At 36.4% G+C, this 281,857-nt stretch overlaps 28 protein-coding genes and 1 long non-coding RNA gene across 46 annotated transcripts in view; 12 read left to right on the top strand and 17 right to left on the bottom strand.

The window, feature by feature from the left end:
* The window catches only part of LOC116178570 (eukaryotic translation initiation factor 3 subunit B), a 4,192-nt gene extending 1,451 nt beyond the window's left edge, over window positions 1–2,741 (bottom strand). Inside the window, exons 1-4 of the mRNA XM_031498115.1 lie at window positions 2,527–2,741; window positions 1,860–2,356; window positions 1,579–1,811; window positions 1–112 (exon numbers count right to left, since the gene is read on the bottom strand). The exon at window positions 1–112 is cut by the window's left edge and continues 1,027 nt beyond it. Coding sequence (XP_031353975.1) covers window positions 1–112; window positions 1,579–1,811; window positions 1,860–2,356; window positions 2,527–2,668 — 984 coding nt within the window. The 5' untranslated portion in view covers window positions 2,669–2,741. The remainder of the gene's footprint in view (window positions 113–1,578; window positions 1,812–1,859; window positions 2,357–2,526) is intronic.
* Window positions 2,742–3,867: 1,126 nt separating this feature from the next.
* Window positions 3,868–5,775, bottom strand: LOC116179120 (DNA-directed RNA polymerase III subunit RPC5). The gene is made up of 4 exons (XM_031498834.1): window positions 5,592–5,775; window positions 4,708–5,533; window positions 4,454–4,662; window positions 3,868–4,403 (listed from the first exon to the last, which is right to left on the bottom strand). The coding sequence occupies exons 1-4, from the start codon at window positions 5,655–5,657 to the stop codon at window positions 3,981–3,983; spliced, it is 1,524 nt and encodes a 507-aa protein (XP_031354694.1). The 5' UTR covers window positions 5,658–5,775; the 3' UTR covers window positions 3,868–3,980.
* Window positions 5,776–12,306: 6,531 nt separating this feature from the next.
* On the bottom strand, window positions 12,307–17,012 carry LOC116179227 (facilitated trehalose transporter Tret1-like). Its single transcript, XM_031498958.1, has 6 exons — window positions 15,170–17,012; window positions 14,986–15,089; window positions 14,720–14,938; window positions 14,270–14,672; window positions 14,092–14,226; window positions 12,307–14,040 (listed from the first exon to the last, which is right to left on the bottom strand). Exons 1-6 carry the CDS (start codon window positions 15,228–15,230, stop codon window positions 13,529–13,531), a joined length of 1,434 nt encoding a protein of 477 aa, XP_031354818.1. The 5' UTR covers window positions 15,231–17,012; the 3' UTR covers window positions 12,307–13,528.
* Window positions 17,013–24,826: 7,814 nt separating this feature from the next.
* Window positions 24,827–31,726, bottom strand: LOC116179099 (facilitated trehalose transporter Tret1-like). Of its 2 annotated transcripts, XM_031498810.1 has the most exons (7): window positions 31,653–31,726; window positions 31,517–31,606; window positions 26,598–26,701; window positions 26,332–26,550; window positions 25,884–26,286; window positions 25,700–25,834; window positions 24,827–25,653 (listed from the first exon to the last, which is right to left on the bottom strand). In XM_031498810.1, exons 2-7 carry the CDS (start codon window positions 31,566–31,568, stop codon window positions 25,136–25,138), a joined length of 1,431 nt encoding a protein of 476 aa, XP_031354670.1. In that variant the 5' UTR covers window positions 31,569–31,606; window positions 31,653–31,726; the 3' UTR covers window positions 24,827–25,135. The 2 variants fall into 2 exon arrangements, with proteins under 2 accessions (XP_031354670.1, XP_031354669.1); XM_031498809.1 differs by having other exon boundaries at window positions 31,517–31,683.
* A 3,971-nt stretch (window positions 31,727–35,697) lies between these two features.
* Window positions 35,698–37,573, bottom strand: LOC116178708 (facilitated trehalose transporter Tret1-like). The gene is made up of 7 exons (XM_031498286.1): window positions 37,524–37,573; window positions 37,345–37,477; window positions 37,197–37,300; window positions 36,927–37,145; window positions 36,479–36,881; window positions 36,296–36,430; window positions 35,698–36,249 (listed from the first exon to the last, which is right to left on the bottom strand). Exons 2-7 carry the CDS (start codon window positions 37,406–37,408, stop codon window positions 35,774–35,776), a joined length of 1,401 nt encoding a protein of 466 aa, XP_031354146.1. The 5' UTR covers window positions 37,409–37,477; window positions 37,524–37,573; the 3' UTR covers window positions 35,698–35,773.
* Window positions 37,574–43,048: 5,475 nt separating this feature from the next.
* On the top strand, window positions 43,049–56,356 carry LOC116179162 (chorion peroxidase-like). The gene is made up of 9 exons (XM_031498876.1): window positions 43,049–43,223; window positions 51,803–52,062; window positions 52,109–52,235; window positions 52,482–52,705; window positions 52,748–52,986; window positions 53,034–53,253; window positions 53,299–53,790; window positions 53,838–55,596; window positions 55,648–56,356. The coding sequence occupies exons 2-9, from the start codon at window positions 52,017–52,019 to the stop codon at window positions 55,799–55,801; spliced, it is 3,261 nt and encodes a 1,086-aa protein (XP_031354736.1). The 5' UTR covers window positions 43,049–43,223; window positions 51,803–52,016; the 3' UTR covers window positions 55,802–56,356.
* A 6,132-nt stretch (window positions 56,357–62,488) lies between these two features.
* Window positions 62,489–64,752, top strand: LOC116179056 (clusterin-associated protein 1). Of its 2 annotated transcripts, XM_031498764.1 has the most exons (8): window positions 62,489–62,574; window positions 62,622–62,818; window positions 62,865–63,047; window positions 63,096–63,191; window positions 63,242–63,459; window positions 63,507–64,496; window positions 64,548–64,619; window positions 64,673–64,750. In XM_031498764.1, the coding sequence occupies exons 1-6, from the start codon at window positions 62,553–62,555 to the stop codon at window positions 64,030–64,032; spliced, it is 1,242 nt and encodes a 413-aa protein (XP_031354624.1). In that variant the 5' UTR covers window positions 62,489–62,552; the 3' UTR covers window positions 64,033–64,496; window positions 64,548–64,619; window positions 64,673–64,750. The 2 variants fall into 2 exon arrangements, with proteins under 2 accessions (XP_031354624.1, XP_031354623.1); XM_031498763.1 differs by having other exon boundaries at window positions 63,507–64,619; window positions 64,673–64,752.
* A 2,797-nt stretch (window positions 64,753–67,549) lies between these two features.
* Window positions 67,550–68,253, bottom strand: LOC116178981. Of its 2 annotated transcripts, none has more exons than XM_031498652.1 (2): window positions 68,074–68,253; window positions 67,550–68,023 (listed from the first exon to the last, which is right to left on the bottom strand). In XM_031498652.1, exons 1-2 carry the CDS (start codon window positions 68,149–68,151, stop codon window positions 67,637–67,639), a joined length of 465 nt encoding a protein of 154 aa, XP_031354512.1. In that variant the 5' UTR covers window positions 68,152–68,253; the 3' UTR covers window positions 67,550–67,636. The 2 variants fall into 2 exon arrangements, with proteins under 2 accessions (XP_031354512.1, XP_031354511.1); XM_031498651.1 differs by having other exon boundaries at window positions 67,550–68,026; window positions 68,074–68,235.
* Window positions 68,254–73,517: 5,264 nt separating this feature from the next.
* On the top strand, window positions 73,518–75,472 carry LOC116179238 (facilitated trehalose transporter Tret1-like). 4 transcript variants are annotated; one of them, XR_004146977.1, is made up of 7 exons: window positions 73,518–73,665; window positions 73,715–73,818; window positions 73,994–74,212; window positions 74,253–74,386; window positions 74,437–74,673; window positions 74,787–74,921; window positions 74,968–75,472. XR_004146977.1 is itself a non-coding variant. In XM_031498978.1 (6 exons), the coding sequence occupies exons 1-6, from the start codon at window positions 73,605–73,607 to the stop codon at window positions 75,441–75,443; spliced, it is 1,413 nt and encodes a 470-aa protein (XP_031354838.1). In that variant the 5' UTR covers window positions 73,518–73,604; the 3' UTR covers window positions 75,444–75,472. The 4 variants fall into 4 exon arrangements, 3 of the variants coding, with proteins under 3 accessions (XP_031354838.1, XP_031354839.1, XP_031354837.1); XM_031498978.1 differs by having other exon boundaries at window positions 73,997–74,212; window positions 74,253–74,673; XM_031498979.1 differs by having other exon boundaries at window positions 74,265–74,673.
* A 3,465-nt stretch (window positions 75,473–78,937) lies between these two features.
* LOC116178871 (facilitated trehalose transporter Tret1-like) lies at window positions 78,938–80,955 on the bottom strand. Of its 2 annotated transcripts, none has more exons than XM_031498501.1 (7): window positions 80,832–80,955; window positions 80,604–80,771; window positions 80,453–80,556; window positions 80,183–80,401; window positions 79,735–80,137; window positions 79,555–79,689; window positions 78,938–79,505 (listed from the first exon to the last, which is right to left on the bottom strand). In XM_031498501.1, the coding sequence occupies exons 2-7, from the start codon at window positions 80,656–80,658 to the stop codon at window positions 79,030–79,032; spliced, it is 1,392 nt and encodes a 463-aa protein (XP_031354361.1). In that variant the 5' UTR covers window positions 80,659–80,771; window positions 80,832–80,955; the 3' UTR covers window positions 78,938–79,029. The 2 variants fall into 2 exon arrangements, with proteins under 2 accessions (XP_031354361.1, XP_031354362.1); XM_031498502.1 differs by having other exon boundaries at window positions 80,453–80,544.
* Window positions 80,956–85,845: 4,890 nt separating this feature from the next.
* On the bottom strand, window positions 85,846–87,763 carry LOC116179785 (facilitated trehalose transporter Tret1-like). 2 transcript variants are annotated; one of them, XM_031499627.1, is made up of 6 exons: window positions 87,643–87,763; window positions 87,491–87,594; window positions 87,225–87,443; window positions 86,771–87,179; window positions 86,588–86,721; window positions 85,846–86,541 (listed from the first exon to the last, which is right to left on the bottom strand). In XM_031499627.1, exons 1-5 carry the CDS (start codon window positions 87,704–87,706, stop codon window positions 86,615–86,617), a joined length of 903 nt encoding a protein of 300 aa, XP_031355487.1. In that variant the 5' UTR covers window positions 87,707–87,763; the 3' UTR covers window positions 85,846–86,541; window positions 86,588–86,614. The 2 variants fall into 2 exon arrangements, with proteins under 2 accessions (XP_031355487.1, XP_031355486.1); XM_031499626.1 differs by having other exon boundaries at window positions 85,846–86,721.
* Window positions 87,764–100,539: 12,776 nt separating this feature from the next.
* LOC116177929 lies at window positions 100,540–120,488 on the bottom strand. Of its 3 annotated transcripts, none has more exons than XM_031497110.1 (14): window positions 119,847–120,488; window positions 119,361–119,554; window positions 119,110–119,313; window positions 107,709–112,143; window positions 107,415–107,656; window positions 102,965–103,364; window positions 102,668–102,915; window positions 102,395–102,619; window positions 102,279–102,348; window positions 102,037–102,229; window positions 101,930–101,986; window positions 101,771–101,876; window positions 100,854–100,931; window positions 100,540–100,806 (listed from the first exon to the last, which is right to left on the bottom strand). In XM_031497110.1, the coding sequence occupies exons 1-14, from the start codon at window positions 120,466–120,468 to the stop codon at window positions 100,771–100,773; spliced, it is 7,110 nt and encodes a 2,369-aa protein (XP_031352970.1). In that variant the 5' UTR covers window positions 120,469–120,488; the 3' UTR covers window positions 100,540–100,770. The 3 variants fall into 3 exon arrangements, with proteins under 3 accessions (XP_031352970.1, XP_031352971.1, XP_031352973.1); XM_031497111.1 differs by having other exon boundaries at window positions 107,709–112,140; XM_031497113.1 differs by having other exon boundaries at window positions 119,110–119,289.
* Window positions 120,460–167,478, bottom strand: LOC116177928 (mucin-2-like). Of its 2 annotated transcripts, none has more exons than XM_031497108.1 (3): window positions 167,187–167,478; window positions 134,577–134,624; window positions 120,460–127,669 (listed from the first exon to the last, which is right to left on the bottom strand). In XM_031497108.1, the coding sequence occupies exons 1-3, from the start codon at window positions 167,242–167,244 to the stop codon at window positions 120,495–120,497; spliced, it is 7,281 nt and encodes a 2,426-aa protein (XP_031352968.1). In that variant the 5' UTR covers window positions 167,245–167,478; the 3' UTR covers window positions 120,460–120,494. The 2 variants fall into 2 exon arrangements, with proteins under 2 accessions (XP_031352968.1, XP_031352969.1); XM_031497109.1 differs by lacking the exon at window positions 167,187–167,478 and adding an exon at window positions 166,078–166,117.
* On the top strand, window positions 150,621–151,811 carry LOC116177930. Its single transcript, XR_004146780.1, has 4 exons — window positions 150,621–150,737; window positions 150,794–151,028; window positions 151,081–151,460; window positions 151,523–151,811. It is a non-coding gene; the product is annotated as an uncharacterized LOC116177930 (long non-coding RNA).
* A 17,628-nt stretch (window positions 167,479–185,106) lies between the features above and the next one.
* On the bottom strand, window positions 185,107–207,222 carry LOC116177962. Of its 3 annotated transcripts, none has more exons than XM_031497162.1 (7): window positions 206,837–207,222; window positions 205,556–205,708; window positions 191,357–192,283; window positions 191,222–191,305; window positions 190,850–191,081; window positions 186,583–186,851; window positions 185,107–186,536 (listed from the first exon to the last, which is right to left on the bottom strand). In XM_031497162.1, the coding sequence occupies exons 1-7, from the start codon at window positions 206,987–206,989 to the stop codon at window positions 186,393–186,395; spliced, it is 1,962 nt and encodes a 653-aa protein (XP_031353022.1). In that variant the 5' UTR covers window positions 206,990–207,222; the 3' UTR covers window positions 185,107–186,392. The 3 variants fall into 3 exon arrangements, with proteins under 3 accessions (XP_031353022.1, XP_031353021.1, XP_031353023.1); XM_031497161.1 differs by having other exon boundaries at window positions 191,129–191,305; window positions 206,837–207,221; XM_031497163.1 differs by lacking the exon at window positions 206,837–207,222 and adding an exon at window positions 206,680–206,816 and having other exon boundaries at window positions 191,129–191,305.
* On the top strand, window positions 194,386–200,697 carry LOC116177964 (chondroadherin-like). The gene is made up of 5 exons (XM_031497164.1): window positions 194,386–194,500; window positions 199,068–199,428; window positions 199,473–199,895; window positions 199,942–200,336; window positions 200,383–200,697. Exons 1-5 carry the CDS (start codon window positions 194,492–194,494, stop codon window positions 200,578–200,580), a joined length of 1,386 nt encoding a protein of 461 aa, XP_031353024.1. The 5' UTR covers window positions 194,386–194,491; the 3' UTR covers window positions 200,581–200,697.
* A 1,324-nt stretch (window positions 207,223–208,546) lies between the features above and the next one.
* LOC116179400 (transcription factor AP-1-like) lies at window positions 208,547–209,796 on the top strand. The gene is made up of 3 exons (XM_031499191.1): window positions 208,547–208,701; window positions 208,862–209,301; window positions 209,356–209,796. Exons 2-3 carry the CDS (start codon window positions 208,986–208,988, stop codon window positions 209,730–209,732), a joined length of 693 nt encoding a protein of 230 aa, XP_031355051.1. The 5' UTR covers window positions 208,547–208,701; window positions 208,862–208,985; the 3' UTR covers window positions 209,733–209,796.
* A 4,294-nt stretch (window positions 209,797–214,090) lies between these two features.
* On the bottom strand, window positions 214,091–222,845 carry LOC116179821 (H(+)/Cl(-) exchange transporter 7). The gene is made up of 13 exons (XM_031499671.1): window positions 222,552–222,845; window positions 222,358–222,501; window positions 222,112–222,310; window positions 221,952–222,061; window positions 221,760–221,903; window positions 219,551–219,728; window positions 219,211–219,502; window positions 219,027–219,165; window positions 218,712–218,978; window positions 218,271–218,660; window positions 215,046–215,204; window positions 214,385–214,468; window positions 214,091–214,335 (listed from the first exon to the last, which is right to left on the bottom strand). Exons 1-13 carry the CDS (start codon window positions 222,606–222,608, stop codon window positions 214,153–214,155), a joined length of 2,346 nt encoding a protein of 781 aa, XP_031355531.1. The 5' UTR covers window positions 222,609–222,845; the 3' UTR covers window positions 214,091–214,152.
* A 61-nt stretch (window positions 222,846–222,906) lies between these two features.
* Window positions 222,907–224,348, top strand: LOC116179823 (citramalyl-CoA lyase, mitochondrial-like). Its single transcript, XM_031499673.1, has 6 exons — window positions 222,907–223,053; window positions 223,098–223,436; window positions 223,479–223,665; window positions 223,719–223,832; window positions 223,879–224,057; window positions 224,108–224,348. The coding sequence occupies exons 1-6, from the start codon at window positions 223,003–223,005 to the stop codon at window positions 224,204–224,206; spliced, it is 969 nt and encodes a 322-aa protein (XP_031355533.1). The 5' UTR covers window positions 222,907–223,002; the 3' UTR covers window positions 224,207–224,348.
* A 2,262-nt stretch (window positions 224,349–226,610) lies between these two features.
* LOC116179827 (ragulator complex protein LAMTOR5) lies at window positions 226,611–227,097 on the top strand. The gene is made up of 3 exons (XM_031499676.1): window positions 226,611–226,731; window positions 226,777–226,838; window positions 226,888–227,097. Exons 1-3 carry the CDS (start codon window positions 226,697–226,699, stop codon window positions 227,058–227,060), a joined length of 270 nt encoding a protein of 89 aa, XP_031355536.1. The 5' UTR covers window positions 226,611–226,696; the 3' UTR covers window positions 227,061–227,097.
* LOC116179822 (protein RFT1 homolog) lies at window positions 227,041–229,204 on the bottom strand. Its single transcript, XM_031499672.1, has 8 exons — window positions 229,044–229,204; window positions 228,798–229,000; window positions 228,563–228,752; window positions 228,256–228,522; window positions 227,943–228,206; window positions 227,452–227,834; window positions 227,286–227,406; window positions 227,041–227,241 (listed from the first exon to the last, which is right to left on the bottom strand). Exons 1-8 carry the CDS (start codon window positions 229,101–229,103, stop codon window positions 227,089–227,091), a joined length of 1,641 nt encoding a protein of 546 aa, XP_031355532.1. The 5' UTR covers window positions 229,104–229,204; the 3' UTR covers window positions 227,041–227,088.
* Window positions 229,205–229,930: 726 nt separating this feature from the next.
* On the top strand, window positions 229,931–230,939 carry LOC116179826 (vesicle transport protein SFT2B). Its single transcript, XM_031499675.1, has 4 exons — window positions 229,931–230,091; window positions 230,147–230,228; window positions 230,367–230,654; window positions 230,707–230,939. Exons 2-4 carry the CDS (start codon window positions 230,160–230,162, stop codon window positions 230,836–230,838), a joined length of 489 nt encoding a protein of 162 aa, XP_031355535.1. The 5' UTR covers window positions 229,931–230,091; window positions 230,147–230,159; the 3' UTR covers window positions 230,839–230,939.
* A 31-nt stretch (window positions 230,940–230,970) lies between these two features.
* LOC116179825 (S-adenosylmethionine mitochondrial carrier protein homolog) lies at window positions 230,971–232,292 on the bottom strand. The gene is made up of 6 exons (XM_031499674.1): window positions 232,028–232,292; window positions 231,825–231,981; window positions 231,672–231,781; window positions 231,512–231,631; window positions 231,170–231,465; window positions 230,971–231,123 (listed from the first exon to the last, which is right to left on the bottom strand). The coding sequence occupies exons 1-6, from the start codon at window positions 232,061–232,063 to the stop codon at window positions 231,000–231,002; spliced, it is 843 nt and encodes a 280-aa protein (XP_031355534.1). The 5' UTR covers window positions 232,064–232,292; the 3' UTR covers window positions 230,971–230,999.
* Window positions 232,293–233,007: 715 nt separating this feature from the next.
* Window positions 233,008–234,773, top strand: LOC116179273 (phosphatidylinositol N-acetylglucosaminyltransferase subunit Q). 2 transcript variants are annotated; one of them, XM_031499027.1, is made up of 5 exons: window positions 233,008–233,762; window positions 233,808–234,088; window positions 234,137–234,329; window positions 234,377–234,491; window positions 234,538–234,773. In XM_031499027.1, the coding sequence occupies exons 1-5, from the start codon at window positions 233,076–233,078 to the stop codon at window positions 234,717–234,719; spliced, it is 1,458 nt and encodes a 485-aa protein (XP_031354887.1). In that variant the 5' UTR covers window positions 233,008–233,075; the 3' UTR covers window positions 234,720–234,773. The 2 variants fall into 2 exon arrangements, with proteins under 2 accessions (XP_031354887.1, XP_031354888.1); XM_031499028.1 differs by having other exon boundaries at window positions 234,382–234,491; window positions 234,538–234,701.
* Window positions 234,774–242,031: 7,258 nt separating this feature from the next.
* On the bottom strand, window positions 242,032–248,054 carry LOC116178826 (nuclear distribution protein nudE homolog 1). 3 transcript variants are annotated; one of them, XM_031498450.1, is made up of 7 exons: window positions 247,676–248,054; window positions 247,202–247,629; window positions 243,400–243,537; window positions 243,054–243,169; window positions 242,825–242,922; window positions 242,675–242,742; window positions 242,032–242,621 (listed from the first exon to the last, which is right to left on the bottom strand). In XM_031498450.1, the coding sequence occupies exons 1-6, from the start codon at window positions 247,759–247,761 to the stop codon at window positions 242,724–242,726; spliced, it is 885 nt and encodes a 294-aa protein (XP_031354310.1). In that variant the 5' UTR covers window positions 247,762–248,054; the 3' UTR covers window positions 242,032–242,621; window positions 242,675–242,723. The 3 variants fall into 3 exon arrangements, with proteins under 3 accessions (XP_031354310.1, XP_031354309.1, XP_031354308.1); XM_031498449.1 differs by lacking the exon at window positions 242,825–242,922 and having other exon boundaries at window positions 247,676–247,786; window positions 247,929–248,054; XM_031498448.1 differs by lacking the exon at window positions 242,825–242,922.
* A 764-nt stretch (window positions 248,055–248,818) lies between these two features.
* LOC116178825 (putative ATP synthase subunit f, mitochondrial) lies at window positions 248,819–249,551 on the bottom strand. The gene is made up of 4 exons (XM_031498447.1): window positions 249,389–249,551; window positions 249,188–249,286; window positions 249,024–249,140; window positions 248,819–248,972 (listed from the first exon to the last, which is right to left on the bottom strand). The coding sequence occupies exons 1-4, from the start codon at window positions 249,465–249,467 to the stop codon at window positions 248,944–248,946; spliced, it is 324 nt and encodes a 107-aa protein (XP_031354307.1). The 5' UTR covers window positions 249,468–249,551; the 3' UTR covers window positions 248,819–248,943.
* Window positions 249,552–251,667: 2,116 nt separating this feature from the next.
* LOC116178824 (DCN1-like protein 3) lies at window positions 251,668–253,686 on the top strand. The gene is made up of 3 exons (XM_031498446.1): window positions 251,668–251,937; window positions 251,987–252,157; window positions 252,210–253,686. The coding sequence occupies exons 2-3, from the start codon at window positions 252,082–252,084 to the stop codon at window positions 253,055–253,057; spliced, it is 924 nt and encodes a 307-aa protein (XP_031354306.1). The 5' UTR covers window positions 251,668–251,937; window positions 251,987–252,081; the 3' UTR covers window positions 253,058–253,686.
* A 4,410-nt stretch (window positions 253,687–258,096) lies between these two features.
* LOC116178823 (ring canal kelch homolog) lies at window positions 258,097–268,731 on the bottom strand. Its single transcript, XM_031498445.1, has 10 exons — window positions 268,526–268,731; window positions 268,082–268,228; window positions 267,807–268,032; window positions 264,289–264,464; window positions 264,142–264,238; window positions 263,710–264,092; window positions 263,344–263,662; window positions 263,175–263,289; window positions 258,764–259,118; window positions 258,097–258,717 (listed from the first exon to the last, which is right to left on the bottom strand). Exons 1-9 carry the CDS (start codon window positions 268,573–268,575, stop codon window positions 258,805–258,807), a joined length of 1,827 nt encoding a protein of 608 aa, XP_031354305.1. The 5' UTR covers window positions 268,576–268,731; the 3' UTR covers window positions 258,097–258,717; window positions 258,764–258,804.
* Window positions 268,732–268,900: 169 nt separating this feature from the next.
* LOC116178822 (rab GTPase-binding effector protein 1-like) lies at window positions 268,901–276,958 on the top strand. 2 transcript variants are annotated; one of them, XM_031498444.1, is made up of 12 exons: window positions 268,901–269,162; window positions 269,209–269,313; window positions 269,360–269,539; window positions 269,587–269,726; window positions 269,772–269,888; window positions 275,252–275,383; window positions 275,436–275,845; window positions 275,915–276,008; window positions 276,055–276,188; window positions 276,236–276,359; window positions 276,413–276,529; window positions 276,579–276,958. In XM_031498444.1, the coding sequence occupies exons 1-12, from the start codon at window positions 269,126–269,128 to the stop codon at window positions 276,858–276,860; spliced, it is 1,872 nt and encodes a 623-aa protein (XP_031354304.1). In that variant the 5' UTR covers window positions 268,901–269,125; the 3' UTR covers window positions 276,861–276,958. The 2 variants fall into 2 exon arrangements, with proteins under 2 accessions (XP_031354304.1, XP_031354303.1); XM_031498443.1 differs by having other exon boundaries at window positions 269,772–269,906.
* The last annotated feature ends 4,899 nt before the right edge of the window (window positions 276,959–281,857 follow it).

Raw genomic sequence — 281,857 nt, 5'->3', positions numbered from 1 at the left:
CGAAAGTACGTCCGTGCCCATTCTTGCGAAGTACTTGTCGTCGTGCGACCATCGGAAAATCGGCCATGCGGAAGGACCATCCGGGTTAAAACTGCGCTTCTCTTGACCCGTTCTGCAAGCAAAAGTCTTAGATTATACTTTTCCTTTTATTGTGAAGTGTCGATTTTAACATATTCAAAATCTCCAAAATCCAAGATGGCGGCTGAATTTTGTATTTTTCATTTAAAAACTTTTAAGTTTATTACTTTAATGAAATTTAGCAACAATATTTAAAATACATATACAATAAAAGAGAAAAAGTATAAAAAAAATAACCACTGGCTACTTCACTTTTTCAAAATGGCGACCATTTAAATACTTTGAAGCTAAATAGCAAGATATCCGCCATTTTAAAACAAAGTCGTCGGTTATTTTTTTGTTATTATATTTATATCTTTGCGTTTTAAACAATGTTAACAATTTCACTGAAATCAAAGTTTTAAATTTTTCAACGAAAAATACAAAATTCAGCCGGCATCTTGGATTTTAACTGTGTAACATCTACTTGGCATTTAATTTAGCGAACGCTATTAATATCCTTTAACAACCTATCAATAAAGTAAACGTTTCCGGGGAAAATTTACAGAAGTTTGAATAAAAAATAGCGTATTTTATATGGAGAAGTAACTTTTCATTGCTTGCCAATTGCCATGAAAAGTAATCATTATCCTACACATAAAATAATCGAGTTTAACTTGATATTTTAATAGTTTTCAATGAGTGGGTACAGTTAAAAGTAGATAAAGTGATCACAGGGGTAAATAAAGTGAAAGAAATGATGGATTCTATGCTTATTAAAAATGGAGACGCGGAACACGAAATAAAATGTAGTTCAGAACAGAAATTCCAAGAAAACAACCGTATAACTGAAGCTTGCTACTTTTGACAGCTAAATATCTATAAAATAAAGTTTTGTATTATACACGACGATAAAGGGGAAATATCTTATCCACTAACATTTTGTTATTTTAAAGTTGCATATAAAATCAAAAGTAATGAAGCAAATGAAAGAAAGCACATTCGCAAGTAGAGTAAGAATTATAAATTATTGTAAGTCAACTATAGGTGTCGTAAAACTTTTTCAAATTGATGAATTCAGATAGCCAAATCCCAAATCTTTAAAACTACTAGTTTTTCGGATATTAACATATAATAAAAAAGACGTCGAATTACACGTGGAATTCAAAAATGCATTCAAATACAGGGGGTTCTATTTAAAAAAATGTACCATTTTGGCGCCCTTACTTTGTGGGCGCACTCTGTATAATTCCAAATATTTTTAAAATGTGGAGAATATTCAACCATATCATAATACAAAAGCACTCTATCGAAAAATCTTATCGTCAAGGCATTAAGTTACTCCACGCAATCGTTGACTCACCCTGTACATAAAAGATATATGGTGATGAATTCGAACTTTTTGTTAAATATTTAAAAACAAAACACAGCCAGTTAATCCTAGACAAAATCTTACAAAGAAATATGAGTAAGGATTAATTAACGAGTTAATTAAATCTCAAGCCTCAAAGTGGCATTTACCTAATATCCCAGATGATGATGCGTTTCTGATCAGGATTGTGAACATCAACCTGCGACGAGTAGGTGGTAACATACTTTTCGCACGGAGAATAATCGATGAATTGCACGGCCGCGTGGCTGAACTTCTTATATTGCGAGAATTGGGGACCTCCCCATAACGCGACTCCCTGCTTGTGAAAGGTCGTAAAGAACGTTCCGAGCGGCGACCATTTAACGTAACTCTGCGTCCAGTTCTGGAAATACAAAAATTTAACATCAACATTGGTAGTTTAGTACGGTACCGGTCTATCATGAAGTACGATCGGGTCCGGTTGTGTGTTCTGCCAGACTTGCGCTCCCCCAGTTAGCGCAAGGGAAAATTGGTCGTACGCGTCGGGTTCCAGCAAGTACGAGTACAAATCCGATTGTCCTTCGTACTTTTGCGATTCGGGCGGCTTCCAATTGTCGGGTATTTGTTCGTACTTTGAGAAATCCGTAAATAAGTTAACTAAGAATGTGTGCTGCTTGTCTAACTTGTAATTATTCGTAGCTTTAACCGCCTCTTGAGCATGTACCGGTAGGGAGTATTCCAAAAATATAAAACCCTTAGTGTGACCTTTTTCGTTCGTCGGAAAGTGAGTGTTCACAATATTTCCGAACTTTGAGAAGATTTTGTTTATGACGGATTGAAGCTTTTCAATACGGTCCGGGCCAACTTGCGGTACACCATCTACTACAATAACACTTTCCACGCCATCGGTTTCCTTGGGTTTCTGCTTTAGAATATCTCCCAACAGTTCTAAAAGAAAAAATAACCTCACTTATTCACAGATTGGCGAACCTATTAAATTAAATATTAATGTTGCCGGTATTTGGCTACCAAAAAGGTATCCAAACCTCGGCAAATTATCAATAATCAAAAAAAAATGTAAGATAACAGCATGGTGCTAAAAATAAAGGAAAGTTAACCTTCATTTGGGATATCATCAACGTAGTCATCAGGATCACTGAAATTAGGTTCCTCTTCGTTTGAGGATATGTCACCATCGTTTCTTGCACTATCAGCACTGTAATTGCTTTTATCATCCCCTTTCTTTTTTGCAATTGCCATTATGGCTGAAGAAGCGGGCGCGCTACAGCCAGGGCGAGTTTAGACTTTGTAGGTCAAATCGACCGTTGCGGAAGTACATTTGAACTACTACTACGTGGGCCATCCATAGGCGCGAATTTTTAAAAAACGAAATAGTCCTTTTCTTCCAACAAGAATATGCGCTGTATACACAGCAATGGTACGTTATACAGTGGGTACATTTTAAACTGAATGTGCAAATCTCCTGCATATAATAGTATTAGTAGGAGAGCTATTGACACATTTTCTTATGTTATTTGCTAATAGCATAACCGAGCGTCTGGCAGCAATTTCGGGGATGGCGGTGGTGGGTGGTCAAAAATTAAAAAAATTTAAACAGTTTTATTACCCCTTTCAACCCATATTTAAACCCCGAAAGTTACACTAAAACAAATTATCTAGAAGAAATAACTCAATCAATGGGTTAACCAATAAAGGAGATCGCCTATAAGATTGGTTACCTTTAAGGAAAAATTTAAAATCAGAATTTTATTATCGTTTTTAGCTGATGAAATCATTGGAGAAAATATTTCAAATGTAAGCTAGTAGCGCAGTGGCGTAGAAGTTGGACTGAGGTACTAATTAGGGTGCCTTACTACCTATACCTGGTTTGAGCATAGATACTTGTAAATGTATAGTGTGGCTTGGGTTGGTAGCCTTGCATAAAACACCGCCTAGGTTGAGGTGGTAATAATAATAATAATAAATAATAATCAATGTTCTTTTCATGTGTTTTTTTATATTCAGAACTCGATAACCCGGAAACGATTGAATTTTGGTTCCTACATTATGCTTTTAACAAATTTGCTTAAAATGGAGAGAACAATTGAAAAATCGAATGAGGTACAGGGTGTTCCATTAAAAAAATGCAATTTTGATGTGGCACGCCTTCATAATCCTAGTAGACATTGAAGAACCTCTTTTTTCATATCTTATCGTATATTTTCCCCAATAATCCACCATGTGTATCCCTATTATCATGTTGTCAGCATTTTATAAAACGCCAGTTGTTTAGGTCTTTAGTCTGAGTGTAACAAAAGTTTTATTAATGACCATAGCATCTGACAATATGCTACTCTGTAAGCTACCTATGTCAAAAGTGAATAAAATAGCTATATCTGCAGAAGAGCCTAGGCTGGTTCCAGACTGACTACATTTGCTTGTTTTCCAATTAACAATAATATTAAATTATAATATATTTACATACACATAATAAATTAACATTACGCATTCCATCGATATTCACAATTATTAGTTTTGAACATATTTTAAAAAAACCTAAAAATAGAGTTCATCATGAGACTTCATCTTTATGATTGACGTCATTTAATTTTATAGTTTTTATACGTTTCACTTTGTCCGTTTCCGCACTATCACTTAAATGATTATCCCTAACATGGGTTTGACCATCTTTCTTCGCGATTTTAGCCGAATCTTCACTGACACTTTTGCTTTTACGCCTCCTTTTCTCCTTGTTGGTGTGGAAAAAGTTGTTTAGCTGTACCTCGCGCATTTCCCATAATGAGCTCTGCTTGTTCACAACTTCGGGGTACTTCTTAATAAATTCGGAATCGATAGGTAGATTAAGTTCCCAACCCTTGCTGTACCTCAGTTTTGACACGCCCGTAAATATCTCTTTGGTTTCTTCAGACGGAACTTTGATGATTGCGGAAACCTTCCGCCGCTCTATGTATTGCTGTTTTGTAAATAATATCAGCTAAAAGTGAACGTTAAGCCGCATGTCCGCTATTGTAGAAAGATACCTACGACGTAGTCCCGAGCGCGACACATAATATCTGCAGGTACACCGCTGACAGACGAAAAACTACCATTAGGAAATAGAATCTCAGACTTTACAACCCAATTTCCTCTAACTAATACCGCCACTTGCGGTAAAACTTTCAGCAAAGAGTCGGCGGTTAAACCTTCGCAACCAGTTAAGAGCATGGTCAACTGCTGAAAGGTCATAATTTTGGCTAAAAATGGAAAATTTACATTTGCACAAACAAGTTTCAACATACCATCCTTTAGAAGTAATTTGCATTGCTCCAAGAGCGGTAACACCCTTAGAGAATTAAAAGAAACAACATTTGAAGGGAGTGACGGCAAAGATATTGCGTGTTCTTTATCTTCAGGTACCAATCGTTTTAGATAATCCACAATATTGTCAGTTTCCTCTGTAGATGACACAGTTTCGCGACTTTCTTCCGCGAACAGTTTCATCTTCTCCAACTTACTCAGCTCGCTTTTCTGGGGTTTCCAGTCGCACTCTATCCATTTCTCCTCGGCCTGACGTTGCATTATCGCTTTGTAACTATTTTCGTTCAATTTCTTCCATTTCTCGGCATCTCCGCCCTGCGAGAACTTTACAGTCACCTGCTTAGCGGTGCTAGTGCTAGGAGCGGGCTCCTCTTTCTGTTTTGCGTCGACTTTCTTTTTAGCTTCACGGTCCAAATGCGGATAATAAGGTTTTAAACGGAGTAAACCCTTAAGAGGTGTTATGTGATATTCTTGTCCATCAAAAATACCTATACCGTAACGTTCCACATTATCACCTACTTTTGAAGATACATACTCTATTTTATCGAGAAGGTTATTTTTGAAAAACACCTCCTTGTCCCTTTTCCGATGCTCGGCGGGTCCATCCACACGAAGGGCGACATCTTCCGCCTTTCCAATGTCAAAATTAGGCGAAACAACGTCGAGCTGCACTTCAAGTTTAACAGTTTCATTATTAGGTTTTATAAAGCACTTTTTAACGTCGGGTAATTTATTGGTCGTTGGACGTAGAGGGTATTGGAACAAGTACAGCTGATCCTCCAAACGTTTCGATAAGAAGACTGGTATCTATTTAACACATGGTTTTTTAACCTGTCTTATGAAATATGTTGCAATATTTTCTTACCTCTTTAATTACAGGATCGTCACTATTTGGAGTGTTAGCCGTATGAGCATCTTCCACCTCGTCCATTGCAATTGAAAGCCTTTTTTTCAGAAAATTCAAAATTTAACTGTACATTATTTTTTTGTTGTGTTTCCGTTTCACTCCTTCACAGGGAGTGAACTTTTCTGCATTCTTTTTTAATTAGTGTCTCATGCTCCGCTCGAATACGTCCTACTAGACGAACGTGTCTATCCTACCTCAAAGCCTAATTTATGTAATTATACAGAGGGAGTAAACAGTTCAGGAACGGTCAATTATCCTCGATTTGTGAAAATCAGTCTTTTTTAAATGTGGTATTTGCATATAGTACAGTAAACAGAATTTATTAATAATAATATCTGTTTCTTTAGAAATTGTGGTCACAATTATAGAAACGTCAAATGGGTCTATCTGACTAGAAGTCCCAAAAGGATTCAATTGACCAAGTTTAAGGTTTAAATTTATTAATTTTCCCTACTTTTGGAAACAGAAGTTTGTGGTTTTATGACTTTTTCTTATTTGGGCACTAGATTTATTAAACGAAAGGTTTCATTGTAACTATTGTTGGGTTTTGTACTGTATTGGATAACATTTGCTCTAACCTACTTTTGTTTCGTTGCTGACGCATCGGTTTTCGTGTTGACTTTCCTTAAATATTGTTTTAAATTCTTTTATAGCTACGACTTTTCATAGACAATGTGTTCGAGATAATAATCTCTTTTATTTGGCGAGATCCGAAAAAAGGATCAAATATAATTTTGTATGCGACAACACCATCTACGATCTACGTGATCGCATATTCCGGTCTAACTTCCGGTTAAACCGGAAATCGATGCAAATTCAAATACAATGCCTATGTGTTTTTGAGATCTATGAAAAGAGCAATCAATTTGCAGTACAACATCATATACTCATTCCGTTTTGAAGATTTCCTTTTCAGCGTTACGCTCCTCGTGTAACACAACAGGCATCGCACATCCTGACAACATATGGCATGCTAGATTTCATCATTTTTCTAAAAATGGAATCGCGAATTTCTTCATTTGTTTGGATATCAGAACCATATGCATATTTTATGTTGTCGTACAGAAAATTGATTGCTCTTTTCCAATATCTTAAATTTGAAAAACAAAAGTTGTTCCCAATTCCGGCCGAACCGGAAGTGCGGAAGTGGTACCGGAAGTTTCAATATGCGACCGGAGAGATCATATACATGGCACGTTTATCGTACCTCGCCAATTAAAAGAGATATTGAGGTGACCCTCTTATCTCGAACGCACTGTCCACGGGAAATTACAAAAAATTTTAAGAGATAAGGAACATAAGTAGTAACGATAATTAACGAATTTCAATATAATGTACACCATCTAAAAACACGAACATTCAGTTGAAATACATGTAGGGTCAATTGACTCCTCGTGGGACCCATAGGGATAGTGTAAGTTTGAATTAATTACAATTGAATTAATTAAGGTTCTGACTATTCCGTATGAATTCATTAATATTCTGTAAAAGGCCCGTTCTTGTAGGGAGCATATGAACATTTTTTTGAAACTTTATGGTGTACCACTTGCGATGATATTGATAGGCAGTGGATTAAATATTTTAGTCCTCATTGAGAGATTTTTCAAAAAACGGGAGATACTGTTTGTAACATCAGCTTTCTAAAAAGCATTATGCGGGTTACTCTGTAATTGGGCGAAAGCCTGTTGAGGGCCCAGAACAAGAGAGGGATAGGATAATAAATAAATAAATAAATAAAGTTAAAAGGTAAAATTCGCTAGGGGGGCGCATGGGTATCAGTTTCAAAGCAGAGAGTATACAAGCTGGTCGAAGTATAGTATTGATAATTTTAACATTTCCGTTAGTTATATTTTTGTTCTGCTTCTGCGTAATTGAATTCTGTAACGGGTTGAACTTTTTAGCATTGGAAATGCTTATGTTTTGTATATGGTTTCAGCTTTACCTTAATTTATTTCTACTTGCTCAAAAAACACAACATTAGGGTGAGATTGCTTACGTTGTAAGAATGCAATTTTTCAGAAAACTCAGGGGTTTTAAAATAACAGATTAACTCGGGCGCAGGGGGAAGGGAGGGGGTACAACGAATCCAATCAGTTTTACAAAATGGTTTACTTATTAAACTAGGGGCCATTTTAATAGAGTTAATTAAGTTAATTATAATCAGTAAAAATAGGTAGGGATTAATCCGGGGACTAGATTCGTTCATTCGACTACAGAAAGTTCAACATGAGGAAGACGAAATAGATCTCTATTTGTTGGTCATAGTAATATTAATGTTCAAAGAAAATTTCGGAGTTAATATCACGCGAGTATCGATCCAATTTGCACATCATTTGACATCTGACAGTTAAAAAATATCCTCACAGCAAAACTTTCACACAAAAATACGTTCGTTAGTACTACCATAGATATTTGCATCAAAACTAAAGCAAAATATATTTTAACTCGAAAAGAAAATCTGTTAAGGATATCGTACCTATTTCTTTAAAAAATGATTAATATTAACCGAATATTTTTTACGTAAATTTTGTTAAAAAGGATGTAACGGTAGCCCCACTTTGCAGAATAAATTTTCTTTTTGTAATTTTACTTTTGTATGAAAAAACATGCACTCTGTTTTATAGTAAGTTATTAACCAGAAACGTACGTATCTAACTCGCGTGGGTTGAGCAGGGAATCTCGAAAATGCAACGTTTCCCTTTTGCCGAGACGAAAAATGCATTAGAAACAAAAGATGTTGCTTTGCTATTGGTTTGAGATAGACGTCGCACTCAGCAGTTTCGTTGGTTCCGTTTTTAGTTTGATAGAAATAGCTGAGCACGCGGCTAGCTAAGAGAGACGCTTATTGATGTTGCAAGTGTAGGTACACTTCGTACGCGTAAATTTAATTAACAAGTAGCGCCTTAACGTGGGCATAAGGAACGATCATATAATTGCGGTGTGATGGCGCTGGCGCTGGCTCCGGACAGGTTCCTGATCTAGCGAAGAACATGTTACTGTCCTCGCGACCCCTTGCTTGTAGCTTCTTTACGTAGGTGGGATGGAAGCCCCGTTCTAGTAGCTCTTGCACAACCTTTTCGGGGCGAAGACAGGAGCCGAGTCCTTTGATCGCTACTTTAATGTCGCGTTCGGGGGACAGAGTAAACGCATGCAACTCGATCGCGTTCCGACGAAGAATTTGTTGGCATTTTCGGCGTTGGTCCTGGTCCCTTACCGCGGTAGCCCGGATGTTGACGAGTTTTCGGGCTATTGCTTCCATGCCTCTCACATGTGAGGCACGATGTCCAAGTTAGGTATTAATATTGGGGGTATTCTTGGCTGCTGGTTGGTGGTGGTAGCTATGTTGGTGTAGTTGAAGCGTGTGCGAAAGTGTGCATGTAAGTTTCCAATGTGGAGTATACGAAATATATATACCGATCATCATGCTCCGATTTGTGCTTTCAGAATTTTTAGAAAAAAATTGTGATTCATTTTTTAATCATAAATCCTTTATTTATTATGATAGAAAGTGCATTAAAAAACCATTTTGTAGGTTTTTACAAGAGCTACAACGCTATTTACATCAAATCCCTTTAAAACCCTTAGTTTTAAAATTGAGTGAGCTTAGGGCTAAAACAGGGTAATTTTCTCATATAAATACACATTTTAAACGCCTAATAAACTTAATTTTTGTCGTACAGAAAATTACCGGTGAGGAAAATGTTTGGGATTAAAAAAGCTACAATTAGATGCTATGAAAAATGTAAAATTATGCAATGCTTATGCAAAACAGGTCCAACAGATAAACCTGAGAACTATAGACCCATCTCACTCTTACCCGTATTCTCCAAAGTATTAGAGAAAGTATTTCATAACCAAATATCTAAGCATTTTGAAGACCAATGTATTTTATTTGAAAATCAATATGGTTTTCGCAAGAATAGGAATACTTCCGATGCTGCTACAAAATTCATACAATTCTATCTTGATTGTTTTGAAAACGGGCAGCATTACCATGACCACTTATCTCGACCTCTCCAGCGCATTCGACAGCGTATCTCATGAAATTCTAATCAAGAAGTTAGAGAGGCAATATATAATTTCGGCGAGACAAGTTTACTATTAATTGCATCATTTTTGGAAAATAGGGAACAATCTGTATGTGTAAATGGAACTATCTCGAAATTTCTACAGTTAAAGAAGGGCGTCTCTCAAGGATCTATCCTGGGGCCATTTCTATTTATTATATACGCAAATGACTTAGCGTATCATCTAGAAGACGTTGGAACATGTATACAATATGCCGACGACACAACTATACTGATCAGCAATGAAAGTCTTCATAATGTTGTCCTTGGTTGTAAGGCTGCTACAAGTCGGGCAAAAGAATGGTGTGACGCAAATGAATTACGCTTAAATGAAACGAAGGACATGTTGATATCACTTAGACAGCATGACATTCCTAATCCTCCTCATGTGAAGTTCCTGGGGAGTACAGATAGACCCGAAACTTACATTTAGTGTGCATACTCGTATAAACGAAATTGGGAAAATTATCAATCGAAACACATATCTATTACGGCGTCTATCTCAGAGTGTTTCAACCGACATTCTAAGGATAGTATATCAATCCAAAACAAATCGTACTTTTTCGATCAGACTTCTCAATCAAAAGTTATAGACTAGAAACCAATTTCGAAAGAAAATTGAAAGGGCTGTAGCCACGTCCGACTCAATTTTCCTTAAAGGGCAGTTGAAAATGTGCAATTTCATGTAGGATTTGTAGAGCAATTGTACTTCAATGATCCAGTATCTGTAATTGTATTTTGTGTATGCAATTGGTATATTTGCGCCATCTCTTTGGTAATCCCTATACTTTTCCTTATTATTTTCTTGTAATAGTTGAACAAGTTCCAATGAGATGTCGCCACGTACGAAATTACCTTCCAAAGAACATTTTAATTTATGCACTTATTTCATTTCATTTCATTTCATTTTTATTTTTGTAAAAAACAATGCACAATTGTATTACAACGTCAGACTAACAAACATTTAATGGACAATAACATTTTCACATACAGAGAGGTACTCGCCCTCATTGTAAATAACATTGGCCGCTAGGAAACGTCGTATTTTAGTTTTGAACTGCTTCAGTGATCGGCTACTTTTTATTGTTTGGGGTAATAAGTTATAGTATAATATACTGCGGTGTGTCGGTGATTTTTTAAAAAAAGAGTGTCGGTTTGGGCAAATAAATTTTATTTTTGTTCGGCGTATCACGACCAACTCAATTTTTCTTAAAGGGCAGTTGAAAATGTGCAATTTCATGTAGGATTTGTAGAGCAATTGTACTTCAATGATCCAGTATCTGTAATTGTCTTTTGTGAATGCAATTGGTACATTTGCGCCATCTCTTTGGTAATTCCTATACTTTTCCTTATTATTAATTATTAATAGTTGAACAAGTTCCAATGAGATGTCGCCACGTACGAAATTATCTTCCAACGAACATTTTAATTTATGCACTTAATAGCCACCTCCGACTCAATTTTCCTTAAAGGGCAGTTGAAAATGTGCAATTTCATGTAGGATTTGTAGAGCAATTGTACTTCAATGATCCAGTATCTGTAATTGTCTTTTGTGTATGCAATTTGTACATTTGCGCCATCTCTTTGGTAATCCCTATACTTTTCCTTATTATTTTCTTGTAATATTTGAACCTGTTCCAATGAGATGTCGCCACGTACGAAATTACCTTCCAAAGAAAATTTAATTTATGCACTTAATAGCCACGTCCGACTCAATTTTCCTTAAAGGGTAGTTGAGAATGAATGTGCAATTTCATGTAGGAATTGTAAAGCAATTGTACTTCAATGCAGAGCTGGGCAGTATTCGACTTTGTAAATACTTTTTAGTATTCAAATCCTTTAAAGTATTCAAATACTTTGTAATTAAATACTTTTATGGAAGCAGTATTTGTTTTTGTAACTCAAATACTTTCACAAATATTTAGTATTCGAATACTTCGCATAGTATTTGAATACTTAACCTTCCTTTTTTTACCAAAAATCGACTACTCCAAAATTTCTCGGGAAAACACTTTTCTTATTAATTTGGGTGCGTAGAATCCAAAACAATTCGTACTTTTTTGATTAGACTTTTCAATCAAAAGTTTTAGACTAGAAACCAATTTCGAAAGAAAATTCAAAGGGCTGTAACTTTTGAACTAGTAGCCCAATCTTGGAACTGTTTGAAATTATGGATTCTACAGGCCACATTCTATTTCCGGGTCGATCTGAGACAATTTTTTTGCGGGCCTCAAAAAAAGGCAGTGATTAACCTTCCTTTTTTACCAAAAATCGACTACACCGAAATTTCTCGGGAAAACACTTTTTCTTATTAATTTTGGTGCATAGAATCCAACAGGGACGGACCTAGACAAGAAAATTGGAGAGGTAGCCTGTCCCCCCCCTCCCCCCATAGGTCCGTCGCTGAGTATATGCCTCCCTAATACAAGCAAATCTCTTATTGTAACATCCTTTGGGGAAACACGTCTTCGGCAAATCGAATATTTTCTCTACAACGTAGGGCTATAAGAGTATTGGGAATGGTCGGTTATCGAGAGAACTGCAAACATATATATTTTTATTTTGACGTCTGTAAATGCCTCTTTATAGCATATTAACAGAAATAAACTTATTATTATTATTATTATAGCATTTTTTACGTATCTCTTTTTCACAAAATTGCATAAATTCGTTATTCACTTTTAGCTTCAATTATTTCAAAATTAAGTCTTCTAAACTGGTCACACTTCTAGAATGTATTAATAATACGTAATTAAAGAAAACTGGGAAAGGGGAAGGACTAATTTTAATTAGGGTGGTAATTAGATTTTTTCGGTGAAAAAAATACGGATCTACCTTATTTTCACCTTTTATGCTAAAGCCTGTTTTTAAAAAAAGAAGAAAGGTTTTTTAAATACTAAAAAAAATATTCTACAAGTTTTTCTCGAAAAATGCATAGTTTTGACTGTTAAACTCTCTAATTTACCTAGCGTTTGAAGAAGAGCTAACCTCGGTTCGTATTATGGTCATACAGCAATTATTAAAACAACATTTTCTTTATTTTTTTAAAAGTTACGATTTTGTTCTTCACAGTTTTTTTTTGTAAAATGTATACTTTTCCGAGTTTTTCGCGAATAACCAATTAAAAACATTGTCATTTTCTATCAAAAGCTCGTACCTTCGGTCGCGAATAACTGGAGAAGTATTAACTTTCCAAAAGAATGTAGGTATAGAACACTTTTTGCTTAGAATCAATTTTTCTATGTATTCCTGTGTTAAAATTACAATAAAAACCACCCCCAGGTCGAAAGCGCCCTTCCGCATGATATGATCCTTAGGCTGTTCCTTACCTATTGTCAGTATTTCAAGTTCCATTTTGAAAAAATTGCCAGGGCAAAAGCTTCGTTTTCTATATAGTACTAATTTAGTTGATGACATAAAAATGGAGAAATTTTTGGTTCAATATTTAGAAAATTTATGAAATCTAGCAATTGTTACAGGGTGTATGCATTTCGCAAACCAAAATTTCACTATTTTTGACACTATCCCAAATACAATACCTATTAATTTGACAATTATGAATTTGTTTATTTGCACGGTCTTTCTGGATTCTATTCTCTAATAGAATGTATCTACGACGTAAAGGCATTCTTGTTCACATACTGTTTTCGGATCATTTCAACAAGCCGTGTTATGCACTGTTATCAGCCCAATTAAAATAAATGGGTAATTTACTTGTAAGTGTTTAATTTGTGGGAGCAACCACAATCATAAAAAATAATTGTATCTCGTGATTAATTAATTATCCATTTGTTGTTGGATAAATGCCAGTCTAATAGCGTAAAATATTTACATATGGGTAATTGCATATCGCTCAATGTTGTTTTCTGTATCCTTTCCCCTGTTGAGTTTAACTTGGATTTCTTGAAAAGTTTTTCCTTTCGTTTCCGGTTGAACAAAGTAAGCGAATAAAGCTCCCAGCACACACGCGCCGGCGAATAGTCCGAAAACCGTATGCAGACCTAAGGCGGTCGCAGTTGGTTCGAAAAATTTGGTTACCAAGAAACCCAAAGTTACACCAAATAGTGTAGACGCGGATAGTGCAACTGATTTTATGTTCGTGGCAAATAATTCCCCAAGTAGCACGTACGGCAATGTAAAGATCCCAATGGGGTTCATTATTAGGTACAACATTAGTCCAGTTGTTGGTAACCATGCTATGCTGTCGACATTATCTTTGGCAACGTCTTGCAGGTAAAAGTAAACCATTTCTCCTACTAGTGCAATTCCGCAGCCGGAGCATGAAATTATCATTAGAGGCTTTCGTCCCAATTTATCTACTACCACTGCAGCGAATAGTGCTAAAATTGTACTGTTGAAGGAGGTCGGCCTAAAGCCCTCTGATAGTATACCTGCTGGTAACTGCACAACACCACAAATTATACTAGAAATTTCAGGACTGATACTGCTGCCACTACTCTGTATTATAGTTTGCATGTAAGCCTCAATACCCGAATACCCAGTCAGTTGCTGAATCATCTTGATACCTTAAACAAAGAGTGAAACGGTGTATGTTCCGAGTATACCTACCCGTGATCACAATCACTGATCTTCTGTACTCCTCCTTGGACAGCAACTCCCACAATGTGGATTTGTTTTGCATGGCGTAACTGACGGTCATTTCAATATCTTTCAATTGTTCGTCAATATCACTTTTAGTTCTGTTATTGCAAGAGAGTCGAGTAAGATTCCGCAGAGCTTCTTCTCGGCGCCCTACTTTAATACAATAATGTGGCGATTCTGGCATAAAATAAAATACTAACACAAATATCACAGAAAGAACACTAGAGCTTATCGCTAATACGGTGTATGATACAAATGGTCCGATGCTTAAAACAAATAAACTTCCAGAAAGCTTCATTATATTGAATGTCGTGCACAACTTCCCTCTAATGTCTTTTTCCGATATTTCGCCCACATAAATCGCGCCACTCTGAAAAAGACCGTCAGCGTCTAAATTAAGTTCGTTCGAGAACTTACCGTTGTGATTATAGAAAAACTTGTTCCCGCTACGAATCGAGCGATACAGAGGGTGATGCTAGATTTTGCGAAGGTAACTGCAATCCACGGTATAAATAACGGAAAGAAGCTGAAGAGGAGCGACCTGCGTGGTCCAAATCTTTCGACGGCCCATCCGGCAAAAACGCAGCCCGGAATGGAACCTAGCCAAAAACTGGATGCCACCCATGACCCTTCGTCCTAAAATCAAGTTTGAGATCTTTTACTGGCGATCGTTTTTCACTTACTTTCGTTATCGTCACACCAATCGGAGAGTTTTCCGATGTAATTTTCGGAAGAGATGGTGATGACCAAGCCAAATGAGATGACGAACTTGCCATGGAAAGGGTTGCTGGAGTTAGGTGGTTTAAATTAAATAAGAATCGGTACCACATTTTTGATTAAAGAATTTAAGGGTTGCCAAATATTTACCTGCAACTGTAGCACAATATTGCATATACCGGATGTTATCCAACACAGGAAAAATTTTCATTTTTTCTAGTTTCACTGCACAATAAAAACGATAAGTGGGAAATACTAATTGCAGGAATGCATAATTATTTTCGCTTATTATTTTGGCATGTATTTTGCGCAAACACGTAGCATGCGAGTGTGGAGAACGCCGCGTGTTGTTATTATGGGTCAGTACATAGTATTCATACGAGGCGGTTTGCGTTCTGCCATTAAATAAAACGTTTAAATGTTGACTTACAGGTTTTGTATAAATTGGTAACCTTGTGTGTTTATCCAAATATCAAAACCGATTGTTTATTACAAAGCAGCAACAATTAACGTTCACGTAACAATTGTTATGGGAAATGTGTACCTCCATTACTTAATAAGGTTTAATACAAAAATTAGTTTCAATAATCTTCGTTCGTGATATCAATGTTTAAATGATAATTTAAACAATTTTCATTTCACAATTTTATTTAAACAAATATTAGAGCAAGTTGACACACTTTATGCTTCTGCTAATTTGTGCTAAATTTAGAAACCAAATCTTCTGGGTAAACTGAGAATTTTGGTTCAGAAAGTGAAACTTTTTCTTGAAAAAGGGAAGGTTGGGCTACAGACCTTTAATTACAAGAAAAGCGTTTTTTGTGCTAATTAAAATTGCAGAAAGGGTATATATTTTCTTCTATACGAGCTCATAGAGATTTATCCCTATTTACCATTCATATCATGTATTTGGTAGAATCATGAGGTACCATTAAATATTGCAGAGTTTATAGTCAATGGATTGGATGGATTTTAAGTACCCTCTTTGTATGTGTGATTTATTTTATTAGCTTACTTGTAGAATAATTTCTCTAATTAATTTCATAATTAGAGAAGAGGGGTTGGGATTAGGTTATACTATAAGTACGTGTAAGTTGTCTATATACTTTTAATGTATGGCTTATCACCTTTCACTTAAAGAAAATTCAATTAGGTATTTCAACTGATAATTAATAACGATAGTAAAAGAAAGTGACACATATAGTTCACGCTCTAATTCGCATGTGAACTGGGCTTAATTAATAATAATTATAAATTAGCAAAAAAAATTAACCTAGGTACCTATATATTTTACAATCCAAAGTTTATGCATAATTACTTACGTTTTACACCATATCGCACCAGTTGAAAATAATAACAATGATAAAAGTAATAGATTCAATTTTCTAAACACAAAAATGTAGGTAATTTAGTTTATCCACATTCTCTATGTAGGTACCCAATTAAAAGTTCCCTTACGTGACAGATAATGTGCCACTAATTGAAGGCTTGTCTAATTAACCAAACTAAATAACATTGGATGGCATGACCAAAGGTGTAGGTAATAGCTAAAGGTGGCCGGCATTTTCTCTTCATAAGTTAACATTTGTTTTCGAATGTTTTTTTTCCAAAGCTATATGTAGATCATTATTTTAGAAACGCTGCAAGTTTAGATATCGTTCCAGTTTTTACAGAAATCGTTGTTTTTAAATACATTGCGTTCCCAGCATTTAAGGCATATAGAATTCAAGTTTCCGTGATGTATCTCACCCTATTTGTCATCCGTCGTATCTTTCTCCTTGCTCCTATCCGAAGTACGGAGTGGCAGTGGGAGTCTAAGTGCTAATGGAATCGTCTGCGGGTGTGGGTGCACGTTTATTTCTAGAGCAAACTATTGAAAATTCTTACGTTAAATTTAGGCTAGTCAAAATAGGTGGTTAAGGTAGAAAAAATTAGTAACAAAGTGATCTCTGCGGAAATGAGTACTCAACAGGGTCCTTATTAACCCCTCAAAAATCGCACTTTGCCGCATTGGTGGAACTTGGAAAAAAATGGCCGCCATCTTGATTTTTTTCGAATTTATTAAATATTTCGTAAAGTATACATTATATCAAAAAAATCAAAAGTCACCTGTAATAAAAATTTTAAACCTATTGATCAAAAAACAAAAAAGTTATTGAAATTTATATGATTTGGCAATATGGATTTTTTTAAACTTTGGTAAATATCTGAATTAGTTAAAACTGTTTTGTATGCCCAATTTTGAAAATAAGGATTTTAAAGTAAAATACTCAATAATTGGGTAATTATTCACATCTGTGTCGAGACTTAGATGTATTTCAAAAACATAATGCAGATATAGCAGTTTTAATTAAATCAGGACTTAAAATTATTTTAAATCTGTACCGGTGTCCAAAGAAGATTCATGATTTAATGTAGCAGGTAAGTAGAGGGAGGCAAATAAATGAATGTTTTTATTTTCTTTAGGTTATCGGCTCACTAGAGTCGTTTATATATTTTAGCAAGGTCTGATGATGAAGTGAGCTTCGAAATCTATAACCTAAAGAAAATAAAAACATTCAATTATTTGCTTCCCTCTACTTACCTGCTACATTAAATATATCCAAAATAATTCACATGGAGCAATACATCAATATATAAAAAAAAAAGATTCATGATATTAATGTGCTGTTTGGCAGCTTCTTCGGTTGGTGGTAGTGAGGCTAAACACAATTCTGAATTTAAGCTTTCCCTTGAAGTCATTTGCATATACAGGGTGGTGACTTGCGTAACGCATCATAGGGATTTAAATGTAAAATTCATAACATGCGATTATTGGCTCTCCAAATTATTTTAGAGCAAAAATGTATTAAGCTTTTTTGTAGAAAACATTTCTTTACGCTAATCATCCGTATTAGTTCTCAATTTTTTTCATATCGCAAACGTTTTCGACGAATTTATTGTCGTGGATACTATAAACATGCCTTAGCGAACAAAACCAATAATAAGAGTCGTTTTTGATGTACAAGGGAATTTTACCGTACGTGAATAGGTGTGGGTGATTGCACGATCAGGTTAGCGTGCTCTCAAAAATTGCTACCATGAAATCGTTGGGGTTCAAGGTGCAAAACATGTAATTGCGCTATATTTGGAGTGGCTAGTTACGTTAGAAAACAAGTTTATAAAACAACACTCTATTGAGTATACGGGTAGTAGTAGATCTAGTTTCCCCTGGTAGCTGTGGCGGGTGGATTTTTGAAAGAAGATCGCGGGAACTGTTGGATTTATTTGTACTGTATTAAAATTGAATGAGTCGTGACAATTCTGTTTAACTAGGATAATTGTAATATTCATACCTAAACCGGGCGCTAGCGTGGAATAAATGCAAATTATCTTGACCAAAAACCACAAGGCCTTTAGTCAGTAGAATTTGTTCTCAATTGTGCGCATTTTTCCTTTCCTGTAACGCAACCTCCAGCGCCTGCTTTTACTACGGCAAACCAAGTTTGCAATTTCGAGCAGTATCTTTAAACTTGAATTGAAATTAATGAAATTAAAGCTTCTGCTACAATATTAAACAGCAACTGGTAAAAGAGTTTAAATACAATTGATTTGTGTTTTTGTTCGCTGTCAAAATGCTAAATTGGGTAATTTAGGACATTTTCCTACTGCGGAAGATTGGTAACGGTTTGTTCTAGAGTCAAATTCGTCATCCAGCTTTCGAGAGTCACTTTCAAACTTAGCCATACAAAAAATCCAATCGTATTTTACAAGGCGTTCTACCATCCAATGTTCTAAATTGCTGTTACCCTCCCAAAGGAAAAAATCAACTGTCGATTGGAGAAAATTTTTACTCATCGATAAACGTAAGTTATTTTGAATTGTTTGCACTGTGTAACCATAGGAGACAATTTTGTTCAAGAGATTTATGTGTAGTCATTCTAACATTCCCGAAGAGGTCGATCTACGAGAATTTATCCAGGGAACAACTTTGTGTATTTTTTATGAATGATAAGTGAACCCAAATCGAAGACATTGGTATATGTTTCTCTCATTAATTGTGAAGTTGTATTTTAGGTTCAATGTTGAGTGGGTTAAATTTTATTTAGCATCCAAAGGCGGTTAAATTTGTTTTTGAATAGAATTTTGTACCAAGTGTTTGCTAATTGCGAATAATAAAAATCTAGGTAATTATATTTGGCGGTCATGATGTCATCATATCAAATTTATTGATTACTGAGCTAGCCGTGGTATTAATTATTTTGTTACAACAAAATTTATTGTTATAGTAAAATTTTTACCAGACCCGTAGAACAAAATACTTCACAGGAACCATGAAACTCGCCAGCAAAGCTCTACTGTAAGTCATATAGTTTCCTGGTATAGGGGGTGTCAAAAGTCGAAAATACAAAAATGGGCGTTAAAAAACGTTTTTGTGCCTTACGTAATTGTTTCGGTCAATATAATCAGCCTATCGAAACAACAGTTGGTAGAATTGTGCAGAAATTCGTTACGCCAGGGTTTGTGGCAGATATAACATCCAAAACACATGCTGGTCCGGTCTGGATCTGCACGAGAAGTTCCGTGGACGAATTATCTCCCGAAAAGTTGATGTCAACTGACCCCCAAGATCGTGCGATTTGACCCCATTGGACTTATTTCTTTGGAGTTATTTGAAGCGTAAAGGGTATGCGGGAAAGTCAAACGCTCGGAAACGATTACATTATGTTTCTTACAATGCTCAAAATTGAGAGAAAAAATGAAATATCGAATAACATACAGGGTGTTCCATTAAAAAAAATGCAAATTAGTTTGTGAGGCCAACTTTCATTTCATCGAAATTTGATTACAAAATGACGGGGAAACAGAAATCAGATGTACTACTATTTTGATCTTGAGGAAACCCAATGACACTTCCCTACAGCAACTCGTAATGCTCTTGCTCTTTAAAGTGGAATTGCTATCGTTTTAATCCGGCGTTTCGTCTTTGCGGAACCATAATCAAATTCAGTTTTTCTTAAAAAAGGGCCTGGTATTCCGGTATAATATTCTTAATCACTCTGAATTCAATTATGTGTAGGTAGGTACTTTATGGTTTAAACCGAGGCCTGCGATACACTTACAGGCCGGAGCGCTCGAAAAAGTCACGTGACGTTAGGAGTCATATGAAATACATTACGCCTTATGGAAAATCCGTGCGCGGCTCCACTATTTATTTTTTTATCGTAACATGACATTTATTGCGTACTTAATTTATTAGTGAACTTGCGTGAAAAGTGCCCCAAAATAATAAATTCTCATAATAGCATAGTTACCCTTCATAATATCATACCTAGTTACCACAATACAAGAGTTCTAATATTAACGTAACCTGTATGGAAGAAAGCGGCTGAGCTATTGGGTCCAGGTACTTATCAACTTGTATATTGAGACTACATAGAGCCACGAAATTTCAATGAGAGCTTGTCAATAGTACACACAATCAAATTATGGTGTTCGTTAATTTTTAATAACACTAAAAATAATTAATTTTTAGGTTTAAAGTATTGAAGATAAAACGATGTTAGTAAATCCGCGTTTTTCTATCTTTACATCATCATATATTTCTTTTTCTAGGAACTGGAACTTATAATCCTTTCGGTGTCTTAAACTAGAATGATATTCGCCCCCAATTATGCGTATATGATGCCTAATCTGATATTAGTATAGTTTTAAAAGACCCTACAAAATCGCGCATTTATTATTCGCGCAGAGAAAAATTCAACATGCGAGAAACTTTTTTGTTATTGCTATAATTGTATCACATATATCGAATGAATTGTGACCAAAGGACACAAAAATGTTGTTCAGACGGAATTTTTAAGAAATGGTCTCTTGTTTCCTTTTTTTCAGCAGCTGAAGTAAATAGCGCGATTTCAAGAATAAGTGAACGCGCAAAGGAATTATTATGTTTCAAATAATTGTTAGTAATCCATTTTCAAATTGTGTTTGTGAGATTCAAATTTACATTAAACTATAAAATTAAAGATATTATCAGTCAAAAGTATGGAGTATCTCTTATATCTTCGTTAATATGAATTTTGCAGTACATAAAGTATTTTAGTTATACCTTCTCGTGTTAAAGTGAAATGGGATCTGCCTTGTCCGCCTAAGAGGCCTGGTAAGCATCGTAGGCTTTCATCTTCATTCTATGAATAAATAAAAATAACCTTTTGAATAAGGAAGTTTTAAAAAATAGCATTTTCTATCCAACTTACAGCAGTTTTAGTAAAAAGTACAGATTGTAAGGAATAGGCAGTGCCGTTTTTTTTTCGTTTTCAGAAGTAACTGTTGTGTCGTTTTCTAAATCTTAGAATATTTCAATACTTATATTTAACATCGCCTCATCTTCTGCTAAATTACACGACGAAACAAAATCTTTGATGCAAAATACTCCTCTTGAATCTCACAAACACAATTTGAAAATCGATTACTAACAATTATTTGAAACATAATAATTCCTTTGCGCGTTCACTTATTCTGAAATCGCGCTTCAGCTGCTGAAAAAAAGGAAACAAGAGACCATTTCTTAAAAATTCCTTCTGAAAAACATTTTTGTGTTCTTTGGTCACAATTCATTCGATATATGTGATACAATTATAGCAATAACAAAAAAGTTTCTCGCATGTTGAATTTTTCTCTGCGCGGATAATAAATGGCGATTTTGTAGGGCCTGTTAAAACTATACTATCAGATAAGGCATCACATACGCATAATCATTCTAGTTTAAGACACCAAAAGGATTATAATGATATAGTTCCCAGAAAAAGAAATATGATGGTGTAAAGATAGAAAGACGCGGATTTACTAACATCGTTTTATCTTCAATACTTTAAACCTAAAAATTAATTATTTTTAGTGTTATTAAAAATTAACGAACACCATAATTTAATTGTGTGTACTATTGACAAGCTCTCAATGAAATTTCGTGGCTATATGTTGAACGGATCCGGAGTAAAAAAATAAATAGTGGAGCCGCGCACGGATTTTCCATAAGCCGTAATGTATTTCATATGACTCCTAACGTCACGTGACTTTTTTGAGCGCTCCGGCCTGTAAGTATCGTAGGCCTCGTTTAAACGCGGTTTAGCTTTTTTTCGGGTCTTATTACAGAAGGGTTTCAGTTGAATGAAATGAAAGGTCCTACCATGTGAAGCTTTCTTCATTAGAAAACATAATTGATTGATATAATGTTTAATTACCTATACAGTTAATTATAATAGTCCAAAGGTAGAACACCGCATATATCAACAAGAAAAAAGTGTGTTATTTTGAGGTTTAATGTATTGTATAATAATTACCTAATAATTAGTACTCAAAGATAATTAGAATTTCTTCTATTCATTATGTTTTCTAACGAAGAAAATAAGTTTGACATAATGGCATGTTTCATTTCAGACAATCGAAATTATTCTGTTTCGGAGCGTACCATACGATCAAAAATTAGTTGCTGTCGAGTCACCTTTGGAATTTTTGTTTACATGGGAAATCGTATTTAACTTCCAAAGGCGACTCAGCAGCAATTAATTTTTAATCGCCCGTTATGTATTTGCAGAAGTATCCTGATAGGAGACAATCAAATAAGAGAACTTTTAGCAAATTACTGGCAAACCTCAAAGCATATGGCAGTTTCTCGAAGTAAGATTGGATGCAAAAATGGTACAAAATGTTTTCTTGCTCATCACTGAGGATGTACGGAAGCGTCACATCTTTTTTATTTTTTTTATATTATGATTTCCGACTTCAATGTCGTAATTTCGACTTCTATTTCGTAATTTCGGTGCCTCAGATCGCGTGGGATTGCCTGGATAACTTTCTTATTATTAAAGATATAGAGAATTGGTTAAATGGACAATTTGCAGTTTTAGATGCTTATTTAAAATGCCCTTGTGGAAATTCAAAATGTCGAATAGGTCGACGTACATTCAAAAAAACAAAAATTGTCATTTCCTTGAATGTCTTATATCATCAGAAAGTATGAGATATAAAAAAAGAGTTTTATATAAAAGTTGCTGTCTTTGATACGGTTAATTTAGAATTGACGTAAAAAATTCAAAATGGCTACTTTTCAGGAACATTTACCAACTTCTTAATGTTAAATAGAAGCCATATTGGATTTTTTTAGAATTGATGTCAAAAAAATTCAAGATGGCTACTTTTGAGGAACATTTTCCAATTTCCTAAAGTTAAATACGCTCCAAATTGGATTTTTAGATTACTTGATAGATTTTTTAATTCTCGTTTCAACGGGCTGTCATAGCATAAGATCGAAAATAACTTACCAGTTATATCCACGGTTTTTATATTTTAATCAAGTAGTCTGTGATGAATTAAAAAAAAACAAACCAAAATCTATTCGAGGCAACGAAACAATAATGGTAAAACGCAACTGAAGGTCACGGCCGGTTTTGAGGTAACTGAAGTTTCTCAACGGAATCAGGTAGTCTGTGAAAAGTTGAGGTGACATTCATACGACCAAAATTTGATTATTACACTCCTTCACCCTTAAATTTGCAAAGAAACCCTTTTCATCAGTGAAGCTTTTTTTAGCAATTTTGAGTCAAACAGGGCGCGGGCGCCTCTGTGCGGGGTCTTAAACTTTCTAAAATTTCCATCCGCATGTGTTGGAAGCCTTTTGTCGCCACGAAAACGCGTATTTTCCTTAATTTCCTTAAAATGAGAATTTTCCGCCATTTCAAAAAAACTAAACGTCAAACTAATGGACGAGTCTATTTCAAGATTAACAAAGGTTGGAACTTTATTTTGATGACAATTAATACAAATATGAAAAATTTAACGCGAGTAATTATCGAAATTGTCTTTCTAGACCGTTAACTTGATCTTTGCGGTTTGTACAAATCATCAACGATGCTTTTTAACGCCATAAATATAGCAACATACGACCTAAGTATATTGTCGAGGGTTAACGCCAATTATTTCGTTAATAGGTAGAGTTGCCCTTCAAATATGCAAAAAGTGTACCTAAAACACACACTACACTTTTTTGCACACCAATGCCGAGCGAGCCGAATGCATCAACGTCGTTTTGGTTTTAATATGTGAGCTGGTATTTTCGGTATTATACAAGTTGTAGGACTATTCATTTACCATGATACTTTAACATTACATTTACTGCAAGACGAGTTAGAGGATACTTTTATTGATGAAGATTTGTATTACTTTCCTATTATCCATATTATAGATCTCTTGATAATATGCTCACAGCGACAGTTTGCAACTGTTGGGTACAGCAGGATGGTGCACCTGCACATAATTCTAAGGCCCGGTCGTTTGGAAATATCTTTCAATGAAATTTTAAACATACGATGCGATTGTTCTAAGGTGAACTTATCTTCAGCAAGTTCTTTTCTCTAAATCATAGTAACCACTAGGTATGTGAGCCCAATAATCAACATAGTGCCATAAACATGCCAAGTTGATATATTTAAATAAGATGTTTGGAATTTAAACACCATTCTGGTGGTGTTACGAGCGCCTCTCCAAATCAAAATTGCGTGTTTTTTAAAGGATTCATTTCATTGCTTCCATATGTAAAGAAACAAAATGTATACTTTAATATAATTGAGCTGTACCTAACACTTTTGAAGCGTGAACCACAAAATTGGCAATTTGACCTTTTTTAAATATTTGAAGGAAAAACCTGTGCCTACAAGGATAACTCTAATAGGAGTATTATTTGTGTAACATATAATCGTCTTGCTAAAATGTTGAAGACTATAGCGCGAAGTTGGCATAACGAGGAGGTAATGGTTTAAATATATACCTACGTCAGTTAAATAATAATTTGTAATGCAATTAGTAAACAATTTCTATAATTGTTAAATTATGACAATTGATTGAATTTTTCTGGGTTCCTCATCAAGTACCGGAAAATGACTGCTTCGGTCCAAAATTATCTATCATCAAACGTAGCCCGAGCAAGCCTCAGATTACATTGTTTATTTAATTTTTAAATAACGAACTCGACAGCGTTTCTCGTGACTAACAACGCGTTACAAGACAACTCAACAGGTAGACATTACGGTTACGGTAAAAGACATTTTATACGCATGTCCTCCTAAAGATATAGACGATTTCCTAAAACTTAGTCTCCAGTACGGATCCAGTTTCCACTGGAGATCCGGTTTCTTTCCTTCGATTTAACTTTTGTTGAATTTCGGCCAGAGTTTTCCCTTTAGTTTCGGGTTGAAAAAAGTAGCAAAAAACCGCACCAAAAAAGCATATTGCGGCAAATATCCAAAAGGTAACGTTCATTCCCCAACCGTCCGAAATTGGTTGAAAGAGTTTGGTGGCGAGGAACGCCAGTAAACTTCCATAACACGTCGCCATTGACACGGCGTATCCTTTTATGTTCGTAGCAAACAGTTCTCCTAGTAAAATCCATGGTAGGGTAAAAATTCCGATGGGATTCATCACCAGGTATAAAAGTAGAGCCGTGGTGGGTAGCCAGGATATGCTACTCACATCGGCCTTTGCAATATTTTGCAGGTAAAAGTAGATACCTTCGCTCGTTAAGGCGATACCGCAACCGAGACATGAAACTATCATCAAAGGTTTACGTCCAACTCTGTCCGCGAGGTAGCCGGCGAGAAGTGCTAAAAACGACCTATGGTCAAATTGAAATGTTATAATAATAATAACCTGCGGGAAACTGTATCAGTCCTGCGATTATACTGGAAACTGCTGGAGATATGCTACTACCACTCTCTTGAATAATGCTCTGGGTATATGCTTCGATTGCGGCCACACCACTCAGCTGCTGAACCGTCTTTATCCCTAAAACCGAAAAACTATAACATTGAAAGTATGCACAACGCCCCAATACCAGCAATAACAATAATCGATTTTCGATACAGTTTGTTTGTGAACAACTCCCGAATGCTTGCGCGATTCCTCATATCGTAATCGACGGTTGCCTCAATTTCTTTCATTCGCCTGTCAATAAAATCCACGTTGGCCGATGTACTTGACAACCTAATCAGATTTCTTTTCGCCAACTCTTGCTGATTGGTTTTCATGAGGTAGTAGGGCGATTCGGGCATAAATGCGAAAGCGACGATAAATAAAACGGGAAATATGGCGCAGGTAATCGCCAGGGCCAGATACGATATAAACGGTCCGGCGCTAAAGACGTACAAAGAACCTGCCAATCGCAGAATGTTGAAGGCCGAACCCAATTTCCCTCTGATGTCCTTTTCGGCAATTTCCCCAACGTACATTGGAGCGGCCTGGAAACCATGGCTTCATGTGATCGATCGAATGATAATACGTACCGTTGTAATAAAGGCAAGGCCGATTCCCCCGAAAAATCTTACAATGCACAGAACAATCAGAGAGTCACTAAATATCGTAGTTATCCACGGTAAAAGTAGTGGAATACCTGCGAACAGTAGACTTGGTTTACGCCCGAATCTTTCTATAACAGATCCTGCAAAGAGACACCCGGGTATTGAGCCCAGTAGAAAACTGGAAGCCAACCATGATCCTTCTTCCTAAAACCAAACCGTTCGCATGTAAACAATTGCGGTGATACATTTACCGGAGTTATTCTTCGTCCTATTGGAGATTTGTCTGACATTAGAAGAGGTAGCGTAGGCGACGGCCAAGACATGTGCATTGCGGCACATGCCATTGATACGGTAACTGAAAAGAGCGCCTGTAATTAAATAAACCCTGATATATTCTGAATGAGGTAGATAATCAAAAGCCTCTTGGATTTATTAGTTCATAACTCAACTCCAATTTGCTAATCCACTGTGATAGGGAAGACCATAGTTCCTTAATGGCACCCACTACACGTTTCTTTTAATTTTAATTAATTATATGCGTTGTGTCTATTTTAAATTATCACACACAGGGTGGAAATTTTATCTGGGACACTAAATATATATATCTTCAAAACAAGAATAAGATACTGATTTCAAACCTTTTGGAAAGTAAGTTGCCGTTGCTGCTGGAATTCACCTACAACCCACCAAAAGACCAAGTACATAGTACAATCGAATATTGGAGATTTGGCACCTACTATACGTTTGTGTTACATTAATAAGTGGAAAGCAAGAGGTACGTGTGCGTTTTGTTTTCTAATGGGCAAAACCTTGTGAGAAACCAAAAGTACGTGCGTGTTTTACTTTCGGTGATATTTGTGGAGAAATGAACGGCTCACCTAATTTTCAAGAATATATTATGGTATCCACAATTATAAAGTTTGCTACCAATCTGCGTGCTTTAAATTTGTGGTCAGTGGCGTCAAGGGGGGGGCATATATTTTTAATGGCAAATACGAATTTCCATGACGTATATGATTACAGAATATACTTTTTTGATATATCAGTATAAAAAACGTATTATATTACATATTCAAATGTAAGAGATTTTTTGAAAAACTTATTTTTTTGTTGATGTCGCACTCTGCTATTTTGCGTACCGATCTATATACGTACGTCAAGTCATTTTCGTCGTATCGTGCCGATGTATTTATATTTTTACATTCTGTACGGTCAGAGCTGGGCAGTATTCGAATTTGTACTTTTTAGTATTCAAATCCTTTAAAGTAATCAAATACTTTGTAATTAAATACTTTTATGGAAGCAGTATTTGTATTTGTAACTCAAATACTTTCACAAATATTTAGTATTCGAATACTTCGCAAAGTATTTGGATCCTTCGTAAAGTATTCGAATACTTCGCATAGTATTTGAATACTTAACCTTCCTTTTTTACCAAAAATCGACTGCACCAAAATTTCTCGGGAGAACACATTTTCTTATTAATTTTGGTGCGTAGAACCCAAAACAATTCGTACTTTTTCAATCAGACTTCTCAATCAAAAGTTATAGACTAGAAACCAATTTCGAAAGACAATTCAAAAGGCTGTAACTTTTGAACTAGTAGCCCAATTTTGGAACTTTTTGAAATTATGGATTCTACAGGCTACATTCTAAACGAAAAATTTTTTTCCGGGTCGATCGGAGACAATTTTTTCTTCGAGCCTCAAAAAAAGGCAGTGTATAACCTTCCTTTTTTACCAAAAATCGACTGCACCAAAATTTCTCGGGAAAACACTTTTTATTATTAATTTTGGTGCGTAAAATCCAAAACAATTCGTACTTTTTCGATCAGACTTCTCAATCAAAAGTTATAGACTAGAAACCAATTTCGAAAGAAAATTCAAAGGGCTGTAACTCTTGAACTAGTAGCCCAATCTTGGAACTGTTTGAAATTATGGATTCTACAGGCCATGTTTTATAAGAATTTTTTTTTCCGGGTCGATCTGAGACAATTTTTTTTTCGAGCCTCAAAAAAAGGCAGTGAACCTTCCTTTTTAACCAAAAATCGGCTACACCAAAATTTCTCGGGAAAACACTTTTTCTTATTAATTTTGGTGCTATTTTAAATGTTTAATGTATTTGAGTGACAAGTATTTGAATACTTTTCAATGTATCTGTATCTAGTATTCGCTTGTGCTGGATGTAAAAGTATTTAGTATTCAAATACCTTTGATTTGTGTAAAGTATTTACTATTTAGTATTCAAATACTTTTTGAAAGTATTCTGCCCACCTCTGTGTACGCTGGGTTTCTGTTATCATATATCCGTCAATATCCAGCATATGAAGTCGTGGGCACCCTTCTATTGTAGTTCTTCTCCTTTCTCCATACCTAACTGGTCGCTTTAGGCTTAGAATTGTTAAATGTGCCAGTATAGGAAATTTTATACGTCATAGAGCAATTATGTCTTGAGGTCATTCATGCCGATCTCTGTGGTTCTATGGAGATGCTCTCAATTGGTGGTTTTAGATCCTTCTAGACTAGACTTGCGAGGATGACTACAGCAGAATGAGTTTGATCTATTTTTTTAAATTCGAGGACTACAATTTTTTAAGGAATTTAAAGAATAGGTTTAGAACTACACAGGAAAGAAAAGTGTTGAGATCTGATAGAGGTGGTGACTGGTGAGTTTTGTAGTAATAGACCTGGGGCCGAGATGGCTTTTCCATGTACCATAAGCCCCACGTCGAGGCTTTGGAGGCTGATAGACAACAAGTGGGGGACACTTTGAATACCCGGTATGGCACCCAGCTAAAATTGTAGATTTTAGGGAGCGTGGAGGGGGGGGGGGCAAATTTTCAAACGCGTAATTAATATCCATGCCCCTGGATCATAGTCTTCACTGTAATAATTGTTTTTTGTCGTCAAGGAGCCCTCCAAAGTCCGCAAACTCAATATGGCATACCAATATGGCGACTCTGTGCCACTTTTTTGTTCTCAGATACAGGGTGAAAACGAAAAGTTTGCCTTTTTGGCATGATATCACATCTTACTGCCCATGTAAGATAGAAAAAAAGGTACAAACAGTTTCATTTAGATATTTTTACGTAGAATCGAGCGGCATAGTAAAAATACATTTTTGGGCCACAGTTTTTGAGATGTGACCCAATGTTGGTATTTTTTAAATGCATCGTCCTATATAAATATATCTTAACGTCAATTATTTTCATTTGTTTTCCTGATTACATTGATGTACCACACACAATCTATGTTTCTTAGACGGGGAGTCAATTTTAAAACTTGCAGTCGGCCATATTTTCCATACTAAAGAAGATATTGAAAATCGCGCAAAACTGTTTCGGGGATATCGGGGGGGGGGGGGGGGCAACATAACATTATAAATGACAACCCCCCCCCCAGCCCCCCTCTTCAAAAATCCTAAATGGCAACCCCATACTTGTGACACATCGTTGGAAAGCTAATTGATAAAAGGCAATTTATCAAAAATTTAATAATTGTGTAACTATTTTTATGTTGTGAAATTAAAAAGAAGTTCGTCTTTAATAATAGCTACCTAACGAATAATAGTGCTTTCTATTAAAAGTGGCCCTAGTTCTGTAGACGCACGCCACTGTACGTAATTTTTAAGCTTGTAGATTTGATTAACACAATAATTTGCTTTGACATAAAATTACCAAAAAAGTAACGTTTTTGTAAAGCCCACTAGTGAAATAAAAGTAATTATAAGAAAACTATTTTCCTTAATTTGAGTTTTGCTATTAAATATTGTTATGTACAGAATATGCAATTAAAAAAATGTGGTTGCTATTAAAAAATTGTGGTTGCTATTAAAAAAATATATGTCCCTTGACTCTTTGCAGATCTACGTCACCGATCACAATTTTAAACTATGTAGCTTCTTAAAAAAATGTTGTTTTGAAGATATTCGTATATTCAGTGTTACAGACAAAATTACCACCCTGTATATAAGTCGCTTTGAAAATAGGTATGTCGTTTGTCGGCAAATATCACCGAAAACAAAACACACGTACTTTTTGCTTTCCAACGTAGTAGATAAAGCTCCAGTCTTCGATTTATACGAGGATTTATACCTTGCACTTCGTCTTTTAGTGGGTTAAATAGGTGATCAAGGAAATCGAGTCAACGGCCAATAGCTGCCAAACGGGTTGAATTTTGTTCATTTTGCGATATCTTCCTCTTAAAATTTGTGCCCAGATGAGGGCACAAAGGAAATGTCTTTCCTATAGGAAATTACTGAAAAGCTTTTTAGAAGCAGTCACTTTATCTTTTAGTCGAATTTCAAATTTGCAAATTTAACATTGTACGTTTAGCGGACTTAAATGCGAGCTTAAATGTCTACCACGATCCCCTAGCTTACCTACAGCCTCTGGATTACTTTTGTAGAGTTATTTTAAATGTTTACAAATCGCAGTAATCAATATTGTAAAGTTTGGTAAAATAAATGCTGTGTGTTAAGATTTTCTTTGTTGAGAAAGTAACATTTCAAAAATGTACTAATTATTTACCAATTTTTGCTAGCGACACTGAGAAAAGGTTGTGTTCTCATTACATTTTGTAAAAAAGTTGTCAAAATAGAACAAGATTCTTAAATTGGTTTTATTCCCACTGTTTAAAAAGCATGTGTCAAAATTTTAAATGTTAAATTGTGCATAAACCACCTTTAAGTATTTTAGTTTTTCAAATTAGTGCTAAAAATCTTGTTGAGTTGTTACAGTAGTCGATGGTGGTTGTAAAGACTTCTTATGGATAACTATGGACAAAATTAATTAAAGAGACATTTCCAATATGGACACCCAGTAGGTATAATGTAAAGTGACACTTAAAGTCACAAGGATTTTTCGAATAAAAATGGCTTAGGGTAACACAAGCGCTTAAAAATAGTTTCATTTGCCTAATAGAATTATAATAGAAGGCCTGAAACCTAATTAAAAAGAAAAAAATCCTATAGGTCTCGTGCTACATTGTTCATTATTATAATGAATACGTAAAAACTGTAAAATTTTAATTGTATAATAAATTTGAAAAACATCAATAAATTACCTAATGGTAAAATATTATATGATCTAAGGTTAGGGTTACGTTGTCCAATAAAAAGTTTGGTCAGTACTACCGCTAAAAGGAAAATAATTCTTTCTAAACAAACTTACTAGTGATTGATGCAACATACTGCATATACCTGCAGTCTTTCAGCTTATACATTTTGGACAACGGGGCGTTATGGAAGGAGATCCAAAAAACTGAAAAGTAACTGAGAACTGGATGGCAACAAAAATTGATGCGAACCTCAATTGCTAAAAATGGCAATGTTACTGATCACTATTAAAAATTTGCAATGCGATAACTTAACGTTTCGTTATTAATGGCTTTATTATCGTTTAAATTACTACTAGTCTTATTTGTGACGAATTATCTTTATTGCATGCATAATTAAAGTGAGCCGCACTTGTATTAGGTGTATATTTACGCTGGACAGAATGCAAGTGCACACTTTCACCTATCACTTGCAAAGAACCAGGTAAATTTCATTCATTTTGATTAAAATTCTTTAGTCGTAATGGTTCTGGTTGCATTTTGAACAAATAGATGGCGGGGACGATTATGCCCCCAAACGACAAAATTTGGGCGAGTAGGTTTTCTATGGCCAAGGATAGTGTACGCTATGGTAAATTTCCAATCCAATTTTCGCATCTCTTCGCAAAATGGTGTCCTCAATACGAAAAACATGGAGTTTTTAAGCGGGCCCTTCTGAACTTTCCCGAACCATTGTTTGTCACCGTTTAAATTTTATAAAAGTGCCCTTCACCATTATACCTATTCCCATGGTATGTTTGGAATTTGAGAAATAGATGGCATGACATTTACCTTTTGAATATTTAAATATTTGAAGATCACCTTGTTTTCTTCGAACAGGGGCATGATATCAATTTTATGATTAGGAAGGTGTTCGCAAGACCTTTTTCTCTTTTGAGATCGTGTGTTTGTGACAGCATATTTAAAAGCTTTTGTCTCAGTTGTTTGGATTGATCACCCCATAAATAGAGGATTATCGATGAGCAGCTTGAAAAAATGTTACGTCTAGGTGTTATTGGACCATCATTTAGTCCATAATCTAGCCCAATACGTCTAGTCCCAAAGAAGGACAACACTGTTTCTGTCTATACTATACAGGGTGGTGACTTGCGTAACGCATCATAGGGATTCCAATGTAAAATTCATAACATGCGATTATTGGCTCCCCAAATTATTTTAGAGCAAAAATGTATGAAAGTTTTATGTAGAAACAATTTTTTTACGGAATTTAGTTTTCAATTTTTGGCATAATAAAGACGGAAAATTGGAAAAATAAATCCCCCATCTTTTTCAATAATCTGTGATGCCGTGGAATTTTATAATACAAAAACTACGCCAATATCCGTCTTGCCATGGAATGTCTGCTATAAAACAAATCAAATTCTATCAAAAACTATTATATTTAGAACAGCGAATTCAACATAAAGAAAGACCAAATTACTAAAAACGGTTTCCTAATATAACAATTTACAATAAACGTTCGAATAAGTCACCATTAACTGCAAGACAGTAACCAAGTCGATCATAAAATCCATTTCGAACTGCTGCTAATTGACAACTGGATATCTTTTTGTTTTAGAAAATTCCATGGCATCGCAGATTATTGAAAAAGATGGGGGTTTATTTTTCCAATTTTCTGTCTTTAGTATGCAAAAAATTGAAAACTAATACGGTTGATTGGCGTAAAAAATTATTAAATTAATTGTTAAATCGTCTTCATGAATATTGACTTTATTGATACCACTGGAAAGCATTTTTCAGTGGCTTTCCAAAGATGTATCACAAGTATGGGGTTGCCATTTAAGGTTTTTGAAGAGGGGGGTGCTGGGTGGTTAAGGGGGGTGGGGGGTTGTCACTCATAACGCCATTCTGGTTCCCCCTCGATACCCCCGAAACAGTTTTGCGCGATTTTCAATATCTTCATTAGTTTGGAAAATGAGGCCGACTGCAAGTTTTAAAACTGACACCCTGTATAACCATAAGATTCATATGAGAAAATACCTCGATTATAAAGTTATGGTGCTATTAATTTCCGTACCATGCCCCACTATCAAAGGGGATGATAGCACTTCAACCCCTTGGTCGTAGTAGGTATTTGAATAACTGTGTGATTATGGCGCTTTAGAATACAATTATCAAATAAGAAAAGGGGTCTTATTTCATTTTAACCCCTTTCATCCAGTGATATTTGTTAAGAAGTAGACATAGGGATTTATGTGTGTTGTTTTTCCCTATGTCTACTTTTAAAAGACAAAATCTATTCTGAAGGGCGCCTGTAATTTTATGCATCCAAAATAAGTTTTTTAAACAAATAAAGATTTGGCTTTCATATTAATTATATAATATGAATATTATTTAGCTTAACAGAAAATAAATCTCTTACTTTCCTTAAACAGTATCAACTTTTTCTTCAGTTGAATGTAGTAAGTACATCGCACACGAACGAAAATAAAAATACGGAAGCCAACGCAACAATATTCAAATTAATTAATGTGGCAACCAGATTTTTATTTGCTTTAAGATATTTTGGCTGCATAAAATTAGGCGTCCTTAAGAAAAGATTTTGTCATTTAAAAGTAGACATAGGGAAAAACAATACACCTAAATCCCTATGTCTACTTCTTAATAAATAGCACTGTATATTCACTTTGGCTGTACGGTGGGTCGGTCGGTCGGCTGCAAACGTGTTTTAAGTACAACTGTCGAAGGAATCGTCGAAGAATGCTCGAGTTTGAAGCAGTAGCTTTGTGTCATAATTCTTTGCGTGCAGATTATATTTCAAACTGTAGCATAAAATGAGTTTGCTAATAAAACCTCGATCCGTGGCACAAAACGTTAAGTAGCTTAAGTAGCTCGACGCATTGAGTACTTTCCAACTCTGAAATTTGTATTCGGAATAATGTCATTATATCTAAGTGTGATCGAGCAATCAACAACAGAGGATTAAACCACTCATTTCAGTGGGGGATGGAAAGGGTTAAATTGGAACAAGAGAATTAGAAAATATAAGTAATAAACATTGCATCCCCTTTAGTAAGGGTGCAGGGTAGGAGGATTTATATCACGAGTTCAAGATATTTTCTCATAAAACTTTTAATTATTGTGTCTAAAATTTGGTTAAAACGCATCTACATAGAAATTTCAGAATTCTTAAAAATATAAGCAATTTTGAAACTCTTTATCTTTTTTAATAAACATTTCACAAAAAAGTAGTGTACATCAAAGTTGTGTAGAATTTTATGGTCTACAGTGGTACGGGGGAAGCACAAGGGATGAAAGGTTGAAAACTTACATTTTTAACCACCAGATGACTGTCTATGACATGCAAAAGGAATTGAAACCCTCTATTCCCTGGATTAAATGGCAGGTTTATATCGATGATTTAATAATTACTCAATCTAATACATGCTTGGGTACTAGTCAGAAATTTATTGACAATATAATAGATATCTGATTTTATGGATTATTTAATAATCGATATAAATCAGTATCTATCATATTGTCAATAAATGTTGTACTAGTACCCATACATCTATTACATTGAATATTGAATGACTAGTACCAACTATAAACAATTTGCTGTAGCTAGCACAGATACCATCCGCACATCTGCGATTCTGCCTTTTTGTGTCTAAGAATATGCGTACCAAATTTGGTTCCAATAGGTTGAGCGATTTAGCCGGAAATGAGAGTACAGGGACAGACCGACAGACCGATTGATATCATGGAGATGTTGTTTGATTCTTGGTGCGTCAAAGCGTGTATTTCAGTCAAAAAAGTGGGGGGTCACTGTTAACCCCAATGCAATGTACATTGTACACTGCCCGCCATAGGTACTTGAACACTCAATGTACTTTTGATCAATTTTGATGAAATTTTCAGGAAAATTGTATTTTTTTCGAAATAAGAAACAAGGAAAACATGATACAATTACAACAAATTTGAACAACACTAAATTTCATCAAAATTGATCAATGTACACTGGGTGCTCAGATACTTATGGTGGGTAGTATACGTACATACCTCCATTACTATAAAAATGCAACAAAATTGAGAACTAAAGAAAAAAGATTGTGTAGGTAACGTAGATGTTTTATTTTTTAATATCACATTAATAATATTGAACATTCTCTTTTAAACCAGTGCACTTCTCTCAATCATTATATCACTTTGAAATAGTTTTAATAACTTCCCGTGTCCTTCAAACTTCCACAATTTTCAGTTCCTCTAGAAACCCGCTTTAAATGAAGAGATCACGTACATGAGAATTGTAATTGGTTCTTTATTACATGCGAAACAAACTCTTTAAATGTCTGATCAGAAGCTGCGGTTAATCAACAACATCTGCTCTTGGAAAGCGTTTCCTGTATTTCTAAAAATGACTTTCCTTTCGTTTCAGGAAGCACAAACATAGCAAAAATGGCACCGTAAAAGCAAAATACACTAAATACCCAAAACATAACATGCATCCCCCACGCCTCGGATATTGGCAAAAAAAATATTGCTAGTAAAAAGTGGCAGCTACCACTAAATGTGGTCGGAATGCCAGCAGCAGCACTCTTAATTTCATCTGCAAATATTTCCCCTACTATAATACTCGGCATCGCACCAATTCCTATCGGCTGCATGAAGGAATAAATTACAAGGCATGCAGTCGGCAACCAAGACACAGCGCTAAGGTCTATTTCCGCAACCCTTTGCAAGTAGAAATAAATTCCTTCTAGTCCAAGCATAAGAGCGCATCCCAGGGTTGATATTGTCAAAAGTATCTTCCTACCCACCCTATCAACCAAGAACGCTGTTAAAATAACTGCAATGCAATGGTCAGTAACGCAAACACAGCGCGGGTCAATTACCAGGTGGTTGCTGAGCAATAGCAAATATTAAACTCGAAATTTCGGGAGAAATACTGCTTGCTGTTCCTCCAATTATTGTTTGCAGGTATGATTTTAGTACTGTCATTCCCCCAAAGGCCAGTATTAATCTTGTATCTAAAAAGAGGTATTAGCCATGATTAACATTCAAGCAACAAGTCTTACTTAACGATATAAAGATGGCAAACCGAAAATGCTTCTTGGAAAACATATGGATAACATTGAACTTATGGGTACCTTCAGACCGAATCGTTGCTTCAATTTCTTTCAATCGTTCATCGATTGTCGTATCGTCCACATCGTTGCTTAATAGTCTTCGTAAGGAACGTTTGCTTTCTGCACCTCTTCCAGATCTTAGAAGAAAGTATGGAGAGTCTGGTAGAAAAACAAATATGGTGGCAAATAAAATTGGAACAGTCGCGCAAATGAAATTTAAAGTTTTATACTCCACAAACGGACCTACTGCTAACACAATCAAATTTCCCAACCCAGAAAAAATGGGGAAAAATGTGATTAATTTCCCCCTAATATCTTTGTCGGCGACTTCTCCAATGTAAAGTGGCCCCACCTGAAAGTCTTCCGCATTTAAGTATTTAGTTAAGAGAAGGCTTACCGTTACAATGATACCATCGCACACTCCCGACAGGAAACGGAGCACTATTAAAACCACCGCCGATTTCGAAAACGCTATTCCAAGCCAACATCCAGCTATCGGCAGTGAAGCGCTTAGAAGGGACCATTTGGGGCCGATTATTTTGAGTGGTATCGATGAAGTTAGTGCTCCTAGGGCGAAGCCAAGCAAAGGCGACGAAGCTACCCAAGAGACTTCCTCCTAATTACTGAGTCAATTCAAACCCAATTTCCTTATGCGTCCATTACTTACACTACTTAATGTGACACCAATCGGCGAATCCGACGAGGTTAATTTTGGAATAGACGGCGAACCCCAGGACCCTATCATATACGAACAAATGCCCGCCATTGCGGCTAAAAAATGTTGTTTACAAATGTAAAAATTCTTTAAGACATACCTGACGTAACCGCTAGATATTGCATATATCTACATTTCCCAAATAATTCTGTCAATCTTCTCATTTTTGGAGATTGGCGTGCTGCAATAACTACGTAAGTATCTCAGTTTCGAAGTACCTAGGTGTTTTCAATCTGCAATATTATCAGCAGTTATCTTCACGCACTTCAAAAATCATACTCTATATCAAGGGTAACGAGTTTCAATGTAGTACAATTTGAATGAGCACTTAACTTGTATAGTGGATTTCTTAACTTCACGTGAAATTGCTCTAACCATAATTTACTGGTATTTTGCGGTCGAATTTCGTAACGCCTATTGTTAAAAAACAATTTATATTCAGGGGCGGACTGGGTACTTAGAACGTGGCTTGTAGAATCCATAATCTCAAACAGTTCCAATATTGGGCTACTAGTTCAAAAGTTACAGCCCTTTGAATTTTTTTTCGAAATTGGTTTCTAGTCTACAACTTTTGATTGAGAAGTCTGATCGAAAAAGTACGAATTGTTTTGGATTCTACGCACCAAAATTAATAAGAAAAAGTGTTTCCCGAGAAATTTTGGTGTAGTCGATTTTTGGTAAAAAAGGAAGGTTATACACTGCCTTTTTTTGAGCCCCGAAAAAAAAATTGTCTCAGATCGACCAGGAAAAAAAATTTTCTTATAGAATGTGGCCTGTAGAATCCATAATTTCAAACAGTTCCAAGATTGGGCTACTAGTTCAAAAGTTACAGCCCTTTGAATTTTTCTTCGAAATTGGTTTCTAGTCTATAACTTTTGATTGAGAAGTCTGATCGAAAAAGTACGAATTGTTTTGGATTCTACGCACCACAATTAATAAGAAAAAGTGTTTTCCCGAGAAATTTTGGTGCAGTCGATTTTTGGTAAAAAAGGAAGGTTATACACTGCCTTTTTTTGAGCCCCGAAAAAAAAATTGTCTCAGATCGAGCCGGAAAAAAATTTTCTTATAGAATGTGGCCTGTAGAATCCATAATCTCAAACAGTTCCAAGATTGTGCTACTAGTTCAAAAGTTACAGCCCTGTGAATTTTTTTTTCGAAATTGGTTTCTAGTCTATAACTTTTGATTGAGAAGTCTGATCGAAAAAGTACGAATTGATTTGGATTCTACGCACCCAAATTAATAAGAAAAATTGTTTTCCCGAGAAATTTTGGTGTAGTCGAATTTTGGTAAGAAAGGAAGGTTATAATATTGTATACGACGTCGGCGCTCAGTGATTCCTTTAATTATGAAAATATGGGTTTTGCCGATTAGCTGAATCGAACAAATTTATTCAAACTTACCTTATGACTCTCGTAGGGATAAATTTGACATTTTAAATGCCTTTTGACTCATAAAAGCTTATTTCGATCAACCTCCCTACTCAATTTGGTTCATTTTTGAGTATATGGAATTAGAAAAATTAAGTCAAAGTTACTCTTAACTAATATTAATTTTTTTTAACTTTTGCACTCATTTGTAAACCAAGATTGTGTTTAAATAGAAGTGGGTTCATTAATTAAAACTCTGATCTTGCTACAACAAATAAATTAAACAAATAGGCGTAGCAAACGGGCTCCTGGTATGACTTGGTAGGTATTACCTTAGTGTAATCCATTCTTTACACTAAGGTATTATATGGCTAAAGCTATGCTCATTTTGAATTTCATGCAATTCGGTTCATAACTAACGGAAGTGTCAAAAGGGCCTTCCTTATTACAAATTTGATAAAGAATCCACCTGTAAAATTTAATCGTAATCTGTCCATTCGTTTTTGAGATATCGTCCTGACGTACGGACGGCCAGACGGATAGACACCGCAAAATTATAAACTCGCTAGGAGCTCGTTAATAAAGTAAACTCATTCAAGAAGAAATTAACCTTCCTCTAGGTTAAGTCTTATCAGAGATAAAATGGAAACCTTAATTTGTTTATTGAAATTTTTAATTGATAAATTATCAGAGTACAGTTTCCTGATAATACCATTTTCGACTGTATTAGTTATAAATAGTACCTATCCAGAGGTTCCTTTGTAGCGGAAAATTCGCCTAGGGTAAGGTCGGCATTTTTTGGTATGTGCAGTTTCTTTCTTTAAGGGAAATGCAAAAACCCCAACCTATGTTGCCAATTGGATATGTAGTTCGTCCTTACGTTTCAGCAACCTCAGCATTCCTCTAGTTCAAAGATATCAGTGGACAAGTTCGTATTTTCGTATACATATGTATACTGTATAGGAGATTTTTCAATTTATTAAAGTAGATCGGGAGAATAATTTACGAATAAGGACAAAGTTCGTTTATTTCATTTGATACCCGTAGGATCAATCTTCAAATGAGTATAACTTTTGTTTGAAAAGTGATTCTTAAAAACTGCTCGACAATTTTGTTCCATAACTCATCAAGTTGCATACTTATATGTAACACTGTATACATTACACCCCTATACAGATATCTACAAACTAAATTACGGAACATATCCGTAAGGAAGAGTATCGTATCCATCTTCGAAGCGTTGCTTTTTGTGTAATCGAAACTCTCGTTCGAAATACTCAGTAAGGTAGCTGCACTCTTGTTTTGTTTTCAAGAAATTATCGACATATCCTGTAAAGAGACCACCACTCTTAGTTTCCTTGTCCTATTATGTCATAAGACCACACTTCATGAATATCGATGATGGGATATCCCAATTTAAGAGCTTTTCTCAGTTCATCAGCGACGTGAGTACACACTCGCAGTTCCTTTACCTCGCAACAGGTTCGACAGAAAACAAACATCTTAAGGATAATACAGGGAGATACTGGTTTTGAGGAGGTAGCACAGTACACTTAATCATGTCTTCAACAGTATTAAAGTCGACGCACTTCTTCAGAGGTTATAAGAACACATGGGTGTTCAAGCGGATATTTGCTGTATTTGTTTACATAGGTGTAGAATTGCACAAATTTCACTACTTCCGCGTAAAAAATTCTTACCGAGGACTATACGGTAGGGCGACTCCTACTTAGGCGAATTTCGAAAAAGATGAACTAGTCTTTTTAAAAATTTTATTGTAGGATCAATATACTCGTACTTTGTCATGTCAAATTGTGACCGTAGAATAAATAATAAAAATGTCAGTTTTATTTAAGTAAAGATTCTCGTTTAAAACAAACGGCGCAGAAATGATTATTTAAAGCTTTGCAGAACAACCTACGGGAAAACCACTGCCTTTAGTCCCTTAAATGGAAGACAAAACACGTTGATTTAGTCCACGGAGTACAAGAGATCAATATTCCTTGTGCTTCAGCAATCATCAATGCTAAACATTAAACCAATTCAAGCGTATTTATGATAACAATTGCGTTATCCATAACCATAATTGAATTTGCTGCAAAATTTCGGATAAGATGTTTCTCTAACCAGTTTTCTATCTAAACTCGTTAGGTATTTAGGGCTTCTGAAAAAATTTTTATGTCAATTACCAGTAGTAAGATTAGGCACAATTTTACATCTACTTTAAACGAATTACCAATTACATACTTTATAATATCGTAAATCCAAGCTATATCCTCGGCTACACATGCGTCTTTAAAAATCGAGTTTATATAAAACTGGAGACGGAAAACGTAAAATAAAGCAAATACAAGAAGCAAAGTGTAAACTAGTAACGTGAAGCCGCGTCGTTTTGGAGGCTTTCTATTGGCCAGTTTGGAATTTAGCTCCAACATGGCGACCGGAACCAACGCCCAATCAAAAACGAGATACCCTGTTGTCGCCACGGTCTCTATAAAGTCACTGTAGCAAAAACAATACACATAGACAGCGTGTCAAAATTTTTGCTGACAAATTACTACAGCAGATCTGTCGATGTCTTTAGAATGTGACAATGATACTTATAACGACGAACGTGAGAATAATGATTCCAACAATTTGGTTAACTATCATCTTCGCGACATCTACCGGCACAGACACGGTGTAGTGAAGCTAGTGCGAACCCAAGTGGAGAAGGCGAATGAATCTGTTAATAATTTAAATCCAAATATCGACAAACCAGTAGCCCAAATTGCGACCCCAAGGCAAGAAAAGTACTTCTCCCGTAAGCCCCAGCAGCTCCTTTGGTTTGTACTTTTGATGTGCGTTGTTTGCGTATCGGTCCTATGGGTTATTATTAACGCATGTATTGGGGAGGAACCCATTAATGCTCCATTGGTAACGTACATCGGTAAAAGACGAAAGGACACTGGAGATATTATATACTAAATTTTTGGTCGCTGTTCGTGGTGATTTTCACCTAAATGGACAACAATAACAATAATAAGGAAGAAGTGAAAGCTAATTACTCAGAGAACAGTTGTTAAATATTATTGTACGGAAGATACGCAATTTAAACACGCGCATTTATAATCAAATTAAAAGCGAGTTCTTTGTTATAATTTAATAAAACTTTAGAAAGTGAATTTGCCGCTCCTGTTTTTAAATTTTACAGCGTTTTAAGACAATTTCTCAACAAATTTCTGAATCAAATCTACTTTAATTGCTCTGCAAGGAGTGATCTGAAAGCAACTTTCACCAATGTGGATCAGTGGTATTTTTTATTTCGTTAACCTTTTATCTTTCACATATTGTAGGTACTTAGGGTTTTAATTAAGAAGAACGCGCGCAGACGGTTTACCGTTACAGTTGCCAAAAATGTGTGACAATTTATAAAAAATAAACAAAAAACAGAAAGGTATTAAATCAACAGTTATAATATTTCTGCTTGGTTGAATAGTGTAAAATTTCTTAATATTACATACATCTAATAGAAAGCAAGATGCGATACAGAAGTGGACTCGAATGACCCAGTGCCGAGAGACCTGGTGCCCTGGTTTGGTCACCCGCAACGCAATTCCAATCTCTTTATTCTTTCAATTTCATTTTGCATAGGTACATAGTTTTATTTGATATACATTTGCAACAAATTGCTCTTCTTCGGGTTACGTAAAAATAATGTTTGTGGCTTGTTTGGCAGGTAGGTAATATAACCGTGTTGCGAAATTGCAAAAGAATTACATTAGATAATAGATACAATTGAGATGAAATTACAGTCACGCTTTCAACAATCTAAGTTTTATATAATTTTAGTATTTTCCTAAATTACTTAACGGGGGCAGAAATTGGAAACGGGTACAAAATATTAGACGATTAGGGCTTTCTCTCTATATCTCGCGCCGTCAAATGAAAGCGCGCAACTTAATAATTGTCACACTTTCATTTGCTAAAACCTTTAAATAAATAATAAATTGGGTTAATAGGTTAACTTCATTTTGAATATTTTACCCTGTTCGAACCGGAAACAAATGATCTTATTTCGAATGAAATAACACCACGAAAATTTGCATGTAGAAAGAGAAAACTGAAGATTTTTATTATCGTCATATGTAAATGTAATGAGCATATAAACGACCTCTCACCTGGTCCCCCCTAATGAACGGAGAGAGTGCATCGGAGGTACGTCTGTAGTGCACCTCGCCTACTTTGCCAAGTCAGTCAGTCAGTGTGTCGGTGGAACACTGGTGCCTTACAAAAATCGCCTCCTGCTCTAATGACATTATCAAAAATGGCTTTGTGCAACGTTTAAAGGTACATCGAAAATAATTGTCGAAATGCTCCAATTTTCTTGTTTTAGCGCATTGCAGATTTTGTTGAGAAAAAATGTCAGATCGCTGCAAATCGTATACGTTAAGAGACGCCAATAACAACACCTACCCTGGGCCACTTCAAGGTACCATCACCGACAGGAATAAAACCAGCGGAGGAAAAAGCGTGCAGGTCACCGCCAAGGTACTTTTTGGATCTGTACACGCAATCGCTCGCCTTAAGCACGACGAAAGGGTGGCGCGCGAAAATAAACGAATATGAGAGGTGAGATTTTTGCAATCTTCATTTGTTTATAACTGCTTATTGCTATGAATAGAACTTGATAGCGAACTGTCTATCCATACGTTGCCCAAAATCTTTCAAAATTTCGAAATTCTTAATTGAAAATATGTTGGAAATCATTCATCGTCCATCGCGCTCCCAAAAATGTATTTCCGTTCACAGCTTGAATTTGTATTTATATAATTTGAGCTCTCTCAGATTTTGATGGAGAAAAACAATAATTCTTCTAGGGGACCAAAATTAAAAATTTTCTCGTTTTACAATTTTTTTTCAAAAATCCTTTCGCAAACGTCGTAGTAACATCATTAAAAATATTTTAATTGTTCTTATTTATACAGTATGTCGCAAGTTGGGGAAAAGTTATTCTGTGTAAAAAGTCCAAAATTTTAATTTTCCTCTAAAATGTAGGGTTTTCAAATTTTAAAAAAAAGTACCTGTTTAGCAACATTTAAATTTTGTCCACATTTTTACAGATCATTTATCATGAGATAAATTCGCTAAACTAAAAAAATTTACATGGAGCGTATCCACAATGCTATATATTTGTCAATAAAATCACTTATTTTATAGCAGGTGTAAATTGACATTTTAATCGGTTTGAACGAGTAGACTAAGTGTCTGTTTAACGGTAAGGATGATTGATCCCTTTAACGGCAAGGGTAGAGAAAATGAAACAAATTGTGCATTATGTCATATTATGTCAATGTGACGCGGAGCACGAAATAAAATGAAGTTCCGAACAGAATACAATATTGTTTCTATGGAAACGACGAGAGAATGTAGGTTTGCTATTTTGGACGTCTAAATTAAGTACCTACGGAATTTTCAGAAGTGCTATAGTGATTTCTCAGGCTTCTGCTATAAAATAAAAGGAAACTAACCATTTCGTGAAACTTAATTCACTCGTGGCTACGTTAAAATATCCCTTTATAGTTTTGTATAACAACTACATAGGTCTGTCACCGCATTTTTATTAGCAATGACCGTTTATTATTATTTTGTCGATTTTTTTCTTTTGCTTGGTTGTGAGCATGTAGTTAGGGTTGTTTTAAGTCTCTTTGAAATACTCTAAAATGCAAAAAAGCGAAAAGAAATTTGATTCCCTTCAACAAAGCACGATATATTAATAGTCTCATTTTGAGTCAGTTAGCTTGGTAAAAATTCAGTATATTCCCCACAAATACCGTCAAGAATGTGGTATTTGGTCTTCAGCTTTGGGCTTTGGCGCAATACAATTTTTTGCACTTTTACTTTATTTACTTACGCATCCTACTATAAGAATTTCGACTAAATTGCACCCACAAATAAGAAAATTGACGTATGCGCAGTACGACTTTTGGCACGACCATTTTGTTTGGTTACCTTGGTCTACTAAGAAATTGATCTGTTTCTTCAATGATTGCTGCGATATAACACTGAAACAGTAATTTCATTGGCATTCTCCAAGTGTGTGTTAGACATTGAAAATCGCTTAAAAAATTGGTGACAGAGATAGAAGACTTTCCTCAGCAAATTCGGGGTTGCTGAATCTATAAAAAATTAATCTGTTTCTCAAATTAACACTGAGCTATTTCGCTGAAACGCTAATTTCATTGGCGTTCTCAAAGTCATTGAAAATCGCCGAGTAATAATTTGTGACAGAGATAAAAAACGTTCCGCAGCAAATTCGGGGTTGCTGAATTTGAAAAAAATTAATCTATTTTTAAACTGAATGCCGAACCATCTCACTGAAATACTAATTTCATTAGTCTTCTCCAAGTGTGTCTTATTAATGGACCGCTTACTAAAAATTTGTGAAAGGATAGCAGACTTTCCTTGGCATATAGGGGGTTGCTGAATTTATAAAGAAATCAGCCTGCTTCTTAAATGAATGCTGAGCCATCTCACTGAATCATTGATTTCATTGGCATCCCCCAAATGTGTGTGTCATCGCTGATCAATAACTTGTGACAGAGATAGGAGCAAATTCAGGTGTTTTTGTAAATAAATGGATCTGTTTCTCAAATAAATACTGAAGCACCTCACTGAATCACTGATTTCATTGACATTCTCCAAGTGTGTGTCATTCATTGAAAATCGCCGATCAATAACTTGTGACAGGAACAGAAGACCTTCCTCGGCAAATTGGGGTTGTTAAATTGGTAAAAAAATGAATTTGTTTCTCAAATGAACGTTGAGCCATTTCAGTGAATCACTGATTTCATTGGCATTCTCTAAAATGTGTCATTAATTGGAAATCGATGATCAATAATTTGTGACAGAGATATGAGACTTTCCACAGCAAGTTCGGTGTTGCTGAATTTGTAAAAAATGAATCTGTTTCTCAAATGAACGCTGAGCCATCTCACTGAATCACTGATATCATTGGTATTTTCCTAGTGTGTCATTTATTGAAAATCAATATCAATAATTTGTGGCAGAGATAGATCACTTTCCTCAGCAAATTCAGTGTTCAGTAATGTTTAAAAATGAATTTGTTTCTCAAATTATTGGTGAGACATTTTGCTGAAATAGTAATTTCATTCAACTTCTCCAAGTGTGACATTCATTGAAAATCGCGGAGCAGTAATTTGTGATAGAGATAGAAGACTTTCCTAAGAAAATTTGGGGTTGCTGAATTTGTAAAAAATGAATCTGTTTCTCAAATGAATACTGATCTCACTTTCAATGACATTCTTCAAATGTTTGTCATTCATTGGAAATCGCTGATCAATAACTTGTGACAGAGATAGAAGCAAATTCGGGGTTGTTGATTTTGTAAAAAAAGGATCTGTTTCTCAAATAAATACTGAGGCACCTCACTGAATCATTGATTTCATTGTTATTCTCGAAATATGTGTATCATTCATTGAAAATTGCCGATCAATAATTTGTGACAGAGATAGAAGACTGTCCTCGGCAAATTGGGGATTGGTGAATTTGTAAAAGATGAATCTGTTTCTCAAATGAACGTTGAGCCATCTCACTGAATCACTGATTTCATTGGCATTCTTCAAATGTGTCATTAATTGAAAATCGATGATCAATAATTTGTGACAGAGATAGGAGACTTTCCTCAGCAAGTTCGATGTTGGTGAATTTGTAAAAAATGAATCTGTTTCTCAGATGAATGCTGAGCCATAATTACTGATATCATTGGTATTTTCCAAGTCTGTCATTTATTGAAAATCTCTGATCAATAATTTGTGGCAGAGAACACTTTTCCCAACAAATTCCGTATTGCTGAACTTTAAAAAATGAATCTGCTTCTCACATTTTTGCTGAGACATTTTGCTGAAATATTAATTTCATTCGCATTCTCCAAGTGTTTGACATTCATTGAAAATCGCGGAGCAATAATTTGTGACAGAGATAGAAGACTTTCCTCAGCAAATCCGGGGTTGCTGATTTTGTAAAAAATTAATCTGTTTCTCAAATGAATACTGAGCCATCTCACTGAATCGCTGATTTCATGGTCATTCTCCAAGTGTGCGTCATTCATTAAACATCGCCGATCAATAATTTGTGACAAAGATACAAGACTTTTCTCAGCAAATTCATTGAAAATCGCAAAGCAACGATTTGTGACAGAGATAGAAGATTTTCCTCGCCACATTCAGAGTTGCCGAATTTGTAAGAAATTAATTTGTTACTCAAATTAGTGCTGAGCCATTTCGCTAAAACAGTAATTTCATTGACATTCTCAAGTGTGTTAGTAATTGAAAATCTCTTTAAAAAATGGCGACAGAGATAGAAGACTTTTCTCAGCAAATTCGTGGTTGCTAAATTTGTAAAAAATTAATCTGTTTATAAAATGAAAGCTGAGCCATTGCGTTGAAAACTAATTGTGAATTCATTGGCTTTCTCCAAGTGTGTGTAATTCATTGAAAATCGATAGCGATAGAAGAGTACCTTCAGAAAATTTGGGATTAACGACAGAAATAGCTGGATGATTTTCTTCTTAGGGGTGACAATTTTCTCCTTTTTGTGACTAAAAAACACATTTGAAATTTTTGAAAAATCATTTAAAACAACCGAAAAACTGAAAATGTCAAATTTGGTTTTCACTTTCCCTTGCTTCCCTAGCTATGGGCACGTTTTTCGGAGAATTTGTATCTGTTAGAATGTCCATAGCACAATAGATCTAAAGGCTATAGACTTATTACTTTCTTATTTCTTATGGGCGCCATATTGGAGCAAAAAAAAGAAAAATAATGAAGTGTCACACTGTATACTTTTACTTAAATTTACAAGAAACATTTCAAAATAAGAAGTTTTTTAACAAAACTTCCACGAGAAACTAGATTTTACTGAATCAGCATGGCTATGATAACGATGGATTCAAATGAATTTTTTTTTGTCCGCCTCATTTCGTAAAAATCCAAAATGGCTTCAATAAAAAATAAGAAAGCTTCTACATCTAGAATGTTATGAAAATTCTGATAACAGGTTTCTCGGAAAAAAGTGCCCATAGAAGGTGCTAACAAGAGCCGTCCATCTCTGACCGTTTGAGCTAGGGAACGACATTTTCAGTTTTTCGACGATACCTCAGTTATTTTCAAAGATTTATCAAAAATTTCAAACAACCAAAAAGAGGTAACTTTGTCTTCAATTAACCTACACTCAACACTACGGAGATCCCAATGGTGAGCCGCATATTTAAACTACACCCTGTACATATTTATTCAAAATCCTGGAACACTTCAAACTTAAATTATAAATTGACATTCCTCAATGAAAAGATGCGATCCCTATCTTTAACCCTTTTCGAGTGAGTGTTGCAAAACCAAAATTTTTAAATTGAAATGGGCATGAGATATATCGTTTGAAAGGTCTCTTAATTCTCTATCCAAAATTGTTATTATTTTCAAATTTATTGCAAAAATAAAAACATCTGATTATCGACATTGGCTACATTACACTAATATGTAGGTAATACTTAATTATTTATAATAGAAATTAAAAAAAATTAATACCACTGAGGCAAATGTTCAAAATGCTCACCACGAACGTCTCCTAGCATTATTAAACATATCAGGCGTGACCGACCTAGTCGTAATATTTGCAATAAATTTGAAAACAGTAACATTTTTGGATAGAGAATGAAGAGACCTTGCAAGAGATATACAATAACAAGCCTATACCTCCCATTTAAAAAATTGGGGGTAGTAACTGTCACAGGAAGGGGGTTGAAGGTAGAGATCATCTCATCACGTTAAAGAATGTCAATTTTAAATTTAAATTTGACGTGTTCGGGAATCTCTATAAATTTGTACAGTGTGACCCATTTTGGTTGAGACTGCAGTGTATTTCAGCTGTTTTTAAAGATAGAGACTTGCGGTCTTAGCGACTTATGCCACTTTTATGTGAAACTTTTAATGCCGCAAACAGAATCAATCTCGGTACGCTTGTTTCCGAGATAGAGGGTGAGAATCAAAAGTTTGACTTTTTGGGATGTTATCATATCTTACTACCCATTTAAAAACTGATTATTGTAGATATGTTTATAAAAAATGTTTGCGCCGCCGTTTCTGATTTGACGCAAAATTGGTATTTTTTAAAATGCTTTTCCCTGAATATCTTAACGTCCATTTTTTGCATTATTCTTCCTGATTACATCGATGTATCACAACCTATATTTTTGTGAACCAAAAATAAAAACCTTATTTTTTACGGTTTTTAAAAAGTAAACCATGGATTCATGGATATTTTGTTTTGTTTATTGTATCCATGGCAACTAGGATCAATCAATAAAAAACGCTGATAGTAGAAGAATGCCATTTCAACATTTTCAAAAATATGATACAATATAATACATGATTATACAAAAAAGTATACCTTTAAGTTGTGACACGTCACTGTAATCATGACAAAGAATGCAAAAATTGACGTTAAGATATACAAGGATGTTGCACTTTTGGTTTTCATCTTGTATCTTATGAACAAACGTAGCTAGATTGATTTTGTTATTGTGGCATTCAAAGTTTCACTAAAGATATAAGGCAGTCTCAACCAAAATAAGACACGGTACAGTAACAGGAATAATGAATTTGTTCCATTTGATTTTTCCATGCTGTATGTACTGGATAAGTGGCAGTCTCTCACAGTTTCCAAAAATTCCTACTGCAAGTAAATCTTGTCAATTAATTGACGTGAAAGTTTCTATTGCTCTATAGATTTACCGCACGAGCTAAAGTCTGAGATATTAAATCCACAGAACGTGCGCAGTTAAAAATTATAGTTGTTTACAATATTGAAATTAACCCAATTAACCAATTTCGAATGTATATTGAAGATTAAACATACAATATCAACATGTGAAATCGGGAATTGTGTTTGGATTTAGATTCCTCCACTTCAAAGGTGAACTTGAGCCCAGGGTTGCTTTTACTTGGGGGGTGAATGCCACCCCTTCTCGGAGTGGAAAAAAGATACGTTCAAAATAAGTCCGGAAATTGAGTAATTTTATAAGCAACTTTTGTTCTATAGAGTTTTTTCACTAAGTCATTAGTATTCGAGTTATTTGCGAGTGAAGACAAAAAAAACACGTTTTTCAGACGGTTTTTCGCAAATAACTCCAAAAGTAAGTATTGTATATTATGTATATGTAACTTATGAATATTTTTTAAAGTGTTGAAAAAACCTCTCTTGTTGTTTTTATAAGAAAAGTTCCTACATCAAAACTAAGTGAGTTATGCTCAAAATAAGGTTGGTCCTTTTTTTTGGTAAAAAAATCGAGGAAATCGCCCCCTAATTAGCACCCCAATTGTAATTAAGCGTTACCGGTTTACAGTTTACTTTATTTATGTATTGTTTTCACCCCTAAAAAATAAACAGCAACCAACGGCACAAGTCCAATTTTGAAGTGGAGGGTAAGAATAACCTAAATCCAAATTTCCATGCAAATCAGTGGAGGTCAAAGTATTCTATGACATTGTTTTAATTATAACTGTTTTAGAGGTAAGATTTAGGGGTAAAATCTTAAGTTATGTTGTTTAATGTTAATTGATATTTATTCACTCCTTTAAAAGATGATTTAAATCAATTTCCCGCTTTAATTTACAATTAGCTATACGATTTTTTCTAATAGGGGTAGTTTTTTCCCCTAAAAAATAAAAATCAACCCTGGGCTCAAGTTAAACTTGAAGTGGAGGGTAAGTAGAACCATTGAATAAAAACACTATAAGAAGCATAACCCCGTGGAAATAAAGCACGACAGAGATTGAACTGAGAATATAATGGGAACACTGTCGATAGTGTCGATTCTTGAACTGAGAAGAATGAAAATTTGCTTTCCCCCTATTTACCTCAAAGAGAGTTCGGGGTCCCAACCAATGCGGGTACAAGGGGATATGTCGCGCTTTCTTCCATAAGCGTTAGGCTTCTTTATAGTGTTTTTATTCAATGGTAGAACCTAAATCCAAATTTTCATGCGATTCGGTGGAAAATTACACAGTATCGCCGTATTCCACGTTCATTTACTGGCCTACCATTTTCATTCCATCATTTTAGCTCCCATGACAGAGGCCGTAAAACTTTATCTGTCATTTTACCGGCGGCACCTGTCACTTTTCCGCCCGCACTTCTCATATTGGTAAATATGTCTATAATGACCCCTATGATCACTGACAGGTTAACATCAATCAAAAGTTCCATATGAAAATTGAAATTTTATACTAAAATATGAGTTCGGGTAAAATTTAGTACAAAACTCGTCAGTAAAATGACATTACTTGACTCGGACATTAAAAAGTACTCGGCCCCTAATATTTCCTCGTCAGTAATATATCATTTTCCTGACTTTTATATAAATAACTATTCTTCTGTCTTCGCAGAACAATTTGCTAAACTTTATAAATTTTGGAAATAAAAACATGATACAGTTTTGGCCCTCCCTAGTTTGTAGGTGCTCACCTCATTTTCATTATACATTTTTTTAACTACAGATAAGGCGAATGGAATCTGGATTTCTCTTTAGTTCTAGGATGCAAATTAGCGTACGTTCAAACCTTGACATTGGCAAATGATAGGTGAAAGTTTTGTATTTACGCGATCTTTTGGAGAAGAAAATTTTCACTCGATAGATATCCTACTTTCTTAATGTCCAGGTGCATCTATACGCAATTTGAGTTTGTGTAAGTGTAGTTAATTGCGGATATAAAAAGTAAGGTGGGTAATTTATGCCGTGCGCGGGTAACTGTACTTTTAAAAACATCCTGGAGCCTTTAAATTTTGTTATTATTTTCTCATTTGCGCTTTTTTGTTTGTTTAAACGGCGCGCGGAAAAAGCGAGAATCATGCGAAATCTAACAGGATCTGTTTGTAGTAATTAAGAGATTGGACGATTCTCGTTCGACAAAAAAATTAAAAGTTCGCAACCGGAGGCTATACAGGATGAAATCGTGTAACTGTTCATTGCAAAGGCGATTTTACATTTTGCACTTAGTATACATGCACGTTCTCGCAAAGTATCTTCGACGAATAAGGGTGCTTGCACAACATCATGATGAGGTGCGTTTCGGATTACAACACGAGAAAGTGAGGCTTCTTGCGGCATCGCTAATTGCACTCATTTGTTTCAGAGCACAATATTGCACGCAATTAGCTCTTACGGCGCGACTAATTGTTAGTGTAATTTCGTATCGAGACTTATACAATGCGGAGGTACACCCCGCATATAAACTAGATGACCAAATAACTAACAACACGTACGACTTACGACAGACCAATGACTCAAGACTTCTGGACCGTATTCAAAAACAAATCGAGGATGCCGTCGAGTACGGCCTACAACAAATGCGCGATCTTTACCTCTTGAAGGAGCCGGAGTTTTACAAGAAAGGTACCTATACTTCCAGATAACTGTGGGTTAAAGTGATAAATTTTAGGATTATATTTGGATCAAAATCATCCAGCATACTTATTGGCTTCATTCAGGAATCCTAGCGAAAAAACACTGCATTTGGCCCGCTACGGTTACGCCGCCCTAGAAGCACGAAGCAAATTGTCGCAACTGTAAGTAAATGATATAAGAAGTAAATGCTTTGGTTTCAGTTCGTTTCAGATGCGACCTCCTTGTTACAGTCGAAAGCTTTCGTCAAATTTTAAATATTAATTTTGAAGAATTGTAGAAATTTAATAACGTAAATAGTAAAAAGAAAGTCCACAGTAAACGGCCCGCAATAATAAATTGGCGCAATTAATTTAGTTTCTATGCACCAGTTCGGGTGGGGGTCACTTTTAGTTGAATATAATGAGGAGTTCCTTCAGGTACGCCGACAGTCTCTCGCGAGAAGTGCCGTATGTGCAAAGTATACGCTCGAAGAGGCTCCTGGACGAGTGTCCTTTGAGAGGCTTTCCAAGATGTCCCAAAGGATTCGAACGTTATCGAGCTGCTGATGGCACCTGCAATAACTTTCGCCATCCATGGCGGGGTGGCGCAGTTCTACCCATGCAAAGGTTTTTACCGCCGCACTACGATGATGGTAAGTGCAGTAAGTGTTGTCAGTGTTACATGTAGTTAGTAGATATCCAAACGGTTCGCCAATCCGTTCTTGGTGGCCCTCTTCCATCGGCGCGTGACATAAGCTCCTTAGTCCATCGCGATGTTCATCAGGAAGTGGATGCGATTACATTAATGTTCATGCAGTGGGGACAATTTCTGGATCATGACCTTACATCATCGGCCCAAGCGCGTATGTTTAATAGATCGGTACCACGTTGCTGTGAAAATGGAGGTGTTGGGACGTTGCCACCTGAATTAACGGTACTCTTACTATTGACCATTTCAATTATTATTAATAAATGTTTTAGCATCCGGAATGTTTACCAATACGCGTCTCCGGCGACGATTGGTTTCTCAGCCAATTCGGAATACGATGCATGGAATTCGTTAGGAGCGCCCCGACGTCAAGGATTGATTGCGATTTGGGATGGCGGGAACAAATAAACCAGGTCACATCGTACATCGATGCGTCTACAGTATACGGGAGTGACCCTGATGTTTCCGATTTGCTTCGCACATTTGAAAGAGGTAACTCGTAAATTTCTGGCACCTTGTGCATATGATCTTGAACAGGTCAGCTTCGTTACGGACGGTCACGCAATCAAGGCCCTCTACAACCACCCGATCCACCGAGGGGTGAATTATGCAGGCTTGGGGCGATTACTACAGATTGCTTTCGAAGTGGGGATTTAAGGGCAGGCGACCAACCTGCCTTGGTTGCTTTACACACGGCATGGCTGAGATACCACAATCGTTTGGCAGAGAAGCTGGTCAGCTTAAATCCACACTGGAGCGACGAAAAGGTGTTCCAAGAAGCTAGGAAGATTATTGGAGCTTTTGTCCAGCACATCACATATCGAGAGTTCTTGCCAATATTACTTGGCAAAGAAGTTATCGAATTGTTTGGTTTGGAACTGGAACCGAAAGGTTATTACAAGGGGTATCGCTCAAAAACAAATCCTACGATTGCCAACTCTTTTTCCACGGCCGCATTCCGTTTCGGGCACAGTTTAGTGCAGAAATCTTTTGTTCGCACTGATAAGAGACATCGCATAATCCGGAACAGTAAGTCTGTCGTATTGTAAATGCTTGTCGGAAGCTTACGTTTTTAGATGTTACGTTGCACAACGAGCAAGTTAACGTTGAGAACATTTGGAGTTTGGGATCGGTCGATCGTCTTCTGCTAGGATTGAGCAATCAACCGATCCAGAAACGTGACGAATTTATCACATCCGAATTAACCAATCACCTTTTCCAATCAAACGGGGGGCGATTTGGTATAGATTTAGCAGCTGTTAACATTCAAAGGGGCAGAGACCACGGATTACCGTCGTATACGTCGTGGCGGAAACCATGCGGTTTAATTTCGCTTAAAACCTGGACGGATTTTGAGAAAGTAATGTCAAAAAGTACAATCAATCGTTTCAAATCACTTTATAAACATTTTGACGACATTGACTTGTTTTCGGGCGGATTGGCTGAGAGACCGGTGCGTGGAGGCATAGTAGGACCGACCTTTGCTTGCATTATCGCCCAGCAATTCTCAAACCTTCGCAAGGGCGATCGGTTTTGGTACGAAAACGGCGACTTCGAGTCGGCCTTTACGCCGGCGCAACTGCAACAAATACGACAAACAACCCTTGCACACGTGCTTTGTAAGACATTAGACGAAATTGAGACCATACAACCCTTCGTGTTTCTTTCGGTCGACCATTCCCACAACTCGAGGGTTTCGTGTAACGATCCTTCCGTTAATAACTTTGATTTAAGCGCTTGGGCAGAAAAACCCCGAGAAGACGTCGATACCTTTTTAAGAGAAGGGGTCGACTACGACTTCGACTTACATGACATCGAAAGCCGCAAATCAACAAAACGTAAAAAGACGAAGACGACAACAAAACCGACCTTCACCAACAATAACATACGGTACGAACCATTAAAAATTAAACTGAAAAACGTGACCACGACCATCGTACATTTAAACAAGAAGAACCAATACGGACAACCACTGACGGTAATCAGTTCCAAACCTATAATTGCAAATGACCAAAAACCGACACACATTTCTTCAAAACGGCCTACTTTCTCACAACAACGACCAACGGTACAACAAACTCCTAACGTCGACGGATACCTACTAGGTTTTCCGGCTTCGGCAACTGACCCACCACAGAACTACCCCAAAAACCGACCTTCATCTTACAGCTTTAACATTAACATACAAATCTCACCGCCCGACGAAGACAACATACGAAAACCATACCCGGAAAAAATATCAGGAGGAGGACACGACCGATTTCACTTCGACATACAATCGACCAACAAGTTTGACACAAGACCCGGCTACAATTACCAACCTTACGCGACCAAAAAACCCGACTTTGGACCTCCGCGACCGTTATACCAACCACCTAAAGAGACGCTATACGAAAAGCTCCCCTTCGCGACTTCACCTAAACCCTACACCTACAACATTTACGCGAATAAATTTACGACGACCCGACCCGTGACCATACCCTCGTACTTATACTTACAAGAAGAAGACACTTACAACAACCCGACCTACAACAAACCTCACAGACCGAACTACGAGCCTACAGAGGTCGTATATTACCCAGTCTTAAACGAGCAATCGTACGCAAGGCCTATTTACCACCACGCGCCTTTAAACTCGACCAAATCTCTTGACGACAAAAAATTTATAAAAATATCATCGATTCGCGGTCAGAAAATTACCTCAGCAGAAGACATGAAACGTCCCATTTACATATCGGTTCAGCAAAGGGAGGGAGAAATTGAACTGGAAGACTACGACTCTGGAAGTGGTAATCCTTCCCTGCTGCAGGTGGATATTGCCCCCAGCGAGGTCAGGTGAGCTTTCGCGTTTTTGTTTTGGTGCACGCGTTTTTACTGTGATTTCAGAGCGCACGAATGGCGAACGTACGACGAGATTGGGGACGTACAGCCCGCCGTACCTTTGCTTGAAATCATGCGCATCAATACAAGTACGCTATGTGCTAATGAAATACCGCATCCCATAGAAGTTGAGTTTTCCTCCCTTGTAGACTCCTACTGACGCAACTTAAGACATGACATTAACATTATACGTATACGTAAAGCTATGGTTTATTGTTCTGTAGGATATTAAGATTAATAATCAAATTAGTGTAAGCGTGACTTAAAAATTTTTTGAATCATAGTGTGTTTCCTAGTCATTTATTTTTTTACTGACTGAACTGACCGACCCCTTCGACATGTGTGGGTGTGTGTTTGAATGTTTTTCTCAGGGTTCTAATGAATCATTATGGCTGTTACACTTGTGATTTTCTTAGACAAACTAACTACCCCTACCGACTGACTTGACCAAGACGACAATACGAAATTTATGTTACTAGTAATTACCCGTTAATTTTTTTTTTGAGGAGGTATAGTAAAGTTATATAGATTAAGTTGTATAATTTCCAGCTGTTACGCTGCCACTGGTGATATTGTTACACTACATATTATGTAGAATAGATAGGCCATGAAAATATTTATTTATTTACTTTAATATATATCACATATTATTTTATTTATGGTACTGTTTATGTATTACTACAATATTTAGGTAGATTTAAGTTACGTATCCATTTTCCTGTTTTATATCTTTCAAACTATATAATCTACAATAATAACTATAGTATCTATACTACCGTCTTTGGGTATTGCTATCACAAATCGGGTGCCTAGGTTACTAATACAATTGTTTTCACCCAAGTAACGAATCTGCTGAGTTTCGAAGGCCACATTAAATTTTTTGCGATCAAAATTTTAAAAGTTGTGGTTCCAATTCAATTCAAAACCTCGTTACAAGCTGCCTACACATTCGCCGAGCTCCAGTGATGAAACGACCGTAACGAGACCGAAGCGTTAACTCTCTTTTTTAAGGTATAGCTGTAGAAACATCGTCCCTCATTCACCGGCACGATGGTTTTGAGAACCGGCAACACTGTAGTGGTTCGACTCTTATCCGCTTGAACACTCGCTTCTTATCTTTACGCGCTTTATTTTCTCGCAGATTAGTTCCGATTGGATTAGAGCCGACTATGAATCATAAAAAACCGGGTTTGGGACTAGTCGGGCTAACTCATCGGCTTTGTCTTTACGTTCTGTTCCAGAATGCCATATGAATCCATACGAGCTCAAGGGTGTTGCTGCTTGATACTCTTGTTTTAATGTGGAAGATGAATACAAACTAATTCAACCAAATGATAACTTTCTATTTTATTTATTAATTGACAATTACTCTCAGCCGACTACTATCTATACATTCTAACACTCCGCCACGATTCAATTTTAATCCTAAATATTTGAATCGCTTACTTTACATCTAATCAACAGAACAATAACTATAAAAAAAATAATATCCAGATCAATTTACAAGTCCAATTTTCTTGCATATGTACTGGAATACATTCTTTGACAACCCCTTTGTCATTATGTCGGCCTGTTGCTCTTGCATTTTAATATAACGAAGATTGATGATTTGTTTCTCAATGCAATCACGAATGAAATGATATTTTATATCAATATGTTTTGTTCGTTGTGAAACCTTTTCACCTAAAACGATTTTTATAGCTCCTTGATTGTCTTCATGAATAATCGTTGGTCCATCCAGAGATATACCAATTTCACATAATATACCACGGTACCAGATAATTTCAGCAGCAGCAATCGCCAAAGAAATGTACTCTGACTCCGTAGTTATAAAGCAATGGACGTTTGCTTTCGTGCTGTCCATCCAACTGTTGAACCAAACACTTTGATTATATTTCCTGAAATCGATTTTCGCTCATTTGATTCACTATCATAATCAGCATCGGCAAATCCCTCCAATACTGGTGATTTATAATGGCAGTTGTATAATAATCGCAAATCAAGAGAACTTTTGACATATCTTAATATTCGTTTTGCACCAATCCAATGTTCATCAGTCGCACATGACTGGAATTTGCTGAAGTAACCAACAGCGGCACACAAATCAGGTCTTGTTGCATAAGCTATGTACATAAGACAACCAATCAGTTCACGATAAGGTTTCTTCGTGAATTCTGATTCACTGCGTGTGATCTTCTTGGTTTGATTCTCCATTGGTGTGGCAACCGGATTGCAATTATTCATGTTGAATCTACGTAGAACGTCTTCGAGATATTTGCTTAAATATAATGTCCCAGCATCACGGTTTCTTTGGATATTGATGCCAAGGAAGGTTTTTATTTCACCCATATCTCGCATCTCAAATTCGGCTGCAATCAAACGCTTAACAATCAAAATCTTATCCAAATTCTTTCCAAGCAAAATTAAATCGTCCACATACAATAAAAGTAAGATCATACTTGCCCCACTGCCCATCAAGTACAAACATTGATCATATTGCGAACGTAAGAAACCAATTCTTACAACAAATGTGTGAAAACGCTCATTCCAAACTCTTGACGCTTGTTTAAGTCCGTAGAGAGACTTATTCAATTTGCACACCAATTTGCCTTGGACAAAGCCATCGGGTTGCTCCATATAAATGTCCTCTTCAAGCTTGCCATTAAGAAAAGCAGTCTTCACGTCCATTTGGTGTATTTCCAAATCTCGCTCAACCGCAAGCGCCAGCAAAAGACGTACAGTCGTGATTTTCGCCACCGGTGAATAGGTCTCATTGAAGTCAAACCCCTCTCGTTGCGTGAACCCACGAGCGACCAACCTTGCTTTGTACGTTTCCAATTCTCCTGCAGCATTCCGCTTCCTTGAGAATATCCATTTACAAGTAATGACAGCACGGTTGGATGGTCGTTCAACAAGGGACCAAGTTTCATTTCTTTTTAAAGAATTCATTTCTTCATTGACCGCTTTCATCCATTGATCAGAATCATTTCGTTTTGCAATGTCTCCAAATTTCATGGGAACATCATCAATGAATGCTATTGCATTTAGTGCAAATGCAGAGAAGCATTCGTCCGTATTAAATGAACATGTGGATAGATAATTTTCATGCTCATCATCGTATCTTAATTCAATTGTCGAACTGTCGACCCAGCTACCGAATTTACTTGATGGTTGACGCTTTCGCTTTGAACGTGCTAATTCATTGCCGGAATATAATTCTTGATTATCAAATTCAGTATCAATTCGTCCAACATCTATTACTCCGCCTGAATCAATACTATCCTTTCCTTTACACTTTGTTTTATCTCCAACATCGTCAATCTCCGCCTCGTCAACACCACTCTTCGCTTGATCTGACTCGTAAAATATGTTCGATGATTCATTGCGTTTTGATTCATCGAATATTACATCACGTTTTACAACAATTCGATTCTTTGAAGAATCCCAAAGTCGATACCCATTAACTCCATAACCAACCATCACCATCTTGGTTGATTTTGCATCCAGCTTTTTACGAAGTTGATCAGGAATATGTACATATGCAGGCGAACCAAAAACACGGAATTTTGAAATGTCTGTTTTCTTCCCCATCCAAAGCTCGTATGGTGTTGCAACCGACTGAATCGCTCGAGTTATACTACGATTCATCACAAAAGTTGCACAATATACAGCTTCACCCCAAAATATGCGTTCCATATGTCCATCTTCGAGCATGGACCTTACCCTCTCTATCAACGTTCGATTCATTCGTTCCGCGACACCATATAGTTGCGGTGTATACGAAATCGAATACTGTAATTGAATGCCAGATGCTTCGCATTGTGCCTTGAACCGATTAGATGTGTATGCACTAATTTGTCGAAGTTGAGGAAATGTTCAGTTAGATTACTTGAATCTTCACAACGTAGCAGTAACATTCGCTTTCTTACACTTATTTCTGTTGCTATACTTGTTCTTTCAAACGTTGTACGAAGCGACTGTATCATTGCAAATGCTGTTTTCCGTTCCTTCAAATACTCTAAATGCGAATCCGCAACACGACGAGTTATTTGTAAACGACATGCGCGATCTTCCTTAATGATTTTCGCAATTTCCACATTATTTTCACGGATATCAGGTTCTGTTACAGCTTTGGCTGCATCTGTTTCCAACCATTTTTCAATTCCTTTGTCCTCTAGCGCTACTTGTAGCCGGAAATGCCAATTGCTAAATTCTCGTCCATCAAATTGTCGGAACACAAATTTTTCCTCATCTGCCATTTGATTGATGTGTAATGTAATTCAAATTTCTAAGTTTCGGCTCACAAACGTTTTTCTTCAAACTGCACCAAAAAACAACCACTTCACAATGTGCTGAGATAGCCCATAACCTCTTGTTTTAATGTGGAAGATGAATACAAACTATTCAATCAAATGATAACTTTCTATTTTATTTATTAATTGACAATTACTCTCAGCCGACTACTATCTATACATTCTAACAGATACTCTTGCTCTAGTACATGGGTGACATTCGGAAACCAACCTAGAGGTAATTTTACAGTGCCCAAGTGCCAGAAGGGCAGCCCTGCTGTCACTTGAGGTTCTAATAATTCTGTTCTTTATGTTATGCATAAGAACTTTTCTTGCACTAAGCGTTAGTCCTACCATTGGAATATAGTAGGAAGTTTGCCAAGTGGTTGGGTGAAATGGAAGTTCGGTTCGTTGTAGTAAATACCCGTTAACCTTTTAAAATAACAAGTCAAGTTCATTCCCCTCCTAGCATAATAAGCTTTCGTATGACGCTATGTGTGCGTAGCAGTTTAACAGCTGACAGGCAGATAGACAGATAGGTAAATAAAGCAAAGTGATCAGTACCACAATTTTGAAATTTGTTTGAAATGCATTTCGAGGGCACGTATCTGCTTTATAAGTGTAATAGGAAAGATAACCTTGAGAATAAAAGCATTCATCGCGAAAATTCGCTGCTCTCAGAAATAATCACGGCGTAAAAGCAGTAGCTAACACTCCATCTACTATAACATAAAGGCAATACAATAAAATAAAAATGAAAAGATAAAATACTGCCACCCGAACTTGTGCATCCCGATAAACTCATTACGAAGACTCGGTTCCAGAGAACATTCGTTCCAAGAAGGAGAGGCCGAAAATTTCCTCCTTCTTCCACTCTTCCTGAACTATTTGGATCTATAAACCACTACAACCTCAAACACGGAAGGTTGGTTCCAAGAAAAGAAAAAGAAACACATATCGGGCCCATTCAAGGCCCAAATTGTAACATACCTCTGATTAATAAGAGGGTTTTTTAGGAAACAGATACGGCAATGTTTGCGGCTCAATCTTCAAATTGCAAAATACTAAAAAGATAAAACGAGATAACAAGATGGTTGGTATGCATCCGCTAAGAATTCAATTTATAGCCTCCACATGAGAGAAAAATGTACCTCGATCCAAAACTAACTCGAGATCACACAAAAATCCGGCGAAACATTAGACACAATACTTATACGTATTTTTAAAGACGCACACAACTGCTCTTAAACGTGCCGATCAAAAAGTACTGCAAGGTAACAAGCAAAAATATAATTTGACATGCACATCTAACGGAACTAAATTAATGGATCAATGATAATTCGTCATGCATAATTCCGATTTGAATTGACAATTACAGTGAACCTCAAAGAAATAGTAAATAATTACAACAAGTTGTAAATCAGCATATGCATGATTAAAGCGCATTTTTGGTAATGCAGGTCAGTATATTATTAGCGAAGTTTAAAATTATAGATCTCACGAGTAATTGTGGCTGCGTTAAATAATTAATTTTATTTAATTTCAATTGAGTCTTCATTTTGTTAAACAAATCATAAAGTAAATAATAAGTTTTTTAAAGTCACTAGATATAGAAAGTACCGCAATCATCCGCCATTTTTGGGCAAATTTGCTGCCAACTTAAAAAAATTGACAAATAAAATCTGAATAGCTGTCATTTTTTATAACCTAACTTCATAGTACTGTCATGTTTTATAAAAATATATACAGATATCTCCAAACAGGTGGAACAATCCCTAACATTAAAGTTACTAGAATCTGGTAACTTCCGCCATTTTTGGGCAAAAATCATGCGTTCTCTCTCTAACACACGAGCCCAATGGATTGCGGTACTTTCTATATTTAGTGACTTTAAAGTTTTTATACTGGTAGCGCTATCTAACGGTAAAATTATAGCACCTCCGAAACACAAATCGAAATTATTTTCTTCAATTATCGATCTCACAAGTAATCTAACTCAAAATAGACTAGTGCCTGCACATCTACACTATAGCAGAAAGCTTTTAGTGAAAATTTGAATTCTCTAGCTATTGGAGTTGTGGAGATCTCTCGCGGACAGCCGGCCTGCCAGCCATAACGAATATAATAGCCTATTTTTTTCAAAAATGCGCTAAAAAATGTAGGTACTGTTCCATTAGTGATTAGTATCTAGTAAAAGCTTATGCGCCATCTATCGGATATGAATAACCATTAATTAATATTGCAGGTATGCGATTGAAATATTTATGAGTCATCCACGCCAAATTTTTGACAATTCAGTAAACATTTTTACGACTCCTTAAGACACCCTCCACCTCTCCTTTTACATGATTGGGAAGAATACCTATGTGTCCTGTGTCTCTATTTTAAAGTGTATGTTTCGCTCCCGAGTAGTTACCGAATGAAACTAATGTCCGGTATCTTCCTTTCGTCCCTATTATTATAAAAAAAGGTGTAGGTATAGCTGCTTGCCATTTTTAATGGGCCACCTGTGCGCAATGTTCAGATCAGGACGTTTAAATCAAATCAATATGTGTTGCTAAGCAACGTGCATACATACAACCGCCCTAAACGATCGCATACATTTAAAATCAACCGAAAATGTCATACAGGGACGTGAGAAGTGAGTTATTTTCAAATTTAAAGCACGTTACAGTTCTATTGTTTAAGATGTGATTGAAATGCTACGCGCGCTTGGCTACCCAAAGTTGGTGTCGATGGAAAGCTTTCGGAAACCAAATTTTCCCTTGGTAGCGGACGTGCTCGTTTGGTTATCGAAGAGATTCGACGACGATTCCGATATGATCGCCGAATTTGAAACTGAAGAGCAGCGAATCGCGCTAATTCGAAATATTGCCCAGTTTATGGTAAGCGTCATACAATGAGCCCCAATTCATAACTATGATTTTTAAGGCTTTAAAAGCGAACGTGAAGCTGAATACCAAAAGATTATACCAAGCTGATGGATATTCCGTTAAAGAATTGCTCAAGATTACGTCCTTGTTGTATTCGGCGTTAAAAGAAAACGCACTGAACATGACGGACGAGGAGAGTGTTCGCAATTTAGATTTGGGCGATCTCGAAATTTCGTACAATGTAATTATAATATCAGTTTACTTGTGGAACAATTCGATTTTATTTTAGGCAAACGATTTCAAGAGATCGCGACAATTGGCAAGTGAAATTACCTCAACGGGGGCTAAATTATATGATTTACTGGGGAAAGAAGTTGATATAAGGGTTGTATTGTTGGCACTGAAAGAGCTTGGTGGGTAACTATAATTTTCCAGGCGTTAAGACAGATCAGCGCTGGGCGTCAGTACGAAGTGAGTGAAGTGGAGAATGGCATTAAGGAAGCGATTGATGCCATTAGGAAGGAGATGGTTGAAACTAAACAGTCCATTGAGAATATATCCGCAACCGAAAGCAGCTTGGATTCCAAAATTGAAAAGAGAAAAGTTGAGATTGATCGTTATGACAAAAGACTGCAGACGCTAAAGAAAGTTAGGTTAGGGTAAAATTAGGTATGTTTAGATCGTTGGTTTCTGTCTTTAGGCCAGCATTTTTGGAAGAGTTTATAGAGTTGGAAGCGGAGCTTGAGAAGCTATTCGTACAGTACTCAGTAAGAGTGCGCACACTTAATCACCTCGAACGTTTGGTCCACAACGCCGAAAAGAGCCACCTGGAACGACAGCACTTGAGTGTGCCAGAGAAAATCATGGAAACCGTTACATTTGAGGGAGATTCGAATGACTCGTTCAATCTTGAAGAAGAAAAGGATGATGCTAATCTAAAGATGGGTGCTAAACAGGAGCGCCCACGCGCCAGAACTGGAGGACGTAGTAAAATTTCGCGTACAGCAAAACCGTTAGGCACACTAAACCCGCTTGGTTCAGCGTCATCTGCCGAAGAAAGTTCCGACACGGATACCGACGACTTACTCCTCGATGGGGACGAGCCCGAGTTGCCGCAATCTGATGACGATTCTTTAGGTTTGGAATTGTCCAGTATTGAAAAAACCATTCCTCAAGGAAGAAGCAGTACCAGTAAAACGCAAGTAAATAGTGACGACGATTTTTAATGCGTATGGTACACGTTTTCAACTGAAGAACTCTAGAGTAAGCTATGTCAGTTTAATTTTGTTTTTGTGATAGTATTTGTGGTTAATAAAATTTGATATTAGGTATATTTCGAAAGTTGTGGAATCAGTTGCCTAATCTCTGCAGTAAGCTTTTACCTGTAGCTTAACTTTTGGTAGATACTGAGCAAACGAAATAAATACATTCGTGACATAGACCAGCACAACAACAAAGAACAAACATCTTCCATTTGAAGGAGGTCATTTATAACTTTACCCCCAAAACGTCGACATTTATCCTATTTATGTATTTTTGGTATTTATTTTTGAATGGGTCAAGGCTGCTCTATCCAGAATTGTCTTCTCCGGATATAAGTCTTGATGCCACGGAAACCAAACAACAATCAAGCCACTGAAAGACGCCATCCTCGCCCCGCGTCAAAAAGGCTCGTCAAGTGAAGTCAAATGTGAGGACAATGCTCATTTGTTTTTTCGACGCAAAAGTGATGTTCCAACAGGTCAGACCATCAACCAGGTTGGCTACCCGGAGGTTGTCAAGAGGTTGCGCAACAGTGTGAGACGATAAAAAGGTCAGAAATGTGGTAGTCTGATGATTGATTTTTCCATCATGACAATGCTCTAGCTCGCAACGCCATCCTGGTGACCACTTTCATGGCACGAAACTGCATGACTGTCTTATTCCACCCGATATCGCTCCGAGTGACTTTTTTATTCCCACGAATGAAGAGGAAAACGTTTCGCCGACGCGAGCCAGAGTAGAAGAGGTAAAAAACGTTTTGAACAATGGCAGAAGAGATTAGATTAGTGTATTTCCGCTAATGGAGAGTACTTTGAAGGAGTTTTGTACGAAAGCATAAATACACTCTTGAAAAACAAGAAATTTGGAAATTTTAATCCGGAAAATGAAATAAGTGTAATTAACAGTAGCTAATTAACTGAGCTGCAGTAAATCGCATCCGAACCAGTCGTTGGTAGCTTCATTAGAACCGCGCGTAAGTGAGCTAAATTTTAAAACCGAGACAGGTATTTATGTTTATTCATTAAAGAAGCTCTTTCTAATTTTTAGACGTATTACTCGAACACGCTGTGTCGGGTGGAAAAGCGTTAATCTTCCATGAAACGACCAAATTTTATAAAAGTTAAACCCGTTATTGAGGGGATTTTTTGCCTTTGGTGTTTAATCGAAGTGCAGGATTTTTTGGGATTTTTCGCTGTGCTCGAGTATATTGCATTAGGAGTCTTTATCACCGTATCGTTATATTTTAAAGGTAATTGTTTGATATTTTTGCTAATTATAAGAGAGGTATTCCTTTGCTTTTCCTCTATTTGCTACCACTAATTAATTTATACTTTGTTGCTTGCTCGCTACCGTGTCCGGGCGGCACAGTTCTGTTTTTGTTGTTCCCTGGACGTAAACGACCGCCGAATTCTGGACTACCTGTAATTACCGATTGTTCCAAACCTCCAAGATCGTTCCGAAACCGCCGACTTTGACCAGAAACAAGGTTAAATCTTCTGGTGGCGCTCGAGTCCGTTCGTCCGTTCCGTCGACAATACATCCAAGTTACTACGAAGGCTGGAGAATGGTCTCTAGTCTCGCTCGTAATTGTGCACGCATACGACCGTTAATACAAATGTCAAAAAATATGGCGACATCATCTAGTCCATGCAATACACCTTAAATGCATTTTTCTACCATCGATATCCAAAGTAGGCATTTGCGCTCGTATTTGACAACGCAAACGTCATCTTTTTCGAGGAATGTCACTTTGTCGCTTATAAGCGACAAAATAGAAAAAAACGCTCGCTCTCCCAATTATTAACTATAAATCAAATATGCATTGCTCAGAGTATCCAATGACAACGAGTAAATGACATCTTTCATTTGGGCATAAGATTAAAATGATTTGAGTGAAAAATTGAAATATTTGGAAATATGTGAACTGCTCGATTGTAGAAAAAACCTTGTGTGTAATTCGAGCGCAAATTGATTGTCGATTTCAAGAGATTGCCGCGCTCCTTCGTCGCGCGTCAACTGTCTCTTTCAATCGACAATATACCTATCATTTTGCGCTCTTAATACACAAATAGCTATTTTCTCATACAGCTGAAGCAACTGAAATGGAAAAGAAGTCCATCTAATGGAATGCAGAAAATCTAGGTTAAGTCTTTGGCTAATCCGCTCATGTTTCTGTGCTGTGAGTTATCTTATAGGTCAAATTTGACGATTAACCAAAATAATTACACTAATTTCAACAAGCTTGCACTTGATAACGATAATTGGAATTACAAACAAATGTTATCTGATTGATAAATATTTAGGTTTGGTGTCCATATATCCATCATTACATCAAATGGCACTTTGTGTTGCATTTATAGTCTTTATTGTGGCTTCAATTTTGCACACACAGTGACCATTTGCTACTTTCAAGCCTTTTCAGACTACAGATAGCAAAAATATCAAATAAATAAGTACGAATCATTTATTGCATGTGAAAACAGTTCAAATTAATATTAGCTATAGTATTATTCTTCTTCTTTAACGAAAATTCAATTTCTCCCTTTTGACGCTACAAAATTTTTCCAAAGATTTCGTAGCATCATAAAGAATGAGCGCCAGTCGTTACCTTTTTGGGCAGTAATCGAATTTTCTTGTTCAACGTCAGGTTCGTCCACCTCTGTTTCACATTCGGACAATTTGTCTCTCTTCTCGACTTGCTTTTTCCGTCCTATACCGAGCACCTTCAGAGAATATTTAGGTCGATGACTTGTCCTAGGTTGAGGAAAAATTCGTTTTATTTCTAATGGATTGCTTTGTTCTTCGGTCATCTTTACTGATTTGCGTTTTATTAAATCCCTAGCACTAGAAATTTTGTGTCGGTCTTTCAAATGGTCGTTGTCAAAATTCTTTTATTTTGGATGACATTTTGACGATATGTGTCTAGATCGAACGAAACATTCTGTGGGGGTTATTCGATATAATACCAATTAAATCCGTTCGCCAAATGTGAGAGTTTATATTTATGCCGTCAAAATTGGATCTTCATCGGTCACCATAAGCAGCAAATATAGATTTCTTCTATTGGAACTATTCGAACTATGGAACTAATTTGTAAATGAAGAAATGTACAGCATAAAACATATTTTCTGTCTCTTCTTTCATTGGCTGTTAGGAGGGATGTTAACAAGACTGTCGTAGTTGGTTGGAGGTGCATGAATGAATAGAAGAAAAACCACCATGGACCTTTTGTAATGAAGATCGTCTGTGACTTGCTCTATGAAGCTGTTCCAGCCTGGATTGTTACCTGTGTTCATGGATTTCATGGAGTTAAGTTAGAAATTGAGTGGCGCTCAAGCCCATTGGGAACTGCAACGAAATCAAGAAGACTCGATTTGTGGATGATCCATGTGCAGCATATCATCTCCTCCACGATTGACTGATGCTGCTCTCTACCTTTTCCTGCACGTACGGTACCTAACCAAAGAAAAAGTCCAAAAACTGGAATAACTAACTTTATTTAATTGTAAGGTTTCATCCACTTATTTACATTGCATAAAATGGTAGATAGGTACTTTGCGCTGTTACTTAAAGATGCATTATATTGTATACTTTGTTTGCAACACAATTATAGAAAATAATAATACAGTCATCGCCTGAGCACTTTACGCGATCTTTACACGATGGAATTATGTCATTGATCAGCTTTGTTTTGATCCTCACTTCAGTTTCTTTTAAGGTAGCCAAATCGATTCCGCCGAAGACTGTCGCGCGTATCCATTCCCGATACAAACCCTCATTCATTACGCCATCCGAGCTGACGTACCCTCTTTTATTCATCCAACACTTTGCAAATTTGTTGACCAGTGGATCATGTTCGGGCAACAAGAACCTCTCATCAAACCAATCTATGAAAACCGTTAGGTCAATGTTGTTTTCATTGCAGCAGGTTATATCATCAACATTCAACTTGGTCTGCTGCAAGAAACTATGAAGGTAAATGGTAATGGAATGGAAACAAATACCTTGTCGTTATCAGTAATTACTTTGCCTGTAACAACATTAAGAAAAAATAGAAAAGCAGTTAAACACGAAACATCCATTTTATAGATCAGACTGGTACTAAACAAAACTTTGAGTTGATCCGAAAATGATAACCCCCGACCTGTGTTCCATAAAACGAAATCTGACGCCAATTTCTAATCTAATTAATTTCATTTGCGGTCTATCGCCATGGTGTTTAGCATTGAGACTATCGACAAGATAAAGTTTGGTTTGGTTCTGCAGCAGAGTTGTCAGTAACCCAAATCATTATCTGAAGAGGCGACACAGAAACCAAATACAGATAAAATGTCATTAGTCAGAAGCCGACGAGAAACTGCAAAACTGAGTCAAATGATTGTCCCTTTGGGCGTTTACGCTATACAATAGCATTTTCGATCCCAAAGGGGTAACTTCTAGTTCGAAGGTCCACCTCTTGTTGAGGAGACGAAAAGACCAATTTACCTAGGGTTTATCATTTTCCAACGGGATACGGGATAAAAATTTTTTTCCGGGTCGATCTGAGACAATTTTTTCTTCGAGCCTCAAAAAAAGGCAGTGTATAACCTTCTTTTTTTACCAAAAATCGACTGCACCAAAATTTCTCGGGAAAACACTTTTTCTTATTAATTTTGGTGCGTAGAATCCAAAAAAATTCGTACTTTTTCGATCAGACTTCTCTATCAAAAGTTATAGAATAGAAACCAATTTGGAAAGAAAATTCAAAGGGCTGTAACTTTTGATCTAGTAGCCCAATCTTGGAACTGTTTGAAATTATGGATTCTACAGGCCGCGTTCTATAGGAAAATTTTTTTTCCGGGTCGATTTGAGACAATTTTTTGTTCGAGCCTCAAAAAAAGGCAGTGTATAACCTTCCTTTTTTACCAAAAATCGACTGCACTAAAATTTCTCGGGAAAATATTTTTTCTTATTAATTTTGGTGCGTAGAATCCAAAACAATTCGTACTTTTTCGATCAGACTTCTCAATCAAAAGTTATACACTAGAAACCAATTTCGAAAAAAAATTCAAAGGGCTGTAACTTTTGAACTAGTAGCCCAATCTTGGAACTGTTTGAAATTATGGATTCTACAGGCCACGTTCTATAGGAAAATATTTTTTTCCGGTCGATCTGAGACAATTTTTTTTTCTGGCCAAAAAAAAGGCAGTGTATAACCTTCCTTTTTTACCAAAAATCGACTGCACCAAAATTTCTTGGGAAAACACTTTTTAGCGCATTTCCACAAAAATAAAATAAAAATGCGCTATTGTGGCCACTTTGTCCGTCCGTCCGTCCGTCCGCTAACTTTGCGACGCTACTAGTTCTTTATCTTAAGAGCTATTGTTCTACTTTTTTCGCTATTTGGTTCGTTATGGTGTCGAGTCTTGTACCAAGGAAGGAATTTTTTCTGTACCGCTTACAAAAAAAGTTATTGTAAAAAAAACAAAAAACCGTTTTTTACATGTTCCATAATTTTACACTTTTGCCGTTTATTAACGATCCTAGAGATCGTTTATAATTTTGCATTGCTATCTGTCGCCTGCCGGTTGGTCTCTCCGTCTGTTCCTTTGTCTGTCTGTCCATCTATCTGTCCGTGTGAACGATAACTTTGTTTAGAAATGTTCGATCGCTTTTACATCTCCGTTAGTTATGAACTGAATTGCATGAAATTCAATATGGGCATAGATTTAGCCATATAATACGCAATGCCAAAAGTGGAATCGAATCCATTCAAAATTCACAGTGCCCTTTTCGCATCTCGACCATTTATAAACCGAATTGCAAAACTTTTTTACTTATAAAAGTATTTGAAACTTGATACATAGGCACCTGGAATAAAGGAAAATCAAACGCCAATTTCAAAATTTGGTTGTGCGCATGCGCAATGCCAACTTTTTTATTTATGGAAGAATTTAAACGAAATTTGATACATGGGCACTTGGGATAAAGGAAAATCAAACGCCAGTGTCAACATTTGGTTTTGCGCATGCGCAGTGTCAACTTTTTTATTTATGGAAGCATTTAAATGAAATTTGATACATAGGTGCTTGGAATAAAGGAAAATCTAGCGCCAGTTTAAAAATTTTATTTTGCGCATACGCAGTGCCAACTTTCTTATCTATGGAACTATTACAGTGAAATTTGATACTTAGGCGCTTGGAACAAAGGAAAATCTAACATTAGTTTTAAAATTTAGGTTTGCGCATGCGCAGTTCCAACTTTCTTATTTAGAAAAGCATTGAAATGAAATTCTTCTCATAAACTGAAATTGAAGTAGCACGTCAACAATGGATTGCCCATGTGCAACGCTATCTTTCATATTTGTTGCCGGATTTTTACGATAACAGAAGTTGCATCTTACAAATGGGAAATGAATGCAAGTGGAAATGCGCTTTATGTAAATCGTTTACGATTACTTTTTAACTTGTTCTTATTAATTTTGGTGCGTACACTGAGAGAAAGAAATATTACATATTACCTTAATAGAGTAATTGTTAAACAATTCTAGATTGAAAATCCGACCTAATAAACTTTGATTAACAATAACTCTACAATTTATTACAAAATATTTTGTTAATAATAAATACCTAGCATTAGTAAGAATTCCTGCCGTATTATTAAATAATCTTAAATTATTTATAAATATTCTTTTTTTTTCATAATCCACGTTAATATCAATGTTTGCGACTTTATTGTTAATCAACCTTTTTTGTAATTAAGAAAATGCAGTAATCCTCAACATACTATATTATGATTTTACAATAAATAAAAATAATAGATAATCAAATTGCTTATAGATTTTTCTTTTACGTATTATTTATTAACATCAGTGGTTTATCAGAAAAATATTTTAATTTATTATTAATTAATAAAAGAATATTTATTATCAATATTTTGTTTACCATTGAATACCGGCCAGAAGGATATTTCAGCATAAAGATACAAATAAATGTTCTTATTAAAATATTTATTTGTCTATAGTATCAAAATATATATAAACATACATATAAAATAAAGAAAAATAAATTCACACATAACAAAAAATAAAGACGCAGATTGCAAAGTACATTGAAATAGTATATATCTAAATATTTAGGTAATCTATGTTAACGTTCCGGGGTGAAATACCCTTAATAAAACGCAAGGTTTCCTGACTCAACTTTTATTCGCTTTAATACAACGCATTTCTCCGTTACTCGATTGCTCACTGTGCTGTGTACTGTGTTCAGTGCCGACCTCCGCAGCCTCTTATGCTGTTACCGCCACCGTCCTCCGCCTGTGCGTCGTTCCCCGTAGGATCCACACTCGGCCGTCCTGCAGAACATGACATCATCCATACCGGATGACATCATCCATACCGGGTGTCCGCTAACATCTATATCATAAAAAATGACACGTATACAAATAAAGAAAAATAAATTCACATATAACAAAAAAATAAGTTAATCCTATTAACACTTCAAACTGTTTCTTTTAAACAGTGCTCATATTACTCAGAAATGTCAAACCATTGCCAGCAATGTGAGTTCGTAATGAACAAAGTGTATCATTAATGTTAATACAAAACTTTTTGTTGGTATGCTTAATAACAAGGTAACTAGCAAAATGTTCCATGTATCCAGTTTCAACATCACTGTATATAAACCAAACAGTGCCATTTTCACAAAATATAATGTTGTCTATTTTCCCAAATTCTGGTTCTATTCCATCACTGTTGTGTAAGGGCAGTTGCATATAGTGATTTGGCTTAAAAATTATTCCCTTTTTTTTAATCCACTTTATAACACTGCAGTTTTGAGAGAAACGCTTTTTTATCGAATCAGGTAGCTCTATTTGGTTGATCTTACAAATAAACGGTCCCAAAATGGGCAAATCTTCTAAACCATCGTTCATAACTAGTCTGTGCGATAAAATCAATTGATGTTTTAAAGCAAGAGTATATGTAATATTAAGTCGTGGAGGTAACAACATGAGCATTATCTTTTGCAATTTTATGAAATGCCTCAAAACGTATAGATGAAACATATTTTAAACAACCTACAAGCGCAATTGTGGATGGATAATGGACTAAAAAGTGAAATTTAGGTGGCAGAGTACAATCAAAAAGACGAATGTATAGTTGGTTAAAATTTGATATAATACTTTTTAAATAGAAAACTTCCTCAGATCTTAGTGATCTTTTTGTGACAATGTGAACAATAGTAAAAAGAAGGTGAAAAAAATACCAAACCTGATCCGAATCATCGATTAAATCCCCAACAATTAAAGGGAAGTAAGAAATAAAAGCCTGCATTTCAGAGGACGACATAATTATAGCCCCCTTTTCAAAGCTATTTATTCGTTTTTCGCATCATTTTTAGTCAATTTTCTTTCTTTATTAATAAACAATGTAAGTAGACGTTTAATACTGTTGAATTAACTGTTAATGATAAGTTATTAATAATCAGTCAAAATTGATATTAGCCATAGTAGTTTAAGAAATAATCTGTAATGTTTGACAGTAATCCGTATTATTTATATTTAATAGTTATAAATAAAATAAATAGTCCATTAAGTAGTAAGACGATTTGCATTAACAAACAGTAATCCGAATTCATTAAGTATTTCCTTAAAGACTATACGATTGTTTATCATTCTCAAAAATTAACTATCAACCGATTTTTAACTAATCAAAATATCTTTATTGTAAACACATCTTTTTTCTCAGTGTAGAATCCAAAACAATTCGTACTTTTTCGATCAGACTTCTCAATCAAAAGTTATAGACTAGAAACCAATTTCGAAAGAAAATCAAAGGGCTGTAACTTTTGAACTAGTAGCTCAATCTTGGAACTGTTTGAAATTATGGATTCTACAGGCCACATTCTATAAGAAAATGTTTTTTCCCGGTCGATCTGAGACAATTTTTTCTTCGGGCCTCAAAAAAAGGCAGTGTGTAACCTTCCTTTTTTACCAAAAATCGACTACTCCAAAATTTCTCGGGAAAAAACTTTTCTTGTTAATTTTGGTGCCTAGAATCCAAAACGATTCGTACTTTTTCGATTAAACCTCACAATCAAAAGGTTTGGGCAAAAAAACATTTTCGAAAAAAAATTCAAAGGGCTGTAACTTTTGATCTAGTGCCCAATCACTGGACACTGGACACACTTGTCAAACTTGACAGGCTTTATTACGAATACATCGATGAAAGATACGCAAGAAAAAAACGCAAGTTGGAAACTATTGGTTTCAACAGAACGGTGCACCGTCCTAACCGGGCGAGGATACCTATCGGAGAAATTTTCCATTTTCCGATATGTTTCTCGCACGATTAGGGCATTGTACTCCGGTGGTTGATGATTTCAATAATTAATGGCGTGTGACATGTGCGGTCTACTATCGCCACGTACGTGAATGTTCTCACACATGACTTTGCTCAACACCCGTGTGCAGATACAACAGTCTAAATATGTTAGTACATAATCAGAAAGCCATATAATAGGGAACCACATTAAGAAAATTAACAATATAAACGATGACAAATTTTATAAAGGAAAAAGTGCCACGGTATATGCAATATGTTACAGTTTTCTCTGGTATAGTAATTTATAAATTAATGCAGTTCAACTAATAACTATATTTCAGCCAGTTTAGCATCTTTTTGTGCCTTAATGGTAGGTACGTGGGCCTCCCCTTCCATCCCTAGGTTGCTGTCAAAAAATTCACCGATCGGTGTAACTTTAAACCATGTAATTACTGGAACTCCATCAATCGTGGAAAGGGTCACCATGGCATATTTTTGCTTCCGTTGCCATTTTTTGGGGATTCGTGTTTGGCTTTAAAAAAAGTACTGATCAGTAGCGGCAAAATGAGTCATTGTGACCCCTCCTGCCATGTGAACTTGACGTTTGACTCCTTTTACAGCAGGAGGCATCTTGGGTTACGTCAGCGCCACCGTTGGGTTTTACATTGGGATCCTTATTGACCCCCGTTATCCTAGATGTGATCGGACCGAAAAGGTCTCTTTTACTTGCGGCATTGCCTCTTACAATAGCTTGGTTTGGAACTGCGTTCTCTAAATCTGCTGTTTTACTAATATTGATGCGATTTATAGCAGGTTTAGCAGATGGTGGAATTCTTACTGTAAGTAACTATTGCCAGAGTCAGAGAATAATTGATCTAGGCATCTTTAAAGATTCTTCCACTGTACGTCGGTGAGGTTTCGGACAAAGACATCAGGGGAAAACTGATCACGTTTCACACAATCGTCGCCTGCATGGGAAGCTTATTCGTGCTTTCAATTGGACCGTTTATACAGTACCAGACTTTGGCGTTAACGTGCGGTATATTTCCACTAATTTTTGTAGCTATATTCTATTTTATGCCCGATTCGCCGTACTTTCTGATCAAGAAGGGAAAACTTGTGGAGGGAAAGCGTTCTTTGAGGCGACTCCTGGCCGTTAACGCGAGCCAGAATGCAATTGAAGCTCGATTAAATGAAATAGAACAGACGATAGCTAAAAGTATTGGTACTCGTAGAAAAGTTAACTTGTGGCACATTCTCTCCGAGAGACATTTCCGAATAGCGTTGTTCTTCAGTTTGAGTAAGGCTGTGCCATTCAGATTGCTGAGTGTTAAAACTATAAGAGTGGAAGTTCAAATTCTTATCGTTAACACCAGAAATGCCCCCTTTAACATTGAACTAAGCTACTTTTAGATTTAAAGCTGATCTTCGGAGTTAGCGGATGGACGACTATTAAGGCTTTCCTGCAAACAATAATTGGTGCAGCTGCAAGTAGTATATCACCACAAAGCTCTAGCCTAATACTTGGGATTCTTCAGCTGCCATCGGGTTGGTATCACTGCTACTACTGTAGCTATTTTATTACATATTTTAGTAACTGTCGCAGCATTCCTGGTTGACAAACTGGGCCGAAAAGCACTTTTGGTGGTATCATCAGTTGGTTGCGCAATTACGATGGGAATAGTAGGGCTATATTTCTATCTACAAGATGTAGTGAAAGCGGATTTGCAAATGGTATCATGGTTACCAACCATCTGCATAGCACTGTATTTGTCCTTTCTGCCAATGGGCATATTTACAGTTTCCAGCGTAATTCCGGGCGAAATCTTTGCAGATAATGTTAAAAGTTTATCCGCTGCCATTAGCGTAACATTTTCCGGATCTTGGACGTTTTTGGTTTCGAAATTTTTTTTACAAATATCGGATGCGTGGGGAATGTACGCGATGTTCTGGATTTTCAGTGCTGTGTGTTGCTATGGTGCATTGTTTGGTCTATTTATACTTCCGGAAACAAAGGGAAAATCGTTTATAGAGATTCAAAACTCATTAAAACAAAAAAGATACTGTTAAAGTCTCAAGTGTAACACATATATTCAATAATAAAGACTTGGTTGATATGAGTATAGCGAAATCTCTAATGTAATGCCTTCATGTAAAAAAAAAATTGGCCATCTAATTGGAGGGGTACATCTCTTGAAAAAAAATAGTTCACTTAATTACCAATTGCAATTTTGAAAGAAGAGTTACTTAATTCAACAAAATAGGTACGGATTAATCCGGAGAGGATTTTGAGGACGTTCGGTCTTCGACTACGAATTATTTAGCCACGCCTACCGCTGCGAAAACATGCGTTGGATTGGATTTATTTCATCTCGCCAATATGTTCAAAGTTTCGTGAACATTTTTGTATAAATTTTTGCTAACAAACAAGTCAGAAAATGAGTGCTAAAGCAAAAGCTTAAGAAATTTATGTCAAGAGGACCACTTAATTGTATGAGAAAAAATTTCAAGTACGAATTAGTGAGTTCCAGCATTTAACTCAAAGAAGGGTTAATCAACCCTCTTATATTGCAACATCTGTTGCAAACTGTTCACAATTAAGGTGTGTACTGGCCGTCACTCAAAGTCATCTGGGGGTAGTATGCTAATATGGAATATTTTAAGCCTCCCTAGGCGTTAACTAACTACGATATAAATAAATTGGACGCTGTAGAGACAAAAGCTTGAAAAGAAAAGTATCTAGCTCAGAGAATCAATAGGCTCGATTCGATAAAAAATTAGCAATAATCGCAATTGCGTTTCAAAAACTTCATTATTTCGAGTATGGATTTCCAATTATCGTACAAATAGATCACGAATAATGCACTGACCTCGTTTGCCCCAAGATATTGAAAATATGATGGTCATAATGCGAAACTTGTGCCTTACAAAAAATATGTAATGAAACAGAAACTTTAAAATGCAGAAAATTATAACAAAGCACTTTTTTTATTACATTCATTTATTGACGCATATTCTCCTGGATAGAGATCTTAAAGAGAACCGATCATTATTTCTTATACAAGTCAAGGAAAATTACGTTACCTACCTTTATTGTAGCGTTTTCTAGAATCAGTGGTTTTCCTGTAGTACAAATCGGTACTATACCCTTCTCGAGGTCCCTTAAAACTTGACAACAGAAACAAAAAACTGGATTTCCTGGAGTACCTGTTGAAGTTTTTTTTGAACCTTCCTCGTATGATTACCGGTTGTTGTGCAATTGTTCGGGCGGTGAACTTTCTATTTATATCGTCTGCATTCAAAGTAGCTTTACGTCATGTTATTATTTAGTGAATTAAAAAGGCCAAACGAATATTCAATGTTGCATACTCTCACTTTCGAATTAGAATTTTTTAAATATCGTTCCATCAGTTTAACTATGATTTATTCGCCAGAAACGTCAGTTTGTGATTTTATAAATTTATGCGATAATTTTCAATACGAATTTGCACGTATGCGTATCTGTCGAAAACACTTGACTATTTCCTTTGGGCGAGTGTCAGTGAAACGCTTGATTTTTTACCGACACTGCCTGCGTCCGTTGCAAAACTACGACGTTATATATTCCCTTGAGGAACGTTTATTTTAAGGCCACAAATGAACTCTTTTGTGCATGTTACAACCGATACCGTTTCTTCTTGGATCTATTTTATAATATGTCAGGAACTTCAATTCAAATCGACACTTCCGTACTAATGATTTGTGCGGCTTATTCGGAATTCGATTAACTACAGCCCTCGAAATTGAACTCTGGGACGGTTTTCCTCCTTCGCTAATCTATATTTTTTTGCCTATCGATTCTTTTGTGATTACAGGATTTTAAGATGTACTCTAAGGCAATCGTTGCGCGTCTCCTTTCCTCTTCTCACGTTCTACAGTTGGCCGGCATAAAAACCGAAACGGAACAAACGTCTACCGTCTAACGTCTAAAGTGCAACGTCTAACGTCTAAGAACGTCGAACGTCTAATGTCTAATAAAAAATGCTAAACGCCAACTATCCTGCTCACGCTACTTTTTTCCGATTATTATTTAAGTGTTTTCGTAAGCAACATGCCACTGTTTTATCATCTCTGATTTTAGACGAAAACCGTTTTCACACAGAGTATGTGTATGCTACCATTTCTTCAAAATCAGCTCACTAGAAGTTCATTCAATTTGTCTTCCTAATGTAACTTTATACGTTCGCAATTTAAGAATAGCTATCTACTTATAACGGCGAAGTTAATAATAATTACCTCGATATTAGTTAGAGCGTTAGATATTTTACTTCCGACAATTCGCACATTTTTATACACGAGTTTAACTAGGCCCTACTAGAATTCAGACCAACAGAAATTAAAGAGAACTTTGCCCACGAATTTGTCGTTGAAGTAAAGAGAATAAGATCACACCTTACCATGTATTAACGTTTGAGCGTTCTTCTCTTCTAACGAATTCAACCGACTCTCCATCTTTTGGACCAGATTTTAATAATAAAGTAATATATTGGCTTGTATGCCATTCTTTTCCCATAAATGTAGAATCGGGGGTGAGAGGATATGCTCACATCCCCTTTTAATTCTGGTCTAACGAGCGAACCCATAAATGACAGTACTCGGGACCTATTAGTTACGAGAACGCAGACTGGTATTAGGGGTTGAAATGAATAGTGTTACACAGAACCAATTAGAGGCTCTATTAACCCCACTGACAGAATAATAATAATGATGTCTTTATTATAATAGGCATAGTGCAGCTTAGGTCTGGTTCTTACAGAATTCACATATAATAAGACACTATTTGATCTTACTGTCAGCAGGGGTAAACAATATGGAACCAACCTAAAACAGTGTACTTTTTTCGGAACACTTCCATGCATACTCATGAAGTGATAAAATTAAAATATGAGTTATAAGAGGAGGAATTAATCCTTTCAACTAAGTTAATATAATTTACTAGCAGCCTGCGAAATTAGCAAACTTAATTCCATTTCAAATTGAACAGAATTTACCTTGTAATGAATTATTGCTGTAGTGGTTGGCACTGAATATAATTAACAAAATCTTCTCAATTGCACATCTCTAGTCAATCTTGCACCTTTTCTAACTGGAATTGATGAATTTCATTCAACGACTAAATTGCACTCCATTAGTAAGTTACTTTCTTATTCTAGAATGGAAGGTTTTGAAATGCCCCCCGAGCGCTTTCTCTACAAGTTAAATATCCATTCCTTAAGGACAACATAAAACAATTAACCATGCTAGAAAAATCAATTTTTCGCCATTTATTGCTTCAGTGTCATAACTGCTGTAGTTTACGTGCTTAAGATTGCAAACTAGCGCCTCTGTTTTGTTTAAACGGAAAGGACACGTTCCGCATATTAGTCATAGCCAACCGGGATGAAAATTAATAGGTGTCATCTCAAACCAGAGCCTGCAAAAAGGTACCCAATTTTCCCCATTCGATTTTGAATTATCGTGCTAATTCCTCAATCTTTCTTTCCTCTATAAACCGGCTTCAAATGAAGAAATCACGTAGCTACATGCAAATTGAAATTGGTTCTTTATTATCGTGAAACACAATCTTTAAACGGTACCAACGACTCATCAGGAGTCGTTGCCGAATAACTGCGGTTCGTCAACAACATCTACTCTTGGAAAGCGTTTCCTGTATTTCTAAAAATGACCTTCCTTTCGTCTCAGGAAGCACAAATGTAGCAAACATGGCACCATAAAAACAACATACACCAAATACCCAAAACATAGTGTGCATTCCCCACGCCTCGGATATTGGTAAAAAAGTTCTTGCTAGTAAAAAGTGGCAACTGCCAGTAAATGTGGTAGTAATGCCGGCAGCAAGACTCTTAATTTCGTCTGCAAATATTTCCCCCATTATAATATTCGGTATCGCACCAATTCCTATCGGTTGCATAATGGAATAAATTACAAGGCATGCAGTCGGCAACCATGACACGGCGCTTAGGTCTATTTCCGCAACCCTTTGCAAGTAGAAATAAATTCCTTCTAGTACAAGCATAAGAGCGCATCCCAGGGTTGATATTATCAAAAGTATCTTTCTACCCACCCTATCAACCAAGCATGCTGTTAAAATCACTGCAATGCAATAAAGGTCAGTAACGCAAACACAATCCGGGTCATTTACCAGGTGGTTGCTGAGCAATAGCAAATATTAGACTGGAGATTTCGGGAGAAATACTGCTTCCCGTTACTCCAATTATTGTTTGCAGGTATGATTTTAGTACTGTCATTCCCCCAAAGGCCGTTGCTGCTCTTAAATCTGAAAATAGTAATTAGCTATTATTAGTATTCAAACAAGTCTTACTGAACGATATGAAAATGGCAAATCGAAATTGCTTCCTGGAAAAGATATGGATCACATTAAACTTATGGGTAACTTCAGACCGAATCGTTGCTTCTATTTCTTTGATTCGTTCATCGATTGTGGTATCATCAACATCGTTGCTTAATAGTCTCCGTAAAGAACGTTTGCTTTCTGCACCTCTTCCAGATCTTAGAAGAAAGTATGGAGATTCTGGTAGAAAAACAAATGTGGTGGCAAATAAAATTGGAACAGCGGCGCACATGAAACTTAATGTTTTATACTCCACAAACGGGCCCACTGCTAGTACAACCAAATTTCCCAACCCCGCAAGAATGGGATAAAAGGTAATTAATTTTCCCCTAATATCCTTGTCGGCGACCTCTCCAATATAAAGTGGCACCACCTGAAAGTCTTTTGCACTTAAATGGTTAGCTAGGAGGAGGTTTACCGTTGCAATGATACCGTCGCACACGCCCGACAGGAAACGGAGCCCTATTAAAACCTCCGCCGACCTCGAAAACGCTATTCCAAGCCAGCATCCAGCTATGGGCAATGAAGTGCTTAAAAGGGACCATTTCGGACCGATTACTTTGAGTGGTATCGATGAAGTTAGTGATCCTACGATGAAACCAAGCAATGGCGACGATGCTACCCAAGAGACTTCCTCCTAATTATTGTAGCAATTCAAACCCAGTTTCATTAAGCGTCCATTACTTACACTATTTAATGTGACACCAATCGGCGAATCCGACGAGGTTAATTTTGGAATAGACGGCGAACCCCACGACCCTATCATATACGAACAAATCCCTGCCATTGCGGCTAAAAAATTTTGACTGCAAAGGCGAAAATTTTTTCGGTGGACATACCTGACATGACCGCTACATATTGCATATATCTACATTTCTCAAATAATTGTCTCATTATTGGAGACTGGCGTGCTGCAATGTTTTGACTACCTACGTAAGTATTTCATTTCCGAAATGGGTATTTTAAATCAACAATATCAGCAGCTACCTTCAAGTACTTCAAATAATCTATCAAGGGTACGTAACCAGTTTTATTTTGAACGTGAAATTGCTCTAACAAGAATTTACCTGTATTGTACCGCAAATTTTGTAACGCGTGGTATTTCAAAAAAATAGTTTATGTTATACTGTTCTGGCAACTATAACCACATAATCAACTCAGCTAATCATAACGTAGTTTTAAGTATTTCGAAAAATTGCGTGATACGAATTGTACGAAAATAATTATAATCGGGTTAAGGTTAAGTTGTAGATAGCCCCTTCTCTGCTTTATGATTTTACAAAAAAATAGGGTCACCCTACTAAAACCCCCACTCTTGTTGATTAATTCCACTTTACGCATGTTGCATTTCTGAAGCCCTAATCGCGGTTTTAGAGTTACACTTACAGATCAACGACTCCAAGCTTTCAGATTCTATCTTTAATAATAACAAAGTTACCCATGCAATCCCACGCGATCTGGGACACACTGTATATCTATTCCATGGTGGTTTGAACGACCACCTAAAAAAAACTTACGTTTTTATGAAAATGCACTAAAGAGGAACAATTGTTGTTGAGGTCTTCCCTTTCTCAAACGGTTCTGTAATACTCTTGAAAATAACGTAGGTAATTGTAATTAACTAGCTTCAAAATCAAAAAAATAAGTTGTATGAGATTTTTTTAACATGAGGAATTTGGTTTTTGAATGAATTTATTACTAGTGTAAGAGAATCTCCCAGCTTGATGCACTTTATTGCTAAGATTATAAATAGTTAGTAGAGGGAATAACAACCATTTTTTTAATTTTTTGTCAACCAAATTTAAAGTTGAGTTCGAAAAGTGTCCAGTTTAACATAATTCGTACAACCTCACTGCCTCACTACCGGAATTCAACTTAAAATTAGCCTTTTTTTTAGTTGCTTTAAAGGAATGAGAGTATTCTTTTTACTTACGACCATTTGAGTTGAATGAGAGGTCCGAAGAGCCTCATCCTTCAGGTAGGTATAAAAAAGTAATTAGGGTCATTCCCCTGGGAGCTATATTACTTAAATGTTTATGTTGTAACCGAATGAGCTACTCGATTAACAATCAAATTTTGGTAATGTAAAATAACCGTACTTCCAACATGTTTCTTGTACTTTCGCCATTACATTCTTCAAAAAGTCATATTTTTGTCGTTGTTAATTCAGGTTTTCAGATTGTTTAGATCTACAGGGTCGGATCAGCTACCAACACCAAAATTTAGTATGATAACTCTTTTCTAGGTCGTAATTTGAGCTCGATTAATCACAACACCATTTCCATTTGACCATTTCAAATGAAACAAATTTATGAGACAAAATCAATCAATAAGCTGATAAAAAGAGAGGCATACATGGCTTATAAACAAAGTACCACCCACAAGCGATCTTTTTTAAAACGAAATGTTTCTATTATCAAGAGGATTTCTAAGAATGCAAGAATTCTCGTAACTGATTCTTTACATACCTAAAGTAATTGATGATTGCGTGAGTAACAACTCAATTAATTCCTGGGAAAAACGTCTTTGTTTCGCATACAAAACTTTCTATATTACCATTGATAATAATACAAAATCAAAAAAATCTTTAACAACAATCATAAAAATAATATTACCAATATAGATTCTGACTTAAATTCAATACCATTAAATGAGAAATATAACTCCAAAAATTCCGATAATTTGAGGAAAAAAGTATTAACAAAGTGTCTGATGGAGATTTATCTGCCGCTGTTAAACTTTTATGTTCAAATGATTCTCTTCCTGATTTGGATAGTTCAACTTTTCGGGAATTACAACTTAAACATCCCCGAGCTCACCCTGGTTTGTCGATTCCCAAGTCTGAACCCGGTATAACACCTCTTTTGATTAGTGAGACTCAACTTGGGTATTCAGAAACTCGATCCAATGAAGGTTGAAGCTACTGATATTCTTACTTTTTTTGTACCTATCATTATTGTTATTTCATTATAAACTATTATTGTCATGGCAATTGACATTAATCGTTTACGGGATACTGAACTACAGTATGAAGTCGAAATTTAGGGGTGGTAAAGTAGGGTCTACTGTCGCTGAAAGTAGAACCATTCTTAGAAAATTAATAGAGTTAGAGAAAACACCTGGACATGCCTTGCAACACCTAAAATGATATATATTTTAAGATGTAGCCCATCATGGCATTGCATAAATAGATGAAGTGGAATGTTTTGACAATCAAATGAGAATTATTCTCGAAGACATAACGAACAACTATTTAGAAGATACATCATGGACCCAGGCTTCCTTACCAATAAAATTAAGAGGACTTGGAATCCGTGTATCTACTTCTTTAGTTCTTCCGGCATTTCTTACATCTGTCAATAGTGTGAAACACCTGTGGACATCTATTTTACCTGAAATCTTTAATGATTCTCCATATATTTCATGCGAAGAAGGAGGGAGTAAACTATGGAACTCCAAATCAAATCCCATTCTAGATATAAAATCCAAACGATTTCAAAATCAATGGGATCGCCCTATCCTAAATAAAACTTTCGAAAATTTGTTAACTTCAGCTACATCTATTTCTGAAAAGGCTCGAATATTGGCAGTTTCTTCGAAAGGTTCAGGAGCATGGCTTAACGCTTTACCAGTAAAGTGTCTGGGTACTTGATGATGATAGTTTTAGAATCGCCATTGGGCTACGTCTTGGTTCATCAGTTTTTTTTTTATTGACGATTTATTTGGAGGTACAAACATCAACCTTTGTTTTTAGCACCTTAAAAACTACATTATTATTTTTTACAGTTTATTGATGAGGTCGGTCACTTTAAGGTACTGGACTGTGGCAGTAAGTGTGGCGGAGTCATTAGAATTTAGGGCTTCCTGGAGGTTGTTGGCAACTCTAGTTTGTATTCCTTATAACTGTATTTGTGGTACTTTAGTAAATGAAAAAGGGGCCCATGGTTCTAGTTGTCGCTTCAGCGCTGGTCGACAGTCAAAACACCATGCTGTGAATGATATAATTAAGAGCTTTAGCTGGGATCCCTTCAATTTTGGAGCCTCAAGGAGTCAGCAGAGATGATGGCAAACGTCCAGACGGCATGACTTTAATTCCCTAGAAATTTGGCAAGCTAGCCGTATGGGATTTTGCACCGATACGCTTGCATGGTCACGTATCTTAGCTTCTTTCAAGTGTCCTAGATCCGCAGCAACATCGAGCGAAAATGCTAGAATAAATAAATTCCAGAATTTGACGAACACATACCTTTTCTTCTCAGTGGCTGTAGAAACTTTGGGTATATTTGGTTAACAAGCTTATAAATTCATTAATGAAATTGGAAAAAGAATTTCTGATTTTTCAAACGATACCCGTGCAAGCAGTTTCCTTTTTCAACGGATTAGTCTGCCATCCAAAGAGGAAATACTGCTTCAATATTTGGCACCATACCACCACATATAAACTATTCTACTTTAATAAAAAACAATTAAAATTTGAATAATCCAAAATATCCGGTCGTAACTGCGATTTTCAAGAAACAGAACGCACAAATACAAAAACCAGTAGCTGATGTTGCTTCTGAAACGCTTATTTACTTGCACTTAACATTTTGATTTAAAATACAATGAGTTCATTGTAATTTCAGATGCAATATTGATTCTTTGATGGTGGAAAAAGCCCCTTTAACTGTTTCGAGATTCATTTTGAACGACGTATTAGATAAAACATCTTAGAACACAATACTTTCTACTACAGAACTTTAAACTGGCTCTTGCAAATACCCCTCAATACGGCAAAACTACCAAAACCATTAACTGCCCCGTTTTAACATCTAGAAAACCAAAAAAAACTTGGATTAACGTCCACTACCAAACAAGCAACGATTTACGTCATCCTCCGCTGTTTAAACAATGTTTCCTCTCTCAGTTTCCGCCTCTCCTCTACTTGAATTTGCGCCTCCAGAATTAATGTAACAGACGTTACAATTTTATTTCTCCTCTTTCCCTCGTTAATTAAATTAGGTGTGGTTCTTGGTATATTAATATTCCTCGACTGCTCATCGTCTAATAAGGGTAAAGGGATAAATAATAAGTCAATAATCTTGATTAAAATTTGAGATGGTTCCTATTTTCATAGAAATATCGCATTTGCTGTACGAGAATACAATGTAAGGCAGATGGCATTCCCAAAAACATACTTCGCATTGATAGGAAAATTTTATTTATCAATATAAACTCAATGTGTAAAGCATCACTGTCATGTGTTAAAAGAAAATTAATTATATTTATATAAACACCATAAACCTACAATAAAAAAATTAGCGATTTGCGACACGTAAATATGTTAAGAATGTCCAGGCGCTAGTCTAAAACTTTACAAGCAAATTTTACTTTTTAAATTTCATTGCCTTTATTTTATAGTGGGCGGCAGCAATTAGCTACCCTTCCCACTCAACCCACTATACAATCACAAACAGCCATGTCTTACCTGGGATTCGAACCCAGGACCCTTGTAACCAAACAAATGGCGTCCACGAAACCACCGACTTAACGCAAAATATGGTTAAAATCGCACGAACCGTCGAGACTATGGGCGTGGTTTCTTGTTTCGATGTGGAATTGAAATTGGCGTTCTAGGTGTACTCTGCACGGACCGGTTACAGAATCCACGAGTAGGGTTAGTAGAGTTGGGAAAGCCTTCTTACCTCTTAAAGCGGCTTCGGAGATTAGTAGTCGTGGATCATTCATCCCCCGCTGCCAAACTTCCGTACCGCAGCCAACCGCACCCCGGACCCGCAGCAGTACCAACAGCCAGACCAAAATGCAGCGGTGTCTTTGTATATGCTAACGGTTCCCGTAGTTTGAAATTTGAAATTTTGAAATCAAACTTCTCACAGTACTGATGTGTACCATAGGGAAATAACGATTATAGAAAACGCTAGAATTAAAGGTAACGAAATTCGTTTTGAGTTGTATTCAAAATAATGAGCGGTCCTCTAAGAAGTTGCATCCAAATTTCTGTAAGGTTTTGGGTTTTGAAGCCTGCCGTCTGTCAAGTACTTTGTGTAAGAAAAAATTCATCACTACCATAAAAAGTCAAAATTGATTAAGAGAAAGGGTTTGTATTCCACTATTGTAACAACATTCCAAGTTCAACACCTTTTTGAACACAATTGGTACATACATTCAAAAATCCGAATGCATTACATTCAACATCAAAATCAGTTTAACTCAATGCATGAGGGTATAAGTTTCTAAACAGAAATATTTATTCTACAATCCACTAATTTGAATTACCTAGGTAACATTTTGGAACCAAGAGTCAACAACATCGACCCTTGGAAAGTCTTTCCTGTATTTCTAAAAACGATCTTCCTTTCGTTTCAGGAAGCATAAAGGTAGCAAAAATGGCACCATAAAAACAACATACACTAAACATCCAAAACATGGCATGCATCCCCCACGCCTGCGCAATTGGTAAAAAAAATCTCCCTAGTAAAAAGACGCAACAGCCACTGACTGTTATTGAAATACATGCTGCAACACCTTTAATTTCGTCGGCAAAGACTTCTCCCATAATAATACTCGACAACGAACCAACTCCTATCGGTTGTGCGATGGTGTAAATTACAAGGCAAGCAGTTGGCAGCCAAGAAACTGCGCTCAAATTTGTTTTGGTAATATCTTCCAAATAGAAATAGAGACCTTCTATTCCAAGTGAAAGAGCGCATCCAAGGGTTGATATTATCAAAAGAATCTTTCTACCAACTCTATCCACTAAATACGCAGATAATATGGCTATAAAAAAATAAAGGTTAAGTAAGACAGAACATAGTTCAGTTACCAGATGGTTGTTGCGCTATAGCAAAGCTTAGACTCGAAATTTCGGGAGAAATACTGCTTCCTGTTGCTCCAATTTTGTTTGCAGATACGGTTTTATTACTGACATTCCTCCAAAGACGTTTATTAATCTGAGATCTAAAAGCAAATTGTGACTGTAGCAATCTACAGAATTGACGTTTCTTACGTAATGATATGAAAAGTGCAAAACGAAAATGCCTCTTTGAAAAGATGTAGAGCACATTACACCTCTGGCTAGCTTCACAATGGACTCGAACAGTTGCTTCTATTTCATTCATTCGTTCATCAATTGTCGGTTCATCTACACTGCTGCCTGATAGTGTACGCAAGGAACACTTGCTTTCTTCAGTTCTTCCAGTTTTGAGAAGAAAGTATGGAGATTCGGGTAGGAACACGAATACGCTCCCAAAAATAATAGGAACCGCCGCACAAATGAAAGTTAATGTTTTATACTCGACAAAAGGACCCACTGCCAGTACAATAAAATTTCCTAACCCGGCAAAAATGGGAGAAAATGAAATTAGTTTTCCTCTTATATCTTTATCTGCAACCTCTCCGATGTATAACGGCAACACCTTGAAGTTGACTATGTTTTTGAATGCTTAACATTTTCACTTTACCGTTAAAATAACTCCATCACATACACCTGATAGGAAACGAAGCAGAATTAGACCTATAGGTGACTTGGAAAACGCTATTCCAAACCAACACCCGGCTAACGGCAAGGATGTGATTAGAAGAGACCACTTGGGTCCAATCATCTTAAGCGGTATGGGAGAAACAAGTGATCCTACAGTGTAACCGAGCAAATGCGAGGATGCTACCCAAGACACCTCCTCCTAATTAAAGCAATATGCAATTAAGAAAACCTGCAATTAGTACTTACACTATTTAACGCGACGCCTAGTGGCGAATCTGCAGAGGTTAGCTTTGGAATAGACGGCGAACCCCATGACCCTATCATAAAAGAACAAATGGCTGCCATTGCGGCTGAAACGTCTTTCTGTAGGTAGGCATACGAAATCGAACGCATCATACCTGACATAGCGGCTAAATATTGCATATATCGACAATTCTGTAAGATTTCCCTTAAACCTCTCATAATTGTGCCTCAATTTCCAGAGTAAACGTTGTGACTACACTAGTTATTTGCGTACACGGCCAAAGTTTAATTGTGTAATTTGAATGTTACTATAAACAAAGATAATTTTGCTATAAATAAATAATTAGTTCCCAAAAGTCACGTGGACTAATTTCCCTAACTAATTAAGCTAACATGTTTACTGTATCAACTGCAGTTTCATTCATTAGTAGCTCTTCGTCAATACAATCCATCTAATTCCATTTTTCTTTACGCCCTCTTTGTTTTAAAATCACGTATCAGCTAGATTTTCCCTTTATTCCTTCATTTCTCATCCATAATGAATTCCTGTGTACATGTTCCTATTCAAAATATTTACACACCTTTCAGTGCTAAACAAAATTTGAATCCAACCAAAGGAGCGATATCACTGAAATTAAATACAAATTCCAACTATGAACAAAATAACCAAGTGTGATCGGATTATTATCAATAAATGCGATTGCGATAAAAATCTGATTAATGCAATTTATATTCACAGGTCGGTTCCTTTAAGAATATTATGATTCCGTTAAATAATTCTTATACAAAATACAGTTATTGATGAGACTGGTGCTTTCTTCAGGTTCAGATTTTTATTGAATAGAAGTGCTGTCCGTAAACTTACTTACTTGTTGTGAGTAAGATGCACAAATTAATTGTCTTTAAATTTTTATCGAATGCCACTTATAACTTAGCGTTATATTAAGAGTACAGTGCGTCGCGGGATGAGGTCACTACCTATACTTCATTTAACTTTAACGTTATCGTACCAATTATATTATTTACACTCCCATGTTTTCGTTTACATAGGAAATGTGTTAATTATTTACACCGTAATTGCCGGTAGCCGATCGGAAAAGTTCTTTGTTTATAACGGCTAATTTAATATCGTAATAGTGTGTAAATCGTTGCGTCTATCCGCACAATTCTTTTTACACCCAATGCAATCGGCCCTGCTATAAGTCAGGTTCCCAAACAGTTTTATCCTTTACCGCGTCTTACGGAAATTTGCACAGGGGTTTCTTTGGAACACTAGAAACGGTATACTTGAGTAAACGATAAAACTGTCGCGCACCAAGTTCGAAGTCAAGCTTCGAATTCCGCTTTTTCTCTTTCGTTGGCTATTTATGTTTGGCGGCTGGAAAAACCGAAACGGCACTCAGTCCAGTCGTCGAGTTCCCTTGTTTCATTCTACTAATACAGCGGTTATTAGAACTGGTCGGGCTCGCGCTTAACTAAACTTTCCATTTCATATTTAATTCTAAAAGCTCACCGTTTATCGATTTTATCTCTAAACACACTTTCGTTCACGTTTAATAAGCAGCAGTATGTGTAAATTTCCTATAGTGAACGAAATACAAATTTTAAAAAATAACTGCAAAGCGATCACGCTCGAGCTGTGCTCAGCACGGACCGACTATAGAATCCTCGTTTTGTTACGACGACTAGGAGAGGGGTTGCAACTTCCACCCCACCATCCACTAGCGCCCTATTGGCCGCGTCGCTAGACGCCTCTACCGGAAATCGTTTATAAGCAGCGCACCGACAGGGGAACTTCACTTGTGCCTGGGCAAGCCTACCTTACCCTACACAAGCGACTGAGGCTGGTCGCTTGGGCTCAAGTACCGTCTCCGCACGCCATCACTTCCCGGCTTGACCGTAGTCAAGTCCGGCGCCATCCCACGTGCCAGAAGCGATCTTATATATGTACATATAGCCTCTGTATTATTTGTAAATATTGTGTAATATACGTTTTCAACCTCCGTTTGCCACTTACGTTACCCCGCCCGGTAACAATTGGCGCCCATACGTGTGAGTCAACCAGCAGCATCGCGCTCTGAGGATCTACGCCCACGCTCCCGCGACAGCCGACGCGCAACACCATGAATACGAGGAGCAGGAACACCCCGACGTCCAACTCCGGCGCCGACGAAGGTATCGACACTCAAACAACGGAGATGACCCCGGCAATCAACCCCGGTCTGGACCCGGCAACCCCGTCCAGTGGCGCCCAACACTCTCAACACACCCTCGACATGCTAAAGGCGCTGACCGACGCCCTCCAGAACGCGCAGAAAACCGCATCACCGGACCTACCGACCTTCAGCGGCGACCACCTGGAGGACCCAACAGTCTTCTTCAGCACGCTCGAGCAGACAATCCAAACCACCGACCCGACGGAAAAGTTAAAAACAGCAGCAGCACAACTAAAAGGGGAGGCTGCGAAATGGTGGAACAGTTACGAGGCATTTTCACCGACATACAACGACCTAAAGAACTACACCCGCGAAAAATACGACAGCAGCAAGATTCGCGGGAAGATGCAATCAGAATTCTTCGGCCGAGAACAAGGAGCAGAGTCGCCGCAGCAATTCCTCCAGAGGAAGGCACAGCTAGCAAAACGGCTGAAGATCCCGATCGGCGAGCCCCTCGAGCTACTGAGAGACCTGCTGCACCCACGCATTAGAGTAGCCTTTTTAACCACAACACCCACTTCACTCCTCGACTTGGTGCGTCACGCCGAGGAAATCGAAAACTGCAACAAAGCGCTACCTCGAAACAACCAACCCAGACCATCGCCACCAACCCCCGCCGACAGACCTCCCAACACACCAAAGTGCCACCACTGCCCGGAATATCACTTCCACCGAGACTGCCCAGTACTGACCCGCCGCCGAGACCAGGGAAACGGGGCAGCGGTCGGGAACAATGCCCGGCCGTCCACCTAATCCAGACTGCGACCCGACCCAACCTACCAACGCTGGCAGTCAAGGTACGCGGAAAAAGCGTAAGAGCTCTCCTCGACTCCGGATCATCCCATAACTTCATCCAGAAGGAGCTCGCGTGGAAAATCCACCATAGCAACCACCAAACAGCCGGCCTAGCGAACCCCCGCCATCAGCTGGAAGTCATCGGCACATCCAGAGTCGAGTACACGCTCAACGACAAGCAAGAATCGGACGACTTCCTGGTGACACCAAACCTTGTCGTGCCCATGATCTTGGGACAGAAGTGGCTCCAAGAACATCGAGCGGTGCTGGATTACGAGAGAGCGTGCATCCACTGGGGAACCCATACAAGGCAGACAACACACTGGGACCAAGCTCCGAACCGCGGCCCAACAACGAGCGACTCCATAAACTTCGCCGGAGTCAAGCACGGGTTCCAACCACCACTCGATCGACGCCTGGCCACACTGCTGGAAACTTTCGGTAGCACACTGGCCGATCCTGCAACGCCCACAACAACAGCATCCACCACACATCGCATCCGAGTCACCAAAACAACGCCCTTCCGACTTCCGCCATATCGACATTCGCCAAACAAAAAGAAGGTCATCGCGGATGAAGTGGAAGCTATGTTAGCAGCGCAGGTGATCGAGCCCAGCACGTCCGAATATTGCTCGCCCATCGTCATAATTCAGAAAAAAGACGGCCGCCCGAGATTCTGCATCGACTACCGTCGTCTAAACGCCATCACAAAAGACGAGAGCACCAACCTGCCAGTCATACAGGAGACCCTCCGAGACCTGGGGACGGCCAAAGTTTTTTCCAGCCTGGATCTCAAATCAGGCTACTGGCAGGTGCCGCTAGAGACGGAATCCCGACATCTCACCGCGTTTTCAACCCCTGATGGAGCGAGTTATCAATTCAAAGTAATGCCGTTCGGGCTCAAGAATGCACCTGCTACGTTCCAGAAGCTAATGACCCAGGACGTTCTCGCCGGGTATTTACGGAAATTCGTCATGGTATACCTGGATGACATAATAATCTACTCAGACTCCTGGGACGAGCACCTCAAACATCTACACCTCGTGCTGGAACGACTGCAACGCCACAAACTCCGCTTGTCCCTCGAAAAGTGTCGCTTCGGGGTGCAAACGATCCAATACCTGGGCCACAACATCACGGCGAACGGGAACCGCCCGTGCCAGGAACACATCGAAGCAATCCGGACCGCAGACCGGCCCACCTCGAGGAAGAAGCTAAGAAGTTTTCTAGGATTGACCAACTGGCTACGAGAGTACGTGCCCCGGTGTGCCGAATTACAAGCACCGTTGGATAACTTACTAACAAAGAACACCCCTTTCCGATGGACAGCGGCAGCCGACGTCGCCTTTAGCCAGTTAAAAGCAGCACTTAGCAAACCACTCCAACTCAGCCGTCCGGACTTCGCCACTCCATTCGTGCTGCAAACCGACGCCAGCGAAAACGGGATTGCGGCCGTACTCTTTCAAGAACCCCACCCCGGAGAGAAAAAAATTATCAGCTACGCCAGTGCCAAACTTAACCACGCGCAGAGACGCTACCATATCAACGAACAGGAGTGCTTGGCAGTAGTATGGGCCATTAAACGATACCGGCCATATCTGGAAGATAGACGTTTTACGTTGAAGACAGACAGCCGCGCTCTCCTGTGGCTGGATCGCACAAAAGACGAAAAGAGCAAGCTAACTCGTTGGGCATTACGGCTCCAAGAATTTACATTTGATGTGGTCCACTGTCCGGGGAAAGAAAACGAGCTTCCAGACCACCTGTCCCGCCACCCATCAGCAGAAGAAGCCGAAGAAGCCACGGCAGAAGACGTAAACCGCATGCTGCCACCTACGACCACACACGAGTCCAAACAAACCAACAGCACCCCGGTAATCGCGGCAGTGGAAGTGGCCAATTTGGCGGACCATGTGAAGGAGTGCCAAAAGACAAACGAAAACGCCATCGTTCTGGTACGCACCTGGCACAGAATACAGCAGGAAGGACCAGCGACACCAGCACAAGCAAGGTTCAACCGGGATTACACGGTGGACAACGGTTACCTCTACCGCAAAGCACCCCAAGGGAACCTACTCGTAGTCCCCTGCAGCCTTCAACCAGCGGTACTAGAAGCGTACCACAACGCAGCCACAGCTGGACACCCAGGAGCCGAAGAAACGGAACGGGCCATAATGACACATTACCACTGGGCGAAACTGGGAGACACGGTGCGGAATTATGTACGAGCATGTTGGATTTGCGCGGCAGTCAAAAGAGGCCCGGTCCAGGACGCCACCGTACGCCCACGCAAACCCACACGACCCTGGGAAGCGGTTTCCGTAGACTTGATGGGCCCCTACGACGCCACACCTACAGGCTACCGCCAGATAGTCGTGATCACGGACCTCTTCAGCATGTGGGTGGAGGCATTTCCAGTAAAGGAAGCAGTCGCTCCAACAGTGGTCAGAATCCTGGAACACGAGGTATTCGCACGCTATGGTTTCCCGAGAGCGATCATCTCAGACAACGGACCGCAATTCACATCAGTGACATGGGACGCGGCACTTCGGAAGTGGGGAGCAATGCACTGGACGACGCCCATATGGCACCCGCAGGCGAACCCCGTCGAACGCCGGAACCAAGAAATCAAAAAGGGCCTCCGCACTCATCTGGTGGGACAAAGCCCCAGCGCCTGGGCGGCCGTACTACCCATTGTCATGTTCACGTTACGTACGAGGAGAAACGCCGCTACTGGACTCACGCCGAGCCACGCGCTGCTAGGCTACGACCTACCCAGGCCAGGAGAGTGGAAAGCCAGGGATCGACCACCTCCACCGACAGGAGAAGCCCGAGAGGAGGTCGTACAGACGGTGCACAGGAACCAGGCACGATCCCGCAGCCGGTACGCGAACTACGGGCCAGCCCGCACCCAGTACCAAGTAGGCGACGGAGTGATGGAAAGATCCAGGGACCAACACTCCGGGAACTTTCACATGAAGTACACAGGTCCCTACACCATCGAAGCGCTGGCGGGCACAAACGCGTACTGGATAAGGCGAGGAAACGAACTGGTAAAGGTGCACGTACACGATCTACGCCCTGCACCCAACCAACCCACCCCGGCACCAGTACCGGAACTTCCGCCAAGAATCATTTCACCGACGCCACCACGGAACCAACGACAACCCCGTCACCGCCGTTTGCTACAGCGCCTGCACCCCGCCGTCGCAACCCCTTTACAGGGGGGGGATACTGTTACGACGACTAGGAGAGGGGTTGCAACTTCCACCCCACCATCCACTAGCGCCCTATTGGCCGCGTCGCCAGACGCCTCTACCGGAAATCGTTTATAAGCAGCGCACCGACAGGGGAACTTCACTTGTGCCTGGGCAAGCCTACCTTACCCTACACAAGCGACTGAGGCTGGTCGCTTGGGCTCAAGTACCGTCTCCGCACGCCATCACTTCCCGGCTTGACCGTAGTCAAGTCCGGCGCCATCCCACGTGCCAGAAGCGATCTTATATATGTACATATAGCCTCTGTATTATTTGTAAATATTGTGTAATATACGTTTTCAACCTCCGTTTGCCACTTACGTTACCCCGCCCGGTAACAGTTTTTTTGGTTTAGTAGTGTAAGCAGCAACGAAATAAATACTTTTCCTGGTTCGTGTTGTGCATCGCGCCGCCTTCATCTGGTCACCTGACGTTCTCGCTTGGTAACACCTGGCGCCACCTGGTAGCAATTGGCGTCCGACAACGTGGTTCTTTGACGGCAACGCAACCTCGACGACACTCCAACCAGCCGGTAATGACGATTAACACCATTAACGCCACACGACACACTGGTCCAGAAAAACTACCACTCCCGCTGAACAGTCCACCATCACCTCCAAGGATGTTCAGCGCTGGTTTCTACCGCCGTTCATCCCCCAGCTAGATTTAAAAGTACTCATGAAATATGGAATAACGACGAAATTATGTGAACTTTGTATTAAGATTGTGGGAAGTTTAGGACTTCTCCCGTAATTTTTTTGTTGAAAACGCGTAATTAAGATACCCTTTAGACATTTTTATCAATTTCATGATCGTACCTGGGAGGATTAATAATGTCACGTAACCATTAGATTCTCTGAAACACGCTTCAGTGGTTACACTTACAAGTTTGTATATTGGATTTCATTGTTTAAACTGTAAAGTAAATATAAAATAAATACGTTATTTGAAATTGGTGTTTTTTATTATTTTGGAAAACCACTTCTGAATATCACATTGTAAATATTACGTACTCACTTATACCTATTCTTAAAAGTACAATTAGATATAGCCCCATGCTCACCTCCTGTTGATGGAATGACTGCGGAAATATTAATAAAAAAGGAGTAAATTGCAAAAGTTAAACAGTTATTTGTTTGTAATTCAAACAACAGATTTTATACTTTGTTTCAATAACACTTTATAAATCTCATAATTAATAACAAAAATGTTTTTACTACTAATTAAATCAATCTGTGCAAATTAGCAGAGAGAAAATTGTATTAACACTTTTCTGTAAAAAGTAAAATATAATTTTGGTTTGGGGGGCGGCGATTTTGAGGGGCCCATAGGCGCAAAATATGTAGATCCATCCGGTCCTGATTGAATATATACCTTTGTAAATACAATGGTATTATATAATAACGCTACAGCAAAATCAGTATTGTCCCATTTAAACTTATTAAATTTTGATGACAAAATTCAGCAACAAGTCTGATGGTATTGTAGCTTACTCTGGATCTGGCCTGCCCAGTGCTTTGCGGTTTGAATTAAGTCTGTATCCAAACCACAATCCTCCTGTCCATCTACCTAAACCCTGAATTGAAGCCGATAATAGGGCCTCCTAATATGGGTGAAAAGGAGAGACATGGATTGACCTCCAGCCTCCTTGTTCTTTTTCAGATATTCCAACAATACCCCTGCCCCACATAGGTCTGGATATCTGAAGTCTTTATTCTGTTAATGTTATCAATAATTCAGGTCAGAGTTGGAATACTTTGGAGCAGGAGCTAATAGCAATGGCGTTTTTGAGTTAAACATGGCAGAGAAAAAGTTTGACTATTGAGGGCCGTTGCATAGAGTAAGAGCCGAATTCATAGTCCTTTCTAATTTCAAACTCACACTCATATCCTACTAATTGCAACCTAAGCTCTGACATTGGTATTCAGAAACAAATTGGACCCAATGATACCTAGTGGTAAAAATTTTACTGTAAGACTATACCTATCCGGGCCTCACATATTCTCACACCTAGGTCTTGACTCTGGTTAGTCTCAAACTAAAAACACCTTTTTACACGAAAATCAGGCGTAACCCCTGATCTTGCTTCCATATTGAAATGGAAAGTCAAAATCTAGTGACAAAACGGATTACCGAATTCTGCAAAATTCTCACCAGATTCTTAATCCACTATTACATTGCTTAAGCGTCGAATCTGTAATAGAAGCCCTGCAGATTTCTATGGGGTATTCTGGTATGTTTCCGAGTTCCCGGAAAACTTCCCTCCTACCATGAGGGAAAGGTGTTTTGCCATCGGATGTGGTATTCCGTTAACAGAAAGTAACCTGTCAAAGGGTTCGAAAATTAAAGGATCTTCGGTAGGAATAAAACACGGGATACCACGGTTGAAATACCCAGAAAAGGGCTAGAAACCACTCCTTCTGCCTTATCTTTATTAATTTTTTCAAGAGTCCTCAGCATTAAAGTAAAAAGAGGGAAAACTCTCCAATTTAGTGTAAAAGTATTTACCCCGAAAGCTTTCGGACCAGCAAACAAATTGATATCTGCAACACCAAATCTCTCTGAAGGCAACATTTTCAAGACCATTCCGTCTCTTGGGGTTCCTATCGCTTTATCCAAAGAGAATGCTAGCCACCTTTGATTATACGGTCAGATGTTTCATAATGCTCTATAAATATTAATTAATCCAGTTAAATTGTATTTTTACCAGGAAAGTTGTGGGGTAGTTTTGATTTCTTTGATTCTATATGTTTTTTGGGGTGCTGAATCCGAATCTGAGGTTTGCCAACAAAATTTCATGACGCAACATTGAAAAAAATACAAAAGAAGTTGAAAAATATATTTTTTTGGCAGTTTTGTGCTTACAACTTGAAAACTATCACCTTTTCGAAAATAGCCTTCCTATTCAAAATTAAAGTACATATAATTTCCTACAGATTCCACTATTTAGTTTTTTTTCCTCGATAAACCGTTCGGGCTCAAGCGCCAGTTGAAAATTGGCGTATTTCGGCTGTCTCCACAAAACATAGTTTTTTCGCACTAAAACCCTACATTAATATTAAGCAATAAGTGAATTCCTTGCATTTACCTACTATTATTTGAATTTTATATGTAAGGGTGGTTTTTTCTCATTTTCATAACGTTCAAGGTGTTTATTGTAGTCCAGAATGGTATGAAAAGTTAATTTCTAACGAACAACAGTATATCATATTATTATATTATTTATAATACTTATATTGTGCTATCTAAAATTATTCCCACTCTCTTCCGAACCAGATAAAGAAATCACCTCGGAAATCACAAAACCCTACCGTAGCATGTTTGGATAATTATTGTTGAATTTGGGAAAGTGGCGCTGTGGTCATTATTAATTAAAAAAATTCAAATGGCAAAAGGGGTAAATTGATTTCCTATTCAACGGAATTATCCCTCTTGCTCCAGTGTTCTGAAGAATCACGTACTTACTCCAGCTTAAATTTCTCTGCTATCAACTGAACCCGATTTATTTCTTTTTTGTTTACATGTTAACCAGCGACAAAAAGCGAGTTCATGATTTTGGACTGTCCGTCCGTCCATCTGTGTAACTTTGTGAGGGTGTGTATGTATGTGTATGGGAGAAGGGCCTCGATAGGTCAAAGAGTAACGTACTCTTTGCGGAGGTACACGGTGACGTAATGGGCCTTGGCTCATCTGTGAAGGAGTGGGAGAGTTTTATACCAGACGGAACTGTTATAAAATCTTTTGAGGAGACCGGTAGACAATGAAAAGTACGGATTTATATTGGCACAGAATAATAATAAAACAATAATAAAAGATGAGTATTTGCGGATACAGCCGAAATACGCCAATTTTCAACTGGCGCTCGAGCCCGAACGGTTCATCGAGGAAAAAACTAAATAGTGGGGTCTGTAGGAAATTTTATGTACTTTCATTTTAAATAGGAAGGTTATTTTCGAAAAGTTGATAGTTTTCAAGTTGTACGCACAAAACTTCCAAAAAAATATCTTTTTCAACTTCTTTTGTATTTTTTTCAATGTTGCGTCATGAAATTTTGTTGGCAAACCTCAAAATATGGGAAACGATGCCTTTTTGATATTTTATCGTTACAGTCCGCCACACAACACTTTTTACGCTCACATAACTTGTTCCTATTTTAAATCTTTCAAAAGTCAAAATTGACATGTGTAAAACCATGTGTACGTATAAAATTGACGATAAAAATATTTCCTGTAACGAGCAAAATTACAGGTTTTGCAAAAAAATATTTGAGTCTGCGATAAATAGTTCTCCGTACAACCACGGGAAACGCTGTAATCAGTGACAATTTAGCGCCATTTATGTTTCTGTTCTGTGAAGGTCTTATTCTGTGGACAACTGCTTCACTTGACATTTTATTTAATGTCAACTGTCAACCCGATAAAAATCGTTCGAAAGGCGATCTTCCTATGAACATGAATTGCCAATTTTAGTCGGCCCGATCAATGTGGATACGACTACAGTTGGACCGATTCTCGTCGCCCCGATTCGGTGGACATCCGGCCTTAAAGTGGCTACTCAACTCAACACGATGCAAGTGCTTACGCCTATTCTGTTGTGATATTTTTGAGATCTGAACCCCCTTCTGAAGCCAATATTCAATTGATCTTCCACAGGTGTACTTACCCTTAAAGAAAATGAGCATTCCTACATTAGAGCTAATGGCTGCTACCATTGGAGCCAAATGACGTCCTACTGTTTTAGAAAACTTGGATTTTCGTAATGTTCCTGTGTTGTGCTCGCCAGATTCCAGAACTGTGTGGTCTTGGATATGAAAGGAAGACCAATGGAAAACTTTTATCTCGAACCGACTCCAGGAAATTGGAACTTTAATAAAGTGTGGAGAGTGCAGAGTGTAATCCTCCAGACTTACCTTCGAAAGGTTTGCTCTTCAAAGAAATTGTTGGAGTGAAAATGGTGGGAGGTTTCTTTTTGACTGTATAAAGATCCTTTGGAGTGGCCTATAGTCCAGGCTATACATATAATATTTCTTTTACAAAAAAATTAGTTAGCAGTTCAAACCGGGTTTTTCATGCTGGTGAAATGATTAGAAATTGGGGGAAAATAATTAAAACAGCTGAATTTTTCCGCGGGTGAAATCACGGGAGTTGAAAGGGGTGGAAACTGGTATTTTGCAATTTGTGGCAAAACTGTTAATTTTAGCCGAAAGTGTTCAATATAAAAGTTATAGAGAATGACAAATCTCACGATTTCTGAAAAAAACCATGTAAAATCTGGAATAAACTTCGTGAGGATTTTATTCATAATTCCTGTAAATTAACGATCAACAGGCCCAGATTAATCGTATCAGCTGTAACACAGCCAGGAAGAAGAGTTAGTGAACAAAAACAAATTGTTCAGGAAGCAAAAGAATTCGATTTTACTTCGAATTGCTTTTATTGCGGTAAAAATGCTTGAAAAAAGCGTAAAAAAGATGTTTTAATTATGGCAGTTGGGCACTAGGAAACAAAAGAAAATATTTTAGCAACATAAAGAGGAGAGAGAAGACCGGTTTCAAAAACTTTTTATTAACGCGGATCGAATACGTTAATTTAGTTGCAAAAAAAGCTATTTACCTACTGTCAAAAACAGCGTATTCTTAAAACTGTTCCCCCAGTTTTTGCCGTTTTTCTTAAAATTTTTCTATTGGAATAATATTTTTTATTTTTGATTATTAAAATGTAGGTCCTTACGAAAATGTTTCTATCCCGCGCACATCTGTGCAATGAAAAAAATAGATTTTTCATCCCCTTGAAAGAGGCGGTTTTTTTCAGAAATCGTGAGAACTTGGAAACGGTTCAACTTTACGGGCCCAAAAAATTATCTCCTTTTTTATTATAAAACAAGCTATGTTTCCTCCAAATTTCAAACCCCTACGACTTTTTTCGCAAAAATAAGAATAAAAACGATAAAAACAGTTTTTCCGGTTTTTCTAGGAAAATTGGAGGTTAGGTATGTGAAAATAGTGCAGATACAAAAGTTGCTCTCTTTTAAACTCTATCTTTTACATTGAAAATTTTCGTCTAAAATTAATACTTTTTCCACAATTTGCGAAACACCACTTTCCACCCCTTTCAACCCCCGGGATTTCACCCGCAGAAAAATTCAGCTGTTTTAATTATTTTTTCCCAATTTCTAATCATTTCACCTGCCTGAAACCCCAGTTTCGCCCAGTAACTAACTGTTTTTGAAAATAAATTATTTTAGGGCTATTTAGCCTGGACTACTAAGCAAAATTATGAAGTAGAAGAAAACAGCATTGCAGAAGAAAGAGGGAAACATGTTAATAATTACTAGTAAATCACACCATTAGGTACTTCCGATTGGTAAATATTACAGATATTGTTCCAAATACCAACAAATATTTAACTTGGTGGCATATGAACCAGAGGATCTACGTCAAAGCAGCGAAGTAGATAAAAGGCTTGCGTAGTTCATGATGTAGTTTTCGAAGTTCCTTCTCGAAGAAGATTAATGACAATGTTAGCTAACACATGCATATTTGTACATACATAATGGATAGTGGAATTTTTTGTAACTGTTTATTGTATAGGTTATTCAACTATACATGCTTATATTATTTTATAAATTACTTTGTATTATATTACCCTACATTAAAGAAATGTGTGCTAGTTACCCTAGCTGTCATGCTTTTTAAAAAAAAACTAAGTAGGTTTAAACCCCCTCTAGGTATTTGGCACTATTACACAACAATGGACCACGATTTACGACGATATTACAAACAGTGTTTAGTACGTAATGTCAGACTTTCATATATTTACAACGGTCATTTTTCTATTTTCTTACACTATCTATTATACTGGTGACTAACTAATTACCTACATAATTTTTTTAAATATGTACACAAAAAGAAATATGGCCATAGGTAAGGTATATGTGTATAACAAAATAAATAGATATATAGTCTCTCAAGTATGACACTGTTGTGTGCATTAATTAAAAGGCACTACGATAATTGTTAAAGAGAGTCAAATCCGGATGCATCGTCGCTACCCTGCAACAAACTTTATTAGTATATAGTTAGTATCGCGCTGCGTATACCCTATCCCGTTTATATAAATGGGTGTGAGGTAGTAAAAAGGTTGAACCAACGTCACGCTCGGCCATAGTGTTGGCTTCCTGAAAATACGAATTTTTAATGAGCAATTGCCGTTATGTGCTGTTGATTTTTGTACCTAATCGTTATATGCTAGTATTATTATAAAATGTTAGATGTCATTAAAGCCCCATCATTCAGAAGGGTGTGATGAGATGAGAATACACTACCTCACCTCCAAACCGTTTGAAATACAAATTAAAACTCTTCCATTCGAACTTATTTCACATATTTTGAGGTTAAAAATTGACACATCACAACCGCCATCTTGAATTTTTTTAAATGGCAACATAGATCATGAGATCGTCATTAGAAAGCATACATGTTTCTGGTGCTTAGAAAGAGAAAAAATAAGCTTTCTAATAACGTATCACATGATCTATGTTGTCATTCAAAAATTCAAGATGGCGGTTGCCCTCAAAAAGCATGTGCCCAAAAAAATTTTTAACCTCAAAATATGTGAGATCATTTCAAGTGGAAGCGTTCTAATTTTAATTTATAGAGAGCTTTGGTTTCATCGTTAATAACAACCCTGTATATACTGCAAAATTCAGATGCGTTTTTTTGGCATTATTTATACGTCAGTCTGTCGTGATTGTGTAAATTTTTTGGCCCACCCTTCCATTGAAATATAATTTCCAGGATATACGAAAGCTGAAAGTAAGTCCCCACATTTTAGACAAAGGAAATAATTCTTGACTAAAGATTTTTTTATGCAGTATGGCGAGTTGCTAGTGGGGAAATGACATAGTAAACTACACTTTTTTAATTCCTGTCCCTCATTTCAACCTAGAAGACTTTTTCTTATGGCTAATTTAAAGTGTTTTTCTACTATTATTGTTAGTTAAAACAAGAGGCATACATCGTTTTGATTCTGCGACAAAGATTTTGAATCATATACGTTACGATACGATTTGGTAGGTACATGGATTGTTGTTTCGTCACAAGAGCGTGCCTCCGATACGGTGCTAAAAAACAGTACTTAAGTGTATAGCAAATTTTTCATACGTCGCACACTCACGTGGTAATTTTTGGTGCCAAATCCAGCCAATTTGATAGCGGATCCTCGGTGTTGTCTCTAAAAAAACATGTAGGTTATTTAGGACGAATCAATTGGGGAATACGTACAGTATAGACTTTCTAAAAGTAGTAAACTGTGATTGGCTTCCTGTACTCGACAAAATATCGGCGGCGCTGATTTTCTGAATAAGGGTTGCATTCTCGCTGCGATCTGCTTCGGTTCCGCACGTTGTGGCAATGGTGCCCAACGTTCCGCAACCTACAGTTGCTGATACCTCAAAACCAGCAGAGATCAAAGCACCTAAATGGAAGAAACAATAAATCAGTGCAAAGTGTGTGTTTGGTTTTACCTCCAGGCATCTGCCTGTCTTCCAAGTATGGTTCACTGCGTGTTTTGCTGTGCTTCCGTTTTGCGTCGATCTAAAGTGATTCGGTTTATTTAATCGTGCAATCACAAGAATACTACCTTATTGGGATAGGGTCCAACGTCCAAATAGCTTAAAAGTTTAGTTTCATTACTGCTTGCAGCTGAAGATTTTCTTTTCTCAATAGGAACCATGCTAACGCACGGTGGTTGTATCGGGTGGTACTTTGCTCGAGGAATAACAACAGGAAGAGAGTTATTAATTTTATCTGGAGCAGAATTATTTTCCTTTGACTTTTTCATCGCGGCCTTCTGTTGTTTGGGATTCTGCAAGCTACTGTTAAAATACCCCATAAACCTGTTTAGTATACCTACTTTTTCCATAAAATTTGGTACGTGGATATCTGAATGACTACTCTCCGAACTGGTGTCTTGGATCATTAATCTCCTATCCATTGTTCCTCTCCGAACCATAGGGACGGCAAGTCTTTGAGGAATGAAGCTTAAGTTACTGACTACGCGCGGTGGATGACGCGATTTCTTTCGGCAGCAGGTTAAAGCGCAGCAAACAATTAGCAAAACGAGTAATAAAACGCCTAATGTCCCCAATGCTATCAGTAAAACTGCAAGAAAACCCAAGATTGAGCGTTGATCAATAGATCTTATCCTTACCTTTTAAGTTGATGTGACAGTATTCACCAGTATACCATTGAAAGCACTCGCACAACACATCGCCGGCCCCCCTAGAGTAACAAGTGCCGTGGTAATGGCATCTCTCGCACCCAACCGATTCCGCCGAACATATACGTCCTGGGTAAATCGGATTTTCGGAAAGATCCGAGAAACCCTCTTTGCAGCTGCAGGTGTACGTGCCGACCATATTGAAGCAGTGCGCATGGTCTGAGCAATCGTGATACTTTGTGTATTTGCACTCGTCGAAGTCTTCAACGACCAAGCCTTCCAGGTATTCTTTGGATGCGTGTAAATCGGTACCTCCCAAGCTGTAATTGTTCTTCGCGAGGTACGTCTTGAAAACATCTTCCAATTCCGCTTGCTCCGTATTTTCGGATAACTGAAAGGTATTAAGTAATGTTTTTACGAATAGATTTTTTACAAAAAGTGTAACAGATACTCGCTGTAGGCTTTAAAGATTTTTTGTTAAACTTAGAGAATTGCCGATATAGGAAATTTGTATACGTGTACCGCTTCATAAGAAAAGAGAACGGAGAACGAAACTAATAGGCGAGAAAATGAAGCGCGTTAAGATAAAAAACGAGTGTTCAAGTAGATAAGAGTCAAAACGCTACAGTGTTGCCGATTCTAAAAACCATCGTGACGGAGAATGAATGGCGGTGTTTGTACTATCCCTTCACATGTTTATAAAAGCACATTTTTGTGTGGAAGATCAGTGTTTTATTAGCAGTATTCACTCCACAATCAGTAAAATCTTGTCGGGGGCTACCATATTCCCTTTGTGGGTACCCACTTCCGATGTTCAGTGCACTCGCAACTCGCTTTTGAAGTTTTGACTCCATATCCTTATAAGATCTCGTCGGAAGCAACCATTTTCTCTTTGTCGGTACCCACCTCCGACATCCTGTTCACCCGCAATTCGAGTTTGAAGTTTTGACTCCACCATCAGTAAAATATTATCGGGGGTTATCACATTCTCTGTGTCGGTACACAGTTCCGACGTCCCGTTCACTCGCAATTCGCATTTTGGTGGATTTAGCTAAAAACCCGGGACAAAATAGTACTCAATTTTTGGGTACTTCTCTTAGCTCGAGCTTGTATTGGCGACACAAGAAAGAGAAACCGCGATTCGGGCTTTAAGAAACTTTTGGGCGCCCAAAGTCGACTACCCCTCGAAGCGCGCCGTGCAAAAGGTGGTTCATTTCGCCCTTAGGAAAAAAACAATTCCGCCACGCAGGAATTGGGCGCGTTGACAAGATCTTTCGGACGACACCTATTTGAAAACAATCGAAGAAAAACTGTAGAAACTGAAAAATCTCCATGTTAGTATAACACGCTCTGGGGATGGCGCCCAGATATCACCGACCCCAAATCTTGTAGCCTCGTCCCCTATATGGCCACGATAGGTACATGTACACACCTCGTCTTTTTACAAGCGTTCTTCTACGGGATCGCATTTACTGCCAGCCAGCCAGCCAGCCAAAATGAGATTAAAAGCTACCTTTTTACAAATAAATTTGCCAAAATGCGCTACAAAGAGTAAACGCTTGGGTTTCGTTGAAGTCGTTTCATCATTCGAGCTCGGCGAGTACATAAGTAAAAATTGGGCGAGAGAAAGGGATTCTTAGCCAAATTTTCCGGACGAATATATGTAGGTTATTTTTCGATCGCGTATTAAATTCCTACCCAAACTTTGGAGGTAAGCGAACTAATGCGTTCCGTAGTATTATCGGATTACCGTGCCCGCATTTAAATAAATTGCCCACCACCACAGAAGCGTTGGGGTCCAAGATGCAAAAAGTTCTTTGCGGATATACAGGGTGGCGCACGATACGTCACTCGATTGAATTTAATTACTGTTGGGACACCAGCATTCAAATACGACGCGCAACGTCGTGTAGTTCATGGAAATTACCCCATATACCGTTACAAAGTCACTAAATATAGAAAGTACCGCAATCCATTGGACTCGTGTGTTAGAGAGAGAACGCACGATTTTTTCCTAAAAATGGCGGAAATTACCAGATTTTAGTAACTTTAATGTTAGGGATTGTTCCACCTGTTTGGAGATATCTGTATATATTTTTATAAAACATGACAGTACTATGAAGTTAGGTTATAAAAAATTACAGCTATTCAGATTTTATTTGTCAATTTTTTTAAGTTGGCAGCGAATTTGCCCAAAAATGGCGGATGATTGCGGTACTTTCTATATCTAGTGACCTTACTCATACCTTTCGTTATGACTCATGCGATTTTTTTCCCGGAAGGGTTCCTTAAAGAAAAGGTCTAGCACAGGAAACCCGAAAATGCTGTGCCATCGTTGAAGAAAATTTGTGTCGTAAACTAATCACAAACGCACGAGTGCGATTTCAAGAAGTGGTAAATCAAAATGTCGGACATATTGAACATGTTACCCATTAGGTACGTTTTTTCAAGTTGTATTTCTTTACTTTAGAAAAATAAAATACAAATTTTGTCACAAACAAATGTGTTATTCAGAAAACAAATCGGGTAACATATCATGCGCCATCCTGTGTTTGGAGCGGTTGGTTAAACGTTTAAAAAACAAGTTTGTTAATAAAACTGTGCACCTCTCTCCTGTATACGGGATATTATTAGATCTACATTAAATGGCAACCGGTAAAAAGGTTAAAGACAATTAATTCGTGCTTTTGTTGGTTGTCAAAAGAGCAATTTTGGACATGTCCACGACATCTCCATACATTGGTAAATTATTCCAGTAGATAAACCAAATTTCTACCATTAAACTTCGAGAAACCTAAAGCACGGGTTGTCCCGTATTCAAATTGTCAACCAGCTTTTGAGATTCGCTTTCAACGAGTACACCTGGCGATAGAAAACGTTGGATTGTATCGTATAAACTATAAGGCATTCCACGATCCAATTTACTAAATTACTGCTACTTTTCTAAAAGAGAAAATCAGCTGTGGATTGGAGAAAATTTTGATTCATCGAATAATGTAAGATTTTGAATTGAGTCGATTTTTGGGGGGATTTTGTATAAAGATTTATGCTTAAAGTCATTACAACATTCCTGAAGGGGTCGACCCACGAGAATTTATAACAAATTTGTGTATTTTTATGAATGATAAGATATTGGCAAGGGCACTTCGTCGTGTAGTGAAAATTAAGGGCCAGCGAATTTATTTTCAACGGTCAATGGTGCGAAGTCTGAAAGCGTAAGCGAACTAATGCGTTTCGTAGTGTTATCGGATTACCGTGCTCTCATTTAAATAAATTATCCACCACCACGGAAGCGTTGGGGTCCAAGGTGCAAAAAGTTTATCGCGGATATATTTCGAGCGGTTGGTTAAACGATTAGAAAATAAGCTTGCTAATCAAAACTGCGCATCTCTCTCGTGTATACGGGATGTTATTAGATCTACATTAAAACGCAACCGGTAAAAAAGTTAAAGACAATTAATTCGTGCTTTTGTTGGTTATCAAAATCCTAAACGATTAGAGTAATTTTAGACATTTCCACCGACAGTTCCATACATTGTAAATTATTCTAGTGAATAAACCAAACCATTAGACTTCGAGAAATCTGAAGCACGGTTTGTTCCAGATTCAAATTGTCAACCAGCTTTGGAGACTCTCTTTCAACGAGTAACAAATTGCGATTGAAAAGGTCCGATTGTATTGTACTAGGCGTTCCACCATCCAATTTTCCCAATTGTTACTACCCTTCCAAAGAAGAAAGTCAGCTATCAAGTTATTTTGAATTTAGTCGATTTTTTGGGAATTTTGTATAAAAGATTTGCACTTAAAGTCATAACATTCCTGAAGAGGTCGACCCACGGGAATTCATCCCCCTGAACAAATTTGTGTATTTTTATGAATGATAAGATATATTGGTAATTTTGTTCTCATGAATTGTGAAATTGAATTTTAAGTGTGGATTAAATTGTATTTAGCATCTAAGGGCGTGTAAATTTATTTTGAATAGAGGAATACGAGATAAAGAACCAACCTTCCGCAAGGTAAGTGTCATTGAAAGTTTATTAATTACTGAGCTAGCCGTGGTAATAATTATTTCATTACAAACAATTAATTGTTATAGTAAAGTTTTTACCAGTGCCGTAGAGAATATAATTTATTTTCTACAAGAGGGGATTCCAATCCCTATAAACTGAGCCGTTCTAAAGGCTAGATTTGTAATGAAATAACGCAGGGTCCTACTTGATCTTAACGTCTTTTCCCGAAAACAGGTAAATGGAGTTCGCGCAAACTACTGTCTGCTGTCGCTTTCTCTATACCACCGCTGTGGTAATCACAAAAAGCGTCTCTCGAGCATCTCCCGAGCTGATGAGGTAAAGTGGGGTGAAGACGTTGGTGATTTAAAAAGTAGTAGCAAAAGGGCAGGTTCAAATTATAAGGATTCAACCGAAATAGTCTTTTTTACCTGCAAATGAAATTCATTGGCAAGGACTCCATCCCGACCAAAAGGTTCATAGCCGTGAACCTTCACCCCATGGTAGACATCTCGCAGATCCGACTGCATTACCATGCGATCCAGGCCTTCGTAGGTTAATCTGGCCAGGCGATTAAACTCCGTGGAGTTGCTGTCAGATAGGGAGTCGTTATACCGCAACTTTTCTCTGCCATTTCTGTCCAACACCAGCTTGACACTGTACGTGTAGGTGGCTGAAAGAGATGAGGTTAATGCGATTGTAGGAAACGCGAGGGACATAGTTACGTTTGCAGGGGTGGTCCAAAAACATTCGCGCGAATCCCGGCCGACAGACGCACCTCATTAAACCGTTAAACTTTTGGCACAATTCGTTCTTGGTGGCTTTGCATTCCGGATTACACTTATCCCGATTTTCGTACTCCTTGGTGTCCAAAATCGGCGGGGAGTCGATCAGTATTCCTCCTAGCAAAATGTGATTGATTTCGTTCGTCGGGATTTCGTCCCTTAAATCCGTTTCCAGCTCGGGAACGTTGACGATTTGGGCGTTTTTCTTATCGGTCATCACGACCAATATGGAATCGTTATCCTTGTACGAATCGTCGCTCGCGTTGTTTCCTGGCTTGAGCGGCGGAGGGTCCGTGTCGCGAATAATAAAGTCCTCAAGGTCATCTCGGGTTACCGCCACCAAGGAAGGGGTGACGGATTCTAAAGTTGGAGTAGAACTAATCGTTGAAAAGGTAACATCCGAAGGGTGGAGTGTAGGGGAATGATTTATAGTTGCTGTAATTGTTTCTGTTACGCTGGTAGGTTGCAGAAGGGTATGAATCTCGGTTACTGTATCGAGCTTTGTTAATTTTTCAGTTGTCGTTATTAGAATGGTCATGGTCGACGGAAGACCACCTAGGGTTTCCGAGACGGTTGTTCTGGTTATTGTAATCGTGGTAGTTTCGGTGTGCGTTAAAATTTTGCTGGGCAAGATTTCGATGGTTGGTAAAGGTTTGATCGTGAGTGTAGGTTTAATCGTTGTGGAATTAGTTGAAGTAGTTTTTGCGGAAGACACGGATGGCAAAGTAACACTGTTTCGTTTCTCCGTTTCAGTAACTAAAGTTGTTGATTTAGTGGTCGAGTTGGTGATTGGCTTTTTCGTTGTTGAAGTGACGGTTGTTTGTTCTTGGGTTCGTGTAGTACTTGCAGTGGTTGCTTCAGTGGGCTTAGTTGTCGGTCTCCGTGAAACCATTGGTCTTCTTGTAGTTGTTCCTATTCTAGGAGGGGGTATTTCAAAAGTGTATGGGTGAATAGGTCGAGGAGGATTAATTTCAAGTGAGTATGTCGGCCTGTACGTTGTGATGGTCGATTTATATTCCGAAACCTTTTTTGTCGTTGGTGGGTAACTTAACGGAGGTGGACGTAAACCGACAACTTTCGGTGGAATTACTGATGATTGGATACTAGCTTGACCGTCAAGGTCTAATGGATCTTGCTTCTCTTTATTTGTTGTTTTTAAGTTGATAAGGGGCGGTGTTATTAATGGGGGTGGTTGCATAATTGCTATGTCAGAGTCAAAACTGTCAGGACTTGGTGCAAATGTTGTGGCATTAAAATGTGGCCGAGATATGTTCTGCATTATCACCTCGTAAGGTTTTACCTTCGGAAACGTGAAAGGTTTTTCAGTTTGCAAGCTTAAACTCGGCTTCATACTGTTTGGCAACGTAGATTGGACGTTTACGGGCATGGAAGTCACGTACAATTTCTTCGTAGTAGGCACCTTCTCAGACGTTGTCGAAGGCGCAACTTTGGTACTACTTTCCGGCATCGTCTCATTATTAACATTTCTGTGTGTATCTGCATTTACACTGCCCTTTTGACCATTGACGTGTACGTTCCCGTCAATGTAAACATGCTGCTCGAAAGGTCTTGGCACTTGTATTATTGGCTTGGGAACATAAGGCCGATAATGACCAAAGTGAGAAACTGACGCATTGTTATAAAGTTTCTCCAATACCTCCAGAGGAACCTGGCCAGGTCGAAGTGGTCGCGATATAGACTCCTGAACAACTTCTCCATCTTCGTTTAACAAATCGTCTTCCTTGTGATAACCTTCGAAATCTCCAGTTGAAGATGAAATAGAGTTCGGCGGCCTAGGCGCATCGTAATGGATCGGTATTTGCTGTCTGTGGAAGGGCGGACGGATCTGTGGTGAAACTTTCGGTGGAGTTAAATACTCATTGAGCTCATTGCTCGGTACACGATTACGATATCCATTCTGTCTCTTGGAACCATCTCGTATGGGACTCGATGTTTGTTGACTAAACGGAGGCCTGCTGACGAAGAACAATGGGTCCGGATTATCTAAGTAAACAGTTCCTTCATTTTCTTGCCCGTAGGAGTTAGATGAATTGTAGATCCCTATCTTTTGACGCACTCCGTGCTTAAAAGGCTCTAGTAAGTTACTTAAAACTAAATTTGGACGCTCGGGATATGGTAGAGGCGGCGGTTGTAACATCATTTCTTCGTGTTTAATGATATGAGCATTAAAGTCTCCCCCATTCTGGATTATTTCAAATGAGATCGGGGCCGAGCTAGTAATTTCTTTCGCCGGTTTTGACGGCATGATTAAGATTGGTCCAGGGACAGATATCGGATTCTTGTTGATTGTTTCGCCGCCCACTCTGATATATCCACCGACTTGCTTTTGATTCGGAATAACAAATGACGGCTCTCTATGAGTCGTCAGTTGTTTATGCACCGAAAACTCTGGTGCCGCATGCGGTGCGGGATCGTCAAAGTATTTCCCATTTTTGTGCAATTCCGTAGATCCTCCGTACAATAGCGCAGTGGTTCGATTAAAGGGAATATTGATCAAGGCAACTTGAGACGGTTGCAAATTGACCAAAAGTGGTTGACCTGTAGATCTTTCGATCACCTCCGGAAATAGTAGGGGCTGTTTCATTATCGGCGATTCAATTTTGAACTCGTGAACAGGTTTCGACACAACCGGCGTTTCAAACAGAATGTGGGGTTCTTGCCGAATTGGTAAAGTATGCCTATGCTTCTCGCCCCGAATGAAGCTCTGTGGTCTCAAAGAAATATCGGGCTCGGGTGGCGGTCCCAGATACTCCTCGTTTCGGGGCGGTTGAGCCCACACATTGTTCTGGTTCAGCGGTATAGACGGTATTCTCGGCCCGATCCGTCCCGGTTTGCCCACAATTACATCCGAATTTGCAGTAATAACTTGACCTGGTGATATTGGAATTCCTCCATTCATCAATGGAGCCTCCTGTGGGCTTATCTCGTTTTTAACTTCCCATTCATTTATATGAATAGTCGCAAGATTTTGGCTTTCCGCAATCTCAACATCAGCAACCTGGTCACCGATGGGTATATAAATAGGCGAACGATTCTGTGCGTCTGCAGATGGTGGGGGAGTGGTGGTGAACGTATTGCTTCTGTTTGCGTTCTTAATATTCGTCTTAATTAAACCGGCCATTGCATTTATCACAGGTTTGAGCACCTGAAAGGTGTTAATTGAACCTAAACCTAACAAATCCGGAATCTCGGTTGGCTTGGAAATTTTTCCCTTGGTCTTTTTGCTTGGAGGCTCAGGTGTAATTTTGCTCTGCGGAGTTGTTTGCAAGACTAATGGGCTAGTTGAAACATGGCGTTTCGTTGGCGTCGTGTTCTTTTTCTTAACAATCTCCGTACTCAGCAAGAGACCCAAGTTGTTTTTAGTCGCAGTTTCACTAGCCGACAGTGCTGGTGTCGCCTGAGTCGAGTCGGCGAGTTCTTCCTCATCGAAAAATATAATAGTAGATCCGGTGATAACATGCGGATTTGAAGAATCTATAGTTGGTGTGATTGGGCGTGTAACAATTTCAGTTTTTTCTATGGGCAAAACTTTAGTAGGCACGATTTTTTTCTTATTGATCGCGGTAATGCGAAGTTTGTCCCCGTTAAGCAAGGTGGCGTGCTTTACAACTGTTTCCGTGCCCTTTTTAATGTCGCTTTTTAACGAGCTAACGAACAGTGGATCAAACAAGTTGGCGTTAATTGTCTCGGTAACGACGTTCTCAATTTCTCTTGTTTTTGAACTTACGATTGTCGATGTTACTTTCTTCTTATCCCCCTGAAGAAGCGTCGTCAGGGAGGTGTAGGTGGTGACGTACGTTTTGGTACTAAAAATTTGCAAGTCTACCTTGTTTTTCTTCTTTTCTTTAATGGTGCCAGTCATACTGGCGGTAGTTTTTGGTTTTAAAAACACTTTTTCGGTTACTACGTCCGTTGAGGTTGAGATGTTAAGTTTAACGGTGGGTTCGCCATTTTCTATCAATGAATTATAATAGGTGTATGTAACGTAATATGTTTTAACCACATCGGTTGTTAAAAGTTTGCTTGCGGGATCAAAAGAAGACACCGCCGTGGGTTTAGGAAGAGATGATTCGGTTATAACAACTTGGGTTACAAGCTCTTTGGTGCTCGTCACATGTAAACGGTCACCTTCTTGAAGTGTTTTCTTCAGATATGCCGTGCTGTAGTATGTATTGGTATCTTTAAAGGCGGACGCTTTGTCTAAAGGCTTTAGCAGTGACAGATAGTCGCTAGGGGCTGTGATTGTATTTGTAACAGTGTGCTTTGACGAAAGCACAAGGGGCTGATCTCCGTCTAGAACGGTGTTGAAATAGGTGTACGTGGTTTGAAAAGTTCCCGCTGCTAAGGTGGGCTGCTGAAAAGAAGAAATTTACAATTTAGAAACATTAATAATTAACTTGCACATGTACGGAACGATCCGCTGGTTGTTTTGGAGAGTAGGTATTTTATATCTATTATACAGTGTGTTCGAGACAATAGGGTTACCTAATATAATTTTGTATGCGACATCACAATCTATCAGTTCCGGTTAAACCGGAAATCAAGGCAACCTTTGCTTTTAAAATACCAATGTCTGTTCTTTTTAAGACCTTTTGGTCCAGGGAATAGAGACTTTGAATTTGCAAAATGAGAAGTAGTTCCAATTTCTTTTGCATGTCATAGACAGTGAGCTGGTGTTTAAGAATCTACCACCCCAAAAACCCTCGCAATTTGGTTGGTTTCTTAGTTTATCAGTTAAATCTTTTTAATGGTTAATATTGTTATCAGAAATTGTAGAACATAAAATTGTACACTGCTTTGTTATATAGGTACTACTTTTTTGTGAAGTATTTATTACAAAAGATATAAAACTTCAAAGTTGCATATATTTTAAAGAATTCTGAAATTTCGATGTAGATATTTTAACGAAATTTTATACCTTATGTCTTGAATTTATCGTGTGATAAATCCCTCCACTTTGCACCCCTATCGAAGGGGATGCATTGCATAATGATTCAACTTTCAACATCCTACTGGTGATATTTGAATCACTGTGATATTGTAGAACTGTCTAATATACCTTTGATATAAAAAATGGTCTCACTTCAGTTCCCCCCTCTCGGTCTAGTTTAACCCTAGTTTACTGGCCACTAAAACTTTCAAGTTTACGGGCGTGGGGTGGAACGAACCCCAGATAGAAAAGACTAAACTTGGAAGGTACTCGAGCTCCCAGGCCAAAATATTGAAAGAAAAAAAACTTATGGACATTGAAAGTGGCTGTGGGGTGCGATCCACCCCAGACCTGTAAATTAGGGTTAACCATTTCCACCCCCACCCAAGTGGAATGAATAATGGTTAAATAATCTGTTGATGATTGCTCGATGACACTTTGATATTAAACCAACAGTGAAAAAATATCAACAAATTATCCCCTATTTACCAGCTGCTCATTGTCTATATGGATGCGACACTGTAGCTCAGTACCACGGATTACGGAATTGGCAAAAAAATAATAATTAAAAAATTAGAAGAGGGTTTTACCTTTAAATATTTGGGTAAATTAGACAGTAATTTAAAAGATGTATTTAAAGAGTGTACCGATTTTTATGCAGCCTGCTATAACGTCAAATCCGTAGACAATATGACGGCTGAGAAACTGTCTGTTTGGGCTAAAAAAGTTGGACACTAAAAGCACCCTCATTTGCTTCTCTACCGCCGACGACCGAATCTTTTTGCGAAAATGTGAAAAGGGCGCAGCTTCAGATGTACTTCTGGATGTTTGCCCAAAACCTTGTTCTTCCTAAAATTGACGTCACACAATATGGATGGGAAAAAAATGACGAAAACAAAATTTTAAACCCAATTTCTGTCCCCAATAATACTAAATTGGCACCAGATTTTATTCTAAAGCTTTCTACATGTTCTTGCAAAGCTAATGACCCCTGCAGCTCGAACAGATGTGGTTGTCTATCAAATGGGTTGTCATGTAGCCTGATATGCAAATGCATGATGGATAAAAGGGACTAAAATAAATGTAAAAATCCACTAACAAAATTTGTGAAACTATGCAAAATGAATCAGAAAGCGAAGAATCGGACAACGAGTAAATGTATGTTTATCTGCAATATTTTTTTTTGCTTGCTTGTTATTTTTTGTTTAAAAATGTATTATATCTGTAAGTAATGTGTTTGTGTTTGAGTTAATATATTTATTTTTTTTGTTTTTTATTTTATTCAGTAGTTCCAAGTTCCCCCCTCAAGCAGCTCCCCCCCAAAATAATAATTAACAAATAGGAGTTTCTGTTTTAGTACCTATTTTGATCTGAAATTCGAGATTCTTATTCATAAAAACATATAAATCGATGTACGACTCGTTAATTTTGAAAAAATATAAAAACCAACCCCCCAAAAACACCCCCACTCCACCAAAACGCCCCCCAAAAATATTTTTAACAGAAAATTTGAATTCAGAAGGCTCAAAAACCCTAAAATCTATGCTATATGCCCATATTTTTTAAAACTTTAATTTTTGTATTTTTTTGCTGACTTTTTTGGCCGCCATCTTGAATTTCTCAAAATGCTCAAGGGTGTCAAGGTGGCATCAAACGGATTCTCAAAGTAGACATCCTTACGAACTAAAAACCGTCAAAAAACCTTCACCGTACCTCACTTTCAGGTTAAGCCAAAAATCCCAGTTTGGCATCCAGACTATAATGGCATTTCCGAATACAAATTTCAATTCAAAAATTTACTATATGACTTGTAAATTATGTTCGAAAAGGATCTTAAATAATTGTACAATATCACAACTAAATAGGGGGTTGAAATAATCATCCCTTTGTAAATAATAGAAGGGGTTAAATTAAAATAAGACGATTTCTTGTTTGATTATTGTGTTCGAATGCGCCATAATCACGCAGTGATTCAAATACTTAGGTACCACTATTAATAAGATATTGATAAGGATGCAGGGTACGGAAATTAATAGCATGACAATTTTATATTCGATATATTTTCTCACACGACTCATACAATTTCGCTAAAATGCATAAGAATTTCAGAATGGTTCCAAATACAGAACAACATGGATATCTTTGTTATTATTATACTTACAGATTCGGTTAAATTGGCAACGTTGTGTAGTTTTTTATGCTAATGGATATTCCGATGCGATATTTTGAAAAACACAAATCGTTTCGTAGATAATTGGAAAAAAGTGTGAATCGCCATTTTTAAAAAGTTCAAATAAAAGTTGGGAGAAATTCGATGGGTGTAGACAGAACATTTTTAAATGGCGTTTTTCGAGATATTGACATCAACTTCCTAATTATAAATGGAGGCCATATTGGATTTTTACGTCACTCGATAGACAAAAAATTACAAAACCAGTACACACCGTATTTCATTTGGTAATCAATCTTGAATTTTTAGTTTACAATGTATTTCATATGGCAATAATTCCATGGCCGTGTCGATGGTGACTATCCAAGACGATAAACGAACGAATTTGGTTTCATTCACAACCAGCCATGGAATTATTGCTATAAGAAGTACATTGTAAACTTCGAGGCAAAAATGCATCCATTTGAAATAAGGAAGTTGATGTGAATATCTCGAAAAACGCCAGTTTGAATATTTTTGTCTACGCCCTTTGAATTTATCCCGTCGAATCTTGCAACTTTTATTTGAAACTTTTTTCGATAACTCTCTTTGTTACTAAAAAATTTAAATTTTTAAAAATGGTGATTGTCATCATTCTTTTCTTTTTTCCAATTATCTACGAAAAATCGACTACACCAAAATTTCTCGGGAAAACACTTTTTCTTATTAATTTTGGTGCGTAAAATTCAAAACAATTCGTACTTTTTCGATCAGACTTCTTAATCAAAAGTTATAGACTAGAAAACACTTTTTCTTATTAATTTTGGTGCGTATCTGAACAATTTTTTCTTCGAGCCTCAAAAAAGGGCAATTCGTACTTTTTCGATCAGACTTCTCAATCAAAAGTTATAGACTAGAAACCAATTTCGAAAGAAAATTCAAATGGCTGTAACTTTTGAACTAGTAGCCCAATCTTGGAACTGTTTGAAATTATGGATTCTACAGGCCACATTCTATAAGAAAATTTTTTTTCCGGGTCGATCTGAGAAAATTTTTTTTTCGGGGCTCAAAAAAAGGCAGTGTATAACCTTCCTTTTTTACCAAAAATCGACTACACCAAAATTTCTCGGGAAGACACTTTTTCTTATTAATTTGGGTGCGTAGAATCCAAATCAATTCGTACTTTTTCGATCAGACTTCTCAATCAAAAGTTAGACTAGAAACCAATTTCGAAAAAAAATTCAAAGGGCTGTAACTTTTGAACTAGTAGCCCAATCTTGGAACTGTTAGAAATTATGGATTCTACAGGCCACATTCTATAAGAAAATTTTTTTTCCGGGTCGATCTGAGACAATTTTTTTGCGGGCTTCAAAAAAAGGCAGTGTATAACCTTCCTTTTTTACCAAAAATCGACTACACCAAAATTTCTCGGAAAAACACTTTTTCTTTTTAATTTTGGTGCGTAGAATCCAAATCAATTCGTACTTTTTCGATCAGACTTCTCAATCAAAAGTTATAGACTAGAAACCAATTTCGAAAGAAAATTCAATGGGCTGTAACTTTTGAACTAGTAGCCCAATCTTGGAACTGTTTGAAATTATGGATTCTACAGGCCACATTCTATAAGAAAATTTTTTTCCGAGTCGATCTGAGACAATTTTTTTTGCGGGCCTCAAAAAAAGGCAGTATATAACCTTCCTTTTTTACCAAAACTCGACTACACCAAAATTTCTCGGAAAAACACTTTTTCTTATTAATTTTGGTCCGTCCTTCATACTACGAAACATTGGAACTACTTCTCGTTTTGTAGAAAACGGCCTATTTTCGGTCTCTATCTCCCGGACTATTTGTAAAGAGCAATCAATTTACTGTACGACAACATACAATATGCATATAGTGATTCAATATGTAGAAAACTTACGAAATCTAGCATACCGTGTGCTACCAGGACGTGCGGTGTCTGTTGTTTTACACAGAATGAGCCTATAGTAGGATTTTCTTACGTTTTCGCGCACGTCATCGGTGTATTACATCAGAATTAAGTATGTTTACATAGTATCTGCAATCGATAGAACATAATAAGTATATAGGAAACCACACGGACAGTTCTGCATTGTGGTTTGTAAACTGTAGAGGATCGTTGGTGTAATGCGTATACCAACCACAACGTAGCACCGTTAGTATGGTTTCCTACATACTTACTCTATTCAATCGATTGAAGATACTATGTAAACGTACTTAATTCAGATACACAATACAATATGACAATATGACAAAACAATTACATGGCCTACTAGATTCATTTATTGTTAAATTTAATATTACCCTTAACTTCTTAACTATTGTGTTTTGGAAAACGTGTATAAGGAAATTTCGACTTAAAATTGACCTAGGAATATGGTGTTAAGCTATGTCCATCGAATCACGGGACACCCTGTATAGTAGCTATACAGAGACTATTATTATAATGATATTTAATGATATTTAAATACGTAGAGTGTAGACACCGACCCGGGTAAACACAAATGATGCTTTTATACTGGGTCAAACACAGTAAAATATAAATTTTACCTTTGCTGTTTAAAAAAATACCTATTATTTTCGAGCGATAACACTCTTCACTACGTGATTCCGCATTATCTTCTGGGTGAAAGAGTCTTATAAACATTTTTCCTCTAGATGACTCCTTCATGTAGATATGAACACCTTTAGATTTTCCAATCTGGCAACACTGTCTTAATTAGACGCAAGTAGCAAATTGCTAACACTCCTACCACTATAAAATAAAGGCAATAAAAAAATATTAAAAAAATATGAAAGACGACAGTTACAAATGACAGTATGTGACTGATGCAAATTGCAAGATCAAGCTAAACTTGAAAATTCAATTGCATTGATGCCACATTTTAAAAATTATATTACCTGAAGGAATCATCTGGATGAAATTTTTTATTAGACTTTTTTATTCAGAAGATAATCCGAAATCATGTAGGGAAGAGTTTTATCGCTCGAAAAGATACACCCTGTATAATACATATTTCTTAAAACGGCAAATTTATTTATTTGTTTATTTATTTATTATTTTTTTTTTTCCAACTTCATAACTTATTTAACACCTATTTTACATTATAACTTACATGTATTTAATAATTTATTTATTTATTTATCTATTTATCTATTTATTTATTTATTTACCTCAGTCCAGGTTCGAACACCCGACCTCCGGCTTTATAGCTCAATGCTCTACCATTGAACAGCAACAGCCGCGTGTAGATGAATTCGAATTTGTGCGTGCTGTACCTAATCGGATTTCTAATTATTTTATGGACCATCTGTTAATTAGTCCATGAGAGGGATACGTACACTTATGCTACATGTATCTAGAATGGATCAAATATGGTCCTGGTCAGTGGGACTACAAGTATATATTATTCTAAAATGAGTATCCGTGCTATTTAGAGGTTCAGTACTCACTATGTGTGCATAATGGTGCATAGTTGGGCCAATACGTTGACTTAAACTGGTGAGAAATTGAAAGGTTAGTAGACAGTTGTCGAAAAACTTTCGATTTCACGCTCAACACTAAAATTCCTTTAACATTTGAAGGAAAATAGGCAAAATAGTAAAGTAATATATATTATTGAAGGGAATTTAATGCTCTACAACCCTTTTGACGACATTTATTTTTTGGGTGCATCAATGATCCGGTCAAAAAGAGCAAAAAATATGGCGCAAAAGTGCTTTTTTTCCAAAATTACAGACCTTCAAGAGTGGATACCTCGAAAACTTCCCCGAGTAGCAAATTTAATTAGCTTTCATTCTGTTGTATGCAGTGGTCATGTCGCCCCGGCTGTTATTGCCTGGCCGACATTGCATTTAAAAAACAAAAGTCAGCTCTAATTCCGGTTAAACCGGTAGTAAAACCGGAAGTTTCAAAATGCAATCGGATAGATCGTAATGCCACATTAAAATTGTATTAGAACAATTTTTCGAATCTCTCCAAATAAAAGAGATATTATGGTAACCCTCGTATCTCGAACACTCTGTATTCCTAACAAATTCAAACAGCTCGAAGTGTTGAAACTCCAAAATCTGGCAAACTTTCAAAGCATTATCGGAACAATCCTGTTACAGCACCAAGAGAAAGTGCTGAGACAATGCTAACTCTCAAAACCACTGTGCAATAGTATTGAATAATGGCAACAGTGAGTGGGTGTAAAAATACACATATGCACAATTACCTTTGTTAAAGTAATGCCGCCCGTTGAAGATTTTGAAGTCGATATCTGGGAGTTACGATCTTCCGTTGCAACGTTGGATACTACTTGCTCGTGACTAGAAACGGTCGTTGTTCCATTTTCCAAATAAGTCGTTAAATACGTAAACGTCGTTAGGCAGGTCTTCGTTACAAACTGATTAGACTGCAACGTGGAAGCCATGTCAATCTTAAACCCAAGTTCGTCCACAGCAACATTAGAAAAGGCACACTTACATTAGATGACTCCTGAGGTATGATCATCATCATTTGGTCGCTCAGCGTGCTCGGTTTCAAAGTGATTGGTTTGTAGATAGTAGTCGGTAAAATTCGTTTGATATCGGGTTCGCCTGGAAGCGTCGTTTTATCTCCAGCGACAATCACCTCCACTCCGTTTGACATTACTCTTGTTGCCAGATTATACCGCGCTTCTATAGAAAATAAGACGGTTAATAATGAAGAAACTATTTCAATATTATTTTCGCCATATCAGTTGTTTTTATCACTCTCAACTTATCATTCACCATGAACAGTGTAGCCAAGGATACTTAGAGTTCTCAAAAACCTGATCAGACGAAAAATGATTTTCAGAATTGTTCCTCGGTCTCCAGCCTAGTTTCCAAACTTTGTCGTCGACAGAGTAACAAATCTGCACTATACTTAAACGTTAGAACTTTCTTTACACTTTACAATATATTTCAAAATGTACAACGTATGACTCACCTGTTTCAAAAACGAGTCCCCCTGGGGTGGAGTCAATAACAGTCTTTTGTTGGGAAGGTACACTGTCGGTATCCTCCAAACCGTAAAGAGTCAGAGTGGTTAAGATCGTTCTAGCATCTGTTAGTGTTACTGTCTTAGTCTGTGGTTTAATCTCAGTCGTGGAAGTGACAATGTGCTCATCACCATTGACGCGGGTTACGACAAATGTATAAGTTCGTAAACGAGTTTGTACAACGGTCGAAAAGTCGTATTCGGTTGAAGTAAATACACTTGTTCTGGGCGCTGGAGAGCTCTTCAAGCGTTTCTTCTTCACAACAACTTTTCTTCGTGGAAAAGCCGTAGTCGATGGAAGCTTTTTCTTTCGAATAAGAACACGTTTACGAAGTGCTCCGGTCGTTTGTGCTATATCACTACTGACAGCCTGTTCGTCGTCATTCTTATGGACAGGTTGTACTCTAATTAATTTTTTAACTATTCTACGATTTGGTAACGAATTTTCTCTTTTATATCTATAACTAGAATTAATTTTGCCAAACATACTCGAAACGTTGTATTTTTCTGCTAATAAGCGTGGCGGTTGATTACCCCTTTTCCAGAGTAGCGACGTTTCGACCTTCGGCATGAGAGGGGGCAACTCATCAAGGTCACTTATACTAAAAAATTACGGGAACTTATTTTTGCGTTTTCCTCCGTCGAATACTTCTTGGGCCTGTTCAGTTTGGTGGGCTTAACGTTAAACAGCTCGGGCGTTTGCGTCTCGACATATTTACTGACGTCTCCAAGGACACTTTCGAGGCTTTCGGTTTCGAAAGTGGACGCCTGGTTTTCGTAGTAGCTTTCGCCTTCATCATCAGATGCAGAACTGACAAACGAGTCTATGTGGCTGTACGTTTTCAATTCGTCGTTTATCTCGGAGGGTTTCACCAGAACCTCACGTTTGCGCCTCTGCATGCTGTCGCTGTCCGTCACCGTTGACAGTATCGTCGAGAATTCTCCCGGTGTCTTTCCAGAAACGTACAACGTAACAACGCTAGTTTCCTTTGGTGGCGCAGCCGGAGTGATCTTCTTCGGTTTTTTGCGCGAGCTTTTTCGTCTTGGTGGTCGCGTCACGTCTTCAGTTAGGTTGTGTTCCGTGGAATCATCAGACTCGCTCGCGGATTTGTCGTCGAAATTTAGAAAGTCGTACTTATTTTCGAGACCTGGAAATACCTGTTCGGGGTTTAATCCGAATACTCCGGCGGGCTGTTGCAAAGTCGGGGCCTGCTGTTGCTGCTGCAGCAAGAGGGGTAAGAGCAAACTGTTGAGATTGGCGGGGCTCGTAAGTGTGGGAGTTACGACGACCGTATCCGTAATCAGTTCTGTAGCGGTGACGACACTCACGGAGCTGTCCACGATTGTTGTCAAAATCTCTTTGCCTCGAAAGGTAATGGGGATTATCGTAGACATCGCGTTTGTTACCGTGGTCACATAAGTCGTCGATCTTGTTTTAAATTCAGTTGTGGGAGTAGGCGTTTGAGCTAAGTTTTGCAAGCCCAACAGAGGATTTGACTGAAATCCGGGATTGCCAAGCAGTAACTGGGAAAGGAGTATATTGGCCAAAGGAGCTTGGGCAGCTAAAGCGGGTTGTAGAGTTGTCACCACCTGCTCCACTCCGTACGCTGTACTTGGCAAAACGTGCGAATAAGACGTTTTGTAACCTCGAATGTAAGTCGGCGTATATACCACCGTGGTAGTTGGAATCTCATTTAGAACATATCTCGTAATCTCCGTGACGCCATTACCGGCGACATTAGTGGAGTCGCTTCTTAAAACGGTAAATACTTTACCTAGAGAGTTAACGGCTGTAGAGTACTGCTGAGGAATCAATGTTTCCGTACTATATTTCGCGGTGATTATATTCCTGTATTCCGTAATCTTCCCGTTCACCACTGGAATTGTAGCTTCGGTAGGTATGGAGTGCGTCACTGTAATGGTACCATCATTGAACTTCGAAAAGACGTAGTTATCATTTAATTCGCCGGAATTCCGGGAACGATACGTCGTAGTGCCTCTCCTAGAATTCCTGCCACGACCCGTGTCCGTAATTTTTCTACGGGTAGAGTGTTCGGTCGTTGATGGTGTGCGTAATTTTGGAATCTTAGCTCTGGACGATACGGTTGTTGTTCTCCTCGTCGACAGACTTTGAGTATTGCCCCGCCTGTAACTGTTTCTCGCGTTAACCGACGACTTGTCCTTCTCCCTCAACGTAAACTGCGACCTACTCTGCGAAACGGACGCTCTTGTAGGAGATATGCGCTTGGTCGTTTCTGATTTGGGACTGGTGGTAACAGCAGTTCTAGATCTTGGTTTAAAGCGACTTGGTTTTGTAGGTGGGGTCGCTTCAGTTACCGGCTCCTCTTCTTTAGGTGGCGCCGTTGAAGATCGAAGGAACTGAGGTCTCCGAAGTCTCGTGTAGTTTGTGTCACGTTTGGAACGTTGGCGAAACTTAAACGGTCTTACGGATACGTTAGGCTTGCTTAGTTTAGGGGGTGGCGTAGAGACAGTCTGCGTGTTTCTATTAGACCCCTCGTAATCCGTATCCTCTTCACCTTCTTCCTCCTCGAATTCTTCTTCGTCTTCTCCGTCTTCCTCCTCCTCTTCGGGAGCGGGAGTGGTCGTGGTTGTCGCAAATAATCCTCGGCGCGGTAATAAACCGGGCCGCTGCCGATTTTGTAGTGCGGCAATCGGTCTTGTGGTTTTCGGCTTTAACGTTGTCGAAGTTGTCTTAGTGGCGATTTTGCTTTGGAATTTGCTTGGCGGCGTCACTTTCGGTGTAGATGTAGGCCGGGATAGTGGCTTCCTAAACTTCAACAGCGGGTTTTGGCCACGACGAGATAGTTCGGTTGTAGTGGCAACGGTTAATGTCGTTTCTTGAGTCTCATCCGTAAATTCCGTGGGATTTTCTGTAATTTGCGTCGTCAGATCGTTGTCCGCATCATTTACTTCATCAGACGGCGGAGTTTGCGGTTTCGCACTTGCTCTGGACAATGGAGATACCGACGTTGGTCTTATTCGGGCAAATCGGTTACTGCCAGTATACAAGGAACTGGATCGCAACTGGCTGGACGTTTTTGAATTGAACTTTCGAGAGCCGGAAATCGTAGGCGTAGCCTTAATAGTAGAACTCCTCCCGCGAGGAGTAAAGGAATTAGATGAAACAGTGGATGAAAGCGCACTTGATTTAGGACGTACAAATCTTCGAGAGCCTGAAGCACTAGGCTGCACTGCTAAACTGCTGGTTGCACCTGTAAAACTTTTCCGGGCATTAAATCGCCCTCCCGTCTTAGAAGCAGGAACTGCCGTCACCGTGGGTGTAAAATCGGTCCTGGTGATTGTCGTAGCGCCTCCCGGGCCTAATTTGTTGCGCTTCGGCGCAAATGTCGGGCGGACCCTTGAGGAAAATGGCCTAAAGGCCGGTTTAAATGTTCGCTTGCGCGTTTGGAAAGTTAACCTGGACTTTTTCCGCCCATTTTCGGGCGTTTGAGAATTTTCTTGATCTTCCTCATCGTCTCCCTCCTCGAGATCTTCTCCTTCGGTTGTTGTTTCTTCGTCGGCCTTCGTTACGTCGGTTAATGAGCTTTCAATTGCCACGTGTGAAGGTGTAACAAGTGTATTCGTAGGCAAGATCTTCTCGTCCGGCATTTGAGTCGCGGTCGGGCTAATGCCCGAACTTGGCGTGAAGGAAATTGACGGTTCTTTAGTTTTGTCTATGATAAAGCTGGATGTGCTTTCAATTATTTGCGCATATCTTCCATCTATAACTGTTCCTATCACTTTCGACTGATAAAGTGTCGTTGTACGATTTTGAACGATTGACCCTTCGATTAGTCGAACTAGCCCCGTCCGATGCTTTGGTTGCTCCTCATTTGCAAGTAACGATTTTTTTGCTTCGTCAATATTTAACGAACTCGTACTTTCGATCACTTGCGCATATAAATTATCTATGTACGTTCCGATGGCTTGAGTGGTATAGTATAATGTGCTAATTTCTTGGGCATCGATAATTTTACCTTGATTTAAGCTAACTACACCTGTTGGTAACACTGTCGTTTGCGAACTGGTTGGACTAACACTGTCAGTAAGTGTTAAGGTTGTACTTTCGAGAACATTTGCGTAAACGCCATCGATGTACGTTCCGTACACGTCAGTGGATAAAATGGTTTGGATTCCAGAGTTATTTATGGTAGAGGCAAGGGTCGATAGTAGTCCTGTTGGCAGTAAAGATACGCTAGGTTTTGTAGCAGATTCAATTTGATTTTGTTCGATGGTTCCAATGGATCTACCTATTTGGTTCGCCTCAATTTGCTGAGTTTCATTCACAACGTTAGTTACGGTGTCCAGCCTGCTATTAATTACCGTACTGTCATCAACGTAAGACGTAGTGTAGTACGTATAAGTTGTATAGTAAGTCGTTAACTCGTCTTTCTCCTTTGTGACTTGCGTTGGCACCACATCGGCAGTTGTACTGTAGGTGACTTCGATAGGTGTAACACTAATGCTTGGCACGACCATCGACTCCTTTACTGTCGGTGATACCACGTTCGAAATTGTTTCTTCGCGGCTAGTAACGCGTGTAACACCATCCTTGTAGAGGGTAGTCCAATAAGTGAAGGTGGTAAAGTAAGTAATTGGCAAACTCAGATCTTCCAAGCTTAACGAATGGGTAGGTGTTAATGTTTCAGTAATGACATTTGTAATAGTTTCTAGCCGACTGACAACATTACTACTAGTCGTTCCTTGGTACATGGTGGTGAAGTAAGTGAATGTTGTGTAACTCGTTTGCAATAAAAGAGTGGGCGATGGTAGGATATCCGAATCATTATTGGATTCTGCTACCATCTGATCCTCTAAAACATTACGATTATCAACGCTATCAATGATTCTTCTTTCCCCAGTTGAGGTGCTACTCCTCACATCGGTTACCATGGTAGAAATTGTTTCATATTCGGTCGAATTTCGATCGTTCCCGCGGATCATGGTGCTATACTTCTTGGTGGTCGGATCGTCATTGTTCGTTTCGCCGCTCTCATCTGCGTCCAAATCGTCATCTTGGTACCCATCCGTTGTCACCAACATCGTGGGCACCACGTTAGCCTGTTGCGTTTGTGTAACATAATTTGTGTAAACCTCGGTTCGGCTCGATATTTCCGTTTCGCCATCAACAAAAATAGTGGTAAAGTATGTATATGTAGTGTAATAGGTTTTCACTCCGCTGGGCATTATTTCGCCCAAACTTGGCGTGGCCCTTACTAAATCCTGGTCTAAAACGTTTTCTTGGATATCTTCATCGGTTAGTGGATAACTAACGGTAGGCCTGCCGATACCCACACTAGTAGGGGAAATATCGACGATATCGTCAAAGGATGGCGGTTTCGATTTGTATAACTCTCCTCCTCGGTTAAGTAGACCCGCCACTGCCGGATCTGTTATCTCGCTTCCGGGCTCTAAAGTGGACGTAATAACGTTGGTAATCACTTCCTTTCGACTAACAATCGACGATGTCGTGTCTTGGAAGAAGGTCGTCAAGTAAGTGTATGTCGTGTATAGAGTCTTGAAGAGAACCTCTATTTCCTCGCCGTTTTCAGTTGTCATTTCGCTGGCTTCGGGTTCTGATTCGGTCACGTGCCGTTTTTCCGTTGTTATTTCCAATGGAGTCGTTTCGACTGGTCTGGTCACATCCGTTACCGGTTCCGTTGTTTGCTCTTCGGTGGTCGTCGTGTCGCGAAGAGTCGTGCCATCTTCTTCGGTTGTCGTCACAAGTTCTTGCGTTTGCGAAACGGTAACCGGCATTATTGGGGAGGCGGAAATTGTGCAAGATTGCGTTTCAAATCCTATCTCGGTGGATACCACTTTATTTGATCTAACGGAGGTGGTAGTGCTTGTGTCATCTTGCGGTATGAAGAACGTTGTTAGATAAGTTAATGTTTTATAAGCAGTGGTCGGTATTATTTGCACACCTGCTGTGCAAGTAACATCTGTTTTGGTTTCGTTTAATTCGAGATGCGGTTCTGGAGATGTTATTTCAACACTGTCAGTTGTGGTTTCTTCAGTTTGCTGTAGGCTGTCCTCTTTTGCTTCGGTACTGCTGGCAAGTGTTGTAGATTGGGCGGGCTCTTCTTCCTCTTCGACTTCTTCTTCGACATCTTCTGTGACTGTTTCTGTAGTGGTAGTGGTGGGAGTTGGTGCGGTTTCCTCTGGTTTTTTTGTTGCATCATCAAAAATAGCGGTGTTTTCGAGTATAAAATCGTCATCGAAAAATATTGTAGTCGCTCCTCCCGTGCCTGTGGTAGCTAGTTCTTCGACGCTTGAAAGAGTCGGTTTTTGCTCATCTGTAGTTAGCGTAGAAATTTGCAAAGGTTCGGTGGGAACACTACTTTGCGCGGCTTGCAATGATGCCAAGATTTTTGCGATATCCTCTTCCGAAGGAGTGGATAACATAGGTATTTGACTTTCAGATGGTTCAATTGCGGCTGACGATAAGAATGTGGATTGGGTTTCTTCTAACGTAACCGTTGAGGGTGTCTCAATCTGAGGGGTTGGTAATTGTTCGTATGTAGATATTTTTTGTTCATGTGCCAAAACCGAAGATTTCGCGTCCATATCTTCGTGCTGTTCCGTTTCGGGTGTTGTCGTTTCTCGAGGACGATCACTAGCGTCGATTACCATCGTATGCCTTCCATCACCTTCTACGTCAAACTCTTGAGACATGTACACCTTTGTGGAAGGTTTCGGCCTTTTAATAGTAAACGATGGCTTTAAAGACAATTGTGGAAGACGCACTGTCGGTTTTACATTAATTGAGGAGGCACGAATCGGTGGACGTATTAATTGTTGCGTAGTACTTGTAGATTGACTTAACGTCTGTTGTATTGTGGCTTCAACAGAGATAGACGTTGCTTTTCCCACGTCATACTTTGGCGCATTCGACGTGTGCGGTGAAAATACGATCACCGTGTCGCCGACGACCGTTGTAAAATCGGCAAAACCGGTGTACGTGACAGTTGGCAATTTCTTTAACTCCGACGGCGATTTTCCCGACAAAAACAGCAGTTTTGCTTTACGCTCCGCCGACGTCGTCGATTTACTCCTTTCCGTCGAATCAAAATGCGGCAAATCTCCCAGGAACGACAACCCGCTTGGAGAAAACTCATTGCGTACGGTGAAAGTTGGGAGGGTATCCCGCTCCCTTACCTTAGATATCTTCAAAATGTTTCTGTCGAACTCTTTATGGTTAATGCCATTGTCATGGTTTATTTCATTCTGTTTTTGTGTTATGTGAAATATTTTCCTGCTTTCTCCATCGTTTCTCCAAACGTCGTCGACGTAACGAATTCTTGCATTGTCAGACGGTGACGATTTCAGAAGTTCTTCGTCTTCTTTATCCAACTTTTCCTTCTCCACGAATTTGTATTCAACTTTACTGGTGGGAAACACCAAATAGGCTTCTGGTTTATTTGGGGAGACGAAGTCTATGTTTTTAATAAAGTTTTGGGTGTTTATCGAATTGTGGTCGACTTTCCAGTTTTTATTTAAAACATCGCGATCGGAAAGCGTATTTTTCTCTTTGTCGTACAACACTCGCGAACTTTTCGTGAGGAGGTGTGCGTACAAACGTCCATTGTCAAGTGTGGTACCAAGTACCTGGGTCGCATAGTGTGTCGTTACACCTTCTTGTATAAAAGTACGAGCAGTAGATGTTATTAGACCAAGATCCGGCTTTACACTCAGGAAACGACCAAAAGTTGAAGGTCCTTGATTGTTCACCAGCAATACTGTCGTTACATCTAAGCGAGTTGGAAAGATAGATTCAGTTTATACATTAGAAGGAAATGAGTGATGTTCTGGTTTTATAATCGTCTGACAAAGATGTCGTTGCTCCTTCTGAGACGATCATCAAACCAGCGAAGCAAAGATAAAGAACACAATTTCTACATTGCAAAATTTACTATAGTTCTCGAATTAAGAGGGCTCTACAATAAAACCAAGTTAATTCTACAGTGACAGAGGCAAGTGATTTTCCGAATTTTGATTTTTAGATCTTGCTTCCTTATTTTTTACGATTCTAATCATTTTTAACTTCAGGTCAAATGAAAACAGTTGACAGAAGGTCCTTGAAGTTGGAGGTACGACATTAAGATCGACACGCTGTAATTTTGTGCTCATTTTGTGCCAATTTTTGGCGTATAATTCAAACTTTGTGCTCAAACCATAATGGAAATATTCAAAATGTTTAGTCGGTCTCGGTACCTACCTCCAATTTTCCGTTGGAGGCCAATGGGCAGGTATACTTATTTATGTTTTTGACACAGTAGTTTTTTGTTCTAAACAATAACGTGTTTATTGCAGTGTTTATACTTCAATTGGATTTCTGTGAGTTTTGTTGTTACACACTAGCGATTATTTATCGGATCAAGGATTGTATCGCCGCCTTGACATTCGTTCAAAGAATTTATTTCAGAACTCAAAACGCAATAAATAATCCAAAAAAAATTGAAATTAAAAGGGACACACGCCCATTACATTCACCCCACACGCAGGTGTTCGTGCGATATTCCGACGCACTTACCATTAATATACCAAAACACCGCTTAAAGAAATCGTCACCACTTTTCTACTCGAGTACCAACTGGCTTAATTAACACAATTACTAATTTTCAATGCGTTGGCTGTTCAAAACGGGTAACACTTGACTTTTATTAAGCAGAAGAACCTTCCAACAAAGTGCTTTACAAAACCGACGTAACTTGTTAGTTAACGGACAGACCACACTAACTTTTCACAAGACTTTAAGTTAATTGCATTTGCACAAATTATTCTGAGTTACTTCATAAAATTAGCGTACTAGAGACGTCCACGTTCTTTTACCCTTCGTAGCTCCTTATTTTTGCTTTTTAAACGGAACACCCCTTCCACCAGGTCATCATAATTCGCTCTCCGTCAAATTGAATGAAACACGTATAAGGAGCGCTCGAAGTGTTCCCTCTTCCATAACATAATTACACCTGTAACTCTTGTTATCAGCGCTTAACACACATGCTCCTCGAAAATCGATTAATTTTCGCGATAGCAACGTGCTTATCGCATCCGAGCAGATAGCACTTAGATAAATGCACTTGACCAAATGTTCCTTAATTTTAAATAACGCAATTTTAACATCTTATACTGTTAGCAAATTTACTTGAATGAAAAAACTTAAAGGAAGAAATTAAGCAATTAAAAAAACAAAGCTAAAATAGACAAATAGACTTCTTTGTGTTAAAATCCATTTACACATACAGGATGGCCCGTCCTTATTCCAACCTAAGAACGTTCGCCCGGGGTTGTTTACACAACACTATATAACCTCAATTCAGAGCCGAGTATCTTTTGGCAACAACGTAACTAATAATCGCAGGGCGGCACGTGTGCAAGCATTCATATGATTGTACGAGTATTGGCGATCTAATGGTGGGTTTATACAATCATTGCTATCATCCGATCGTTAAGAAATAGCCAATAGAATCAAAGGTTTATTGTGCGTCGCCATCCAACGAAACATACTTTTGTTTCTATTGGCTATTTCTTAAGGACCTAATGATAGTCAACTAATGATAATGATTGTATAAGTCCACCATAAATTCGTCACATAACCTAGTTGTACGATTTGTGTTTGTGTGCAAACGCCCTTATTAAAAACGTTACATATGGCGGCCGTGACAGGACCTCTAAGAAATATTTCGTAGTTTTCGAGATTGATTATAGAAAAGGCACGGTTAATTTTGGGTCCTACACAAAAATGTATGCATCAATAAAAGACCATAAATCTACATTCAAATTGAAAGCAGCATTGGGTTCTTGAGAATAGACGTTTGAGGAAACATCGGTTCTAAATACTTAGAGATATTTTTTTGTTTTCTGTTACAAAACGATGTTAGTGAAGATGTTTTACTATAAGAAACTGATGATTGAAACGAATATAGTAAGAAGTTTCGCTTGTTCGCAGAAGAAATTCTTAGTATATTGGAAAAAAGAGCAGAGGACAACATTATTCAACAATAAAGAAATTTAAATTGCCACGATTAGAACAATTTGATGGAGAATTATCTGAATGGATACATTTTTGGGGTCTTTATTGACGAAAATACATTGAACAATGTTGAAAAGTTCAATTTTCCATTTCAATCTACAAAACCGGCATCTCGGGTACGTAGAGTTATTGAAAGTTTTCCTCCGACGATTTCAGAAAATTATCCAAAAGCCTTAGAAACGTTGAAAAATCGTTTTGGCAGAGAGGATCTACCTATAGAAGTGTATATACGAGAGCTTCTGTGTTTACTGACTCATCCGTCAATTTGACATTGCCTGACTTGTATGATAAACTAGAATGTCAAATTCGTTCTTTGGAATCTATTGGAGTGACTACAGATCGGGACGGTAGCCAGAGGGGGGCAAGAGCGCCCACCCTTGGGACCCGCTTTGCCTACTCTTGAAAGTTTCTTAATATGACTCAATATAGCATGCTCAAAAATGATCATATATTTCTAAAAAATTAAACAAAAGAAGGTATAGAAACATTCAACCATTTTAAGGAGCGATCCGCGATATTATCTGAGAAAGTGTTTCAAGGTGAAAGGGTTTTTATAGTGTATTTTGTATCATTAAATGAGTTGGGTTTATTGTCCCTACATAATATCACAATTGTGTTATATTGTGATAATATCATAGTATAATATCATATTATAATTATTAATAATATATTATTATCATTTTAATTATTTTGTTTACCACCTGCAATCAGGCACGGATTTAGCATGGGGCCATGGGGGCCCGGGCCCATAGTGATCAATTTTTAGGTGCGGCAAAAAACCAAATTTGGGAAATAATTACTTAATTAATATAAAAAATGTTTCTACTACCATTGATTATACACACAACGTATAATCAATGCTACTACTAATTAAATCAATCTGAGCAAATTAGGAGAAAGAAAACCGTATTAATACTTTTTTGTAAAGAGTAAAAAACATTGCATATTTCTAGAAACAAATTTTGATTAGGGTATAATGAAATGCTTTCAATTATTGGGGGAGGAGGGGGGCATAGGCGCAAAATATGTAAATCTTGCCCTGCCTGCAATGCGTAGTACAGGTATACGAGAGAGGTCTACAAATGACTTTTAACCTTTATGACAGATTTTGGATCCCTAGGAACCCCATCTCAATGATCATCAATCCCCATGTCTGTGCCCCTATTTCCTGTCAAACCACTAAACCAAAAGTAACTAAAATAGGCACACGCGTTCATGGGCATAAGGTGAAAACCTGAAAAACTTGTGCTTATTTTTTCATTTATTAAAAAAATCAATTAAACGTTATGCTACCAAATGATGCGAACTGTATTTTTTTAGAACAAAGTAAACCAAAACCACCACGTGTGTGTTTCCAGCGCAACCTACTCACATGGGCAGACGGACAGACTAATTTAAAAGCGATACGATCATTTCTTGGGTATCAATTGATTGAGTTTAGTCTTTTTCCCAAGAAATTGGTGAATAGAAAGGATTTAGATCGATTTTACGCCATAAAGCGATTGATACCAAAATTAATTTTTGATAGTATGCACATCTGGAACTCATACAGTGAAAATCTGATATCGATACGAGGTCTTGTTCCCAAGAAAATCGGTACACAAATAACGATTTTGATATTTTTGCCCAAAAATATGTCACCAAAAATGCACATGGACCACTCCGTGGGTATTGAGCAATCGAGTTCACCAAGAAAATTGTGCATAATTAACGGTTTTGATATCTTTTGTGTAAAAATATTTAGGTCACCGAAAATACATCTTATTTATTTATTTATTTACTATCCTTCTCTTATTCTGGGCCCTCAACAGACTTGCGCCCAATTACAGAGTGACCCGCATAATGCTTTTTAGAGGTGCCTCTGCAGAACGTCTTAAGTTGTTCTATACTACTCCGTTATTTACCTTACGAATTAGGAAAACTGCAGGGAAACCTAATTCGGTGTAGCCGGAAGAATGCTCGAAACTTGTCTAAGGTAATTCCCATCTCTGGCACACCCGCCCTCCGGATTTATACTCCAACTGAACCAAATATGGTCATAGAACAATCGAGTTGGATCTTTTTCCTAACAAAATTGGGGCATAAATAACGACTTGGACCGATTTAGGGCAAGAAAGTGGTAAATGAAACAGGTAATCTTTGATAGTTGCACACCTGGAACTCATAAGCTTTTCATATAACGAAAACCCGAAGTCGATACAAGGTCTAGCGACTGAACTATAGCGCTGAACGACAGACAGTCGGACGGAAATGTGAAGATATAAGCGCTCACTTTCGTGGTTGCGCTAAAAAGAATTTCTTCAGCGGGTGGTATCTGCGTGGCCCACAGCAATTATTCATATTTCGCCCGCCCGCTCAGTAGATTTATTTGCCCGCCCTTAGTAATCACTTTATAACTTTTACCAACAACAGCAATAGAAGTTACTGTATTTTTTGTAACAGTGTAGCGTAAGGTGGGAGTATATTCCGTACACATTACAGTAATTAGATCATTTGAGTTGTATAAACAATAGCAATTGTTACTTGCTTGGTATATTTGTCAAAACTGAACACCTGAAACTTTTTAATAAAGTGAAATCTTCAAACGATTGTTTAAATATTCAAGCAGACATAAATGCAGTGATAAATTGGTGCAATAAAAACAAACTGAAGCTAAACATAGAAAAGTGCAAAGTTGTATCGTACACAAGATCCAACAATCCCACGATTTTTAAATACGAAATAAATGGCCAGGATATCCAAAGAGTCACCTCGGATAGAGATTTGGGCGTTTTATTCAATAGCAACTTAAATTTTCATCGGCACATTGAATCCCTTATAAATGCGTGCTACAAAGTACTAGGCTTTGTAATTAATTAGGAATACCTACAATTTTACAAGCATTTCCTCAATTATTACCTTATACAATGCGTTCATCAGATCCAAACTCGATTATGCGGCATGTATTTGGACACCCCAAACTTATAAGCACGCAGACATGATAGAGAAAGTTCAAAAAAATTAGTGCGAATAGTGTATTTTAGGTCGACTCAAAATTTTCCACATTTAATCTACTCCAACCAACTAAAATTTTTAAATAGTGTGCACGGTATTAAAATCTCAAGTTTACAAATCCGACGCGAAGTGATCTGTGCTACCTTTGTGTACAAGATACTGAATAATCACCTAAATGCCCCTTCAGGAAATTAAACTCAAAGTTGTTAAATTAAGGAAAAACGATATCATCTTTTTAGTGACCACTCCGTCATCGCCACTATCGAGGAGCCTGTTGGCTTTAAATAAGAAGTGCCGTGAGAGAGACATCGATGTATTTCACGGCTCTTTGAATGAATTAATTAGTCATATAACATCGTAATTACTGTGTAGTTTTAGTTTTAAGTACAGCACCCCAGTGCCATGTAATTGGAATAATTGTATTCTGTATGGTATCTGGCTAAACAAATAAATAAATAAATAAATAAATAAAATATAGATTTCGAAAGATTTGCATTTTTATTTGGAAAAGTTACAGTTAAGGCTGGAGCACAAAATACGACCAAAATTGGCACAAAATGGGCACAAAATTATGACATTGTAATATTTTGAATTTGACAAAATCCAGCGTTGGAGGTAGCTACTACCAACTGAAAATTGTTAATATCTCCGTTCAGCAAAAAAATTGCATTGCTTCATGTCGTACCTCCAACTTCAGGAACCTATTAATAGACGCGCCAATAAACAAAATTATTACTGATAGCTATTTCGTTGTTAGTTCCCGTTTTTCAATAATTAATGGTGACCATATAGCCTTGTACATTACCAAGGCTTTAGTTACTTTTGTTTATGTTTAATTTAAAATTTAAAAAAAAAACAATAATTAAACAGGAACAACTGACTTAAGACCAAACACTGGCAATTATTGTCTTCATGGCCTACTATAGATACCTACTTGAAAAAGGCAACTTTTTGGTAAATCCTTAGAAACGTAAAAAAGAACATTCATTGTATAAAGTCACGATCCACCTACTCAGTTGCAATTTACCGAGTAATTACATATAGCACTTTTTTCTTTAAAGTTTGCAATTATAAATAATAAAACATCCATGCAAGAGCCAGAAGTGCAAATCTTTTTTCTTTTCCGAATCTAAAGATCTTCACCCTGTATGTATCTGTCATTTCTTTGTGACATTACAAGAGTGTATAATTAAAAGGACAAACGATCAACGTTAGTATAATACTCTCGCTCAATTAATCTGCATAGTGTGATTTGGCCCCACACCATATTTGGCTTGTCTATTAGCTAATAGAGTTTGTTACACTTTTTACTTGTCGTAGAGATACAAAAAAAAGCCGAAAGGTTTATTAAAACGGTACATAAAAATAATTTTGTTTTCAATTAGATCCTTGACATTTAAATTTAAATACACGTAGATACAATGTCTATTATGTAAATATAAATAGATGTGCTCATTTTCTGCAAATCACTTCCTCATCGTACCGCAAAAATCGTTAGAGAAAGTTAGTTGTAGAAGTACCCGCCATAAAGCATCAGTATTGAAAGAAATATTTACTATTTTTTTACACGCAGTCATGCTTTATACACCCTTGAACTACGTATTATACAAAGAGGTCGCTAAAATTCTCACCGTTGTCATTTTGTCGCCTCCTCCTCGGTGACGAATCGATAACATCCCCTGAAAAAAATTCAAAAATTAATTGACACGAAGACGAAACCGTGGTAAGATTAAAGGGTAGGCCTCGATCTCTTTGATTTATGATTATGCACCAACTGGTCGTGGCCAGTGTAACGTAAAATACTACCCCCAGGAGATTCCCAAAATAGTTCGATGGAAAGTTCTCGACCGCGGATAAGTACACGCGTCGCAAGAATTAGCAAAAATGAAGTAATATTATCTTCAATGTTCTTTTTAATTGAACTGCTCCGGTTAATTCATGAATGGCTAGACAAATAAACCTCGCCCAGTTTTTAGAGAATGAGTAGATCCAATACCATACCTAACTTTCTTAGAAAATATGCGCGAGTTAATTATATACTTTAGTTCCTCGAGGAAAAGTTACCAAACGTTTCTTTATAATGAAAGTCAACTGAAAATATTGACATAAAAACGTGGCAACCAAATAAGTATTGTCAATATTATGGTATTGAAAAATTTGGGGAAATAGAAAATGTGCCCCGTTACACACACTATGCACCTGTAATATTTGACTTTGTTTAGTTGTCGTTGCTTTTGTGCGTGTTGGATTACTAAACCTACACGAATAAAATGAATTTCATATTTATCACAATAGCATTATCGCCACTTTTGTAAAAGATTTATGGAATACACATTGGAGAACAAAACCCTTTCATGTACCTAATGCAAAATCAACAATAGGGGCCAGAAACGTTAAAAGGTACTGTTGACAGGCTTTTGATTTAAACTATTGACCTTTTTCTTTCATTCTTAACCTTCCTAGTAGTAATAGTAGGTAGTAGTAGTTTTCTTAACACATGTTGTATATATTAATTATGTTTACCGGATTTCTATTAAGATATTGATAAATATTCATTTATTTATAAAAATTCAACGGAATTTTAACGTTCAACTTACAAATTACATTCTTGACATATTTTGGTCGACTTGCAGTGGACTGGGCATACAAAGTTCGTACATTGTACCAGTTTCGATGTCACCTCCGTACCTCTATTTTTGAATTTATGTTTCATTTAAGTGTAGAAACTTTACATATGTAACGCTTAACAATTTAAATACCCATTTAAATGATATTCTGAAGCCATCTATGTATTTCCTTTAGTTTAGATGTAGTTAGTTCAATAAATAGGTTTCATTCACGATAGTTCTTTATTTTCGCCGCTAGAGGTCCATGGCTGAAATTTTCTTTCCTGCATGCGCACTACTACAACTCCTCCCTGCACTCAACCAGATTCGATCGATTACTTCCAAAAAAGATACACGCCATATTTTCTTCTTCCATCTTAGTCACACCTTTTTAAACGGGTTTTTAATGGATATGATATTTTCTTGGAGTTTTTCTCTTCTGATTTGTTTTCTATGCTTCATTGAAATGATTATTGTGGATTTATTTAAAAATTTTAAGGCAGTTTACGACTTTTTATTGCTGGCATATTCTTTTCTTCATTATTGTCTACCCATAGATATCCTTTGTAGAAACCCCAGAATTTTGGAATCCTCATTATTGCACAACAAGGAAGGTTCATTGGAAAAGGCCACCGCCATTTTATATGAGACATTACGTGATACCTATACCTGGTAATCTACTTACATCGAAGTTATTTAGATTTGAATATTGTTCTTGTTTAACTACGAGTATTAACGAAACCTTTTGGCGATTATTGCTTTTGTAAATTGTTCGATTTTATCTACGTTACTTTTGTTGTTCCGAAGATTCATTTGTACTAGCTTAACTACCCTTCCTATCCTTTATATTAGTCTGTTTACCGATTTAGTGAATGACTTTTGAAGTAGCTTAGTTTTTGAAGTTACCGAAATCTATTCTGAAGCCGACATTTACAATTTTTATTAACGTTACCTGTGTCATTACGAAGAATTTGTTCGTGCTAATGTTGAATTAATTACATTCAATTTGTTATAAATTTAGTTATTTGTGCATCGTTACGTAGTTTTTTTTTTAGTTAACGTCACGTTTATGCTTCACCGACTTGTACGGCCGAGGTGTTGTTAATCAAAATTTTGCTTTTGTTTAGTTAACATCAATTTAATTATTGGTTGTTATTGAATGTTAATTACAGTTTTAGTATTCGAGTTACCTGATCAGTGTCGAACCTTAGACATTGCTATCGCAATATTTATATGCCATGCCATTCATTATCCCTCTTGTGTTTTTAAGTGAAACTTCTTTAGGCCTGGTAGGGCAAGCCGAATAACTACGTGTGCCAGCGGACACGGTCACCAAAATAGTGAAGTGAAACGCTCGTAGGGGAATAAGTGGAGAAAGCACCGGTTCCCCCACTCCTCATACCGGCACGGTGGAAATCGGAGCATGTGTTGCCCCCATGAAAGACTGGAAGGGGAATTTTTCTCAGACAATGCGCCGCCTTGTGAGTAAATGTAAACGCAAAATATTGACCTATATTTATATGAAATTCGTTTACATTTCAAACTAGGGAAGTTTCATTTCTGTCGTGTGTATTTCCTACACACAGTTTTTTTGGGTTTCTATTGTCACAGATAAGGCAAAAAAGTGCCCTTCTGAATTCAGGCGGCCGTTACGACCAGAGTTAAAAGTTAATATTTTTATTTTCAACGAGTCCTTGATATAATGTTTAATTACATACTGATTTTCAATACAATCGAATTGCAACTACTACATTTGACATAATAGCTTCGTTGGTTTCTGCGGAAGCCCTTTTTACTAAAAATAAAGTTAAACAAGTAAAGAGCTATTCTTAAATTGCGACCGTATAAAGTTAAACTAAAAGGGCAAATTAAACGAAGAAGAAACAAGTTATAAATCAGCATATGCATGATTAAAGCGCATTTTTTGGTAATACAGGTCAGTATTTTATTAGCGAAGTTTTAAATTATCGATTTTGGCTGCGTTACACAAGTAATTTAACTCAAAATAGACTAGAGCCTGCACATCTACACTATAGCAGAAGCTTTTAGTGAAAATTGGAAGTCTCTAGCTATTGTAGTTGCTGAGATCTCACCCGGACAGCCGGCCAGCCAGCCATATCGAATATGATTTTTGAAAAAATCAAATAATAAGCGTAAAAATTACCGTATGCGGAGTAGTTGGAGTTTGGCTTTTTTTGTACTGAAAATTTCCATACCACGAGAGACAGCTCTGTACCAGAGAGAGTCTCAAGGGTTCACCTGTATCACCCAAAAAGCGATCCAGTTTTCAATTTTATTGGAGAGAGCCTTTTTCAAGGGAATGCCGTACCATTCGTATATGGTCGGTTATCTTTAAGAATTTACAGCGAATGTCATCTACAAGCGAGTTAAGTGAATGTGTCATTTATCACACCACAGAAAGAATTACTGTGGAATCGAACGAATTAAAGATTATCATTAAATACGCACGTGTCCATAAAATAAATTAAAACAACAGTGTTTCAACCAAGGACAAACTAATTAATCGCGCCAGCATATTTTCTGTTCCGTCACAATTAATTATAATAGTCATGTTCTGGCATAAATGTCAATACTTCCAAAATATTGAGTCCTCAGATTGAGGTTCCGCGGTTACGGGTAGGACATATTTAATGATTCGGCTCGATTAATAAAAGAGGCAAAAGCATTCCGCCGCTAAGGGAAAAGTAACTTCCATAAGGGTTGGCAAAAATGGGTTTTTCCACATTTCGGTTCGTAACTTTTGAGATTTTGCTCTTACGATAATACAATGAAATTTTTCGAACACCGTGATTCGCTTCTGGGGGTGGACAAGGGGAGGTGATGTGAAATATCGGACATACGCCCTTTGCGAACAGTAACAAATAGAACAAAATTTCCAATTGCATAAAAGTGCGACACAGTTTGCTCTTTGCAAGTATACCATTAGAGTGGCACGTACGGGGGTCGTGCTATAAATTTTTAAGCAGAAATAAACCGTTACCATCAGAAATCGTGTTTAGGTTAGGAACTATTACGAGTCGAGTCGGTGATGTGTTACTTTGACTGGCGCGGGTTAGGGCTTTCGTTTCAAGCACGATTTACAGTCCTAACGATTTTAAAATCTAATCGGAGAGAGGGGAGGAGGCCAAGTCTTATGCAAACTAAATTAAAAATTAGTGCAAGTGTTTGATAATGACCTTTTTTTCTAGATTAAAAGTCAATATTTCCTAAAAACCGCATTAATTTTTAGAAGATTACACATTGAAGGCGGTTCAATGAGAATAATCAATCGTGACGACGATCTGATTCGAAATTTTCACTTTAAGAATATTACAGAAAAAACTAACCGTTCTATTAAAAAAAAATTCATGTTTTCCGATGCTCTTTTGTTTTTATGTCACTTGTTTTTCTTGAATACGTAGCTTTATCAGAAATGTTACACTATTTTCCTATCTCCAATAATAAAAGAAATATACTGTAACGGAAACGCTCCAGACATGATGTCACCTTTGGCGCTCTGGAATTTTCTACGCGCGCGATAGTGGGATTTGTGTAGGAATATTCGAGACTGTACGCGAATGTTCCTGGACTTACATTGCTTGCGTGTATAAATGGTTGCGGACCGAACATCGCGGCAGTTTTACTATCGAACGAGATCGAGTACGGACGAAACATTAGAGCGCGGAAATATAAATTGCGAAGTGTGTGATATAAATAATCGATATAAATTGTACGGTTCTTTTTATAGTGTTTAGTTTTGTTTAATAAATATTGATATAAATCGAACCCGAATTTATAAATCACGTTACAATACGCTTGGAGTTGAACACGCAAAATCAATCACACTGTACATATTATGTTCTTTGGTGTTGGGGATCAGGATTTGGCGTAGTGATCTATGAAAAAATGAATAATTTTCTTTTGCACATTTGGTTCATTAGGGAAACATTTTCAGTATTAAAGTGATTTAGACCACTTAGCAAGTGTGTAAAGTGACAAAATCTTCCTGGCTATATAGTAGACAATAAAAAATCACACCAGTGATTTAGTATTCAACAAAATTCCATTGCATCTTCCATCTTCGCGGGAATTTTGAGACCCATATGCCATTTCGAACTAGGGTAATCTAAGAACTATCCACTTAACAGAGGAAACCGATTCAATTTTGTATGTGACGGAAACTGTCGGAATAAGAAAAGAGAATTTCATTTCATTCATATAAAATAGTAATTAGCATTTTGCGTGATTATTAAACAGCACCAATTTGTGTAGGTTGGCTTACGAAAACATTCAGGAATTATGTGCAATGTATTTATTTAAGTGAAGAGATGTAAATTCTTTTCAAGTCACTTCCATCGAAGTTCCGTGGTTTTTTATTCAGTAAAATTGTCCATGTAAATGTGACCGAATTTATTAGTACACGTTTCGCATAATCATTCTTTCGTGTAAATTACCGTTTGCACTGACTTACCTTAAGTGTAGCTTAAAATCTATGGCAACGATATCGCGACAATGGTTTTCATAGATTTTAAACTACCCTTAAGCAAAGCCGAACTTAAATTTATGGGCGCAAGCGGTCAAAAACTTTGTTTTAAATAAACCAAGAGTCAAAATTTCCGACAGAACCCAACGTACGACAGGTACAACATACTCGAGCGAAAGGAAAGCTGATATTTGACGTACTTTCTCTGACGATGGGGAAAATTTAATGTTAATTTGATAAATTATTTAACAGGACAACGGCCAGATAGATTTTTTCAGTTACAATACGTATTTTTAAAGTAAAGTAACACGTCAATGATAGAAAAAAATAGAGAAAGTATTTTGAAGAAGTATGTAATTGCATGCGAACTGTACCTATACACTAATCTTATTTGCCTAAATTGTTGGGTGGAAATTTATGAGTGGTGTAAAAATGTTACTTTCAGTTCCTTTCGTGTACTTTCTCTCTTATCTCTTTTAGGTCATTGTGAAATGTAGAGAATCTTTGATATAAAGGCCAAAATTTTCCCGATCGCCCTATTTCACCATTGTATACCTACCTGTCCAATAACGTGGTCAGTCTTTTAGTAAAACCGATCGATACAAAGACAAGCAGGTAATTGTGTAATGCTGTCAAATTACTTAATTCTCTACCACATCTTAATTACATCACCATCTGAAGTACCCGCGGTTGCAGAATTATTGGTAGGAGTTTTTCCAAGAGAAACTTGCCTGGCTATAATAGAAGTGACAGCACAATGCGATTTTATGATCTCTTCGTATATCTAGGAGCATTTTGTTTCTTCACACATCGGTTCACTGTAATTAGACTATGACAGGTACTGTAAATTGCAGGTAGATCGAAGGAATTCATTTCTTAAATGCGTTGTCGACGTTTGTCCTCTATGAGGGTAAAAAGTTCCTGCTGTATTTACACGGGACTGAAATTCTTGTACCTATTGGCTTTACAAACGTTGATATCCTGCAGCTATTTAATGGGACATAAGTGGAACATACTAAAATAGTACTTAGATAGGTATTTAAATATGCTTTCACGCAGTACTGGTACTAGTAGACGAGGCAAAGAGATAAAAATGAAACTGTACCTACCTTTTTAAGTAAAATTTCGCTATAAAATTCCATCTTCATGTAGTGAAAAGTGTGTCAACTGTAATGTATTTGTGTTTATGAAACGTTGAATCTGAGTAATTAATTACATAAGATGACGACGAATTATTTATCAATAGCAATAAATATACGTTAACCAATTGTATCTTGCGCTTGTTATAAGGGTCAATCCCGTTTTGGTATAGGTATACGAAACTTACCTATACATAATCGACTTTCACACATAATTGCTACAGGTTCTGTTTTTAATTAGCTAATTATGGTCTTCTCTGTACAAAAAGATCATAAATGAAATATGCCGCCGATCTGCAATTACGAGTAAACGCATTCAAACTTCTACATTTTGGGTTTATAATAATCAATCACTATTTTTAAATTCCAACTGTTTGCCCGTTACCTATACCTACTATACCAAGGTATTTTTGAGTTGGAGCACAAGCTACCGTGGTTTATCACTTTCCGTTTCGTCCGTGCTTCGTGTCCGAAAGATAAGTGGAACTTTCTTACTTTTAAAACCAATCGCAGTAACTGTGAAAATTTATACAAAAACAAAAGACAGTTTTTCACTTGTCGTGTCTGTCGTAAAATCAGTTTAGTGAACAATATAAGAATCACAATGCAACAAAATAAGAATTACACTAATGATAATACATAGAAAGCAAGTGCAATGTGTTTAAATTTGTCTTAAGTTATAATAATTATTCCTGTAACTGCTTTTCATTTGTTTTCTTCACTTCCTGTTGTAAATGTTGTTTTTGTTTTAAATTTCCACAGCTACTGCGATTGGTTCTAAACACGTTACTGTAGCGTTAACTTCTAATCATATTTCATATCATTGTAAAGAGAATTTCAAGCTCTTAAAGAATATTACAGAAAAATTACAAAAAACTAGTTTGTTTTGTTTGTTCTGCGATGCTCTTTTGTTTTTATATCACGTGTTTTTAGCGCATTTTTCAAGAATTAAAAAAAATGTGCTATTGTTTGCGTTTTGTCCGTCCGTCCGGCGGAAAGCTAACGAGTTCCGAAAACTCCTTTAGAAGAAAAATTATCCCCTATACGCCTACAAATAAGAATAAGTTTGTTTTTTTCTCATTTCTAGACGATTGATTAATTGACGTTTGTTAATTTTTACTAATTTTACATTATTTTCGCAGTCCGGGCTCTTTATTATCCATATTGGGGGATAATTTGGCATTTGTTCGTTAGCCTCCCATTTGGGAGATACATACTGCATATAGTCGCCGGTTGGGCGGATTGTACACAGGGCCGCGGATTCTAGGGGCTCCTTGACATCCAGGGTGTTAATTAATTGAGTGCCGATAATACAGGGTGTGAATCCTCGGGTGATTTTAAGGAGAAAAATTTATATCAACACCTCTTAGTTTTTGAGCTACAGGGTGATAAAATTTTAAGTTTTTTATCATAATTTTTTAACCCCTAGACTTACTTTCGTACGACGTACCCTTTTCGCGTAAAAAATAAAAACCAAAAATTTTTTTCTTCAGTTAATTGAGACTGTTTTTGATATTTTATTAAAATGTAGTTGGCACCCACTATGAGTGGAAACACATGTTTTTGGTACAAAAACTAAATTTTCTACTTTCCCCACTGATGTTCGCGTAGATAAAAAATTATGATAGAAAACTCTTTTTTTTAATTTTAACACTCTGTACCAAAAACTAAGACATTTAGGACATACGCTGATATAAACTTTCCTCCTTAAAATCGCCCGAGGATTGACACCCTGTATTATCAGTACTCAAGGGCCAATCCATTTGAAATCACCCAATATAAATATAATTTGTTGCTCAGCATTTTTTATTTTTCTGGTTTTTATTTCATAGGTTCCATATAGGTAGGCGATCACCAATCACCATTTGAAAAAATGTTATAAGCCATGGTTTTTTTGGGGTAGCCATTTCTAAAATGGTGGTTTGGCGACTTTGACGGAAAAACAGAGTTTGCGGAAAGTTTAATTGCCAAGTTATTTTTAAGATATCAAAATAATTCAAAAACGTGTATGTTCTGCATGAAATTGACATTATTTTAATTTCCCTATCATGCAAGAAAGTTAGTCAGAACTATTCTCAAAAAAATTTAAAAAAATTACTGAATCGTTATACTTTAAGACCATACATTCTTAGGAAAAAAACAAGACTCACTAATAATATATTATGACTGTGTTGAGTACTTATAATACTACCTGCAGCAAAAGTTTTAGTCTTGAGAATACACTCCTTTTTTTCTATGACTTTTCAAAAATGTCCGAAAGCATGTTAATGTCAATTTTCTTCGACGAATATCTGAAAAGGGACTGAAAACAAGTGAAAATTTTACAGAATTTTCTTTTCACTAATGAGAATATAGTTATGAAATTCAATAAAAACGCAACCTTTCACATGGTGTTAGTTATACAAGTATGTAAAACGGTTTATGATCATTTAATCACAATATCGACTTAAATCGTTATTTTTTTGTTATTTGCGCCATTTTCAATTAATTAAATGTGAAATTAGATCACTCACTAGTAGGAGGGGGGCACTTTGTGAGCCGAAGGCCCAATCTTCAAATGAGTATAACTTTTTTTGAAAAATTATTTTAAAGAACTGTTCGACAATATTGTTCTTTAACTCATTAAGTATGTACACAACAAATTTCGTGGAATTCTCTCCATTTTCGTTGTCCGGCCAAGAATTGCAGTGAAATGTTTTTTTCGAATTTTTAAAAACTAATTTCATCTTCGTGATGTTCATGCTCAAAAATCCCCAGATACCAAATTTCGTCGAAATCAATCTATTAGGGGTGCGGCCTTTCGTGTAAGAATTTTGAAAAAAATTTTACAGAATCGGAAAGGGCATACCCGAAAACCTATTCAAAGACGTGGCAGCAGTCTTTCTAACTCTTATGGTTGCTGAGAAAATCATTAAGGAAGAAATGCAAATTTCACCACTTTTGTGGGGATGGCTCCCAAACGAAACACGTTGGACCCTCGGTCTATTTGGAAAAACTGCTTGTTTCCCCTTTACGGCCCAATTTTGTTTTTACATACTTATATGTAACACCATGTGAAAGATTGTGTTTTTGAACTCGACTAAATTGTTGCTATAGTGCGCCTGGTAATGGGGGAAGTGCAGGTTTTGTAACACCATTCATTTCAGGGCGCTCGAGTCTACTTGTTGTTTGGGGGCAAGTCTTCACTAAATGGCCCTCTTTTTTGCAGTTAAAGCACAACACCGAGCCAAAGGAGGGGTAGATATAATAGGAGGTGTCATCATGATCAATTTTCCATAGCACAGCTTCGGGCTTAATAAATACTTGGCGTCTGAAGCTTTAAATCTCTTATACCAACCCTTCAGAGCTTTCGTAGCTAATGTTCAGCGCCGGATTCATTTAGTAGGTACTTTAAATGTAAAACGTAATTGAAAATAGCTTTCATTTCATTCAAAAAACGTGTATAATCACTGACATGAGAACAATAAAATGTATACCTTACTGTTTTGAGTTAAATAGGTGCAAAAATGTTGCACAAGTATGTAAATACTTGATTTACACAGCGTGGAAGAATTTCAAAAATTTATTGCTTTATTTTACGCTCGCCCTAGCGTAAAAAGAAATTAAACATTGCCACCTACCCACAACACGTATTTTATAATAAACATTAACTTCATAATAACAATAATATCATTATACAATCTTTTTTAAGTGCATTTTACGAAAATTGCCGGTTTATCAACATCCCAGATATTAATCTGTATTTCTTCATCTGCAGGATATTTACTAATAACTGTTTGATAGACATTGGCCATTGCAAAATAAAAAAAAAGAAATTAAAAATAACTTTGCATACATATATAAAATTCAATGTCGAACACTTGCGGCGGTCTCATACGGCTGAACCAAATGCGCACCAATTAAATTGAGAAAACAGTCTCAGTGCTAAAGATATAAATTTGCCATTTGAATTCAGATCAACGATCTGATGTAGCAGTCGTTTAGTAATAATTTTGGAGTAATGAGGTAAGGAATCGATTCAACATTTCAAAATAAACTTTCCTCGGCTCTAGATGGTGCCCACTGTACTTTCCTTAGAAACTTAATTAGCCTACTCCACTTTAAGGAGAAAAAAAATATATAAATCGGGTGAAATTGAACAGTTCGGGTGTGGCATCTTGTGAAACTGAAAGTTTTCTTTTTTCTAATTTTTACAATGCGTGGCCGTTGCGTGGTATAGATATCCAATACGCAACCTACACAAACCGCATCTTTAAATTAAATACGAGCGAAGGTGAATGATGCCGCAACTGAAGACTTTCAATTATAACAAGTGGATAACAATTACCACGCAATTTTGGGCGTCTACCTAAATACATCCTCTTCGTGCCTACCTACCACAGTTTTTTCTACGGTGTATCTTTTTCCGTTTTTAGTGTGTCAGTGGGATCCACGCGACACCTACAGCACATCCTGCTTCAGCCTGCAGCATTGATCGACCTACAGACTACCGCTAACTTGCTGACCCACACTTGGATAACGGTCACAAGGCTCCTTTACTATTAATGTTTGTATTAATCTTCTACTTTTTATCCAATTATTCGCCGGTAGTTCGATCGCAAAAAAAAAATCAAATCAGTGCAAACTTTGGGAATATGAGGCAAGCATGTGAGAAAGTGACCCATATTATGGGTTGATTTTGCACTCTTCACTTCACGGAACCAAAACCGGTATAGGTAGATGTGCACATTTATAATTGAACTTATTAATCATGCTCGCATGATTTTCCATAGAACAATGCGGAGAAAGGCAATCGACTATAACATGTCGCCCTTGGACTTCTGAAATTTGTGATTTAAGAGATATTTTTAAGTTGATAGTACGTCATTATTAGAAGACCGGCTTCAAAATTAATTCAAATTAAATTCTAATAATGAACGAATTTAGAAAAATATGACTTGGAGTACCTACTTTGCAGGATATTGCATGGGTTGCAAGCAAAAATGTGACAACCGACCAGTGTAGATGGTGTCGGTCCGAAACCCTTCATGAGGCAAATGGGCGGGGGTGAAAAATATGAAGTACAGGGGCAGGTAAATCATGTAAACATTGTTGTGGTGTGGAAACCATTTTTCAGCATTCCTTTTCACTGACACAGAGTGTACTACGGGATTGAAGTAGTCTCTTGGGAGATACCAGCGCCTTACGGAATTCCCAGCCAGCTCTTCGGACGAAGAAATAAATTAAAATGCGGTTTATTGTATATCAAAGCTAGCTATGGACTTCCTAGTTCACTTGCAATGAAAATGTCCACTTATTACCCAGTAATTAATTCATGGAGTTTATTTCAACCCCATTTAACCAATAAGGAAGATTTGCTCCATAGTATTCCGATTGTTTTTCTTGGATTTTAGACACTTATGGAATTAGGAAAACTACACATAAATAAATTAGAGCATATTTTTGTGTATGCCCTCCTAAACCTTGAACCGATTAGTACCTATCTTTTTATTGTACCCGAATCTTCCATGCTACCAGTCCTAGGTATTGTACATTTCCAATCGGAGTGCACCAATCCAACGAAGAAACTATTTCATTTTACTTAAGACAGTTTCAAAATGAGGTGAGGGGTAGTTGAGCATATAGCTAAGTTAGTGGGGCAGGTAGATGCCAGAAAATGCATTGAATCGTTCAGATACAAGTATAACACATTTGGTATGAATGCCCCTGGGGTACTGTTTTATATAAAAACGGCGACCACCTAAAAAATTCAATATGGTCACCGGTTTTCCAATATGGCGGCACATATTAACTATCATTAGTGGTAGGTATCTATTATTATTATTTCATGATATGTAAACGGTGGCAACTTAAGAAATTTAAGATGACCGCCGTTTTCCAAGATGGCGGCACAGAATATGCAAATGTTAACTGTTATCAGTGATAAGTAAGAACGGCGGCCATTTTGAATTCCTTAAATGGCGTTTTCATATAAAACAATGCCGTTATCGGAGCGTTCATACCATACCATTCTATATAACTCACGGTAGTATCAAAATATACACAATAACAATTACTATTTAGTATAGTATCATCATTTGATATCACTAATAATATTTATAATATATGGCCACTAGGGAATGCAATATCGGGATTGCGGGATCCCGAAATACCGGGATCCCGCAGCATTTTTGCGAGATTAATCCCGCACATACCTAAATACAGCGGGATCCCGCGGGATTTGCGGGACTGAAGAATTTGTCGACCAAGGGGACGACTCTGTTTACTTTGTTAATGAAACTGATAACGGCGAATTATTTTTTAAATAATTGTTAAACTTTTTTCGTTAAAAATGTACTATGATTTTTGAGGTACCTTAGAAGACTTTTTGTGCTTTACAGGTAAGGTTTTTTTGAGTTTTAAGTTAGGCCGAAGGTAATTTTTTGTTAAATATTGTGATAATTAGCGATTTATTTTAATACAGAAGTTAACCGCACAGAATTGCTTATTTGCCAATTTATTTAAAGTTTTGCGAGATCCCGAAATACCGGGATCCCGCGGGATTAACATCTAACAATCCCGCAAATACCGGAATTGAGATTTTGCTGCGGGATTGCATTCCCTAATGACCACCATCTTAGAAAACGGCGTCCAACTAAAACTTTTTACGTGGTCAACGTGTTTATGATCTGTCCCACCAGAACCGTCCAGACAGAGCCGAAAGAAAAAAGTCGTATTCCCTATTCCATCAATTAATGAAAATGGTAAACCCTTTTTAAATCATTTTTGGAAAGCATGTGGAGCCCATCGGTCAAAGTGCAAATTGTAAGCGAAATAGATACATACCCATAAATTTCGCAGTTTGCCATTTTGAAAATCATGACATTTTGGCTGGCTAAATCTGAAAATCAGAACTTGGCGCTCTGGTTTGACTGCAGAAAGATAAATACAAATTTAAAATGAAATGATTACACATATTGGCCAAATAAGTCCCTTCCCTTTTCGAGTGATACGTGATAATGCTAGTCACCGGCTGATACGAAAAAGGCGTTCGAAGTTTACCGCCGGTCGATAACAAAGAAGCGATCTATGGAAGATGCGAACCGTATTCTTTCCATTTCGAATGATAAAGCCGCCGATGCCGGTCTATGGAAGATGCGATGAGTGCCCCGAGTTTCCCCTCTCGGTCGTCGAGTATTGTAAATTATACGTATTATACTACTTTTATTACATTAATGTTAAACCCCGCAATTTCAATTTACTAGACGAAGAAGTTAACATAACCTTTTACAAGAAGCAGCAGTCACTTCTGAAGCGATCACATTTTTCAGTTTCATTAACTTAAGAAAAACAAAAAATAGGTAACATAACCTCAGATTTGGGGCTTCTCTTGAACATTTTTTTTTGAAAACGCATAGTTAAGGTACCCTCTAGCCATTTTTATTAATTTCATAATCGTAGCTGGGGGGTTTAATATCGTCACGTGACCTACCTCTATTTGAACTTCAATAACAATAAGAAAAATGGCAACTTCCACCTTATAGCTACCTAACTAAAAGAATCGAAACTCATTTAAAATGAATATTCAATTTCCGAATGAAAACAACCAAAATTCCTTTAGATGTGTTCAATTAATGATTATTAAATAAGATACAAATTCAAAACGTAACTCAATTTCTTAAAAAGAACCGATCATAATTTTTATACAAATCAAAAAGTTGTGGTTACCTTAATTCGAGTGTTTTCTATAATCAGTGGTTTCCCTAAGGTACAAACGGTACGTCTTTTCCTCGAAAAGATGGCAACTGAACAATATAGACATGGTAAAATTGAGTACAGTGTTCTTGAATCTTCCTCGTACAGTTACGTTTTGTTGTATAAAAATAATGGGGCAATAAATATTTCATTTATGTCGGCTGAATTTAAACTAGATTTCTACTTCCTCGATACGGATTAATATTAGAGCACTTAAACTCGTTACACTTCTCAGAATCTTTTTATTGAAATTTGGGGTAAGCTCGAACCCTCAAGAATAGGTAAAACTCGAAATACAAACGAGTATTAAAAAATTTGTTTCTAACTTTTATGTTATTTCCTTTTGATAAAATATCTAATTAATTGTGTGCTAACTGTTAGAGGTTATAGTTTTAATGCTAAACCAGTCTCGATATTAATTGCTTAGTAAATTGCAAGTTTGAACTTAATTGCTCCATTCCTCCACTCGTTAAAAAAATGGAAACTGTGTGGGGGTGCCAGCTACTCGCTCTGGTTTTAATGCCAAACAACTCTCTAATTAATTGCTTATTTCCAGCTTAGGTGCATTCATAATTGGCGTTAATTTTTTACTGCACACCTATTGTCAAAATTTTTAAGAAATTATCTCGCCTTCATATGAAATTTTTTGGTTATCACGGCTTCCTAAAACACATGTAACTGCTTCTTTCTTCCATCCATTACGGCATTCAGAACATATCTTATACAAAGGTGACAGCAACTCATTTTTGATCGCATAGCATAAAATTGTATAGACAAGTACTAGGCAATCATTAATACAGAAAGAATGAATTAAGGCAATTTTACAAGTAGGCGGGGTCACCAAGCAGTTCTCATTTAATTAACAAGTTATAAATAGAGCAATTAATTCAACACTTGCAATTTAGTAAGCAATTAATATAGAAAGTGGTTTAGTAATAAAATCATAATCGCAATTAATTTATTTAAAACACTTTACTCCGGCACCTCCAACACTGTTTCTCAAGCAATTAATTATTGGGAACTACAACACTCGTTTGCAATTTGTTGGGAGTTTAAATCCATTGCTCATCTATTTGTAAACGTGTCAATAGATGCTGGCGACCAAAAGCACTAAACTATTTCCTCTCTATATGTGAAAAGGTAGGTAGAATAATTCGCATTCCACATATGTACATACTATACAAAAGATTGTTCGATTTTGTGCCCTACATTATAGTTAATCAATAAAAGGTCTTTTGAAGCAAGCCAAAGTGAGTGTTTTATCTATAATTTAGGAAATTGAAAGACCCCTTACCTAACTAGATGTTCTCATTATGTTTATGAAGTTACCAATTCGATTGTATGCAAATGTCTTTTCCTTGGCACATTAAGAAAGAACTCCACGGTTATGCATTATTTAAAAAATGCACTCTACGTTAATTATTAATATCAATGTAATAATCATCCGTAATGTTTCTTACTGCTCAAGAAACAGGTATTATTTTATTTGCAATAAATTAGAGTCACATCATTATTTATGAAATAGGCGTTACAAATTTGAATCTTGACATCCATCTAACGGATTGAGACGCTGAATTTCCCCACGTAATACTTTGCGGTGACTATGACTCATCAGGCTTAGATAGCAAAATGGTTTAAAGACTTTTGGTGATAAATTTGAATATAGAACTGGAAATGGTAAATAATATGATACTTGTTTGTCCAAGTCGCATATTTACGAGGCAAAAGCCAGGGAAATCTTTGCACTTTGTTTTATTTTTGGTCAAAAATTACTTCTAGGTGAGTGACACGGAAATTGCGACTTGCAAACTTGACCGAGACTACTCCAAGGTAGCAAAATAATTAAAATTCAAAAATAGAAACAACACTAAACTTTATTTTTTTAGGCGTGATTGCGCTCCTGCTCTGTTACCATTCGAGTTGCGGGTTTGATTTCTTCTTGAATTCTGACTATACCACTTAAATCGCATTTAATGTTAAGGATACCAATCGACCTAGAATTTGGTCGTCACTGGATTTGAACTGCGACCAAAAAACAGAATCATAGAGACAGATAATTCTGAGTGTAAAGGACCTCGGCATGGATCTACCAAGAAAGTTAACTGTCTGTCCATCATCAAAGTAAAGGCCTAAAACTTAATTTATAAATTACACGTTCAGTTTATCCAAATAGGTCATCGCTGTTGCACAAAAATCAACGTATTTAAGTGAGAATCTTCTAAAATGTTACTTTTGAAACTGAGATTGTGGTGTCAAGGATGCAAGAAGAGATCGGTACCATTGGAGCTTTCACGGATCGATAAAATTAATCAGAAGGAAATTGTGTGAAACGTATTCTAATTTAAATGATCGCTTAATGAATAATGTATACTGGTCATTTCGTTTTCAAATTCCTACTCATTCAACTGGTAAACTATTTCACAGAAAGTAAGCAATTGGACATGTGGTACGCCGAATCTAAGCGCAATTTCTATACGCATCTATATAATGATAATTAGCACCAACAGTTATTTTTGCAAGCTGCTCTGCATTATTTTCGTTGTCGACAATCGGGTAGAGACTTTTAGTTTCACTGACATACCTAATGGCATAGATTTTTAACAATGTTTTTGTAGGTTGCTAACGGATTGTTCATTACCCACCCAGTCATTCTTCCACGTTCATATCTACGTACAATGCCAAGTCGTGTGTTATTATTATTAGAAGGTAATCCCCACGTTAGACCGTGAGAAAACGTGTACAGGTAGATGTTTATTTGTTAATGCGCCCAAGCAAGTGAAATATGGCACTCCTTGTCGCTTCTTTGTGGACCGAAGAAAACGACAACTAACCCCAATTCACAATTTCCTGATCGATTAATATTCGGAACGAAGTTAAAGTGACATGATGACCTCGAGGTGTATGAGCCGATTATATAATTTCTATGTTAAGAATGAAAATATTTAGACATTGTGAGTAGGTAGGTCATGTCCATTCTTGATCTGGCAATTACACGTGAATTTTCCTTGAAACGAGTTTCCTGGATGAGAAGTCATTATCAATGTTGATTTAGTAGTTTATAGGAGAGTGTATTTGTTGTTTGATTTTTAAACAATTTCAGAAGAATCAAATAAGAGCATAAGAGGCTACCGACGTGGGTACGGTCCTTTCTCAAAAATTGTGGACAAAATTATATCTAAAACGGGTGTCTTTCCACCAGTATATGAAGTAAATCGGGCATAAAATTCACCCCCACAATTTCGCAGAGAGTTTTGATTTGTTACTTGGTTTAATCCAAGGTTTAATCATACTTGCATAGTCACGTTTTATTTGAGCAAAGCCCAAAAGTTCGAATTTAATTTTCCAATCAAATAAAAACAAATAATGGAAAAACTTTTGAAAACGAACAAAGTTTCCTCGGGCCCTGATAGCTACTGCTCAACGAAAATGGCTTCCTTGGATTCGATTATTCGAGAACTTCACTGAAAAATCCGGTTTGAAATTTGGAGGAAACATATCTTGTTTTATGATAAAAAAGAAAATAATTTTTTGGGCCCGTAAAGTTGAACCGTTTCCAAGATCTCACGATTTCTGAAAAAAACCACCTCTTTTTCAAGGAGATGAAATATCTATTTTTTTCATTGTACAGAGGTGTGCGGGGTAGCAAAATTTTCGGGAAGACATATTTTAATAAACAAAAATAAAAAAATGTTATTCCTATAGCAAAAATTCGAGAAAATCGCCAAAAACTGGAAAAACAGATTTAAGATATACCTACACGATTTTTTTACATGATAAATGAACATGAACACGTTGGATGTTAATAAAGATTTTTTCGAAATCTGTCTTCTTGTTTCTCTTTAATGTTGGCTTAAATATCCCCTTTTGTTATATGCTCAACTGTTTTAGTTAAAACATCTTATTATTTCTTTTTTCTGCATTTTTACCGCAATAAAAACAAATAAAATCGGATTATCTTGCTTCCTGATTCCTGAAAAATTTCTTTTTGTTCACTGACTCTTCTTCCTGCCTGTTTTATAGCTGATGCAATTGCGTTGGGCCTGTTGATAAACTTGCAAAATCTGCAATAAGAACGTTAGTTTTACCGGCCCAAGCAAATGATTTGAGATGTAAAACCTGGAATAAACTTTATGAGGATTTTATTCATAATTCCTGTAAATTAACGATCAACAGACCCAGCTTAATCCTATCAGCTGTAAAACAGGCAGGAAGAAGAGTTAGTGAACAAAAACAAATTGTTCAGGAAGCAAAAGAATTCGATTTTACTTCCAATTGCTTTTATTGCGGTAAAAATGCAGAAAAAAGAAATAATAAAGATGTTTTAATTAAGGCAGTTGAGCAATGGGAAACAAAAGAAAATATTTTAGCAACATTAAATTAATTTAATTCCAAAAAAGCTATTTACCTACTGACAAAAACGGTATATCTTAAAACGGTTCCCCCAGTTTTTGCCGCTTTTCTTAAAATGTTTCTATTGGAATAATATTTTTTATTTTTGATTATTAAAATGTAAATCTTTACGAAATTTTTGCTACCCCGCGCACCTCTGTACGATGAAAAAAATAGATTTTTCATCCCCTTGAAAAAGAGGTGGTTTTTTTCAGAAATCGTGAGATCTTGGAAACGGTTCAACTTTACAGGTCCAGAAAATTATCTTCTTTTTTATCATAAAACAGGCTATGTTTCCTCCAAATTTCAAACCTCTACGACTTTCTTTGCAAAAATATGAAGAAAAAACGAAAAAACCAGTTTTTCCGGTTTTTCTAGGAAAATTTGAGGGTATATATGAAAATAATGCAGATAGAAAAATTGCTAATTTTTTTAATCTCTATAACTTTTACAATGAACATTTTCGTCTAAAATTAATAGTACTATTTCCAAAATACCACTTTCCACCCCTTTCAACCCCTAGGATTTCACCCGCGGAAAAATTCAGCTGTTTTAATTATTTTTTCCCAATTTCTATTCATTTCACCTGCCTGAAAAACCCGGTTTCGTCCGGTAACTAATTTTTTTTTTATAAATTATTTTAAAGCTATTTAGCCTGGACTACATGGCCGTGTTGATGGTGACTATGTGACACAACAAACGAATTAATTTGGTTTCATCGTTTTCGAAATCCTGTAAGCGATATGAAGTTTTCTAATGTACCATCAGAAAGCTGAAAAAAAACACTAAGTCTTTGTTAACAACAGGTCACTCATGTTTCGTGAAATAACCCCCTTGTTAAAGAATTTATTACGGATGTTATGTAACGGAACCCACATACACACCAGGGTTGCGCGGGCGAAAAATACACATATTATGGTTTACGTTTAGAGCTCAGGCGCCTGCCTTTTGCTAGAACATTACTGTCTTTGTAATAATACAGGGAATGTTCAGGCTGGTACATACATAACCTGCCTCATTATTTAATACAGGAATACATATAATATTCGCATACAAAGTAGGGTTTCGAGACCCATCACATAACAGTATTAAACCAACATAAACATTCAAGAATCATGAAAAATGTATTACATTTGGCATGTATGAAAAATAAGATGGTGTAAAATACCACGGTCTTGTATAGAAACTTCAAAGGAGGACAACTGATTTATACTCGGGCATAAAGGTGGGGGAAAGGTGTGGAAATATAAGATTCAATTTTACTTGACTTCCGGGTCAAGCCGTCAAGCGAAGATAGTTCCCTAGCCAGGGGGAAATCATTTAGAATTAAAATAGAATCATAAACATAAGCTTAAAAGTCGCGTCCTAGCGAATCAGGGGGAATAGTTATTATTCACATGCCCTGTCAGTTTTGAAACCGCTTTAGTGGCAACGATACCCAGGTGAGGCCAGAGGATTTATCACTTTTATTTTGGTTCGAAAACCAATTATCTATCTCATCTCTCAACAAATTATTAATTTATAAAGGATAACGGTATTACAAAAACAAATTCAATAAACATTTTACTCCCCCACATAAAACAAGCAACACCCTGACCCATCACACAACCCGACGACGAACATCGTAGGTAATTGATTTTAAAAGTCACCTTCCTGCGAGGTGTTACAACGTAAAATGGAACATTCCACCCTATCTAGGTACGCATAGACGAATACATGTAACTACGTACCAAAAAAATCATCAAGATACCCTAAATTGTATCAACACTCTATACTAATCTTCAACCCCTAACAAATACTAAAATTCGCCCTGTAGTGTAAATATGCTAACACTAAAGCTAAAGGAAATTCCCCAAGATTGCAACATAATTTGGAACTTTTAAAACGTAGCCGAAGCGACATTCGCGTACATGCGAAAACATAACGTATCTATAACAAATAAACAAATCCGCTCCTAACACCACCTCTACCTAACTGCTAACTCATTCAGAATTATTACGTAATGTTAGACAAAGGCCCTGCCAATTCAAATTTACACGTTGTATATTCGGGATGAGTTAAATGAAGCGGGTCATTGTAATTAAAATAAGAGCAGGGAGAACCGAGTTAAATAAGTCTATCGTAAGCTTATGATAGCGCGGAGTAGGTATTTATACGATTCATCGTTGCAAGATATCGTTTGCGCATTTCCCTAAAGAAAGATTCTGAAAAAATAAACATTTGGGGGATACCTTTAGGATTTTAGCCCTCCAACATTAAAATAATGGAGCGCTATATATTTCATTCGTTTTTGACTTACGATACCACGTTTATTTCGTTAGTACTGCAAATTTGTGAGGCGATCTTTTTGACAATATTTATTTTATTAATTTGTGCAAATTCATTTGTAAAAATGTAACTTTTAATCTCACTTGGCAGGTCGGCTGGCTGGGGGCAAATGCGGGCCAGTAGAAGAACGCTTGTAGAAAGGCGAGGAGTGTACATGTACCTACCGGGGCCGGGTAATTAACACCTTTAGGGACGATGCTACATATTATGATGTGGTGTCGGCGACATCTGGGCGCCAACCCCGAGCGTGGTGTGCTAATTTAGAGATTTTTTCGTTATTCATTTGTTTTCTGAAATAAAAACAATGGAATGCTGCCTTATAATGAGAAATAAAATGTTAAACAACTTTCATATAGAAAAATTTTGTATACAGTCGATATTTACCGAGATATAAACTATATTCCATAAATAATGGACATCGTGTATATCTATGTGCCGTGTTGTAAATACGGACACACGAATAAGCAGACATAATTATAAATCTCGAAAAGGGGCTCTAGAGAAATCTTTACTGCCTGCTACTTAATAATTGATGAGTTATATTAGCTGCTGTGCATATTTTTCCATACACACTTTGAACAGTTCCATTTGGGCTAATTATTTAGTTCATTGTTTCGCACGTTTAGAATAGCAGCTAAGGTTTCACCGTTAATTAAGTATGCCACCTTTACATACGTACCTTCGAAAATGTATGTAAAAGCATTCTATAAAAAATTATCAAAGTCCTCGTGTGAGATCGAAGGGAACGCATTTTTGTGTGGCAGATCAGTAACAGGCAAGTTTTGACTAGGCTATCAATAAGAACTTGTCCAAGGCTACCACATGCTCTTTGTCGGTACCCACTTTCGACGTCCCGTTCACCCGCAATTCGCATGTTGGTAGATTTCGCTAAAAACCCTTCACAATATAGTACTCAATTTTTGGAACACTTCTCATAGCTCGGGCTTCTAGTGGCGGCACGAGAAAGAGAGACCGCGATTTGAGCTTTAAGAAACTTTAAACCGCGTGATAAAATTCGCAGTGGAAGATGTCTTTTGGGTGCCTGAAGTTGACTACCCTTCGAAGACGCGCGTCTTGCAAAAGGTGGTTAATTTCATCCCTAGGAAAAAAAAATTCTGCCACCCAGGAGTTGTGCGCGTTTACAAGATCTCTCCGACGACACCAATTTGAAAACAATCGGACCAAAACTGTAGAAGAAAAAACTGAAAAATCTCTAGATTAGCACACCACACTCGGGGATGGCGCCCAGATGTCGCCGACACCACATCATATGTAGCACCGTCCCTAAAATTGTTCATTACACGACCCCGTGCGACGTGCGTGCTTCTACTGGCACGCATTTGCCCCCAGTCAGCCAGCCAGCCTGCTTGCCAGCGGGCCAAAGTATGATTAAAAGCTACATTTTTACAAATAAATTTGCAGAAATTAATAAAATAAATATTGTCATGAAAATCGCCTCACAGTTTTCAGTACTACCGAAATAAACGTGATATTGGAAATGGGCTAACAGAAATCAAACACCCCGTTTCCGAAATAGACAAACTAAATTCTATAAGCGCAAATTCATTTAGTCACATGCGATAAAAATGGGAATGTACCCTCCCCTTTCTTAATTTCTTTTTTAGGAAGGTGAAATCCAATAAAGTATAATAGACCGATAGGGCCTAAAATTATGTAAAAGAAAAAATTGCTGACATAGATAAACGAAGTCAAAAACAAATGAAATATATAGCGCTCCGTTATTTTAATGTTGGAGGGCTAAAATCGTAAAGGTATTCCCCAATTTGTTTATTTTTTCAGGATCTTCTTTTAGGGAAATGCGCAAACGAAAAGCGAGGTGTGCCTAAATGTGCAATCAATGTGCAAACAAAGGCAGTATTTGACGTCTCATTACTTTAATGTTAGGGGCTAACTTCACGCGGGTGAATTTTCTGCCGATAATTTTTTGAGAGCGAATATTCTTGGGTGAAAGTTATGCGGCGCGCTCCGTGTGTGGGATGAGCATTACATCTCCGCTGTAGCATCCCCTATAGGTTTGCGTCCAGTGACCATGGACCTAATGTACAAGTTGGTGCATAGATAACGATTGTAAAAGCTCTTGATCAGAACATATAGGACCATCTTTGGGAATCAAACCTGATTCAGTTAAATCGTTGTACAAAGAAGTAGGACACTAGAATCATTAAAAAACGGCTCTTTTCGAAAAGCAAATAATCACAGAGAAAACACACGCGCTATAATTTGAAGATTATAGGTATATTATGTAAAATCGGTTACTGTGTACTGTTAAGTACATAATTACCTACAGCTATTTCCTTTGCATATTTTTTTAAACCTATAGTAATAGAGCTATAAAAGACAGCACTTTTTCCGCATAAGAGAAGTGCTTTTTTGGTCAGTTTAGCAACCCTCTCTACTTTTAACAATCAGATCAGTGATTTTGTTACATATTATGTACGGCGAACGGGTGCGGTACCATACTGCATTGGGATTTTACAAAAAACTGTACGTTTTACTTGAAGAGATTGATTTACATAAATATTTCGAATAGAACTTGTAGCTATAGGTATTTAGGTTAACACCTACCTTCCTACCGTGATTTGAAACGAGTCTGAGATCGGTACACGCAAAGTAAGTATAAGAAAGGACGTATGGCTAATTAAAATGAACCTCTCGTCTATAAGTAAATTGACTTTTTTAATACCCGAATTTGAGTAACCAACTTTAGTTTACGGGAAATATTTTTATTTCGAACAAAGGTTAATTTACAACTCAAGTTAACCGCACCTAAACAAGAACCGCGAGCATTTTTTTTTCGTGCTAGGTACCTACATAATTGTTACGTGATCGTTTTATTATACACTTTATTTCCCATTTAAATTATTGTTATATCAGGAAGTAAAACGTTAGATTGTTTAACCTTATTAAGCATACCTAGCATAATGATGGCTTAATTACAGTACTTCCCTACAAATAGTTTCTTAGCCAACATCTTCAAACCATGCGTAAACATCCTTCATTTAACAAGATTCGCGTAAAAAAAACAGTTAGAAATTCGCATAACTTTGAAAGTAGCATAAAAGGTGTATACAAGGAAATGAGACCAAAGAAGTTGTCAATTACGTTGCCGATTTTTCGGCATTTAATCAAATTCGTAAGGATGACATGGAATTAAAATTTTAGAAAGTGGAATATTGGGTGATTCAACAATGAAACCATTTAAAATTCACGAAAAGTGCGAACTAAAAAGACCCTAATAGTATGTTGTACGTGCACAAAGCAAAAACAGAGGGGTATCCTCGAAAAATGCAGACTAAACTAATTGAAGGGTTTCCAAACAAATAGAAATGGTCTTCGAAGCTTCAAGTGACATTTTATTAATCAGTCAATTTCGATCAGTAACGGCCAAATATGGCAAAAAATATTAATTAATAAATGACAGCACGTTATCTACACGAACATCAAAATAAATAGTTAAAAAGTCAGGGAAATGACACATTACTGGCGAGGAAATATTGAAGTACGAGGCACCTTTAGGATCGAGTACTTTAAATTTCCGGGTCAAATGATGTCATTTTACTGACGAGTTTTATATTAAGAAATTTTCTACCGAAATCGTCCTTTTTAATATAAAATTTCACTGTTCATGTAGAACTTTTGATCATTATCAATGTGTTAGTGATGACACGAGTCATTAGACAATACTATAATGTGAGAAGGAGTCTGGTAAAGTGATAGGTGACAGGTAAGTAAAGTGTTACTGCCACTGTCATGGCAACTAAAATTTCCTGACATAAAGTAGGCATGAAAATGAAGGTTTCATGGCGATTTCGAAAAAATTTGCATTCCTTTGAAGATGCCTTTTAATGAAATAATCTCTGTTATTTATTAAATAGAAAAGACTAGATTTAGGTTAGACTGGGCAATGCTAATGTATGTGCTACGCCTACCTTTGCTTTACCTGCATATAAGATTTATGCTTTCATTTTAAAGGACATTTAATGTCATTACACACTTCTTAAAAGGAAAAAGGCGGTGGCAAACTGGAAAGATTTGGCCCCTCGGGAGCGTCGACTTCACGGCCCCCACCGCATGTCCTGTTACTGAAGTCTGCTTAGTATTTTATTGAACAATATTATCAAACCAACAAAATCATAAAAACAAGACTAATGCTCATTCCAATTGAGGATCACATTCGACACTGTGGGTTTGCCTAATGTCCCTTATCACTTACACATATTTTCCCACGTTAGCATAGATCCTGGGGGTTAAGTACACTACAAAGCAAAATCAAACATGTTAATAAATTGGGCAAAATTAATATCAACATAAAGGAACATTGGCACCAATTGCCCAGGATTATTAAAAGCATTCAATATGCCCATCATTTTAAAAAAGCGGTGACAAAGTTACTAATTACAAAAAGTTATTATTCCCTAAAGGAATAATTATAGGACACCTTATAAAAAAAATTCGCATTTGTATGTTAAATTTTGATGTTATTTATTTGTTTTTACTTGTTGCCTTTTGTGTTGTAGTGACATATCCCACAACGCTTTAGTTCAAGGCACGAATAAAAATTATTATTATTATTATTATTATTATTATTTATTCCTTTGCATAATTTCCATTTCGCGTATTACTTTCCCAAAGTTGAAGCCGATTTGCTTGAATTAGCGATTCATACGAACTTTTTTCCCCCAAACTTTGCATTCATCACGAGGATAACGCTATTACCAGGGTACCCAGGTAAAAAGTCAACCGTACCGTCGAAGAGCAATGTGTTTCCAAATTTCTAAAGGAAGCGGCATTTTGCAATGAGAGAAGGATCAATTTGGTACAAGAAGAGAATGTTACCCATGTCAATAACCGTTTACCCATGAAAATTACTTGCATGAAGCAGATTTGTATTGTATTATTTGATAAGAATCGAATCCAAAGAAAGGCTTTTTGATTATTTAGATGAACTATTGGAAAATTGCGTCTAATTTCAGTGATACAATTCCTTCGGTTGGATTAAAATTTTTATCATTTATGTATATTTTAAACAGGAGAATTAACCACTACAGGGTGTTTTTTTGGGAGCTTTAGTTAAACGTCTCTGGGAAAGTAAAATAGGTAGGTTTTTGAAAATGTGTACTTAGGAGTTATTCTGAAGGCTGAATCTATGTAAAATATTTTCAAAATGGCCGCACTTCCGGAAACGCCGGAAGTAGATAGTAACTTCGTTATTTTAAATAACAACCCCTATTTTATTGGATTTTTGGATTCTACGTGAAATTTCAGTTCTTTTGATACCCATATGTGGATATCTGCCATTTATGGTTTTTAAGTAATTTTGACTTTAAGGAAAAAAATAGGGGTTGCTATTTAATATAACGAAGTTACTATCTACTTCCGGTGTTTCCAAAAGTGCGGCGATTTTAAAAGTATTTTACATCGATTCGGCGTTCAGAGTAACTCCTAAGTACAAACTTTCAAAAACCTACCTATTTTACTTTGCCAAAAACGTTTAACTAAAGCTCCCAAAAAAACACCCTGTATGTGGAAAGATGAATTTCAGATAAGGACCAAATTTATTATGGACACGTGATCACGAAATAGACATTACCTTTTTTTTTACCAAACCAATATTTTATATCCAAGAACTTGTAAATAAAAATGGAAATTGATCGTCTTTGTTTTGATTAATATATTCCAATTATTGATTATTGATTCCATCAATTAACTAAAGTTATATGCGTGTTCAATCAAACCAGAGTATTACATTTTGAATTTCAGGTTTTGAGAAGAATTAGAAATAAGGGATTAGACTTCCGCAAGGTAAAGAAATTTTTATTACTTAATTAATTGTCATATTGGAATTTTTGCCAGTGCTGTAGAAGTTAAATGTTATTTTATACAATTCCTCGACCGTTGTAAATGTTACTAAGTCGTTATAACATTTCTATTTCTATTTCAATCTAGGCGGAACGAAAGTCAACTCTATCTTCAGACCAATTTCTGTGGGATCGAGGAGAAAAATCACAGATTTTTTGGTCGCTAAAAGTGCCATAATAATTTTGTATTCATTCAATTAAAAAAATTACTACCTATTTTATGTGTATTGCAGGTTAATTGCAAACCAATCAGGTTATTGATTGCATATTAATTTTTGAGTCTTTACCTTTCCATTTAAGTGTCCAAATGTAGCCTTTAGGGATAAATTTATCGAATTTCTAACAGAGTTAAGTCAATTTATGTAAAATGTCATTGTATACAAAATGTGGATTTTTAATTGCCTATTGATTTGGTTAAACAAATTTTTCGATAATTACCAGGGTGTCATACGCAACCAAAATCAATAGATTTTGTGCCTTAAACAACGTTGGCATTTGACCAAAATTTTGTTCGTGTGTGGTTTTAGGTGTCGTGCCTCGAACTCGACATTTTGGATGACCAAATTTCCTTTGGAAGAATAGATTTCATACAAAAGTGTGCTCCTCGAGACGATTTTGGACATTCCTTGAATTTACTCCAAATTTGCTTCGTACCCTTGCGAACCCTTTCTAGGGGAATTTTTCGAAGAAAAAAATCCTCCTCTTACGTGATGGTTTTGTCCGTCTGTCTGTTCCCCGTCTAACTCGAGAACGAAAAGAGACAGCGATGTCAAACCTTCGCCCATCGATTTCAGCGAGTTCAAGGATCAGTGCTATTGAATATGAGCCGGAACAAAAGTCTGGTTTCCTAATGCGAGCTGAGTGGCAAAAAATTCCCCTACTTAAAATCGTATGCGATTCTGCGTATCTTGTTATTTTATGTCTCATTCAAGAACAATAAAAGGTAAGTTAAGGCGTTAGGTGTTTCTGTTTCCGGAACGAAATGGATCCAGCTTTATCTATCTTTTTGAATGCTATGCTTTAATTCAAATAAAAGGGCGTAGGTACAGAGCATTATTTATAAAATGCTGTTCTTTTTTCTTGTATGGACAAAAATCGCAATTTTATTAGTTCTCAAACACTAATTTTCAGTTTCACGTTGAAAAATCATTGGTAATATACCGAAAGATCACGAGAGATTTTGTGCGATGATTTTTAAACGTTTATCACCACAGTTTTCTCTTTACATAGGTTGGAACTAGGGTGTAAACGTGTATCATACGTTTGTTGAGCAGTCCATTTCTATTTTTATGTAGTTTTTCAAATTTTAACAACACAGCAAACAAAAGTTTATTAATAAACGTGTGCTATCAATTTTAGAATAATACATGGTGTTTTTTTGGGAGCTTTAGTTAAACGATTTTGGGAAAGTAAAATAGGTATGTTTTTGAAAATTTGTACTTATTCGTTACTCTGAAGGCCGAACGGTTTTAAGTTATTTTGACTGTAAGAAAAAAAATGGCGGCTGCAGATGGTACCTTGATAATTGATTACTTGAAAACGGTTGTAGTCATGGCAACCTATTTGTATTAGTGCATAGAGAATGAATAGGGCTTTCTTTTAGTGTATTTAAAAAAAAAGTTAAGTTGCGTACGACCGCACCTATGGAGATCCAAATTTATGAATCTGACTAAAAATTCAGTTTTTTTTAATGGAATGACCATTTTTTTACTATTGCATGAGATAAAGAAACGAAATGGGCATATTTTGACAATACATATTCCTACTTATTCTCGTTTTAATGAATTGACACTCTTTTTTTGGGATTTTCTTTTTAGTAGTCGGCCATGATTATATCAATCGAATTTTAAACAAATCTAGTGACACTAATCCGTCACCTACTGTTATAGGTTAACATAAGTTTTTCAAAAATCGAAAATGACTCGCAGTGGTTTCACCTATTTTGAAATTTAATTTCGAACACTGGAACGAAATTGTATGAATTTTGGAAATTTTGTACCCCCAACTGCACTACAAACCGTTGAAGCACAAGTGATACAAAGCTCTACAAGAGAATATTAAAAAAAAATAAATTCAATTGCAAATGCAAGATTAACAAAAGAAATTCAATGCAAAATATAAAAAACTTCGTTGAAACATTTTTGGTATGGAATTGTTGCTAGAACAGATATCGCATTACCTTTCTGAATTTCCAGACTTATACGTTGTTTAAGAAATTCAGTTGAACGACTCTGTCTAGATTTCTCAAAAATGTTCGGTCCTATATCCTTAATAAATGACTTATTTATTAATGAATTATTTAGAATAGAATCAACAATATTAAAGAATCCATTCCTTGATTTGTTTAAAATTCAATTGTTATAAAATCATGGCCAACTACTAAAAAGAAAATACGAAAAAAAAATGGCATCAATTCTTAGATCAATTCAATGAAATGAGAATAATAATCAGAAACTGTTAAAGATAGCCATAGGAACATGTAATATCAAAATATGACAATTTCGATTCTCTATCTCATGCAATAAATAAATAAATAATAAAAAAACACGATGTATAAGAGAGAAGAAATAATAGGGCGCTAACACATTGACAGACGTTTTTCGTTGTCTATTCGCTTGGTAGCATATACAATGTAATGTGCCAAAAATTGCTAAAAGTTTGATTATTAGTATATTATTATAAATTATAATAAACTTTTGTTTGTTGTGTTGTCAAAATTTGAAAAAGTACATAAAAGTCGAACGGACCGCTCAACATATACGTATGATATACGTTTACACGCTAGTTCTAACCTATGCAATAAGAAATTGCGGTGACAGACGTTTAAAAATTATCGCACAAAATCTGTCGTTATCTCTTGGTCTATAACAAAGGAGATCAGAACTTCCTTCGTTTTTTTTTGGAAAAAAAATTACAAAATCGGATGTCCGGAAACTTGAGTAAAGTTGTTTAGTTCAATCTTCTGCATCTTACGATTACATGATAAATCAATTTATTGCCCATAAAATAGTTGATTCCGAATAATATATTTTGTCATATCGAATATTGACTTTTTTCCGTACTTGCCGGTAACTGACCACCGCTAGACCAAGGATGATTTTCTAATAATATACGTCCTTGGCACAAAAGGCGGTTGGTAACCCTACTCAATTGCTCATTTCACATTTGTGTGTAAACCTTATACTGAAAAATTGATAGAAATATTTATGGCACTCATTTACAAAATACGCGGTGTATACCCAAAGTACTCCCAAACAAACTTAAACCTGTAATGAGTGTAAAACTTCGAAGACATGAAAATTTTGCAGTACTTACACGACTACACATGCCATTGAACTATAAAAGAGAGGAGTGGTTAAGACATGTGCTGCACCTGATCTGAATTGGTAGGTAGGTATAGAAATAATTGATTTGTTTATCTTGTACGTCCATAGTAAAATAACTTTGTTGAAATTTGCAGATTTTGCAATCGATCGATATTATGACCATGGATTTGTGAATAATCGATTTTTAATTACGACCATAGTGAAAGTTCAAATATTACTATAGGTAAGATTCTAAAAAAAAAGTCCCCCGTACGGTTTCAGAAAAGAAAGTCGCAAAATTTGTGTAATGCAAGAATTTCCTGTTAAAGTAGCAGGTTCTGCAAGTATAGGTACATATATATTACGTAACTTCATTATATAAAAATTAGTCCCATTTTTACCATTTTGAGTAAATGAATCAACAATTGGAATACGGTCGTCATCACTGTAAATTTCACAAGGAAGGAACTGTTCTAGATACTTCTTTGCTTCGTGCATAAGTCAATTTTCCCACACTCTTACTTAATGTTTGATTCCATGAGATTTCCTTGCGCATAGAAATGATTTTTCTACATTAGCAGAAATGTGTCATAATCATTTTGAAGCTGGACGATTGCTCCGAGTTGTAATATGAAAAAATCGTGAGATCTTTTTTGCTATAAGTGTAATTAAAAAGTTTACTTTCTTTCTTAGGATTACCATGGTTTACTGACTGCTCTGATAGGATTATGTAACGTTATGTGTGTATTTAAGTCACGCAAATGACCTTAATATTTAATTTGCATATCGTTTTTGGTCCCCGACCATATCAATTTCCTGTAAAACAATTTTTGAGCGAGTGCGTACAATGAAAATCCCTGTAGTGTGAGATCTAATAAATTATTAATTTAAAATTGTAGGTAATAAGAGAAGGTATAGGTAATAAAGCTTGCAATTTGTACCGCTAGTCAAACCAAGGTGACCATTAATCGCTACCGTATGGAACCTTCCGGTATAATAAGCACGCAACTAAATATTTACTATTAGTAATAATACTTTCTCATTTTGGAACAATTGGCTACTCAGAAGTTAGATTGGACTGACATCAATTTCCGATGCACTTTTTTATTTTATCAAAATTGGTCAAACTCGAACAAAAGTACGCGTTTCTCTAAAGAAAGTGCAGTCTTGTCCACGGTAAAAAATTTGAAAGCGTGTATCAGTTACCAAAAAAAGCTCGCGTGCTGGCGGGCAAGTGTTACAGAAGCGCAATGAATGGATGAAACTTACCCCATTCACTATGCGATCTTCTGTCGTCTGTGGCTTCGCATTACGCTCCATACAGAGATACCAATAAGGTACAGAAATACGCTTCTCATTTATGGCCACAGCAATAACGAGTCTAATTTAAATTCTTTGCAGTTTCGTCCGTTACACGTCTGTAACAGTATTTTTACAACTTGAACTTAAGACTTGCAACGCTACATGTAATAGGCGCGTACAATTTTATTGTCCCAGCAAAATTTTTGAATTTTTAACCATTGTCCTGAGTAGGGTGATGATTAGCAATAACGTTGAAGGTATTCGTTTGCAGCGAAGGTGTGGTAATGAATTCTACGTTAATCTGCACATGGACTAACATGGATTAACTTACTTAAAGGTTGTAGGCCACGTGATAATGGTTGACATTTAATTTTCAATTACATGACGCGCTCAAAACGTGTGGCAATATGTGCCAATACTGCCCCAATTTTCGTCCCCCAAGCAAGATGTAAGTGTGACTGCTATTAGTTAGTCACTTCATTACATTTTTCAAATTTTTAAGGAATTATTCACTGGTGAAAGTAACTATTTAAATGCATTTCAGAAACTAGTTTGCAACTATATGCATAGAAAATACATTAGATTTTTAAGGTACAAAAGCATTGCGAAAACGGTTACCTATATACTTGCTTTCTTACGAAAAAAATCGCGCAATTTTCGAACAAGCAATTCTTTAATAACGGTGGTTACAAGGTTTTAAGTAAATCAATAATTTGCATTACCACATTACCATTTTAGCAATTTACATACGCATTAGTAAGTAAAATACATTTCACTTTGTCAACTTAAGATTGGATTGCAAAAACCTTGACTTTTCATGGTAACTTCAGTTTAAATTTAACTTTTACTTAAATTCCGAACACACTTGCCGATGTTAATGTTTCATTCATTAACATTTAGCATTTTCCTGAATGCGTGATGCAAGTACAAAATCTCTACCAAATCAACTATCACTCAAGCGGATCTACTCGTCCTAATTACATTCTTCAATATCGGAGGTTTGTTCTTATAAACGGCCGATCATTACCAAAGTATCATAATAGGGGAAATTTCCATACTTTCAAAATTGCACATACCTGTTACAAAGCACACTAAAATGAAGAAATAAAATGCAATCCTTCTGGGCTGCAGCATTGTAAAATCACTTTCTTCGCCACAAATTTATCACAAAACACAAGAGGAATCTTTAATTTTTGTCGAAGAGTAAATCACATGTTGGACGGTTCAATTGTTGATACCAATTTTTTTGTCGCAAAAATTTGAACAACCCCCAGGGCGCGTGTCACGCGCGGTTTTAAAAGGCGGTTAATTAAAAACTCTTTAACTGAATGGAGGTCTACCAGACACTGAATAACTGTCTGAAGTCACCTGTGCTTGCTCGAAGAACGTACACTAACAGCTTTTAGAAAGTGGACCAGTCGTTTCTTGCCAGCCGAAGGAGGAATTACACCATTAGGTATGAATTGCATATTACATTAGGAGGTATTAATATAATATGCTTTCAATTTCGGTGCCTTCATTTTTACAAATTGATGAGCCCAGCCGTTCGTTCTTCTCTTGATCTTTAAAGGGGTGCGGAATTGAAAACGCCTGTTTTCTTCAAATATACTTTCTTCAGATGCGACTGTCGTGATTTTGGGGGGAAAATGTGTTTGATTCTCCAATCATCAATTTGTATCTAATTTTAGGCCAGAAGCGAAATGCGAGATGTGGTCGTTGCATCACATTCCTTAGATCTTTTGTAACCGAGACCAATAAACCATTATCCGATATACCAACAAGTTTTTTTTACAAATTTAGCCGCGCCCCACGTGCTAAAAGGAGGATTTATTAATGTTAGTTTAATCTCGTTTTGAAAATTCCGTCGGCAGTGCAGTGGGCGCAATCATTTTGTAAAAAAGATCTCACTGAAATCCTCCTTAAATGCATGCACATATTCGCTCATTTAAGACCAAGGTGGGGATGGGGACTATGGGGAGCCAAGGCTCGAGTACGGAAAGTAGGAAGCGATACTCACAAAGGAAAAGGGCTGAACGAACGCATCCCTAGGTGGATTCAAAACTTCAAGTAAAAATACCCGAACAACAAAGTATTGGAAAGTTGGTGATTGTTAACAAATTTGCCGAAGCATACGATTCTTTTGCTTGTATTAGAAGAAAGGTTTTATCTTTCATCAAGATGATTTTAATCCAATTTTAACTCGAAGTTCTTGAAAATGGGGGGTGCTTTTAATGTTGTGTGATCACGCAAATTCTCTTATCGTCAACCTGATCAACGGGTACATCTGGAAGTGGTAGGTACTACTTCATTTCTTTCGTGACTGTTAGGCGAATTAACCATATTTTAGGCAAAAAGTTAATGGAGCTTTATCAAGTGGATATGTTAAAATGGTCTATAACAAATACAAAAAAATGATCAAAGTCCTCGTGTGAGATCGAAGGGACTTCAGCGCATTTTTGTGTGGCAGATCAGTGTTTTATTAGCCAATATGGACTCCACCATCAATAAGATCTTGCCGAAAGCTACCACGTTCACTTACCGTGCACTCGCAATTCGCGTTTGAAGTTTTGACTCCACCATCATTAAAATCCTTTGGGGGTTACCATATTCCCTTTGTCGACACCCACTTCTGATCACCCGCAACAATTCGGATTTGAAGTTTCGACTCCACCATCAGTAAGATCTCGTCGGGGGTTACCACATTCCCTTTGTCGATACACAGTTCCGACGTCCCGTTCACTCGTAATTCACATTTTGGTAGATTTCGCTAAAATCCCGGCATAAAATCGTATTCAACTTTTGGGTACTTCACATAGCTCGACCTTCTATTAGTGACACGAGAAAGAGAGACCGCGATTCGCGCTGTAAGAAACTTTTGGGCGCCCAAAGTCGTCTACCCCTCGAAGCGCGCCGCGCAAAAGGTGGTTTATGTCGCCCCTAGGAAAAAAAAACAAAATTCCGCGACGCAGGAGTTGTGCGCGTTGACAAGATCTTCCCGACGACACCAATTTGAAAACAATCGGAGAAAAACTGTAGAAGAAGATAGATAAAAACTGAAAAATCTCCAGGTTAGTATAATACGCTCGGGGATGGCGTCCAGATGTCGTCGACTCCAAATCTTGTAGCCCCATCCCTAACGTTCTTAATTACACGGCCCCGATAGTTACATGTACACTCCTTGTCTTTTTACAAGCGTTTTTCTACGGGCGCGCATTTATTGCCAGCCAGCCAGCCAGCCAGCCAGCCGACCAGCCAGCCAGCCAGCCAGCCAGCCAAAGTGAGATTAAAAGCTACTTTTTACAAAAAAAATTTTTTGCAAAAATGCGCTAAAAAAATGAATACATGAGCAGGGTAGTGGGACTAAGTTTTTGGGGAGGGTGAAAAGGGCGAAAACCGTGTGACTGCAATTCCCGACAAAATTTAAGTTCAGAAACGAAAGTGTTCAACGGAAAAGTAAATCCTGAAAAACTCTACAGCATTCTTTCCAGTCACTTTCTCACATAACCGGAAAATAACCGAAAAAATCGCGGTAAACCGTGTTTTTTTGTTTTTTATTGTTCATTTCCGCAAAAATGGTTTTATTTTAACGAAAATTGGTTGAAATATACTTTGTTATGGTTCAACTACAAATTTTTTAAATATAAAAATGAAGAGGTTTCCGAAATATTCGTTTTTTTCGGCAAAACATTTTTTTTTCAAATGAAAACAATCCTTCAGAGATTTATCGTATAGAGAGTTCTGTTTGGTGTCATTTTCTTCGTTTTTATATATACTTTTTGATGATATAATAGTATATTAAGATACAAGTGTATAATCAAGTCTTTAAAGCACGCGCAACGAGTTTAAGGGCACGACGCAAAGCGGAGTGCCTTTAACGTTGCAAGTGCTTTAAAGATCAATTATACACGTGTATCTTATAGTATTTTTTATTATACCTGCAGTATAATTTAAAAATAGGAAATACAATGAAGTCATATTGACGTTATACTCGAATACATGTCTAATTAAGTGGGCTGGGTGTTCGTAATTTCACGATTGCCATGGAAATGTCACTTGACGTTTGCTTATAAAAATCATCGTCTTTGTGAATTAAACGATTTCCGTTGAAAAAGATAATACACCGTCCATTAAATCGATTGTTGTAAAATCTAAACAAACGTTGGTAGGTGTAAAATCCAACTCCAGTAAAGCCTATTATAAAGAATATGAAAAGTTGTTTCCATGGATGAATAGGAAGTTACTTACGAATACAGTCTTAAATGCATCCATAATGCTGGCATATATGAAGGAAATGTCAAAGGTATTTAAATCTTCTATATTTTGGTGCATTCATTCAAAACTTTAAAGCAATGCTGCGATTAAAAAGTGGAACAGATTTGGAAGCATACCCTAAATTACGCGCGTTTGTGAAAGCTTCAACCAAAGGATAGGTACAAAAGCCAAAGAAATGTTCTGCATTTACAGAAAGCGACCTAAGAGGATTTTTTATTTCATCCAGATGACAGTTTCAAAAGTCATACTTGAAGTATCGTTACTTAGCAACTTTAAAGCACGTGTGTTTTAAAGGCCCTTTTTCGCACGCATTTGAGTGTTTAAAACGGAGATTGTGATTCAGGTATAATATAAAAAAAAATTATAGTCCCTATTAAAGAAGAAGCTCAAAAAATAGAAAAACTCCAATAACTACTTCAGTAACATTGAATTTCCTAGTAAATCTTAATAATTGGTTTAAATTTTGGAAATTTGTCAAACACTGATTTCAGCATTCGATTTTACGGGAAACTAGTTGTCAGGTAAACTCCTAACTTGACTTTCCTCGTGACTTTCCGACTACTTTTAATAGAGTAATGGCAATTATCTTTGGTCATAGTATGTCATTAAGAAAATGCCCTCTAGCGCCTTTATTTTGAACTCGACGCAAAAAGTGCACAAGCCTTTTTTGTAGATCTCATCAAGACACATCTTTTTTGTAATTAACATTTTTCACTCTGATGCTTACTTTTAGAGAAAAATTGCAAATTTAGAAAAATAAAAAAACTTCTCAAAAACAAAGGAACTCACAAAAAAAATTGTAATGAAATTTTTTTTAAGCCATTTTGGTCAGCGTATGCGAGAAAAATTTTAAAAAAATTTTTCAAGCTGTTATGGCTCCTTTAAACTTTTGACACCCTCGACAACCACGAAGATGGTTACGGATCAAAACCAAAATAGGACGTTTTCGATTCCCCATACCACCTAACTCTCCTCTCACTATAAAATAAAGGCCATAAAAATAAAAATTAAAGAGTTATTATCATGCTTTAAAGAAAACCGGAAAATTCCGAATACTTCCGAAGATACGTCAGAAAAACCGAAATTGCCGATATCGTTTTTATTTTGTTCTGATATTGGAACAGATACGAAAAATAACACTTTTTTCTATTTCGGTGTTACAATGAGAATTTTGTGCAACTGTTTTCGGCAAAAACAGTGTTTCAATGAGTTCCATTGTAACATTGTTTTTGGTAACTTTTCATCTCTAAGTTGGCAGTTCGCCAAGACGTCAACGTCAAATCATTAGATGTGAAATCAAATTACGTAAAATTTATGTGTTTTCTTTGATTTTTGGTACACGAAGAACTTAATACATTCCAAATCAGCAGTTTACACATCCACCATAAATAAATTTATCTACGAATAAAAAATTACACATTCACGGAATTTAAAGTTTCCAAATGTCAGTGTTGTGTTTATCTACGCTGCCAACTTAAAATTTGTCAACGTAAATGGTGTTGCCAACTTAAGACATATTAATTCTAAAGTTTCCTGTAGTTTTTCATAATTACTTTTTAATTAATTTAAAGCCCCGAAATAGAAAAAATAGTATGAAAAACACGTGTTAAAATGCTTTATTGTAATACTCCTATCTTGTGGACACTTGTCTTTCAATATACTATTTCATTACCACTTTTTGAACTGTACAAGACAGCGTTAAGAGATTTTCAATACAACTTTCGTTTCAGAGAAATCATCACCAACTTTATTTTTTATATGGTCCGTAAAAAAAGTACATACAGTATTGAGTAGCATTTTTTATTACGACTACAACAATGTACGGCACACAGAAAAAAAAGTTGGAAACTGTCGGCTTCAACAGGATGATGCACCCGCACACGTCGCCCTAATAGTGCGACAATGCCTATAGGACATATTTTCCATTTTCCCGAAAATTTCCCGATAGGTATTCTCACAAGATTATGCCGTTGAGCGCGAGTACACTATCCTGTTGAGGGCCCAGAACAAGAGAGGGATAATTAATAAATAAATAAATAAATAAATAAACAGCTGCCAACTTCTGTGATTTTATTCTATAAATAAGGTTGGAAAAAGTGGCGGCAATTTTATTTTTTCACGCAGACGGCCAAGTGTCTAGCAACGGCCCTCTTAAAATAAACCGCGTGACAAAATTCGCAGCGGAAGGTAAGTTATGGGCACCCGAAGTCGCTACCCCTCGAAAACGCGCGCTTTGCAAAAGGTGATTTATTTGGCCCCTCGGAAAAAACAAAATTCCGTCGCAAGAGGACGTGCGCGCGTTTACAAGATCTTTTCGACGACATCCGTTTGAAAACAAACGGAATAAAACTGTAAAAGAAAATAGGAAGAAACTGAAAAATCACCACGTTAGTATCACACGCTCGGCGATGGCGCCAGGATGTCGCCTACCTCACATTACGTAGCCCTGTCCCTAAAGTTGTTAATTATACGTCCCCGGTAGGTACACTCTTCGTCTTTCTTCAGCTGCGTTCTTCTACAAGCACACATTTGCTGCCACCCCGTCAGCCAGTCGGCCAAAGTGAGATTAAAAGCTACATTTTTCTACAAAAATGGGCAAAAAAATTGGAAAAGATTGTTATTTTTCATATTCATATGAAGCTCTATTATGAGACCTATAAATGTTTATGATAATACCATAAAGAAGGCAAGTGTCTCTTCAAACAATGAAATAATGGGTTTGTATTTTTTCCCGTAGAATCGAATGCATAAGTAATTTTATTTTTCATTTGCCTATTATATGTCAATTATATCTGTCATATGTGATATATATGAAGCAGTCTATTACGCCCAAGGGCATAATGAGAGGGCATAATGGATTGTCATTTCATTATGCCCTCAAACGGCTTGTCAAATTGATTGACGGAGTTATATTATGTCATAAAAAAGATGCAACTTGATTCGTATGGAGCACTTTAATGTTGGGCAAACAATAATCATGACATTTGTATATTAGAAATGCATTCTTTGGAATGATGAAAAATAAAATGTTGTATGCACCTCAGGCATTACTCAATATTTAACCCTCGGGCGACTTACAATCCCTCGGGCCGGCGGCCCTCGGGCTCTGTCGCCCTCGGCCTAAATATCGCCTTAATGCCCTTGATGCATAAATAACTATTACGTCCAGCACAAGCGAATACTAGATACAGATACATTGAAAAGTATTCAAATACTTTAGAATGTATTCGAATACTTTCAAAAGTATTCTAATACTATCAAAGGTATTCAAATACTATAAAAAGTATTCGAATACTTTGAAAAGTACTTCATTATCTTACTTTGAAAAGTATTCGAATACAGTAAAAAGTATTCAAATACTTGTCACTCAAATACATTAAAAATTTAAAATAGTATACTAGATAAAAGTCTTAATACTACTTAAAAAATCAAGTTATACTTTGTATGGGGTTAGCTTTTTTTATATTTCTATTGTTATATACAAATTTAAGGGGAGTAAAAGCGTATTATTATTATTATATTATTATATAGGAGGTACCTACCAGGACCTTTCTTTCTTACACCAGTTATGTCCTTAAGAATACGTGTACCAGTTTTCAAAGCGATTGTACGTCGTGCACATGACACGTACGCCTTTCTGAAATTAATCCTAGCGATTTTGGAACAGATCCATTTTTGACCATCCGTTTGTCCGTGTGCATGATAGTTTGTTTAGAAACGTGCGATCGCTTTGAAAATTGGTACACATGGTCTTAAGGATATAAGAAAGGTCCCTATTGTTTTTAAGTTACGTAGACTATCGAGTTCGGTATTCAGATGTATGGGATTTTTATATCTGATTTTGTGACAATGGAAACTTTCCCTAAACATTTCTAAATTGTTCTCAAATATTTGAATAACTTAAAAGTACTGCCTTTTTTTGAGGCCGGAAAAAAAATTGTCTGAGATCGAGATCGATCGAGAGACCATAATTTCAAACAGTTTGAAGATTGGGCTACTAGATCAAACGTTACAGCCCTTTGACTTTTTTTTTCGAAATTTGTTTTTTGTCCATAACTTTTTATTGAGAGGTCTAATCGAAAACGTACGAATTGTTTTGGATTCTACACACCAAAATTAATAAGAAAAAGTGTTTTCCCGAGAAATTTTGGTGTAATCGATTTTTGGTAAAAAAGGAAGGTTATACACTGCCTTTTTTTGAGGCCCGAAAAAAAAATTGTCTCAGATCGACCCGGGAAAAAACATTTTCTTATAGAATGGGCCTGTAGAATCCATAATTTCAAACAGTTCCAAGATTGGGCTACTAGTTCAAAAGTTACAGCCCTTTGAATTTTCTTTCGAAATTGGTTTCTAGTCTATAACTTTTGATTGAGAAGTCTGATCGAAAAAGTACGAATTGTTTTGGATTCTACGCACCAAAATTAATAAGAAAAAGTGTTTTCCCGAGAAATTTTGGAGTAGTCGATTTTTGGTAAAAAAAGGAAGGTTAAGTATTCAAATACTATGCGAAGTATTCGAATACTTTACGAAGTATCCAAATACTTTGCGAAGTATTCGAATACTAAATATTTGTGAAAGTATTTGAGTTACAAATACAAATACTACTTCCATAAAAGTATTTAATTACAAAGTATTTGAATACTAAAAAGTATTTACAAAATCGAATACCTACTGCCCAGCTCTGTTATGGCATTTCTACAATACCTACAACCGTAGAGTGAAGGATCTAGGTACAACTATAACAAATTACGATTATGACGAATCATTTTTCTAAGGTAAATTGACATCAAAACCGAAAGTGAATGCTATTATAGGTAGGTGCAAACTGATGAGTGTAGCAATCAGTGTTTTGTGCCCAATACCGCTTTCCAGTCAAGCTGAAAATAATAATGGGTATAGGTACCTATTATTTCAGTTTTATTCCTCCATCCATGACCCACTTCCACTTCATTACTTGCATCTTTAACGGCGTACTTTAAACCGTAATTATACATCAATTAATAATTTTATAGTTCAAATATGAATGAGGCTGTTGAGCATTTATAAAAAAAAACGCTTCATTAACTTATCGAAAGTGGAATTCTAGATCAAATATGGCATATAAGATGTCGGATACGCTCCTTTGGAATTTTTGTTTATACGGTGATATTTATTAAGAAGTAGACAATAAACAATATTCAAATTAGCCAGATGTTTATTTGTTTTATGAAGTTATCTGGTTGCTCCCTTCAGAAGGATTTTGTCATTTAAAAGTAGACATAGGGAAAACAATACATGTAAATCTCTATGTCTACTTCTTAATAAATAGCACTGTATAGGAAACCATACTTAATTTAAAGCTTAAACATTAAACTTCCAAAGGCGACTCGCCATTAATCCTTTTTTTATCGCCCATTATTTGTTTGGGTAGGTACTGTACCTACAGCGCAGAGACTACATGCATATAAGCAAAGAGTAACCCATAGTACCCTTTGGCATAAGCATTGAAATAAAGGTTTAAGTATTAGACCCCTGTCAGCGATGGCCAGCAAATTATTTATGGTCATTTTCCCCAGGGCAAGGTAAAACAAGTATAAATTGTGCACAACTCCTGTGCCGATAAAGCGCATTTTTTTAACTGAAATAGCTTTTGTTTTGACATCACCAATAGATATATTTCTCGCAGACGTCTCAATCGCCCTTAGTGAGTACCCTCTTCCGACAATCCGTTCTTGAGGTATAAAGGAATATACCCGACCACGATAAGAGGTCGAGGAGGAGGGCTATAGTTGGTAGAAATTAATTCCTTTCGTTGAGACCTTTCATTAGAGTACCATGAAGGATAAAACTAGTTCCACTGTTTCAATTTTCTTATTTATAGAGATATTTTTTGAAATTTTAACCAAAAATTCTTCTAGTAAAGGCAAACATATCGCATACTTTAAGCATGAGGTGTGCGCATGCCCTAGTTTTTTATTTATAAGAATATTTATGCCATATTGTCATTCCTTTGTAAATGGTCCATTTACATGACCTTTTGGGAAGTACTCCTGATCAATTAATGGAAAATGCTCTTAAGGGTCCCTGGTTCGAATCCGGGTTCGGGCATGGATTTTTGTTAATGTGTAAGTAGGTTGAGTTGCTAGAGCTCACTCAAAAATTAAGGCCAAATAAGTAAATAAAATAAATAAATATGTTACTTGCCTTACGGCGAAAACCTTTTTTCATTTTTTTTGTTTCTGCTTTAATTAAACTTCATTTTAATTATACGATTTACTTTTAAATTCGCCGACTTCAAGCGTGAGCTGATGTCAACTTCCATACTTATACAGTTTTTTTTAAATCAAATTTTATCTACAGATGCTTCTAGTAAAGGCAAGCATATCGCACATAGTAAAAATCAAAAGTGCACATGGCAAACTTTTTTGTTTATAGAGATATTTCTTTGAAATTTTAACCATAGGTGCTTCTAGTAAAGACAAAGTTGGAAGTTGAAAATCTCCACGGCATAACTCAGCGAGGATTCAATAGTCGATTCGTGCAGAGAGCCACGGGAGGGCCAATTTCAATTCCTCTTCGAGGAAACGGTCTCAGCTGTTGTCGTTGTGCGGAACGATATAACGGAAACCGTTTATTACACAAATATATACAACACGTAGTGTTGTCACCGTTTAAATGACAAAATCCTGCTGAAGGACGCCTAATTTTATGCAACCAAAATAACTTCTTAAAACAAATGAAGATTTTGCTGTCGTTATTGCTTTGGCTTCCATATTTTTATTTTCCTTCGTGTGCGATGTATTCAACTGAAGAAAAAGTTAATATTGTCAATTGGTATAGTGCCGGTAACCGTTTAAGCAGCGTAAGAGACTTATTTTCTGTGTTGATCACTTTAAAATTAGTGGTTGTTTAAATACGATCCGCATAAGACACCGACAGTAAACAACCCGCAATTTTAATGGAGGATATGAAACTGAATGTTTTAATTTTTGTGGAAGAGAATCCCATAAGAAACTTAAGGAAAATAGCGGCTGAATTTAATATCTCTTCATCAGAGTGACAGTGCAAATCCTTATGTCTACTTCTAAATGAATAACGCTGTACCAAAGAATACCTACTTAATAATTATTAGTTACTCTTTGGCTGTACCTGTACCTATATTTAACTTGCGCCTGAAAATCCTTAACATATTGCAATGCGATTTGTTGTTTTGTTAATATAGGTACAGGATGTTTATGGAAAATATATTAATAAAGAATATTGATTTATTATTTATCCCTTTTACCCTTTTCTTTAAGAGGACAAAAAAGGATTAAGTACTGACTGACAGCTAGCTTGAGTACATACCTATATATAATTCCATATGAAGAACCACCCCCAACTTAATCAAGATGTATGAAGATTAACCAGAAGGAGGACGAAGAAGAAGTATATTTTGTAACATTTGTTACAATTAAATGACACCTAGAAGTGGGGCTTTCTTGTATTGTACCTTCAGTATGTTTTCGAAGAACATTTAGAAACACTGTTAGCATATAAGTGTATGGTAGCAATTCGTGTCATAAAAATGTACCTATATACCCTCATCGTAGCACCACATACATTCCTCATGAGGTGACGTAAAGGGCCAAATAAGGTATTTATTGACCATACGCTTAAATTAAAGCGACATCGTAAATATATTGCAACTGATACTTTTTTTACGAAAACATTTTCAACGTGTCCATTATATTAAAATCAAAGAGTATACTGGTACTCTTTGATTAAAATGATATTTTTCTACCGCTTCTTTGGACACAAATTTAAAATTGCTCATCTTTTACGTAACTGCGGGCGGATTTTGAAGGGCCAGTCAAAAAATGTTACACACAAAACTTTTTGGAGATTTTTGAGCACATTTATTTTTACAGAAACGTGCAGAATGGGGCAGCAATTTTTAGTGCAGCTCTAATAAAACAAACGTGAAACTTTAAATAACTATAGGGCCGCGGTGATTTTCCACTGGGGGAACTTTTCAATAATTTCATACAGGTCTATAGTAATTTTCATAATTATAATGCAAATAACCGAAACTATCACAATTTTGTTCTGGCGACTGGCTCCGTGGCATTTACTCCCGCTTATTCCCCTATAGGCGGCTCTCACTATGCCACCGTGTCATTAAACCGTTTTTTAAGTATTTAAATGACCTTTCACTAGGTAATAAAGCATTTTCATTCTGTCTTGTACCCAAAGTGGGAAAATGCGTTACTTTCAGGGGCCTAAGATGTATTTGTTTCACGAACTGCTTAAGTAAATTGTTAGTAAGTGCATTTTTTTGTTTTTGAAACTGTGCTAAACATTTTTATCACTCAAAAATTCATCAAAACGTACCTACTCAAAGGAATTTAAATCAAGGGTTACGACTCCACGTTCTGTGGAAGAGAGTGACCGTCTCACCTAAGGGAACAGATCTGAGATTTCAAATGAAGTCAAATGCTTTTTTTGCTAATTTTCAAGAAATTAATTAATTTAGCAGACAATACAAATGACATATGGATATCGCTGTTAATAATTGTAGCTCCGAACAATATAAAAGTAATTAGGAAAAGAGAACAATTGGATAAATCCTTTGTGGTCAATACCTGACGAAGGCGTATTGTGTGTTTCGTATTTAAATTTTAATAACGCACATCTTCAGCAGTGGCGTTAGGCGTAGCGAAATGAAATGGTGCCCATGGCGCCAATGCGCCCTCATTACAAAATGTATCATCCAGATTATTTTTGTGTCATTTTAAAACAAGCGAAATGTACTTAATTTCTACTGTAATATAACAAGCAGAAATTAAATAGAAATCAAAGAACACAACTGCATCAGGTTGGTTGTCAGGGAATATGATTATTTCGAACGATATCAGCCGAAATGTTTTGAGTTTTTCGGATTTTTTTTCAAGGGTGCCAACTGACCCTCCCTTGTCTTATGGCGCCCTTTTGACTTTGGCGCCCAGGGCACGTACCCTGTTTGTCATACCTTGGATACCCCACTGATCTTGAGGTTTCTAAATTGGTATAAAACCAGCATTGATTATGGATGTGGTTGATGAAAAGGATCGATGAATTGACGGTGATTTTCATTTTTGTCTATCTCGGATAAAAGCACCAATGAAACAACAATAGTTAATGCTTATGGTCCTGATTGATATAATATAGCACCCTTTTTTTATCTTATAAGGCGGGCTGCTATATAATAAACTTTTTTTAAACTGTAGAATGTACAAAATACAAATTTTGATTCAGAAATACGTTCAGAGGCTCTTGGTGGAAGTCGGGTGGTAGGTACTTCAAGGCGCCCGGAACGTGGATTAAAATCCAAATGACCAAATCTATTTAAATTTGATCCGAATTTTCGTACAGAATTGATTTTTGAAATTTACCTACTGAGTTTACATGCGTCCTAATGAAACAAAAATAAAAACTTACCTTGGTCCTTATATTAGTTCTGTCTCTCCAACGGAATTTACCATTTGAACGACGCGACGATACATACACCTCACTGCTTAAACTTTCCCAAACTACTGTACGCACAAAATTGTTAGGTAAAGAGATAACAGGTAATGGTCAGCGATGACGCGTCCTTCTTATCTATACTCGTCATGAACATTTCAATTGAAAATTGATATCTGACGCTATTGAATTGGCATTTTCAGGTCAGTCACATCAAAATAGAAATACCCAATCAATTATTTTTATACAATGATCGCTTTTTTAGAATAAAAAAGTCTTCACGGCAATTGCGCGCCGCAAAGCGAAATGTGTACCACTATTATTTGCGTTCTGTACGATTTTTTTGCATTAAATCACAGACAGTTAAAGGTGTGCCATACATAATTATTTTATGTCCAGTACGAATATTATCCTTTTTGGATGTTGTATGGATGTTTAGATCGCAACATATAGAATATACCTACCTATGCATTTTAAATCTAAAATACACCAGAAATATCTTCCAGACGTATTTTCATTATAATATAGGTACTATAGATACACGGGTTTAATAAATAGAAAGCTTCAATCAGTAAAAACAAAAATGTATACCTAAATTGTGCACATTTTTTTAAACTAAAATAGCTTATTAAATGGTTGGGTTATAAAAGATGTTTAGGTACTTTTTTGGTAGATGATTAATGGGGAGTGGGCTCTTTACACTTAAACATTTAAAGGCCGCCTGGCCAGAGCTGGGCAGTATTCGATTTTGTAAATACTTTTTAGTATTCAAATCCTTTAAAGTATTCAAATACTTTGTAATTAAATACTTTTATGGAAGCAGTATTTGTATTTGTAACTCCAATACTTTCACAAATATTTAGTATTCGAATACTTCGCAAGGTATTTGATTACTTTGAGAAGTATTCGAATACTTCGCATAGTATTTCAATTCCTTCCTTTTTTACCAAAAATCGACTACACCAAAATTTCTCGGGAAAACACTTTTTCTTATTAATTTTGGTACGTAGAATCCAAAACAATTCGTACTTTTTCGATCAGACTTCTCAATCAAAAGTTATACACTAGAAACCAATTTCGAAAGAAAATTCAAAGGGCTGTAACATTTGAACTAGTAGCCCAATCTTGCAACTGTTTGAAATGATGGATTCTACAGGCCACATTCTATAAGAAAGTGTTTTTTCCGGGTCAATCTGAGACAATTTTTTTGGCGGACCTCAAAAAAAGGCAGTGTACAACCTTCCTTTTTTACCAAAACTCGACTACACCAAAATTTCTCGGGAAAACACTTTTTCTTATTTATTTTGGTGCGTAGAATCCAAAACAATTCGTACTTTTTCGATCAGACTTCTCAATCAAAAGTTATAGACTAGAAACCAATTTCGAAAGAAAATTCAAAGGGCTGTAACTTTGAACTAGTAGCCCAATCTTGGAACTGTTTGAAATTATGGATTCTACAGGCCACATTCTATAAGAAAATTTTTTTTCCGGGTCGACCTGAGACAATTTTTTTTTCGGGGCTCAAAAAAAGGCAGTGTATAACCTTCCTTTTTTACCAAAAATCGACTACACCAAAATTTCTCGGGAAAACCCTTTTTCTTATTAATTTTGGTGCGTAGAATCCAAAACAATTCGTACTTTTTCGATCAGACTTCTCAATCAAAAGTTATAGACTATAGAAACCAATTTCGAAAGAAAATTCAAAGGGCTGTAACTTTTGAACTAGTAGCCCAATCTTGGAACTGTTTGAAATTATGGATTCTACAGGCCACATTTTATAAGAACATTTTTTTCCGGGTCGATCTGAGACAATTTTTTTGGCGGGCCTCAATAAAAGGCAGCGTATAACCTTCCTTTTTTACCAAAAATCGACTGCACCAAAATTTCTCGGGAAAACACTTTTTCTTATTAACTCTGGTGCGTAGAGTCCAAAACAATTCGTACTTTTTCGATCAGACTTCTCAATCAAAAGTTATAGACTGGAAACAAATTTCGAAAGAAAATTCAAAGGGCTGTAACTTTTGAAATAGTAGCCCAATCTTGGAACTGTTTGAAATTATGGATTCTACGGGCCACATTTTATAAGAACATTTTTTTCCGGGTCGATCTGAGACAATTTTTTTGGCGGGCCTCAAAAAAACGCAGTGTATAACCTTCCTTTTTTACCAAAAATCGACTGCACCAAAATTTCTCGGGAAAACACTTTTTCTTATTAACTCTGGTGCGTAGAGTCCAAAACAATTCGTACTTTTTCGATCAGACTTCTCAATCAAAAGTTATAGACTGGAAACAAATTTCGAAAGAAAATTCAAAGGGCTGTAACTTTTGAAATAGTAGCCCAATCTTGGAACTGTTTGAAATTATGGATTCTACGGGCCACATTTTATAAGAACATTTTTTTCCGGGTCGATCTGAGACAATTTTTTTGGCGGGCCTCAAAAAAACGCAGTGTATAACCTTCCTTTTTTACCAAAAATCGACTGCACCAAAATTTCTCGGGAAAACCCTTTTTCTTATTAATTTTGATGCGTAGAATCCAACACAATTCGTACTTTTTCGATCAGACTTCTCAATTAAAAGTTAAGGACTAGAAACCAATTTCGAAAGAAAATTCAAGGGGCTGTAACTTTTGAACTAGTAGCCCAATCTTGGAACTGTTTGAAATTATGGATTCTACAGGCCACATTCAATAAGAAAGTTTTTTTTCCGGGTCGATCTGAGACAATTTTTTTGGCGGGCGTCAAAAAAAGGCAGTGTACAACCTTCCTTTTTTACCAAAAACCGACTGCACCAAAATTTCTCGGGAAAACACTTTTTCTTATTAACTCTGGTGCGTAGAGTCCAAAACAATTCGTACTTTTTCGATCAGACTTCTCAATCAAAAGTTATAGACTGGAAACAAATTTCGAAAGAAAATTCAAAGGGCTGTAACTTTTGAAATAGTAGCCCAATCTTGGAACTGTTTGAAATTATGGATTCTACAGGCCACATTCTATAAGAACATTTTTTTTCCGGGTCGATCTGAGACAATTTTTTTTCGGGGCTCAAAAAAACGCAGTGTATAACCTTCCTTTTTTACCAAAAATCGACTGCACCAAAATTTCTCGGGAAAACACTTTTTCTTATTAACTCTGGTGCGTAGAGTCCAAAACAATTCGTACTTTTTCGATCAGACTTCTCAATCAAAAGTTAAGGACTAGAAACCAATTTCGAAAGAAAATTCAAGGGGCTGTAACTTTTGAACTAGTAGCCCAATCTTGGAACTGTTTGAAATTATGGATTCTACAGGCCACATTCAATAAGAAAGTTTTTTTTCCGGGTCGATCTGAGACAATTTTTTTGGCGGGCGTCAAAAAAAGGCAGTGTACAACCTTCCTTTTTTACCAAAAACCGACTGCACCAAAATTTCTCGGGAAAACACTTTTTCTTATTAACTCTGGTGCGTAGAGTCCAAAACAATTCGTACTTTTTCGATCAGACTTCTCAATCAAAAGTTATAGACTGGAAACAAATTTCGAAAGAAAATTCAAAGGGCTGTAACTTTTGAAATAGTAGCCCAATCTTGGAACTGTTTGAAATTATGGATTCTACAGGCCACATTTTATAAGAACATTTTTTTCCGGGTCGATCTGAGACAATTTTTTTTGCGGGCCTCAATAAAAGGCAGTGTATAACCTTCCTTTTTTACCAAAACTCATCTACACCAAAATTTCTCTGTAAAACACATTTTCTTATTAATTATGGTGCGTAGAATCCAAAACAATTCGTACTTTTTCGATCAGACTTCTCAATCAAAAGTTAAGGACTAGAAACCAATTTCGAAAGAAAATTCAAATGGCTGTAACTTTTGAATTAGTAGCCCAATCTTGGAACTGTTTGAAATTATGGATTCTACAGGCCACATTCTATAAGAAAATTTTTTTCCGGACAATTTTTTTGGCGGACCTCAAAAAAAGGCAGTGTATAAACCTTCCTTTTTTACCAAAAATCGACTGCACCAAAATTTCTCGGGAAAACCCTTTTTCTTATTAATTTTGATGCGTAGAATCCAACACAATTCGTACTTTTTCGATCAGACTTCTCAATTAAAAGTTAAGGACTAGAAACCAATTTCGAAAGAAAATTCAAGGGGCTGTAACTTTTGAACTAGTAGCCCAATCTTGGAACTGTTTGAAATTATGGATTCTACAGGCCACATTCTATAAGAAAGTTGTTTTCCGGGTCGATCTGAGACAATTTTTTTGGTGGGCGTCAAAAAAAGGCAGTGTACAACCTTCCTTTTTTACCAAAAACCGACTGCACCAAAATTTCTTGGGAAAACACTTTTTCTTATTAACTCTGGTGCGTAGAGTCCAAAACAATTCGTACTTTTTCGATCAGACTTCTCAATCAAAAGTTATAGACTGGAAACAAATTTCGAAAGAAAATTCAAAGGGCTGTAACTTTTGAAATAGTAGCCCAATCTTGGAACTGTTTGAAATTATGGATTCTACAGGCCACATTTTATAAGAACATTTTTTTCCGGGTCGATCTGAGACAATTTTTTTTGCGGGCCTCAATAAAAGGCAGTGTATAACCTTCCTTTTTTACCAAAACTCATCTACACCAAAATTTCTCTGTAAAACACATTTTCTTATTAATTATGGTGCGTAGAATCCAAAACAATTCATACTTTTTCGATCAGACTTCTCAATCAAAAGTTAAGGACTAGAAACCAATTTCGAAAGAAAATTCAAGGGGCTGTAACTTTTGAACTAGTAGCCCAATCTTGGAACTGTTTGAAATGATGGTTTCTACAGGCCACATTCTATAAGAAAGTTTTTTTTCCGGGTCGATCTGAGACAATTTTTTTGGCGGGCGCGGGCCTCAAAAAAAGGCAGTGTATAACCTTCCTTTTTTACCAAAAAACGACTACACCAAAACTTCTCGGGAAAACAGTTTTTACAACCACAAAAATTGTAACAAGGAATTATCGGTCCAGAAACTAAAAAGCCAAGATTTTGGACGCTTTGCATTTTGCTACATTTTTTTATCTCTAGAGGGAGGTAGCTGCCCCTCTCTGCCGACCGTCCGTTCAGTGGCTTGTTGCAGAAACAGAAAAAGTTGGTACCTGTAAATGCCTATTATAAATAATATGAAAACTTGTTTTGGTGGATTAATAGGAATGAGCAGCAGTCTTATTGCCGGTGTTATACATCTATTCTGTAAGATGTTATCCTGCTCCACTATTGTATAATTGTATTTTTTTAATTACACAATAAATAACTTTGATTAGCAGCCATGTTTATTTGTAAAAAAATATTCTAACACTAATAGCGATTTTGTTAAGTTATTACAAGAACAGATCTTATTAAACTTAATTATTCCTTACTGTAACAGTAAGTGCAACAGTTAGGAGTTACAGTCATACACGTCAAGGAAAAGACCAATACGTCAATGCACAATTATCATCTCTTTTCCGCAATAAAATTCACAACCGACCAATCTCGTAACAGTATATAAAATGCCTATGTTACATTAAAACTATTAATGCCAAATTGTATATTAAATTTGAGTATTGGTACGTAAAGTGTAAATAGGTAAGAAACGTTCAGTCACTCAGTTCGGGAAGGGCTCTTAGAATTTCACGTAAACAATTAACAATTACCGTCTTTCAAAAATTATACAACAATTAATCCAAAATAGATTAAACTATTCCAAAGCTGCCAAATTAGAGAATAAAATTAAACATCTAAGGCAATGGGCTTAAAAGTAAAAAAAAAGGTATACAATACTGATTTTGGATCATAATAAGTTAATATCAAAATAAAATTAGGGTAAATATGTTAGAAATATCACTCTTTTGTTAATACTACAATGTTACGCCACTCTAGACTTCACTTTATAACTATTTGAATTCGTAGTAAAAGACGAATTTAAACAATTATAACACAAATGGTAGAGAGCCTACGTAGAAAACTGCTGCTTTAAAAGCTTAAAAATAATACAAAAACGTCACACTACACTACAAAATGTTGCTAATCGCTACTGTTAAGGTTATTAAATAAAAGTACAAATCAATTATCAACCGGTTTAGGTAAAAAAGTACAGAAACGATCATAAATTACAAATATAAGTAGGTCACTTACTCCAAATATAACATTACTAGTATCAAACGTAACAGATTTCATAAACGTGCCGACAATTCAACATGCTTCAATTTAACAATTACAGAAACTACTTAAAAAATACTGAGTATTGCCAATGACATGTAAAAATAATACTACAGATAAATACACAGAAACTTAAGGTACTGGCATACACGTAAGCAAAATGTCACTGAAATAATAATATAATAATAAACGGTAGATTTATAGCTCAAAATATCACCATTGGTTGCTGTATGAACCAACACTTAAGTAATTGAGTTATGTAATAATGAGTATTGTTAGTTGCATTTTTGTAAGTACGTTTTATACGTAGAGAGCAATTAAATACGTATATAAAATAATTTACTCGATGGCGTCCATTTACTACAATCGTCAATGACAGGCAAAAATGAAATAATACTAATGAGTTTCCGTTTCGGCCATTTGAGTTGCAACGAGATTAAGTGGCAGATCGGTAATGCTGTCGTCGTCTGAATCGTCCATTTCCAATGTCGATCCGATGGTAGATTCCTCCTTTGGCAAAATCGGATGAAACTTTCGCGTCTAAAAGCGTACTTAAAACAAATGTCGTGCGATTGGGAATGCTCACCTGAATATTTGTATAGCTCGGATTCGCGTGGCCCTGCAGTGCCATGACCAGGTGGGGTTGAATTTGTCGGCGCAGCGCGCTCAGCATGTCCTCCGTGTCGGCCTCGCTGTTACTATTAACTATTTTTGGAGCGACGGGAATTTGCCTCCTTAATGCGGTCAGCATTTCATCCGTGTCGACTTCGGAAATGTTCGACTTGCGGTTTCCCTTACGAGGTGTTTCATACGAATTTTCGTAATCCACTTCGTTTGTACTGCTCGATTTCTTACCTAAAACGCACTCACTATATTTTCCAATGGGAGCAATGTACAATAAATTAATGGGCAGAAAATTAGCGTCAGGTAAAAAAGTTTTCGGACCTAACCTAATTTTTTTTAATGGAACGCCTTGTATATTGTAGTCTAAAAAGATAGTATATTAAATTCTCTCTTCAAAAATATAACACATCAGTGGTAATATTTAAAAAAAAGATTCAAAAAAATTCGAAAAAGATTTTTAATTTTTTTAAAACCTTTCTTTAATACTTTTGTATCAGTATTGATCTCATTAAATTTTTCCACCGTTATATTTTTGAAAAGATAATTTAATATGCTTTTAGATTAAAATATACAGGAGTGTTCCATTAAAAAAAAAAAAAAGATCCGATAACTTTTTTACCTGGCCTCGTATCTAAAGAAACTCTTGTAATCAACATTTTTCTGTGTCTCTTTTAATTAAGAAAATATAAGATCATTCTAAAATTGACACTTTTTTAACTTTCCCTCGTACCCTTTAATTTGCAAAGTGTCCTTGGTGGAGTCCAATTATGAAAAGCAGTTTTCTTTAAAAAAAACATTTGAAAACCAAATTTGAAGTGTAAAACATCATTTTCCGAACACCCACCCTGTATTTTTTTTATTTTTTTAAATTTTGCCTTTATTTTTGAGTGGGCGGGGTTTCAGCCAAGGCTGCTCTACCAACCCAACCCACTATACATTTACAAATATCCATTCCCGAACCCGGATTCTAACCAGGGACCCCTTAGCACCGCAGTCCAGCATTAACTGAACTGTATAAGCTTTTTGACCTGGTAAAATCATTGGAAGTTGTAGAAAAGATCATTTGAGTGGAAACGGAATTTTTGATAACCACCTAGGTACAAGGTGTCCCATTTTCCACACTTATAGAATATCTTCGTAATTGTCGTGTTATCTTTTTGGGACAAACTTAAAATGGTAAAATCAAAATTTGAAAATGGTCACTCGTTTAAGAGATACAGGAGAAAATCAACAAATTATCAAACTTCAGAATGACCCTATATGTTCTTAATTAAAAGATTAAAAAAAATGTTTATTAGAAAAGTTTCTTTCTGATGATTGTTGAATAATCTGCCATTTCCAAAGTTTATGGGGTCAGGTAAAAAAGTTATCGGATCTAACCTCAATTTTTTAATGGAACACCTTGTTTAGTCTCTTTAGTCTCATCAAAAATGTAACACCAGGGATATTTTTAAAAAATGTAAGATTCAAAAAAAATTTTTTTTAATCAGTTTTTAAATCAATATTTATCATATTAAATCTTTCCTAATATGCTATCTTTTTAGATTAAAATATACATGGTGTTCCATTTAAAAAATGAGGTTAGATCCGATAACTTTTTTACTTGACCCCGTATATTTATTTTGAAAATACCAGATTGTTCAAGATTGACACTTTTTTTCCCCCTGTATCTCTTATGCTAGCAAAGATTTCGAAATTTTGATTATACCATTTTAACATATGCTTTATTTATAAATTTTCCTCAGTGGGATCCACAAGCAGTTATCTTTAAAAAAATTATTTTAAAGCGTTTCATATCATTTTTTGAATGCCCACCCTGTATAGGATTTTTGACCTGGTGAAATTATTGGAAGTCTTATAAACGATTGAGTTGAAACGGAATTTTTCATAACCATTTATGTACAGGGTGTCACATTTTCGGCAACTTTTATAGGGTATCTCCATGATTGTTAGTGCTATCAAAAAAGTAATATAGGCGCCATGTGCTCTTTTTGGGTCAATCTTAAAATGGGTAAAATCACAATTTGAAAATATTCAGTTGTTTAAGAGACACGGGCGAAAATCATCCATTTGGCGATTTAAGATGGCCGACAACAAGGAACAAAGAATGTGATTTTGTTTTCTGTTAGGGAAAACTACAGCCAAGTCAATGGGGATGCAACTGATGACATGCCACGCCCTGGGCAACAGAAATAAATGACAAAAACATTCCACGTGTAAGTGATGAAGATCATCGAAAAACCATTGATCAAGTTTTTGAGCAAACAAATTTATCATGGAGCACAACCCAGCTAATTTTCAGTAATATGGATGAAGTCAAAGGAAACACGCATCAGGAGTTCCAGAACTGTTTTCAGCAATGGGGGAAACGTTGGAACAAGTGTATTAATGCACATGGACTAAAGGACTGAAGGGGACTAAAGTCCTGTAAATGTTGGGTTCAATAAAAACGTAAAATTAAAAAAATCAAGTTTTTTTGGGATACCCCTCGTAAGTATACGGGGTCAGGTAAAAAAGTTATCGGACCTAACCTCATTTTTTAAATGGAACACCTTGTAAATTATAGTCTAAAAAGATAGCATACTAAATTTTCTCTTAAAAAATATAACACACCAGGGTTAATATTTAAAAAATATTAAAGTGATTAAAAAAAATTCAAAAAAGTTTTAAAAAGATTTTTGAATTTGTTTAAATCTTTTTTTAACTTTTTGTATCAATATCTCATTAAGTTTTTCTAATGTTATATTTTTAAAAGATACTTTAAATTTAATATGCTATTTTTTAGATTAAAATATACAGTGTTCCATCAAAAAATAATCTAAATCCCATCACTTTATTCAACAATCATTATAAAAAAAACTCTTGTAATAGGTAAACATTTTTCTGTGTCTCTTTTACTTAAGAAAATTTATGATAATTATGAAATTGACATTTTTTTAATTTTCCCCTGTATATCTTAAGCTGGCGAATATTTTCAAATTTGATTGTACTATTTTAAATTTGACCCAAAAAGAGCACATGACCCCTATATTACTACTACTACTAACAATTACAGATATACACTATAAAAGTTTTGAAAATGGGACACCCTGTACTTACTGTTTAGCCAGACTTGTATGTAAAAGGTGGTTCAAAATCGTTGGGATCTCCGTAACAGTGATAGATACAGTTTAAGTTAAATAGGGGCAAATTTGCCCCTTTTTGGGAATACCAAAAACGCTTTTGGAACTTTTTTTTAATCTTTGAAAATAACAAAGATATCATCAAAAAATTATAAATGTCAATGTCCTTTTTCATTTTCCCATCATTTCATGAACAGTTCTTGTTAGCACCTTCTAAGCTAGACTACTACTTTCTTATTTCTTATGGGCGCCATATTGGATTTTAACGGACAAAGACAAAAAAATAATAACTAATCTCTTCCGACATGGAGACTGATCAAAATAATAAACCAGAGGGGGCGTCCCAGGATACCCCTCAACCTATGTTAAGGTCACCAAGCCTCAACAACACACCAAACCATGCAAGCGCATCTCCGGCGCTGAACAGAAGAGGGAAAAACTGGACAAGGTGATCCAAATGAGTCAAACTGGTTATGAATCATTTGAGGTGCGCTAAAATTTTCATTTTAAGATTTTACCTGCTTTATTTTAAGTGAAAAAATTCTAAACAAGAACGTTGCTGCCATTTTTCAATTCTTGTCGTTAAGAAGCGGTAGATAGACGAATTACAGTAAATTACAGGACGAGGAAAGGCTTTACAAGTGATAAAATTTACGCGAAGGAATATTTTCGAGTCGAAAACCTGCTTGTCAAAGAAAAACTGAATTACACAAACTGACTTAACTCAACAAACTCATTTATTTTAGCCTTTATTTTTGAGTACCAGAAGAGAATACTACCCACGTCAATAACATAAGTTTTTGATTTGTATAAGGTAGCGGTCAATTATTTTTAGAAAATTGCATATTCATTTTGTTTGAATTAATTTTAATATTCCTAAAGAAATCGGCCTATGAGAACCATTTGCATGGAACAGATTCTGCATTGTATTTACTGATAAGAATCAAATCCAAACAAATGATTTTGGCTATTTTCTTTCATTGATTGGATGTATCAGTAATTTATTGTCGGAAATAACAGATCAAACGAAAAATAGAAGTGAAGATTGATATAATTTACAGAAACTTAAAATGCGGATCTTTTTTGGTTTGCTTAAGAAGTGTTTACCTTTGCTTTTCTCTTTCTCAATCCCAGACTCGGACGCCTTCGGCCTCCGGCGTCTCGTATGAATCGTGTCTCTTCGCATCGTGTGAGGACGATCGACGCCGTGCAGCTTAAAATACAAGCCGCAGGCGTTGCAGACCATTTCACCTTTAACGTTTCTTCTCCATATCGTTGTGGTTTGTGTACCGCAGTTTGTGCAAGAGAGGTCGACACGACGTGCCATTCCCGCTCCACCCTAAGTATACGAAGTAGGTACATTATAAATATTACGCATTCCCTCACCTTTGTTTTCACGATTTGCAAATTAAACCAAGGATTATTACCAGTGAAGTCTGGCATGTATTCTACCTCTTCAGAATCTTGACACGGACTTACCTCTCTTCCCGTAGGTTCATCCAAAGTAGCCTTCGTTGGAAATGTTTGTTTTCGTCTTCCCAGTTTGTTTCCTGTTGCATCGAGCTGAAACGAGACGAATGTTACAACTGGGCTTCAATTAGCGATTAAAATTACCGTCAAATCTCTTCCAAAATTATTTCTGTGATCATCAAAGGTCGCAGGTACGTTTGAGGGCGCCGGCGTGATGCTCATCCCCAATTTACGACAGGTAATCAACTTCCTTAACAACTGGCTGGCTTCCCCCGTTAACGACTGTCCCTGAGAGTGGCCATTTTGCGATAAAGCTTTCCAGAGCTGCCGTTCTTCTTGCTGTTGATCGGGTGTGGGTGACGTGGCGCTTGCCGTTGTCGAATTTGAATGCTCGTCCACTCCCTGAGACATATCGACCTCTAAACGTTCCGGATCTGAACTATTACTATAATCAGAAGCTGCGTCGTTCACTTCTTCCTTAATAAATTCTATTTCAGGCACACACGTTACATTTTCAGGTTTCTTATTGGATAGATCGGCAGGTTCTGAGGGATACATTTCACGAATGACGCTATTGGTTGTATGTATAGGCTCTATACTTAAAGCTGATTTTTCTTTACTAAAATTGGGATCCGCATTAACGGAGGCGTGATCTGCAGGTAAAATGGGTAACGACTGTTTGCAATCTGCATTCGTGGAAAGTATCGGAGTGATTTGTATTGCGGAATCGTTCTTTAAACGCGTTAGGGGGTCCAGCACTCGTTGTTCGTAGTCCATAACAGGCCTGATCGTTAGCGCGGGCGGCGGCGAGGTTCGATCTTCTTTTTTTATCGACAGATCTCTGCCCATTTCTTCTTCTTCTTCGATGATAACTTCTTGCTTTATGTTTAGTATGTCTGGAAGATGCTCGGAGCTTTCTAATTTACGGGTTTGTTCGGATGTGTAATCGGTTAATCGTGAAGATCCGTCTAGAACGTGAAGAGAAACTGCTTTCTCGCATGGAAGTTTTGTTGTATGCGAATTCGAGGTTAATAGAGAGTCTAACATTTCACTTGATTGTTCCAATTTTTCCTGCAAAAGAGAAACAAATGATATTTCCGTGACAATAACAGTAAAATACATAGAGCGTGTTGTAATGTAAATGTTATACGAATGGTACAGAGGGGGCAACCACTCGTGGGAACATTTCTGCAAAATGTAGTTTGCATTAGTTGGATAGGTAAATTAGAAGGCTTGTTTTTCTTTTCTTTCTTTTCATTATTCACTTTTGTTTCGTTCTTTCCTTTCTGTTCTCTCTTGATCTTTTCTTTATTTCCTTTCTTTTCTTTCTTATTTTCTAGAGCCCAAAAATGCACATTATTAAATTGTATCGACAATATGCACCACTTTTAACGATTCAATAACAATACAAAATTTCTATTTTTTTCTATTTTTGAATTGAACACAACAATTGACACTGCAGCATCATTTAGTACTATTTTAAACCAATATGAAATATACAGTGCTATTCATTTAGAAGTAGACATAGGGATTTCCTATATATGTCTACTTTTAAATGACAAAAATGCTTCTCTGATTCTCTAATTTTATGCAACCGAAATAACATGCGCACGTATTTTGACAATATCAAGTTTTTCTTCAGATGAATACATCGCACACGGACGAAAATTTAAATACGTTAGCCAAAGCAATAATATTTCAATTAATTAATATGACAGCAAAATCTCCATTTGTTTTAAGAAGTTATTGTAGTTGCATAAAATTAGGCGTCTTTCAACAGGTTTTTGTCCTTTAAAAGTAGATATGGGAAATCCCTATGTCTACTTCTAAATGAATAGCACTGTATAATCTCTTTTTCGTTTTCGAGTTTGGTGTAATAAAAATGATGCCTTAAACACAGTGGAACATTGACTTATTCTTGTGCATAATCACAATCCTGAGTATCAATTTCGAGAATTTAAAGCCGGTTTGATTGGATTCGCGAATCATGTAATTTTTTTCCACTAAACCTTGCATTCAGCACACAATGTGTATAATGGTTTTTTTTTTTCAAAAAACGTGTCTAATATCTAATATTCGGATTTGGGTATAATTTTGCATGAACGCCCATGCTCTGCTTTTGTGGGTACTATTTGTACTGTATATATTTTGTATCACGAAGATAAGTTACCAAGGTGGTGCAAAAAGTCCACTGTAAGTACTACCAAAGCGATTTGTTTCCACACTTCTAAAAGAAGGAGCATTCTGCAGGGAGATACAAGATCAAATTATTACCAGAACAGTCAATTACTGCAAGTTATTTAAAATTTTTTGATTTGTATAAACTAGTGGTCGATTATTTTAAGTAATTTGCATAAGAAACTTTGGTTTGAAGTAATTTTCATATTCCTAAAGGAATCGACCCACGAAAATCACTTGCATTAAACAGATTCTGTATTGTATTTATTGTTAAGAAGCATTGATTAGGAATTTTGCATTTAATTTCAGTGATACTATTCCTTTCGTTAGATTAAATTTTGTTTTTATTAATGTATTTCAATCAGGTGCGATCAAACCCAAGCATTATATTTTGAATTTGTAAATGTAAATAAGCAGCTACACTGGTCCTTGATGCATTATGGATACCATTAGTATTAGTCACAAAAGGTTTTAAAAAGTGAGGTGTCATGATAAATTGAAAAATTTCAAAATTCGGTAGCCCAGTAATGTCCATTGTTACCTGGAATGTTGGGTTACTCGCAGACAGATAATGAAATACACGACTTTGCCGCTTTAATGCTTGTTTTAAATATTAACATAGGTAACCAAAATCATCTAAAAATTACTTAACAGAGCTGAAATTCTAAAATATTAATTTTTCTGGCTCCTTATTGACGGTTAAGACGGCGCTAAAAGTTAGAGCAGGTACTTCTATCTTCTGTCTTCAACTCTTAAAAGAAATAACTACGAACTGAAACAACACCTTTCGTAACGAAGCGCCTCTAGATACCACGTCTTCAATAAAGCTGGTAGCGGTCATCTATATACTGTGTGTTCATAAATTGTAGAGCCACCCCTTCAGGGACTAAGAAGTAAATTTGGTTAATGCTGCACCATTGATTGCATGGGCCCCTCTAGAGGAGTCACTTTAAACCACGTAGGTACAGGTACTGATTACAGTCATTCTATTAAGTCTCCTTATCGCTACGGTTGTGAGTTTTCAGATTATATCGTTTACTTAATGATAAATGGAGAAAAATAGGCGAATATAATAATCGGCAAGTTACAAAACAACAAGTGATGAAGCAGGTAAGTAGCGCTTTCATTTTACTGTTATTGTCTGAATTTGTATTCACTTATGTGATATATCACAAATGGGAACATAGACCCCCTGCAACGTAAGGTTGGTTCAATATTGGTATAATATGAATCATGTTCTTTGTAATCTGTGACTAAGTTTTCATTAGAATTTATCAAATTTACCTATGGCATCGTGGTGTAATGCCGGGTACGTACAGTCGTTGTGAAAACCATCAAACTTTCTTCTGCCTCTTATTGCTATTCTGTAGCCCCCCTCTCCTTTGGGCGCTGGATTTGGAAGCTTATTACCACACTATTGTAAAAATATTCCTTGGCGCAATTGACGCTTCCACTCGTTACCCTACTCACCGACTCCAGTAATCCTCCCTCCTGTAACAGAACACCATTTGGTAACAAATGGTCTTCGGGCTACAATCATGACTCCAAATGCAATTTTTTCACGATCATTAAAAAATTCTTTGCTCTCTTTAAAACAGAACGGCAGGAGGGAGGGAGGGTCTCTCCGTACTGTGCGTGCAATCGTCGCACAATTTCGATCGATGTCACCGCCCCTTTGACAAACAATTGAATAATTCTTGGCTGCACGAAGGTATATATGTACTTGTATTGAGAGAAGCCCAAATTATAGTGTGTATTAAACTCAATTGTGTATCAAACACGTATTGACTGTAGTTACTACGTGTTTGGATGGGCCTAGGTAATTTTTCACGAAGTAAAAGACCAATCTCCCCAATTGAAAGATCATTTTTTTCAAAATAAAGCCAGATTGTATGTTAATTGGAAGGACACTTCAAAAATTCTTCTTTAAAATTGTATGTTCAGTTACAATAAGATATACAGGGTACTCCAACCTCCAACAGTGCGTCGGTCTTTCCTAGCTCATACCTGGTAAAAGTATAAAAATCCTTTTGTGCAAATGACAACTAATAGGCCGCAAGACTTACAAACATATACAGGGTGGTGACTTGCGTAACGCATCATAGGGATTTCAATGTAAAATTCATAACATGTGATTATTGGCTCCCCAAATTATTTTAGAGCAAAAATGTATTAAAGTTTTTTGTAGAAAAATTTTTTTTACGCCATTCAACCGTATTAGTTTTCAATTTTTTTCATATAAAGACGGAAAATTGGAAAAATAAAACACGCATCTTTTTCAATAATCTGCAATGCCCTGGAATTTTCTAAAACAAAAAGATATCCAGTTATCAATTAGCAGCAGTTCAAAATGGATTTTATGATCGACTTGGTTACTTTCTTGCAGTTAATTGGTGACTTATTCGAACATTTATTGTAAATTGTTATATTAGGAAACCGTTTTTAGTAATTTGCTCTTTCTTTATGTTGCATCGCGTGTTGCATTCGCTATTCTAAATATAATTCTTTTCGATAGAATTTGATTTGTTTTATAGCAGACATTCCATGGCATAACGGATATTGGCGTGGTTTTTGTCATGGTACAATAAGACAGTTTTTATATTATAAAATTAAATGGCATCACAGATTATTGAAAAAGATGCGGGTTTTATTTTTCAAATTTTCCGTCTTTATTATGCAAAAAATTGAAAACTAATACGGTTGAATGGCGTAAAAAAAATTTTTCTACAAAAAACTTTAATACATTTTTGCTCTAAAATAATTTGGGGAGCCAATAATCGCATGTTACGAATTTTACATTGAAATCCCTATGATGCGTTACGCAAGTCACCACCCTGTATACACACGCTTGAAAAAAGGACAGACCATGGTGGTTCTATGAATGCTAAACAAAGATAGTAAATACAACGTAATGGGTTGCATACCCACAAAAATGCCTCGCTTTGTAATAACGTTCGACCCTTACCAGTTAGTATGGAGTTCAATGAACTGCGCATGTATAAAAATTATTTTTGAATGTACCACAAAACAGAAAATGTTAAGATTTCATTTTCATTTTCCCTACTTCCCCAGTCTGAAATGGACGTTTTCCGTTAGCACCTTCTATGGGCACTTTTTTTCAGAGTATCTGAATCTCTTATCAGAATTGCCGTAACACGCTAGCTACAGGCTACTATTTTCCTATTTCTTATGGGCGCCATATTGGATTTTTCGGGGTCAGATTAACAGTGAGACCTCTGGTGGCAGCACATTGTAATTAATACAGGTGGGCGACCACCGCAATTTCGTTTATTTACAATGACTAAAAGTAATCAATATTGTAGTGTTTACGATTGTAAAAGTAAATACACTTGCAAAAGTTTCATTTGGAATCAATATACTTACAACTTGAAGAACAAGGATAGTTTAAAAAGTCACATTTTATTACTGTACTTTCAAAAATTTTAAATGTGACCAGTGCCATTATGCAACCCAGCTTTTGTATTTGCGCAATCCCAATTTTTTTATTTGTTAAGATATTTAAATGAAATTTTGTAAGTAGGCACCTCGAATAAAAGTAAAACTAATGCCATATTAAATTTGTTTTGTGCATGCGCAGTCGGTTTTTTTAATTTGGTAATTTGTTAAGATATTTAAATGAAATATCATATCTACGCACCTCGATTAAAAATAAAACTAATGCCTAATCAAAAAAATTATTTTGTGCATGCGCAATATCAAAATTTTCATTTGTTCAGATATTTAAACAAAATTTTGTATGTAGGTACCTCAAATAAAAGTAAAACAAATGCCGAATCAAAAAAAACGGTTTTGCGCATGCGCAATCTCAAATTTTTTATTTGTTAAGATATTTAAATGAAATGTCATATGTACGCACCTCGATTAAAAGTAACTAATGCCGAATTAAAAAATTTATTTGACGCAGGCGCAATCTTAAATTTTTCATTGGTTAAGAAATTTAAATGAAATTTTGTATGTAGTAAAACTAATGCCGATTTGTTTTACAAGCTATTCTGATCTGGTGGGCCAGAAGTAACGCCTTAAGGTGTTGTAAAAATGATGTATGTGTGAAGATCTCGAGGATCGTTCGATATTCAGTTGTATCGGATTTTTTATTTCTTTATTTAATATGTGTGGCAGTCCCGGGTTACAGACGTTTTCAAATTGCATCAACAGCCGTCTGTGTGACCTAAAGAAAGTCGTGGTATGACTGCCAGAACCGCCACCTTTCCATGCCCTCCGAAGTACGGTTGTCAGGCTCAAGATGATCTGTACCACTAAAAACTGGCAAGTTGTGGGATTCGAACTCACCATCTGTGAGCTTAAAGTCCGAGTCTTAAACCGTTATGCCAAACTGAACAATCGTCATTCATTAAAGCACTGCACATTGTTTAATTTGTAGTTAGTGTAATTCTGCCACAACTGGTAATGACGTTTTAAAGCGTCATTGACGTAAGAAAATGTCGACGAGTTGTAAAGTTGTAAGAGAGCACTAGACATTGAATCATAAATTGTGATATTTAATTGTAATTAGGAAAATAAGTTAATTGCTTATTCAAGCTAATGCAAGACAGCCTCGAGTTATTAAGAAAAAGGCCTTTCAGTTTCACTTAAAAACCTGCTAGAATATACCCCACGTTTACAAATCGCTCCCACCTAAATTCGAAATTTGTAAATTACACCAGCGCCTCTAAATGTTAATCTGAATCGCGAATAGAGGGCAAAAAAGAAATTCAACAAGATCTAGTTACTTGTGGATGTTTTTTTTTTCAAAAATGAGGGTAAAACATTTATCAAATTTTTCTTGTAAATGTATGTAAAAGTGACAATTAATCTTTTTCTGTCCTCTATCTCATTCCTGAAAAATCCAATATGACCATAAAAAATGCCCATACAAGGTGTTAACGTGAACCGTCCATTTCCGACCTTTGAAGATGGGCAAATGAAAACAAAATTTGACATTTTCAGTTATTTGGTGACATCAGTTATTTTCAAAAATTTTCCAAAAATTTCAAATGCGTTTTTTTAATAACAAAAAGGGGCAACTTAAGAAAATGCACATCTGGTGCTGATAAGAGGAGACGGGTTTCATAATAGAGAGTTATTAAAAAAAATTTAAAGGAGTCTATTTTATGGGGGAAGTGGCATTTCCTTAAATACTGGAGACGAGTAAATGACACTGCTGCTTAGTTTTCACGAGGGTAAAACAGCGTGTACATCTGTTTGCGCTAAATTACGGGCAGTCAGCTCTGTTTTTTTTTTTGAAGACGCAATTCCGCATTTTTAGCGTAACACAACAGTCCGCACATGTTCACTATATGTGATACGTTTTTTTTAAATAGGACCAGTTACGGTTAAAGTTAAAAAAAATATCTCTATAAGTAAGACGGTTTGCGCATGCCCACATCTAATTTTTTGCTATATGCGATATGTTTGTCTTTACTAGAAAGATCAATGTTTAAAATTTCAAAGAAATATTTCTGTAAAGATGAGAGTTGACATTGTGCAGTTTGCGCATGCGCACATTAATCATCAGGTGCCAGAGCTATACTCTATCAAATACGAAAAGACCGAACTAAATATATTGAAAACTGTAGTAATTAGGGCTATCGATGGACGGACGGGCAGAGCAAGTAGCTGCAGTAACACACCAAACTTAGTATATTTCCTGTTACAGATATTTCTGTCCCTTTCCTTGCTGGTGGCCTTTGCTAGGCCGGATCGTATTTACGAAAATTCTACAGAGCTCTGTAGTAAAAAATGCGCCTGCAATTTATCACAGAACAACGAGACACTTTACATAAACTGCGAGGGTAGAGGAATTACGCACACATTAGCGAACTGGCCCAAACATCCGAGTTCGTTACAGGCCACATTTAGAAATAGCACAATTACAACACTAGATCCGATGCCAGGCAGTGACGCTAAGGAGATCAGATTGATCTACTCAAATTGCAAAATCAAGTACCTAGCCTCTGGCCTGCTGGAAAATGCGATGAATGTAAAATACTTGGATCTAAGCTACAATGAAATTGAACGTAAGTAACAACACTGTTTGCAGATTGCTAAATTGTCATTTCAGGCGAACAACTAAGCGCAAATGTTTTCAAGGGTCCATACAACAACACAGTTTATGAACCAATCCTGTTGGAATATCTCGACTTGTCCTACAACCGACTACATAGCTTATCGAAAAATGTATTTATACACACTCCCAACCTAAAATACCTAAATTTCGAAGGAAACAGGCTACGAGTCATGGATCACGTAACATGCTTAGCCTTGGCGAAACTAACACAATTGCAGGATTTCAATCTAGCGAACAACAGACTAACGGAAATACCTCACGATGCAGTGAGACACTTCCCAAACTTGACCGTGATAAATTTGTCGCACAACGAACTGGACTTTGTTCCGGAATCTTTAGGTTACGTAGCGAAATCGCTACAAATATTAAACATTAGTGACAACCCCATCATCGAGTTCGAGATTCACACTTTTGAAGGCAAGTGACCCGAGATCCGACCTCCTTTAGATGTTGACGCTTTTAGGACAGCAAAACATTTTGAAAATTTTCGCCGATAATTTAGGCGAATTATCACTAATTCGACCGAGGGCTTTTACTCCGCTGAGACATTTGGAAGTGTTCAAACTGAGCCACTGTTCTAAACTGAGCGAAATTGACGAGGAGGCATTTTTCAACGTGACTACTCTCGAGGAGGTTTATTTAAACGGTAATAACTTGAAGACTCTACCAACTACGCTACTGCCATGGGACACGTTACGTGTGTTAAACATTGAAGACAACAATTTCGAGTGCGACTGCAACCTTTACAATTTGACGGTCAATTTTCCAAAAATTGCGCATATGGTTAGTTGCATCGAACCGAGTAGTCAACTGAGTGTAGAGTTGGTTACGTTAACAAATTCGACATGCGCAAAAACGGTAGGTGTCACTAGCGGGTTTCTAAATGAAAGACAATTTGTTTTAGAATAAACGTATATTGGGCGCACTAGTATATGGCCGCGTGCGAGTGATGAGAATAACTTTGACCACCCTCATCATATTGTTCATCCTAGTTGGGACATTTGCCATGTGGTTGGCTCACACTAAGTATAAGATGTACAAACGAACGTCAGGATATCCCTTTCCTGTCGTATATAGTCCCATTTCCAGCAATAGGCTTTAGTTCAATAAGTTCGGACACTACAGTAGTTGATATCAAGTATTTTTTATCCGTTGTCTGGATTGGTGTACAGAAGTTGTGTTGTTCTTAGTTGTTTTTTTATATACTTTTACTTTTATTGTTGTAAAAATGAAAAAAATAGATCTAAATTATGTAAAACTGCTATAATGATTTGATTAACAACAATGGGCGAGTAGCCAAAATGTTACAAGAATTACCAAGCAACCTTCTGCAAAGGCACCTCTAAAGGGCATTAAGTACAGTCAAACCAACCAAACAAGTCTGTCAAGAAGGCGATGATAGCAAAAATGCAGTCTACTTCTGTTCCTCATAGTGAAGAAGACTCTCCCTACTCCCTACTGTTCCTAATTTACTTAGGCCCAGTTGGACAATGTCAGTTTAAACTTCAGATTGGTTTAACTGACAGATTTTAGAAACACGATTGGTCAACTTTAGAAATATTAGCCAATCAAATTCTTTAACCCACAACTTAACTATAAACTGAAGTTTAAACTGACATTATACAACTGGGCCTTAAAGTAGGTACATATCTTCTCTACTGTTTAGCATAGCGTAAGTTCACCAGGTCCTGCTGTTGACAATAGCGCAGGATCATCTTTAAATAGCGTGACAGTACTATTAGAGAATGTCAATGCAAAAAGTTTCCATCTCTCCTTTGCTAGAAACAGGAGAGGTATAAACGAAATTTGTTTAGAAAATTCTTGAAACGTTTCTGTAACGCCCAGGAGAGGTTCTGCAGGTGCCATCTTTACCTTCTTTACTATCACCACTACCTCCAACCCCTACACGTCACAAGAAAATACTGTTAACACAATCGCCAGTTGACAATCTGCTGTTTCTGTATATCTGCGTTACTACTGATTGGCTATTTTATTCTACTATTGCGCAAAAACAAGTAGCTGGCACCCTCAAACAGTTACAAAAAATTAATTTCAAACTTGCAATTTAATAAGCAATTAATGTAGAGGAAGGTTTAGCAACCCATAGCACAGTTTGTAATTTATTTCGAGTCTAAATGCAGTTTACCCTTGGGGGGGGGGGGCAGCTTAGCACCCCCCCTTTCCTAAAAAAACTTGTGCCAAATGGACGGAGTTATGAATTCCACACTACAACAATAAATAAGCACTTTATTATGTTTGTTTGTTATATTTATTCGATAATTGGGTGAAGTTAATGGACATCATAGTGCTAATTGCTAAAGCAACTTGCTTAAGGGACAAGAAATTATGGTGCTAAACAAAAAGTACAAAAGTAGGAACAATTAAGTAGCCTACTCTGTCACATAAAAAAGTCACATAAAAAAAGGAGACATATTTGTAATAACAGAAATGCAGAAAGTGTAGGGTTTTTTATTATTAATTTTTCTTTTCCATTCCATTGGTAGGTGCCTGTATCTAGACAGAATAGATTTGCCGTAGGAGGCGAACTAGCAACCTCATGATCCGGCTGATGTGGTAGCGTGGAATAAACTACTGGGAAAGTATTCTGAAATTGACAATTTTTTATTTTCCCCCGTATCTCTAAAGCGGGCGAATATTTTCAAATTTTACCATTTTGAGTGTGACCCTAAAAGAGGACATGACGCCTGACACCCCCGTACAATCAACAGTCGAACTTGTGCACGTAAATATTTTGGGCAACGAAACTTAGTTAAATTCAGTTAGAAACCGAATTTAAACGAGCTGGAATAACTACAAATAACAAATATTTGAGGAGGAGGGGGGGGGGGGAAATCGAATTACGGCAATTTCCAGCAAAGGTCAAAGACAAAAGTGTTTGTGGAACAATCAAAACTCAAAAAACAAAAACTGGCTTTAGTAAAATTGAATATTCTGGTTAATTTTGATAGTTTGTTTAATTTGTCAAAAACTGATCACAGCATTCGATTCTATGAGAAAAAAATACAAAAAAATCCATATTTTTGAACACTTTCTTTCAGTACCGAGTGGTTCAAATTCATGGCTCACCATTGGAATCTCCGTAACAGTGTAGGTTAAATGGGGGCACAGTTGCCCCTTTTTGAGACTAAAAAAAGCATTTGAAATTTTCGAAAAATCTTTGAAAATAACTGAAAATATCTTTTGTTTTCTTTTCCCTACCTTAAACGGTCAGAAATAGACAATTCCCGTTGTACCTTCTGAATCTGAATACCAGAATTTCCATAACACGCTATTTTTCTAATGTAGTGTCGAGCAAGCCGAAAGCGAGCTTGGCACAGCTAGGAAACGCTCGTAGATTCACTCCTCTAGGTCGACGGTAAATATTTTTTGATTTTTTTAAATTATTTAACCTTTGTTTAAATTTCTTTAAATATTTTATAATTTTTTGAATTTTTCTTTAATTTCTTTTAATCACTTCAATTTTTTTTTAATATCATCCCTGGTATGTTAAATTTTTGAACAGAGAATATAATGTGCTATTTTTATAGAGGTGTTTATTACAAATGTTTCTTTATAAAGATTGTGGAATAATATTCTGTTTTTAAAATAAGTACATACCCGGGGTCCTTGACGGGGTCAGATAAAAAAGTTATCTGACCTTTTTTTAAATGTACATTTTAACCTAAAAGTTCTCTTTTCAAAAATTTACCACATTTATCTGAGCCTGTATACTGATTTTGAAAACAGCAGATTATTCAACAATCATTACAAAGAAATGTTGTAACAAACATTTTTCTGTCTCTCTTTTAGTAACTAGTTATATAGGGTCACTCTGGAATTGGCAATTTTTAATTTTCCCCTTATCTCTTAAGCGAGCGAATAAAATATACAACGCGTTCTATTTAAAAAAAATAGCTTAGGTCCGGTAACCTTTTTACGTGACCCTGTCTACTTATTTTGAAAATTGCAGACTATTCAACAATCATTAAAGAGAAATTTTGTAATAAACATGAGTCTCTTTAAACTAAGAAAATATATGGTCATTCTGGAAACAAACGAATATTTTTTAATTTCGATTTTCGAGTTTGAATTTTTTTGGTCTTATAAACAGCGAATTTAATATGCTATCTGTTTAGATTAAAACATACAGGGAGTGCTATTTCAAAAAAAATAGATTGGGCCGATAACCTTTTTTCTGTTCTTATGTATTTTAAAAAAGGAAGATTATTCACAATCATAAAGAACCTTTTGTAATAAAACACCCCTCTAAAATTAGCATATATTGTCAAAATTAACACACCAGAGATGATATTTAAAAAAGATTCAAGTGATTATAAAAATTAAAGCAAGATTCAAAAAGGTATACAGGGTGTTCTATTTAAAAAAATTAGGTTAGGTTCATAATCTAAACGAGAAATTATTACTGATCCGTATTACAGTTGATTATTGATGTTTGTTCGTCTCCTCCTCCCACCTCAAAATGTTGATCAAACATTCTTCTACAAAATGAAAAATTTTAAGATTGCCATGTGGCGAACCTTCAAACTATAAGGTATCTGCAATATTCTAGAACAATTAATCTCTCTAAAAGAAAAAAAACGCAAAAGTGGGTACGGACAGACATACGGACGAACATACAAAGATATTCATATTTTTTGATCAATATGTGCGTTCTATTGGCTTTTATTAAAAGGTCACAATGTCAAAATTTCAGAGAAAAGTTTGCCATAAGAGGTCGATAAAGGTTATTTCAAGAAAACACAAACAATTGCGTGCAGCACTGCAGTTATGAACAGGAAAAATGAAAATACAACGCGATAATACTGCCATCTTTGATGTGGCGGCTGCACTACGAAACACTGACTTGTCCAATTTTACAACTTTTTCGGCGTCGATGTGTGTTTCCACTTGCACTGCATTTTCTATCTCGCAATTCCAACAATTGTGGAAAAATGGTGCAAAATCATTACAAACAGATCATCAGGTCCACCCTTCTACATGAACATCCCAATGGTGAGCCCCGAATGGGAACCATTTTTTTATGTGCAGCGTTTCTGTGCGTCTTAAACTTCAATATTACTTTTTTGAGTTTGTTCGTTTTTTTTACCTTCTTCTTCAAAAGGGAATTGTAATTGTTTTTATTACATCAAAAAGTATAAATAAAAACAAAGAAACTCGATTGCTGTCTCTGGTTCGAACATGCATATTTGTAAATGTATAGTGGGTTTGGTTGGTAGAGCAGCCTTAGCTGAAACCCCGCCCATTTAAAAATATCGACCAAAAATTAAAAAATAAAAGTACACTCACTTTCCAATTACAACTTCACCGGGTCGATAACCTTTTGGGGGTTTTTTTAATAAGCGAAGATCGAGGAAGGTAGAAAACACTTGATTAATACAACACTGCAACACAGCCCTTAAGAACAATAAGTCAAGTAACATTATCACTAGCATGGGGGTCATATAGTGTCCGGTTGTCATATAACCATCTTATTGTGTTTGTCAGTGTTGCATTGTCAATTGTTTTTGCTTGGTACTTCTGTATTCATGCCAAGCCAACTTTTAACATCTTAATTCCATCTTAAATTTTCTTTGTATGTAAATTAATTATGCACTAGTTACCTCGCTAATTACAGTACCTGTAAGTCAGTTTTTAAACTGTAAGTACCTACCTGTACATAGATAATGAAAATACAGGGTGGACATTTTGTCTGCAACTTTAAAACAACATTTTTTTAAAAGAAACTTTTTATGGTGTCCTAAATTATAAAAAGTCTGCTACCAATCTACATGCTTTAAATTTGTGTCAGTGGCGTACTTCTGCTTGGTCAAGGGGGCCATTTTTAGTTTTCATTACACACAGTAGTTGCTACTAAAATATACCCCCCTTAACCATGCAGAAATGACCACAAAAAAGATTGTTAGCAAACTAATAGATATCATAAAAGGCATTTTTTTAATGTTGTTTTGAAGATATCTTCAGTGTTCCAGACATTTCCACCCTGTATCATACAGGCTGTATGATATGTACCTGTGTAGTGGTATTGTACATAGACACCCTCTACTATTGGACCTTACCTGAGATGAACCGGTAACCTGACGAGCATAAGCTAAAAACTGGAACAGTAGCGTTTCAGATTTTCGTGCGGCTTCTTTGAATTCGTTCAAAACGTCCAGTTGATTGGCGCACCGAAAGCATATTACATGTGGAAGTGGATCCTTGTCAGACACCTACAAAAAAAAAGCCTTTAATTTTATCAGAGTCAAAATGGGAGAAGAAAATTTGAGTTTTCGCAAGTGCTTTGCCCCCCCCCCCCCACACCCTTAGGCGCTTACGATTGCCCGTACAGTTATGAAATAACATACACCCATATGTTTATTTTGTCAACATCCCCATTTTTATTTTTTTTGTATTAAAAAAATAAACAAAAAGAGGTGATGACAGGTAAAGAAAAAGGTGTACGCTATTACAAAACTACCTACTTTTTCACGTGGTAAAAAGTCAAGAGAGCGTTGAAATAACCTTAGAAAGTGTTTCCTGTTTACTCTTATCTTTAGATTTGCCTGCGAAGGAAAAACCTCTTAATCACGTTTACTTTTACGGGCAGTTTTCAATAGAATTGGTTTGGTTAATGGCAGCAGGTGATTTAAATAAGATCGTTGCTCCTCGGAACTTTATTCCCATAATTACACAATTATTTCCTGTTGGTTCATTATTTCCATTACCGCACAGCAGCGTTTAATGTTTATTTATAAACGCCGTTCCAAGTTAAAGAAAGAGAATGGGTGTAAAGAGACGGGTTACAAAAGATTCAAGGTGAATGAGTTGATTCACTGATAAGAGCTCAATGCCAATAAGTTTGGGCAGCAAAACGTGTTTTATCGGGGAATGTTAACACAAAAAAAAACACGGCGGACGCGCAAGCGAGAGGCATCCGTTATCACGTTAGGCTCATCTTATCATTGCTACACATCTTGCCGCTCCTTGCCTTTGCCAAACTTTCTCTACGTGCAGACGACCAGGTAAATCGGCCAGGTGTTTTATGGGAGAGTAAATACATCAACTACCTGGACGGTTGTAATTACACACACAATGCATCTAAGCAGGCTACAAGCCCACGCATCGCAGATGTTTCAGGAAACAAAAAGAAAATTATTTATTTTAGTGCACTCTGTAAAACGATCCCAAAATAGATTCCTACCGTTGCAGCTGCGATTCTGCACATGATTTCACCCGACGACCAACCCTACGCACATGCACGAAGAAATTACGTTCACAAATAAGACAACAACAAAAATTTACGCAAGATTAAGAGGTTACAAGTGACGAAATCGAAACGAAACAAATGAATCACATACCAGTATAGAGAGACACGTCATTATCTTAGTCGGGATGTTCCTGTCGGCGATATCATTTTCGAAAATAGATAAATTGATACCCCTATCAGTACTTTCCGGACATGATAAACAAAGACGACACACTTGATAAAACTTTGGCGGTACATTACACATATTTAAACACGTAAAAACACAAAAACAAAGCGACACATTAAGCTTAACGTTACATTTAACATAAAAACAATAATTTGCACAGCCTCCTTTATTGTTTTCGGGTTAAATTCGAAAGATTCACACGCGCACGACGATTCATTTCGTTTGTCAGAGCTGGGATATAAATTAAGGCACTGCCATGGCCACCTTGATTAAAAGGTGCAATGATTAGCGTACGATGGCTCTTATCACTATCTTCCGATATTCGCCGATAGGTGGCTAACGTTAAATTAAGTAAACAAGAAACCACAGATCTCATGATCAATAACATATTGGCTGTGCCTATAATGCCGAACAATTGGATTTCGCAGTTTCCAAAAATTTGGCCGTTCAAATAATTATGTACTTTTATTTTATTTGAGATTGTTTTTAGTGTTCGACACCGAATTAGTACAGAATAAACCATCTATCAAGTACAATTAGAGAATGCTTGCATCCAGATAATAAACGCAATTCGCAATTTTTTAAAGCTCTGGCGTTCATAACACACCAAAACAAAGAAAATTTGCTGTGCTAGCACAGATACCACCCCCACGAAAACGTCAAAAATTGTTTATTTTGTTGCGCATGCGTGAATCTACCCAAATTCAGCTCTTCCTTTTATGTAAGAACATGAGTACCAAATTTGGTTCCAATCGGTTCATCCGTTTAGCCGAAATGAGAGTACAGACAGACAGACCGACCTCATCGAGGTGTTTGATTCAGATTCCTGGTATTTGCGTCAAACGCAATTCTAAAGCCCGTTTGTAACGATCACTTATTTAGTCAATTTTTCAATAATTTTTTTAGGAACAAAAAAATTGAACATTTCATACATCAACTTTGATCAATTTTTTGGTAGTTATTTTAGGAACTGAAAGTTGTCCTATTTTTGTAAAGTTTAGAACCTGTCCTATTTTCTCTCAATTTTTTAGTAACTTTTGACAGATTATAGGGAATTTGTAAAATTAAAATTAAATTTATATTCATTTTTAAAGCTCACTATAATACGTTGACAGTAGATAGAGACCTTAGTTTACAGAAGATAATTATTTAGTCTCCAGATTTAATATAACATAGGTTATGTACAAATGTTTACATTTTACTGGTACTAAAAAATTGACAATATTATGGAATGTTACATACAGTTTCATCATTTATGACATTTTTAGGATAGCATTATCTTTATTGAAGTAAAAAAGAACTAAAAATTTGACTAAATAAGTAATCGTTGCAAACGGGCTTTAGCGACATAACAAAAGTGTTCGTGTATGCAGCCGTGTTCCCAAAAGGTTGTTGTTTGAATTTTTTAACAAATTTCGTGTAATCATGATTGTTTTTGGACAAAACAAAACAGTTCTGATTTATTCGTACGTATGTAGAATACCTATCATCATTGTTATCAAATAGGCTGTTAGAATGCATGCAGTAGCCTTTGAGAGGAGTCATGTTTACAAGTAGTAGACGAACACTATACAACAGACACATCTAAATTGCCCATGGCAATATTATTATTCTATGTTTTTACGTCATATTTCCTTGAAGTGTGAGTCATCGCTTGTTATAGTAAATTTTGTGTTTCTCGGAACAAAAATTTCAAGTTAAAAACGTAGCGCCATTGAAGAAATTATCACTCTACTATTTGTAGTGAATCATCATAACATCGGCAGAATTACATTTTTACACATTATGAGGTGAGTGTACTTGCTAATTTTACTCTATTGATATGTAACAGATTTTGTAACAGCAAAAGTAATCAACAAGTTTTATGAAAGAGGTCAGGACACACCTTGTGGTTGTTCATCCTGCCTTCACTTTACATTCCATAAAATTAAAAGCAATTTGCACTTGCAGGTTTTATGGAACTGACTGACACCACCTACTACGTTTTACTTTTGATTGTCTTATTACCGATCAAATTATTCTTCGGTTTATGGGCCTGGTTGGGTTGGGAGTTGTTCAAGAATAATTAGCTGTTATGAGCGGTTCGTCCGACAGCACTCAGAAACTAAACAGCATGAAGCGAAACCTAACTTTAGACTTTAACCAGGCGAAAAAGCCACATTTGAACTTGAGCGCCGCAAGTTCCGTCCTTTCCTCGCCGGATTTAAATATGCTAAAGGTCGGCACTCCGGAATTGGAAAAGATGATATTGGCGAACGGAATTTCCACAAGTACGCCGACACCATCCGGGCTGATTTACTCGCGAACAGTCGCGGAGGATCCCGAAACATTCGCCAGCGGATTCGTTAACGCCCTCAACGATCTCCACAATAACGCCAACACAAGCTCTGGTAAGTCGGTTACCGAATCTTATATACGTACGTAGATACTAATAAATGTTTTAGCATCCGACAATTCATCAAGTGCCACAGTTTATGCGGAATTAGAACAGCCGACCCTGGGATTTTTAACGCCGATTATCAAAGAAGAACCTCAAACCGTTCCGAATATACACAGCTCGTCACCTCCACTGTCGCCAGTCGACATGGAAGCGCAAGAACGGATCAAGCTTGAGAGAAAGCGACAACGCAACCGCCTTGCTGCCTCCAAATGTCGTACGAGGAAACTGGAACGAATTTCCAGACTAGAAGACAAAGTAAAACATTTGAAAGGGGAGAATGTTGAGCTCGCCTCTCTCGTCAATCAGCTTAAAGAGCAAGTTGGCATATTAAAAGTGGAAGTTATGGACCATGTGCAAGCCGGATGCAATATTATGATGTGATAGTAGAATATAATTATCTAACATTATTTTTGTAAGTTATTAAGTCAAACAATGTTGAATTTTTTATATGTATATTTTAAGAAAATAAATAGAGTAATTTATAAATTTAGTTCACAATTCAATTTAAAAAAAAAGGGAAAATAATGCAATCATAAGAGGGTGACAAAACTGTAGATATAATATTTGCCCCCAAAAGAGGTGAGTGGAAGTATGCCCACCTGAATAAACAAAATCCAGCATGGAGTAAATAAATCGAGATAAGTGCTGTTGGGAGCCACATAAACAACATGGCAAAGAAAACTATATAAAATAAATTAAACAAATACAGGGTGGGCCATTAGTGTATGTGTGTGGAAGATTGTGGGTTTATTAACGTACATACATATTTAAAATTGATTGGCGGGCATGTTGAGAGCCCTTAAACAACATAAAAATATTTCAACGAAATTGCAATTGTTATACAGGGTGATTTATATCAAAGTTGCTTTTTTTTATGGAAGCCCCTGTCGATTTTTCAAAAAGTAGATGTCCAAAAAAATTGAATATCGAAGTTATCTTAAACTGAGAAGGCCGTGACTCGGCAGTATTACTAATCATGAAATGTACTAACATACGCCGAACGCCTAAAGTTAAACTTATTTTGTGTTAAAAGAAATAACTCCGTCAATTTTCAAAATGTCAGTCAATAGTAACTTGATTTTTTTAAATGAACTACCAAGTTTTTTTTATTGCATGAAATGTAGGATTTTATGAACTTTCTAATATGTCGGTATGTATGTCTTGCCTATTTTTTGTAATTCGAAAATTTAATAATTCAGCGTTTTTCGATTTTTAAAGCCTCTCGGTAATCAGTAGGCGGTTAAAAATTATAAACACCAATTTAAATGATAAAACATTTACCCCCCAATAAAACAAAACAAAAACTCTTGTTTTTCATAGCCCATTTTAAAAAATAAAATAATTAATTTGGCATTTAAACCAATGCGTGAGCTTAAATAAATCAATTTGAATTGTACGCCACGAAAGCCGTATTGAAAAGTATTAAAACAAAATAAAATGAAATAACATCTGTCAATTTACTTCAATGGCATTTACAATTCTGTTGTTCATTGTTGATCAGTTAATTTGTTAGAAAATGGAATTTGAATAGGTAACATATTTTAAACGGTGCTCTTTACTATGAATTTTTAAGTAGGTACTCAATTTTTTGCTCTTCTACAAAATGTTCTGATAGACGTAGAAGAAATGTGGTTTCAGCACGACGGTGCCCTACCTCATTTTGCTATAAACATTAAAGAATGGCTGAATCAATCATTTCCTAGGAGGTGGATAGGTCGACGAGCGAGGCCCTATAAATTCAAAATTGACCAGCGCGCTCCCCAGACCTTACACCACTTTACTTCTTCTGATGGGGATACGTAAAAGGAACTGTACCTGTCAAAGAAAGATTTTCTAAACCCGTCGACAAATGTTTGGTCTTGAATATTTATTGAAATAATTGTTATTTTTCTCTTTTTTTTTAATTTAAACTTTTTATTTTGATTTTTATCGTTTTTGAGTTTTTGTTTTGTTTTATTTGAAGGAATTTTTTTATAATTTCAATTGTTTATAATTTTTAATGGCCTACTAATTACTGAGAGGCTTTGAAACTCGGAAAACACTGTGAATTATTAGAAATTGTTGAAAAAAAAATATGTAAAAGATAAATACCGACATGCTTGTATCGTTAGAAAGGTAATAAAATCCTAAATTTCATACAATAAAAAAATTGTTATTTCCATTTAAAAAAATCAAGTTGCCTTTGATTGAAATTTTGAAAATTGACAGAATGATTTCTTTTAACGCAAAAGAAATTTAACTTTTTCGTTCGGCGTATGTTAGTACATTTCATGATTAGTAAGCTTGCAGAGTCACGGCCTTCTCAGTTTAATGATGCGATATTCAGTTTTGACTGGACATCTATTTTTAAAAAAAACGACTCATTTTAGATATTATTTCCATTTAAAAAAATGCAACACACTAATGGCCCACACTGTATAGCAAAGAGCTCCTGCGTATGACTATAGCATGGCTAAAACTATGCCCAGTTTGAACTTCGTGCAATTTTGTTAATAACTAACGGAGATGTCAAAATGCCCTTTGTTATTTTTTGGCCAACATTTCCAATTCACGAACACCCATCTACAAATCCGATTAAGAATCCAACCGCCAAATTTCATAGTTCGAGGTATATTGCTAACTGACAGACACTGCAAAATTATGAAGTCGCTATAGGAGATGCATCACTTCGTCAAAAACGGCAATAAATCGAGCGATGCTGTCGCTTTTTGTCTGGTACACCTTCAAGTTATAAACTACCTCGAAGTCAAAAAATGCCAGGGCCCTAGGACAATTCCCCTAAAAGCAGTTAAAAACTGCAGATCGACAAAACGCAAACAAAAGATCACACTTAATTTTTAAAAAAAAGGCGCTAAAATGAAGAAGAATTTATAACTGAAAGAGGATAACGAGGTCAGACACGCGTTAAGAAAGAAAAAGAAAAAATGTTTCGGTGTAAGGAGAGTAACTTTAGCACATTTTCCATGCATTGGATCAGTACTCTCCAAAAAGTCGAGCTATATGCGCCATGTCTTGCTTTACTAGAAGCATATCTGTTGTTAAAATTTCAAAAAACGGTCTCCGTAAATAAAGAACGTTGGCATTTCGCAGTTTGCGCATGCGCACATCTGATTTTTTCAATATGCGATATGCTGGCCTTTACTAGGAGCATATGTGGTTAAAATTTTTTTTAAATCTCTACAAATACGAAAGTTAGCATCGCGCGGCCTGCCCATGGGCACACCTGGTGTTTACAATAACCCATATAATATGTTTTTTTGTTAAATTTCAAAAAAATATATCTATAAATAAGAAAGTTGACATTGCGCAGTCGGCGCATGAATCGTCAAGAGTATATAATTCTTAAGCGCATTTTCCATGAATCGATCAATACTTGCTGAAAGGTCATGTAACAGACTATTTATGTGTACAAAAGAAAATAAGTTATGGTGTAAATTTTCTTATAAACAAGAAATGAAACAAGCGTTACGTAGACCTTTTTTTATAAATAAGAAACTTAAAATTGCGCAGTCTGCGGATACACACACCTGATGTTTAAAATATGCGATATTTTTGCTTTTATTAGAAGAATCTTTGGTTACAATTTTAAAAAATACTTCCATAAAAATAAAGAAAGTTAACATTGCGCAGTCTGCACATGCGCATATTAATCTTGGTTGAGCTGCCAGAGCTATAAGCTACCGAATGCAAAAAGAACGAACTAAATATCTTGAGAACTGTAGGAGTAGTTAAGGCCTCGGTCGGACGAATAAGAGGCCATAATAAAGCCTTCGAACATGAGTGGCTAAAAATACAAAATCCATGCTTGCGATTAATATTCGGTATAAAAAAACATGAGCACGTCTGTTCCAAACATAGAAGTGAAGTGGTTGAATATGGAGCGCAAAAAACATGCTCATGCTGCTACACTATTCCATGTCCATGAACCTAGCAGAGCAAGGTCAGCAGAACACAATCAAACATACTGCATAATTAGGCGCTAATTAGGTGCTAATTAAGTGCCCTATTCCCGAATTAAATGCTCCTTTTTTTAAAAAATTATTACATGTTCTGCCAGGTGCATATGAACTCATCAAACCAAGAAAATGAAAAGTGAACTAACTACAATTAAGTGCTAATAAAGTGCTATATCCCCGAATTAAATGCTCCTTTTTTTTTAAATTATTACATGTTCTGCGAGGTTCATAATTAAAAAAGAGCATTTAATTCGGGAATAGGACACTTAATTAGCACCTAATTACAGTTAGTTCACTTTTCATTTTCTTGGGTTTTTAAGGGAGTGCTCGGCTGAGTTCATATGAACCTGGCAAAACATGTAATAATTTTAAAAAAAGGAGCATTTAATTCAGGAATAGGGCACTTAATTAGCACCTAATTATGCAATAGTTTGATTGTGTTAATGTGTTTGTAATTAATGGACATCACTATTCCATAAAATTATAATGACTAAAACACCTCTAGCTCTCTTTATACAGCATGGGAAGACAGAGAGAGTTCGGTTGAATTTGGACGTTGTTTTTGTCCTGCAGTGAAGCAGACCACGACTACAAAATACTTTTAAATTGTAGCACAGCTTCACCACAGCAATGCCTTTATAGGTAAGACTGAAATAAGTAGGAAAATGGCAATACAAAGAGCAAATAAAAAAAGAGGTATCACAGAAACACGTGAAAAAGCAAAAAATTAGAAAGAAACAACCTTGCCCCTTAAATGGTAGGAAGGTTATGAATGATCATTAATATACATAACATAACAATATATTTTAAGTTAATAAATAAAGTGCTTTATATATACAATTAGTTTACAATTCTTTGGATATTAATAATTCATCTACGTACATTTTGCCTTGATGGCGGCACACGCGATACCTCGCCAGATCTTTTCGTGTAACCATCCCGACCACTTCGTTGCTGTCATTTACGATCGGCAAGTGCCGTAAACCCAACGCACGAAAGAGTCTAAACATCCTCGATAAGGACGTGGACTGAAAAGTGAATCTGCGGGCAAATTAATCGTGAGCACGTTTCACTTACATGTAAGACCGAGTACGGTGACGGGTTCATGAACGGTCTCAGATCGACTGTATACATCTTATCTTCGTTACTTATAAAAACCTCCTGCAGTAAGAAATCTTTGAGTTTTTAAAGAGTCATCTTCTGGGTATAATTTTGCATTACACGAACAGAAAAGGATTGGACTTTTTATTATTATTATTTATTATTACTGCTTTTAAAATCACGCAAATGGAAATTAAGAATGTAAGTAGGTATCTAGATACTAACTAGTCCCTTTTTAAATAAATTTATAGTTCTATACTGTATTCATTTTAAGAAGATAGCGCTAGAAAGCATAGGGAAGGTTTGACCTTCACTGTGATTGGTTACAACACGAGTCGGTACTACAATGAAACATAAAACGACTGGTGAACTTTGTAAGGTAGTAGTTTATGTTGCCAACTCAATTTCGCAGTGCTGAATATTTCTACTTTACAATAATTTGGTGCCATTTTATATTTTTCCTGTGTGTGTTTATCTTCAAACACAGCGCCATCTACTGCCTTCTTACAATGAATGCAGTATAGCTCTAAATGAGATGTCATTTTACTACAGTACAAATAAAAAATGATCTTGATTTAGCAAACTCTGCTCTTTCATTTACATCACGAAAAAAACAAAGAGAATTTATACAACTTACGTCTATTGTAGGATAACGTGGATATTCGTCCCGAAATATGGATGAAGAAACATTCTCCCAAGAGTCGCACGTTTCATTAAATAATCGTCTTTGTAGAATTACAATTAACTGAGAGCGCAGTATGAGACCTCGCAATCGACCGTAGGTGGGACGACCATGCTGTAAATAACTGTAGCTCAGATTATGAATAATAATGTACTATAAGTGCGTTAAAGTTAAACTTTAACTTCAGATGTTTTATTGACTATGGAAATCTATTGCTTCAAATAAAGTCTCTGTCTATTGAGGTGGCCTGTGAGATGGAAATGTGTTATAGTCTGTCTAAAATTGACGTGAAGTAATAAATTTACTTGATAGACAGAGACAGAGAATCACTTCTATACAAAAATACTATTTCTATTTCACCAATTTATAATTTATTACTTCGCGTCAATTTTAGACAGACTATAGGATTTGTTTTATATCACCCCAACCTTATACTACACATTGGATGCAATTGGTCCATGTAACTGTAGTTGAACTGAATGTTGACTCTATGGGATAGTCCAGGAGGGGTAATATCAGCAGAAATCCTCAGGAGTGACAATTAGGATAAGTACAAAATTCTACAGTAGCGGTGCAAGCTGGACGTCGAGGTAACTAGCCATAAATAATGTATGTTTTGTATATTGTATACAGGGTGGTTTATTTGCCATGCGCATTGGAATGTTAAAGATCTTCAAAAACTTATTATTATATCAACAATATTTTTAAAAAATTGTGCAGACAAAATTTTTATATATTTTCACCAAGAACAGTTGTAGCAGTGTTATACCTACACACTACATCTTTTACTAAATAGCTCACTCACAAAAGAACTCGTGACAATACCGCCTCGGCAAAATGGCACTCTGACAAAACAGCCCTACTTTCTAGATAACCCATTTCTAATCATAATTGCCATTGTTGAGTCAATGGTAATCATGGTAATTATATCTTGAACAGGGTTAGTGTATGATTAGGGATAATGAACCAAGGAAAAAAATTATATATATCATATTATATCTGTAATACGTGCCATTAAAGTATACAGTGATATTTATTAAGAGGTAGACATAGCGATTTATGTGTATTGTTTTCCTTATGTCTACTTTTAAAAAACAAAATTCTTCTGAAGGGCGCTTCATTTTATGCATCCAATCTAACTTTTTAAAACAAATAAACATCTTTGCCTTAACAGAAAATAAATATCATACGCTCCTTAAACTGTTACCGGCACTATACCAATTGACAACTTTTTCCGCAGTTGAATACATCGCACATGAACGAAAATTAAAATACGGAAGCCATAGCAACAATATTCAAATTAATTAATGTGACAACCAGATCTTCATTTGTTTAAGAAGTTATTTTGGTTGTATAAAATTAGGCGCCCTTATGAAGATATTTTGCCATTTGAAAGTACATAGGGAAAAACAATACACATATATCCCTATGTCTACTGCTTAATAAATAGCACTGTTATTGTCGGAAAGAACAATGAAAATCAGTTGCAACTAATTATAATAATAAAATAATTATCTTTATGAAAAAGTAGCCAAATAACACTCAAAGAGGCCAGTTTTTCAAAGAGATTAATAAATTAATAAATAAAATTGCTTAAATTGTACCTTATATGACGTATTTCCGGTATTTGTCGATGACGCGAAAGATTGTATGGAAAAGGACCCTACACTTTTAGGTAGGCCTTAGAAAATTAAACAAATGAAACACGATGCATTATAAAATAATAACAGCCGTAATTTGTAAATTCATTCAGAAATTCATTCAGAAATTCAGAAAGTGCAGTTTTTTGAATTTGTAATCCCCTTTCTAAAATGCCGATTTCTAACCAGGAATCATTTAATATGCTGGCGATATATTTTGAGTATTTTCAAAATGCGATCACCATATTATTACAATGAGGCAGGTTATGTCCTGGATAAAATGGCAGGCGCCTGAGCTCTACACTGCCTTTTTTTGAGGCCCGAAAAAAAATTGTCTCAGATCGACCCGGAAAAAAATTTTCTTTTAGAATGTGGCCTGTAGAATCCATAATTTCAAACAGTTCCAAGATTGGGATACTAGTTCAAAAGTTACAGCCCTTTGAATTTTTTTTTCGAAACTGGTTTCTAGTCTATAACATTTTTTTGAGAAGTCTGATCGAAAAAGTACGAATTGTTTTGGATTCTACGCACCAAAATTCAAATACTATGCGAAGTATTCGAATACTAAATATTTGTAAAAGTATTTGAGTTACAAAAACAAATACTGCTTCCATAAAAGTATTTAATTACAAAGTATTTGAATACTTTAAAGGATTTAAATACTAAAAAGTATTTACAAAATCGAATACTGCCTAGCTCTGGTTGGACAATATTATATATCGGTATAGTCACAATCAAGGGGGAAATAAAAGTCTCCAATGTTATGGTACACGTTGAACCCCCCCAAGTTGAAAACTGTTATAATGTAAAATTGTAAATGAAGTGAGAAAGTAAGTGAGTACATATCCTGGACGGTTTTCAATAGCTATTTTTTTCTTCCTTGTAATGAAAGTCCCTAGAGCTATTCTCGTATGATTAAGAGAGGGCAACCCTGATTTGAATTTGATTGTTTTTTTAATTAACTTTTTTAAATAAATTTCACTCTCTCCATTTCTTGCATTTTGTGGCAATCCTCAGAGTGACACACCTCCTTGAGCTACTCGTTTTACAACGCAACGTAGGTTTGTATTTGCCGATCATGTGCCATAAGTTTGTTAGTTTTGGCGGAAGTTTTGATTTCTGGTTTTGAGTTGCGCAGTCCTTCTCCGCTGGACTTGGGTTATTACACATATACGAAAAAAAAACTGTTTTGTTGGGGCTATTACATTGGGGCGTTTTTACCACGGACTGTTTTGTTATCTCATCCTTCTCAACATATAATATTATAATAGACATGTTTTCTATGTGAAAATGTACAAGTTTTTCCTTTGGAATTTTTTTATTAATGAAGAAAGAACTTGGTTTGGATCGAGGTTGCTATGACATCAAATAACTAAAATTTTGTTTTTTTTGTTACATGTTTACATCCCCTTCCATGTTTAAATTTGTTACCTTCTCTTAAAGCGCAACCATTTGCTAATACTTATTTATAATGCAACATACTACTGACTGACAAATGATGGATGTCGCTACCTAAGTGTTAATATTAAAATGTAGTTACCTCATCTCGAACAGGCGGATCGACGACAGGAAATCCATTATAAGTAGTAAGATGCAGCAATTCGACTATATGGCCAACTTTATCTATCGTCCTTAAGGTGACCACTGGATGAGACATTACCTCACTCGCATACACATTGTGCACAAAAGGTGGCGGTTCCCAAGGTAGTAAAGGAACACCGTTTAACTGTATGTGAGTGTCATAAATGCCTTCGTTAAAAAAATCTCCTGTCCATTTAGCGGCGATCAGTGTTAAAATAAGTGGTAAAGCGAACGAAATATTTCCAGTTGTTTCCATGATAATAACGGTAAGGCTAATCGTCATTCTTACCACGCCTCCTAATTGCGCAGCTGCACCTATTAGCGCATATTTGCCAGGATGTACGAGTGCCTACAAGTTATACTTCAATAAATAGTTGGAGGCATACGGTTTAAAATGTACGGTCGCATTTGGAAAGAGTTGCAATAAACCAACTGCAACTAGACGTCCCCATGCTGCACCCGTTAGTAATGTAGGAATGAATAATCCAATTGAACACGCGAGCCCAAAAGTTGCACAAGATAATAAGAAGTAGACGACGACAAACACGGACAGAGATAAAGCATTATGAGTGTTTGGAGGATCGTGAAACAGCGAGCGAACTGATGCTTCAGGTGTTTGAAACCATATGCTTGCCAGTACATTGTATTCACCGTCACCGCAATACATCTGCAATTAGAGTTGGTATAAACACAAAGAAGATTGTTTATTAAAAACCTGCGTTGGGAATTTCGTAGGGTCCTGCCCCAGAGGTTTACAATCGTCAATCAGAAACATCATGAGAAAACCTGCAGTTGCAGTAATAGCAGCGATAAGGCACGCCTCAGTAACCTTCAACCACTTATTACGAATATACCTAAATTGTACATATGTTAATTGCACTAAAGCTCAACATACAAACCTTATTCTCCAAACGGACAGCTTGTAGTTCAAAAAATTCCATAGGGCACCTAAGAGCCCACCAAACGAACCCAACAGAATAAAGAACGGCAACTCGTAAATTTGATAGGAGAACTTTTCAAACTGTCCTAAATTAAGTAATCCGGGATAATTCAAATTACCCGGAACGCCGTGATACGTCGACAGTACAACGTTAAGCGTAAAAGTGCTAATAACCGACGCGAAAAAAGTTCGCCACGTTAAGCTTTGGTTCCAAAAACTCGTACCTTCCTCCAAACTAAATAATACACCACCTGCAAACGTAATCGTGCCAAGTAAATTAACGCAGCCGTCAGACTAACCGACAGGAGCTCCAAATGCTGCCGATACGCCTGCAGCTGCACCGCCCGAAACGAAATCTCGTTTCTCGTGGTCCTCTCGAAAGTGTTTGAATATCGAAAAATCGACGTTGAACGTTGTGCTTTTCCCCTGAGATATACCGGCCGCAACTACTGCACCCGAGTGTATCATTGGGCCTTCCTAGAAATATTCATGTAAGCGACTAAGCCTCCTACCACCACATCCATTCGTGTATCTTGTTTAGACCTATTTATTCCATTTGTGCCTTAAAGACAACATAACGTAACTGATAGTAACAAAAAGAAGACTAAGATAGTAAGTTAGGAAACATCTGGAATTAATTGGGAGATTGTTTTGTTAGTTATCTCTTGTAAATCCGGTCGTTGCGATAAGAATATTCGTTATCGATGCCGTAAGCTGATTCAGTGCAAATTAAGCAGATGTTTTTTCGCCAACGTATGTACACAGATGGTAGCAGTAATTTTGCTAAAAAGGAGTAGATGGTTTGGAAAGTTGAAAATAAAGGGGCATTGATTTAAATAGGAGCGACGGACGGACTTTTCAATTTTTTGGTAAAGGTCCTTATCGTTTTCTCCCATTGTACTAAGATATAAAAGATAAGTAACTGCAATGCATAAAATAAATAGGAAAACATCCTGTATATACAGTGGCAAATATATAGGGTGTCCCATTAATGATATTAATGTTGAGCACCCCCTGTCAGGGGTTGGAACCCATTTGAAATATAGGTTAAGAAAACCCTGCGTATACATTTTTTAAGGTGTTTTTAATTCACTTTTGTAAGAAGCATCTTCAGTTTCAATCTCAGAAAAGTGGTCCAGAAATAAGGAAGCTGTATTTACGCATACGCAATCCATTTTGTGTTTTCAATTTGCTTTTGTATGAAGGATCTTCAAAGACGCCTGTCCATAAATCCTGTGGGGTAAGAAATAGAAATTGGGTTGCAGGTTGCTGATGCTGGTAGTCATTTATCTATTTATCATTGTACAGGCGAAAAAGGTTAGATTAGAACGGTATTTTATTTCTTAATGCTGACAGGCCCCTTTATTGCTTTTGCTTTAATTAGTCAACGAAAACTTTGAATAATAAGTAGGTAGTAAGCAGTAAATATGTATAATTCCTGTTTTTAAAATTTAAAATTCTTATTTTCGTCATTTCGTGAAAGGCAGGGGGGGGTATATATCCCCTTCATCCCCCCCCCCCGTAAATACGCCACTGGTTGAGACAGAGGTGTATCCTAACTGTTTTTAAAGCCGTTTTAGCGACCCTGGGGCACTATTTTGTGAAACTTTTAATACCACAAACAGAATCAATCTAGCTACATTAGTTTCGGAGTTTCAGGATGACAACGAAAAGCTTAACTTTTTGGGATGTTGTCATATCTTACTGCTCATGTAGGATAGAAAATTGCCTATTTTAGATATTTTTACGTAGAATCCATGGTGTACTAAAAAATGTTTGAACCAGCGTGTCTAAGATTTGACCCAAAGTACTTTTTAAATGCAACACCATGTACATCTTAACGTCAATGTTTTGCATTTTTTTTCCTGAACATTGATGTATCACAAACTGTATTTTTTTAATATAATTATTTACTCGATTATATATCATATTTTCATATTTTTAATGAAATGACAAGTTTCTACCGCCAGCCATTTTTATTGATTGGTATCGACTGCCTTGGTTACCATGGATACAATAAATAAAACAAAATGTCCATGGCCTACTATTTAAAATCGTAAAAATGAAGATTTCTATTTTTGGTACATGGCTAAAATTTTAAAAAATACAGGTTGTGATATATCCGTGTAATCAGGAAAAATAGTGCAAAAAATTGACGTTAAGCTATACAGGGTGTTGCATTTAAACAAACAATGGATTAAATCTTTGAAACAGCGGTCCAAAAATTTTTGTTCCTAAACCATAAACATAAAAACATCTAAAATAGGCATTTTGTACGTTTTTACTATTTTACATGGGTGGTAAGATACGATAGCATTCCAAAAAGTCACACTTTTCGTTTTCACCCTGTATCTCTGAAACAAATTCAGCTAGATTGCTTCTGTGTTCCAGCTTTTAACATTTACAGATGTTGTTTTTATGGTAGGTACAAATGAAATAATTTCCAGAACAAATAGGTACAACCACTGGATTACCAGGTGAGAGGAGGGTCAGATTGCAGAATTTTACCTTTCCACCCGCCAAACCTCCCACAACTGACAAAACGACCCCAACACTTTTTACCACGAGTGTCTTAATTCGAACCACTTGTGGCACTTTGACCCCATTTAAGTAACATTTTACTTGCGGTATGCCACTGCCGGCAGCAATTGGCTGAAACAAACTGTATCTATACTGCCCATTACATGTCAGGGTGCTTACTTCAACGAATGCGACTAAAGATGCCCCAATGAATACTGGTACGATGTTAAAGCATACATACATAAAATATGGTATATACAATTTTCCTTCTACTATAAACTTATCTACACCTACAAAAGAGTGTTTTTAACCATTTCTAGTATGAGATGCGACCACTTACATTTACTAAGAGTGGCATACTTAATTTCGGATAATTGTTCTATCGATATATCTATTGCACATGCGATAAGCGCAGTACAAACACCAATCAGTAAAAACACCAACCATCGCTGCAAATTTTTCTTTATTAAACACCTGGTTCCCTTCTTCCTTTCCTCATCGAGCAATAAATGATTTTCACAAGTATCATAATCTAAACTCTACAATTACATGAATACACATGTTATTCGTCTGTATGTCTACCTACCTCGTATTTTGCAGACAGCACGTTCAACGTCCCCGGCTCCACAACTTCATCACTCACTATTGTTCGCTTTCGAAGAGACGCCAACAAATTCGAATAATCAAGGGAACCATTCGATAATTCTTCAAGATCGGAGGATGTGCCATTCTAAAAATCTACGTCAGTAAAACCGCACACTTTTGTTTCAAGACACTTACAACTGAGAAGATTACATCACCACCATGCTCTGGAATATCAGGCGTGTTAGAATTCATTCTTTCATTATTGCGAAATAAAGGGCGATAATGATTAATCACCAATGATTAAAGTGAAGGATGAGCAATAAATTGAAGGAGAAAATTGGTAAATATGCAACTCCACCTACAGTGATACGGGATAAGGAAAAACTAAACGGAGATTACTCATCTAATTGTTTATTTATTTTACACGAATACAACAAAGCAAAATACAAAATGTTCAAGGTTATTTGTAACAAAATGCAGCAATTTAAAATTATGAAAGAAACCTATTCTCACTGACAGATTAGTTGATAAATCAGCTGTTGATGATTTGATAAAATGGCTGTGCCTCTGTTATCAGCTGCTCGCATCAAAACAGTAGTTTAGGTTATGTTTAGTACCTACAGGGTGGTTCATTTCTGGTACCTACATGAAAATGAAGTTTCGCACAGTTTTCAATTGTATTAAAAAAATTAACATAGTAAGGACATTATTAAAACATATAATTAATTAATTGAAGTGTAGATTTCAGTACGGTATTACACACCCCGTCGTGCGTTGATGTACGTGCCCGGTGACAATCTCCGTAAATTATCCAAAGCATTTACGCTGGACGTGGATTGCATTGCGATGGATTGCGAAGACGGTGTGGCGTTAAGTCAAAAAGAAACGGCTCGAAGTACGATCCGCAGCATTCTCGATACCGAGAAGAACGTGACGAGACGCAATTTCGATAGAGCGGTGCGCGTAAATCCGGTCAACAGCGAATTTTGTCACGACGATCTTCGAGCGGTTTTGACGGCAAAATATTTACCCGACACAGTTTTACTACCGAAAGTCGAAGATAAAGGGCATCTCGAATGGGTCTGTCTGTTGGAACACGCAAAAACCTTTACTTTAAAGTAGTTTGCAGATCAAGCAAATGCTTTGATAAGGGATGAGGCAAAAATAGATTTGATTATCTATGTTGAATCGGCTTTAGCTGTAATTAAATGCTACGAGCTTTGTAAATACACAATGGAACTAGCGGAGAATGGGAAGTTTCGTCTGGCTGGAGTTGTGTTTGGTAGCGATGATTTGTGTGCGTCTCTTGGTAGGAACCGGATTTAGCTTGTCCGTTACCGCGTTTATACGAGATTGTTTAAGGTATAACAAGATCACATGATGGTGCTGAATTATTATACGCTAGACAAAAAGTAGTACTGATTAGCAAAGCTTTCAATTTACAAGCAATTGATATGGTCCACATCGATTTTAAAGGTAAGTGTTTCTTTCAATTGTTTTTTAACAAAAGTCCACATTTTAGACTTGGTAAAATTGAAGGAGTATTGCGAACAGGGGGCACAAATGGGTTACACTGGAAAGCAGGTGATACATCCCGATCAAGTACCAGTAGTTCAGACTGCATTTTTACCAAACAAAAAACAAGTTGAATGGGCTACGGGCCTATTGGAATCTTTTAAAGAGCATCAGAAAAAAGGACAGGTGAAAATGAATTCTGCCATTGATTTTGTGTATGAGCTATATAATTTCAGGGGGCATTTGTTTACAAAGGTATTATGATTGATATGCCGACTATGAAACAAGCACAAAATATTGTGGATATTCTCAAGTTAACCTCAAGTAGTCTCTAGTTTGAACACCAAGAAGTTTGGAGCATTAAAAATTAAGGCTAAATAGTTATTAGATGTTTTGTAGATTTTTTTAAATGAAATCCTTGCTATTTTTGTTTTATTCAAAACAATAAAATTATATGTTAAGAGGCTTTTCAAATTATCCAGGGCATTTATGTATCTTAAGTGTAGAGCCTGCCTAGAATTACCCTCAAAAATTAACTGTAAAATGCCTCAAGTGGAAGGCTGAAGTGCTTTCCAACACCTTTATAAGATCCTTCTAGGCGCTTTGCAAAACTCGAGGAGGAAAGGCGCTATAAATGTGTGGGTTGGCATAGAAAAATGCGTTCTAGTAGGCTTCTGCCTTGCTCCAGAACATGCGAATCTAAAAAAGCCGTAAAACGTTCGAGTTGGGAGCGCTGTAAAGTTTTACGAGGCTTTGGAAGTCTGAACTGTGTTAAGATTACTGTGCGAATTCATAGAAAGTTTTGGAATACAATAATGAGACTTAAGAGTCACTTTCCAAAGTATTTTATCCAAAGCGTTAAGATCTTTCTGGAACCCTATTGAGAATTAAGTGACCATCAGGCACCTTTTAAAGATCTCTCTAGTATTTTTCTACAACTGATAATAGCCATTAGCTGTATAAATAGGCGAAAAAACACTCAAGAGACTTTTCAAAGCTTTTCCAGAGACTTCTATACACGGTGTCCATTTTTCCAGTGCCACTATGGGGATCTCACTTATCTTAAGAGATAGAAAGTTGGTGGTTAAATGGGGACAAAGTTGCCAATTTTCGTGCTGAATAAGAATCTGAAAAGACATTTCAAATATCTTCAATAGTTTTGAAGATATCTCAAAAAAACAAAAATTTCTGATTTTCGTTTTTCTTTTTTTTATGATAAACTAATCGTAGTAGACATTTCTAATTAACACATTATTCGGACACGTTTTAATGGGGATTTCAAATACGGCATCCTGTTTTCAATAACTCTCCAGATGACGGAGAAACACGTGGCAACTTTAGTTTTTCTTATGGGCGCCATTATGAATTTTCACATTTTGAGGTTAAGTCTTTCATAGATAAAAAAAGTTGGCACTGCGCATGCGCAAAATAAAATTTTGAAACTGGCGCTAGATTTTCCTTTATTCCAAGTGCCTATGTATCAAATTTCATTTAAATTCTTCCATGAATAAAAAAGTTGGCACTGCGCATGCGCAAAACCAAATTTTGAAATTGGCGTTTGATTTTCCTTTATCCCAAGTGCCTATGTATCAAATTTCGTTTAAATTCTTCCATAAATAAAAAAGTTGGCACTGCGCATGCGCAAAACCAAATTTTGAAATTGGCAGTTTGATTTTCCTTTATCCCAAGTGCCTATGTATCAAATTTCGTTGAAATTCTTCCATAAATAAAAAAGTTGGCACTGCATGTACAAATTTTCTTTCCTTCCATAAATAAAAAAGTTGGCACTGCGCATGCGCAAAACCAAATTTTGAAATTGGCGTTTGATTTTCCTTTATCCCAAGTGCCTATGTATCAAATTTCGTTTAAATTCTTCCATAAATAAAAAAGTTGGCACTGCGCATGCGCAAAACCAAATTTTGAAATTGGCGTTTGATTTTCCTTTATCCCAAGTGCCTATGTATCAAATTTCGTTTAAATTCTTCCATAAATAAAAAAGTTGGCACTGCGCATGCGCAAAACCAAATTTTGAAATTGGCAGTTTGATTTTCCTTTATTCCAAGTGCCTATGTATCAAATTTCATTCAAATGCTTTTATAAGTAAAAAATTTTGCAATTCGGTTTATAAATGGTCGAGATGCGAAAAGGGCACTGTGAATTTTGAATCGATTCGATTCAACTTTTGGCATTGCGTATTATATGGCTAAAGCTATGCCCATATTGAATTTCATGCAATTCAGTTCATAACTAACGGAGATGTAAAAGCGATCGAACATTTCTAAACAAAGTTATCGTTCACACGGACAGATAGATGGACAGACAGACAAAGGAACAGACGGACAGACCAACAGGCAGACGACAGATAGCAATGCAAAATTATAAACGATCTCTAGGATCGTTAATAAACGGCAAAAGTGTAAAATTATGGAACATGTAAAAAACGGTTTTTTGTTTTTTTTTACAATAACTTTTTTTGTAAGCGGTACAGAAAAAATTCCTTCCTTGGTACAAGACTCGACACCATAACGAACCAAATAGCGAAAAAAGTTGAACAATAGCTCTTAAGATAAAGAACTAGTAGCGTCGCAAAACGAGCGGACGGACGGACGGACGGACGGACGGACGGACAAAGTGGCCACAATAGCGCATTTTTTTTTAAATTTTGTGGAAATGCGCTAAAAACTAGAGATGCGCGCATTTATTCTGTGGTAGGATTTCAAATCTGGTGTTTCAGTTTCACCAACCACTGAAGAAGTAAAATAAAAATCCCCAACTATTGATAAATAAATCATAAATTGTTGCCGATTTATTTGCTAATAAGGAATATGGAAAAACACCTCGATAGAGTTATGGACGATGTGTAAGAATTACAATATCGAATTACCGTAAACTAAATCTCTTGTAGGTTAAGTAATCCCGGTGTTACAGCATGTGTATTTGCCGATCACCAAGGGCTTTGTTTGGGAGGTAAGTACTTTCAATTCAACCGAAATTGTGTCCTCATTTATTCATTAAGCAAGAGGAAAAGCGTCGACAGAATGTGCTGGAATGGTCGGCGCAATTGCAGATCAAGCTGCCAAATTGGAACCACAACACAAGTCGCCAATTATAATCTTTGAAAACGACACACGTGCCTGCATTATTCAACGTAACGGAACTATTACCGGAGCCATTTTTAAAAACATTTAATATTCAACAATTAGTTACAAATAAAACATTAATCTATTTTGATCGATGATCTTCTGCGATATTTTTCTATACCTATCCTTAATAGGTTTCTATTTTCGTACAACCACACTGATAGTGTTAGTGTAAAACAAATGGCACCTATAAGTATATGGAGGACTGTCGAGTCTCTTTCCACTTTATGCTGAAATTGTAAATGATTATCCTATAGTTGAGTGGTACCGATACCTGTGATACTTTTGTAATGATTCCTGAAAATATTAGCGCAATAATAAATTTTGTTGTGGGAATTGTACCATTTAATGGTTTGTAGTGGGTATCTCTGTACGTATTTGTGATGAAGTAGATGCTGGAAACGGAAATTAAAATCGCCAATGCCAATTGTAAGCATTACCTGTGCACGATTCTTGCAGTCATATTTATGCAATTGGCAAGAATAAAACCTACCGAACCGCAAATGCTAGTTAGAAGATAGGATATAAACAGGAATGTTATCGAAAATAGAACCATAATGTAATTATACTGATTGAGTTGTTGGTCATTCATAGTGGCAAATACGTAACACTCGGTCACACCGTTAATTGCCAAAAGTAAAACTGCAAAACAATGAAACTGTAGTAATGTTGACGGTAGCGAATCCTCCGTTAGCACTCTTCCCCCATAGAGATTTAGTAGAGTGTAACTGTAAGACTGCCCGAACGTCACTACTAACAATCCAATGCTTGTCACCACACGGCAGAGCTGGCTTAGGACGGTGGATGCTTCTAATACTGACGCCTATAACTGCATATTGAGATACGTTAAATACTTAAGCAGACTTGCAACCCGGTCTAGAAATTTGTAATATGTGACAAAGGGCAAGTCTGCTCCTCATTTGCAGTTTACCTGATCTTGTGTAGCGATTGATTCACCTCGTTTCATCATTTGTGTGAAATAAAAGTATCCACTTTCTTCTATTGGACGGAAAATAAATCTTGCTGCTAAACTACCTAAATTATTAACAATGTCATACATCGCCTGTTCGCTAAATGTCAGTACGGGAGATATTGTCATCACATATCTTTCTCCTTCGGTCAAAATTTGTTTTACAATACACTGTTTAAAAAAGCTAACTGTGAGCTTGCACAATTGCATATCTACAACCCCTTCCTAAAATGACACTTGAAATTATTAGAATCCGATATAAACTGTATCGTACTTCGTTCTTCATACCACATGGGAAAAGGTTTAAAATTGATTTAAACGGAAAGTCCAGCATATTACTAAAAATGCCCTTTTCATCCTTAACATGTTTTGGCAATTCCTTTATGTACCAGTAGAAAAAACCATAGTGTATTACGCAGTATATAATTGACGAAACTACTTGCGCCGTTGAAAAAGCATGTATTGCGTATTGGGGGTACTTTATTATAATCGCTACGAATATTATAGTTCTGCTCATTACGTAAATGGTGTCTAAAATGACCTGCATCGAATTAGCCCACCGCCCCATTTATTTCACTCACCTTCAGTCGCACGAAGCAAAAACTCTGCGCGACTAATACTACGCTTTGTGTCATCTGATCAATAATGCACGAAACCGCTATGGCAACACAGCCGTATTGGTACTGTTCAAGGTACACATCTTCGGTTGCGCTTAGGACATGTGTCCACACGTAGACTAACAAAAGTGAAATGAGACCCGTTAGCGGTACACTGCAATCAACGTATTACACAAGCCAATTTTCCGCAAAGTCTTACGTAAACCAAATCTGATTTATGACCTGAGCCCAATTGTGAGATTTAGTGTCCGTTAAGCAGGCTTTAAATATCGGTTCACGCGATAAAAATAAAATAGTGGATTCGAGCAGTAACAGACGCACGTTCATAATGCCCAAAACTGTTTGACCAACATGTCTTATTATGAACGCGTTGAGTACGAAGGTAATACATCGGAACAACACCTGAAAATCGTCTTTAATACCGAATAGCACAACACATACGAACCTGGAATATTATGCTAAATGAAGCATTTTGTATGCTACTTGTTAGTACGTTGCGGCTCATTGTGTTGACACTTCAGTTTATTAAAGTTAAAAAATCAAGATAAGTAGCCCCCATTTTTAGGCTATTTAAATTTGAAGGTTAAGTTTGGTTAAGTTCAATATATTCGTCTGACATGTACGAGGTATTGTAAAACCAAACGTGACTCCCTATCAAGGAGCATGCGCGCGTTTTTAATCTACAGAATTCTCAAAATTATTTCACCACGTTTTTGGTGGACATTAGATTCGTTTTAACCAATTGATCTATAAAACCTCATAGGAGATGGAGAGCCTCTTTTCAACCACTACGAAGGATGTGAAAATTGTTAGGGGACTAATTCTCAACGAAGACATGCAAATTAGTCAGGGACTTACTTAACGATTCAAATAAACCCCAAGCGTTAGCGATGAGGTTGCGTGTAGTGTCTCCCATCGGGTGCGAGTGAGACCGAGGAAACCCGGCTCATTCTAAAGAACTGGGTTGTACAGAACCTTTCAGGCTAGCAACTGTCTGGAAGCCGTGACCGACAACGACAATGGAAGGTAAAGTTCACAGGAGCCGACCAAATGGCGGTACGGGAGCAGAGCGAAAACAGACAAGCTGTGGTAATAAAACATTTTTGTCGTAGGAGCCTGAATTTCTCCACTTTCTAAGCAGCGAAGCACTAACTCGACGCGCCTGCATGCCATGGGCCCATAGACATATGAGAATAATAATCATATTATGCATGGGCATGGGCCCCAAATACAACACAAGACGTACTTATTTTGAAGAGAGTCGGGTTTACTTTTACAGACACACATTCTTGGTCCACGGTAATCCGTCGTAGAAACGAAAATTTACTGAATGCGACTACAATTTTGACAATCCCCTTGGATTGTTCATCATCAAATGAGAACGGTTTGTTTTTACCTGTTGCACTTTGTTGTCTTATCCACTAGTTGACTATAAAATTTAATTGCTCATCATTTCTACCAGATTTATGGTATTTCTAACACACTAAATAATCGTAAGTTACCCAATTGTAATCACTGCGCAACATGGCAGTTTTGTATTATTTTTAGACAATTTTTTTGAATGGATAAATTGCGTAGAGTACTCAGAGGCGATGAAACGCCAGATGAAGAAAGCGGTATCATGACACAGGTAATTAGTTAAGGGATCACTTGAGCAAACACCAACTATCGTCACATATGTAGGCACCTGGTTAAAAATCACCCCAAGTCGTTCATCGTTATTCTCATAGGTAATACTTGGATAATGTATGTAACTTATATTTTTTAGTTTAGTGACAGTACAACATTCAGTTGGTCGACACGTATAAAAGGTTTTCTCATATGCTTTATACTGGGAATATTACTATCACTTCTGGGGTCGTTTGCGCTCTTTTTGCACAAAGGACTCACTGTTTTTGCCGTATTTTACACATTGGGCAACATTTTGTCGATATTAAGCACATGTTTTCTCATGGGACCAGTTAATCAAGTTAAAAAAATGTTTGCCTCTACCCGAATTATCGCAACAGTAATTGTTATAGCTACATTTATACTAACACTTGTATCTGCAATTCACGTGAGTATTTTTAGTATTTCATGTACGATATTCTAATTGGTTAATATTTTAGCTGCACAAGGCGGCACTGGCCCTTGTATTTATTATAATACAGTCATTGGCGATGACGTGGTACTCACTTTCGTACATACCGTATGCGAGAGATGCTGTGAAAAAGACCTTTTCCACCTGCATTGATGCCTGAAGAAATTTAAGACTTTGTCTCAAATAAGTCAATTTAATATACATTTTGCTAACATAATTTTACTATATAGGTAGGTAAATAATATATATTTTTTGTATTTATCTAATGTATATATATTTCTACTATATACACTGTGTAATGTATGACAATAATAAAATAAGTCATGAAAACAAATTGGTTTCAAGAATGTCACTACAGGTACGACTGGAAAAATCATACACTCCGAAAAATATGCAACCTCCCAATGTAATCCACATAACTCGAGGCACAAATCCCGCAAATAGCCTGTAAGCGTAATTTTTATTAGTGCCTTCAGGTAAGTTTAGTTTACCCTCGTAAACCATTTTCATTGTAAACTGTGAGAAACATTGCAGAAGCCTTTAAATTGGTCACATGTTTATGATCGGCTAACATTATTCTTGTTTTAACTACATCTAGTGGAGTTGTCAAAGCAGCTGCCGTTCCTCCTGCAATGGAACCACAAAGTGCTACTTCGTATGAATGCAATTCCTTTTGCTTTTTTACATTCCTAAGATACACCACCTTTAGATACTCCCATAATGGAAATTGTATAAATGAAAACGGTATCTCTCTAGCAATTGTTGATCCGAAACCTCTGTATAACCCCTAAGCACTACACTTAAATAGCGGGCAGTAAAATAAATTGACATACTTTAAACACCCCTTCCTGTCTGTACGCATCAATCGCAATCTTCATAGATGATCGTGAATGGCATCCAGTTTGCCGCCGTTGCTTGACAACTTCAACTGGAACTCTAATAAGACACGAAATCTACAAACAATCTACGGAAATCCAAATATGTAATACTCACAACTTCCGCAATCGCGGCACCGCCCATGTGAACGAAAGGGTGATATCGAGAAGAAACTAACGGATGAACCTTTGCTTTGAAAAATTCGTACGTACAAAAAAATAACGCCGCTGCAATGTGTAGTTAGTAATTAGCACTCCAAAAGTGATATACCCTGAGGTACACTTCCGATAAATTGAGGGCCGATTCCGCGATAAATGCCATTAAATCCGCCAGCCTTATAGAAACCAGTTGCCGATTGCAATCTCGTTTTAATTGTATCTAACGGAAAAAGGATCATATCTACGCTAAGACCAGCCATGCCGCCCCCCTACATTTGTGTTTGTATTATTATACCTCCAAATTGAAATACTTACGAAAAGCGAGGACAAATATAATTTTCGATCATTCATGCTTGGAGCAGTGCTACTGTGATCAGTATTGCACAATGTAGTAATATGTCATTAAAGGCCACAGGCTTATCAATCTTCTGATAAAGCCACACATATTAGAAGTTCTACACAAATCACTAATGGAAGTAACTACACACAAAGGATTTTACACTACTTTTTTATAATCGAGTTTTTTTACTATCAACAATTAGGTTATGAAATTGTGAACTGTTAAAATGACTTAAAATGGCAGTGTCTTGTGTCCCCCATTATTGTGTTTACTATATAGCTAGATGATACTATATAAATATACAGTGGAGTTCTCAAATGTATTCGCGTTACGTTCGTAACTCCGATGCATTTTGGGGTTTAATGAACTAAATGCCTCTCTTACTACTTTGCGTCATTCTTCGATAACACTATCCTTGTTTCTCACCGCCATGATGCCAAACTGACATATGATTGAATTGAACATAATCTCCTTGTGCTGTCATTCTCTCATTTGTTAATAAGTTTGACAAGCATTATACTGTATGTTCATAAGCACCATACTGCATTTGGAGGTGCGAACGCACTATAGTTAGTCATTTTTTAGATTTACGTTCCATTTTTGCAGAGGTTTGGGTTTTGGCGAGTATGCAAAAGTATATGTGGGGTAAAAACGATCTTATGGCTTAAAATTATAGCTTTTCTTTAAGGGGTTACATTTAAAATTAAGGCCAACTGCATATAAGAAGGTTCTATCAAATTCTTTAATATGTATATGTTAGCGGCAAACTGCGAAATCCGGCATTTTGAAAAATGTTTTGCAGAACAAAAAGTAGTGCATAAGGGCAAAATATTAAAAAAGAGTTGATATCAACGAACGCAAAACATTGTACCTGGTACAATTGGCGTAAATGAGTATTTATGTATTATCTTTCTACCTACCCTGTATGCTCTCTGGTTTAGGAGCGTAACGTTAACCACAAGATTGCCCTAACCAAACATTTTTACAATATTGTTGTTTTTACTAAAAGAAATGTTTTAAAGAATGAAAAATGTATTTATTTTTATTCCCGATATACTAGGCTACGATCAAACACGAACTTTGAGAGGTTTCGTTAAGCACTTCGAGAACACCACCAGTTTTTACATTCTTACCGAAACCTGTTACCCAATAATAGGATTTTGCAATGACAACACCTCGCATAATAATCATTCGCTTTCACAAATACATGTTGACTGTAACACCGGGCAAATCTCAGTGAACGGCATCGACAAGGATGCCAAAATTACGTGTGTTATGTACGATTACGTCGCTTTCAAGAGATGCAACTTGAGCATGTTCAACCGCAACAATCACGGTGAAAATTTTTCGACCCTAATTCACGCTGTACAAAACGAAAAGTTAACGTCTTCAATTAACGGGCATAGCTTCTCTTTCATAATGTTATTCGTGGCTATCAATATTCTCTTAAGATCCTTGAGTAATTTTCACAAGCTGCTGAAACATTTACGTTTCATGTTACGATATTCGGCCACCGCGTTACATCTGCAGCAAACCGTGTACACGTTGAAATGGGCATTAAAACTGTTGAAACGTCGACAGTCAGTTTCGCTGTACGCTGGTAATGTTATAATGTCGAAGATTACCGATTTTTTGTGTGGTCTGGTGGTGTTATACTTCATTGTGCTGTACAAAGCTGTAATAATACACCTTGCGAGCGAGATCACAGAGGTACGCTGAATCTTCTATACTTTTTAATCAAAACTTTATTTTTAGTCGATCATTCAAGCTTTGGAAGACTTACTAAATTTTCTGATGGGTTCACCGGCCGGATTAAAGTTAAACTCCACGTTTAACTTAACTTTGGGCACTTTCTTCAGTTACCACGTTACTTTGTGGCGTGCCTTTCTTCATACGACTACTCCGTTACTGCACCTCGCTTTATACCTTCTCGTATTTCCAGGTGCTTGCGGTTTGTCGTTTCAGGTCGCCTTATTGTCCGATTTAGTTGCATTTAGCAGCTTTCACATCTATTGCATATACGTCTATGCGGCAAGGTGATTATTAAGTAATTTAAATGTGGCGTTCACATATTTCCATTTAAGATTGTACGGTGTTCAAATTAAAGGTCTCATTTCGTTGTGGCGCTTATTTATCGGCCGTAAGTACAACCCACTTCGAAAACGTGTAGATTCGCACCAATACACCCATAATCAGTTGTTCGTTGGAACGCTAGTATTCACGGTATTGTTGTTTCTGTTTCCGACAACCTTTTTGTACTATGCCGTATTTGCAGTGGTAATTTTTTTTCTATCATTTACAGAGTAATTTTGTACGTTTTTCAGCTTAGAATAGTACTACTTTTGCTAAATGGCCTTCTGTTGAGATTACGCCATTGTCTGCAATGTTTTCCGATGTACATGATGATTTTGTGGCTGAAAAATTCCCCATCCGTACGAGGTAAAATGCCGATTGTATTTGTAAAGGTATAATACTGAAACCATAGGCGCTGTAAAGCTGTCACTAATGCATAATTCCCCGGTGGAAGGCTGCGAGATTTACGTGTCGTTATTAACGTTACCATTTTGGGACAACATGCGGAATACGCTACCAGAAACTTTAACGTCGGTTAAACCTGTCTCTTTGAAAGTTGTATTTAGAGCTATTGTGATGGGGTCCCTAATTTGAATACTTGAAGTAGTATTGTTAATGTGGTGGTATTAAATAAATATGTAATTGTGACTTGAAGTTATAAACTAACCCTGTTGGATTTAGCTCCTTCACAATTTCAAATTGACTCAAGATAGATTTGGAGACACAGTAACACAATTGGAGCCAATTTATGATGAAACATAGTAAAGATCCATGGGGGCGCCAAAATGACAAGAATTTTTATTGTAATGTTACCATTATACAGGGTGACAATTTGAAAACTTACCACCCCCCATATTTTAGTAAATAAACGAGATATTAAAAACAAGTTGTAAATCAGCATATGCATGATTAAAGCGCATTTTTGGTAATGCAGGTCAGTATTTTATTAGCGAAGTTTAAAATTATCGATCTCACGAGTCATTTTGGCTGCGTTAAATAATTAATTTTATTTAATTTCAATTGACGGTACGTCTTCATTTTGTAAAACAAATCACAAAGTAAATAATAAGTTTTTATACTGGTAGCGCTATCTAACGGTAAAATTATAGCACCTCCGAAACCCATATCGAAATTATTTTCTTCAATTATCGATTTCACAAGTAATCTAACTCAAAATAGAGTAGTGCCTGCACATCTACACTATAGCAGAAAGCTTTTAGTGAAAATTTGAAGTCTCTAGCTATTGTAGTTGTGGAGATCTAACGCGGACAGCCGGCCTGCCAGCAATGACGAATATAATAGCGTATTTTTTTCAAAAATGCGCTAAAAATTAAAATCCGTTTCGGTAATTCGGAGGGGGAATCACAATGACATAGTTGGCGACGCACACCCCCTGCGCCCTAGCCACCCCAACTTTTAAATCTTAAATTGGAAAGCTCTGAAAAAATGCTTTCCAACCATACCAAATAGCATTACATTTAGGTTAGTAATTATCGTGCAAATCAAAAAATAAACATGGATAATCGTATTTAACTTGAACTTCCAAAGCCGACTTGACAGCAACTCATTTTTGATCGCCAGTTATAATCTATTCTCAAACTCTTGTCGAACCTTTTCAAATGTTGGTTTTGCAATATTTCGACATTCTTGAATTATTCTCTGTCTTAGTTCGTCTATGTTCGCCGGTTGCGTTTTAAATACGACAGATTTCAAATGTATCATATTAGTTTATTTTTTGATTTGCACGGCGTCGCCAACTATGTCATTGTGATTCCCCCTTCCGAATTACCGAAACGGATTTTGATTTTTTTTAAACATTTCGTTTATTTACTAAGATATGGGGGGTGGTAAGTTTTCAAATTGTCACCCTGTATGTATTAAGGACCTGGAATGTGGATACAAAAAATCCAACTTACAAATGTGTTTGGTGTTTAGCGATAGCACAGATTAACTTCTGTGGCGATAGTTTACATGCAACTCACCCTTAGTCTTTGTAGTTCAGTCTTTCAAAGGGGAGCAATTGTTGCCATTCACCCCATTTACCATTGGAACGACACACATCTCACCACTCCAAGCTTTTCGTCAACTACTATTCGCGAATCGCGCGGCAAATTGTTAGATAAAGCGATAACAGAGGGGTCAACGCGCCGGCGCGACTTTCGCTTATTGTTTTTAAATAAAATTATAAAATAGTCGGGAATGGGGAATCTAGGAGTCAAAATTCGAACACCGATATACATTTTTTCTATTTCGGTGTCACAATGATGATTTTGTACAACTGTTTTCGGCCGAAAACAGTTGTACAAAGACAGTGATTATAGTCGTTTTTTTTTGGTAACTCATCTCTTAAGTTGGCAGTTACTAGTTAGTACAAGTAGGTACTTCGTTGGGTACTTCCATGTTTGAACTTCAAAATGTCAGTCTTACTCATATATATACTCTTATATATATGGTCTTACTACGCTGCCAACCTAAAACTTAACGGTATAAAAAGTGTTCCCAACATAAAACATGTTAGTTCTAATGTTCCCTATAGTTTCTGATAATGATTTTTTTAATTAAATTAAAGCACCGAAATAGAAAAAATAGTATGAAAAACGCGTGTTACAATGCTTTATTGTAATACTCCTATCTTGCGGACACTCGTGGCTACGCTTCGCGTCGCCACTCGTGCCACAAGATAGTCGACGTATTACAATAGGTCGCATTGTAACACTTGTCTTTCAATATACTATTGAAAAATAGAAATACGTATCTTGTGCAGAATTAGATGCCGATTCTGAATCAAGAGGGCGCGATGGTCGCAAGGTTTGCAAATAGCTAGAAAAAAATAATATGCCCAAGGCGACAGGAAGAAACTGTTTCCGTAAGTAGATACTGTAACAGTTAATTAGAAATAGTTAATGAAATCTACTTACAGCAATAACGTTACAGACCAATTATTGACCTACGGTAGAGAGAGAGTTGGGTGCTGAACGAATCACAAAAAACCAGACTACATAAGCTACTGAAATGAAGTACTTGCGAAGGGTAAGGGGAGTTGGTGGAATTCCTAGTAAGATTATAAAAAAAGAAGTGGATGCTCTGATAGAGACCTTTGATAGACAACAATTAAAACGCTTATATTTGGACGCCTTGGAGGAATGGAAAACAGTCAGCTTGTGAAACCGTACATATGGCACACCGGAATTCAAAATAGGAAGAAAAGGGGAAGCATAAAGACAATATGGGATATGCATAAGTAGCAAGAATACTTCAACAAAGCATAGAATGGGAGGAGGCTAATGGCGCCTCTAGACTAGAAAGAAAAGAATTCTACTATTTATAAATTTTACGGACTTACTTTAAGTGTAAATATGCGAATAAATTTTATATTATCGTTGACATTATTCAACAACTAAAGTGGTTTGAATTTGCAAGTACAGAAATATCGGGCAATCAAAAATGAGGTGCTGTCAAGTCGCCTTTGGAAGTTCAATTGAAGTACGATTTCCCATGTAAAAACAAAACAAGTGACTTGACCACAATGCATTTTGGATTGCACTGTCAAGTACTTGAAAGAATGGGAGAAAACCCGAAAGGAGATTGAGATACAAACTCACAATTCTGAGCAGGTTTCCCATGTTTGTGAATTTCCTCCATTTAAGAAACACCTACTGAAATAAAATAAATGTATGATCTTATAATTCATTTCGAGCGGAGTACTGTAAAAGTAAAGGTACATAATGCAGCGTTGAGTCTGAACTAGTAGTACAAGATAAATTGATCCTGGTCGTTCCAACAGGTTGTGAAGGTAAAGAATTTTTACATCTGCTACCGATTATTGGCATTGGACGGTAATAAAAATCTACCTTATACTCCAAAAGTCTAAGATGCTGATGCGGATGTTGTTATATTTACGAGGAAGGTAGTAAAATGAGTGTGTTTGACCACATTGTGTACAATGTAATTACCGTTTTATAACAAGCATATCGCCATCCATCTTAATTCACCGAAAGATACGTACATTGATCAGTCAGACTATATTTCGTTATTATATCATTTACCTACACCAAAATGAAAACTAAGTATTGAACTTTTGAACATGCTTTTTTATTGTAGAATATCGCAAACTAAGCGAGATGGTACCTAGGTATGTAGCATTTCGAGGTTAAGGCCGTACAGTAAGAAGTATGATGGAACTTTAAAAGGTTTGAAAATTTACCTCAAGTCGATACCTATATTCTTGAAATCGTATCATAGACGTCTTGATCCAAAACAAGAAACAGAATCCCACGTAATTGCACAAGACAACACCAGTTTTAGGTAAGAAATTATACACACGGCACCGAAACGAGCGATGTGCTTTCCCAATTCGCTTTATTACTTTAAAGAGTTGATTTTTAATATCACGACACTTTATAATTTGAAAAACAATGCAAGAAACATCGAGATAACACGCAATCGCGAGTTTAAATTCAAAGGGGACGCCATCATAACCAAACATTGAAACGTTTGAAAACACCGATTTAGTTAACGACGGGCCGAAAATAACGACGTGCCACAATTTTCCAAGTGTTTAGTTTTGATTTTCTGGCGTTTATTTTGTTATGATCGTTCTTATTTTCAAAGAAAACGGAAGAAAGCTGCATAGGACGCGTAAGCGGCTTCAACGATAAACTAAAAACTGAGTCACGTGACATTACGTGATGACGTAGTAGGTCCGACGTCATCGCACGTGGCTGATTTAAAAAATGGTCCAATCACAGCGCTTTTAAAACAAAATTTGGCATTGTTTATTTATCACGGATTTCACACAGTTTAAGAGAAAATTACTTTTCTTTTGTGAAAAACTAATCAGTGATTCTTATAATGAAATGCACAGAACAAATTATAAATTCCGTTGCCGGAAATTGCCATCTTAAAAGAAACCCCCACAAATTTTAGGGGCATGATGATTCATAGTAAAAAAAGATCATTTGTTTATGATTTAGAGTGCGTTTACAATGAACGTATACGTAAATATTTCATAAACCGTAACTCGTACATCATATTCGTATCGTTTCCGTAAATTTATTCCGCTGTTTACAATAAACCAAAGATCATACCATTGAATTTAATAGTTATGAATTCAATGATCATACTACCATCAGTAGTAGACCGTACGTAACTTTGAAACATTTTCAACCTTTGCGACTATGCGCAAGACTTACATATCGCTTACATATACGTACGTAAAAATTACGTTCATTGTAAACACCTTCGTATGTTTCTATACGTTCATTGCGAAATGTTTACATTTTATGTATTTCTTACGTATGCGTTCATTGTAAACGCACACTTAGTTATTAAATTTGGGCATCATATTTTAAAAAAAAAGACGGAAATTATAAGGCGTTATTTGCAATGGTGTAACCGCCAGGGAATCCAGAGCCTTCAGGAAAAAATGAAAATTAGTTATTAAAAGGACAATTGAACGTCTGCAGATGTTCATTTATAAGGGCGACTCCTAGGCTACCCAGAGACCGATTCCAACACAGGGTTACAAAATGTGGTAAAGGGCTCTTTAAGAAACATTTGCAATATCTTTATTATTTTTTTCCATCGCTCTCGCAATAAACCTACATAGTGCTACCTCAGTACCCTAAGTATGTACACCGAAACGAAAGTACCTACACACAAGTTCTACTTTAAGCTGACCAAGACCTATTGTCGCTGCTCTAGACTTCTACCACTTGCAGTCCAATAAAATAAATAACAAAGGCCATATACAAATTTCAATTCGCTACCTCGCCTACTACCATCTAGTGAATGCAATCTTGAGTCGAGATCTCACTTGATTAGAAATTACAATCTCACGTCTCGGGTAGCTTTCGAAAAAAAAATATTATTTATATTGGATAATTAGAAAGAAATGAAAGCTACTAACATAACATGTGATTATGAGGTTGATCGACACTGTGGCACCACGGTGAGTAAACTATTGCAAAAAGCTACTCCTTGTTTCCCCAACACTCATATACATCTATCATCATCACATCTATAAAAAATGGAGCACAATAGTTTATAGCTTGGTTTATAGTGATTTATCTGGTAGAATATGTTAATTTATTTTCTGTACACTATGATGGTAGAAGGGTTTTGATTATAATAAATAATAACGTTACAATTCTTGTTGTTTATTCCAAATTATGCTGTAAAGGATCATGACGGTTGCAACTGCAAAATAAATAAGCCCGCAAACAGTTCAAACAGGCAATAATTGAGTCTACACCATACAATATTTCTAAAAGGTAACGAGAGCAGTGCTTTTGAAATTAGTTATGTTAAAACTGTCAGCAGATGAATACTCTAATAATGGCTGTAATGGTGGATCATTTAAATATTTCAAGCACCTTGAATGCAATAGTTTTCCATTTCCTAAAAAGAAAACCAGTAGGTACCTAGTACGTACATTACACAGTTCCGTAGATTTCCATTTTCAAGTCGTTCATCTGAAATATGAACGGATGGATTTTCTGTGTTACCTATTATATTTTTGACACTTTCACTGTCAAAATGATGGTTGTGGCGAGATAGTTTAATTATTGTTCTCTCAAACATTCTGAGGAACTGGTCAGACAACAAAAGAGAAGAAACAGGACATGAGAAGTTGGTACCGACAAAGAGAATGCGAATTGCGGATGTACGGGACGTCGGAGCTCGGAAGCATCAAGGTTTTATTGATGGTGGAGTCAAAACTGGCTAATGGAATACTGACCTACCACACAAAAAAGTCCTTCGATCTCACACGAGGACTTGAATTCTTGAGAAATATTCATAAATAACTTCAGAAATGCCAAGTAATCATAAAATTTCTAATTTTTGGAAAGTGCGAAATTCCCAGTGATTCCCGGGTCAATTAAATTCTTTCCAGAGTATCCCATATCGCTTTCTTGGAACCTTTTAGGCTCTACAGCTCTCTACCACTACGTATCTTTTACATTCTTCATAAAAAAGTATCAAATAACAACCAACATATCAAGCTGCAACGGTGCTATTTCAAATTTACAGAAAAATATTATTAAATACCAATAATCACCGAAGGACAGCATTTAGATTTACCCTTCCACAACACAAAGCTAACTCAGTAGAGGAACGATAGGAGTTCTGACGGAATTATCGCCAAAATTTCTTATGGAAAATTCTAAAGTCCATTTTGGTAGGTTTTGGATTAGTACGGTAGTTTGCGCATGCGAACCTCACCTTTTTGAGCAGCGCCATCTTCGACCTGTCAAATCTAAAGCATATGTACTAATACAACTTGAATCTATACCGCTACAACATTTGGTAGGATTCGACAGATCCAAGATGGCATTGCGCAAAGGAGTGGGGCGCACACGACTGGACTACGAAAATGGGCCTTAGAATTTTCCATAACAAATACATGGGGTTTCAGCGATAATTGCCCCTCTTCACGCGTTTTTAAGGCACTACTGGGTAGTAAAAGGAAATATTTAATAAGTACCTGTAAACACACTTATTTTACAAGCGATGGCGTCTCCTGGCATTGCAATTTAGCAATTCCCCCACCACCCTCACAATCCCTTAGCTCGAGATATTATTATGAAAGTAGCACTTTACAGTTTATAAAGTTAAGCATGCTTTTCACGCCGAGGGCAAGATTGGTGACAGTATCAAAGTATGCAATTCCTAACCACAGCGTTAGCCTATAGAGAAAAATATTATATACCGCAAGTACCCTTCAGAACTAGAGCAATATTCAACATATAATGCAAGACGGAATTTATTTATTTAATAATAGCAGCTGTTATGGCGAAACATTGAAAGTACAAAAATGTTCTACTAGTGGCTTGTGTTCCTTTTGAAAATATATTTATGTACAAATTTAAAAGTAGACAATAAATTAATACTTTAAATACATAAATAAAAAATTAACATCCCATTTATTTAAGCTATTCCGACAGCAAATTAGGTTACCTACATTAAACGACTAACAATAAATTAAATAAATCTATTCAAAGGATACGAAAAATAAATCTCCTTTAGCATCTCCTAACGCCGTACATATGTAACATTTTTATTTCTAAATAGAGAAACACTGTCAATACATACACAAATATTCATCGCTTTAACGCCAAGTATAAAATAAAACCAGCCTTGTTGGATTATTATTCTCATTAATATATTTGGTAAATATAATAAGGAATAATTACGGAAGTATTATGAGCAACTGTCACTGATATAACAATAAATAATATATCACAAAGCGTTACAATAAAAAAATAGGTAAGAATTTGATCAATCCACCTAATTGGAATAAAAAATCAATAAAAAAATCGCTACTATTTCTTCATTCGGCAAGTGGTGGAGAAAAATTAGAAACAAAATGCTCCACTTCAGCGATATTTATAAATATCGTGGATAGCTTCTAAGTTAGTGAGTAAATTAGTGATTTTAATCTACTTTGTAAATCCTTGGATGGATGGGGACGAACCTCTAGTACTGTGACGGGTTCTATAAACAAGAAGTAATGCCAGTTTCGTTCTCTACCTTTGTAAAAGATTTACCTCATATTATCTGGTTTATAATTATTATATCCACAATTGCGGCAGCGTCCTAATTTGGTTTCCAAGCTCTACAAAATAAATCCCGAATTATTCATTAGACATTCCGTAAGCGCTCAAAAAGGGGAGGGCATGTGTGGGAATTAAACGCACCTTTCTTGATTATTTATAATTCGCGTATCGGTAGCTTTGACGGCTGAACATTCGGTACATTTCATTCGGCCACACTGATCACATAGGAATCGTGACAGCTGAAAGCAACACCCATGCGCATGCAAAAATAAGACCAAGACAACCTCTACTACTACAACTACAGACCAACACTCACAATACTGTACTACACAATAACACCAACCCTACCGAAAACAAAAATAGTCCTTACCCCGACTTTTCGAATAATTTCTCCTACAATATTCACAGCCAACAGCCTCGAAGCGGGCGATAACGGCGCAGTAATTGTGTTTATATCGATATTTTTTAAATTTACATTAGAATCGGCTGCAACAGAAAATTTACCAATTGATAAACCGCACAGATTCAGCAACAAGACCCAAAAAAAAAACAAAAAACAATTAAAAAATAATTTATTCGTTAAGGGGTACAACTTGGATATTAATACTTTTGAGTCTTGTCTGCGATTAGTCACCACTACGAACTATATTAGTAAATTCCCGGTTAGGTTTCAGGTTTCCCGCATACAAACGAATGTAAAACGCTGTTAATCTTACGTTTGAGTGGGGAGTGAGGTTCGACTTGCGCTTTAAGACGATTGGAATCCAGATTGAGCGAGACGGCGTGGCCATTTATTAAACGATCGTTATCGGGGCATTTTTCCTTTTCTCGCACGTGCAGTTCTTGCTTCAAGTCTGTAAGGTCGTAACATTATGATCTGCATTTTATACAGGATGTTTTTGGGAGCTTTAATTGAAAGTTTCTGCGAATATTTTTTTTATACCCATTTTAAGTACTTTCACTTTTATGAACAAAATAAATAAAATAATGGCTTTTATTGGTTTATTTGGCTATCTAATTTAGATTGGTCACGAATCCTTCAATGTTTATACAGGGTGGGTGGAAGATAATGGGTTAATTAACCAAAATGTGGAAGGACTCTTAAGGCTACCACCTACAAATATTTTCAACAAATTGGCAATTATTATACAGGGTGATTTATATCAGTTGCATTTTTTTAAATAGAACCCCCTGTATATTATTGCATATTTCGATCCCTTGGTCAATTTGAGAGTGATTTATGCATTACAAATCAATATTCATTTGCTCTGTGTGCTGGAGGGGTATACCACCGGTGTTATGTTCGACTTCAAAACATTCAGTCTTTACTCAGGTATGGAATATCTCTCAGAAACGAAAATATGAACTCAGTCCATAGAAAATAATCATGTGCATGCTGTATGTTTAAACATTTTGAGGGTGAACGTTTTTATATTTATATTGTTGATTGGTAATGGAATTTGAAAAAATAATAATTACTTGGTGCTCTTTACTATGAAATTTTAAGTACTCAACTTTTGCTCTTCTTCAAAATGAAACATGGTTTCAACACGATGGTGCCCCACCTCATTTTGGTGTTAACGTTAAAAATGGCTGAATCAACAATTTCCTGGGAGGTGGATTTTTAGGTTGTAGCTTTAAAAGTCCTTCAAGATGCCTCAACAATGAATTTTTAATCTGTGCACTAATATACCCACAATTTTCCACTCATGGACTAATGACTCACCCTGTCTTTTATAGTTATTATATCTGTGAAAATTATGATTTCTATAACAGTTATAGTGAAAAATTTGATATGATTTTTTCTTTATAGGGGTAGGACGCAGTGTAGAAATCTTTATTGTGGTTTATTTTTCTAAATGGAAAAAGTAATATTTTAGTATTAGTTCCTTTTATTTAATGTAAACTAATCACAGAAATGAAATCCACCTGCTCACCGCACCTTATTATTTAAACACTCCATTTTTGTGATCTGTTATACCAGCAGTCAACTCACACTTTGATTCATTCCAAAGATATGTCAGAAAAACCGAAATTTGCAGATTTTGTTTGTTTGTTGATGGTATTTAAAGAGATACAAAAGATTTAAAAAAACACTTTCTCATTGCCACTTTTTGAGCTTTACAAGACACCATCTAGAGATTTTCCAATACAACATTTCGTTTCGGAGAAATCATCATCAACATTATTTTTTATATGGCCCGTAAAAAAATACACACTATAGTGAGCAGCATTTTTTATTAGGAATACAACGATAAACAGCACAAAAGTTGGAAACGGATGGTTTCAACAGAATGGTGCGCTCGCGCACAACGCCCTGATCGCGTCAGAATACCTGGAAAATTGAAAATTTCTCAGATAGATATTCTCGCTCCAGAATGGCGTTGTGCGCGGGTACACCATTCTGCTGAAACAGTCTGTGTGAAAAATTTTGGTTAAAACCCGCGCACGGATCAGACTAAACCGAATGGTTTTCAATTATTTAAATTTTTTGAAAATATACTCGTTCAAAAAATAGTGTTTTATAAAATAAACAATACGGCTCATTATTTTCAGGACTAAGCCTTACTAAATGTGTAACAACATCTAAAGAAATTTATTCAGTGTTCAGGAATTCATGCCAACGTTCGCAGTGTTGATAACGCAAAATGTTAATTTTTTAATTGGAAACCCCTTTTTGCCATTCACTTCTACAATGAACAACAAGGGTAGTTTCTAACTACATTCCTTTATCTAAAATGTATAGTTTTTGTAGGAGGCGTAACGAAATAAAAATCATGCAGTTGGCTTTAAGAAAACTGACGAGAAACAAATGCTATTGTATTTAAAAAAAAACAAAATACAAATTTGAATTTGAATCAAGTATTAATTAAAACTAGAGACCAAATGTGGATTTGTCATCATTTGTTAATATCTACAGATCAAAATACCATAGGAGGTTCAAAGATTGTTGTCAATCGACGAAATTGTAAAAAAAAACATTTAAACTCCTATGACAGTTTGATCTGTAGATATAAAAAAAAGAACACATCCCTTTTGAAACACGTAGCTTTCTAAGGGGGAATAAGTACCACAAATGGGGTACTTTTTGTTGACATTCAGAAGACTCTGACGATTCTTCTACTCTTTTAAAGCCTTTTAGAGACCCTTTTAACGGCCATAAACGCTCTTAAAGACGGTCCAAGTCCAAGATAGTTAATTAAATAAGGACAAAGTTGCCCCTTTATATCATTAAAAAACGCATTTGACATTTTTGAAAAATCTTTGAGGATAATTGATATCACCGAAAATCTGAAAATGTCAATCGTTTTCCGCAGCTTAAACAGCCGAAAATGGGCGGTCCCCCGGAATAAGAAGGTAGTAGTTTCTACATCTGGCGTGTTATGGAAATTCTGACAGCAGATTCAGGTTCTCCAAAAAAAGTACCCATAGTGCTAACGGGACCTGTACGATTTTAAGTTATTTTTAAAGATTTTTCAAAAATTTCAAATGCGTTTTTTAGTTCTGAACCCACTGTAGGTATCTCTCACCATTACGGAGATCACAATGATGAGCCTCAAATTTTAACCACCCTGTACAGGTTGTAATACCTTGGACTTCCTTTACCATAAAATATACCAAAAAAATCTTACATTCCATAAGAACATTTTAGAGAAAAAACAAGTTGAAACGCCAATTTGTGGAAAAACGTTCTTTTCGGACTTGACTTGGGTTTCTCCACAAATTGATCAGTGCTAATTTTGTAGTTTCGGCTAACCAGAGCTATAATTCTTGTAAGTTAAAATAAACAAAATCACATGATCACGTCCATTACACTGCATCTACACCGAGATGGGAATGTTTGAAATTAACTGCTTTTACTCTCTTGTAATAAAAAAAAAAACGATATGGTTTCAGCACTTTTGCTGGTGCACCAATAAAAGAACGCCTTAGAGCAAAAAGAGACTTATTATGCTGCAAAGAAAACCAGAAAACTCCGATTACTTCCAAAGATCTAGTAAAAAAACCGTAAAAAAAGTACATATGTACTGTATTGAGTAGCATTTTTTATTACAAATACAACAATGTATGTATAAAAAAAGGTTGGAAACTGTTGGTTTCAACAGGATGGTGCACCAGCGCACAACAACCAAATCGTGTGAGAATACAGAGAACTGGACAAATATCCTGAAAAATTTGTCTGATCGGACCTTTGGGCACCAGCACAACGTACCTATTATAAATTGTCTGGATTAAAGAGATTGCACAGCGCACGCTAAAATTTGAGGTAAAAAGGGGCATTGAACACGTGCACACGTATGTTATACAAGGTCAACATAAGTCACATCCCCTCCACGAAATGCACTAAACACTGAAAAAAAGACAACCCCTAAAATACCACAGTACACATTATCCTGGATTTCCGAAGGTTCAGTATATTTCACGGTAAGTATAAATTTTTCAAAGCCTACCTTTCACAGAAACTTCCAACTAAAACTGCTAAAAAAAAACCACCCTGTAAAGTACATAAACAAATACCTCTAGTTTCATCGGCCAGTCTTTGCAGTTTCTCTTTAAGGCATTCTTTTTCGTCTACTTCCGATTCTAATATCGCATTTCGTTCCAATGCACTGTTGAGTGACATTTCGATAGCGCCCACTGTTTCTGCGACAACCCTCTGTGCCCGCTCAAGGTCGTCATTCTTTTGCTCTAGCTCTCGAATATATTTACTTAAAACCTCTTTTTCTTCTTTAAAGATATCAATGTCGGACCTCAACGAGGAATTTTCCCTATTTGTCTGTTCCATTTTTAATTGTGAGTTATCTACCTTAGTTTGTAATATGTTATTCATCGATTTTAATTCCTTTATCGTTCGTTCTTGTTGTTCTATTGTGATCTCGAATTCTTTTTCTAATTGCTGCGAATCGTTGACGTAGTCTTCGTACTCTCGTTGTACGCTGTCTTTACTAAAATGTAACACTTAAAACGTTTAACTGAAGATCGGGTACTTACTCTTGAACAGCTTGCTGTGCGAGATCCTTCCAGTACACCATTTCATCTTCTAAACTGTTGAATTTGGGGTGCTCTAATAAAGCCATTACTTTGATTCTTATAAGTATTCACCTAATCAATACAATACAAAACATTACAGGTGATTTTTTTTTAAATATGGAACGCAAATGTCACCAGCTTCGCATTATGACTCATAGGTTTGACGCAATTCGTAAACGAAAATTGTTAACGACCGTAACGGAATTTCACTTACTTTCATAAAAAATGTTAACCAAAAATAGTTTCTTGGACTTGTTCCTTTTAAATTTCAGGAGATGTAGGCGATAATTTGATTTTGACAACAGTTAAGAAAATGGCGTCTTTGTTGTTGTGCAGTTTTACTTAATATACAGGGTGAACCAAATTTAAACGGCCCAAACGCTCTAGAAAGAACTAAAAAGACAACTTTGTACAACCAAAGTTTTCTAGGCACTTTCCAAAGCGTTCTAATTCTAGATTAGACTGTAAACTGTAAAAAAAACGCAAAATTAGTTGCTTCAGAATAGATCTAATTTTAAAGCTTTGCCACAGAAATCGACTATCTCGCAGAGATTTTGATTACTACACTTGCTATGCCGAGAACTTTGCAAGCTCATAGGCCTCTGAGCAGCTTTCTAGGTCCCATTAAAAGTCTAGACCTTTTCTAGATGCTTGTATAAAACTTTCAAGAACCATCTAGCTGTGTTAGTTACAAGGACACTCAAAAATTCCGGATAGAGCTTGAGAAAATTAGGTCCTCATGGAAATTGGCTGTTTTAGAAATGCCCCATTGATCAATGTTTTGACTTACAGTATGCATATTTATTTAAGTGAGCGGGGCTTCAGCTGAGCCCAACCCACTATCCATTTACAAATATCCATGCCCGAACTCGGATTGGAACCAGGGACCCTTGCGACTGCAGGCCAATGCCTCTTTTTGCAAGCGATTTTCTCATATAATTTGAATTGAGGTCATGACAAGTAACATAAGTTTCCATAAGAAAGCATCTCCCATGGTCTATTCTCTACAGCTACACTAACAATAAAAAGAAAAGGGAAAACCCACCTTAGTACTAAATAAACGTTTAAATTATAGAATAGTAAGGCGGCTAAAGATACAGTATCGTACATTAATGAAATTTATTACGAGGACGTCTCAGATTACAAGACGACAAATTACATGAACAAACTGCAATTATATTAACTATGAATTCATTGCGTTGCATTTACTACTCCAATTTCAGAAACGATTAATGGTATTTGTAATTTTTGTGGTGGCCTAAAATAACGGAAGTATTAGACTCTGATTTTATTCAGTGAATATGCTTACTTATTCGACGATAATTCAAAATGTAGAAGAGCGCCATAGAACCAAAGATCACTTGAAACACTGGAGCAATTCCACCCCGTTTCGGTTGAACATACTTATGCTGCCATCTCCAAAATGCTATGACACGAACGATTAGAATTCCGCATACGGTTTGCAATACTAACCTCGGCTGACACACGCCACCATGGCACGTGGAGACTTGTTACGACGACCCAGCCATCCGGTAAGTTCTCCTAGTTTTACTTGAGCAAGTGGCGTATCAGCTACATCAGAAACATGCAGTTAAAGTAGCAGCAAAGATTAAAGGATTATGTAATAGAAAAAAAGGGGTAGGTTAAGTTTGCCAAAATTACTCAGGGGCTTACCTTTCCCATAGTAACGTGCTGGGTCGTATGGGCCGTGAGTTTTGGGATTGTATTCTACCGGATAATCGCCAAAACCCATTTTTTGATAACTTGAGATGAAAAATGAACTTGGAACGGATGAAAAAATCTACTATCAAAAAAGAAATCTACTTTACCGATCCGACAGGCGACAGTTCTACCCAGGTAGGGCTACGTTCAATCATCACCGTCTATTGTCGTGTACGTACAGGGTGCCTACGAAGATCTATTTTTATTGATTTTTTTTACACAAATTTGAATTAAATTTACTACCTCTGTGAGGTGTAAATGTAGGAATTTGTTCGAACAGTTCTTTAATTATGTATTTTGGACTGTAAGCATTTCAATAGGGAACTAATATAACAGTACCATTGACTTCGCAATCGATTCCTTGATGTCGAGGGGTGAAAATGTGTTTACTAATTCGCTTTCTCAGTTTTAACATAGTGATCTGATCTGTTTACAAATCAAAATTACATCTGCAATATTTTAAATTTCATAACTTTAACGCATTATCTATTTTTTACAATGGACTTTTGTTGAATTTCAATATTTATTTATTTATTTACTAGAGAAAAACAACATTTCTTTCACACCTTTGTACTTTTTACTGCCTCAGGTACAATCATAAAATTTGTTAGTCCCTACTTCCTTGTTAATAGGTATCTTAAAAGTGCCATTTTGCATTTAAAGGTATAAGTACGATATTTCCAAGGCTACTAATAAGAACATGTATTCACAAATGTACACAAATCTGTATCCCATATTGCTATGAGCTCTTAAAACACTAATAAAGACCTTAAAGACTATAAAAACCTCTCAAAGCATCTAGAAAACCTTTGAGACTCTTCAAAATTGTTGGAAGTCTAAGGGTTCTGTTAGCAGACTTTTAAATGGACTGGGAAACACTTACATAGCTCTAACACCTGTAGAGGCTGAACCAGAGCTGGGTAGTGCTTTGAAAAAGTGCTTGGTAAACGACTTCAATTACTTTTAGTGCTTAGAGCTCTGTGCTTCAATTACTTTTCTAATTCAGGAAAAAGTGCTTCAATTACCAAGCACTTTTTAAAAGTGCTTGGAGCTTCAAGCCCTATTGAACTGCTTGAAGCACTTTCATACAATTTCGAGCACTTCTAAAAAGCTTCAAGCATTTTCAAAGAGCTTAAAGCACTTACAAAGAGCTTCAAGCACTTTCATAACGAAGCTCTTATCGTGAATTAGGCGACGAATTCAGAAAACCCTTAATTTACGATAGGTATACATCAGATAATTTACTGCCGCGTATATAATACATAAGATACATTACCTGAACGGCAAAAAAAGTACCTAATCAATTACCACGAAATTAAACATTTTTATAAAAGGCCAGAAAATAACATCAAACCGCCAAAATACTAAATACCAAGAATAGTAGAAGTGTATAACCTTCCTTTTTTTACCAAAAATCGACTACACCAAAATTTTCTCGGGAAAACACTTTTTCTTATTAATTTGGGTGCGTAGAATCCAAATCAATTCGTACTTTTTCGATCAGACTTCTCAATCAAAAGTTATAGACTAGAAACCAATTTGGAAAAAAAATTCAAAGGGCTGTAACTTTTGAACTAGTAGCCCAATCTTGGAACTGTTGAAATTATGGATTCTACAGGCCACATTCTATAAGAAAATTTTTTTTCCGGGTCGATCTGAGACAATTTTTTTTTCGGGGCTCAAAAAAAGGCAGTGTATAACCTTCTTTTTTACCAAAAATCGACTACACCAAAATTTCTCGGGAAAACACTTTTTCTTATTAATTTTGGTGCGTAGAATCCAAAACAATTCGTACTTTTTCGATCAGACGTCTCAATCAAAAGTTATAGACTAGAAACCCTGGTTTCCAGTAATATGAAAGGTGCTTTATATTGTTTATATTTATATTAATTTATATTGTCAATTACTGTGATTCAAGCACTTTTAATCGCTTCAAGCACTTTCCAAGGGCTTGGTGCTTTATGTATTTTCAATTACTCTAGAAAGTGCTTGGTAATTCCAAGCTTTCTTTCATCACATAAAAGTGCTTAGGGCTTGCAAGCCCTTTTCAAGAGAGCTTTACCCAGCTCTGGGCTGAACACTCAGTTTCTGTAAATAGGAATAGGGGCATCATCAATTCAATTTTTTTAACATGCCACCATTGAATTTATAAATTCAATGATGCCACCTACACAAATACTTCATAACATTTTGCTTGAATGCAACCGTATCAGCTGCGAACTGAAGTATACAGTTATGTCATGTACAGTGATGACAGTGGTGTCATTCTCCTTGTCCTCGTATTTTCATTTTATTTAATCAACTTTTTACTTTTTTTCAATAAAAATTAAACACTGCACGACTTTTAAGTATGTGACCAGTGTTAATTTTCACAAAGTGATTGAGTTTATAACCCGAACGGGCAGTCCATTTATTTAAAGATGAGTTTATCAACCAGAGCCTTTTGTTAAGGTGCTCTCTTATCCATGCAGAGTGCATTAACTTAGAAGTTGAACCTTAAGGTAGGTTAATCGAGGATTGTTGTACGTTTCTGAATGATGTATTTTACAGAACTGTCACCTGTCAAGTTGTAAACACAAGACGGGCAATGCAACTGTGTCCCTCGCAACTTAATCTTCATATTCGACGGAGCTCGAAGCCCTCAAATGGGCAATTGCTTTACTTGCTTAAAGGAGCCTCCACCTACGGCTCTCGACAGCGGTACAACTAACTGCAAAGAGGGTACATGCTACTCCAGCTATCCTCAATGATCTCTGTCACATTCCTTTTACAGAAATGCCAGAAGGCCATCTTTATCCAGCTCCAAGTCACATTGTAACATCGGTACCAATCGATACAAGCATTCTAAGCAATGGAAATCACATCGCCGTACTACCGGAACCATTAATAGCAACTCCGATCACCAGATTCTGCTCGTACCAGCGTCGTTCGCAAATAAAATTGGTCGGAGCGATGGGAGTTTCCGATAGCAAGCCGTCGGACACAAAACTGAACTCCCTCTTCGATCTTTACAAAGACGAAACGGAAGACGCGATACTAGCGGAGGGCATCGAACAGTTGTGCAAGGATCTGCAGGTCTGCCCCGACGAGTTTAAAGTTCTCGTGCTGGCGTGGAAATTGAACGCGGAACAAATGTGCCGGTTTTCGAGGGTGGAATTCGTTCGCGGTCTTAAAATAATGCGCGCCGATTCGATTAAAAGTATTCAGTCACGTTTACCGGAAATAGTCAACGAGGTCAGTAATGATCCCGAACTGTTTAAAGACTTGTACAGATTTACTTTTAAATTCGGATTGGATTCGGTCGTAGGACAAAGAATTCTTCCGTCGGATATGGCGGTAGTGTTGTGGAGACTAGTTTTTACAGTACGCGAACCGCCGATCTTGAACAGATGGTTGAACTTTGTAGAGAATCGTCCCGTGATTAGAGGCATCCCTCGTGACACGTGGAATATGTTCCTTAATTTCTCAGAGGCGGTCGGGAATGATTTGAGTTGTTACGATGATAATGAGGCGTGGCCTAGTTTGTTTGATGACTTTGTAGAGTACGAAAACGATCATACAAATCAGAATATTTCCAAAGATAAGGAATGCGAGGCGTTTCTTATTAAGAATAGCGATTGATTGTTATTATTTGCAGATGCAGCTTTTTTCAAAAATCACTTTGTAGGCAACTCTCCCTTTTATTTGTGATTAAACTGTACTTTGTAATTCATGTGGATTGGTGTGCTTTTGATGTATTGCCTATTGTACTTTGCATCAATTTTGGTTAAAACTTAATTTTATCCTTTACAAAATATAATAATATGTAGAATGTAAAGCTAATTTAATGTTTTTCAACTGGTTTGGTAAGGTGCCTTTTTTAACATTTTGATCCGTAAGTGGCAGTGTATATTTCGCTAATAATGATTTAATTAAGATTTTGAAAAAGTAGGAATTCACACCGAATTCTAATAACAATTTTAGTTACATACAAAAGTGCTTAAAAGTACTAAAAACGGGTGGTATCTCACACCTCAGGAGTTGCTATTTTACAAGTGGAGTCTACAAATTGGGTGTTGTGTCTTGAAACAAATTAAGACTGATATTTTCTTAAGTGATTTTAGTTTGATAATGAACAAATTAATTGTATATTTACAGAAAGTTAACTTCTAGGTAATGGAAAAATTCTGTGTTTGCTTTTTAATTCATACAGTGTAGATAAAATTGTACAGATAGATGTAATCCTTTGTGAGTATATATATTAATAACGATCCAGACTTTTAATCTACCGGCGTTTTTGTGTTTTATTGGGGTCCTTCTTTACTATTAACTTTAAACCAATTTTTACATCTCTTCAAAAATAGCGCTTTTAGAAGGGCTTCTTCAAGAATAGTAAGTGTAGGGAAAACATTTTTTTCCAATGTAGAATAATCCATAAAAACGTATAGGGTTCTATTTGAAAAAATTAGTTGCCCTACACTTGACCCTTACGGGACAGTTATGTAAAAATGTGTAATAGCAGCATTAAATGGGTCCCTCCATAAAAAAAAAGATTTTATATAAATCATTTTTTGATATCTCCCCTAGTTTTCGTACTAATCGACTGTCTCAAGATAAATGGGACACCCTGTATATAAATTAATGAAGTAACATTGAATGAAATATAAGATTCCGGAACTGGTAGTAGCAGCTCACAAAAGAAATGACCCCTACGCCCTCGGCTACACCCAAATTTGTCTCGCTTATGCAGTTAACCTCCAATAAATCATCCCTTGAAACTGATATCTATCCCAGGTAAAAACGCTTGCTTCAAAACCATCATACATAACCGTTACCACCTAGATATAACCCGCTATTCATTTTCGTTTCTTCCCAATTCGATTGTTATACTCGGACAAAAACAAAGTTTACCCCATATTGAATTAATAATTCTAATTAGTTCGCAATAGTTGATAATTTTTGGCGCATTTTTGAAAAAGAAATACGCTATTTAATTATATTCGTTTTGGCTGGCTGGCTGTCGGGCTGAGATCTCAGCTATAAACTTCAAATTTTCAGTAAAAGCTTTCTGCTACAATGTAGATGTGAAGGTTCTAGTTTGAGTTAGATCACTCGTGAGATCGATAATTTTAAACTTTGCTAATTAAATACTGATCTGACTTGTCTATGATACGTTCTCTCGTAAATACTTGTGCGCGTTTCATTTTATAAATCATCACTGTCAATATAAATATCCAAATAAAGAATACTTATTAATACTCCATCGACTTCACGTGTTTTATTTACTTTTGTATATTTATTGGTATATTTATGGGCAAAAAACCAATTTCGACAACAAATTCAAAGGGCTGTAACTTTTAATCTAGTAGTCCGATCTTGGAACTGTTTGAAATTATGGATTCTACAGGCCACATTCTATAAGAAAATATTTTTTTCCGGTCGATCTGAGACAATTTTTTTTTCGGGGCAAAAAAAAGGCAGTGTATAACCTTCCTTTTTTTCCAAAAATCGACTGCACCAAAATTTCTCGGGAAAAAACTTTTTCTGATTAATTTGGGTGCGTAGAATCCAAAACGATTCGTACTTTTTCGATTAGACGTCTCAATCAAAAGTTATGGGCAAAAAAATTCCTGTTTTTAAAATTTAAAATTCTTATTTTCGTCATTTCGTGAAAGGCAGGACGCAGGTACCTCACCTCAGTAGCAGTACTAAGTACCTGATACCTATTTGTTATTTTGGGCATCAATGTAGCGAATTGCCGATCGATGCCGAATAACCAAATCGTTGACTGCCAACACTGATCACTCACTGAATAGTGAATACTACAGAATATTTAGATTTTAGTGACTTTAGACTTTAACCAAAACCAAAATTGCTCTCTATATATACCTATATATTATTGCCTTTATTTTAAAGTGGGCGGAGCGGATAGCGGAGTATTACCTAAATACCTAATAGCTATGATGATTAACTCAATTCTTCTGGGGGGGATATATCCCCTTCATCCCCCCCGTAAATACGCCACTGGTGATTGGTTAATACACGAGTCAGTGTTACGCTAAACATAAAACGAGTGGCGAATTTTGCAAACTGGTAGTTTCTGTTGCCAACTAAACTGTTGAAGTGTCATTAGCTGTTAATGTCAAAGATTTATTTCTGTGTGCAGTGCGGAATATTTCTACTTTACAATAATTTGGTGCCGGTTTATATTTTTCCTGTGTGTGCTTATCTTCAAACACAGCGCCATCTACTACCTTCTTATAATGAATGCAGTATAGAGGCATATATATGGTTAAAATTTCAAAGAAATATCTCCATAAACAAAAAAGTTGGCGTTGCGCAGGCGCCGCACAACTGATTTTTTACTAACGGCCGGTTGCAGGAAAGCGAATTATAATCAAAATCTTACATTATTTGCCAAATCTGAGTTTAAACAAGAATTTAGACATTTGATTATGGCTACCTACTGCAATATAAAGCAAATTAAATGTCTTAATACCGGATTAAACAATAATCCTGGATTATTTTTTTGGTGCAACTGGCCGTAAACGCGATATATTTGCCTTCACCAGAAGTATCTGTGGTTAAAATTTCAACAAAATATATAAATAAATAAGGAAGTCGACATTGCGCAGTTTAATTGTCAAGATTTTCCTTGGCTCAGGTGCTAGAGTTATACGCTACCGAATGCTAAAATAAGAACGAACTTAATATCTCGAAAACTGTAGGAGTAGTTAAAGCCCCAGACAGACGTACAGACAAAGTGACTGCAATAGTGCACCCAACTTCGTTGGGAAATGCGCTAAAAATATGGGTTACTATTTGTATGTCACGGCCCTAAAAACTCATATATTTAAAAAAAATTTTGACAGTTTCACATCCTTTATGCCTAATGTGCACTGCCATAATTTTAACGAAATCAAAATAACCGTTTTGCCAAAAAAAATTTAGTTTTTTGACTTTTAACATTTTTTTTCTCCATTTTTTGTAATAAAACAGCATAATTTTTGTAGGTTGTACAAAGAAAAATAGAATATTAAAATCTGTCGAATAACTTAAAAAAAAATTATAAGGGGCTATTTGAAACATAAATGACGAGAGTGTATTTTCTTTCTAATTGTTAATGCTGTCCCATCCTCTTCATGAATCGCTTTTAAATACTTTCGTAAATAGCATTGCGCATTGTCCACATTAGAAATTTTATTGAATACCTTCATAAATAAAACATACAGCATGCGTAAACAGTAATTTTGAAACCGGTATTAGTTTTAGTTTCATTAATAGTTAAGACAGGTGTTAGATTTGCTTGTATTCCAAGTGCCTAAGTGTTAAAATTTCATTTAAATGCTTCAATAAATAAGGAAGTTGGCATTGCGCATGCGCAAAACCAAATTTTAAAACTGGTGTTAGATTTGTCTTTATGCTAAATGCCTATGTATAAAATTTCATTTAAATGCCTTCATAAATAAGAAAGTTGGCATTGCGCATGTGCCAAAGCAAACTTTGAAACTGGCGTTAATTTTACTTATATTCGTAGTGTTTACATATAAAGTTTCATTTAAATATCTTCTAAAATAAAAAAGTTAGCATCGCACATGCGTTAAACTAAATTTTTGACACTGCGCATGCGCAAAACCAAAAACGGAATCATTGGGACCAAGCCCTTTCACATGAGTCCTATATCGCCAAAATCGGTTCAGTGGTTTAGGAGGAGTACGTGTGACGGACAGACGGACGGACATCAAAGTGCAGCCAATAGCGATTTTTCACTTTGAGGAAAATACGCTGAAAAACTTGCTGTGACTAGCACACACGAAAAGCTTGGTGATAGCGGGTGATTTCAACTGCCATGCATTCGTCTGGGGAGACAGAAAAGGACATAAACTATGGACGAATAGTGTATCGAGCAAAACTTCCATACACTCAACAAAAGTCAGTCTGTCTGATTGGTATTGGCTGGTTACCATGGATACAATAAACTAAACTAAATCGCTGTTAATCCATGGCATACTATTTAAAAACAATAAAAAGTAAGGTTTTTATTGATTTTCAAGGCTAAAATTAAAGAAATATGGGTTGTGATAAATCAATGTAATCTGGAAAAAGAATGCAAAACAAATGACGTAAGATATAGTGTTGTATTTGAAAAAATACTAACTTTGTGTCAAATTTCAAAAACGGAGGTCCAAACAATTTTATTTAGCACGCTACTGGATTCTACGTAAAAATATCTATAATTGGCACATGGTCGCAAAAGCGCAAGTTTGCGTCTAACTTTAAAAACAGCTGAGATACACTGCAGTCTCAACCAAAATACAAGAGTCTCTTAAAGAAAAAGTGCTAATTTATTTTCGTTCTCGTACTTTTTTTTAAAATGGCAACAGTGTATTTTGTTAAATAGGACAAGCTGCAAAAATCTTGCACACCACAGGTCGGCAAAAAAATTTTAGGGAATATAAAACAAGTGGGTTCTAAGCTTACTTAACCCAAAAAAATTGTTTTTAAAATTTCGTCGACATGCTATACCAAAATCCCTACCACCTCTACCAAAGAAATGCCCACAATTTGGTCTGTAGTTGAAGTTTACATTTACTAGACTGCCTAACTAACCACAATTGGATAACCAGACGGCATGAAAACTGATTAAAAATACTTACTATTCTATTTTGTTACTCAGTATGTAAACAAGTACCGCTAATTTATTTATACACTGGTACAATTCACTTCACTACAATAAAATTATAAAATTAAATGTCCTGCGTTAAGAAGTACTTAATGCTACAAGTCACTATCTAACTCCATCGTCATTGTCATCATTTTCGTCGACTAGGAAGTTCAAGACTTTATAATCCATTCCGTTACTGGTATTACTAATCCACATAGGAAGCCATTTGTTAACTAGTAACCATTGCACGGAAACTTTACTTATCCTTCCTGTTCCGTCGACGGTACCGTAAACATTTTCTAAAGAGTAATGATTATTATCCATGCCGCTACTACACGAAGAAGATAAATGTCTTTCAATTCTTCCTATTCCTTGCCCGATAATATCCAATCGACCGTATGTATTACCTATACGTCCGTACAAACTACAACCGGGCATGTCGTTTACGTAGCCCGGTTCCTCAACATTGTTTAGTACGGACAGTGACCGAGCGATTTGAGCCGAACTAGGGTCGATACCGATTCTTTCATATATACTGTGATTATCGTTGCTACCATTGGGGTCATTATTAACAGATTCGTAGATATTCTCCAATCTCTCATATCCAACAGCTCCTTCAGCTCCATCGTTCCCGTAACTATCAAATAAATAACTGCTGTATTCAAACGGACATTTCGACTCACCTTTCCGAGACCTCGACCCCACTGCTAGCAAAGTTTAAATTTCAAATGGGCTTATCCATTATCGCAACTCCGGCGTAGCTACGTCCGATACTCATACTGCTAGGTAACATGGTCCAAGTGTCCGTTTTCGGGTTATACACTTCAACGGACGCGAGATTGCTCGTACCGTCATCGCCTCCCACCACATACAACAGGCCACTCATGGAAACGACTCCCGCATTTCTTCTACACAAAGTCATGTCTGTAATCGAACTCCACGTTCGAGTTTCTGGATCATAAGATTCGACCGATTTACGAACTAATGGACCATCGTGACCTCCCACTGCGTAGAGGATCCCCTCTAACACGCCGACACCTACGTAAATAGAGGAAACGTGTAAGCGATTATGAAGTAAATCTATGATTAGGGTGCTAGTATTTCGTAAACAGTACAATACTTTTTTTCAATATTAAGTATTTAATAGATCCAAGAAAATTCGCATCACGTGGAACAAAGAAGACCCACCCTAGATTAAGTTTCGATTTAATATGTGGTGGGGCATCGTTGACACTTGGCATCAACACGATGGGGCACCACCTCATAATCAAAAAACAGTACAAAATCATTTAAAAGAAATATTTTCCCTGTTGCTTGGCCACGCAACGAATTCTGTTTTAAATAGATGTTAACTTGTGCATTAATCATCATGGCGGATTTTTTGAACATTTTTAGTATTAAATAATTGATATACTTCCTTCAATTTCCTTGTTTTAATACCACTTTCTTCACGTTTTAATTTTCATTGTTTCCTCTTTTTTGTTTGTCATTTTCTGCATAAAATTTTTATAATAACAATAATGATTGTAGCTCCATTTTTAGAATGTGTATACAAATTATATGTAATTTGTTCTTGTTCTATTATTTTCATTAAACGTTTATTTATTTAAAAAAAAAAAATTATAAGTAGACAGGGTAGAGCTGTACATGCAAATCAAAATATGTTTTTAGTTTCGTCATTACATTTTTTTAAACTAACATGAATTTTATTATTACATACGATGTGTGTTTATCAATTGTTTCTATAGCCTACTATTTAAACTAGTAAAAATATTTGCGCTCTAAGGCGAATAACTTTAGTTCATTTTCCATGCATTTATCAGTACATCCCAAAAGGCCATAGCAAGTGCGCTATGTTTTTCTTTACTTGAAGCATCTATGGTTAAAATTTCAAAAAATATCTATAAATAAGAAAGGTAACATTTGCACAATCTGCGCATGCGCACATCTTACTTTCACAGTATGCGATATGTTTGAATTTACTAAAGCCAGCTTCAGCTAAAATTTCAAAGAAATATCTCCATAAATAAGAGAGCTGGCATTCCGCCGTCTGCGCATGTGCACAGCCGATTTTTACCATATACGATATGTTTGGCTTTACTAGAAACATCTGTATTTAAAATGTCAGCAAAATAAGCTAATAAATAAGCAGGTCAATATTGCGAAGCGCACATTAATCGTCAAGATTTTTCTTAGCTCAAGTGCCAGAGCTATACAGTGATGATAATTGGGTCTTCTTCAATTAAAACGTGGCAAGTTCTCTTTCTGGTCTGTTCATTATCAATTGAACCATCAACATTAGGGATAGACCAATACGGATATTAATATCACCAACATTGGCCGCATCGCCGATATGACCTCATGTCTCATGGCCACGTATTCGCACTCCAGTGTACGTAACTGGTGCTCAAATCAGGCTTATAGTTTTGATCTTTTTCAGTTACAAAACTGGTATATGGTGCAGTTTTTTGTAAAATAGCCCCACACAACATTTAGAGCCATTTTTAAGGAATAATATTCTCTGACGAAGAATACTGCACAACTGACCAGCTTAGGACCGAAAAATTTGCACAGCAAATGGTACTGTGAGAGATGGCAGAAGAAATGTGTGTTAATTAAAAATGTACGGCTGTGAGAAGACGCGCCGCCAAAGAGGACGCTCCGCTCCCAGGTTTCCAGTCGAAATAATTAACATGGACAATATTTGATGGTGTGTCACTATTTCTTGCAACTTAAACGAAATTGAAACCTTCAAAATATTAAATTTTTGAAAAATGGCCGATATTTTATGGGTATTCGCCGATTGTAGGTTTGTATGTTCAGAGTTAAACTTCACGCACTGTACATACAGTGTTATTAATTTAGAAGTATACATAGAGATGTCCTATGTCTACTTTTAAATGACAAAAACTCTTCTGAAAGCCGCCTAATTTTATGCAACCAAAATAGCTTGCGCACGCAATTTGCATGTCATTGTAGATATTAATAAAAATGACAGTAAAGTATGCTTTTACGTTATGATGAATAGATATTCAATTCGGCCACTATTTCCCTTAAGTTTCTTATGGGATTCTCTTACACAAAAATCTTCAATTAAAATTAAAATTGTCATCGCATTTAAACAACCACTAGGAATTAACACAGAAAATAAGTCTTTTATGTTCCTTAAACTGTACCAATTGACAACTGTACCAATTGACAATATCAACTTTTTCTTCAATTGAATACATCGCACACGAACAAAAATAAAAATGTCGGCACTAATAGACCAATTAATTAATTAATATGACAGCAAACTCTTCATTTGTTTGAAGAAGTTATTTTGGTTGCATAAAATTAGGCGTCCTTCAAAAGGGTTTTTGTCATTTAAAACTAGACATAGGGAAAAAATACACAAATCCCTATGTCTACTTCTAAATGAATATCACTGTATAAAAAAAAGAATAGCTGGACCGATTTTCATGAATGTTAATTTGTTGGATTTGTCTCCCGACCCGAATAGCAGCATAACTATTAAAATATTGAAAAAAAATGTGAAGAAAATTATCATAAATGTAAATCATAAATGTAAAGAAGAAGAACATTCGTCAAATCAATTGTTTTCAATCTTACCAACTGTCCAATTAATCAAATTAAAGTAATATGCACAAGTAACAGATTGCTAACTGTATACCTACATTTCATGGATTAGGTACGCACAGAGGCTTTATACTAACAGTGTGTACCTATTCTTTGATAATAAGAAAAATATGGGGCGTTAAAGAAAAAATCAAGTAAATTCGACCAAACAATTAACGATAGCTGAATTCTGTTTGCACTAATGACATTCTCTTTAAAATTGAGCTCCACACACCTAGATCCATTTTTTTGTATCTCTTAAAATACAGGGTGTTTCCATTAGAAAGTATTCAACTTGGATCACCCTCTAAATGTTTAGCAATTTTGCATGTTACAATTTTGCAACATTCTGAACCAAAATCTCTCAAGTCTTTAAAGGATTTAAAATGTGCACAGTGTAATTATACAACGAACTACTGTACCTGACACGTAAGAAGGCGTAAGATCGCGCATCTCCACTATTACAGTAGGTACTCGATTCAGTTGACCTGCTGCAGCTGCAAAAATTTGGTTTGGCATTTGGTCCTGCCTTGACCATGACAGAGATGCAGTTGTGGACTTTTTGTACCTATTTTTCTATGAAGTGTTCCATCTTTCTCTTTACCACTTTATCAATATATTTTTGTACCTACTTTAGTCATCTACAGGAACTTATTGCCAACATAGAAGATGTAAGACAAACAATGTTTCATATCTCAAACAAATCCACTAATCGGGCATTGACGAAAAATTTAGAGTGCCTACTGTAAGTGCACCTATTAGTGCGCCACAGTGAGCCAGATTTTAAATTAGTCATCTGCGCATAGCCCGCTGTAGTCTTCTTATGTGCTGGTAATAGTGCAAAGCAAAGTTTAATAGGCATATGTTAACTTACCAACACTTTCACATATTTAAAATGTGCACAGTGTGATTTTGCAACACATCACCACCATGTCCTGAAACGGCATCTCTTGACTCACACAACTTCCAAAATTTAAAATGTGCACACTGTAATTGCAGCTGTTATCTACATAAATAAAAATAAATGTCTGTCTGTCTCTCTCTTACGCCTGTCTAAACCGTTCATCTTATTGCAATGAAACTTTGGGGAATAATTGGACGTATGCCCGCGAAAGTTTCTGTGTTAGTGCAACACTTTCCGAAATTCCCACGGGAACGGGAACAGGAAAAAATCGGGATTTTATATTTTACAGTTGAAAAGAGAGATTTAGAACATAGTTTTGTCTGAAAACGCTAAAATATACTCGGAAAGAACTTTCCGAAGTTCCCACGGGAACGGAAAAAAAAACAGATTTCCCAAGGACGATATGAAGTGCGCCAGGACTGCTAGTTATTTAATGTTTCACGGAGAAACCCCCACTTTGTCAACGAAAATATTTAATCCACCTAGGAAATGAACGGTTGTTCTAGAGAACGGCACATGATCTCCCACTCATGTATGTATGATTTTAAGAATGCTATTATGATTCAACGTACCCGCACCACTTCTTCTACATGACATATCGGTTGCAGAGGTCCACACATCCATTTCCGGGTTGTAGCATTCAACGGCACTTAAGCATTGACGTGACGCTCCATCATATCCGCCTACCTACAACAAAAAGAATCAAAAAACCAGCCCAGACTTGACGAACGTTCAGCCTACCGCATACAAAACACCATTAACGACGCCCACACCGACACTACTCCTACGTGTCGACATTGGCGAAATCGTTTTCCACTCTTGAGTCCGAGGATCAAACATTTCGGCCGTATTTAGACCAGTGGAACCGTCAAATCCGCCCACCGCGCATATGCAGTTCCCCAAAACTGCAACTCCTAACGTCGATCGTCTGGCTTCCATGCTGGCGCATGTGCTCCACTGATCGATGATCGGATCGTAAACGTCCACGGTACGCACGCGTAGAGAACCGTTGAAACCGCCTACGGCGTAAACCCGTCCGTTGATAACTGCTAAACCTGCTCTGAAATTAAAGGATGACTGTCTGCGACGATACTCCAACTCTCCTACCTGCAACGTCTCGTAGGCATTTCAGCAACCTGATACCACCTTTCTTCTCTAAAGTCAAAGCACTCTACACTTCTAATTGCCTTTGGCGCCTGACCACCTACAACTAGTAGTACCTTCGGCAATCCAACCGGTTGACGTGGACGCATTCGAGGAGTTTTAATGCTACACAATTTATTGTCACCTTTTAACAGGTGAAATTTCAGAGCCTCTATAATGAAGTCTTTACACTGTAGGTCACGTTTAAGTAGAGGTTCCTCTTCCACTCTCTGTACCAAATAATCTTGAGACATTAAGGGAAGCCTAACATGCTCCATTAAAATGGATAAATACTTTTGACGTTCCTCTAGATCGTGTTGAACCCAAGATATCACACATTCGAATACCTTTTAAATAAACGTATGAATACAAACCACAATAACCTTGTCGTTTTACTTTTTCCTCCGTTGGCACGGTAAGACGGTCGCTACTAATAAGCTTGGAGACTTGTTGACTACTTAAACTTAAAAATTCCTCACATTCGATGATCTCCCTATAAAATCGACTAGGTATTTTAATGTAAAATGCATTATGTGCTCTCACGAGAAGTGCTGCTCGATGTAGGTCTCCGCGTGACTAAGTAGCTCCAAACAGCCGTGTAAGTCCGCGAACGCGCGTATTCCTAGACAATTGGTCGGGTGAAGTTGGGCTTGCAGAAATTCGCAGCACGCATCCCGTACGTCTGTTAACTGCAAAATGTTGGCAGCGGGAAGTAAAATCTAAACAAAAATCGGTTTATTATATTTAGTCACAGTTTACAGTAAAAGGAAACAGCATTTATCCAATTTGTCCAAGGTTAAGTGGAAGAACTGACGGCGGTACTCTCAGTCAAACTGAACTTCGCCTTGTAGAAGTGTGATATTTTATTTCTGTTTTGTTTTCGGTGATAATTAAAGGCAATATCATTATTATTATTATTATCAATGTTCAAAAACAATTGATAATTTATCATAATATACAAGGTGTCACAATTAAGTCGAGAAAAAATTGGACGATTCTTCTAAATACATCAAGGGCCAAAACCCAAAGCATAGAACTAGCTAGTTTTTTAAAATCCCTTCAATTTTGCACCACCATTATGGTCTCAAGCTCTCGGTTGGTTTGAAAAAAATGTTCGCCCCACCTGCTATGGTAGATTGAAAGATAAGGGCGAATTTCATTATATATTTCTTCGTGAAGTTCAAAATGTAAACTAAAGTATTAATATTAGTATAAATACTATAATAATTTGTAATTTTAAAACAAAGAAGAATTATACCGGGTGTTCCCAAATATCAAAATATGATGTAAATACGGAAGGGACTAATTCTTTGGCGTATTTTATGACTGAAAGTTCATATTAAATTCAGTCCGCGAACGCTTCATTACCTATCTACAGGGTGTGATAGTTCTACTGTACCTTACAATTTAAACTAATAAAAACAGGAGATTATCTGAATAAATACATGGCCTACTAGACCATTTTAAAAACTATACTTTCTTTTACTACGAGAAATTAATTATTTTTTTCTTCTCGAAAAGGGTCACAGACCAAAATTTCCAAAAGAAATCAGAAAATTAAATTCTTGTTCCACAATCTACCAGTGGCGCAACGAAAAAGTTCAGGGAGAGAAAATCGAACATGACCCCTGAAAAAACAACGCCCTGTAGAACAAAAACCTTAGGAGAGAAATATATAATGTGTCACAAAAGTTGCAACCATAACAATCTTTCTTCTTTTAAAAAAAATATATATAAATATATAAATAATGATATAAATAATGAATATGTTTATAATGTGTGCATTTAGTAAACATATAAACTACACTAAACAAGTCAAACGTCATTATGCAAACATAAATGACGAGAGCGTATTTTCCTCCTAATAATACATATTAATTCTAGGGCCGGACAAAATACCCGTAGCCACGAGACCCTTTCAAATTAAATTTTATTTAAATGCTTCCGTAAATAAAAAAGTTTGCATTGCACATGCGCAAAACCAAATTTTGAAACTGGCGTTAGATCTAGAGGGAATCAACTTTGAATTTTTGGTGTACACCCCTCTGAATTAATTTGAATTAATATGAATTACCGTGAATTAATTTGAATTAACGTGAATTATTGAATTGAATAAACGTGAATTAATTTCGAATTAACGTGAATTAATTTGAATTTAACGTGAATTAATTTGAATTAAACGTGAATTAATTTTAACGTGAAATTAAAATGAACGTGATTAATTTGAATTAACGTGAATTAATTTGAATTTGAATTTTTTTGAATTTTTGGTGTACACCAAAAAGGTACTTGTTTCCCCCTAGCGTTAGATTTTCAAGTGCCTATGTATCCAATTTCACTTATATGCTTTCAGAAATATGCAAGTTGACACCGCGCATGCGCAAAACCAAATTTTGAAACCCAAAATTGAAAAAATTAGAACAAAATGATGCCGATATCTTGTTCCTAACCTAAAATTTAGACCAAAGAATTTTATACCCTCAAAATTTTATTTTTTTAAGCTAATTTTTCCGGAATTATTTTTATTATATAATTTGTAGCCCTAAGGTGGATTGATTTAAAAAAAGAAGCTTTTAATGCCGCCGTAAATGCTCGAAATGCTGGCAATCACGATATAAAAATATATATATATAATATATCTCAAGATATCGAGATGCTGTTTTCGCGAACTTGTTTAGGCATAATTTAGCTACTTTTTCATGAAAAAAAAACCGAACCAATGCATTTAATTTTTTTGAGAAAATTAAGCATTTCTGTCAGAATGTCGAAAAAAACCCTCAAGCGGTGATATGTGAAACTAACGACACTTCAAACATTATAATATTTGTAGCTGAAGAATAGCTCTTTTGAACTAACCCGAGTTTGTTTAAATCGGTTCAGCCGTTTCGAAGATACAGGGTGTTCTTTACGGAAACCTTTGAATACCCCCCCACCACTTCATTTTTAGAGATACAGGAAAAAGTGTCAAACAAAACTTGTTCAGATTATCGTCAACTTCAAAGACCGGACATTTTTTTGTTAGGTTAATATAGCGGAATTCACAGAAACATCACTTTTTTAGATTCCAGATTGCAGTTGCGCCCCCTAGCGGTCATTTCAGAAGCTTAAAAATATTTTCCAGGTTTTTCTCGTGGGCGTTTTAGTAATAAATTTTTTACGGCAAGCCTCTACGACGAATAGATTCTCAGATACAGTACCTTGCATTCTTAGTTGGCCATTTTCCAGTTTGGCGCAAAAAGAGCACATGATGCCTACTTATATTAATGATAGCAACATAGCACCAACTATTACGGGAATACCCTGTAAAAGTGTCCAAAATATGACAAGATTGAATTGTAATGGATCCTTCTAAGATACGTTTGTACATGCAGTCCACGAAACAATGGTTCTGTAGTTAAGCGGAATGTGCCGAATTCCAAAAGTTGTATACGCTAAAAATGCCATGGGGTTTACCAAGAAAAAGTAAGCAATTTATTTCTAAACTTATTCGTTAATTTGAACGTGATGCAGTAAGGAAGGTGAATAGTTACCTTAGCATTCGTATACGGAACAAGGTGCATTTCAGAGATGCACTAAATATTAGCCTACAAACAGTGACTTCTATATCAAAAGTTTTTAAATCGAGCAAAGCTCTAGAAAATCCTAAAAAAAATAAGGCAATGTAAGAAACTGGTTAGCGATGTTGATGGTTTCACACAAGTTTACGTTTGTATTTTAGATGAATGATTTATTTGCGTTTTGCCAAAAACAAATGGCTCAGTACTCAAACCTAATACAAATTTGGTGCATCTAATTTTTAGCACAAGCAGGCCTAAGAAAACAATTAGTTTTTGAGAGAAATTGCTTGGTAAGTCTTTTTATAACTATGTCGGCAACTCTTGTTGAATATTCTTAGGGAGCTAATTAAAAATAATATCAATAAGAAACTAATGGCCAATAAATCACGCAGTAAATTATCATTAATTAATGTACAATTTAACCATTACCTGCTGTCATGAATGCAAGGCTATCAAAATGATTTTCCTTCACCGTAAACGATCTTAATTATCATCAATTATTACCTGAACGTTCTCCTCTGTGACTTGAATTTCTGACGTGTAGATGTACTCTATTAAGAGCAAAAGGGCTTGGTGATCCACTCCCTGTAAAGTTATGCGATCTTGTTTACTCTCCTCAAAATTCGTGAACATCGCATAAAAGTAGGACGACGAAGCCGCAAGAATCATCTTGTGGGCGGGAATTTCTATACTCTCAGCTATTAAAACGACGTCGCACAAAAGTTTCTGCCTAAACCAAATAAATAAGTCACTGGTCGAAGGGATATCGAACATCTTACAATCTCATATTATTGACAATATCGAATGCGCGATGGCAATGGTGATGGTTTCTGTAAGGGGGTTTTTCTTTTCCATTCGGACGCGGTATATGTTTCTGGGAACTTTCGTCTAACGAGTTTTGACTGGCGTATCGTAACAGAAGACAGCTGTAACAGAAACATGTGACGGAATACTACTTACATAATTATAAAACTAGTTTGCGGGATGAATTTGTTATAAATAATTGAGTGGTTACTTACAGATTGTCGCTACCTAACGCAAGTTAATTACAAGCTAAATTCTCACCCAAGCGTTCATAACAGGATCCTCGACACTGACTGTCGTTAATCCCCTTACCGAATAGGCATGTGTTTTCATTTTTAAGTTAAATAGTTAGTTAAAAGGAGTTACAAGTGTGAAATTTCATCAACTTTTAGCTTGCAGTAGAAGTATAACGCAATTACCTTCCTTGACGATCAACCATCTTTTCACGATCATCAAATTGGCCCTCCATACCAAAATAGGAGCTTTAATGGAAAACAATAACACTACACTACATTTGCGAATAAAACAAGCGTTTCCTGCAAAGATTTTATCACCATTAACAGCTAAAAGTTCAACCAACTACAAAGTCTACTTTATTTGTTGTTTCACCACTGCCAATGGCGGCAGCGCTGTCGCGGCAAAACGTAGAAACACATGACACAAATCATATGGTAAGCAGTGGCGGAACAAAAGCTAGTATAAATAAACAAAGAATCGTTACGATCGTCTAAATGGGAACCTCCGATTGTAAGCTTGCTTTAACAAACAATTAAAAAGAAAACGGTAAACCTACAAATAGAAATGTCCAACTCCGTTACTCCGCGCACGAGCACACTGCATAAACAATTTTGCGCATCCTGCGATGTAGTTACGCACCCTGTATATAATAAAGTGTCTTTTTTTTGTTTTCTCCAAAGCTGAAATTGGGGAGAAACAGCAGGAGACAGGGCAGATGCCCTGTTTTTACATTTGTGCATAAAAACGATTAGTGACTAAATTTTTTAGTTGAGCACCATAATATGGAAAATTGTGACCCAAAAGCCGATTCTTCAGAGGGTAAAAGTGCATTTGTTTATTACACAATTTTCACCTAACATTTTAGCTCTGCACAGTAAAGTTGTTAAGCTCGAGACGGATAATAAGATGTTGCGCGAGGAGTTCGACATTCAACGTGCCAAACTAAAGGACTTGTTTCTTCAGAAAGAAGGTTTAGTGTGCGCTTTGCATCGTTTAAATTCTAGCTGTCATTTTAGGTGAATTAGAGCGGAAAAGCAAAGACTATGAGAGTTTGAGTCAGGAATGTGATAAAGTAAAATTGGAGTTGGAAGATGTAAAAAGTCAGCTGCTTGTTACCGGTATTACATTAAAGAGTAGTACTGACATGGAGGAGCGTAAGATGGAAGAAATAGCATCTCTTCAACAGTTAGTGCATGGTTTGTACTTGTCTGTTGTTGTTTTGATAATTATGTGGTTTACATAGAAACTATCGAAGAGTCTAGTAACTGCAAGACAATTTACGCCATGGAGCTTAAGAAACTACACGACATTATACGACGACTAGAAAGTGAAAATGGGGAGCGTAAAGCTGGAAGGCAGCAGTCCCCTCAACGTACCATTCAGGTATGCGGTTGACATTTGGTACAGCTAATCACTGAATTTATCTAGGAACCGTCAAGTTTAGTCCCTAGTTTAATGTTAAATGCAGTTACTAAAACCTTGGCTAGAAAACTCGGTGCGGATACTTTTAATTCACAGGATACTGTTGAGGAGAATATGTGCAAGGTACACGGTGATGATCATGTACGTTTTTGTTTATTTATTTTTCGTTTGAACAGCATAGGGCGAAAGTGATATAGCGAGTGGTTTATGCTTGTTTTGGTTCTTAAAGACCGCAAGGTAGTGCACTGATAATTCGTAACTCGGGATTTACAGACACACCACGTACATTTTGAATAAATTTGTTTAAATAATTATGTAAACCAAATTATTTTTGACACCTGAATGTTAGGAAATAGGCGTCAAAGCCCCCTATTTATTTTTTATACCGATGTGAAGGTGGTTTATAGAACTAATTTCAACAATATAGTCCGGGGAATAGAGGGTTTTAACCTGCAAAATGAGAAGTAGTTCTAATTTCTTCTGCATGTCAGACAGTCGTCTGGTGGTTAAGAATCTAAGTTTTCGACCTCCCACCCCTTGTGCTTCCCTCGTACCACTCCCAAAACTACTGAAATTTGGTTGGTTTCTTAGTTTCTCAATCATGTCTTTTTAATGGTTCACTTTAGAAAAAAATATTGTTATCAGAAATTGTAGAGCATAAAATTCTACACACCTTTGATATACGCTACTTTTTTGTGAAATGTTTATTAAAAAAGATATAGAGCTTGAGAGTTGGTTATATTTTTAAGAATTCTTAAATTTCTGTTTTAACCAAATTTCATACTTTATCTCTATAATTAAGAGTTTTACGACAAAATATCTTGAATTTATTGTGGTATAAATCTCTCTACTCTGCACCCTTACCAAAGGGGATGCATAATAATGAAACTTGAAACCCTTGCTAGTAGGGATTTTGAATCACTGTGAGATTGTAGCGCTTTCTAATGTACTTTTGAAATTAAAAAATTGTCTCACTTCAGTTCAGTTTCACCCTCACCCCCCACCCCCGCGCGGTAGGAATAGATATTTCAACGCTCGTGTGGCGATTGTGAAGTTAGTAGTACTTACATACAGGGTGACAATTTGAAAACTTACCACCCCCCCATATCTTAGTAAATAAACGAGATATTTAAAAAAATCAAAATCCATTTCGGTAATTCGGAGGGGGAATCACAATGACATAGTTGGCGACGCACCCCCTCACACCCCCTGGGCCCCAGCCACCCCAACGTTTAAATCTTAAATAGTGACCCCCCATGTGTGATACGTCATTGGAAAGCTCTGAAAAAATGCTTTCCAACCATACCAAATAGCATTACATTTAGGTTAGTATTTATCGTGCAAATCAAAAAATAAACTAATATGATACATTTGAAATCTGTCGCATTTAAAACGCAACCGGCGAACATTAGACGAACTAAGACAGAGAATAATTCAAGAATGTCGAAATATTGCAAAACCAACATTGAAAAGGGCCGACAAGAGTTTGAGAATAGATTATAACTGGCGATCAAAAATGAGTTGCTGTCGAGTCGGCTTTGGAAGTTCAAGTTAAATACGATTTTCCATGTTTATTTTTTGATTTGCACGATAATTACTAACCTAAATGTAATGCTATTTGGTATTGGTTGGAAAGCATTTTTTCAGAGCTTTCCAACGACGTATCACACATGGGGGGTCACTATTTAAGATTTAAAAGTTGGGGTGGCTGGGGCGTAGGGGGTGTGAGGGAGTGCGTCGCCAACTATGTCATTGTGATTCCCCCTCCGAATTACCGAAACGGATTTTGATTTTTTTTAATATCTCGTTTATTTACTAAGATATGGGGGGTGGTAAGTTTTCAAATTGTCACCCTGTATGTTTTCTATTCCTCTTTAAATATCTATTCCTGCCGCGGGGGGGGGGGGGGGGGGGGGTGAAGGATGAAGCTGAACTGAAGTGAGATAATTTTTTTTTTCAAACGTAGGTACAAAGCGATCAAAAATGAGTGACCGTCGAGTCACCTTTGGAAATTTTGTTTACAAGGGAAATCGTACTTAACTTGTACTTCCAAAGGCGACTCGACAGTCACTCATTTTTGATCGCCCGATATATTAGAAAGCCCTACAATCTCACAGTGATTGAAATATCCCCACTAGCAAGGGTTGAAAGTTGAATTATTATGCATCCCCTTTGGTAAGGGTGCAGCGTAGGGGGATTTATATCACGATAAGTTCAAGATATTTTCTCATAAAACTCTTAATTATAGACATAAAGTATAAAATTTGGTTAAAACATCTACATAGAAATTTCAGAATTTTTAAAAATATAAGCAACTCTGTAGCTCGATATCGTTTTTAATAAACATTTTTCAAAAAAGTAGTTTGTATAAAAGTTGTGTAGAATTGTATAGTCTACAATTTCTGATAAAAATATTTTTTTGTAAAATGAATCTATAAAAAGATATGATTGAAAAACTAAAAAACCAACCAAATTTCTTTGGTTTTAAGGGTGGTACGGGGGAAGCACAAGGGGTGGGAGGTCGAAAACTTGGATTCTTAACCACCAGATATTCTTTCATGACATGGAAAAAAAATTGGAACTACTTCTCGCGATGCAGAAAATGGTCCATTTTCAGTCTCTATTTCCTGGACTAATAGGCAATGCGATTTTGTTAATATAATTTGAATTTTCTTCAAAATTAGAACGTTTCTATTGGTTTTACATATATTAAAAAGACCAAATACACGGTGTCTTAATTTTTTCAAAAAACCCTTCTTTTTGGACCCTACTTTGTGTTCGCATTCAAAGTGTTTTTAAAATATTCATATTTTACCATATTATCAGGTAAAAGCACAATCTCAAGAAATTCTTTCTTGGCACCTCGTGCTTTGACTCACCCTGTATATATGAGTAGCATGCAATAACATGTTGATTTTGTTTAACATTATATTATTTCTCTCCACTAAGGAAAGATCGTTCAGATAGAATCATTTGTTGGTCTGTTGGTACAAACTTCATTTTCACGTGACCTATAAAAAAAATCCAGCAGTGTGAGAGCAAGCAGGCCATTCGATTGATCCATATTGCACTAATCACCTATTGGGAAATACTGTTTCTAGGTAGGTTCTTAGTGGAGGAGTGTGATGGGAGGAGCTCCGTCTTGTTGATACCAAACTGTTATAATATCCCAGTGAAAATATCATGTTACACCTGCTCTTTTATATTTCACGCATATAATAGAATTTACATTTTGTCTACGTTTTAGTTTTGTTTTTTTTAGATATGAATTTTTTTGAGTTTTTCTTGTACTCAAAATAATTGCGCGTTATCTATTAATTATGTATTGTATAAATATCTATTATTATTATCAATGTTGGTATTGATGCAACGGGAACTTATATTCGGCTTTTCCGCAACTTCCAACAAAATTTTGTGGTACATGTCCATGTTGCGAGTACTCTTTAGCGTATTTTCCTCAAAGTGAAAAATCGCTGTAGGTTGCACTTTGTCGGCCGTCCGTCACACGTACTCCTTCTACACGACTGAATCGATTTGGGCGATATGGGGTTCATTTGAAAGCGCTTGGTCTAAGGATTCCGTGCATACCGATATTTTTTGGTTTTGCGCATGCGTAGTTTTAAAAATTTGGTTTAGCGCATGCGCAATGCTTTTTTATTCATGAAGATATTTAAATGAAACTTTATATGTAATCACTACGAATATAAGTAAAATTAACGGCCTTTTCAAAATATTGTTTTGCGCATGCCCAATGCCAATTTTCTTAATTATGAAAGCATTAAAATGAAATCTTGGAATAAAAGCAAATCTAACATCAGTTTCACAATGTTTCACAACTGTATAGACTTTGACGATAGGCGGCTCATTTGAAAGAGAATGGGGTAAAGATCTCGTGCCTGCCGGTATTTTTTCCTGGTCCTAACATTACTATTATTTAGAAGAAAATACGCTCTCGTCATTTATGTGTTCATATTGACTTCTTAATCATTTAGGTAGACGATCTTGATGAGCGTAGTTCTTCTCCTTTCTCCATAATAATACATCATTACAATTTTCAGAAAGAGACAAAACAGTACTTTTATTCGGACACAGAAATCTACTTTGATATAACTAGACGTCAGAAATTACTTTTGTTTCAAGGCCAACTAGTAAAAAATTAACTCGGTAAAATCGAGAATTTCTTTATTTAGAATCTTCTTTAAAGTTTTTTAATGTTTTTATGTAATTTAAAAAAATTTCATTTTTTAATAAGACCTCACGAAAAATAGTGCTTCCCATTAAAAAAGGTTCCCTCTTAGTTCTGTAGACGCACGCAATTGTAATTTTTAATGATTTTTGTCTAAATAAATTATTTTCCCATAACTAACAAAAGAATAACATTTTTCTTTCAACGCAAACTAGTGGAATTATAAAATTAATTATAAAACAACTATTTCCCTTATTTTGAGTTGCTCTATTAAGTTTTGTTATGTAATATAATAACTTTGTTAAGTTTCTATATCCAAAAAGGTGTGCACTTTGGAAATATGTAATAAAAAATAGTGGTTGCTATTAAAAAATGACTTGACTCTGCAGACGCACGCCACTGACCACAATGTTAAAGTATGTAGATGCGTAGGAAACTTTTTATAATTTTGGATACCATAAAAAACTTATTAAGAAGACGCGCAATGAGTTTAAAGACACGACGCGTAGCGGAGTGATTTAAAAACCAATTAGGCATGCATTTGTTATAGTGTTTTTTATTATACCTGCAAAAAATTAAAAATAAGGGAAATAAAGTCATATCGGCTTTCTAGTGAGCAGCTTATTCGAAATGCGTGGAAATGTCACTTCAGCTTTATTAAAATCATTGTCTTCAGAAAAAAAATGGTTTGTTGCAAAGCAGAAGAAAAGGTGCTATTTACAAAATACAGTAAAGCCTATTGCAAAGAATATGAAATGCTGTTGGCGATGTATGAATAAGAGGAATCTTATGAACAAAGTCTTAAATTTGTACATTCTTCAAAATTTCAAACAATGCTGCGATTAAAAAAAATGGAATAGATTTGGTAGCATAAGTACCTTAAATTACACTTGTTTGGGAAAGCTTTGCATTTACAGAAAGCGACCTAAGAAGATTGAACCTTTAAAGCACTAGGTCTGATTTCCCAGTGTTCAAAACGGAGATTGTGATTTAGGAAAAATACAAAAATGTTCACCCTGTATATTTGAAAAACAGTTTACCAGACGGACTAAGCGTAACTGTTTATACACAAAAGTGGAACCGCTTATGTTCTTAGCTTCTCACTTTTGTCCCTCTGACTATTAGCTATGTTTACAGGAACCCAATTCAGTAGCAGAGATATATGTTACATTCGACATGCTGAAACCCCTCCCTATATCACAACGAGTAAATAATATGACATTAATTTGATGACTTATTTCTTAATATTACACGTGACTATAGTAGATGTTTAATGTCTGTCTAATGTGTTTGCTATTAGGCACAGGAAGATGTCGAAGTATTGCGATCTCTTCTTGTTCCTTTGGAAGAAGAAATTAAAGCCCTCAAAGATAAGCTGCGCAGTGCGGACGATCTACTTCAAAAATGTCAATGTAAACATACCGGAGTTGAGGTAATATTGTTTGAAAAACAACTAACTATTTCCCATAATGATTTTACACTAGACCTCCGCAAATCCCAGTTTACACGCAACTGCCACAAACACCTCGTTTGAGGGGCGTCACACAGCCATCGCGCAATGCGACATGTGCAGTAATTACGAAACCGAACTAGTTAAAGAACAAAAGCATACCGAAGACATAAAGCTTAAATTGCTAAGGGCCGAAAAGGCGGTGGACAGGCATCGGGAGGAGCTATTAAAAGAGATAGGTTTTCGAGAGGAAATTGAGGAGAAATGGAACGAAAAAAAAGAACAACATAAACTTCAAGTCGCAGAGTTAACTACCAGAACTGATTGTGCCGAACAGGATCTAAAGGAACTGCAAGATGTGTTTAAACACACTATGGTCGAGGTTAGACAACAATTAACAGTGATTACTAACGAGAGGGAAAAAGTTCAGCATGAACTAGAAAAGTAAGAAAAATCTCATAGTTTCAGCTGTTTTCGTTGATTGATTTTTTTAAATTACGTTAACTTATGCAGATTACAAAGGGAAAATGAGGATCTTGTGGGAAAGTACAGCGTTCACTCCCAACAATTACAAAGCGAAGCGATTAATTTGCCCAATGTTGTAGAGGTAAGACCTGGATATTGCGTCCCAATAAGTTTTCATTTGTACGTAGGATTTACAAGAACTGATTCTCAGAGGGCATCAAGAGTTAATCATCGCAAAAATTGCAAAAGAAGTTGTCGAGGAGGAAGTCGACATTTTGAGATCTGATAATTTACTTTTGAAAGATGAAATTACCATGTTAAAGTAGGTGATGTTAGAAACGAATTCGTGTAGTGTAGCAAACATTTTAGAGACCAAACTGAGCAATTGGAAGCGGAAAAGCAGAGGTTACTGTCCACACAGGATAAATTAAAATCACTAGACAAAATTCATCAAGCAACTCTGGCACAAATTGATGAACTATCCGGCGAAAAGGTAACGTGTATGTTAATGAAATTGAATTATGATTTGGTTGTTTATATGTTAAGAATCTATTGGAAGATCAGAACAACGAACTAAAATCGAGAGTTGCATCGTTGCAGCAGGAATTGGACAACAGTGAAACTGTGCAAAAGGATTTCGTTCGTCTCTCTCAAAGCCTCCAGGTTAATTGCGACTTTTTTTGTTATAATTTTTTACTGTGCGTGTTAACAGGTTCAGTTAGAGAAGATTCGAGATGCGGACACCCAAGTTCGGTGGCAGCACGAGGAAGATGTGGAGGACTGTCCGTCTTGTCGATCAATGTTTAATGTGACTAAACGAAAAAAACAGCATTGCAGACATTGCGGGCAGATATTTTGTTTACCTTGTTTAAATCATACTGTTTGTAGTGGTCCTAATCAAAGACCGTCGAAAGTTTGTGATGTGTGTCATACACTGCTAGTTAAATCATCGGCTCCATATTTTAGTACAGAAGTTCCTCATTCTCCCGATTAAAGTCCATTGCGTTATTAATTACAAATGAGTATGTATTTGTTATAAAAATATCTAGTTGACGTTTTATTTTGTGCAATAAATGAATTTGTTCGCCAGTATTCTTTATCGATGCCTGTCTATTCTATTAGGGGAGCCTGGAGGAGAAGCTGATGTCAACTCTCGGTCGATCACCATATGTGTCCATGCCTGTTCCCTTTAGGTAGATTTCGTCTACCTATTGTAATGGTACCAGTATATAAATATGTTTGTAGGTATATATCACTTCCAAGAAACACTCTAACTTTCTTAATTATAAACCGATTTCGACCAAACTTTAAGGTTTCGTGTAACTCATAAATCAGCCAATTCCGCCATATTGGAACAAAATGGCGGACAATTATAGAAATCTACCTGCACCTGATTGACTGAGCCGAACGGGATTTTTTCATTAGGGACCTGTAACCCACATAAGCTCGTTGAGCCATACCGAAGCCTCTACATCCACAGCTAAGTGTAAAAAGGCTCTAGTCCCAGAACTACCTTCATGGTCAAAGTTGGCGTGGATTTCATGGCTCCAGTGACTCCCAGACAGATGTCTCTGTACTTTACCTAGCTGCTTCCTGGCATGGCAGGCCGCCATATTGGGCAAAAGCCTGTTAAAGGCCCAGAACAAGAGAGTTACAATAAATAATTAGTGCACAGTACAGTATTATCAAACCCCATGTACACAAAAGCCCTTCTACTTCCACAGACATGCAATGTCCTTTTTGCTTATTCGCTCAATGTATCCTTACAGTCTCGGTAGTGTTCCCACTTTTTGCTCTGGGTCTTTCAAAAGGATCTTACCGAGTTTTTGAACTTCAGGAAGATCCTCTATTAAGGAGTTTGTTCCTCGAAAGAAAGGCCCGCAGTTGGCAACTCCAGATAACATTGCATATTTCTGGAATATTCGAAAAGATATATTTGAACATGTACTCTTTGGATATACTATAGGGATATGGGAATGGGGATAATATCTCAGATATTCTGAGAAGACTATTCTCCATTTATTTTGAATATTTTTAGAACATGATAAATACAGGGTGTTGCTTAAAGAGCGTGATTCTTGGACCCATTTTAAGACAAAAACTTCCTATGAACGTTTTAATTTTTGATATACTGGGTGGTAAAGTTTAAAAAAAAACAGTTTTTTTAATAATAACAGAATTAATATATTGTAGACATCTTTATGAAATTTGGTACATGTCTTCTATGCATCAAGATACATTTTCTGATCTGCAAATTATTTTCTTTACCAGTGGCGCCCGTACGGGTTTTGCATTGAATATTTTTGGAGAAAAAAATACTACGCCACTGCTTTCTTTTAAAATAAAATTTATTTCTTAAATCCTCATTCATTTTTTAGCAAATTTGATCTGGTTTTTGCGTGTCCGACACATGGTTTTCCCTTATTTTTAGGAAATCGATCCTGAAGTAAAACGATTATTTTTCAAGCGAAAACCATGCGTTGGACAAAGCCAGAAGATCAAATTTGAATGAGGATTTAAAAAAATTAATTTTATTTTAAGAGAAAGCAGTGGCATAGTATTTTTTTCTCCAAAAATATTCAATGCAAAAGCCGTACGGACGCCGTTGGTAGAGAAAATGAAAAATGAAAATCTTTATTATTAAAAAACTGATTTTTTTAAAATTTTACCATCATGTACCTATCTAAAAAATTAAAACGTTTAGAACATACGTTCATAGGAAGTTTTTTTTCTAAAAATAGGTCCAAGAATCGCCCCCTTAAATATTAGCATGTGTTTAAGGAACACCCTGTATACCTGGGGTCTCCGAAAGCATACTACGCGACGCGACAAATTAGAGAAAAGATGCGTAATTAAAGAGTTGTTATCATGCTTTAATCAAAACTAGAAAATTCCGATGAATGCCGAAGATATGCCAGAAAAACCGGAAATTGCCGATTTCGTCTCGATTTTTTGCCGTTAACGTTATCTACAAGACACTGTTGAGGAATTTTCAATACAACGTTACGTTTCGGTTATCAAATCATCTTCCACGCATTTTTGAAGAATTAAAAAAAATGTGCTATTGTTTGCGTTTTGTCCGTCCGTCCGGACCCACTTCTGCCGTTTCGAACTACTTCTAGGGGAATGGTCTTAGAGTCCTGGAATTTCTTGCAGTAGGTAGCTCTATACCTTGAAGGTATGTCACACGGCCATCAAATTTCGCTGTCTAAAAGGGGGACTCCCCCACGAATTATTCCCCCGAGATGCTGTTTTTGAAAGTAAAACGTGCATAACTTTTACATGGACATCTGTCACCGCTGCGATATCAACTCAAGCCCGCTTCCTACTATACTAAGTTTTACTTGTGGGTAAATAATTCATTAATTTTATTTTTTTTTATTATTTATAATTAGAAGCCATGTTTCATCCCCTTTATAATGTAAGTAATATACTGGGTTAAATGGAAGAGCAGAGGCAGTGGGTTTCAATACTGTCATCTGAACTTCGCCCAATTAGTTACACGATAAATATAATTTTTTTTTCTGTTATAAATTTTGTTGCAAGATGTGTAATTAATAAAAGACATTATTATTATTATTATTATTATTCCAATCACTTACTCATTTCCCTTGATTTCTAGGTTTTCTTCCGCTCATGGCATCTGCAAATTATTAATTTAATTAACATACTCTGTCTCTTCACTCTTTTTTTTCTATAATGTTTTATACTATTATTTTATTTTTATTTTTTTCTCTTGTGTGATATTTTGATATTTCTTACACTGCAGTTTATACTAAATTTTTATATTGTTCTGTTACTGGAAATATTTTCTGTTGAATAATAAATACAATTATTATTATTATTATTATAGACAACCAATTGGTCTCAGATTTTGCATACGAATGCCTTTAGTGGTGCCAAGTTAAACTTTAGAAATCGGAGGGGGAGAGGAATTTAAGGGGAAACGAGTGAGCGACGGGGCCTGGGGGGGTTAAATCTTAATTTTATCTCATTGTATTCTAATTAAAGCTCAACGGAAGGAACCGTTTTCTACCACTACTGTCCTTCTTTCTGTCCTCTTATCAAAGTACGGGGTGGAGGGGGAAGTGGAACTAGTTTTATCCTTTATGGTACTCTAATGAAAGGTCTCAACGAAAGGAATTAATTTCTACCAACCATAGCCCTCCTCCTCAACCTCTTATCGTGATCGGGTATATTCCCTTATACCCCAACAATAACGGATTGTCGGAAGAGGGTACTCACAAACGCGATTGAGACTGCAAGAAATGTACCCATTGGTGATGTCAAAACAAAAGCTATTTCGGTTAAAAAAGTGCGCGTTGTCTGCACAAGAGTTGTGCACAATTTATACCTGTTTTATATGGCCCGTAGAAAAGGTACACACGGTATGGAGTAGCATTTTTTATTACTAATGTTTGGTTTCAACATGATGGTGCACCCGCTCACAACGCCCTTATCGGAGAAATTTGGTCAATAGGTATTCTCGCACGATTTGGGTTTGTGCGCGGGTGCACCATCCTGTTGAAACCAACAGTTTCCAAATTCCAACTTTTTTTTGTGTGCGGTACATCGTATTCGTAATTAAAAGATGCTACTGAATCTCCCAACTGTAGCTTGTAGATCTCAAAAAGTGGCAATGAGAAAGTCATTTTTTTATTTTTTTGTATGTATTCAAATAACATCACAAAAAAGTAAAAACAAAATCGGCAAATTTCGGTTTTTCTAGCATATCTCAGTTTATTCTGAATATTCTTTGTGAATGAGGTATCTATACGATTTGGTATATCTGATCATAAACTTAAAAGAATGGTATCCCCGTTTCAAAATAATTATCAGCATTTTAAACAATAAACTGTCAGATATAAATTTTGTTTAAACTCAATTCCAGGGCCTTTTCGGTGGAACGCTCACCAAGGTGACATGACGCTCAACGTGACAAGTGAAACGTCACAAAATATGGAACTAATATAAATATATTGGTATATATATGCGCTCACCAATCGAACATTAAAAGTTATCACTATCAGATCACTTGTCATATGTCACGTCACCTCGATGAGCGTTCTGCCTTATAGTTAGATATCGTTACATTTTTTTCCAAAGTATCTAGTTACGGTATCTAACTACAAGTAGGTATCTAGATATGTCACAACACTGACTGTTTGATATTTGACATTCCAAATAAAACGATTCCAAAGCCTACTACCTACACCTAATGAAAAATAAGATTTCTTTTCAAAAATGCCAATAACCAAATATACAGAATGTTAATAAACGTGGCCATAAAATTCAAATCTACATTCATTTCGGGCATCAGAAATAAAGGGTGGACCATCCATATGTTGAATTTTAAACTGCCTGCTATTAATGACGCTGTCGCTTAGAGTGCCATGCATTGTTGACAGTTGTTTCTTGTAACCTTCCGCTGACCGAATATGTAATCCTTACCTTTTATTTTCTGTTCTTTTTAATTCCTAAATTTGGTTGAGTAAGTACGTAACACGCGTTTACTTAATTGTGGTGTCTTTATTAGCTACAGTAATTCAAAAATACTTCACTAGTCGCCAAACCCATCCATTGCTTGTGAAAATCACAAAACCATTTTAGATAAGTCACTATGTAAGGGGTTTATTAGACCTATACCTATTGCCAGGTCTCCAAAACCTCTAGAAATCTTATGAATAAGAGCAACTACTGTTGTGATATTGAAATAACAAAAATATTTATATGTGAAAAATTAAGAAATACTTAAAGGAGAAACAGAAACTGCGGCCCGTTAGTAAAAAATGCTGGTTTTTTTTCTGTTCGATCTCACCTGACCCACTTCTGCAGTTCTAGAACACTTTAGAGAATTGTGCGGGACCCTCCATGGGCGGGTTTCTACACTAATGGAATGTCTCAACAAAAGAAATGGATTGTCATCAAGTATATGCAGTGTTATTATTTATAAAAGAAAAGTTGTTGTACTATACTGTATTCATTTTAAGA

The sequence above is a fragment of the Photinus pyralis genome, unplaced genomic scaffold (genome assembly GCF_008802855.1).
Source record: "Photinus pyralis isolate 1611_PpyrPB1 unplaced genomic scaffold, Ppyr1.3 Ppyr1.4_LG8, whole genome shotgun sequence".
Classification (NCBI taxonomy): domain Eukaryota; kingdom Metazoa; phylum Arthropoda; class Insecta; order Coleoptera; family Lampyridae; genus Photinus; species Photinus pyralis.
Note: the sequence above shows the minus strand (reverse complement) of the source record. Positions and strands in the feature narration are given on the sequence as shown.

What these genes read in the sequence shown, in the direction of transcription:
- LOC116179120 (XM_031498834.1), bottom strand. Translation starts at nt 5,657, where the DNA reads ATGGACGAGGTGGAAGATGCTCATACGGCTAACACTCCAAATAGTGAC. An exon ending in ACGATCCTGTAATTAAAGAG is followed by an intron (nt 5,534 to 5,591) that starts GTAAGAAAATAT and finishes TGTGTTAAATAG; the next exon opens with ATACCAGTCTTCTTATCGAA. An exon ending in CAAATTACTTCTAAAGGATG is followed by an intron (nt 4,663 to 4,707) that starts GTATGTTGAAAC and finishes TTCCATTTTTAG; the next exon opens with CCAAAATTATGACCTTTCAG.
- LOC116179227 (XM_031498958.1), bottom strand. Translation starts at nt 15,230, where the DNA reads ATGAAAATTTTTCCTGTGTTGGATAACATCCGGTATATGCAATATTGT. An exon ending in TTGGTGTGACGATAACGAAA is followed by an intron (nt 14,939 to 14,985) that starts GTAAGTGAAAAA and finishes ACTTGATTTTAG; the next exon opens with GACGAAGGGTCATGGGTGGC. An exon ending in TGTTGTGCAGTTACCAGCAG is followed by an intron (nt 14,041 to 14,091) that starts GTATACTATCAG and finishes GTACAATTTTAG; the next exon opens with CACTATTCGCTGCAGTGGTA.
- LOC116179099 (XM_031498810.1), bottom strand. Translation starts at nt 31,568, where the DNA reads ATGTATAAGCTGAAAGACTGCAGGTATATGCAGTATGTTGCATCAATC. An exon ending in TAGGACGAAGAATAACTCCG is followed by an intron (nt 26,551 to 26,597) that starts GTAAATGTATCA and finishes GTTTGGTTTTAG; the next exon opens with GAAGAAGGATCATGGTTGGC. An exon ending in ACTGATACAGTTTCCCGCAG is followed by an intron (nt 25,654 to 25,699) that starts GTTATTATTATT and finishes GGTCGTTTTTAG; the next exon opens with CACTTCTCGCCGGCTACCTC.
- LOC116178708 (XM_031498286.1), bottom strand. Translation starts at nt 37,408, where the DNA reads ATGAGAAGATTGACAGAATTATTTGGGAAATGTAGATATATGCAATAT. An exon ending in TGCCATCTTTATATCGTTAA is followed by an intron (nt 36,431 to 36,478) that starts GTAAGACTTGTT and finishes ACCTCTTTTTAG; the next exon opens with ATACAAGATTAATACTGGCC. An exon ending in TATTGCTCAGCAACCACCTG is followed by an intron (nt 36,250 to 36,295) that starts GTAATTGACCCG and finishes ATTGCATTGCAG; the next exon opens with TTATTTTAACAGCGTTCTTG.
- LOC116179162 (XM_031498876.1), top strand. Translation starts at nt 52,017, where the DNA reads ATGCGCGATCTTTACCTCTTGAAGGAGCCGGAGTTTTACAAGAAAG. An exon ending in ACCGCCGCACTACGATGATG is followed by an intron (nt 52,706 to 52,747) that starts GTAAGTGCAGTA and finishes TGTAGTTAGTAG; the next exon opens with ATATCCAAACGGTTCGCCAA. An exon ending in GCTTCGCACATTTGAAAGAG is followed by an intron (nt 53,254 to 53,298) that starts GTAACTCGTAAA and finishes GATCTTGAACAG; the next exon opens with GTCAGCTTCGTTACGGACGG.
- LOC116179056 (XM_031498763.1), top strand. Translation starts at nt 62,553, where the DNA reads ATGTCATACAGGGACGTGAGAA. An exon ending in GTCATACAGGGACGTGAGAA is followed by an intron (nt 62,575 to 62,621) that starts GTGAGTTATTTT and finishes CTATTGTTTAAG; the next exon opens with ATGTGATTGAAATGCTACGC. An exon ending in GGAAAGAAGTTGATATAAGG is followed by an intron (nt 63,192 to 63,241) that starts GTTGTATTGTTG and finishes ATAATTTTCCAG; the next exon opens with GCGTTAAGACAGATCAGCGC.
- LOC116178981 (XM_031498651.1), bottom strand. Translation starts at nt 68,151, where the DNA reads ATGGATGTTTCGTGTTTAACTGCTTTTCTATTTTTTCTTAATGTTGTT. An exon ending in TAATTACTGATAACGACAAG is followed by an intron (nt 68,027 to 68,073) that starts GTATTTGTTTCC and finishes AGTTTCTTGCAG; the next exon opens with CAGACCAAGTTGAATGTTGA.
- LOC116179238 (XM_031498977.1), top strand. Translation starts at nt 73,605, where the DNA reads ATGACAAATTTTATAAAGGAAAAAGTGCCACGGTATATGCAATATGTT. An exon ending in TCGGTGTAACTTTAAACCAT is followed by an intron (nt 73,819 to 73,993) that starts GTAATTACTGGA and finishes CTCCTTTTACAG; the next exon opens with CAGGAGGCATCTTGGGTTAC. An exon ending in AGCGTTGTTCTTCAGTTTGA is followed by an intron (nt 74,674 to 74,786) that starts GTAAGGCTGTGC and finishes AGCTACTTTTAG; the next exon opens with ATTTAAAGCTGATCTTCGGA.
- LOC116178871 (XM_031498501.1), bottom strand. Translation starts at nt 80,658, where the DNA reads ATGAGACAATTATTTGAGAAATGTAGATATATGCAATATGTAGCGGTC. An exon ending in TTGGTGTCACATTAAATAGT is followed by an intron (nt 80,402 to 80,452) that starts GTAAGTAATGGA and finishes TACAATAATTAG; the next exon opens with GAGGAAGTCTCTTGGGTAGC. An exon ending in TATTGCTCAGCAACCACCTG is followed by an intron (nt 79,506 to 79,554) that starts GTAAATGACCCG and finishes ATTGCATTGCAG; the next exon opens with TGATTTTAACAGCATGCTTG.
- LOC116179785 (XM_031499626.1), bottom strand. Translation starts at nt 87,706, where the DNA reads ATGAGAGGTTTAAGGGAAATCTTACAGAATTGTCGATATATGCAATAT. An exon ending in ATATTTAGCCGCTATGTCAG is followed by an intron (nt 87,595 to 87,642) that starts GTATGATGCGTT and finishes AAGACGTTTCAG; the next exon opens with CCGCAATGGCAGCCATTTGT. An exon ending in GTGATGGAGTTATTTTAACG is followed by an intron (nt 87,180 to 87,224) that starts GTAAAGTGAAAA and finishes GTCAACTTCAAG; the next exon opens with GTGTTGCCGTTATACATCGG.
- LOC116177929 (XM_031497110.1), bottom strand. Translation starts at nt 120,468, where the DNA reads ATGCCGAAGGTCGAAACGTCGCTACTCTGGAAAAGGGGTAATCAACCG. An exon ending in TACCTCAGGAGTCATCTAAT is followed by an intron (nt 119,314 to 119,360) that starts GTAAGTGTGCCT and finishes CTTGGGTTTAAG; the next exon opens with ATTGACATGGCTTCCACGTT. An exon ending in GCGGCATTACTTTAACAAAG is followed by an intron (nt 112,144 to 119,109) that starts GTAATTGTGCAT and finishes TCTTCTTTTCAG; the next exon opens with CAGCCCACCTTAGCAGCGGG.
- LOC116177928 (XM_031497108.1), bottom strand. Translation starts at nt 167,244, where the DNA reads ATGCTGCAGCCCAGAAGGATTGCATTTTATTTCTTCATTTTAGTGTGC. An exon ending in TTTAGTGTGCTTTGTAACAG is followed by an intron (nt 134,625 to 167,186) that starts GTATGTGCAATT and finishes AATTTTTTTCAG; the next exon opens with GGGATGTTATCGATTCGTCA. An exon ending in GAGGCGACAAAATGACAACG is followed by an intron (nt 127,670 to 134,576) that starts GTGAGAATTTTA and finishes CAACTCGCTTAG; the next exon opens with ATGTAACGACAGTATTGCTG.
- LOC116177964 (XM_031497164.1), top strand. An exon ending in CGAGATTCACACTTTTGAAG is followed by an intron (nt 199,896 to 199,941) that starts GCAAGTGACCCG and finishes TGACGCTTTTAG; the next exon opens with GACAGCAAAACATTTTGAAA. An exon ending in ATTCGACATGCGCAAAAACG is followed by an intron (nt 200,337 to 200,382) that starts GTAGGTGTCACT and finishes AATTTGTTTTAG; the next exon opens with AATAAACGTATATTGGGCGC.
- LOC116177962 (XM_031497161.1), bottom strand. Translation starts at nt 206,989, where the DNA reads ATGTGTAATGTACCGCCAAAGTTTTATCAAGTGTGTCGTCTTTGTTTA. An exon ending in TGCAAATCGTGAAAACAAAG is followed by an intron (nt 191,082 to 191,128) that starts GTGAGGGAATGC and finishes TCGTATACTTAG; the next exon opens with GGTGGAGCGGGAATGGCACG. An exon ending in TGAGAAAGAGAAAAGCAAAG is followed by an intron (nt 186,852 to 190,849) that starts GTAAACACTTCT and finishes AGTGCGTTTTAG; the next exon opens with GTAAGAAATCGAGCAGTACA.
- LOC116179400 (XM_031499191.1), top strand. Translation starts at nt 208,986, where the DNA reads ATGAGCGGTTCGTCCGACAGCACTCAGAAACTAAACAGCATGAAGCGA. An exon ending in TAACGCCAACACAAGCTCTG is followed by an intron (nt 209,302 to 209,355) that starts GTAAGTCGGTTA and finishes TAAATGTTTTAG; the next exon opens with CATCCGACAATTCATCAAGT.
- LOC116179821 (XM_031499671.1), bottom strand. Translation starts at nt 222,608, where the DNA reads ATGAATTCTAACACGCCTGATATTCCAGAGCATGGTGGTGATGTAATC. An exon ending in TGCTGTCTGCAAAATACGAG is followed by an intron (nt 222,311 to 222,357) that starts GTAGGTAGACAT and finishes ATGTAATTGTAG; the next exon opens with AGTTTAGATTATGATACTTG. An exon ending in AGCATTTGGAGCTCCTGTCG is followed by an intron (nt 219,503 to 219,550) that starts GTTAGTCTGACG and finishes TTACGTTTGCAG; the next exon opens with GTGGTGTATTATTTAGTTTG.
- LOC116179823 (XM_031499673.1), top strand. Translation starts at nt 223,003, where the DNA reads ATGAAAATGAAGTTTCGCACAGTTTTCAATTGTATTAAAAAAATTAAC. An exon ending in ATAAAGGGCATCTCGAATGG is followed by an intron (nt 223,437 to 223,478) that starts GTCTGTCTGTTG and finishes ACTTTAAAGTAG; the next exon opens with TTTGCAGATCAAGCAAATGC. An exon ending in AGCATCAGAAAAAAGGACAG is followed by an intron (nt 224,058 to 224,107) that starts GTGAAAATGAAT and finishes ATATAATTTCAG; the next exon opens with GGGGCATTTGTTTACAAAGG.
- LOC116179827 (XM_031499676.1), top strand. Translation starts at nt 226,697, where the DNA reads ATGGAAAAACACCTCGATAGAGTTATGGACGATGT. An exon ending in GATAGAGTTATGGACGATGT is followed by an intron (nt 226,732 to 226,776) that starts GTAAGAATTACA and finishes AATCTCTTGTAG; the next exon opens with GTTAAGTAATCCCGGTGTTA. An exon ending in CCAAGGGCTTTGTTTGGGAG is followed by an intron (nt 226,839 to 226,887) that starts GTAAGTACTTTC and finishes TTATTCATTAAG; the next exon opens with CAAGAGGAAAAGCGTCGACA.
- LOC116179822 (XM_031499672.1), bottom strand. Translation starts at nt 229,103, where the DNA reads ATGAGCCGCAACGTACTAACAAGTAGCATACAAAATGCTTCATTTAGC. An exon ending in TTTGCTTCGTGCGACTGAAG is followed by an intron (nt 228,523 to 228,562) that starts GTGAGTGAAATA and finishes AATTCGATGCAG; the next exon opens with GTCATTTTAGACACCATTTA. An exon ending in ACTGCAAGAATCGTGCACAG is followed by an intron (nt 227,407 to 227,451) that starts GTAATGCTTACA and finishes TTCCGTTTCCAG; the next exon opens with CATCTACTTCATCACAAATA.
- LOC116179826 (XM_031499675.1), top strand. Translation starts at nt 230,160, where the DNA reads ATGGATAAATTGCGTAGAGTACTCAGAGGCGATGAAACGCCAGATGAA. An exon ending in AAAGCGGTATCATGACACAG is followed by an intron (nt 230,229 to 230,366) that starts GTAATTAGTTAA and finishes TATATTTTTTAG; the next exon opens with TTTAGTGACAGTACAACATT. An exon ending in CACTTGTATCTGCAATTCAC is followed by an intron (nt 230,655 to 230,706) that starts GTGAGTATTTTT and finishes TTAATATTTTAG; the next exon opens with CTGCACAAGGCGGCACTGGC.
- LOC116179825 (XM_031499674.1), bottom strand. Translation starts at nt 232,063, where the DNA reads ATGAATGATCGAAAATTATATTTGTCCTCGCTTTTC. An exon ending in TATATTTGTCCTCGCTTTTC is followed by an intron (nt 231,982 to 232,027) that starts GTAAGTATTTCA and finishes ACACAAATGTAG; the next exon opens with GGGGGCGGCATGGCTGGTCT. An exon ending in GACAGGAAGGGGTGTTTAAA is followed by an intron (nt 231,466 to 231,511) that starts GTATGTCAATTT and finishes TGTAGTGCTTAG; the next exon opens with GGGTTATACAGAGGTTTCGG.
- LOC116179273 (XM_031499027.1), top strand. Translation starts at nt 233,076, where the DNA reads ATGAAAAATGTATTTATTTTTATTCCCGATATACTAGGCTACGATCAA. An exon ending in ATATACGTCTATGCGGCAAG is followed by an intron (nt 234,089 to 234,136) that starts GTGATTATTAAG and finishes TTTCCATTTAAG; the next exon opens with ATTGTACGGTGTTCAAATTA. An exon ending in ACTATGCCGTATTTGCAGTG is followed by an intron (nt 234,330 to 234,376) that starts GTAATTTTTTTT and finishes TACGTTTTTCAG; the next exon opens with CTTAGAATAGTACTACTTTT.
- LOC116178826 (XM_031498448.1), bottom strand. Translation starts at nt 247,761, where the DNA reads ATGGCTTTATTAGAGCACCCCAAATTCAACAGTTTAGAAGATGAAATG. An exon ending in ACTGGCCGATGAAACTAGAG is followed by an intron (nt 243,538 to 247,201) that starts GTATTTGTTTAT and finishes ACGACCTTACAG; the next exon opens with ACTTGAAGCAAGAACTGCAC. An exon ending in TATAAACCAGATAATATGAG is followed by an intron (nt 242,622 to 242,674) that starts GTAAATCTTTTA and finishes TCTTGTTTATAG; the next exon opens with AACCCGTCACAGTACTAGAG.
- LOC116178825 (XM_031498447.1), bottom strand. Translation starts at nt 249,467, where the DNA reads ATGGGTTTTGGCGATTATCCGGTAGAATACAATCCCAAAACTCACGGC. An exon ending in AGCACGTTACTATGGGAAAG is followed by an intron (nt 249,287 to 249,388) that starts GTAAGCCCCTGA and finishes TTTCTGATGTAG; the next exon opens with CTGATACGCCACTTGCTCAA. An exon ending in GGTGGCGTGTGTCAGCCGAG is followed by an intron (nt 249,141 to 249,187) that starts GTTAGTATTGCA and finishes TTCGTGTCATAG; the next exon opens with CATTTTGGAGATGGCAGCAT.
- LOC116178824 (XM_031498446.1), top strand. Translation starts at nt 252,082, where the DNA reads ATGGGCAATTGCTTTACTTGCTTAAAGGAGCCTCCACCTACGGCTCTC. An exon ending in TACAACTAACTGCAAAGAGG is followed by an intron (nt 252,158 to 252,209) that starts GTACATGCTACT and finishes TTCCTTTTACAG; the next exon opens with AAATGCCAGAAGGCCATCTT.
- LOC116178823 (XM_031498445.1), bottom strand. Translation starts at nt 268,575, where the DNA reads ATGGAGGGCCAATTTGATGATCGTGAAAAGATGGTTGATCGTCAAGGA. An exon ending in ATGCCTACGAGACGTTGCAG is followed by an intron (nt 263,663 to 263,709) that starts GTAGGAGAGTTG and finishes CTTTAATTTCAG; the next exon opens with AGCAGGTTTAGCAGTTATCA. An exon ending in TTAATGGTGTTTTGTATGCG is followed by an intron (nt 263,290 to 263,343) that starts GTAGGCTGAACG and finishes TTTTTGTTGTAG; the next exon opens with GTAGGCGGATATGATGGAGC.
- LOC116178822 (XM_031498443.1), top strand. Translation starts at nt 269,126, where the DNA reads ATGGAAAATTGTGACCCAAAAGCCGATTCTTCAGAGG. An exon ending in CCCCTCAACGTACCATTCAG is followed by an intron (nt 269,727 to 269,771) that starts GTATGCGGTTGA and finishes GAATTTATCTAG; the next exon opens with GAACCGTCAAGTTTAGTCCC. An exon ending in GTAAACATACCGGAGTTGAG is followed by an intron (nt 275,384 to 275,435) that starts GTAATATTGTTT and finishes ATTTTACACTAG; the next exon opens with ACCTCCGCAAATCCCAGTTT.